The 285390-nt window shown below is 41.2% G+C and overlaps 18 protein-coding genes and 1 long non-coding RNA gene across 34 annotated transcripts; 9 read left to right on the forward strand and 10 right to left on the reverse strand.

Moving 5' to 3' along the window:
* Positions 1 to 915: 915 nt before the first annotated feature.
* On the forward strand, positions 916 to 6524 carry vsx2 (visual system homeobox 2). The gene is made up of 5 exons (XM_046413124.1): positions 916 to 1448; positions 1760 to 1844; positions 2353 to 2476; positions 4961 to 5141; positions 5539 to 6524. The coding sequence occupies exons 1-5, from the start codon at positions 1025 to 1027 to the stop codon at positions 5853 to 5855; spliced, it is 1131 nt and encodes a 376-aa protein (XP_046269080.1). The 5' UTR covers positions 916 to 1024; the 3' UTR covers positions 5856 to 6524.
* A 9605-nt stretch (positions 6525 to 16129) lies between these two features.
* LOC124072501 (synapse differentiation-inducing gene protein 1-like) lies at positions 16130 to 23580 on the reverse strand. Its single transcript, XM_046413973.1, has 4 exons — positions 23009 to 23580; positions 20847 to 21333; positions 17826 to 17963; positions 16130 to 17149 (listed from the first exon to the last, which is right to left on the reverse strand). Exons 2-4 carry the CDS (start codon positions 21276 to 21278, stop codon positions 16991 to 16993), a joined length of 729 nt encoding a protein of 242 aa, XP_046269929.1. The 5' UTR covers positions 21279 to 21333; positions 23009 to 23580; the 3' UTR covers positions 16130 to 16990.
* Positions 23581 to 37476: 13896 nt separating this feature from the next.
* On the reverse strand, positions 37477 to 53547 carry LOC124071881 (RAS guanyl-releasing protein 1-like). 5 transcript variants are annotated; one of them, XM_046412905.1, is made up of 17 exons: positions 53209 to 53547; positions 52409 to 52584; positions 46825 to 46930; positions 45254 to 45316; positions 45042 to 45173; positions 44102 to 44255; positions 43749 to 43922; positions 42825 to 42941; positions 42458 to 42733; positions 41986 to 42066; positions 41386 to 41490; positions 41098 to 41207; positions 40534 to 40678; positions 40335 to 40371; positions 39794 to 39925; positions 38765 to 39051; positions 37477 to 38670 (listed from the first exon to the last, which is right to left on the reverse strand). In XM_046412905.1, the coding sequence occupies exons 1-17, from the start codon at positions 53340 to 53342 to the stop codon at positions 38536 to 38538; spliced, it is 2364 nt and encodes a 787-aa protein (XP_046268861.1). In that variant the 5' UTR covers positions 53343 to 53547; the 3' UTR covers positions 37477 to 38535. The 5 variants fall into 5 exon arrangements, with proteins under 5 accessions (XP_046268861.1, XP_046268859.1, XP_046268860.1 ...); XM_046412903.1 differs by having other exon boundaries at positions 38765 to 39099; positions 53209 to 53543; XM_046412904.1 differs by having other exon boundaries at positions 38765 to 39084; positions 53209 to 53540.
* A 2220-nt stretch (positions 53548 to 55767) lies between these two features.
* Positions 55768 to 59571, forward strand: exd1 (exonuclease 3'-5' domain containing 1). Of its 4 annotated transcripts, none has more exons than XM_046413834.1 (11): positions 55768 to 55994; positions 56758 to 56826; positions 56927 to 56960; positions 57039 to 57115; positions 57240 to 57313; positions 57458 to 57544; positions 57647 to 57751; positions 57834 to 57914; positions 58037 to 58180; positions 58258 to 58449; positions 58588 to 59571. In XM_046413834.1, exons 1-11 carry the CDS (start codon positions 55961 to 55963, stop codon positions 59254 to 59256), a joined length of 1566 nt encoding a protein of 521 aa, XP_046269790.1. In that variant the 5' UTR covers positions 55768 to 55960; the 3' UTR covers positions 59257 to 59571. The 4 variants fall into 4 exon arrangements, with proteins under 4 accessions (XP_046269790.1, XP_046269791.1, XP_046269792.1 ...); XM_046413833.1 differs by lacking the exon at positions 55768 to 55994 and adding an exon at positions 56229 to 56599; XM_046413835.1 differs by lacking the exon at positions 56758 to 56826 and having other exon boundaries at positions 55769 to 55994.
* Positions 59572 to 80735: 21164 nt separating this feature from the next.
* Positions 80736 to 87657, forward strand: LOC124072148 (delta-like protein 4). Its single transcript, XM_046413341.1, has 11 exons — positions 80736 to 81166; positions 81269 to 81520; positions 82065 to 82122; positions 82640 to 82903; positions 83779 to 83839; positions 84137 to 84267; positions 84360 to 84529; positions 84789 to 85008; positions 85098 to 85839; positions 85988 to 86096; positions 86232 to 87657. The coding sequence occupies exons 1-11, from the start codon at positions 81113 to 81115 to the stop codon at positions 86235 to 86237; spliced, it is 2067 nt and encodes a 688-aa protein (XP_046269297.1). The 5' UTR covers positions 80736 to 81112; the 3' UTR covers positions 86238 to 87657.
* Positions 87658 to 88799: 1142 nt separating this feature from the next.
* On the forward strand, positions 88800 to 90666 carry LOC124072149 (glutathione-specific gamma-glutamylcyclotransferase 1-like). The gene is made up of 3 exons (XM_046413342.1): positions 88800 to 89220; positions 89441 to 89476; positions 89847 to 90666. The coding sequence occupies exons 1-3, from the start codon at positions 89050 to 89052 to the stop codon at positions 90237 to 90239; spliced, it is 600 nt and encodes a 199-aa protein (XP_046269298.1). The 5' UTR covers positions 88800 to 89049; the 3' UTR covers positions 90240 to 90666.
* Positions 90667 to 99759: 9093 nt separating this feature from the next.
* Positions 99760 to 101900, forward strand: LOC124071943 (rho-related GTP-binding protein RhoV-like). The gene is made up of 3 exons (XM_046413022.1): positions 99760 to 100992; positions 101068 to 101126; positions 101204 to 101900. Exons 1-3 carry the CDS (start codon positions 100827 to 100829, stop codon positions 101651 to 101653), a joined length of 675 nt encoding a protein of 224 aa, XP_046268978.1. The 5' UTR covers positions 99760 to 100826; the 3' UTR covers positions 101654 to 101900.
* An 864-nt stretch (positions 101901 to 102764) lies between these two features.
* On the forward strand, positions 102765 to 111257 carry LOC124071679 (zinc finger FYVE domain-containing protein 1-like). The gene is made up of 11 exons (XM_046412430.1): positions 102765 to 104244; positions 104361 to 104865; positions 105825 to 106039; positions 106211 to 106317; positions 106415 to 106523; positions 106628 to 106725; positions 106942 to 107059; positions 107191 to 107361; positions 107578 to 107758; positions 107860 to 107973; positions 109017 to 111257. Exons 1-11 carry the CDS (start codon positions 103735 to 103737, stop codon positions 109247 to 109249), a joined length of 2361 nt encoding a protein of 786 aa, XP_046268386.1. The 5' UTR covers positions 102765 to 103734; the 3' UTR covers positions 109250 to 111257.
* A 469-nt stretch (positions 111258 to 111726) lies between these two features.
* LOC124071680 (zinc finger protein DPF3-like) lies at positions 111727 to 128346 on the forward strand. Of its 4 annotated transcripts, none has more exons than XM_046412432.1 (12): positions 111727 to 111845; positions 117915 to 118075; positions 118989 to 119096; positions 121300 to 121427; positions 122133 to 122228; positions 122426 to 122486; positions 123239 to 123280; positions 123868 to 124002; positions 124852 to 124965; positions 125131 to 125926; positions 126420 to 126607; positions 127821 to 128346. In XM_046412432.1, the coding sequence occupies exons 1-10, from the start codon at positions 111814 to 111816 to the stop codon at positions 125289 to 125291; spliced, it is 1038 nt and encodes a 345-aa protein (XP_046268388.1). In that variant the 5' UTR covers positions 111727 to 111813; the 3' UTR covers positions 125292 to 125926; positions 126420 to 126607; positions 127821 to 128346. The 4 variants fall into 4 exon arrangements, with proteins under 4 accessions (XP_046268388.1, XP_046268390.1, XP_046268387.1 ...); XM_046412434.1 differs by having other exon boundaries at positions 126534 to 126607; XM_046412431.1 differs by having other exon boundaries at positions 126420 to 128346.
* LOC124071681 lies at positions 128288 to 131128 on the reverse strand. Its single transcript, XR_006845373.1, has 5 exons — positions 131011 to 131128; positions 130471 to 130728; positions 129681 to 129879; positions 128600 to 128719; positions 128288 to 128498 (listed from the first exon to the last, which is right to left on the reverse strand). It is a non-coding gene; the product is annotated as an uncharacterized LOC124071681 (long non-coding RNA).
* A 1667-nt stretch (positions 131129 to 132795) lies between these two features.
* Positions 132796 to 169050, reverse strand: LOC124071568 (regulator of G-protein signaling 6-like). Of its 2 annotated transcripts, XM_046412208.1 has the most exons (16): positions 168953 to 169050; positions 145452 to 145551; positions 144616 to 144666; positions 144404 to 144510; positions 143063 to 143114; positions 142520 to 142584; positions 141314 to 141390; positions 140526 to 140607; positions 140108 to 140182; positions 139649 to 139750; positions 139331 to 139503; positions 138928 to 139053; positions 138275 to 138461; positions 137441 to 137530; positions 136150 to 136209; positions 132796 to 135878 (listed from the first exon to the last, which is right to left on the reverse strand). In XM_046412208.1, the coding sequence occupies exons 1-16, from the start codon at positions 169034 to 169036 to the stop codon at positions 135828 to 135830; spliced, it is 1482 nt and encodes a 493-aa protein (XP_046268164.1). In that variant the 5' UTR covers positions 169037 to 169050; the 3' UTR covers positions 132796 to 135827. The 2 variants fall into 2 exon arrangements, with proteins under 2 accessions (XP_046268164.1, XP_046268165.1); XM_046412209.1 differs by lacking the exon at positions 136150 to 136209.
* Positions 169024 to 208035, reverse strand: LOC124071567 (signal-induced proliferation-associated 1-like protein 1). Of its 3 annotated transcripts, none has more exons than XM_046412206.1 (22): positions 207740 to 208035; positions 190999 to 192684; positions 190736 to 190866; positions 189466 to 189654; positions 189125 to 189299; positions 188014 to 188117; positions 187560 to 187717; positions 183719 to 184298; positions 182425 to 182699; positions 182066 to 182323; positions 181819 to 181962; positions 181565 to 181722; positions 181379 to 181461; positions 180830 to 181239; positions 179730 to 179945; positions 178999 to 179161; positions 178081 to 178282; positions 177642 to 177791; positions 177332 to 177449; positions 176966 to 177044; positions 176689 to 176801; positions 169024 to 169048 (listed from the first exon to the last, which is right to left on the reverse strand). In XM_046412206.1, exons 2-22 carry the CDS (start codon positions 192479 to 192481, stop codon positions 169039 to 169041), a joined length of 5199 nt encoding a protein of 1732 aa, XP_046268162.1. In that variant the 5' UTR covers positions 192482 to 192684; positions 207740 to 208035; the 3' UTR covers positions 169024 to 169038. The 3 variants fall into 3 exon arrangements, with proteins under 3 accessions (XP_046268162.1, XP_046268163.1, XP_046268161.1); XM_046412207.1 differs by lacking the exon at positions 169024 to 169048 and adding an exon at positions 174774 to 174995; XM_046412205.1 differs by lacking the exon at positions 169024 to 169048 and having other exon boundaries at positions 174774 to 176801.
* Positions 208036 to 209532: 1497 nt separating this feature from the next.
* On the reverse strand, positions 209533 to 211373 carry gpx2 (glutathione peroxidase 2). Its single transcript, XM_046413808.1, has 2 exons — positions 210824 to 211373; positions 209533 to 210244 (listed from the first exon to the last, which is right to left on the reverse strand). Exons 1-2 carry the CDS (start codon positions 211043 to 211045, stop codon positions 209891 to 209893), a joined length of 576 nt encoding a protein of 191 aa, XP_046269764.1. The 5' UTR covers positions 211046 to 211373; the 3' UTR covers positions 209533 to 209890.
* A 267-nt stretch (positions 211374 to 211640) lies between these two features.
* Positions 211641 to 215242, reverse strand: LOC124072396 (ras-related protein Rab-15-like). Its single transcript, XM_046413807.1, has 7 exons — positions 215019 to 215242; positions 213808 to 213868; positions 213656 to 213716; positions 213485 to 213562; positions 213205 to 213294; positions 212751 to 212816; positions 211641 to 212620 (listed from the first exon to the last, which is right to left on the reverse strand). The coding sequence occupies exons 1-7, from the start codon at positions 215146 to 215148 to the stop codon at positions 212462 to 212464; spliced, it is 645 nt and encodes a 214-aa protein (XP_046269763.1). The 5' UTR covers positions 215149 to 215242; the 3' UTR covers positions 211641 to 212461.
* A 1301-nt stretch (positions 215243 to 216543) lies between these two features.
* LOC124072281 (protein max-like) lies at positions 216544 to 221449 on the reverse strand. 2 transcript variants are annotated; one of them, XM_046413557.1, is made up of 4 exons: positions 221244 to 221449; positions 219046 to 219153; positions 217977 to 218115; positions 216544 to 217863 (listed from the first exon to the last, which is right to left on the reverse strand). In XM_046413557.1, the coding sequence occupies exons 1-4, from the start codon at positions 221433 to 221435 to the stop codon at positions 217679 to 217681; spliced, it is 624 nt and encodes a 207-aa protein (XP_046269513.1). In that variant the 5' UTR covers positions 221436 to 221449; the 3' UTR covers positions 216544 to 217678. The 2 variants fall into 2 exon arrangements, with proteins under 2 accessions (XP_046269513.1, XP_046269514.1); XM_046413558.1 differs by having other exon boundaries at positions 217977 to 218100; positions 221244 to 221448.
* Positions 221450 to 224026: 2577 nt separating this feature from the next.
* On the forward strand, positions 224027 to 229466 carry LOC124071520 (sodium/bile acid cotransporter-like). Its single transcript, XM_046412118.1, has 6 exons — positions 224027 to 224200; positions 225692 to 226117; positions 226308 to 226512; positions 226853 to 227031; positions 227679 to 227878; positions 228021 to 229466. The coding sequence occupies exons 2-6, from the start codon at positions 225729 to 225731 to the stop codon at positions 228074 to 228076; spliced, it is 1029 nt and encodes a 342-aa protein (XP_046268074.1). The 5' UTR covers positions 224027 to 224200; positions 225692 to 225728; the 3' UTR covers positions 228077 to 229466.
* Positions 229467 to 229500: 34 nt separating this feature from the next.
* Positions 229501 to 235742, reverse strand: LOC124071519 (sushi domain-containing protein 4-like). Of its 2 annotated transcripts, none has more exons than XM_046412117.1 (11): positions 235700 to 235742; positions 235233 to 235303; positions 234473 to 234613; positions 233688 to 233879; positions 233243 to 233434; positions 232775 to 232966; positions 232266 to 232457; positions 230726 to 230920; positions 230491 to 230623; positions 229986 to 230368; positions 229501 to 229905 (listed from the first exon to the last, which is right to left on the reverse strand). In XM_046412117.1, exons 3-11 carry the CDS (start codon positions 234588 to 234590, stop codon positions 229880 to 229882), a joined length of 1623 nt encoding a protein of 540 aa, XP_046268073.1. In that variant the 5' UTR covers positions 234591 to 234613; positions 235233 to 235303; positions 235700 to 235742; the 3' UTR covers positions 229501 to 229879. The 2 variants fall into 2 exon arrangements, with proteins under 2 accessions (XP_046268073.1, XP_046268072.1); XM_046412116.1 differs by lacking the exon at positions 235700 to 235742 and adding an exon at positions 235385 to 235509.
* fsip1 (fibrous sheath interacting protein 1) lies at positions 235506 to 261873 on the forward strand. The gene is made up of 10 exons (XM_046412119.1): positions 235506 to 235821; positions 235922 to 235979; positions 236069 to 236238; positions 236346 to 236427; positions 236528 to 236614; positions 237114 to 237253; positions 237476 to 237601; positions 240354 to 240515; positions 252978 to 253130; positions 261621 to 261873. Exons 1-10 carry the CDS (start codon positions 235660 to 235662, stop codon positions 261726 to 261728), a joined length of 1248 nt encoding a protein of 415 aa, XP_046268075.1. The 5' UTR covers positions 235506 to 235659; the 3' UTR covers positions 261729 to 261873.
* A 2592-nt stretch (positions 261874 to 264465) lies between these two features.
* Positions 264466 to 273393, reverse strand: LOC124071518 (thrombospondin-1-like). The gene is made up of 22 exons (XM_046412115.1): positions 273205 to 273393; positions 273019 to 273102; positions 272114 to 272673; positions 271873 to 271951; positions 271660 to 271749; positions 271448 to 271560; positions 270996 to 271121; positions 270459 to 270555; positions 270163 to 270336; positions 269892 to 270068; positions 269626 to 269799; positions 269256 to 269536; positions 268954 to 269172; positions 268740 to 268847; positions 268150 to 268309; positions 267922 to 268040; positions 267286 to 267520; positions 266876 to 267103; positions 266513 to 266784; positions 266328 to 266425; positions 266097 to 266236; positions 264466 to 265999 (listed from the first exon to the last, which is right to left on the reverse strand). Exons 2-22 carry the CDS (start codon positions 273080 to 273082, stop codon positions 265992 to 265994), a joined length of 3522 nt encoding a protein of 1173 aa, XP_046268071.1. The 5' UTR covers positions 273083 to 273102; positions 273205 to 273393; the 3' UTR covers positions 264466 to 265991.
* Positions 273394 to 285390: the final 11997 nt, after the last annotated feature.

Below are 285390 nucleotides of genomic sequence, written 5' to 3' on the forward strand. Positions count from 1 at the left end.
CCAACCTTTTCCTGTTTTCTGCCATAATTAGCTCTTACTGTATTATTATTATTATAATTATTATTATTACAGACAGTTATTGTTGATGAAAGCTAAGTAAATTGTTTATTGGTCTTAGCCTACACATGTGTCCCGTTGTGTGTGTTGTTTTCCGTTTCCTGGGAGGACATGTCCCTGTGTGTTAATCTGCCCTGTGCTCTTACTGTGGGATTAGCGCTGCAGGGCCGTGCAGCGCGCGCTGGCTCCATGTCGTCCAGCTGTCGTTTTTGGGAGGCCCTTTGATTTGCGTGTGATGAGTTTCCCCATAGCATCTGGAGATCAATTATCCATTCGTGTGAGCCAGTGGTTGGGAGATCATAGCTGGCTGTGCGTCTATGCGTTTGTGTGTGTGTGCAAAGCATTCAGCGAAAGGCGATGCATACTGATTTATTCTCGGAGATTGGGGTAATTTTCTAAACCTGCAGCATTTCAAAGGTAAGCAAGATGTGTGAAATAGACGATTTAATTAGGCCTGTCTTCCTAAAGGAAAAATAAAGAAACGATGATGCATCGAGGTGAGTTGCCGGTGTCTAAAACGAGGCTTGTTATTATAAATTTAATTTAATATGGTGGCTTTAATGCTTCTTTGTCAGATTTAACGTCTGTGGGATTTCCGGTTATTTTGGGTTCAGCAATTTAATTTTCATCCTCAGCGTTTCGCCTGTCGTTCTGCAGCTCGTAGCCTTGAAGAAAGTCATTTCGTTCCTCCCTTTCTTTCTGTAGCCTAAATCCCTTCCGCGTTTACTCATAGTCCTGAGGCAAATGCAGAAATGTATCCGAGAGGGCGTCTAATGCATCCATGATCCACAGGAATCCTGAATCCTGGCAGCTGATTGGTTGCTGGGTCCTTCCTCTTGTTGGGATGGACCTGTTGGATAAAAGGACCATTTTCTAAAGGACTCTTGTGTGTTATACAGAGGATCATGCACTGGGGACCATCCTGTAAGACTGTGTAGGAAGAAAAGGGCCTTTAATCGAACATATCATGACGGGGAAGCAGGGCGCCGTGCTGTCGGAAAGTTTAAATTTATCGGAGAAAACCTCTCTGGGCGCGAATGGAGGGAGTAACATCCACCAGCCGAAGAGCACCGCGACCAACCCGCCGTCCAGGTGCACCGGCTTTGGCATCCAGGAGATACTGGGGCTGAATAAGGAGACGTCCGCGGCCCCCAGGAGCCATCTGGATTCGCTGCCGGCCGGGGCGCATCTGATCGCCGCCAGGTCCTTGCTGGGCCCCGCCGGTGTGAGTGTTGGGGTCGGGATGGGATTAATCGGCCCTGGTGGAATTCCGTCGTTTTACAGCCAGCCAGCGTTTTTGGAGACGGTGCTGTCGGACGCACAAGATGTTCAACTGCAGCCAAACAGCAGGTCCGTGGGGCCGCTGGACACCAGCCAGTCTGCCAGCTCAGGTGATCTGTTCCCTCTTTATAGAAACAGTGAAAGTAAATAGGCCTGCTGAGCTCACTGCACTGCATCTACTGCCAGTTATTACACTGTATGGTTATTTATTTATTTATTGCTGTTATTATTATCGTTATTATTATTATTATTAGTATTATTATTATTATTGTTATGCGGTGTGTGTGTGACTTTGAATGAAACAGCCAATTCAAATGGAATTAAACCCGGATTGTGTCAGTGTCAGCGGCATTTATTCTGACAGTTACAAAACCACAGATGTTTTTAACTTTGTTAACGCTTTCTTTTTGTCGTAATTCAGACTCAGAGGATTTATCTTCAAATGAACGAAGACTCTCAAAGTCATCAGTAAGTCAGAGCAAGAAACGGAAGAAAAGACGCCACCGGTCAGTCCTGATTTCTGTTGATAAAATGTCCACTTTTTAAAGAAATGCTAAATTCAGAGGAATTCACTGCCTCTCCCCCCCGTGAAATAACCTAATGAGCAAGATTTTGCGTTAATTATTTCTTCAATCAACGTGCCATAGTAAATGCTCTTTGTGTTTCCATTGCAGTTTAGTGGTACACATAATGAACCAGTCCAGTTACTGACAGAAATTTACTACAGTTGGCCACAGATTGCGTGTATTTTTACTGACATGACATGTTAAGCTTGTCCTGATTTGCTGCATTTTTACGCCCATACACACGAACAGTTTATCGAAACGTGTTAGTATTTATTTACACGCATTCATCGTTGTTTCATCTTTTGCCTTTTCGTTTTGTTATTTAATTTTTATTAAAATCAGATTGGTGTAACCCTTTAGTTTTAACCACGAAGAAATCGTTTCTGCAGGACACAATATATTCTGTTCAATATGCCCAAACATGTGACATGATAACGGCTTTCCACAGGACCATTTTCACTTCGTACCAGTTGGAGGAGCTGGAAAAGGCCTTTAATGAAGCGCACTACCCGGATGTTTACGCCCGAGAGATGCTGGCCATGAAAACAGAGCTGCCTGAGGACAGGATACAGGTAGTACTCTGTGCCAACACCCTGTGGCTTTTTTATGAGGTTCATACCGATTTATCATGAGCCTCTTCAATCCAAAGTTTTTACTTTTCACCATCCTGCTCACTGGAGGATTTTATTTTTTATTGGTGTTTCATTTGTTTTTTTAATTATATCGAGTCACATGAATGCAATCCTTTATGGTGCGTTTTAATTTAAGATTGAAGTTGTATTTATGTGTGTGCGTTGTAACATACTATTTTAAGGTACTTTGTGGCTGCAAAAATACTTAAGATAAACTGGCTGTTGTGATTTTATTTTTTGGCTATATATGTGCGAATAATAAAAAATAATAAAACGCGTAATTCTGTATTTAAAAAAACAAAATTATAAATCCAAGAATCCTTGAATTTCAAGCCAAATAACCGCACTTACACAGCAAAATTAAATCAAAATTAAAAAATAAAAATAAGGTATCTCTATCTCTCTCTGCATATATATCTATATAAGATGTATATATAATTTCATGAAATGCAAAAGATTCCATGTTACTGGGCTGCATTTCGTTACACCAAAACTCTTTGCAAATCTGCATCATAAAAGCAGCCTCTCTGACTTTTCCTGTAATCAAACCCATAAATCGTATATTTCTGAAATCATATGCCTAATTGATCCGCGTGAAAATGAAAAGGTAAATACGATCATTTGCTTTGCGGATGTGCACACCTGAGCGCCTCTCACGCTGCTCTGCACGTTTTGACGCTGGACATGTGAGCTCCTGTAAATCGATCAGTGTTGCTCCCCTCCTGTCTGAACAAAGCCCGCTCTGCTCCAGCATCCTCGCCAGGATAGATAATCTCTCATCAGGCTGCAGTTGGATGTGAAACAATTTGTTCTCGCTGAGAAGGAGCCGCTAACGACCTAATCAAGCTATCAAGGCGGAAGAAGATTGCGGTGTGACCTGGACCATCCATCTGCCGGGGTGCCTTTTAATCTCATTCTCATTAAGGGAGCGCAACAGTACAGCCGCGAATAAATAATAAAAAGGAAATAAATAAATAAGCTCGGCTCTGTGCCTATCCTAAATAAAATTAACACCCAATTTTCTCATTGAGTGTAATTAGTTAAATCAGACGAGCTCGGGAGGCTGGCTGCTGGAGAGGCGCAGGGAGTTCAAATGAAATAACTACATTGAATTTATTAGCACGGGTCAATAGCGCTGCTCCCCCGAGTCCCGGTAGTTTAATTTCCCGTGATATTTGCCCGCCTGCCCGCCATCGATTGGGCCTGAAATTAACTTATTTTTCAATCAGCCTCGGCGTGCCCCAGGGTCACTCCTCCTCGCAGCTTCCACACTGGCTTCTTTTGAGGGACAGAGAAGCAATTTCTCATAAAAAAAAAAGAATATCTTGTATGAAATAAGGGTTATCATCGGAATTACCAGTAGGGGAGGAAAAAAAAAGCCTGAAAACGGTTTGATCGTTTTCAATTTAATATCTGTCCCCTCACTTGAATCCTCTCTCCAGCCCCCCACCCACCCACCCACCCACACACACACACACACACACACACACACACACACACACACACACACACACACACACACACACACAGCCATCAGAGCCCTAAGTAGAGTGTTTAACAATCTTGTGTTGTGCTATACAATCAATTTGGCTTCTCTCTGTCCGAACTGACAGATAGCCTGCAGAGCTTTAAGCTGTTGTTGGCTGTGGTCGAGTGAAGTGTCTTGATGTGTCAGACCATCTATAATGTCACAGCAGGTTGCAGGAGATCAGCTCTGACAGGAGGCAGAGATCCTTCACACCTGTAGCCAGCAGGTTATGGGAAATCAATGGGCTGAATCCAAACGGGGCACTTGTTATCTTAAGTTACTTTGAATCACACCAGAGATTCCCAAAGAGGTCATCTTTAAAATAACTCCTGAAATGCTGAAACTGAGTTTTCATAGCAGCTTTTGGGTTGCCAGGTTTTAATGGTGTTAATGGTGTCTGTTTTGACAATGCAGTCATCCATCCATAAAGAGTTTTCACTATAATCTCGAACTGATTGGACCTCATGAAGACCAAAATCCAAGACTTAAGTCTCATTGACAGCTTTTAGTCGATGTATATATCATTAGCAAATGGTTTATTAATAATAAATGTAGACTAACCCCCTTTAGGCTTCTGTGTTAGAGAGTGACACCAGCAGCTGCATTTTTCTCATTATCTACACTACTCCAAGACAAAGCCAAAAGGACCTTTAAGCTCATGTAGCTGTATATCTGCCATTTTCCAAACTATTTATTGTAATCTCTACAGACCCAAAAAGCAAAAAAAAAAAACGTTCATCAAAATGTAATTTTTAATGGCATAATGTTTTATAGCCAAACAGTTTCCTTAGTTGCAAAAACTACAATACGGGCAGAGGAGATACTGACTTATTTGTGTTATTTGGAGGTGAGGGCGAAGGCAACTAACATCTGTGCATTTTGTCCTCCTGTCTTAGGTGTGGTTTCAGAACCGCAGAGCCAAGTGGAGGAAGAGGGAGAAATGCTGGGGTCGTAGCACTGTGATGGCTGAATATGGGCTTTATGGAGCCATGGTGAGGCATTCAATACCCCTGCCAGAGTCCATCCTCAAGTCTGCCAAGGATGGCATCATGGAGTCCTGTGCCCCCTGGCTGCTTGGTGAGGATTGGTGTCCATCTGTGTCAGGACATTGTCTCATATCATCACATGATTCAGTTGTAGCTGTGCCATATTTTCTATGTGACCATTCTTCAAGGTTTTTTTTATGCATAATCAGTGCTTCACTATAGTGGTAATGGACTGAGTGCAGGTGCCAGTGTGTTTATTTGCACAACTGGTAGATGCTGATTTGCTAAGCATGATCCGTTAAAGCAAGAAACATACTGAATAAAAAACATTTTGTATTTCCATCCTCTACGCTGGTCATGCATTAACATTGTTCCATTCAAACATTAAATTCTAAACCGGAACTATTTTTGCTTGCTGTTTTCAGTCCAAGATGGCTTACCAATCAACAGACGCTATTCTAAATCTGAATACCCGCAACTCTTTGCAGGGATGCACAAAAAGTCCACGGAGGCAGCAGCCCCACCGTCAACAGGAAAGTGTGATACATCCCGGCAGCCAGGCTCTCAGAGGGCAGAAGAGGCTGAAGCGGAGGAGAAGAGGTCTGAAGGCAAGTCCACCATTTCTAAAGAGGAACTGAGGGAGAACAGCATTGCTGCACTCAGGGCCAAAGCACAGGAGCACAGTGCCAAAGTGCTGGGGACGGTTTCTCACGACAGACCGCTGGAGGCCAAACAGGAGAGACAGGCAGCCGAGGAGAAAACCAGCGATCCCCTGAGCCCGGCAGAGGAGGAGAAAAGTCCGTAGAGACCGTCCCATACCTGAGGACTGTTGCTCGTGTGAGTAAATGCAGTGGCCTGGCTGCTTTCAGCATGTGTAGGGACTTACCCAACATAACTCACTGTCCGGCAGGTCTTCATCCCCCTACATTGACTTGTATAAACTGGCCTGCTTCTGGACTTCTTTGAGAAGAAACTCATCTGGCCGTCACTGGCTCTGCACAGAAGATGCCAATGCACTTTTTCTGATTTACTTCCAAATGTACAGCTGTTGTTGCTCATGCACAGTAGATGAGATTCCACTCAGTGGGAGAAAACATGTTAATATTGCTGTATATAGATCCCACAACTATAGACAGAGCCAGATGAGTACAATTTTGTTTTCCATTCAGTGTAACAGTTATAACGCATTAATTAGGACAACCATTGACCGATGAGCAGTCAGTGTCTGAAGGTCTACATTTCATTGTTGGCATTCATTTCAGTGTTTATTGTACTAAATGGTGACATCTGAAAGAAGAACCATCCCACTGACACTACTGTTTTGAGAGAAAGAAAGTAATTGTTGTCCTATACCCCGCTGTACATAACTGATATATTAACCTCTCTCACTGCGGCACAATTTGAAACATGTTTTCTTGTAGTCTTAAAAAAAAATGTTTGTGATTTCATTTGGAAATATGTATAACTCAAAATACAAACCATAAAATAGAAATCACCTTTTATTAAATGTGCATTTTTGGTGTCTATTTATTCTGCTTTCCTTTCAAAAAAAAAAAAAAAGCTGGCTAAATCTGTAAAAAAAAAAAAAAAAAAAAAGAAGAAAAGATTTCATTGTCAAGGCATTACTGTAACTCTTAAATGGCATGAAGTTGCCCTGGTTGTTGGAGGCGCTGTACTTGTTGTCACTTGATGCTCTGCTGGCTGGGCTCATTAGGACAGAGTCCACAGCTACATGCTTGGGTTAGTCCCTCTAATCCGTCGCAGCTGAGAGCCTTCAATTTCAGATTAAACTAGGGGGGCCACTGCTTTGGGGATAGAAGAAAGAGTGAAAGCACTCCCCAAGTAGGGTGACCTCAGCTTGATTTCAAATCACTTTAATAGATGCTATTACTAGCCAACTCTCAAGCTGTTTCATCCTCTTATCTAAATACTTAAGTGTAACAGCTTTATTTGTCTGCAGTTTTCATTTTCCACTGACTTCACGTAAACTGTTGCATCAGACCACTTGAACTCAGCTTTCCAACACATCTATGTGTCTGCATTAGACGTAATCCATATCACATTTTACACTTCATCCTCAGTTAGCGAATGGGGCTTCCTAATGAGTTGAACAATTGAATTGTGGTCCAATTAAACAGAGAGCAATTTCAAAGGGCAAGGGACGACTATTATCAGTATGTTACTGCATGTCTCCGCACTGAATGGCTCTCAGATTGGAACCATAATGTCACCAGATGGGGAAAAGGTTGCTAATTACATTGTTGACAGAGATAAGTATACACACAATAATTAATGCTGGCTGTGAAATGGACTGGAGTGTGTCAGAGTAATAAGAAATGATGATCCTGGGAATGACACTGATTGGTGTGCTTCTAAGAGATCATGTAAATAGTGTTAGGAGGAGTAAGTGGTATACCTGAGGTTTGAACCTGAGAAGACTGGAGCAGCATTCTTTAAAACAATAAACTTTTGTTGTTTTATTTTCAGATTAGAGCACAAGAAACAGTTGCGAAACAGTCTCCCTGGGCTGACAAAGATTCAGCATCTTGTTGAGCAACACTTCAGCAGAGAAAGCGTTTGTGCGAAGTTGAACCACTGGTCAAAGGCTAATCTCACTGCTGTCCTGTTTTGAGCCACGCTAGTGCTGTGGCTTTAGGGGTGGCACAGTCTGTCTGTTGGTCAGTCTCTCAGTTGGGTCAAGCACTGAAATATCTCAACAATTACTGAATGGATTGCCATGAAATTTAGTACAGACGTCCATGGTCCATTCAGAATACATTATAATTTTGGTGATTTCATCTAACAGCATCAACTGGTCAAAACTTCAGTGTGTCTAATACTTTGGCTTATGACCACCTGCAAAACTAATCACATTCCCATTATCCTCTGTTGTGTTCAGTGCTGATTAGCAGTGTGCTATCTCACTAAACTAAAATGGTGAACGTGGCAGCGTTGTCACTGTAGGCACGCTAGCATTAAGCCCAAAGAACAGCCTCAGAGAGCAGCTACTATGACTGCGGATTCTTGCGTTGTGTAGCGTTTTTTTTTTTGTTGTTGTTGTTGTTGTTTATTGTGTCAGACTAGCGTGACGCCCTCAACTGCACCAAAACCTTATGGAAACAAACTGAAAATATATTCAGGATTTTCTGGCAGCAGTATTTCCAAAGGGGTTTTTCAAGTCACACAGGTTGAAGAACATTTTGGGTTCCTCTTTAATTTCTAGAGACCTAGAATCACATTAAGCTACTAACACATGAGGAAACATGATTTTGCTCATTCTCATGCAGTCCAATAAACATTTGAGGCTCCGTTGCACATCACTGAAATGATGTGCAACAGACAGAACCTTCACCTCCACAGACCCTCAACCCAATTCAGTTATTGAGGCCAAGACATTTACAGAGTGAGGATTATTCCTCTAAAGTGCAAAGCTATTTAATCCTCTGAGAGTGGAAAAGATGGATATGATAGATCAGATTTGCTGAAGATCAAGCTGTTTACATTGGATATGAAGAAGTAATTCACAGTATCCCTTATGATGGACAATCTGCTTGTTGAAGACCATCAGAAGATCATCTCAATCCGTGCAAAGTGAGATCAGAGGGGGGTTTATGGAAACATTTTGACTAATGCAATATTAACATTCAATTTCTTTTTGATTGAGGTAAGAGCGGTGTGATTTCATTGGTGAGATTAAGCCCATGCGCATCATTTTGGCGTGGATCCTGGTGGCATGCTAAGTCGGGATGAAAGATAAGATGTAGCGGGACTGAAGAGAATTGAAATGTGGTGTTGTTCTGCCCTCTGCTGCATTGATTTATCAGTACAGTTAAAGCCTTGGCATTTCTCAGTGCACTCCGGTCTTGGCTGTTAGTACAGTGAATATTACATGCTCAGTAAAAAATATTTTTAAAAAAGAAAGAGAAATGAAAAGAACCTAGTGGTAATGATTTTTAGAAACTGCTGCAAAATATAATAATATACATAAAGTAAACCCAGGAGTGGATGAACTGAACATCAATGCATAAATGCTTTAAATCTGACAGTACTTAAATAAATAAATAAATAGAACACCACAAGATAGAACTGATGATACTGGATTACTCAATCTCCTGAATTCACTTGGCATTTCTCAACGTTCATCAGTTCAGGCATCATTTTTTCCTTGCCATGTGTTTCTGTGACAATTCTTTTGTGATCAGTTTCTCTCTTTTACTCATAGGGATTATGGCCGCGTGGATGCGTTCAGGGAGATAACTGAGCTAGTTCATCAAAGAGTCTCACAGAAATGTCTGCTAATAGTCGCTGTGGTGCTTGTCATGGCGTCACATGAGTTTCCAGATGGAGTTTTGCCCAGTTGTCATGCAGTTGCAGACCGATCCACTTCTCATCAACCATATGGAGCACCATATCAAATCATACACCTGAGCTCTCTAGTAGTGGTAAATCAAATGCTCTTTACTCTTAAAAAGCCAATTATTAATATCAAATTTCAAGTATTTTACATTTAATAAATATACATACATATATAATATTGAACACAGCAGAAGAAGAATTGTGATGTGGCTGAAATCTCACTGTCACAAAGTTAATAAATAAAACTCTCACTATTTTGTTTACTAAACTTTTCAATTCAAGTTGCTTTAACATGTTGGGTCTAAGTTTTTTCTCCCACTTAAAATTTGTCTTTAACAATAAACTTTTCTTGAGCATACATGGGAATTAAACATTTGCACATGAATGCATATAAATGCATAAATAGCACAGTGCATACAAAATATCCACATGCATTATATATATACGTGTATGCATAAAAAAACTGTATGTGGGTTCTTTTTTCTCTCACAGTATTTATGTACATTACATCCGGAAAATATTCGCGCCGCTTTGTTTTTTCCACATTTTGTTATGTTACAGTCTCATTCTAAAATGGATTCAATTAAATTTCTCCCTCAAAATTCTACACAAAATATCTCATAATGACAAAGTGAAATAAGTTTGCTTGAATTTTTTGCAAATGTATTAAAAATGAAAAACAAAAAATATAACTTGTACATAAGTATTCACAACCTTTGCCATTGAATTGAACTCAGGTGCATCCTGTTTCCACTGATCATCCTTCAGAGGTTTCTACAGCTTGAGCTGAGTCCACCTGTGGTAAATTCAGTTGATTGGGCATGAGTTGGAAAGGCACACACTAGTTTATATAAGCCCTCACAGTTGACAGCGCATGTCAGAGCACAAACCAAGCCATGAAATTAAAGGAATTGTTTGTAGACCTCAGAGACAGGATTGTGTTGAGACATAGATCTGGGGAAGGGTTCATAAAGATTTATACTGCATTAAAGGTCCCAAAGAGCACAGTGGCCTCCATAATCCATAAGTGGAAGAAGTTTGGAACCACCAGGACTCTTCCTAGAGCTTTCGTAGAAGGGTCTTAGTCAGGGAGGTGACCAAGAACCCAATGGTCACTCTGACAGAGCTCCAACATTGCTCTGTGGATGGGGGGGAGAACCTTCAAAAAGGACAATAATTTCTGCAGCACTCAACCAGTCAGGCCTGTATGGTAGAGTGGCATATGAAAGCCTGTCTGGAGTTTGCCAAAAGGCACCTGAAGGCCTCTCAGACCACGAGAAACAAAATTCTCTGGTCTGATGAAACAAAGATTGAAAATGGCTTTGCACTGATGCTCCTCAGCCAATCAGATGGAGCTTGAGAGGTTCTGCATTGAAGAGTGGGAGAAACTACCCAAAAATAAGTGTGCCAAGCTTATAGGATCATTTTTTGGATCAAATTTGTTTCACTTTGTCATTATGGGGTATTGAATTGAGGGAAAAATAAATTTAATCCATTTTGGATTGAGACTGTAACAAAATAAAATGTGCAAAAAGAAGCGGTGTGATGCACTGTATGAGTGTGACTATGTATATACATTTGACTGACACATCCAAATAGTTCATTCTTTAAAATAAAGCATGTTTATACACTCAGACAAAATAATACACACTCACACACATATAATATACATGTATGCTTACATCATCTCGATGCAGAAATGAAGTTACCAAAAATAAGAGCAAAATTGAGTGTAGTGTGGGATTTTATCCACATGGTGGCGGTCTTGAGCTTCCTTCAAAATCAGAACACTTTGTAAATTGATGTTCCTGAGAATTTCATTACATGTTCACAGTCACATCTTTTCTATGACACAGTCAATATATGAAAATCCTGGTGCTGAAACATCATGCACATCTTCATATTGATTTATATCTGTCAGGCAGGGGGAAAAGGGGTTATTACAAGCTTTTGAGCAGACTTGATCTGATACCTTGATCAATATTTGTCATTTTGTCACCCCTCTGGTTCTCTCACAGATGAGGCTGTCTGCTGTGGGTTAATGGAGACTGGATTGATACTGTGGCTAAATGATGTGTCCTGCCTGGGGGCTGATTTCATCTCCAAGGTTCATTTTTTTTATTCCTACTCTGTCCTTGGTTGATCACACAGAGCTAACCAGCTCTCTTTCGACCTTCACTGGATAGGGATTGCCATCTCAGTACTTCAAACTCACTGAAATAATCAGTATTCTGAGTTTGTGCAGAAAATTAGTGCTTTATTTGTGAAATAATAATGCTAATTTGGCCCCACAAGCCTTTTGATTAAGCAGCTGATTGAAGTCTGCTGCTGATGTCTGTGGCCTATTGAATACTACTCAGTGCTTGCTTTCATTATGATAGATTAAAGTCTGACTACAGCAGGAGAAGAGACAAGGGAGTCAGAAAATGGAAAGAAAACAGCATTTCATAGGCTGACCTGTTGGCATCCCCTTTAGCAATACAGCTGTAAAATCAAACAGTGAAAGTCATGCATTTGTCTTTATAATGGATGCCTGAAATGTTCAGTCCCTGAAAAAACATATGCACATTTTCTTTAAAAAAAATAAATAAAATAAAACAGGCATTGAATCTGAAAGCTCTTTAAATATTATGCACCAGGATTATGGGGTTAGACCGATTACAGTAGGACGATGGGAGTTTTGTGTCCCTGCATAACCTTTTACTGTCTCGGCTCAGCTTTATACACAAAGACTCCTCTCTGTCACTCGCTGCCTTGTCTAGTAACAGACATCGCTGTTTTCTGGAAGTTGGACTTGAACTGCTTGTCCCAGAAAGATTTATGATGTGTGGCACAACACCAGCAGCCATCCACTGCAGCCACCCTCCAGCCCTCACTGCTCGATATTTTCAGCAGGCCATCTGTGGGCAGTTTCACATGCCAGCACGCGTCATATGGGCACACATAAACTGTGTCAATCTGCCTTTACTTCAATATTATCTTACCAGCCTTTATTTCTTCCTGCTACATATTTCATGTTGACGTCATCTCTCCTTGTCAGGTACTCAGGCTGAAATTAAAAACCATCACATCTTTGTTTGATGCCTCTGCTGGCACAAGACAGCATTTTGAGCTTAGAGCAAAAAAAAAAAAAAAGAGGAAAAAATTGCCCAGTCTATACTTATCAAGAGAAGAGAAACATGAACAGATAAACACAGCACTGCCTTGTTGTTTAAGGGTGATAAGTGAAGCCAGAAGATGAGGCTCCCAGGCCCTTATCGGTCCAGAGTGTGTCCTGGCACAGCAAGAGGCATGTTGCTGTGCGACAAAGGTGTGAGGGCAGATAAGCATGTGTGTGAGAAATGCTTCAAAGATGAGCTTAACTCTGATATTAAAGTGGGGTTTGAAAGGAAGGGAGAGAAAGAGAGGGACAGAGACGGCTTCACAGAAATGGATGCTGACATCTGCCGTGCTGTAGGGATATCTTCATTTCCTCACGCACGCTGAAAAGTGCTCTGGAAAATCATGCAGAGAATACAGATTTGTCCTGCAAGTAGTATTGTGAACTAAATGCACTGAAACTATATGAACAAAAAGTACTCATTCTGCATTAAAAGCCTCCCCTGTGACTTGCAGATTGTTGGAAATTACGTTATTAGTTTCGTATTATAGATTGAAGTCTGAGGGATCATCAGATAATGTTCTGCTTCTCTTCATGTTTTATATTTTAATATTTTTTGTTAAATATGACCTCAAACAGATATTTAAATGTAACCACCTGCAAAGAGGGAAATCAGGTATTAGTGACATTGCAAACTACTAACTCACAGACATAAGGTGTAAGGGGTCAAGTGCTTAAAAGGTTGGTAAATGTCAAAATTGGAGTGGAGTAAAAAGTACTTTATATACCACCGAAATTAAGTGAAGAATAAAGTAGCATGAAATGAAAGTACTCCAGATAAATTACAAGTAGTTAAATAAGTTATTAGACTGAACTCGAGGTTACAGTCAGAGGGATGTAAAGTATACTTTCATTAGTATATGAGATGAGCAGGATCATTATGGGATTCCTAGTGAGACTTGTGCTCCTTATTAGATCTGCATTTGACCATTCATCCCCTTGTTAACATTTAGAAAGAGTTAGCAAGGTGTACCTCAAATATAAAGAGACCCTGACAGTAGTGTGATGGAAATCTAAAAAAAATAATGTGTGAAACTCCTGGTGTGTTGAAACGCCCAGTTAGTATGATTGTGCTCATTACTATTCAGTGTAAACTACTGAAATCTCAGAAGGTGTCAGACATGATTCCAGTTCGATCCATTGAGATATCAGTGGGGCTGCTGTTGACCTAGAAAGTGTCCCAGGAATAATCAAATATACATTAAATATATCTGCCTGCATGGGAAATGATCTCTGGGTAAACTTCAAACAGCATGCAAGTTTCTGTAATCTACCAAATGAACTATGTGGTTCTGATTTAAGATATGTCAAACAACATGGAGCCAAGAGGTTTTCCACTTTTAGAAGACAACCACTATTTCCCCAATAGCTTCAAATTTCAGGACATAGTTTCCACACTCCTCCATCACATCCTCTCATAGTGGTTTTGAGTTGAAAATGTGTCAGCTTAATGCTGTTGTAGAGCTTTACACTTGATTTGTTTTATCCTTTTTGCCAGAGAAATTTCTTGATAGTTTTCCAGGATATTACAGAATATCAGTAAATTGAAAGAATGTATTCTACAATGCCTACATTCACAGCATTTTTTGTAAGTGTAACACTTGCAGCTTCTTCAAATAAGCTTTTTTTTTTTTGCAGAGGCACGGCACAAACTGAAGATATCATTGATGCATCTGTTGTCCATGAGCAGACAGTGGTGACAGGTATTTCATCAAAGCAACGACAAGAATCTAAGAATCCCTTTCGGTTGCATGAACAGTCAAGAGCATCTTGGTCCTTATTAATGCAGCACTCAACTCTAATGTCTTTTTGTCTTTCCATTCCCCTTCAGCTTCTTCTTCATTTTGTTTTGTCCCATTCATCATTGTTTTCCTCTCCAAACATGTTTCTCACTGTAGTTTTTTGTGCAAAGACTCATACATTTTCTTTTCTTGCCATTTCCAAGACATGACAGGAGTATGAGTTTTTTAAACTGTTTTTTTTTTTTTTTTTTAACTTTTGGTTAATTTTAAGATAGAATGATTACATTTAGAAACACTGCACTAACTAATAAGCCTTTTAAAACAGAGACCAAAAATAACCTACTGTACTAACATATGTGATGAAATATCTACAGAAGTTTAGATTCAACGTGCTGCTTCCTCTTGGAAAGTTTTTATTCACGTGGGGGTGGATGACTAATAAAATCAGTTTGCGTCTGGTGGTCTGAGCCAGATATGGATGCTGTGAGTGAGCTAGCGAGCAGGCGTGGGTGAACCTTCCTATTGAGAGAGAAAACACATGCAGCGCTGCACTCGCCTGCAGAATGAGTCCACTTCAGCGCCCCATAAAGCTCCCATTGATGAGAGCAGCACTTTTCGCCTCCCTCTCCCCCATCGAGCCACATGCATTAGAGACTTGCTTGAAGAGAAGCCGCAAAAACGAAAACTGACAAATTTGGGAGAGGTCAGACCGTGCAAGGTTTCCTTTAAGTATTGCTATCTGCTCTGTTTATCCAGGCTAAGTGAGTGATAGTGTATAGGCGTAGTGAATCTTTTCTCCTCCACTTCTTGAGCTCAGTATGTGATCAGTGCTGTTTGCAAGTTGACCCTGCAGGGCACTGAGTGGTTTTAGGACACCACGGCTCTGGAGGCCAATGTTTTGATTGGATGGCAGGTGGGGCAAGAGAATGGGATGTGCATGATGGCCTTTCCAAGTCCTGGAGGGGAATAAAGTGTTGCTTTCATTTGGTTCTGACATCCTGACTTTAGAAAACAGCCATTGTTTCTGACGCTGCGTGGCACTCTGGCAGCTAAAGTCACCTCGAGACTAGACAGTGAGTGATGCCAAAAGACGGAGAAGAGTCACGCCAGTTACAGCAGAGGCTGTAGTCAATATAAGGAGCTGTGATCGACAATAGGCTCTGACAGGTTTCTCTAACCACACAATCCATGTCTTGTTCAGCTGTTTGCCAACCTTTGTTTCCTGATGTACTCCGACAGCCCCATCAGTTGAGCTCAATTATCCCTTCATCGACCCAGCCGTCATAAGTTCCAGATATTTCTGGGCTACTGTATGGATCATCAACTGGATGCTGTCTAACAATATTCTTACTTTTTTTGCCTTGCGGGGTGTGGACTTTTTGCCTGTTTTATTGGACAGAGCTGAAGAGAGACAGGAAAGGTGGGGCGAGAGAGAGAGATGACACGGGCTTGAATCAAACTCGGGCTGCTGCAGTTTGTGCTAATTAGAGAAGTTTTATCCATTTATCGAAAACACTAGCAGTAACTGTTTCAACTGTTTATTCCTTACTTTTAGCTAATTAACAACCCTTTCCCATTATCTTTAGCTAACCATTTTAACCATTTATCCATTATGCCTAGTTTTAACTTCACCTGTTTAGGTTCTTCCAGCTCTTTTTAATCTAACCTTTAACTTTGTTTCTGTGATCGCTTACTGACGAGTGATTACGGACACGTAGCTGCAACACATGGCGTTTTGTTTGTTACACTTGACTCAAGCTGGTGGGCACTGGAAAATCAGCACCAAATCAATATTTATTTTCCTCCTCAAGTCACTATGTGCATGTTTAGCTGATTGAGTTGAGTTGATTCATTGATATTTCCACTTACCTCATGGCAACTGCAGAAGTAGCAGTTGGGCTAAAAGTAGGATGCAGACATTGCTCTCAAAGAGATGATGAATAAGAGAATGAAAGACATGGCAGAGGACGTTTCATTATTCATGCCAAATGTAGTTATTTATTGACTAATGTTACAGTACACAATAAACACAAATAACTTTTTTGACTGCTGTTCAGCAACTTTGTGTACACTGTGACAATCACTGTTGTTTATTTTCATCTCTCTGTTTACTGACTGAATCAATTTCTTGTATATTTCTTGAATAAACAATCACACAAAAACCCACTGGCTGACTGTTTTTCCAAGAAATCAGAAGGTGGGCAATACACGATCTGCGATAGTGCTGACAGAGGATATGCATCTACTATAAAGGTTAAACAAAATTGCTGTAAATGACTAATGCAGTAAAAGTTAGGTAGTTCTTTAATATGAGCTCAGTTTATAATCTAACATACAAGTACATCACAGCCTTAATGGAAAAGTAGTTTCTCAGCTCTGTTTCTCTTCATTGCGTGGTGGAATACCTTGGGAGTGTTGCATCCCAGAAGTAAAGATTCACTCTGGATCAATATGCAGTCCAAGAAAACCTCCATCCACACATCTTGTTGTGTCTTGTTTTCTCTCTCTTTCCAGTTGAGTCTTTTCTTGTCATACAGCTTCTTCTTTTCACCGGCAACCAAGTAGCAGCACAGGCACGCGCCTTCAGGAGAGGTGAAGAGATCTGTACAACCTAGTCTTTTCCCTTCATCACGTCTTGCCTCTTCTTTCTATTTACTCCCCCCAAGCAAACAGGTCCCAGTGCTATACGTGTCCAGGTTTGGACAGGTAGGCTATGAGGGCCACAACCACCCCCACATACATCCCTGTTCCAATGGTGATGGAAAGGGCAGCCAGGAATAGAGCTCTTCTGGAGCTCATTCCTGCTCTGGAGAAGTCTCCCTTAGCGATGGCCTTGCCAGTCTGACAAAACAAAGCAGAGAGTGAAATGAACCGGTGTGTTACTCATCAGCACCGAGTGTATGAGTAGGTGTTAAGCCATAGTTAAAAGAGAGAAAACAAGAAATGCTCTCAGGGAGCCATTAGTTACCATGGCAATTAGGTCATTATCCCTCTGACAGTGACAAATGTGTTGTTTGGGTGTTTTGGTTTCCTATCAAAAAAATTAGGTTGGCCTTTATTTATTCTTCTGACACACTATTTTCCGCTCTGGTATAATAGCCTCTGCAATTACTGGGGAAGATGTTGCAAAACCACTAAGATGTGCTGTGCTTTCTTTGAGGTTGCAGGGCGTGAGCCTAATCTTTTCAGACCAGAGAGATGCTGACATTAGATGAACACACGGTGTTGCTATAATTACGAATGTGGTGTCAGCTATGGATGCAACACTGCTCACACAGAACATACTGTGGAGCAAAAACTCAATGTTAATGGTTTCCGAAAGTGGATACGAAGGACTAACAAGTGGGCTGAACCTGCTGAATTTACGTAGTCAGTCATCTGAAACAACTGCAAGGAGGGTCACACGGTGGAAAATAGGCTGTGGTAGCACTGAGTCTGAGTGCTTGTGCTCGCTGACCTTAAATAGAATGCAGTGTAATCAGAGTTAATGACAGGCTTGAGGTCTCTGGGCATTTACCTTGTGAGAGTAGTAAAAGGCAACGATGCCCAAGGGCCAGAAGCAGCAGAGCATGGAGAAGATGGCTAGGCCCAGGTAGTCCCGAGGGGGCAGCACGATGAAGTTGTCCTCACTCTCGCTGTCACTGGAGCTGTCACTCTGGAAGACAGCACGTTCATAAAGAATAATTAGCTAACTGTCAAAAAAGGAAAGGATAATAGACTTTTTACATGACAACTTTACAACTGCACGCAACTTGTGAGACTACAGTCGCAACAACAGCTTATCAGCCAAATAATAATAGAGTAAGTCTGCCAGACTTGCTCTATTATTGTCAGATGGTCAGGTGTGCTTTGGACATCTTCTCAATGGGTGTAGCTTCAGGCCAGTGTATCTGCCCTTGTGCCACCACTACCCAGGACAGGATGTGCTCATCCGACCAGAAAGGATTTGGTGCTTCTGTCAACACCCGTGAGCGGCCTGACAGATAACACAGGATTAATGGATTGTTCCATCATTGCCCAACGACAGGGGAAACAGCAAGAAGACATCATCATTTATGTACTAAATTGCTTCTACAGCAAGAGAGACCTCCACCATCTCTCCTCAATACACCAGGCATCCTACGGGGCAGTAAGTGTTCAACGAGCTCTCAAAACTGTGCCTTAATACTCAAACTCAGGGCCACAAGGGCTGAGTGGGCTAATGAGTGATATATTTGAATGCCACTCAGACTACATTGGTACATCGTGCCTGCAGCAAGGATGGCAATGTGACTGCATGGTTGACCTTTAAGAGGATGTTGCCTTATACTTCTCTGAGCTGTCCCAGAGATGGAGTGGATATTTGTCTAAATAAATAGCCTCCATGAAGAGCAGGTTTCATTTGTTAGTCTTGCTGCCTTCAGGGATCAATCAAAGGGGTGGAAAAGGAAGGAGCAAAATAGAAATCGATATGTAAGGCAGGAAGTGAACCAACCATTTTCGAGGTAATTAAAGAATGCTCTGGGAGGCGGGCAAAAGAAAAAGGGGAACCATACTTGGACCAGATGTCCAGATTTTTAAGCATGTTGTGTACCTTTTTCTCTTTTAGCTTAGAATCTGATCTTTATTTACCAAACCACAGGAACTAATGTAATTGTCTTGTGCTATTTTGGGGGTCTTTCAGTGTAGAAACCCTATTTATGTGTAGGGGGTAATGGAGGACTGCAGCACTATAGTATCCAGTTTCCAATCACCACCATGGCCAAGAAAGATTATAAAGCTCTCTTATCTGCTTTATGAACACGGTCCACCTGGACAGCCGGGTGTGATCCATCAAAACAGCAGCTGGTCATCACCGCATAATCTGACATCACATGAATAAACCGCTGGGAACAAACAGCAGTAATCTCCTTTATCTTTTTAGCAAGACCTGATAGCAGTTCTGAGTGACTGGTGCATTCAGTCCTGCCGACAGTCTGAATGACACAGACTCCCAGTCTGCCACTGTATGCCACTATACCTGGTGGACTTCTACTGAGCCACAGTGCCTTTAACAACACTGTCACAGCTCTCTCTGAGGCCTCGTTAGAGTCTGTATTGGACAGACAACTGAACAGCAAGTCACACAGACCCCTTCACCTCCTACTCACAGAAGACACAGTGGCATAGTCCACATGCTATTGTTGCTTTGTTACCTGCAATTTATTTTTTCCCTGTCACGCTGATGCCAAACATCTGCTGACATAAACAGGCTGTGGACAATGAATGGGCCACCATAGAAGTGTAGCGTGAAGATATGGGTTGTAGTAAGAAGTGTACAAACACATCTACTGACAAAAAATCTTCTGTATTATGGTAGAAACTGCATCAGACTACAGCCTGGAAATTTAAGATATGAATACAGCCTTCACAGCTCTACTTTCTCCTTCTTATATTTAATCTTCATTGCTGTCAAAGTCCTCTAAACATCTATGCATTAACACAAATCTGACACTGTTAGTGTGATCTTCTGAACACATGATTCTTAGCACTGACACACACACACAGACACGCAGGATAGGAAAATTCAAGATGTGCTGAGTGAAGACTCACATTCCAGCTGGAAAAGCAACTTTCATATGAGCACTGTTCATCTGATTCATTTGCTCTTTTCAATTGACATGGAATAGCTTTAGCTTCAGGCTCACCTGCTCCGACAGCCATGCATCAGCAGAGTCCTGCTTAATACCCTCAGAGCACAGTATTACTTATGGCATTAATGCCAGTCGCTTCCACGTCTCTATCTATCTGCCAGGCCTTCGAGTGACAAGCGCTGGCGCCATCATCAGCCCAGTTAGGTTGCAATATGTCTTCCTCTGCCAGCTCAGAGCCCTGGGTATTTCACAAACATCCCTGGATGAAATTAGATTTTTACCAGTTCTGAAAGGACTTTTGTTCTTTTTCTGTCACGGTTTTCTTTGGAGAGTGAAGTTATATTCCTAAAAGAACGATGGCCTGGATAGATGAACTCAGATGTGTCGTTTTCTTAGAATGTAATTATAAAACAAAAGCGTACAATTACCCTGCATTGGATTTGAAAGACTCCATTAAATTGACCATTTAGAGAACAGAGTGAGAAATGAGTGTGAATCACATTGGCAGTCTGTTAAAATGATATAATGAAATAATAAGCATCACTATAAATGCCATGACTCACTTTCTGCTGAGAGATGGCCCTGACAGCTAAGAGTAAGTGTTGCAATGCCTTTAATTGCATATAGCAACTCAGTATTCTAATTACTTTGTCAAACACTGCCAAATGTCTCTTACTTGCATCAATTTGCTTTTTAACGTGTGTAGTTACAGTAATTATCCCCATATAGGTTGTAGCACGAGTGAGGACCCTGAAGTATACTTGTTTCTGCATGTGCACACAGAGTATAACCATGTCTCATTCTGCAACTGATATGTGTACTGCTTGTAGAGAGCCAATATATTAGACACCTACATCTCTTCCAAATAAAATAATACTAAAGCACTAAAAAACATATCCATATTTTTCATCGGTGTGTCCTCTGACCTCATACTCAGGGCCCTGCTCCTCCTCCACTTCGTACGACACCGTCTGGATCTTCTCATCCTTCTCTCCTTCCCTCTCTGAGTTGTCCTGAGGGTTGTCTGTGGAAACTCCATCCAACATGGTGTCCTTACTCTCTGTGAAAGTAGTCTCAAAGCTCTCGCTCTTGGAGTCCTTGCTGTGAAGACTCACGTCATCCTTGTACAGGATAAAGTTAGGCCTGTAGAAGGCCTCTACAGCTAGATGCAGGGATGTGGCATCCAGGAACTGTTGAGCCTTATGCTTCCCATTAGTGTCAGTGTAGTAGTAGCCAATGAGGCTGTCTTGGTAAGGCTGGCTTGGGTAGTCACACTGGTAACCCTGGTAATCGTTGTGCACCACGTGTCTGCTCGTTTTGTCTAGCAGGGGGTTCTGAAGCTCACTCAGGCTCTCCATGATGGCTGCGTCAAATGTCTGGTGGATCAGTCCAAAAGCTTTGGCAGTCTGGTAGCTGGAAATACATGTTAATTATTAATTTGAAATACAAAACAAAACTTTAAAAGAGCAGTTAAGCATTTCAGTTAAATCATGGCACATTCTGGGGAAAATACAGTTGATCCAGGAGCAGCACAGCAAACAGCTATCCAGTCAGACCCAACATTTAGCAATGGCATAATGTGGGATGTTAAATTAGTGCAGGAAATAATTCATCTTGTTTGGCAATCAGCATTCCTCTCGCAAGCCCTCACCAGTCTGAGCCATAAAATCACCATCTGCTGCATGTTCAACTGTTGCATCTTACACCTCCAGATTCATATAAACATGTAGGGAAAAAGTATATTCCACATATCACGGCTGCCTATATTAAAAACCAGGAAAAGTGTGGCAGGAGGTGCTGTACTTTGCACTGCATATTGATTACTTTAACTGTCTGTCCTCCCTGACACCTCCTCTGTGTTTTCGAATGCAACTGAAGAGTGGGACAAATAAGTTGAAGATAATAAAAAAAGTGATAAAAACACAAGATACAATATCAGGAAAGTCTGCAATAAGTCTGCCAATGACAAACTGTGTGATCTGAGGATGCCAGTTAGCAAATACACAGTTATGTTTTGTAAATCCATCACCAGTGCTTAGTTCCTTCAGGCCAACAAAGACCTCGGGCAAATAAAATCATAGTCAGTGAGCTTCAGCTGTATCATCATATTTTGATATTAGTAGAAAGTAACAAAAAATTTCATGCTTTTTGTTGAAAGTGCTTGTGTGAGAAATGAGCCACGGGGTGGAAATACACAGGAAGAATTAAAGATTTTCCTCACATTAGAAAAAAGAGGTATGTCAGAGTTTGATTTATGATGCTCTGAGATGCACAAAAATGGGGAAAAAATTATATATATATATCATGCTTCCTTGTGCCACAGCATTGCAAATTACAGCTTGGGTCAATGCCTCAACACAAACTGCAAAACAGAAATCCTCACAAAGCTGATGTTTTTGCAGTGTCGTGTTTGTTTGCATTATATCACCTACACAAAGAGTTCCAGACCCAAAGAGAGGACATGTAGATCTACAACAGAGCCTTGGCCTCTGTGACCCCTCAAGAACAATAGCTCATGCATTGCAGTAGGTTTCAGAGGTGTTTGACGTGCAGAAACATGAATTATGTGGGCCAGTGACTGAATATGAGCCCACACACCCAAGACTCAGTATCTCCATCACCGTGTCCCTCGGTTTCCATTCTCACATGCTCCCGAGGCTGAGCCACTCTCCAGATAACAGGGAATTCCATTACACACTACATTAGACAACAAAGACCACATCCCACGTCCACAAATAATTCATCTGACACGAGAAGATGTGCACTTAGCACATGTGAGTGTGCTTATAGGTTCCACAATTATTAATGATCATGGGCACATTCTTTCTCTGCATACTCTTTCTGTTTTAGTCTTCTATCTGCAATTTATTCAGACATTATGTCAATTTCTAACTTCCAAGTCCTACACACACAAAAACACAATTGTCATTATTTTGATTATCCGAACCCTTTTTTAAACCTCAGATACAATTACAAGTGCTTCATTTATACATTTTATGGATCGGTTTTTGATATATGTATAAAAAAATATCTCATATCCACCCTGGAATGCATATTACTAGCTAAACATCTCCGAAAATCATCTTACCTGTAGTGGAAAATCCTCCGGCAGCTTGGTTCAGCATCATTCCTCGGCGCAACTGAGTCGATGGAGACGGACGCAGCCACCTTTATACATCACATTATCATTCGATTATTTCTGGGTAAACTGTCTTCGCAGCACAACATATGGCATCCGTTAAAAAGGAAGTTATTCCGCCTGTGAGCGAACGGACTTTGCTCGCTGAGCTCTGCCCGCCATGGCACCGCTGTTGCGTCTGACAGGTAGATTTTACGCACAGTATCACACTGGGCTCAGGCTCCAAAACAACTCCGGCAGAGGCTGAGCTGACTGCAGCCAAATGATTGGCTATGTGGAGCGCGCTGTAAACTCCAACACCGACCACGGATTTGACATTTCCAAACTCTTACTGCCTTGCCTGCGTGTCTTCCTCCGTCCCCGTGTCTCATGTGCTGGCTTAGGCTTGTACAGTACGCCCACCCAGAGGTGCTTTTTTGCAGAGAGTCCTTCGGAAACAGTTTGAGTTCCTCCTCAGAAAGTCAGAAGTTTTAGATCACATGAGCATGTACTCCCACTTTGCAGACTCGTTTGTGTCTTGAAATAATTGTATTGCTTGTATTGCTTGCACAGCTGAATTTTGTGCTGTTGAAGAGTTTTCCCTCCCCGCTGAGAACGCCCACTAGATGTAGAAAACACACAAATCAAAACCTTAATTTTTTATAAATATATGAAGTTCTCCTGCTGCACGAGTTTTAGGATTCCCTTCCTTCACATAATTTCAACTTTTATTTTGGTTCAGAAAATATGACAGTATACCTTAATTTCCTCATCTCTTATCTCTGCAATACGCATGGCTCCGAATTGGTTCCAAATATAGCTCAGGAATGAGCCACTATTAAATTCATTGCGCATTTATATTTGATTAATATTTCAGACAAATCCCATGCATTTATCATGAGCCTGCCAATTTGGTTGTGCCTTTAACCTCACACTGCTAAGCTGCTTATGATTCCACGCCACAATTTATCACTGTAAACGCTGTTTACATAACATTAATATAGATGTTTTTCCCATGCAAGCCAATGACTGACATAATAGATTGCACACAGCACAACTAAGCCTAATTTATTTTCATCCCACTAGAGAATAATAATGACATAACTGCAGGGACACCTTCAGTGTTTTGGACACATGTGAAAACACACTAAAATCTGTGCCTATCAGAGGCAGTAATGTTATGCCAAGAACTAAAAGACCGATATACAGCCACTGAACCCTGGACACATATCTTATTCAGAAGGAGCACTCTGTTCCACACGCTCATAAAAATGTCTGAAGTTAATAATGTGCAAGCCCAGGCTCTGTCACTTTCACTGGGAGATGCATTAAGGTGCTGATGGACACTTTATGAGGGAAACATGGGGCTGCATTTATAAGACTGGGCACATATGAGCTTCATCCCTCCCAGAGTCACCTTGTGTTCACATGCACGAGGCGACGTGGCATAACAGCCCCGCCGCCTCCATGATGGATACCACTCCCTCAGGAGGCAAGTATATTAGAAGAGGGGATAAGGATGGACCCCAAACCTGCAACCATTTCTCCATTATTCCTCTTTCTTTCTGTTTTTCTTTCTTTCTCTTCATTGGCCTTCACAGCAGGATTCAGAGTCATATTTTCAAATGAAGACCTGCATCAAAATGGCACAGGAACGTCCACAGTCACAACACATCCAAATCGAAAATGCCGCAACAGCATAGCTCAGTGGTGCCACATTAAGCATAGTTTATGAGAGGAGAAGATTTCTCCTTGGACCAGGCTTTTGCCAGCTTCTTCTGTAGATGGACTGTGAATATTTATGGTCCTCGCTGTGCCCCCTTCTACTGCTCCATTTTCCACTCTATATTTAGGCACTGTGTCACTACAGAGCAGATGCACTATTTGTCAAGCATTTTCTCCTAGGAGTCTTGTAATTTCGAGGAACAAAAAAATTATCAGAGCTGAATATGCAAGTATTTATTTGCTGTTGATGGACAAATAGCAATGCTAAAGCAGAAAATATTCTCACAGTTATCACTTATTGACTCTCCTCAGCCCCCTGTTTGAAATTGCAGCCAACTCTTGACACCGTGAACTTTCTTAGGGCCCATTAACCAGCTTTAATCATTTAAACACTTTTGGGAATTAATCAGCCTAATCCGATTGGCAGAGAAAGTATCAAACCACTTAATTTGATCTGGCCTAGCTGGCTTTTGCAAAGAAAGGGGGATTTAAGCAGCTTTTCCCACATGGCCGTGCTGTGCGTTATTTCCTGTTTGATTAAACACTTACACACCAACAAAGCGTATGCCAATAGAGCACCGCTGAAACAGCTCATGCAATTGATGAAAAAAGGCATAAATGCACTATTAAATCTGTCTGGATAATTTGAAGATATTTGTGTATTTACAGCACCTGTTTGATCTAGCATTGTATCCGTCTCGCTCTTTTCATGTCAAAAAGAGGACATCATCCATTTGGCCAAAGAGGTCAGCTGGTATAAAACAGTGGGACTTAAATCCTTACAGAGCCAGGCTCAGGTGCAAGAGCAGGGGGAGGTTTGGCATATAGGAAGGTTTTGGCAGGAACAGAAGCTGGAGTTCCTTTCAGACCTGGAGGCATGCTGCAAGCTTCCAACTGAAAACTCACAGCAGAAGAGCAAGCCACAGCTAAATACTGCCTCATATTCACCACCCGACTCAGGGGTACAATGAACTGGCCGGAGAGGGAGGGGATGACAGCGTCACAGTCTGTTATGAGCAGAGAGAGTATGTAAATCAGAGAGCTGGCGATGAATAAGATAGCTGGTAGGTGGGAAAATAAATAACAGATCCAGCTGAACACTGTCAGGCAGTGGGTATTTCTTCCAAAGCTTAACAGCCAACAAGCACAACAAAAGCTCTTTCATGTAGCTCAGTTTGTTTACCATAAAAAGGCTTCTATCAAGCTCCCATGGAATTAATTTCAGAGAGCTGTGTTACAGTACTTCACTTTAGTTATTTGTGAAGTTCTGATTGTAAAGCCAAGTGGTTTGCAGGGCATTAAAGGAAATGGATTTATTGGCCTCTTACATCCAGACAAAATGAAAACGAGTTTGACTTCTACAGTAGGCTGTCGTAATGAAAAACATAATAGTCAGTGAATGCCAACATTATAAGAAGCAATTTCATTAAAGTGTTAGAAAGTTGCACAGTATGTGACTTTTCAAGGTCCTTTCACAAATGTCCAATCAGAATATTAACAGTATGTGTCTGGAAGTTGGCCCACGTCTGTGTGCTGCTGAAAGGGGAATGGATGTGCGGGGAGTCCTTAGGGACGAGCAAAGGCTTCTGGCTTTGCAATTTTCCCACACACAAATGCAATATGTGTCGAATTAGCTGAAAGCGCTCCATCAGGAGGGGAGAGGTCGGAGTTTGTCATCCACAGTTTCAAACAGAAGCACCACTTTGTAGCTCTATCCTTCACCTATAAGCACATATAAGCACATATCCCTTTTGCAGTGCAGAAAAAATGCAGAGTGTTTAGCTTGGGAGAGATCCGGTCTGGAGCCGCAGCAGTTAACGTCAATCATAATTGGACTTCCTCCCACAGAAGGAAAGTGAACGAGGACAGTGGGGAGCTTCTCATCTTCACAGATCACCGGCAGTGGTACAGTAGCCGACCGTTCCACCCTAGGGAGACGCTGTGTGCAGCTTAATGGCATCCTCCGTGGTGAGATTTGAAAACTTCCATTAACGGAACACCAATGATAATTTATTTGGACAGCCGAGCTGCTTCTCTGTGAATAATGAAGTGGCCTTGGGATCATTAATATGATGGATTCCCTCTGATGTGCTGAGGCTGTGCCAAGAAAAAAAAATGCTAAAAATAATTGCTGTGTACATTGTTTTCATTATTGATTTGCAGGCTGAAACAGTTATGATCTGACACTGACACTGCTTGCTTCTTTGGGGGGTTAACAGATTTTATTTAAACAAAATAATACTTTAAAGAATTACCATTTGGAACATAAGCAGTACTAATGAACAGCGCGTTAATCCTCTGGAGGGCGTTTGCAGGTATACCAGGTGATGAGTCAGCCAGGCATGACAGCCTGCTGCATGACTTGCAGGGATATGGTTTTATTCACAGTCTAACTCATCAGTCCAACAAGAGGAACAATTAAATGTGTCACAGAGACAGCCTGCATATATTAGAGCTCTCTGCTTTAGGATTTTCCATTAAAGCTATTAAACGGCACAGAAGTTGTGTCTTATGGTTTAGTGCAAAAGCAGAGCTCAGACGAAGGCAGATTTCCCAGTCTGTCAGTTTGCGGGACTGTTGTGGAGGGGCTATAAATAGTCGATCGCACGGGAGCTGCTGCAGGTTAAGCAGAGAGCTCGCTGAGGGCCGGGGTGACTCATCGCCCTGTCTTGTTGCATCAAGTCAGTTACCTGGTGTCTGCACATGTCACTGCACCCCCTGCCACTACTTCAACACCACTGACTCGCACAGACAAACAAGAGCCTGCTGAAGGGTGCATCACTGCACTCTGCTACACAAATATTTTCCCTAATGTATTAAAACGGCTATAATCAATATTTTTTTATAATAACAATAAATTAAATTACTAAGTGTGATTTTAAAGGAGACAAACTCAAAGGCAGATCCCCTCAGCTCTAAATAACCTTTCAGTATCTTTCAACTAATTGCTTTGGTTTTGTGGCCTACAACAAAAGTTAGTGAATAGCTGAGGAACGTAGTGGAACATTTAGCAGATTTTTCCTTAGGGAGTTAGTGGAGACCAGAAGAGGGCTAAAAAGTGAATATTGCACATAGATTCATCAAATGGATACCAGCTTGTTGCTCTGTGCTACCTGTGAGAATAGGCAGGTGAACATCCATCCATCCATTTTCTATACCGCTTGTCCGTCAGGGTCGCGGGGCAGGTGAACATATCAACAACAATTAATAACACTAACTTAACGTCAGGGTTGTACTCACAGTTTGTAGTGAAGTATAAAAAAAATCAGTTATTTCAGGTTTGATGAGACCATGACCTCACCAAAGCTGTTAGAAAAGTTTAAACCCAGCAGAAAGGCTTTGTTGCTGGAGTTGTGACTGTGTTGCCTTAAATGTAACTGTTGGCAGCTTCTCTCCCCAAGCCGATTGCAGTGCTGGCACTGCTGAGCCCTGATAAAGATTGTGATTTATTTACAAACGTCTAATACATTCAGCTGCTGGTCCAGTAACTGTAATAGATCACATAATGTTTTTTAGTGTAATATGTTTGAAAACCATAATCTTCCAAAACAAAAACTGTAAGCATTTCATGTGTATTGTAAAACTCTTCTGCTACACGTTCTCTAATGTTCTTTAATGTTCTTCTCTGAGCTGTAATTTCGGGTGAGTTTATTACAGGAGCCTTGGCTGGCTGCCATTTGTGCCCTTATTCAGAAGTTATTTTCAGTGCACACAGTCACTGTGGCTGGTATTGTGACTAATAAACAATGCAAGAGACAATGGGATTCTTGTGGGTGTCAAAAGGACAGGGTGGACTAACTGTTTATATGTGCCATCCTGCCTCTCATTTTCAAAAGCCTCTAATGGGCCCACAGGAGATATGAGCCTTTTGCAGTGAAGGAAAGACCAATTCAGACATAATTACACTCTGCCAGAAAGTATGATGCTCTGCCACTCGATCGTTATCTGTGTCAACGGCAACTCTCACTTGCTCTACAGGATATGTGTTGACTTGGACAGCCTTTAAAGAGAATCAATGCTCGCATGTGTAGCCCCTTGGCGAGGAGTAATTATCAGGATCTAAGATGAAGAAAGATGAATTTCTGTTACCGCTCACTCTTTCTGAGCACTCTGGTTTAAGGGTCTTTGAATGACCATTCTGATCTGCCATAGCAGTTTGGTCATTTATCCCACACCCACACTTAGAGTGACTCTCTGAAAAGCAATGCAGCAGGTAGTATTCTCCATGCCTCTAGAGTTCAGGAGAATAACAATTCACTTCATGTAAAGCCGTCAAACACGCAGCAGAATGAACATGACATTGACACAGTCAAAATGACACCATATGAGACGTGCGTGATTGATAATGAACGCTTCTGCTTTGAGCTGATCTTACTATGGATGATACTTGGCAGCATGCACTATAACTGACACTGCTTTCCCTTGTTAGGCTGAATAGTAGATGCCTCACTGTGCATAATTCATCTGAAAGCAGTTATTTGTGGATTTTTTTTTTTTTTTTTTCCAAGGCTGAAGTTGTCACACTCAGTGTCACTGCGTCAGCTGTTTACTTGCAACATCTTGAAAGAAACTGAAACTATCTGAAGGATGTATTAAGAAGATCACAGCTACAACTAGGGCAATCAGAGCAGGCTAGACCACAAAGTTGTTGCTTTTGGGTTTTTTTCCCCTCACTGTCTGATTTATAAGCTGAACATTAATGCATGTGAATAAGTACAGGTCGGCAATACTGGCCTATGCGCTCATTAACCAGATTTGTAAGGTATATGACAAACTAATTGTGACTCCAGAGATGCTGGACACTGAAATTGAGTCAGTTTAACACTGGGGACTGCTGAAAGTATACATATTTTATTGGCATATCCATATTTTATTGAAGCGCTCATTATGTTGAGTGATGGCTCAGATGGAGATTTAATCAGATCCTTTTTAATCTCTCATTCATTTCATAATGACCTGTTTCTCACTTGACATTGAGTCAGAGGTGGACATGCTGTTTGACTGTGGCACTGAGAGCTTTCAATCAGAAAGTTTCATTGAGATTTGCAAGTAAGAACTAAAAAACTGATGTGAGATACTGATGTTTTTTATTGATAGCTGGACAAACCAAGGACTCCAACCTTCATTTCAAGGACTGAAACTGAATAAACACGAGACTGCGGGGGTTTGGAGCAGCAAACAGTAATCGGATAGTGCATCAGTGATGTGTTGCTTGGGTAAGCTTGCCATATTATTTAGTAGCAGTTATAGCACGTCTATGAATTCTAAAGCGTAAACTAACATCAGCATGCTAACATGCTGCTTTTGAGTATGTTTATTGCTTGCAGCGTTCAGGAGATTAGTGTGCTAGCATGTTGACATTTCTTAAGTAACAAGTTGCACTAAACACAAAGTAGACCTGAGGCTGATAGGAATGTCTATAGTATGTTTAGTTGTAACTCAGGTAATACAAAATTAAATTTTTCACAACCAGTGGTGGTGCTGGATGAAAAGTTAGGGGATAAGCAACGTTATTGCACTCCATTTTGAAGGAGACATTAATGTCTGCGCCACAATTCATGGCAGTCCATCCAATGGTAGTTGTTAAAACAACTTGTGTAAACTCCACATTGGTGCTAGAGGGAAAGTGATCTCCAATGTAATTTCACGTCATCCTCTGGAAACCATGAATTTTGACAAAATTTTGTGTCAATCCATTGCCATAGATGTTGAGATATTTCACTGGAAGAAAACTCTGACCTGTTAGTAGCGCTAGAGGAAAACTTAGGGGATCACTAAAGTCATTAGGTTCCATCCTCTGGGAGCCATGAATATCTGTGCCAAATTCCATGGAAATCAATTTAATAGACATTAAGACATTTCAATCTGGACAAAAGTGGTGGAGTGACTGATGGACCAACATTGCCATCCACAGAACCAAAACATATTCTGGGTGGGTAAAATTAATTTATGTGTAAACCCCCACTTGCTCTCTACACAAAATGTCTATCTTAACGAGTGACATGTACAGCATATCCTGGTGCTTTATTTACACTGCGTGTGCTATAAAGAGATTAGTGTGAGTTAAACATTACATAACCAAAAATATCAGCAAGACAAATACCGTAGCTTCCTCCTACAAGGTGTGTGCAGTTCTCTGTATAAGGGATGATAGTTTCCTAAAATAGACTGATAATGTGACACCTAAGGCAACCATGGTTACCAAGTTAGTAGAGGAAGGGGGTGTATGGGTTATCTGACTGACTACGGCTTTAAAATATTTTCTCAGGACAGAATCTGTCGTACATAAGGTATAAGGTTTATGTGTGTGTGTGTATGTACATACATCCAGGTTTGAAGCAATAAACCTGTGCAGATTGCTACAGCAGAGAGTACAATATTAACTCTCTCTCTCTCTCTCCCTATGCTGATTGTAAGTTCAAAGTGCTACAGAATTCTCCAAATGATACTCTAAACTGTGTCGGTTGCATGCTGACCTTGTTATTACTCATTATTTCTGTTGTTTCTTCTCTCTCAGTCCAGTTCCCACTTCCCACTCTTGCATGTAATTGCAACACTTAATATGGATTTTGGTAGGATGCTGGTAAAATTTCATCAAGCAACAATGCACTGTACTGCAGATGGGAATGTACAATTTGGGAGAAGTGTGTTCTTAGCATCTTGTAGACACATTTTTTTACTTAAATGCCCACCACTTCAAGAGTGGAAAGGGTCTGTCCTTCAGTTTATGCTGCATATTGCACCATTCTCTGATTCCACTGGGAAGTGACAGTTTGAGGCTTTCTGACACGCCAGGAGAGAAGTTCCCACAGGCTATGTGATGTATAAGTGAAGAGCTGTGGCTGAGTAGGTCTGAGCTGTCTGCTCACATTATCTACAGGCATCTTCCTTTCATGCAGCTGGCGAGGCTTGGGGAAGGTCAGGAGACAGTACTGACTCTGGACCTTGGGCATTGATTCAAAGATTGGACCTTGTGAGAAGCTACCTGACTCACGTAGTCGTTACCTCGCCAACAGTTTTTTTTAGAAACGACTGACGAGCAGTATAGGTTTGCCTCAGCTGATCCAACCCACTCTGATTTGAACCATCATAAAACAAAAGACCCCCATCTTTCACTTCCCACTACCCTATTCTGAAGGAAGTAGCTACAGTGCTAATGGTCACTCTCCAGGGAACCCTGCGGAGAGGAAAGCATCAAATCACGTTAATGGGAACAGTTGGCCGCTCCCTGTGGGCTGGCAGATCACAGATGGTGGAGGGCTGTGTGTGATGTGTTTAACTTCTGTCAAGTTGACCGAAATTAACTTATGCCCATCACCATAGTGACTTCAGAAAGCAGCAAGGTGATTCTTGTTACAGAGAAAAAATAATGGCTGGTAAGTCTACAAGCACAACAGGAGTCATGCAGTGTTGCTGATTTAATGCATTCATTATAGTATGAGAATGATCAGCATCTATTAGAAATTTGTCAAAAGTGAGATGAGATCGACACCGCTCTCATGTCTCTATGAACTGCAGCCAGGAGATGGTTAGTTTCACATAAAGACCAGAAATAAGGGGAGCCAGCTCCTCCTTCACTTTTACACTTTTGTAAGGTTTAAACAAGATATAACATGTTAATTTATGAATCTTCGCTCTCTGCAGAAAGGCAGATTTTTCATTACCTAGGCTATCTAGTTTCTCCTTTCCAGGGGTAAATTAAATATCTTCTGTGGTATTGTAGTTGCCATTACTATGTTATAAAAGCGGTATCCCTTTTCTCATCTAAGTCTTATCAAAAAAAGAAAACAAATTAGCACAATTCCCAAAAGGTTAAACTATTACTTTAACAGTTTTGTACAAGATACAAATTCCCTGTGATCTCCCCAATAATAAGTAGTTCAGCATGGTGAGTTTGACAGCAACTCAGAGGAACATTTCCTTCTTGCACCTCAATAGGACAGTTTAATACACTGTCAGTACAAAAGAGCAGCACCCACTAAATACAACACACATCATAATTCTTCAGACAAGTCTTCCAGTGCCATGCAAAAAAAGGCAGCTGGATTTTGAACAGAAATGTGGCAAATCATGATCCACTTTTTCATCATGGATTGACTGTACAGCTTGTCCTTTCCATTTTTTTTTCTCCTGGAGATCTGACCTTCACAGAGCATATAGAGTAGATATGGGGAAGGAATGATAAAACGGTCTCTACTTCTGACCTTTAAGTGATGTATTGCAGCTGAGCAGTAAGTGATATCAATGGTTTCATGTCATTATGATGTGCCAAGTACATATTTCACTGTATCCTTTGGGCATTTTAGGTAGACTCTGCTGAACACATATCTTCATGTCTAGGGTCATTGAAGAAATCAACAAAGGGTGGTGAACCAGCAGCAACTAGCAGACTCTTAAACAGCCTGCTGGCCTTCATTAAAGTCCTGTGGCTATTTCAGCCAGCCGTGGTGGAGAAGTGTGGGACTGATGGTGTGAATAAATGGACAGTCTCACACTCTCTTTGTGTTAATGCTGCAACAATAAACCTATCATTATACAGAGATGCACTGCTGAGGCAAACTGAAGCTCCATTTAACAAATTATCACAGCTCTAGCACAGTGATTGTGTTTCAAAAGACTTGAAATTTGAGCACAATTTAGTTTGATGGTGGCATTAATGCACCATGTGTTGAAGTGGATATCACAAGCACAGCGAGGTTTCTTGGTCAAAATGTTAAATCAAAAGCTTGGAAATATTGGCCCACTCCAAATAGGGCCTAATTATCGACTTAATCCATCAGGGAGACATAACAGAATATGATATATATCCCGCTGCCAGTGTGTATTTCTCTAATGGTATAATGTTACATCTAATTTGTATTTTCACTTTTTATGGGGTCACATTCAGTGGACAGGCAGCAGTTATTGCAGATGATACATTTTATATGCTGTCTGTGCGCAGTATATTAATGTAAAAAACATTACTCCGGTTATTTAATTTGTCCTTACAGTTTTTATTTTCTGTCTACGTCTATGGTATTTACAAAGAAACTGCCCCTGCTGGAATGCACATACTGGAGAAAATTATGATTGTTTGGAGATGCACGTCTGTGCAAATATACCGTCGACAGGCTGGTGTAGGCAAATGGCAAATGAGTTGCAGCAGCTGTAGAGTTCTTGCCTCAAGGAAAACAATAAACTCCTGCCAGAACAAGAAGGATAGGAGAAGAGAAATTAATTTAACGTTCTCTGTTTAATGTACTTTGTATGACTAGGCAGTAAATGGAAATCTACTAAATGCATCACATTTCCAGATCTACTTTGTGTTTAGCGTTCATAGCAATTGCATGCTAACATAGAATGCTAAAGTTAGATGCCCAACAGAGGAGCCTACATGCCAGCTAAATGAGAGCATGTTCATGTTGTCATTTTGAGTGCATTAGCAGGCTGACGTTAGCATTTAGCTCACCTAATCACAACTTCCCAAAGCTGTTAGTGTGGTTGGACATCTTGTTTAAAAAAGCAGAAACAATCTTGAGCACCGCTTGTATTTTTATATTAATATGATAAAACATTTAAAATTAGTGTTTTCAATGTTATATCAAGTCTTGATTGAGGATACTGTAAAACAGGCACACACACATGTTAAAACCACAAGCTATCCACCATAACATCATGGCACTTTCTGATTTCAGCTATCTGTACTGCACATTCTATTTTTGTACTAGTGTAACCTGCAGACTGTGTTTTCTATTATGCGAGTGGGTGTCCAACTGTGTCCCACTGCTGGTGGAAACAGAAGGAGATGTTGAGTTTAGAGGATTCTGATAAAGAACCGCTCAGAAGAGTGCTGGGTTTTCTCTGTGTTGCTCGCCTTCATAAGGGATTCTAACTCGGGGAAATTCAATTCCTCCTGCTACTTCCTCCCCTCCTGGTTCTATATCTGTCCCTTTGCTGCAATGCTTTCCCTCGCTTTCCTTGATCTTGGCAATGTGTTGTTTCAGATGATTCTACTGATTGTTGAAGTGGCTCTGGTTGCTCCAGTGCTGCAGCATCTGCTCCTCGCTTAGCTTTTGTTTTCCCCATTTTTTTGCTTCCTTTTCTCACCCACCTGCTTTCTTTTGTCATCAGTAAATCTTCCTCCTCTACAGATTGTCTTTGCAGCATGTGTTCTGTTTTATACCATGCACCCTTCAATTCTTGGCATGAGTGTGTACCTTATATCACATGCCGTGATGCAATGTGGCACCTTCTCAATGTTCAGCTTCTTGGATTACACCACATAAAACAAGTCTTAGATATAACAATCTGCTCTTTAGTTCACCTCAAATGTGGTCCAGTACGATGCAATTATTTCATTTCACCTGCAACCATTAAAACTTGTTTTCTGTTTATTTCACCAGCAGTTTCCATCAAAGTACACCTTGAGGAGGAATAACAGAGAATGAAAATCAATTGTAAGTCATTCTGACAGCTGCACTGGTGAATGGTGCATTAACATGAATCTCACATTACCTAAACAACATATAACTCCAAGCTGCATCCTGTTTCCTTTCTCAGCATGTGTATTATTTATACTCTTTTTTGGCTTTTTAAATGCATCTTCCTGTGAGTGTTGTTAAGTATGCTTCATTGTCTTAAGCCAAAATACATGCCTCTGCCAAACCCGGTGGGGAGCCATTACTACAGGATGGGAAGTTGCATTGGCTGGTATGCCAGCAAGAGAAATTCTGTGAAGCCACTTCATTGGATATAGAAGTTTGGACACACAGATTTCGCTATGTCTGTGCACAACATTATTCAGAGCCAGAAATGCACTGGGTACTTTCATAGTCAACAATGTTGCCCTCAAATTTATTAGCCTTGTATCAGCCCCAGGCTTTGCCTCCTCTCTCTATTCTGCATTTACCAGGACCTGATAAGTGGATTTAGTCTACATTATGAAGCTCAAACTACATGATTGTTAAAGGCCAAAAAGGGACACAGCTGAGCGATGATGTTTCTCTTGGCAAACTCCCTTCTCTTGTTACACTCCTCTGCTATCATCAAGGTTAATTAAAAATTTCACCATGGCTTCACACAATTTTCAAACCACCTCCAGAAAATTTCCACACAATGTCTCTTTTTCCTCCACCTCCACTATAGTTTCTCTCTCAGTTCCTCAACAAGGGTCCTTTGGCCATCATTAGAACTTAATGAACTAAGTTTAATAATCAAGGGAGTTAGTGGAGTTGAGTTTGGCAGTGGCGTTGCTGTATCCTACGGGCATCGTGGTGATGGCTCTTCCTCGTATTTGAAATGAGTTTCACCCGTGTGTAAAATGTGTTGTGTTCTCTGTTCTCTGTCTGCTATCAGGGGGACATAATGGGATGTTTCACATCTTTCCCTAATTAGTTTTGGAGTGTGTTCATTAGACTTAACAGATTTAGTTAACTTATGGGTATCTCACAAAGACCCAATTCCCCCAAGTACACTGATGTCTGGGTGATAAATCATCTCTGTCTGCCTGCTGTAATTACGCCGACTGTTGAAGTGTCATATTTTGCTCTGAATGTATGGAGAACTGAGGTATACAGTTAGCCTAGATATGTCTCGCTGTCTCCTTCAGGCTGAAATGCACCAGTTAATGTTTACATTCTCTGTTGGGTTTGTAAATGAATTTTGGACTGATATATATATATATATATATATATATATATATATATATATCTTTATGACGACTACTTTAACATGTCAGTGTATGCATTTCACTTCTTAAGCTTGTTTTACAGCCTTGATGGGAAAAAACATCCTTCACTGGGGCACCGTTCTTTGAGTTTAACACATGTTCTCTCTATTACGTTCTCTCAGCCAGCCATGATATTGGAAATTATTCAGCATTAGTGTGAATTGAGCCTGGTAGACCTGGGGTGTTACTCCCCTGCAGCTGGATGTCACATTCAAATAGGAGTAAATTAGCTGTCACCAAGGGCTGGGCTTGGGAGCTGCTGCTATGCCTCAGAGACTCTCCTTATTCACTGGGTCTTTGCTCACTGCCATGTCAAAGCAAGGCAACAAGTCATTATGGCTGCAAGAAATGAACAAGCAGAGCAGCACAGCCCAATGGCCATCTTTATCTGAGGATGAAATCCCACTATAGAAATGTACGCACTGACTCACAGTATAGAGAATATAACAGTGTAAAATTACCTAATGTTGCTTCAAGAAAGCTGAAGGCTTAGGCACTTGGTTTGAACATCTGCTTCCACACCAGTTGCCCTCTCATTATCTACAGTCCAACATTAACTGTGGAGCTGGACTCATTATCAGCAGCAAAGCCCATAGGACAGGGCCAATTGGCACAGTTTCCAGACAACAGGGTGGCACAGTCTGCCTTTAAAGGTTTATGTGTCAGAAATCCTTCATTTTATAGATACACAGATGATGATGCTTAGCTGCTTTAATTAAACATTTAACTGCCGGTTCATCTTTCTGCTTTTCTCAATTTTAAACTTGCAAGATATTTTTAAAATTTTAATGTATTTATATTAGAAGTAAATTAACTGATTTACTGTAAATTGATCTGACATAAACGGTCTGACTTAAACAAAATAGCTAATTAATAGTTCAACGTTCACAATATAACTCCCTGAGATTCTGAAAAGTGAAAGTCAATAATCATTAGTGAGAAGCTGAAGAAATATTATGAGGCTTTAGGGACCCCCAGTGGTCAAACGGAGTAACACAAGCAAATGTTTTTTTGTGGAATTTACAGTATTTATTATAGCAATAAGCAAACAATACTGAGAGAAAGGATCAACCTTGACTTAACTGAGATGGCCTTGTGTATACTTTGTATTTACAATACATGACACACATTACAAACACATGTATCTTGACTTCCATTCACAGTATGACACTGCTACAATGGACCCCACAATAATAAACATTATATGGATGCACAATGAAAACAAAAAGTATCAATATGGTGCCAACACACACAAGCATAAATAACTCACTGAAAGTACCAGTATACTGTACAAAATGTTAATTTAAGTCACTCTCTATATGAGCTCTGTAGTGTTAGAGACAATGGCACTGAAAACATTGTGCGCATTGATATAAGCAGGGACAATGATAATCTCTACATCTGAGGCCTCCAGCCTTCGTTCTGCTGCTATAATCAGTGGGCCCTCGTCATTAATAATGATGATAATGCACCTGTCATATACACAATAAACATATTGTTTTGCGGCATACATTTTACTGCAGCCTCTGATTTCTGTTTTATGTTTAACATAAATATCTCGCCTTGTTAGTGATCAAAAATTGATCAAACACATGCTGCTCTATTTTCACTCTAAAACACTGCACTCTGTCATTTAATAGTTTTTATGTTTATATACCTCCATTCCAGCTTCAACTAATCTTCATGGTTCAAAACATAAAGTAAGTAATGCTCATTGCCTTTCATTGATTTTCATTCTTCTGTGAACATTACATTAGAGTAAAAAGGCCCTCTCTGCTCACTTGAAACATCTTTAAATAGACAGATACTTTATTGATCCCGAGGGAAATTCAATAGATCAAATAGATCACTATCGTTTTTTTAGCCTTTTTACTGTATGTTCTGTACAATGTGCTGGAGCTGCTTTCAAAAAAACCAAAACAAAAACAAGAACACCTTATTACTGGTGACATACTGATTGGCTTTTTTTGGATTCACTGTCTTAAACAATGGATCCAGATCTATACATGCGGCCATAAGGGGGCAGCACCAGTCTCCTTGAAGGAGGTCCAGTGTGTTTGTGTGTTCAGGAGGAGGAGTCCTCCTCCACAGGGTGGAGAGCGTGCCTCTTCAGCAGTGTCTTAAGTATTTCCACCTCACGCTCTGCATCCTTCAACTTCCTACGTAGTGTCTCATTGACTTGGTGTAGCCTCTGGTTGTCCTGGAAAAGATAAAAGATTTGTATGATCTACAGTAACAGTGGAAATTTAAGTACTAAGTATTTGTTAGGAGGAAAAAGTAGTCTTGGCACTTACTAATTCCAGAGATTCATAGGTGGGTTTGCTCTCCTCTTCTGGCACCTTAGGGACAACAGACGCTCTGTTTTCCCACTTGGCACAGTGTCGCTGTTTTCTCTGGGGCACAGGACTGGGACACGAGCTGAAGGTGGGTGCTGCTGGGACCAGCAAACAAGGCTGAAAGCGACTGGCCTCAGGAGACGCTGAGAAAAGCTGGGGTCCCTCTGTCTGGGTGCCACTGTGGACCCTCTGGGGCCTCAAGTGGGAGGTGATCGGGGACTCTGGGCTACAGTCTTTGCTGTCATCTGGCGGATAGGGGAAAGGACATTCTTCTGAACCTGGAGAGTGTAGCGCTGTTAGGAATTATTTCAAATGAGACACATGGAAAATGCAGATAGTTAACTGTTATGGACTTTACTTTCTACTTGTCAGCCTTTTATCATGCCTTAAAGGACAACAAGTTCACCACATCTAAGTCAGTGACCACAAAACAAAATGACTCAATTCAGTGGGTCTAATAAGCCATGTGATAAAGGAGCACGTCATAAAGACTCATTTGAAGAAGGACTGTGTTAATATAGCTCCTGTGTTTTTCAGATGTGCCCTGGTGTGTCAATCCATATTAAGTAAAATCAAAAGGTACTTCTGTTCTGAATATAGTTTCTCTCTCACAGCAGGTGGGTAGCTTTAGTATTACTGTAAGTGAAACAGTCCCTAATGACAGCTGGAGGGAAATCACCCTGACAGCAGACCCTGTGCTGCTGACTTTCTTTTAAGTTGCAGCAAAGCAAAGTGAAAATCATATTAACATTGACTTTTGTTTTCTGTGCAGTGTGACAGGCAGTGATTACAGTAAAAAAACACTGCTTAGTTGATGAAAAAATGTGTGAGAAAAGTCTCTGACACCAGATGTCATGGGGACTTACTGATTACTGGTGTAACACAAATGTCATTGTTTTCAAAACGGAGGTGAGAATTTGACTGTGAGGAATAATACTGTGTGTTTTTATGCTTGCCATGTCTACCATCACTCATCATGAAACCCACCCTCCGAGGTGCCCGTGGTGACAGGTGTGGAGCTTGGTGTCGGACTGTCGACGGCATTGGTCACTTTGGTGTTCTTCTTGCACTCAAATGCCACCTGGTCCTTGCACAGTTTGTGGCAGTTCATCCCGCAGTCTGAGCAAGACAAAAGAATGCACAACATGTCAGAACAGGAACTAGCGTCAAACATATACAAGCTCACTTCTACTACCTTTTTTTGAACATTATCAGCTCTGCAAATGCAGTTCTCAGAGGTTTGCGTACTAACTGTAAAGCAAAAGAATTGCTCTCAGATCTGTTGCGGGATGGGGGAGGGGGAAAACTGTGGTTCTGCAGGCTGATTTTTTTTTTCAAGCGTTGCAAGGTTCAGCTAGCTGTGTGTGCAACACAGAAAACCACACCACAACTTCGTAAGACAGCTTCACTTTACCTGTTCCCCACAGGACGCTGTGCATACCTCTCCTCATTTTTAAGCATGAAGCAGACTAACATGTGACCACAGAAAGACATGTGAAAGTTGTACAAGATAAGTTGCAATGATTACCTTTGCATCTGTAGCCTTGCTTGATGACACCCCATAACTGTCACGAAGAATATTGGGGGGGGAGCAATGAATATCAACAAGAAAAAGAAAAACTAACAACAACAAAACACACTGTTGGAGAATTTGCAGACTGTGACGTAACAGAAAAACACTACATTTCATCATACACCTCCATCCTGGTGTTTGTGTTGTGACTTACAAATCCTGAGCAGTTGTCACAGAATGTAGGTTTCATGTAAGTGGTTTCCTGGAAGTTATGGACAAAGCCAAGACCCAGTTTGGAGCAGATGACGCTGGCCCGCATGAAATAGGCTGTGATCTCCTCTCTGCTGATGAGGCCCTCCCTGGACAACCACAACGCATATACAGCATAGTTTAACAGAGGAAACAGATCTTTACAGTATATATAGGATAACTTCATATTTTCATTTTTGGTAATATCTGGCCTGACTTATTTAAGACTGCACTAACTCTCCCATGCATTAAACACTATACTGTTATCACTGTATAACAGTAACATCAACGTTGGTGGTTTTCATGTTGAGGTCAGAAATCACATGATGCTTTGAGGTTTGTGAGCATCATGTACAACTGGACGTGCATGAGAAATAAAACAGTGAAACTACAGCAGTGGATGTTATGGTTAGTTCTGCAGCTATTTTTTATGCTTCCTGTTGCTACACTCATCTCTACAAATAACACTTTTTCTTCCCCTCCTCTGAAGTAACAAATGAGCTGAGTGCATGACCTGTCAAACACTCACTTCTCTTTGTCCATGACACAGAAGGAAAACGGAAAGCTAGCAGCAATTTTCTCAAATTCCCCTTGAGAAATGAAGCCGTTCTGTTCGTGATCGTAGTTCTTAAACACGGACTGTGGAAGACAAGAGGAAAACACCATTGTTATTCAACTATTAGTGAACAATAGCTGCAAGAGCCAGCTGTCTAAATGATGGCAACCAAAAGAATTGTTAAAATAAATGATTATAGTTATGTAACAGCATTAGTAAGTCGCTATGCGGAGGCCTACACTTGAAAAAGGACACACTTACATCCACCATTCTCTGTACATGTTTGCTGATGGTTCGGGGGTCAGGTTTAGGAGCCACTCCTGATGCCCAGTCCACAACCACTGGAGGTCTAGAGGGGGTGGCTGGCTGATAGAAAATGAAATAGTCATTAGAGCAGACAGATAAACCCGTAAAATTCATGTAGTACTACACTTTAATTTGTGAGCTTTAGTTGGCAAGCGTTTGTCCAAAGTTAAGCTAACTGACTACTGGCTGTAACTTTATATTTGGCTTATGAGAGTGGTATCAATTCTCTTACCTAATTCTCAACAAGTAAGAGGACAATTGTCTTTCCCAAAACTATTGCTTTACACTTGACTCACCTTTTGTTTTACTAATTTTATGTGACAGCGAGCCAGTTAACAGGTTAGCTGCTTCCTTTTGTTTTCAGTCCATAGGCTGAGCTAACTGGCTGCTGGCTGTAGCATCATATTTAGCATACAGACTTGATGGCGGTATCAATCTTCCCATCTACTTCAGCAAGAAAATGAATCAGCCTATTTCCCAAAATGGCAAACTATTGCTTTAAAGCCAGCTGACAAACAGATGTTAACCCACAGTGTCTCAGCTGCTATCACTCACAGGTGCTTTACAGTTCTTTGGTTCCCTGGTGTAAGACAGTTCATAGATCTCATCCTCAGTGTAGTAAAGGTCCAAGGACAGCTTCAGGCGAGGTGAGAACACATATCAGCACATGTGAGGTAAACAGGAAGAGAAAGAGCGTTCTCCTTGAAACATGTTTGCATGAGGGCAAAATTAAGTCACTATTATCATTATCATGGGCATTCTGTCGTTCAAGTACGATTAGAGCACCACACACAGATAACACAACAATACACCAATCTGAACTCTATCTCATTCACACTCAGTTCATCACCCACACACTCACAGATCATAGACTCTCATCACACCCACACAAGCACAGACAATCCACATGCTGTAACACACTCATTTGCATCTGTGCTTGCATTCAACACAGTGTAGTGAGTCACAAGAAGAAACATGACAAATTAAAAAGAGTCTAAATGCAAAGTTCCACTGAAAGGTGCACTACCGTCAACAAATGGACCAGGTCCTTGTTAGCTTCCAGCCTGGGGGGGATCTGTTGCAGCTGGATCAGCTCATTAATGTGGCTGTAGAGTGCTTGGAGCTTCTGAACATTAACCTTGTTGTCCTCCACATAGTCTGACATAGCCTCATTGACTGAAATCAGGTCTTTGAGGTGGACACCCAGGATAGGGATTTTAAAACCTGTACATTTATTGTAAGCTTGTCTATAGTTGTCATAGTTTCTACAGGAGGACAGTAGGTCTGTCATTTCATTCAGTACCTGGAGAATAAATAAAATGTTTATAATATTAATATGAGGATGTTTTTAGCATTATTATCAGGTGAATTTTACGGATGTTGGAGTGATTTACCTTGGTGACCTCACCGGGTACATGTGAGGTGGTGTCCTTCAGTCTGGAGATCGAGCTGTGACACAGCCCTCCGACCACTGCCATTAGTGTGTTGTAATTGTGCATAAGATGTAGACACTGGGGGACACACACAAAAAAACACATATATCAGTCCATCCACGCACACACTTATAAACACGCACAATTAAACTTGTTCCAGGTAGCCCTGGTTATATAATCCACAACACTGCAGTTACATAAGCCACTTATATTGTTGGCTTTTTCTTCCTGCGCTCTGATATCTCACTCTTTTTTGGAAGTGCTTTTCCCTCTCTTTTCAATTCTCTATTTCGTGCTGTTACTGGAGCATTATGGTGTGAAATTCGTTTCCACACCCGTGGGTTTTGAGGTTGACAGCATTGAGCAGTAGCAGACTGGTGCATTAGTGTTACAGTGCAAGAGGTGCTCCAGAGTACAAGCCTGCCTAACGGCTCCCTGAAGACAGCACCTCACTTCTCAGTAGGCTGCGCACAGCTTCACACAGGAGTGGTTTGAACAAGCAAGGTCTGATCAGCGACTATGCTCACAAGTCATTTCTCTCTTTTCCACTACCACCAACTCCTCAGAGTCGAAGTGTGTTCCACTTCATGGCTCCATTAATTTGCATTCAGTTAATATTGTTCTATTGGAGAGCAGAGTTCCTGAGAATCATTTCTAGTTCTCAGTGAATATGCATTATGCAACCCAATAACATAGCATCTATACTGTTACTCAATGTGGCAATAGTCAGTCATCTGTGAGATAGATTTGGCGTGTGAACAAGAGCATTTAGATACAAGCAAAGAGGAAATGTTTCAAATAGATTCCTTTTTTTTTTTTTTTTTTTTTTTGCTAAACCAGGAACAGAAACTATAAGAGTGAAGGTTTGCTTGATGGAATCACTACCTGGGCCACATGGATAAATTTGGTGAAAACCTCAGCTCTCAGCTGAGCAGTTGGCCTGCTCAGCACCATCAGCTGAACCCACTGGGAGATACCATTACACAGTGCTATGGAACGCTCCATCGCGGGGATGTCCTTCATGCAGCAGCTGCGAATGTAATTCTGATAGTCTACAAACTGACACAGAGAGCAGAGAGACAAGCGTGAAGCGCTGTATGGAAAATGCGAGGCATTTCCTGTGGGCAGGAAACACCTAATGGTTTTTTAGTTCAAAGAGATGCATGTCAAATAAAACAAATCAACATGTGCAAAAGATTAGCTATACACTTCAGTCGTCTTTTAGTGTGTATACTCACTGATATCCTGCAGAAGGATTTGAATTCCAGGTAGGTAAGGTGCTCAGCCAGCTCAATGGGCTCCAGATGATCAAAAAGAAGAGAGACCTTCCTCTTTTTACTGCAGTTAGCTTTGATCTTCTGACTGGCTTTCCAAGACCAGTCTCGTTCATTTCTAGAACACCCCATGGAACATAGCAAAACCACATTTACAATCAGCGAGAGTTAAGAGACAGCATAAATTCTAGTAATTTGAGATGGAAACTCTTACAAACACACCAGTATGCTAAATGTCAAGTCAGTTTTACGATTACGTTAAATTTTCCATTTGACACAATGGTGCAGATATGTATTAAAATTATTGATGATGAAACGATCTATCAACTGATAGAAAATGAACTGTCAACAACTTTGATGATCATTTTGTTTTCCAAAGTCAGTTAAGTTCCATTAATCTAATTTTCAAACCAAAATTTAATTCTCGTGGTTCCAACTTCTCAACTGTGATTAGCTTCTGTGTTTCAGAAATTGTCAGAAATTAAATACTCCTGCGTTAGGGGTTGTTGGTCAGAAAAAACAAGGCATTTTAAGACACCACCTTAGGTTCTTGAAAACTGTGATGAACATTTTCTGACTTTATGAAGAACAAATGATCAATTGATTGAGCAAATAATGGGTAGATTAATCAACTGCACATCTAATTTAACAACAATATTAAAGTAATCAAGTGTGACATATAGAAACCTAAATGATACACTGGACCAAGGAGACACAAATGCACAGTATGTGCAATGTCAGACAGAGTGAAATCTGCCTTTGAAGCTACAAAGTTACGTTGTTCACAGTTCAAAGTCTGCATTCTTGATCGTGACTGATTTCAGTATTTTCCATGACTGAACAAACAACTGAGAGTCGAGTAGGCCTAATGTCAGTTGCCAGCTGGTCAGAGATTAACACTTACATCCATTTGGTCTCGAGGAGAGAGCAAAGATGCTCCTGTCCGTGCTCTCTGATCAGCTCCCGGAACTGTTCCAGGCTGTCTGATAAGCTGCGGTCCGACCTGAACACCACCCAGAATTCCTGGATCCAGTGCCTGGGGATGATACTATGTGACTGATACAGAACATGCAATTAAAGTTATACTCTTAAAATGTGTCAGTGTGTTAAACTGACCTGATGAAGTAGCATATCCTCTGGCAATCTCTTGGCTGCTCGTTGTCCAGCGCTACTTTAAATGTAAGAGCTTTGGTTAAGGAGCTGATGGTGACTGATTGTGATGATTACCCTGCATAAAGTGTGGTTTCATTTTCCAAGAGTTAAAGCTGAGATTCACATCAGGGGTGTGCAGCAGCTCAGGCTTAGCAGCACTTTGGCTTAGGCAACAACAGCTTGTCAGCAAATCTGCTGGTCTTTGACACTGTTTAAGACAGGTATGTGTTGAGTAAACACTGAACATATGGTTGATTTGACTGCAGGGTTTCATACAAACAACTCATTAATAAAAACTACAGCAACTCAACAAAAAGGCGAACAGAAGTGGCATTTGGTAATGTGGGAGGAGGCGGCTGCATGAAGCAAAACTCTGATGAGCATCACTGAATCATTCTGGCATACATTAGTAAGTGGATAACAAAATGTACAAAGAAAATAACTGCTGATTAATGTGCATTGTTTACCAGCAGGATTTTAAAGAATGCTTAATCCATGTTGAATAAATATTCATGACTTCAGTCACTCTGCTCTCCATTTTGTGCAGTGACCACAAAATCATTGCCCCATCAATTTATATACAGGACTCACAAAAGCTTTTACTTATTATACGACGCAGCATCTATAAACAGACTGACACTATAGCTCTCAATTGGCAGAAATCAGCGTGAAGTGATGCACATAAAAAGGCTAATTGCGTCATGGGAGCAGACGAACTGCCCACGCAATCCCAAGGCCAGACTGCGATGAAGGCTGTTAATGGCCCCTGTGTCTCTTCCCTGATCCTAACCCACACATTGAATTTATTTGATGTATCCTTTTGGGTCTTGAGCTCAGAACGAGAGGGTTAAAAATAGCAGAGGGGCATTCGGTGTTGCACGCTCTGACGTGGGTCGGTGCAAGCAGAGGTCTCTTTAAGCAAAAGAGGGTCTGTGTTTATATATAGTTGAAGAGGACTTGTATCTCAAAGAGACAGAAGTAATTAACACCTGAAACCCCAAGGCTGCTCGCCAGACCAGTAGGTTCCTCTGAGAGGCTTTGTGACGCCACTGCTGTTTCCTGAATGGAAGCCTAGATTACAGGCTCTCCACTCAAGTCACAAGGTACAACAAAAAACATGCTTTTTCCCAGGTATGAAGTGGAGAAAATGAAAGAGACAGAATAAAACATTTTGAAAGAGGCCAGATTCACATTGGTTGTAGACTCCTTCCTATTGAATCCATGGAATACTGGGCCAAAAGAGTGAACAAAATTTAAATGGGCATAGATTTTAAAGGTCTACAGCAACTGACAGCAGGAGCGAACGCAAACTGCCACTTACCAATCACATACAGACAGCTACAGGCTGCATTGTAAGCCAAGTACAAGCTTGACAGCCTGTTGCTGTTGACAACCACAGGAAAGCAGCACACAGCACGGCCAGTCATTTGATCCTATCTTACATTTGGTGCTCAAAATTGGTCAGTGTACTGTTCCAATCAACGGCCTGTGTTGTGATCGAGGTTATTGCTTTGTGTCAGGCTGCTGAAGGATATAAAGTGATGAGCTTGTCCAGCAGCTCACTGGAGGAGATGAGGAGACGGTGCATGGTCAGGCTGATGTTCAACAGGTGGCTGCTCCCACAAACACAACCATTTGAGTCTGCAAGACAGCATGCATGCACCTGAGTTTACCTTCACTGCTTTAAAGTGGAGACAACAACAAGAATTTTTTAACTGGTTATGAAAAGTCTCAGTCTCTTACTGATACTTCTTTATGACCTTCATAAAAAAACAAGACCATCGGTAAGAAGACTGGCTATTTCTACATAGTTATTCTTAATGCCTGTTACCAGGTCTGAGACCCTGAAAATCAGATGAAACGATTTACATCATACAGATTGGAAGAACCTCCATTTTTGAACCAGTTTACATTTTTAATAGGCAAAGTTTCGGAGTTAGTAGTACGTTATCCAACAAAAAGAAGCAGGAAGAGATTTTTATTTTGAGATACTAGGACAGGATTGGCAATGCGAAAAAGAACAACAAACAAAAAAGCTAAAACAGGAGAAAACGTGAGTCAACTGTGGTTGCTCCTTCAAAACTGATTCTGAATTGACCTTCTTCCTCATAGACAGGTATGAAATTTGATAATCTGTCAGTTGTAGGCTTATATATAACAAACACTATATAGACAAAAGTATTAGGATATGGCTGTTTTTCCTGGTTTGCGCTGGGCCCTTTACTTGGAGTGAAAGGAAATCCTAATGCTTCAGCATACCAAGACATTTTGGACAATGCTATGCTTCCAACTTTGTGGCTGCAGTTTGGGGAAGGTCCTTTTCTATTCCAACATGACTGTGCCCCAATGTACAAAGCAAGGTCCATAAAGACATGGCTGGATGAATTTGGTGTGGAAGAACTTGACCTCAACCCCATCGAATACTTTTCGGATGAACTGGAATGGAGATTTCAAGCCAGGTCTATTCATCCACCATCACAAATGCTTTACTGTATGACTGGGCAAAAATTCCTACAGAAACACTCTAAAATCCTGTACAAAGCTTTCCCAGCAGAGTGGAAGCTGTTACAGCTGAAAAGCAGTCTGCGTATTTAAAAAGTAATGTTATTAAATTTTCTACTGGTGGGGGTCCAAGTACTTTTGTCCATATAGTATAGCTGTACGAATGGCATTAAAACCAAGTTTGCTTCACCATTGTCATATTACAGTTACTAATCGCACACAATAGATACATTACCTCACCACTATGCATCCCACAAACCGTTATTTTTAAATAAAGAGAGATAGTAAAAAAAAAAAAAATAGTTGTGTCTTTTATTGCTTCCAAAACAAATGCATCCACTAGACAGATAACATGAGGCAGTGGAAACATATTTGATGAGGTTTAGGTGGTTTTACTAAACCAGTATCAGTAGTGTCTGTCTCATCACTTCTGTTAACCTTACTTTGGCCTCTTCACAAGGCTTTCACAAACTAAGCTAGTAAAAAAGGAATTCAAGAGCTTCTGCATATGAACTAAAAGCAGTGTGAATCTTAAGTAGGCTTAAGTTGGATCAAAACAGATTAAACAATCAACCTTTTGAAGGATGAGGCCAGTGACATTCTATATATTTCTTTCTATATGTATGGTCAACAAATTCCATAGGAAAAACAACAACAACAACAACAACAACGTGATAGTCAATTTGTACTACTAATACTTTCTGACTGCAGTTTTTAGTAAACATATATTCAAACACTAGTAAACTATGTTTTTGTTTGGAACTATTTTCAGCAGTAAATTAATACCTTCCAAGTGACAAAGAGAGAGCGTGTGTGTTGTGGCTCACTGGTGTGTTTTTGGGACAACACATCTGGATTTATAGAGAGGATATTTGTTAGAAGGGTCAGTTCTTTGAGGGTTTCGGTGCCTTGTCCCTAAATTATTGTTTTTGTGGTGAACTGTGATGATGGACGGACCACATTTTACAAATAAATCAATGTCCATGAGCGCTTCACAGATTATTCTAGATTGTTCCTTTGATTACAACAGTACAAAACAGATCATATTTGATTAAATTCTGCACTAACACAGTATTTCCATCAATAGACAACAGAGGGTTAGGTTAACCAGGTAAAAAGGTGACACGTAGACTGTAACATTTCATTACACTATTCACAGACCCAGCTTTCTGAAGATTTGCCTTTTCCTCTTATTGTGAGAACCACTGAGGCTTACTCGCTAACTTTTTCGCTTCCGTTTTCCTTGCATGTATGTCACTTCCTCTCTTTGTGACCGGACCACCTTTCCTTATCTTGATTGTCTTACTCTACACTACAGCTAACATCTTGAGACCCACAGAGTCTAAAATTTTCCTGTGATACACTTGGAAAAAATGAAACTACATTTACTATTTCGTAAGGTGACAATGCCAGATCTGACCTATAATTGCAGGAAACACATTTTCCTTCCTACTTATGCAAAGCAACACACACTATTCTTCTGTGAAACTTAAAAACCACTGCTACATAGAGTGAATTAGTGGTCAGCATTCAGAGGAAGAGCATCTTTGAACATATTATTTAGATTTTAGGCTGTTCACATCTTCCTCCACAATCTGTAGAGACTGAACAGATTGTGCTGAAAATTTGAGGAGCAACACAGCGAATTCTCAAGCTCAATACTGTCTCCCTTTTAAGCTTTACCAGTATCTTGACAACATCAAGGACATCAGGCGTCTGTGGGCCCACTTTCAAACCATATCACCTTGGAAATACCTCGGACGCCATGGCAACATGTTTTCTAATCTTTGTTATCTGTAAGCAACTCACCACTCCAGCCACAGCTGACTAATCCAGCTCTCATATCCTGCATGGGGTGTGTTTCTGTTTGTAACACACAGCCACTACCAGCTAAACCCAGTGAATGTTAATGACATCACCAGTAAAGGCAACAGGAGAGTAAAAGAGACTAGTGGAACAAGGTGTAGTGTTCAAAATGACATGGTTGTTAAAGTAGCACTGCTTTGATATAGTTCAGACATAGTATCTATTTAAAGCAATGTCCACATGTCCGCCTTGGCCTGATCTGTGGTAAAATCAGCTATAAATGATCAGTTGTACTAATGTTTTAGTTCACAGTCTGCTAACAATCAAATGTGAATCAGCCAAAGTCAGTCCAAAGGCAAATCCACAACAGGAAGTCATGACTCTCCATAAGGTAAACAATTGCTCCATCCTTTTTTTCACAACTTAGCAACCACAAACCCTCCCTGTGCAGGGTTAATTGCAAGAGGAAATCCTCTTTGGCTGTCTCCTCCTGACTGGAAAATTTGGAAAGTTGAACACTGAAACTGCGTGACACCGTATGGTGATAAATACTAGCAAAGGCACACAGCACACTGACCCACTTTTAAGGTTATCTTATATATTCATCAGCCGCTCCAAACCTGCATGTCACTTTTCCTTGTTTTGACAGAGCACAGCAGACTGCACAGTCTCTTTGGTTTAGAGGAATCCCAGTCATATGCATGGTGATGTTTATTTCTCTGTACGCTGAACAACCTTCATGAACCCTTTTGCAGTTACCAGGAGGTACACTGATATAGTGTGGAGTAGCATGTCTAATTTTGGAGGTTGAATAAAATAATATAAATCCACCTACTGAGTCAGCTGTAACACTTGACTTGACACTTGACACATGACTAAGAGTAACCAGTTAGCTCAAAGTAATGATAAACAGTTGAAAAGGAGTGAAGGATATGGGACTAAAATATCAAAAAGGGATAGACAAACACCTCAAATGGTTCACTAAAACTAATGGATAAATAAAATAGCTAGAAGTAATTGATACCAAAAATATTAAGCCTTGAGTAATGGATCGATGGTTCAGATTGCTAAAGGTAATCAATTAACAGCTGAGAAAGTTAGCTAAAAGATGGCTAATGGATACATAAATAATAATATAGTGACATGGCAAACAGTTAGTTTACCAAAAGTAATGGATAATATGGTTAAAATATGCCTGCTACAAGTGGTAGGATTATGAATGCAAAAACTGACAGTTCAGTTGTATAGAAAATAGTGACAAATCCAATATTATATACTCTTTAACATCATTAATGGTTAAATAATATCCACTTCAAAACAGAGAGTGAGGGCTTCCTATCAGGCCGGTAGAAAATGTCATCAAATTTTATAGATGATATCTAATGAAAATGAGAACCTGTGTAAATGTAAATATGTATATAATATGAATTAGGTCAATGCTGGGCATGTTCAGAGCATCCAGTGCAACTCAGCGGTGTGTGGACTGAAGACAGCAATGATGTCAACAGCTATTGATCCACACCTCATAGTGCTCTGCATTTCAAAGGCCAGCCAGCATCTGAGGACCACCGTTAGGGGAGTTGACCTTTCGGCTCAGCCAGGCTTGAAGCTGCCATCAGGTAACCCTTCAAATAGCTCTTACGGGCACTCTCACATTTGAAAAGGTGGCAGGACTCATGGACCTTAGGGGTTCGCCTGTGATGTGAGGAACAGGACTGTGCTCAATTTTATCAGGAGAAGCTGTTCAAGGAAAACCCCAGTTATAACACAGTGTACTCACTGAGATACCATCTTGAGCATGTGCGGACAGCTGTCACATTTTGCATAGTGACGCTGAAATGACTTTTTTAAGCCCATGTTCAGAGCGCTGTATGATCCCGTACTAAAAGGTTCCTTTACTCTGTTCCTTAATTCTGATTAATTCTTTCTCCTTTGTGAATCTGAAATGAGCAGTAACCTGTCATTACTGGCCGACTCTACCTCTCCACAGATAAATGTAGTTATGGGATGTCATTTTATGTGAGGCTCATTGTAACACCTCTCCACTGCTCTTGCTCCATTTGTGTAACCAGGCAACGGCAATTTGAAAGCTTGTCTCTTCAGAGACGCAATCAACATAACTCTGAGAGCACTCCAGACAACTTGATGAAGCCAATGATCTTTGCCTGATTGATCCAGCTACAGCCTGCTCAATCACTGCTGTTCATTTTTCATTTAGAAAACCCTCTCCTGCAGATAGTAAAATATTATAATGGATACATTAATTAATAAATACAGTGCAGCCTAAGATTGCAGAAACATAGAAAAGTGTAATACAAAATCATCACATACTATTTCAGCATTTTCTAATCACAAAAAGCAAAATGCAAAATAAAATAAGACTGGTATGCATCAGTAAGAAAGATTTCATCTTCAACACATAAAATCCTGCATTAAAGAAAAATAATATATGCAGCTGGGTCAAGACAACCCATTTCATTTTTTACATGCAAAGCTTCCCATCCCTTTTGTTCAGAGGCCAGTCCAAACTTGTTGGAGTTTTGCATCAAAATACCAGGAAAAGTGATTTCCCGAAGTGAAGCAGAGACTTCTGAGAAACTACAACAGTGTGTGATCACACAGGCTTCATTAAGGGTGTGTTTTTCCTGCCTTTTGGGGCTTTTTATCTTATTGTTTCTCCACGACAGAGACAAGTAGCGAAAATTCGAGTGTTACACAAGTGTGGACCGGGGACACCTGCTGCACACTTCACTGCAGTATCCACTTTCTCAGATGTAACACCAGTGCCAACGGAGTTCAGCGTGGACTTACCAAAGGACTGCAAACAGGCCTGGATGAGCTCCTCCCAGCTTCCCCCCTTAGTGAGGTGTCCCAGGGACATCGTGGACTTAGTCGGGGCGGTTTGGGCCGGGCTGGGTTTGTGGAACCTGTGAGGACGGCCTGGGGGAGAAACTCTAGACCTGGAGCTGCATCCAGGAGTCGCTCTCCTATGGGAACACCGACACAAGAAGAGTGAGGGGGAGGAAGGCTTGTTGTAATGAAAATGTTCTTTCTTTATTTGCATATGAGGATGTCGGCCTACCTGTGCATGTACGTGTGTTTCACACCAGAATCTTTTGAAACCTCCACAGATTATTACGCACGAAACGCTTTGTGCAATTGTTACAAAAACTGGAGCCATTGTTTGAACTTCAGAAACCCCCCTGAGATTATTTTGCTATTCATTGTTCTCATTTCCTTCCTTTAATTAGGGGAAATACCGACTGATTGCGGACATCCACTTTAAACTGTTGAGTGACCAGTAAACAAGAAGGAATTTATTCGAACCACACAGTTTAAGTGCAGCAGGTCAGAAAGTAACAACAAATTCAGATGACAGAACACGTAAACCGATTGGGCGTCTGTGCGCAAAATAGTTGGGTGGCATCAGTTCATTTTTACGCACCTTCAAAACACAAAGTAAGTCACAATAGTTTATTTACCGCTAAGAACCATCAGTAACACAACCTTGACAAAAGAAATGAATTAATCAACTGTTGAAGTACGCACATTTTCGCCCAAACCACACTTGACACATTTCTTTAAAACCATGAAATGATTATCTGACTTACGCATCGTCCTTTCCCTTTTCGTCCGACGTTACACTTTCGTTTTGGTTTTCTTTTGACTGACATCCCATAGCGAGGTACTGGGCGACGAGCGGCTGAACGAGGCTGTCCATCTGCGTTCTCCTCGATGGGAGCATTTCATCGCTGTGCTCGGCTAAGTGCGCCTCCGCGGTCTCAGCAGCATTGTGCTGACTCGTCAATGAACATTACACAATTAAAGAGTCACCCAGCTTGTCTGTGAGTGGGCGGCCGTGGAGCCGGGCTTGTCACTCACACAGAGTGGGCTCCACTCTTTACCAGTCGTTACGTCTTGCGTCAAGAGACGAGTTCTTACAGGTTTATGTTATAATAAAAATAATAATGATAAAAAAATTGTTTGGTCCCTGAAGTCTTTATTAAAGAGAAACGAGAAGCTGCTATGCTGCCACCTCACTCTTTTTAAACTGCAGTATCGCTACTCGGATCACAGATTTCAGTCTCCACACCTTCGTGTTGCTTCTGTCTCATATCAACTCATTTTCACAAACAAATCTCATTAGATTCACACAAACCGGCCTTCTTCCGGGGGGCCCTTGACATGAATATTTAGGAAAGTCTTTGAGATTCCTTGCATTTTGTAGTTTATTAAAACCTTTTGTTTATTCAGTCTGCAGAACAGGAAAGCGGTGGCCTTTGTTCGTTTTTTTACAGATAACAGCGGTTTTAGGTTTCATTATAGTTTATGCGAGGCATAAAGTTGTTGCAGCATACTGTAGGTGGTCCAGAGTGGATGTTTCCTGAAGCTTATTGAGTCTTTATCACATGTGGGTGGAGCGCAGAGCTCAATGATAAGAGATTCTTGTAGACATTATGTCACTAAATAACAAGACAGCGGGTCAGTTAACATTTGATTGTTAACATGGCAGGCAGGGGTTGTAAAGGGTTTCATTTAAGGGGTTTCAACATGTGATTGTGGATTGTTATTTGTTGTAAAGCTTAGAAACTATAAGGCATTTTTCCTCGAGGAAGGAATGACCCTCCTCAGTTCTCACCTGGACATACAGTACGATGCAACAGATAGTGTGAAAAGTCTTACATATGATACAAATGGAAATACGATTAATCACAGCTTTTTCTTTGACCATGAAATATCAAATTTAAGCAAAATGGAATTGTTATATTAGCTCTGAAGCATTGCATTTGCCCCTTTTTTTTGACTTTGACCAAGTGTATAAGTTGAATAAAGTCTGTGAATAAATCTGTGACAGCTCTGCACCTAATGTGGGCTGTCCTCAGATGAACATTTGTTTGAGTTCACGAGTTTCCACAGGCAGAATGAAGTCATGAGAACCTGTGTGTGTATTAGCAGCTGCCTACTTCTGATAAGATAGCTTGTCTGTACCCTTTTCTGTTTCACGGCTGTTATCAGACCACTGATGCCTTAAGCCTGCCCCTGTGTGGCTAAGGGCTAAATCTAATCTGATTTCATTTGTGACATGCAGCCCAGTACTGCTGACAGAAATCCCCTGCTTAAATAAAGAGAAATGAAAAATTGCCCGTTTTTTTATGACTTTTGGGGGAATGAGTGAAGCAGCATATCAACATTTAGAGAACTTGTGACCACCGGCAACTAGTGAGTCTCCATCCAACCTCAGTCCTAAAGAAAAAAACAAACAAACAAAAATTGAACACTTACTGATACGAAAAACCGAAAGGCAGATTTTTAGACAAGCGCACCTGCCACAGGAGTGACTTGATTCATCATATTTCAATCCATTTTAATCATCTCACTGTAGCACTGCTTATATGATACTTTTGGGTGGGTCACATTTCTACATCTGCATGATTATGATTATGCACTGAATGACTCATGAGAAGTTAGTTCCCCTGAGAAACTAATATCTCTGACTAAGTGACAGATGGCAAACAAGTGTTAAATGTTTAAAAGAAAGAATACTTTTGGGTTTCATTTCAGAAATCATCTATGTTTTTATGTATGTCACTATTGATGTTTATTTGCATTTTATATTGTAAAAATAGAATATCAGACATGTTTGTTCTGCATATCTGGACAAAGATCAGTTAAAGGTGATCAGGTAGCAGTTCAGGCATCAGCCCTGTGGTCCAAAGCAAAATGAGCCGCATGGCCAATGAGTAGACAGCCAGTCACGGCTACTGTCAGCAGCATGGTGATAAAAGCCTTTAGGGTGTATGAATGAATGATCGAAAGACCAAGATCTAATTAAAGTATATTTAGATTTTCTGGCCAAGATTTTCTAAAGTGTATCTGTATCACTCTAAGGATGTAGCTACTGTAGGCCAGCACAGGGCGCTGACGCACTCTACTCAGACAAATGAAACATGTTCACATTCACACATGTTGTAATGTGGATGAAAAGGTACAGTTGCTTTGTTTTAAAGTGCCATTATTAGACTGATAAGTCAGATTTCAGGTTTCAGATTTGAAACACATGCAAATCAAAAGAATGAAAGGCCTGACTGGGACTAGCGGGTCAATACTTGGGCTGTGACCACCCCCTGGTGGATAGTTTAAGTCATCTACTGGCCACCTGGGAGCATATTGGCCTTTTGTAGCAACGGAAAGTTAGCTGCTGAAGCATGTATAAGAATGGATGAATAGATCGCTCAGGTGTTAAAGTGATTCTTCAAAAGCAGGAAAAGTAGGATTTGGAGAAGATATGAGCAGTAATCTCATTTAAACTAACATGTTAGAATCAGTCTATATACTTTGTTTTGTGTTTGTCTAGCTTACCCAATGACAGTTGAGGATAGTGGCATCTTAACATACAGTAAGTAGTTGTAGATTACCACTGCATTAAATTTTGCCGGCTGCAACGTTTTTTTTCCTTCCACTGGCTTGCACCAAAATTAGAAATTTTCAAAGGTTTCACTGAGCAGCTATACAAACCAGACAGGTGTATTGCTGCTGGCTTTCAGTTGGTGTGGCGGTGAGTATATAATAATACACATTAGGTTCTGTTGTAATAACCTTTACGGTGTTTTTGGCTAGTTTCGACACTGTTAGCCAGGGACGAGGGTGTAGAAGCTGAAATTAACGAGGAGCTTTCGAATGTAACGTTCACGTCGTCTGTTTGCGTGTCTCAGTCGGTACGTTAAATGACAGGTCGGAGAAGTAGACTTAGCTAGTCATTGCTGTGGCTAACTGAAAAGCTTTGACAGCCTGATATTTGAGCTAGCAGCTTTACTGTTTTTAATTGCACGAAACAAATCATACATCAAACTTCACACACTTCATACTTCAAAATGGTTGTAGAAGACGTCCAGTTCCTGAATCTCTTTAAGGGAAAACGCATCAAACTAACCCTCAAGACTTCATCTTATCTCGGCGTCGTCCAACGTATCAATCCGAACAAAACGTTGGTTTTGGCAGACGGTTAGAAAAATGTTCATCGTCTTTTTTGTGTCTTTTTACGTGGCATTGCTGATGACTTAAGTGATAATGGGTGCAATTTGCTACCTGTTGACCAAAAATTAACGTTTCACCGTCCGTAGCTGAAACAACCCAGTGTTTACATTTGTGTTTTGTTTCAGTCGTTAGTGGTAATAATGGCTGTAAATATCCTGGCTCAAAACTCTTCTTTGGGCACGAGATTCTGAATGGTGCGTACACACATCAAGTGAAGTTTGGGCAGAATATTTGCAATACTCTTTTAATTAACAGTATTTAATATCTTGCATTATATTTTTGTGCGATTAACAGTGGAATTCACCGATGAAACAGACCCTGACCGTGGGTAAGCAATCACTAAACAAAGTATCACTACTGGTGACTGACTTGGCAATAAAATGTAAACGTGAAATGTGCTGCACAGTAATATTCATGAATACAAGCTTGAAGACCACTTGAATGTGGACAAGTTTCAGCCATACAGGAAGACAATCACATTAGGTAAGCATTATAAAGGTGTGGTATTCTTATTCTTTTATTATACAAGATATATTTATGCTGAAATTTCAGCATACAGCCTCAAATTTAAATCATCAGTCACTACTGAAAGGATCCTTTTTCGCAGGTGATGATGACGCTGATGAGGAGTATGTCAACTTTGTAGTCATTGATGAGTTTCATGAGAAGTTTGGACCTGCTGTAAGATGATTTTAAGTTCCTGTTCTGTTGCATAAATCAACGAGATGCTCTTCTAATATATTTTTCAGTATACAAATTTATGTGGACAGTATAATTGTGGAGACATGTCTTTACTGTGACTACTTGTTGTCACCTATCCTTAAGGTGATGCACATCAAGAAGCAGCATGTGATTGGTCTGGGGGCCGAGGGAATCGGGGTATTTAAACATGGGAGACTGTGTTGGCTGCCGGTGAGAAACTTGAGAAAATCTGAGAGAGAGTTTTGCTCCTTCATCACAAGAATGAGAAGAAAAAAATAAGAGAATAACTTAAACTGGTCTTCTTTTGTATAGATAGCCACTAAAAACAAGGTATACATATTTGATATCCTGTTACTCGGAGCCCGGGCCTTTAAGAATGGGCTCTCCATGATCCTGGAGAATAAGCAAATACTGAAGGTGGGCAGTGTAAACAGGCTAGAAATATTGTTCAGACATAGTGACGATTATTACATCTCTGCTGACTGTACATTTGGTGCAGGTCATTCATGACTGCAGAGCCATTGCTGGATGCCTGATTGCTCAGTTTGGAGTAAAGCTAACCAACGTTTTTGACACACAGGTACTTGCAGAGTATTTTGCTACTTTAGTACATCACTCAATAATATGTGCCCCTTGTAGCTTTTGTGTTTCTCTCTAGGTTTTGTTGAGCGTTTGTGCTTTTATCTCTCTGCATCTGTTAAGGTGGCAGATGTCATGTGCTTCTACTCTGAGACGGGAGGTTTCCTTCCCAACAGGGTCAGTACTCTGCAGGAGGTGGTGAGTCTCCATTTGAAGGTGCCCTCCTCTCAGCTCGTATCCCTTCAGATGAAGTCACAGCTCACCGAGGTACAGCACACATTCCCAATCAAGATGGTTTTGTTCGCATTTGTATTTTTTATAATACCTGGTGTGTGTTCTTACAGGAAGAGAGGGAGATGTGGCAGAAGCGACCCTGTCCCGTACCCTTGCTTAAAGTGATGGCTCTGTCAGTGATCCACCTTTTGCCCCTCAGGCTGGTGCTGATGGATACTCTCATGTTAGACTACATGGCCCTGGTGGATTCATACCTGAGCAGCAGCCACTATGAACCTGATGAATTAGAGCATGTCAGTATGGTGAGTAGTTCACAAAAGAGCAGTTTTTTTTATTTAATTCCTGATAGCTGAAATGAGTACCAGAACCATCTGTTTTATTACACATAGTAGTTTAGAAACATACATATGAACAAATAGTCTATCTGTTGGTATCTTCAGGAATGTACGCTGCAGTTGCCAAGAGAGCTCAGGAAGCTGGAGAAAATGCGTTGTGAGCGGCAGGAGTGGGCTGCCGATCACTACCCTGTCACAGAGCAAGGTCTGTTGGCTCGCTTCAACCCCACAACTCATTCCCCACCCCAGACCTCACCTGAGGCTCAGGAGCTTTGCCAGACACAGGCAGATTCCACTGAAACCACAACTGTGGAATCACCTCCCTCAATACAAGTGGACCTTCCCCTTCACAACCCAATCACAAGCCCTCCGACAGTCACCAATGTTTCATCTGTGGATGTCCATGCCTCCCCTGACACAGCACCCCAAGCTCCAGTCCCATCTGATATGCCAGGCCTCATGGAAAAAATGTGTGTTTTCAGTTCCCTTGGAACTCTAGGTGTAGGCAGAGGCCGCACAGAGGCACCGATGGACACAATGGGTAGAGGAAAGCCTTTTGGGAAAGAGCAGTCGTCCGTCCCGGCCTTACCCACCATAGGAAGAGGTTTCCTTTTCCGTATATCACAAGTTCACATCTCTGGAGAGAGCACTGGGGACTTGGGAACTTCTGGTAGAATGGGGACGGCTCCTTCATACCCCAATCATACACTGACCCAAGATGTGATGCCCCTCCCTGGCCCCAGTGCTAGTGGCCTGCCAAAGGACACTTCTTGAGAGGAGACAATTTTACATTGGCACCCCAGACCCTGTCATCTTTCTTTACCCAGTCAGTCAGTTCATTCATACATTAAAAGTGTTACAGAGTGTTTAAAAGCCATGTAAGGCCATGTCTCAAAAATGTTTTCTGTTCTGTAGTTTGTGATTTCCTAGTGTGACCAGTAGATGGCAGTAAATATTCTATTTATTTTTTTTCCAAAGATTTGTTTGATACCAGGTCTTTTATGTTTGGAAAACAGAAAAGAGGTTATGTTGGTTGGAAGTTGCATTAAAAATATTTCAATTGTTTGTGACAAAATGTTTGTCCAGGCCTTTATTTGTATTGTGCTTGATATGCCTCTGGATCTCTTTCATTTGTTATTATTGAATGGTAATTGAATACATTAAGTTCTAGATAATCTGTATGATATCTAATATCCAATGCTATTGCAGTGTGCATAACTGACTATTTTTATTAGAATTTTGCACAACAAGTTCTGATTATATCTAACAATGAATCAAAGCGTCAAGAAATACAAGTCTTGGTTGCTGGAGCACAAAAATATAACCAAAAACAGCTCCATGTGCTCATTCGACCATAATGTGCTAAGCTTAGTGTGATTGATTGCCTGTACAACTTGGCTTCAGTGTTGCAGTTAATTGATTGTGAAAAGCAGAGACAGGCAATGATGGATCTGCTGTTAATGGAGCAAAAATCTTGCTAACTGACATTTCCTTTGATCACTGATGACCAAAAAAAAGGCTTGGCACAGGGTGAACACTAATACTGACTCTGTGCAGTTTTAGTCATTGTGATTGTATGTGGTCACACGTGGCCAGCACCTGCGCATTTTTGCTTGGCTCATCAGAGGTTGATGCATGGGATCAAAACAAGGCAACTACACAACAGCAGGCCAATGCTGCAGCCTGTAGTGCAAATGGGCCCACCTGTGTTAATCACATCTTATTGCTATGGTTATCTATGTGCAGAGGCTTGGGCCCCTTCCAGAGCTTTCTAATTGAAAGCATGAAACAGATAAAGTAGGATTTTAATTAACTGGGAGGCTGCTCGGCACAAAGCCTTGCATCTCTCTTAGCAACCAGCTCCTCCTCGTCTTCTGCTAAACGCAAGTGGGGTGGATCCTACCCATATGCCTCCTTTAACCCTTTTGCTCAGTCTCTATGGGTTGGTTCAGTAGAGCACAAAGGTTTAACACTTCTTAAAGCTTATTCACTTGATTTTATCTCTGAGCTGCTGCACTCAAATCTTTCAAAGGTTAATTTCCTGTATAAGCAGACTTAACTGCATTGACTTGCTTTATTTGTATTTATTCTTGGGGTTTGTTGCACATTGTTGTCCCACAGAATGGGAGTTGGTTTTATATATGTTCATGTCATTCAACAGTGAAGTTTTGGAAGGGGGGTTGACATGTCTTGAGGGGGATACAGGTCTCTGTGGGGCTGTGGAGGGCAGGCTCCTGTCATTGACAACCAGATTGGGGCTCTTATTTTAGAGGACCTTGCATTTCCTCTCAGTCACAATAATGCCTTATGTGCAGCACTTCCTGTTTCTCAGGCTTGGGAGGAAGGAACAGGGCGCTTGTCACACGGTAGTCACCACTTCCTCCCTCCCGCCCCCCACTCCCCCTGCTCCCAAACTTCAGACAGTGTTGTGTCCTTCAGAGGGGAAAGATGTCTGCACCTTCAGCATCACAGCAGGATGCTGCTGAGCTATTTTTAGACGTAAGTCGGAAAGGTAGCGTACAGACATAAACACAAACTTTAGGATGTCCAGCTGTGTTGATTTAGCATCCGAAAATGGAGGTTCAAACTGTGTAAGGCCAATTATTGTTTTGACTGAGCAGTGGGACTCAGGAGACCTGCTGTTTGCTCAAGGTGTAATTTAAATAGGTCGCCCATAAACAATGATTATCACTTTAAAAAACAACACACATTTTCTTATGGACTGTTTTGAATTGCACAAACAACTATAGATATTTTTGCATAATCAAAGGGTGTAATTTCTGCACCATTATTCAACCACACAGTATAGGCAACAAAGCCACAAAGACACGTGCCAGACTGCATTATTTATCACCTAAGCTTGTGACACCCTTCTGACAGCAACCAAACAAAGGTATTTTGTCCCCCCACCACCACACTACCTTATTTACTTCCCGCCATATTGCTGTCATACTGCAGGGGCTCCAGTTACCAGCAAAACCAAAGCGAGAAGATATTCAGAACAGGCCAGTGCTCCCAGGCAACCACCCCTCTTGATGAGTGTTAGGCTACAGATTTGTTCATAATTAATAGGCTTTGTTAATTATTAAGAACGTAGGGATAATTTACCAAAACCACTCCCTTTGAATGTGGCCATGTTAGAATTGTCATGCTGTTAGCTGGTTTACACTCTTAAGCACATCATTAAAATTCATCGTTGAGTTTGCTGACTAAGTGCACATTCAGATCACGCCGTGTTTCTCTCTTAATGAAGGAAAGCTGAACACACAGTTTGGACCACTGGACTGTCAATGATCAGATTGTTTGTGAGCTTTTTAAATTTGCACTCATGATTGAATCTTGCCACATAGCCATGTCTCAGCCACTTACAGGCCTCATTTCAGCTGAGGGAGTTGATTCAGCCTTAGGTGGCAGACTTGGCCAGAAGCGACTTATTTGACTGCTTTGTTGAGAGAACTTGATCTGTTGGTTTTACCTGAGTAATGTGGTACAAAGAGGAAGATTGATAGGCAGTATTCATCAGTTCACAACTGTGCCACAACAAATTAGACACATGTCAACAAAATAATCTCAATTTCATTATTCATGTAACCACATGTAATCCCTTTGTATTCATGGGCTCTGGGGAATAATAATCAGATATCAGGTTCCACTACAACACTGAAACATATCCCTGCAGCCAATCTTCCATCTGTTAGGAAAAACCTATTGTTTAATCCTACTCAACACCACCACCACCTCTCCCTCTTTCTTTCTCTCACATTACAAAATGATCCTCTTTTGCTCTCCCCTGGTCATATTCAACGAGAGAATGAATATTTAACGTGAGAAAAGCTGAACTATCCAGATGGCCTCTCAAGTACAGCAAAAATGAGAACAAAACAGCATCAATGTTTTAGCCAGCCAACTAATGGTATGTATCCCACAGTCAGGAAACCCAACTAAGAAACACCCCTCAGTATGTACACACTGATTTAAACACCCGCATGCACAGATGCAGGCGCACAATATGCACCTTTATGAACTGCTGCGCCATGTTTACTCAGGCAGCATGGAGCACCAGGACCTTAAGAGCCTCTCCAAAGGAATCAGCCATATTGTGACCTTCAGCTGGGACAGACGAGCTCAGATAGAGGATGAGTGACAGATGAGGGTGCAGATGAGAATGTGTTTGATGCAGAAAGAACTGGCCTTAGGAATGTTAGTCCTCAGCTGGTCCGGCTGTGCATGCATAAGCACACTAATGAACACGACGCTAGCAGCTTCGCTCTCAGGAAATATTTTAACAACCATTCGATGGATCGCTATGAATTTTTGTGCAAAATCCAGCGTAGTGGAATCTTAATGACTTTGGTGATCCCCTGATTTTTCTTTTTGTATTTTCATTTGCACAGTGTTTTGGTTTTTGATCAGATATCCATGAAACTGCATGACTACAGGACATTCCCTTCCTTTGCCACACTTTGTGTTTCTAATTACCAAATATTAGCTTGCTCCATGCTAAACTAATATGCTGAACCTGGAACATACTGTCTGCTAAGCATTAGCGTATTAGCATGCCATTAACTTTAAGCTCAAAGCCCTTCAAGTATAGCGTCACTGAGCTGCTAGCATGGACTCAACCATTAGACTTGGTAATAAGTATGTTTCAGAGAAGGTGTAAAAAATGAGGCGAAGTGTAGTGTTTTTACAACAATAAAAACAGACAGAGTAACTGTCCTTCCAACCTGTTCTGAACACTGACCGTAAATAAATATATAGTATACAGTCTATAGTTCTGAAACTCTCTGGAAACTTTGTGGTCCATTGCCTGCCCTGTTTTGGGTAGAATGTGTACAGTATGATTAGACAAGACTTGTGAGGAGGGAGAGAGAAATTTGGATAATATGCAACAAAGATCCAATGCTGTATTTGAAGCCAATCTTATTTCTTTAGCTCAGTGGGAGAGGCCCGAGACACAGCAGGATTTAACAACAGAAAGTCTTCATCACATCAGAAGAGCAGCTGAATGCTCTTGAGCATTTTGGCTATCACTTAACCAACCATAGAGTAACTAGCCTGGCCAGTCCCCAGGGCTCAATGACTGCACTCTCATCCACGGGAGATAATGACAAAATGAGTTGGATGTGGATATGTGTCAATGGAAGGCATGCAAATTAAGCTTCTATCGAGCTTGTTATGTTCAAATAATGGTATTATTTTTGTTAATATTAGGATATTAATTAAATTAATTTATGTACAATATCTTTGGACACATCTGAAAATTGCCCCATGTGGCTGTTATTAATCTTCTACAGCATCAAGCAAAAACTGTCCTCTAGATTTTCTTGCATCATTAACTTTGAGAGATTTTCAGGCTTTTTGCTTGATTGGGAAAGGCCACTGTTGGTCAAAGGAAAAGGTGTTTATCCACCAGAAATTCTGGTAATTAGTTATTACAATATTGGCAACCCCCTCAGCTACAAATGTCTTTGATTAAAAAGATGGGAGATTAGCTTTTGGCAAGTTTGTCATAATTAAAGCCTGTATTGTATAAGGTGTGTGTGTGTGCATGCACAGATGAGGGAGTAGTTGTAGCCACAGGGAGGGCCTGGAAGAAGAAGGAGTGGAGGGGGCTCCCTGTGGCTGGCTGAATTAGTGCCCGCTGGTTTGGCCTGGCAGCTGCTCTCTGAGCCTGGCACGCTGACAGCCTGGCACTGTGGGGCTGTGTTGTCAGGGCCAACCAGCAGACTGTTAGAGAGGCTCTAACACCAGGCCCACCAAACACAAACTCTTTCACCATCAGAGGCTTTGTCTTCCAACCAGCTTGCCATACTTGTGTTACTTGTTATGGCAATATCATTGGATTAGTATGAGATTAAGTTTGGTAATTAAAAAGGGTAAATTACATTCATGTCATCGGGGAAAATATAAATGCCATCATGAGTTGGTTATGACATTTAGCCATAATGAAAAATGTGACCATAGGTTTTTTTTTGTTTTTTTTTCAATCAGTTGTCACATTCAGTGTGCTGTGCCTTGTCCCATGATGGGCTGAAGTAAAGACCATGACGTATAATTCACTTTAACTGAATTTAATTTAAACTGCTTTGTCAGGAGTGCTCAACAAAAGTCCTAAAGCAATGCCATCTGTTTCAACGCCTACATGTTACTGCAGTTATATAAAAACCACCTCGACAACAATATGCTGTTCATGAATTTACAAAACTAAGCCTGATAAGATAAGGGAGAAAGTTTCTGATGCCTTTTACTCTGACAATTTTTTTCATGTTAAGAGTGTTTTTTGTTAAACATAATTTATCATGAATACCAGGATTCCAACTAAGGTGGCCTGCTTGTGAAAACAGAGATAATTAAATTAATATCCATTTCACAGTGTAAATTTTTGTGCCATATATCCAACTATTTCATCATCATTGAAGTGACATACTGAAAGTGTCATTGTTGATCTCCCGCAGGCTGCTAAAAGTGTTCATTGAGTCTTTGACCATCCTTGTGTAGAGGGTGTCACTGGTGGGATTTGGGGAGATCCTGGGGCCTGCCAGGGCCGGCTGGGCTTGTCTTGGCCCAGATGCAGCAGCTTCTGTCCAGGCATGGCACTGGGATATCTGTGGGGCCCAAGCACACCAGCTGCTATCTCCATGTCACAGACAGCTGTATCTGAATATTCATTCAAAGGGCAGATTAATGTGTGCTTGTTTGGCCCCACATGGTGTGCCATCAAACAAGCCAAAGTGTGAAACTGCCCAAAGAAATCATATGAGTAGAAGCACTATGTCTCCTGCAGCATGAACGCAAAACTCCCACAATCTGTGAATCAAACCTCTGAGCAATGTGGAGTGGGTCCTGTAAAAACATGGACCGGGGATGAACTTGACAATGAGCTGTTTAGCTCCTATACAATTCAAAACTTTAGCTGCTGTGGCATGATGGTGTGTTAACTGTGTTTATATATTGGTCCATCCACGTTTGGTTGTAAGCAAACCGGAAAGCAGCTGTCCACCTTTTTTGCCAGTGTCTACTCCTGTAGCCGTAATGCCTCAGCTCATGCTCAGTCCAACTTCTGCTTTGCTTGATGCCATTCATCTCACGCCAGCGGGAGATGAGGAGCAAAGACTCATACATTCACATTCAAAGCAATGGCCACCTTCCACAGCGGTGGCTTGATCAAACTTGGCCTTCTTTGAAACATGTTTTGGTGGTTGTTTGGTCAAATAATCTGCTGGCGGACGGCAATAGAATCTGTGAATGTGTATTAGTGAGTGGTTTTGAAAGTGGAGTTCTATAAAATGAGCAGATGGTCTTTACTTCCCTGCCTGAATAAGTGGAGTGAACCAGTGGGCACACAGAGGGTGATTTGTGGGTAAACTGTTTTACCTCCCCTTTCTTTGTGTTGTAATGGGGAAGGCAAAATGGTTGCTAACTGCTGACAGACAATGGCTTGGCCCTAATAAGAGCAAAGTGTTTTGGTGCTGCTGGTATAATGAGGATGAAGTGGAGCAGCTAATTATTGCAACCATCAGAGCCAGACCAGGCCTCTATTTTATTTCCACCATCATACAATACAGTTGATGTTATCGTCCACTATTTTCTAATTTTACGAAAGACGTGCAATATAATGTTGAAATGTGAATCGGCACATCAAATGTAAGATATTTGAGCCACCTGTGTAGGAGCAGATATGCTTGGTAAGCAAATTGAAACAGAAAGGTGTATCTTATTGCTGTCATAGTGAACAGTGTGCAGCATGTTAATCCATCACAGGGTAGTAAAACCATAAGGCAACTGGGTGTATAGTTTATTTGCTCAGCCTTTATCTGCTGTATGGCCCCTTGCTGACCCTGAGAGCCTGTTAGACTGACATACTACCAGCAACATAAGCTATAAACCCACAGGTTGTAAAAGGTTTGATTCTTACTGGTGAGGATAATCTCAGTAGCCATCTTTGTCTGGTGATTGTCTTGGTAATTTATGGAGGAAGTGGTGCTCGGGTGTTCCTTTCCAGTTTTGCTCAGTGTCTTTCACTCATCAGAGAAGACGACAGAAATTAGTTCAGAAGTACGCTCAACTAACAGCCATGGAATAACCCAGCATTTTACTGTGCCAAAGACCTGATCTTCTCGTCATCAAGTATTTGAATGTGTTGTTCAAAAATCGTAATAATAACTTTATTTTGTTTTTAATTGTGATGTATTGCATCATGCCACCGTAATCACTCAATGATCTCTGATAATGAGCTTAATTTGCTTCAGCACATGATTGACTATCAGTTGATTACAGAGTGGGTTCTATCGTGACGATAAGCAGCATACACTCTCCTCATCAACAACAAGCTTGCAGTGATTGCTGTACCAGTGCCCTGGCAGAAGCCAACTGGAAGGTTGTGATTGCCCTTGCAGAGTGGGTGCAACACATAAACAGCTCATTTATGAACAAAAGGGACAATTCAAGTGGGAGACACTGACTTCATATGACAACAAAGCCAAACAACATTTTATACATTTATTTTAATTTAATTTGTATTGACTACAAATACTTAGAGTTTGTCTACACAGATGAATCTGCAAAAATCAGGACATCTCTATTAAAATATACCAGTAGTATAGGCTATAAAACATGTATTTATCACTGTGAAAACAGTCATCTTTTATGTAAGTGGTGTGTCCATGGAACAACATTTAACTGTGAAACTTTGTTCTTTTTTTTTAAATGAAATCAACTAGTTCCAGTTGACTTCCTCTGTGAGAAATTAGGGCTTTCTAGACTCTAGAGGTCTCTTTTTCATTCTCCCTTATGTAGAAAAAAACCTTTATATTGTGTAAATAAAGATAAGAGCCACATGCTATTTCATCTTTTGAAATTTATGGTGGAGTGTGGGTGTAACAGAGCTCACAGAGCCCTAAAAGGAGACATTTTGACCATGACTTTACAGTTTCCCATCAAGCCTGTGCCTTTGCTCTCCATGGTAGCAGTGCCAGAGCACTTTCCCGTCATTATGAGCGCTTCAGAGAAAAAAAGAGATGCAAAATGGTTTCCAGGTTTTACTTAAATCTGAAGAGGGAGGGCAGGGTGGGAGGAGATAGAGGCTTGATTGCAGGTAACTCTGTTGACTGTGAAGAGGCTGTGGGAAACCAGCACACAGTAGCAGTTGGTTCCAGTGACGTGTTATGATACTTCCTTGGCTTGTCCTGCACATACACATATGAGTACACGTTTACTGTATTTTGGACTAAGTGAACATATCTCACTACTAAGATTACCAGCCTTTCATGTATTCAGAGGTTGTCAACCAGAGGCAAGCAAGAGAACAATGAGCATTGTGATGGCTGACAGTGACAAACCCCTGTAATTCTACGTGTTACACCGGGGGATGACACCCATATGGGGGGAAATGGGTGTAGGGTAGCAAGGGAAATGACACAATTTCCAATTTTAATTGTGTAACATACAAAACAAGAGCAAGAGTCCTGAGTTTCAGTAACTTTCTTGTCAGCAGGCAACATGGCATCACTTATTTTATTTGTTGTTTCCAGTGTGCTGTTTACTTTTAGGTTTTCATCCTGAACATTCACTATAAATGCATGTCAAAGATCAAATAAATTGAACACATCTAGGCTTGAATTTACTCTATATACAATTAGATTCAGCATATTCAGTAGGCAAGGTGGGTCTTCTGTCAGGATTCCCACATTGTCCCCTTTCCAGAGGAGAGCCTTATTGTCTGAGGAGGAGTCACGTTGTCTACAGAGGGTCCCATTCTCCTTTGTGCCCTGATAGGTTTACCAGCAGCAGCATGGAATAAGGAGTCACTCTCTCCCATAGGACAAACAGGAACCAGCCTGAATGTGGCCCAGATGCTTATCTGTTTCTCCCACGACTACAGTCTGTGCTTTGGAAATTAAATGCCATTAAAGCTATTTTGATGGTCCTTCAAGTCAGACTGTTTAAACTCTGTACAGCAAGAAGAAAAAAAAGTTTATCATCCAACTTTCTTGCATTGGGTTAGATTAGAAGATTTATGCCACTATCATTTCTGTAAGGTAAATATGAGGCAACAGCCAGGAGATGGTTTAGCTTAGCACAAAGACTGGAAACAGGATTACACAGCTACCCTGGCCCTTTCCAAATCCACCTAATGGCATGCCCCAATCATTCTAACTAACTTGTTATATCTTGCTCAATTAAACTTTCTAAAGATTAAAGAGTACAGAGCCAGGCTAGCTGTTTCTACCTGTACCTACCAGTATTTTTGTTTAGTTAAGCTAATTAGTTTAACTTAGCAACAGGACTGGTTCTGTACTCTAACCCTAACCCTAACCCTTTAATGGATCAGTCAAACAACATATAACACTAGTTAGAACATTACAGGTACTGGTATACAAACTTTGTTACCTGTGGACAAAGCCAAGCTAGCTTTTTGCCCTGTTTACAGTCTTTGTTAAGCTGACAATCTGCTGGCTGTAGGCATAATGTTAGCTTCATACTTGCTTTACAGTATTTCTTAATCTATAAACAATGTAGTAACATAGAAAACACAAACTCACACTGATAAACATGTTTGTTGATATCATTTATTAATATAGGCTACTTGCATTATGTTCTCTTTTTAAATTTTGTATCTGCAATACTTCTGACATCTGCTGACAAAACATCCAACTAACACTCTTGTGATGTCCAACTTTAGTATTTTCAGTTAAACTAGCAGAGGAAAGAGACCGAAAAAATCATTTTTAGGCTTCCAGGATCACGCAAAACATAACCGGCTTTAATGTTGTCATCCTGCTCTGCATCTTTCTCTGCAGAATACTGGGTACCATGGTAACATTTTTAAGGAGATTAATGATGGGACAAAATAAGCCTGGCAGGAGAGAGGATGACCATCTTTTGCCATCAAGACCAACATGGGATATTCCAACTTTAATAGAAAGTACTGGGTTTATTTCAGCTATCCCCATACAGTATTTTTATGTTTTTTGCTTTTACTTGACAGCAGAGACAGACTTGCACTGCAACACTGGGGGCTAAATGGTTTTGTATTGTAGACCACTAGCCAAAAAGGACAACCTTCTCCAAGATGAAAATACTGCCAAGAAAAATGACTGCGAAAGCTAAAATGAATTAGAAAAGAGCCAAAGAGTACTGTCAAAAATACAGTATGTCAATTGTTCTGGTGATGAGCTTCGGTTTGTGTTGTTTTTCAAGTCCCTAAGGTTTAATTTTTGCTGATAAGGAAATCAAGAGATGCAGAGCTAAACAAATGCACAGTCATTCCAAATGAGGCATGCAATATTTGTTCCTGTATTAAACTGGAAGCACTCCTATGATACATTGTGACATAATTTAAAGCAAACATGCTTAGCTTTGCATAAACAATCAAAGCTGGAGAACAATCCACTCTCCTCTATAAGGGAGGGACTTCCTTCTGATTTCCCCTACACTTGCAGGAATATTGTTATTTTACAGTGGGGGAAGTTGTTTTCTTACTGAATCGCAGTCATTTTTCATGCTCCTGATGATTGCCAGGGTCCCTTTTCCCTCGTCTTGCAACATTTCCTTATCAAAGCAGTTTTGTAAAATGGTTACTTATTTGGCTTTATATCAAAAGCCGTGTTAAGTTCTGTGTGTATCAAGGGCTAATCTCAATGTTGTGTGCTTAACTTGGTTGTTTCCCAGGATAGCTCAGCCTGGCATGAGGTACTGTAGCAGAGAGTAAACCCAGCTGCAAACAGGGCCTCATGTGTGATCTGCCCCAACTGTCCAGGGGGGAATGACTACAGGCATAGTTTGGGGTGGGGGTTCTCATGTCACAATTAAAGCCATGCTGATGTTGTAGGCATACTTTACAGCATGTTTATATTTTTTCTCCTCTGACAACCCTCTTGACTCTTCAGAGACCTTTAATTCCTGGTCCCACTATGGTCACTGTCAATCTCTGCATCCCCGGGGGTCATTTCCATCCATGGGAACATTGGTTGTGGCAGTAGAATTCCCGGAGGAGATGGTACATGGTAGATCTTGACAGAAAATCACATCAAGGCCAGAAAGCCATAGTGTTGTAGTTCAAGAATTTTCTGCTGCCGTCAAACGGAGGCAGTTTGAGGTTACGGGGGGTGGGGGCATTTCTTAACGGGTCAACACTCTGCCAGCCGGCGGCTCCCTGTATGGACAAGCCATGTGCTCCTTCCGGGAGTAGAAGGATGTGTCATCTCTCCCTAGAATAGGTCACTGCTGTGGGACCTTGATGATATAGGTGAGAGCATGAGCTGATTAAGGGCCAGGATGTGTGTGAGACATCCTCTGATGTTCAGGACTTCCCTCATTAAAGAGGGTCATGTTGATGGTCAATAGGAATCAGCCTGCGGAATAAACAGGGGTGGTGCCACCAGCAATTTCAAATAAACACACTTTTCATTTAGTCAACATGGAAGTGGTTGTCGCAAATGTGTACATTTCTCAAATGTACCATTTCCTTTTAGTAAGGCCAGGAATATGCACAATTCCTTTCATATTACAGAGCAAAATACCATTTTGTCCATTAGCTTGAAGTAAATCTATAATTTAGACCCTATACTCTAGTCCACACACATACGTTAGAACCTCTCATAGTAGATCAGCTTCACATAAATGATAAATATAAAAATTTAATAGAACTGTCTGAGTAAAGCGTAAAATTAGAAAATTTCATCCAGTTAGCCGATAACCATTTGGGATAACATATTTTTCAATAGCCTGAATTGCATCAATTAGAGAGACATTACAACATATCTGAACATATCTGTTCAGTGTATGGTTCAGTGCTGGGGCTCACATCATGGCCCAGATTTTGCAGTTGTTTTTCTCCCTTTCCTGGTTCTCCCCCTTCTCATGTCTGACAAAATCGTTTCCAGCTAATTTACGATGGTCAAACTGTGGGAGAACAATACCCCGTGGACATAACACGGCACAAGCTCTACCACATGTCCCAGAGAAGAGCGAGGTGCTCGCAGGAAACACTTACTGAGATAACAAGATAGTAAGGAAAGCAGGGCCACTGAGAGGCCATGCAGAGGAAAATGTCCCATAAGAAGAGTTTGCTTTAGGCTGACCACTATTGTACACGTCTTCAGTCTGTTCTGCATGCATCTTTTGTCCCTAAGCGTGTCCTGTAAAAGGATGTCACAACCTATTAGTTGTTGGTAGAACAAGCTGTTTTACTGGGTCATAACTCAGTTGATTGAGATATGAAATTATGGATGTTGTCCTGGCTTCAATGATTCACTTGGCCCACAATCAGAGTCTGTGACGTAAGACAAGCTAAAGCCTTGCCAGGACAAACAGATCTCCACCAACATGATGGGGTAGCTAGGGTACGACCCCGGCAACCAAGCAAGGAACCACGGCCATACGGGAGAATGCATGCAGACCATTTTCATTGCCTCCGTCTCCCAAGCATACACACAACCCTCAGCCCTACCTCCTGGTGAGAATAAACATTTGATAAAACAGTTTAGATGTGCATCTGCAGAGGTTGATTATATGTATTTAGTCCAGATAATCATTTCTGGATCTCATGTGCACTATAATTACAGACAGCACCTGTGCCTGGCCCACCTGCAGTCATTACCACGAATGCCAAGCAGCAATTTAACCATAATTATATCAACAGGGGAAAAGGAAATATTCAGCAGCAGTACAACTCAATAACTTTACTATTAAAATGCTGCCATGTTCTCATCATGAGGGGAAAATCATTGTCTCAGTAGGATTCCTGGAATAATGAACTACCAGAAACCGCTGCATGAACATATTTTAAAACCCTGACCCCCCAGGCAGATCAGTGCTTAAATCTTGCCAGCTGGGTTAGGGTTGAGCAATACAGGTGACACGGAGGACAGCAGGATCAAGGTTATCAGTCAAGCTAATTGATGAGCCAACTTGTTTTCACTGAGCCCAAGTATAGGCATGAGGAGGAAAAGGAAAGCAGTCGTCAAGGCTGCCTTGTTTGTGTTGTGCGGACAGAGGTGAGAGGTCGAGCAGAGCTTTGAGGTGTTAGCTTATCAAACCGATCCCTCTGTTTGCAAGTGAGTTCCAAGGTGGTGAAGGGTAAGTTTCTCCTCTATACAGTGATTCTGGTGGGAACGGAGAAACGGCAGAGTGATAAGCCCTCTTAAGATCAATGAATGTGGTGGAAAAAGGAGTGGCCCAGGGCAGCCAATAGTGGCTGGGCCACAGGGAGCTGCGGGGAGATAACGTAAACAAGGAAACCACCTGATGTGAGCAGGGTCAGATAAATGCTCAGCCCTCAGCACAGGCAGGTGCTTCCTGAGTCCTGCTCCCTCAATCAGTTAAGCCTTGCTGCCCTCCTCACATACTCTCTTCATTCTTTTTCTGTTTTCTCAGTGTGCTGCAGAAGGTTTTCCGAAAAGTATCATTCACAGCATGATAACAAGGTTTAAGATCAACCCACAATCAATGTCTTTTTTCCCTGGAAAATGCTGGAGCCCAAAGCAAACATTCAGGGACAGTAAAAAAACAGAGTGCATTGAGATTCACTGAAGTGATGATGATCATACAGGCAGTAAAGATAAGACCAGCTTGATGTTTGTCGATAGGATAGCAGACAGTACATAATGGTTAGCATGTTTTGCAGACGTCTGCGTGTGTGCAGATAAGGGACCTTTACCTTTGAAAAGAACAGTCAGGTGAATACTCGAAACAGTCTGTGTATGTTACAGATACACAACCTGCATGGAATGAGAATACCTCTTCAAATCCAAGCTCACCTCTCCCACTGCTCTTCTTCCTTCTCTTTCTTTCTTTTTCACTTTGCTGGTTGGTCTGGGATTGCTTTGTGCTGTCCAATGAGGAAGGAAGTCGGTGTGAGAAAGTGCCTGTTTTTTTGAGACCAACAGGAATTGGCCTCATCACAAGCGGTTCCTTTTTTGCCGCTGGAACAATGCACTGGCGTCACACCCCTCGAATGGACCTCGGCATTTCACATGGAAAAATGTTCCCAGAATTCCGCTCCCAGGCTCAGAGTAAGGCCGAGGATGGGGTGAGGGTGAGAGGGCGGGAGGTGGAGGGCGGAGGGTAAAAGCTGTTAGCAGAGGGGGTGACACACAGTGACCAGTAGACACTTGTCACTACCACATCCAGGGAAAGTAACGTACCACTTTCAAGTTATGGCGTGCCAACAAAGGCAATAAACATGTTTTAGTTTCAATACAAATCTTGAATGTAGCAAAGTCATTACTGATCATAAAATTTAAAATAAAATTATGATCAATTCTGTAATATCACAAATATTTCCTGGACTTCCTCCATAAATGACACCGTGTGTTTTCCCCTCAGGGCAGCTGAATATGCTTACACTTTGTGACCTGGATGGTAATGGTAATGGTAATACTCAAAAACTCAAAACACTGGATACACTCAGACCTTAGCAACTGATAAAGTGTTATGTTATTCTGATTTTGTTTGTTTACTGTGGTGGATTATTGCCTTATTCTGACCACTGGCTGTAAGTCATGCATTTTACGTACAACAACACTGATCCTTAGAGTAGCATCAGCGTGGAAGCCAATACTGGAACTGATTTTTAAACAGGCACTAATAATGTCCAATTATGACCCAATTATTAACAGTTTTTCTCTGCAAGTGGAAACAATATGAATCATTTTCTTTATTACAAAACTTTACATTACAATACGTTTGTCCTTTCATGTGTAGGCTTGAAAACACACTCAATTCTATCAGTGTAGTGCAATATGCACTAATTTTTCTCTCTGGTCCTTCAACACTGGGCTTCAAGATTAACAAATTACCCCTGCTAAAATGTGCAAGGTCGGCACTTATGATATCAGTGTCATTCATCACCCTGGCTAATAAATCACTGTGGAGTGTATGAGAACATAAACTTGGAACAAAATGATTAATTTGCAAGGTACGGTTAACTATTCATCTGAAGTCATTAGCAGTACTCCAGTTTTGAGAGAAAACATCAGAAATCCATATGAGTGCATCAAAATGGGCATCGTTATGTCAGTATGTTATGACACTGTGATGAGGAATCACTGCTCTTACACATATGTTTCTTTCCACATAAGGAAGAAACTGGTTGTTCAAAAAGTTAGCATTGCACAGCCTGAAGCATTTTTAAAATGAGAGAATATCAAAAGTATGACATCTATCCTTTGAGAATGGTCTGGAGAGCACAGAGTTCTTGAGAGATGTCAGATATTGGACAGAGACATGAAAATTGCCTATGAGAGTAAGTCAGAAGGGTAAGATCTGGGGCAGCTTGGAACTCACAGGGTCAAGTTGGAACAACACTCCACGGCCATTAGGCCTGGCAGCGAGGGAGCTCCTCCTGGGCTACAGGGCAGAAATTAGGCTGAATGCTTCGCCTCTGCAGAACATATTCATCACCATAGGCATGAAACCTTTCTACATAATCTCATCAGTGAGGATCCAACCTCAATGAGCCTTTACTAAACAAACAGACTCCTCAACACCAGGCTCCCACTGAGAGAATTAATCAAACAGGATCCAGTCAGCCCCTGTTGTCTCAATGCAAGGCTGGGTAAGCATGAACAGAGGACTAAATGATGTCAAACATGGCGTGAAGCCCACTCGCTTGTTGTCCACAGGAACACAACAGGCCGTGGAAACATATACATCTTCCATCTGTGCAGTACACTGCTGTTAATATCATGGCCAGGCCTTAAGTTGACTTGGATAACAATCACTCAACACAAAAGGATTTGCATCTGTTGTTTGTCTTGCAGAGTGGAGATGGGTTTGTGTGTATGTACACAGTGAGCAGTTATGAGGTCAGTTGCAGTTCAGCTAGCTAAATGGAATCCAAACAAAAGGTCACATTTCACTCTCATGGCTGTGGAAAGCTCCTAAAGACTTGGTAGGCCAAAGAAAAGGCCTCGTACAGGCCCAGAAACATAGCTTTCTTGTGAGCATTGCAGCACGCACTCTCTGAGCCTTTCACCTTCAAAGACACACATACCCTAAAGCACTCCCACACTCCCACCCCAGCACAACAGATTCCCAGGAATATCTGTTTGTGAAATCGGAAGCAAAGGTAGGAAACTCCTTGTGCATAGACCAAATGGGAAAAAGACAAAAAGGAATTCCAAATCGTCAAAGGAAAAAACAACCGACCCTCCTAAAATACCTCTAGATCCATCTATATAAATAAACAATGATATAGTGTAGTGTACTGTGGACGTCATGGGGCCCTGGTCAGGAAGTGGATGATGAAAAGCAAATTAGGAATCATTAAGTCCCTGGATAATTAAACCAGAATCACATGATCTTATCACACCAAATCACAGCATCTAACAGTGTGGCATGCCAAGGTGAAATTACTGGACGCTAATCACTCTGATGGTGTTCAGTGATTATGTTGAACTTCCTCTATGGTGACACTGAGGCCAAAATCCTTGCAACTTTGAGGATTAATGTTGGCCACTGCTTTGATGTAAAATTCCCCTGATTCACAAAGCCAGACAACTTCAATAAAAGAAAATTAATAGGAGCTTTTTCAAACTCTTCCTGTGGTGCATCTGTGCCTCCAAACCCACTTGAGGACACAGAGACCCCCCTGTGCAGCACATAAAGGAAATGCACCTGTTCACACCTCATACTAACAGGTACATCTGTGTGTGAATTGCGGGTCTGCGAGGCCTGAGGGCTCTTCGTTTTAAGCTGGTCTTCCTGATAGACTAGTGGGAGCGATTTTAACAGCCCTCTTCACACCAGCACGCTCTTCCTTCTCCTCCATTTATCTCTTTCCTTTTCCTGCTGTGAGGTTTTGTCTTGCGTAAAGCAATGATGCTTTGACTCTGGCAAAGGAGGATTTCCTCAAGGCTACAGTAGCTTCTTCCACTCATACACAATTAGCCTTGCGCTGGTAATCACTCAAAAAGTGTTTGGGCAGAAAAACATGTTTGGCTTTCGTGGGAGTGTCCTTCACATGTTATTTTTCTGTCCATGTGCAACACAAACAGGAGCAACAGGGGGGAAATAACAAACAGACACTATAAAACAGAAATGCATCTGATTAAATGTAGCAGGATGTGACATTGTTCAGCTTGAGTGACAGATGTGATAATGCCTGTCCCTACTGACTCTCCATGTGTCAAAGGTGGAGATGGTCTGTTTGGATCAATATCAAGCACTAAATGGGCGGTCCCTGTCCAGTGAAGTATGTGCTGCTGTCTGTTGGCACACTGGCACACAGACAGCTGTTACACACATGGCCTCAGATCACCCTGACCTGATTTACGCGCTTCAACCCGAGCCGAAGCCTTTTAAAAAAAAAATGTGTACTGTTGATCTGTAAATTATGCCGAGAGCATAAATGAAGTCATGATGCTGCCATCCGCCAGATATCTTTAAATAGCTCCAGTCGGGTGTAGTGACACCTACATGCATCACTGCATCGTGTCACTGCCCAAAGTGTGTTGTTGGTTGCGTTGTAAGGGTATAGAAGTAATGACATGGCCATGTTTTGTCAACAGTAAAGCAAGAGGGTAGCTGGAAAGTTCCACAACAGACCAGGGCTCTTATAAGGCAGCCGACCATAATGTCAGGGTCTCTAAATTCAGCCTAATGTCAGCTGAAGGTTTGAAGGTTTAAACTGAGTGGAAACAGACACCCATAACAGTTTTTACACTGGGTAATTGGTGACATATGGAAATCAGTTTTAGGTCCAAAAGTGACACATTTAATAAGGCCAATTTAACATTATATGCAACATGCTGCATAACTCGGAGCACATAGAATTCCCTGTGCTTTTAATCAGCTGGTCATGTCAAAGCAATTTGCTGCAGCCGACAGCATACATACAGTCATGTTTTCTTCTTCTACAGCAGGAAATTCGACATTTAGTCCTTGGCTTAAGCACACAAAGTTTTAATACAAATTCTCTTTAGACTCTGAACCTTCACATATAGTTCAACAGTTCTGTTAAAACAAATATTACCTAACAACATTAGAGACAGTATATGTGTATCTAACTGCAGCGTTAGGTTAATACGGGGCAGCACGGTGCTGTGAGAGAAGGAAAGCGCCCCTTGCTTTTCTAATTACGGCAGCAGGTGATTTCTCCTCCGAGGGCGACATGCGTAGATGCCTCAGATCCATTGGCAGTGCACATCAAAAGCCCCATTGATTGGCTGGACAGACTGGGGTGTAGAGATCAAATGCGCTCTAAAGAAGTGTTAAACTGCTGTGCATTAAACAGGGCGGATTTTGGGACTAAAAGGGAGCCATCTGTTAGCACTGTAGCTAATTTCCTTTTGCAATTGCCCAGATTGTTGATGCTATTGGAACAGTGGCCAGAACAGGTCCAAATCAGGCTGTGCAGCCCAGTGAAGCTTGAGGGGGATTGGGGGGGCTGAGGTGCATCTAAGGTCTAGGTCTGAGTGTATCTAAGGAGACACACTATATAAGAAAATATGATTGCAAAAGTAAATGCTTACATATAATGACACAGCATGATATTTTCAGACATGACAGTAAGCCTCTGCCGGGGGGGATAGAGAGAGGAAAGAGGTCGGATGTGAATTAACAGTAAACACATATTGGCATTTAGCAGACAGCCATCTAATTTAAGAACGTCTTTGATCCCTGCTATATTGATGGAGGGCACAGTATTCTTCATGTGTTTTGGAAATAGTTAAGTATGAACAGTATGTTGGTGTGACTGTTGGCCAACATTTTTGAGTGAATGTATTTTGAATCGCTTACATTTCAAAAGCCCCAAAGTCCAGGCCTGAAGAGAGACTGAACATCCCTGATTGGATTAAATTTATTAGTATTTTGAGTAATGAGATTTCAAACATCTTGTGCACTTTAAGGGAAAGCGGAAATCTCGTTGTACCTGTACAATGACAATAAAAGCTTTCTATTCTATTCTATTCTATTGTTAAAATCTATACCTGATGAGCATTGCAGAGAAGGCAAGCTTTCCTGGGAAACAAACTTTAGTCTACCAAAGAACCAAACAATTCTGTATCTGGCAGGCAGTTTCTCATAAATAGAAACTCGCCTAATAAGTCCGAGTGCAGAGGCACTTTCATACCTCTTCTTTTCCCAATCAAAATGTTATTTTTAGGGTTTGGATGCCAGCTGAAAAGCCATAGAACAATCAGACGTCAGCTTTACAAAACACTGTCACCATGAAAAATGATGTCCTATACAAGGCTGAGATGGTGCTGTGGTGGGCCGCTGTCTGTTTCCAGGGCTTTGTTTATTCTAGTGCAACACAGCAAAAAAGAGCCTGTTAGAGTATTGTTTGTTTTGGCCAAGAGTAAATAACCCATACAATTAGCCCCCCCCACCTGCTATTTCAGGCCAGGCTTTATACTCACAAAAATAAAATTAGATAAAAGCAGGAGATTAATGGGTAAATATTAAGAAAGCCTGATGAGTGCATCATCAGAAAGGCACTTCTCCATGTCTAATCAAACTTTTCCTTCATGCTGCAGAAACAAGTCCAAGCATGGCTGCTTGTTTAGCACAGTCCAAAGCTTTGCAAGGAATTGTAACCTGAGGCACAGTTGGGAAACCTTAACCACCGTCCATCAAATATTAAAGTGTATGGATGTTTTGACATGTATGAAGGGAGGACAGGAGCACCATTACACTGCACACTTTTCTCTACAAAGGAGATTCGTTGGACTCTAGACTCCCCGGCAGCCGTATAAATGTGCACGACACCTGATCGATGACTGAATTAACATTTTTACGCACAGAACAGGAGTACAGGATTTACCCGCTGTGCCAGGCTGCATTGATCCTCCACAGGATCTGTATGATTCAGTCAATGGTGGGAACAGCCAAAAGCTTCAATATAGCAGAGCTGTGAGAGGTCCGGGCCTCTTAGTCACATTGCTCCAGACTCAATAGTCCATTGTCTCTGCACTAAAGTGGAACCTCAAACCTATAAGTCAGATATGGGGACTTAGAGATGAAGTCATCTTGGCAGGAGAGCCGTTCAGCCAGGCAGCATCACGGCCAGGGAACCTTTCCTGAGTCTTGTTCCCTCACTGTAAATCCTCCCAGACAAGTTGGCCTGCTGCAGGGGTGATAAAGGTAACAATGCCTGTGCCCAGCATGAGTTTACATGTGATAAAAATGTATATGGCATTTCAATTTATTTGCTTAGCAACCTTTATATACACATTTGAGTTCATTTTTCTTTTCCGTCTTGGAACAATTAATGCATGTACTTGAAGGGAGAAGAAAGTTTATTCAACTGGCTCTCGTGGATGTTAGTTCAACAAACACTGTTACACTACATGTAGGATACAATCTAGACTCCAATTTATACAAGTAATTTGCTTTCAATTGAGGGTACTATGAGTTATGATGATAAATAAAGTGCCTGAACAGCTGGGTACCTGCGCTTGTTATGGCCTTTTTTATTAAGCACAATAAACAATAACTTAAAGTAAATTAGATGGTCTCTCTTCCTCTGCTTCTGTATGCAACAGAACAAAGACGTGTGTGTTCACCTGCATGCTTCTGTGTCTCTCTTCAAATAAGTTTAACATATGACATATTAACTATCCAATTATATATTTTAAAAAGTTTGCTGAAGGCGCGTGGAAACACGATTACATTAATATTCATTTCAGACCTGTACAGTGAGCCTCTTACGGCTCAGTTATACTCATTTACGCGCCAGGTTTTTTTTATTTGTGAAACGCGGATTCCTTTGCTGATTTATGAGTGAGACAGTGTGTTTGCATTAAGTATCCATTATCATACAGCTGTGGGGTTATCTCCCGCTCCGTCATCTCTATCTTAAACAAACACAAGAAACAAGAGAGAAGGCTGAGGTCACACGCGTTAAGAGGCGCTCGGGGCGCGTAAAGACGCACGGTCAGTGATCCATGGAGAAAAATGACTTATTTTCCTTTAGCTTACTGAGTCTCTGGTAGCCAGCAGTGAATTCACTGATCCTGTCGACGTTAATGTTTTACAATATCACTACCTGAATTTGTTTCAGCAACATCCTGTGTTTTGGTGAAAGAGGTAAACAATCTGCATGCAAATCGCTGAAAAGGGCGTTTTTTTTTCTGCGCCAACCTCCAAAATTATAATGACTGATGGTGATATTCCAAGCAAAAAAAAAAAAAAGAAGGTGGAGAGGAGAGTGGGCGGTGTCTATACTGACTGGTAGTGTCTGCAATGGCACTACACTGTGGTATATAAACTGGGAGGGACGTCAAACATCCTTCACTGGGAGTCACTATGCGCTGATGCTCCGCCACATGCCCGCATCACTGTTGGCAACACGAGCCTCGCATCAGCTCAGCAAACACAAACAACATCTGACCGGCACGATGGATGGGCAACAGAAAGACCGCAGACAGACTCATTTGTGGATATTGACGTTACTGATATTAGTCTAACCTCTAGCACTGGATAACTCGGTCTTTTCCAACTTCTTCAGGATACGGATTGTGGAGCTGGATCTTGCCCTACAGGATTTGGAAGAAGGATTATATTTATTCTGATCACTTTATTTGTCTTCACTCCGCTTTCGCCATCACCACTTGGAATAGAAGCATTTTGTTGGAGGACAAACTGATTTTTTAAGGATACGCACATCAAACTCTAAAGGATGGCCGTTTGGTTCACCTCTATCCTCGCAATAGTTATGACAATATTCACTCAGGTAGCACGTTTTTTTTTTTAATTTATATATTTACAAACACACAATTATTGTAGGGAAATCGTTGCATTATTTCTGTTGTGCTCACTTTTTGTATCCTTTTAGGTTCTGGGATCAGGTGTATTCGAGATAGAGCTCCATCACTTTCAGAACACTAAAGGTTTGCTGGCAAATGGGCGAAGCTGCAGCATGACTGGCTGCAGGACTTATTTCAGGGTTTGTTTGAAGAACTTCCAGGCGGTGGTGTCTCCTGGAGACTGTATATTTGGCAAAGCCACCACACCTGTTCTGGGCACCGACTCGTTCAGCATCCCGCAGGACGCCAGGCTGCGTCTACCGCTCAACTTCACCTGGCCGGTAAGATCACCTGTTCTGCCGTGCGGACTCGTGGTTCCACACTCACTTGTTTGCTGAAATCGAGCAAGAAATGTTCTTATCACATTCGCTGTGATTTTCATATGATTTTCTAATGAATTAAAGGGATATTTTTTAAAAACGCTTCTCTCAGTGACAAAATTTGCCTTTGAGAATATAGTCTTGGGAAAATTATTAAAAACTTAATCATTGTATAGTCTGCTTTCATGGTTATTAATTAATTATCGATACCATGCGTATTTTAAATTCCAAGTATGTTTTTACTGTCATAGGCATGCCAAACATTGTAGATCAGATTGTGAAATGGTTCGTTGAGTCCCTATGTGATCCACGCCGTACGTAAAGAAAGAACAGAGCGCGAGAGCGTTCGTTCTCATTCATTTTCAGCTTGCGATCATTTCTAGCGAATTAAAGTGGAATCTAGAAGCCCCTTTTAGTGAAATAAAACTAAAGACAGCTCAGTAAATGTGCCATTTGGAAATTTCCGTCTTTACGATGACGTTCATTTCCACATTTGTCTCCACAGGGCGCTTTCTCCTTGGTTATCGAAGCCTGGTATTCTCCCTCGGCGGATCTACCTGGAGGTGAGGAGACCTGTGCTGCTTGTCCGCCACTAGGGGGAGACATCCAATGTGTAGCACACCTGATTTAGTACCTGTCAAACTGTTCATCAGTAACTCTCACTCAGAGTGCTGGCAGATGCATGTAGGCATTTTCAGCGTCACGGGTCCGTGTTTGTTAGGATGCCTTATGAGTCACACGACAATTCCTTAGAATCAAATCTCTCCAAGACAATTGCACTTCCTTTGTTTTATTTTTGGCATGCATGGGAAAGTGTACAGGCTTAAGTGAGAACACGGAGCCTTGCCAAAAATCCCATGACAGCCCCTTCCTGGATTTTACACCTTTTTTGTTAGGTCCTTCATAAGAGAGGAATAATGGTCACATGTGAAGGGAAGAGGAAATTTATACGGATTGTGTTTTGTCACACAAATCACTAAAGGAGTAATTGTTGCATTTATCATCCGTGCCATAAAGTTGTGAACTGATGCTTACAAAATATTCCCACTTTAAACTAATCTGATCTTTTGTTCTTCACAGACACCACCAACCCTGATTTCTTGATTAGCTCTTTTACCATCCAAAGACAGTTGGGAATAGGGCATGAGTGGTCCCAAAATGTGCCGAGCGGGACGCAGACGGAGCTAAGGTACTCATACCGGTTCATCTGCAATGACAATTACTACGGGGACACTTGTTCCAAAAAATGCACTCCGAGAGACGACCATTTTGGACACTACACCTGCAAGCCTGACGGGCAAATAGCCTGTCTACCGGGATGGAAGGGAGAATACTGCCAAGAACGTAAGCAAGAGTAAAGACACAATCTGGGCACTTTTCTTTGTTTGTGGTTAAAGGTCACCAGGCAGGTTTTCTGACGAGATGGACAAACAACAGGCCGTGACCTAATTTACAGAACATAAAAAATTAGTTAAACATTGTGTATCTTAAAGACACATGTATAAAGGAACAAAGGCTTTTTGAACCATTTCTGGTCTAACAGTTACCATTTGTTGTATTCTTCCGCGAAGTAGATCTAATTTGTAACTATTTTTTTTTTTTACCTTGAGTTTAACACCCTGTAAAGTGACATAAATCGTTCGTTTTAGATTAAACAATGACTTTTATTTTGGAGCTTTAACGTCTACGTGTTCTATTATTCGTCACACAAATGTGTTTTCGGATGTGACGAAGCCAAACACAATCTGTAAGATGAGCTATTGAGGTGAAATCTGACGACGCAGAGCCCACTTAGTGCACTTTCTCTCTGGGCGCGTGCGGCTTTAATCCAGGGCGGTGGTCGCCCGGCAGCGCGCGCCGGGGTTAATCGCGGCATTATCGCCCGCCACGCGCCACTAAATTGCGGGCTCTATTGTTGAAGCGGTGTAGGGCAGCAGCTGCAAACGGGGCTCGAACTGCCCACCGACAACAATGGGGCAGCTGTCCTGCTTTTCTGAGAACAAGCATCTGCTCCGCACTTACCAGCCGTTTAACACTAAAACCATGCAAAATCAGCGTCAAACAATGACGTTTTCCATTGAAAGAATCAAGTTAGTTTTATTGTGGGAAGAAAATAATTTAAAGGCGATAAAAGCCGCATTAACAACTTGCTTTAAATGCAGAATTAGAAAACTCGAGTTTTAAATATCCCCTTTCTTTTATTTGTTTTTCTTTTACAGCAATCTGTCTAGAGGGGTGTAATGAAAGGAATGGAAACTGCACATTACCTGGAGAGTGCACGTGAGTTTTCATTTACTTTTGTCTTTATTGTCTGTTCACGATTGTCTAATTAAATGTTCATTTCTGTTCACTGACACCAGGAGAGCCACTGACTGCCAAAACACATTGATTTAGAATTACCACAGAAATAATACCTTCAACAAGAGCAGATAAACCATTAAATAAACGAGCACCTAATTATGCAACAGAAAGGGAACACTGTATTTGACTTAAAGATGTATTTCTTTCGTGACATGGTGGACAAGAAGTTTACAGTGTGAGCTAACAGCCTTGTTTTACTGTATTACGTGTGAACAGATGCAGAAAGGGCTGGAAGGGACTCTTTTGTGATGTGTGTGAACTCCATCCATCCTGTAAACATGGTACCTGTGAAGAGCAGTGGCAGTGCATCTGCAAGGAAGGCTGGGGAGGCATCTTTTGTGACCAAGGTGTGTAACTGTTTCTGTCTCTACACTGCAAGCAAGCTGAATGTAATGTTAGCACTTTAGATAAAGTGACATTTCTACCCATTTGTTTACAGATCTGAACTACTGCACCCACAACAAACCCTGCGCCAACGGGGCCACATGTTTGAACACAGGGCAGGGCAGCTACACCTGCACCTGTCTGCCAGGCTTCACCGGGGTTAACTGTGACTTGGAGGTCAGGGAGTGTGACAGCCAGCCCTGTCGCAATGGAGGCCACTGCCTGGTGAGTCCGGAAGTCTCTCTCTCTCCTTTCCCACAACACAGGCTTTCCTGTTTTTGTTTTTGCCTCAGTCTATCTGCTAGTCCAGGAGGATGCTATCGATTGTCAAGTCAGTAGATGACCCAGTTCACAGAGTGTGGACTGTAAATAGGATTCAAACTGAGGATAATGGGGTTCGCTGGGGCAGTCGTGAACAGGATATGATAAAACAAAACATCTGACAGGGAGCTTTTTGATAAGCTTTATATCTTTTCCCCCGCAGGACTCTGAGAATGGCTATAGGTGTGTGTGCCCACAGGGGTTTGAAGGGACCCACTGTGAACACAGGATGCTGACCTGCGCAGATACACCCTGCTTTCACGGAGGCAAGTGCAGAGAGAGGGACAACGGGCGTAGTTACGTGTGCGAGTGTCCAGCAGGCTATACTGGACTCAACTGTGAGAAGAAAGTGGATAAATGTACCTCACTGCAGTGCACCAATGGTAACACATCATTATCTCTATATTGAAAATAATCCTTCCCTTTCTGGAAAACAAAGAAGGCTTCTAAAATGCTCTTCTCTTTTGCATAGGTGGACACTGTGTGATCCACGGTAACCTCAGACTGTGCAGCTGTCGCTCCGGCTTCATGGGCCTGCGCTGTGAGATCAACATCAACGAGTGTGCCAGGAACCCCTGTGCAAATGGCTCCACCTGCATAGACCGCATCAACGACTACACCTGCACATGCCCCCCAGGGTACACAGGCCGCCACTGTGACAAGCCAACAGACCGCTGTGCCTCTCGTCCCTGTCTGAACGGCGGGACCTGCACCACTGGAGCAAAAGGCCAGCCTACCTGCATTTGCCCTGAATATTACAGTGGCCCCCAGTGCCAGTCCATTGATGTGCCTTCACCCAACACCCCCAGCCCCAACATAGGCTGGGAGTCCAATGACAAGTTGAGCTTGGCAGCCATCAGCTTGGGAGTAGGCCTGGTGGCTGTTCTGGTGCTTTTCTGCATGGTAGTGGTAGTAATACGTCATGTCAGGAAGCAGAGAAGCGAGGCGCAGGACTCAGAGACCATGAATAACCTCTCCAAGGGTGACTTTCAGAAGGAGAACCTCATCTCTACTTTAGAACTCAAGAACAACAATAAAAAGATCGATTTGGAGGTGGACTCTCCCAGGGAAAAGACTAATCACAAACACATCAACCACTACCACCTGGACTATAAAACCTCCACGGGGTACAAGGATGAACTTTTTCTTTTGGACAAAGATGAAAACTGTGAAAAGACAATAGAAGAAAAAAAGCATCTAACTAGAATGTACAGGTAAGTGCACCTGAAAAAAGGTTAAATGAGCAGTTTTGTTACTGTTTTTGCCTCTGTGTAGTGTGGCAGGTGAGAACAGCAACACAAAAGTCCGGTCATTGACAATTTTGGTGCTCAGTAACTGACCCGATGTTTCTTCGCTCTACAGAGAAAGGCCGGAGTGTAGAATATCAACAATATGTTCTTCCAGAGATTCAGTGTACCAGTCTGTCTTTGTAATAGCAGAAGAGAAAAATGAATGCATCATTGCAACTGAGGTAAGCCTTTTCATAATGAGATTATTTGCCTGTGACCTTTTATTATTAACCAGAAATAACATTTTCATTTCTGGTATTTCAGATTGATTCTTTACTGCTGCAGTAGTGATTGAGATTTTCTATTTTCCTTTTCAGGTATAACAAACAGAAGATGTTATTCACTGTCAACATTGGGTTTCTTGTGGACTGTTTACAAGTGTGGAGAGACTGGGATTTATTTAAATGCAAGATGCTGCTCTTGAAAACTTGATAACTGGATGGAGCTGGTGTGCTCTTCGAATTCAACAGAACTAAAGCTACTAATCTTTGTTAGAATGTAAAGACTGAAAAGACTGCTGGAAATAATGAGCAAATCTGATTCATCGATGCACCATGGATGGATGTTTTTCGACACAAATCCTTGTCCGCTTCGTTCAAGTTCATCCAAGGGCTTCAGGCCAAGGTGTTTGTGCCTGCGTGCTGATTAGAAGAAGAGGACAATCTCGATGCACTCCTCTCCACCTTATCGCAGTAATCAGCAATCAGCAATCAGCAAATCAACTTACTGCCAGCAAGTCTGTGGAAGGAGCCAGCCTTTTCCATTTTTTGTGGCCTGCAGTGCGCTATGCAAAGAAAAAAATCAGCATTGTGCTAAATCAAAAGTGGACAAAAACTACTGAAAACGGTTCATTTTTGAAGGATATTTAGGGATATCAGTTTTGTAAATCCTTTTTTATGAAGAATGTATGCAGCCTAGATCACAAAGCCTTATATATGTGTTTAAGAAAAACATTGTGCCCCGCCTTATCTTGATTCCTTTGCACAGCAAAATGGAGGTTAGCATGAAAGATCAAAAGATGCAATATGGTGTAGCTCCATGCAGGGAAACTTATGACAAGGCCTTGTTTTACCTTATGCAAGATCACCCTTAAATAAAGACAAAGAAATACATGAAGTGACTATCATACCAAGGACGCCTTCAAAGGAAATTACTGAACCAATAATGTTATTTTGTAAGATTAGTATTTCATTAGTAATTTAAGAATATGAAGCACTGATCCTTCTCTTTCTATGTTTTATAAGATTATTTTGTATATACTGTATATTTATATGTTGAGATTAGAAGTATGAACTGTTTTTAAGTTGACGCCCAGAAAAGGTGAATTTATTTTTAAAGTGTCATTGGTGTTTTATTATTTTTGTTATAAAAAGAAAGAATGAATACATATCGGGTACACTGTTTGTTTGTTGCTCTTCAGTGGTTGAGTGTACATGTGGTCAAATAGAGAACCTAATTTAAATTGTGGAATCATCTAGAGACTTTATTTGTGTCAGCTGGTGTGGAAGTGGCTTCATTGTCTATAGATAGAGTCATATATTCAACCTGGTAGCATTTCTATTGATTCCATGTTTATGTCTATGACATCTGTGTCAGTGTGATGTGAAATCAGTGTGCTAGCAATCATTCAGTGGACAGTATTGTAATTGGCAGCGATGTAAGGAATTACTCAAGTAAAAAGATATATATTTAAAAAAAACATCTGTATGTGAAAATAAAGAATTCTTGTGGTTTCCCTCTACAGTATTTAACTGCTTACGTGACTTACCAGAAAACCTATAGAAACAAACAGACTGGATGTGTTCTCTGATGATAAGTTTTCTCCAGCAGATCTGACTGTGAACTGAAAGGGGAGGGAGGCAGATGAGAGGGACTCAACAGAACTTGGCATATGTTTGCACATAAAAATCTGCATACGCCCTTTGACTACGGCAGTGTGGGCACAGATAACAGGGACCCCACAACCAATGAGGTGGAGGACCATAACAAACCAACAGACAACAACAAATAGCACTTGGGTGAGGGAGTGATTGCATGGTGGTGCTCTTTTATTTTTTTTGCCCCCTGCCCTTCAGTCAGTTTAATCCGCCACTGCACTGACACTTTAAACATCGGGAGTTTTGTATTTTCTTCACCAGAACTCAAATCTCATGAATGGAGCAATGTATTCTACTACCACTTGGGGGCAGTAAGCTTGATGTGAAGTTGGAGGAAAAGAGTTTGTTCCACGTATCTCATCCACTCAGCTTATCAAATAAAATGCACAGTAAGTGACAGGCAGAGGACAAATGATCTCATATAGTCATTCATAAGTCATCATTCTGTGTGAGCACAGCAATGTGCTCGACAGATTTGAGCAGAGTGCAGACACTTTAATGAGCTTAAGGGAGCACGGATATAACAGTCCCGGCTATTTATAGGTAACGTGATTACCTGCTGGGCTGTCACTGACTGTTTGAATCTTAAGCATCGCAAGAGATATTCCCACATTTTCAAAAGAGGAATTAATTGCTGGTAACAATGTAGTGAAAAATCAAAAATGTTTTGGAAAGAAATATTCAAAACATTTCCATGTCAGATGTGTATATAAACGGAGAGTTCTGTGAAAGAAAGAAAGAAGGAGATGACAGATATCTTTTTTCTCCAGACTTTCAGTTCAGTCAAGCCACATTCACTGAATGCTTTGTATAGTCTATCGGTTCTGACCGGAACATACTGTTTGTCTCCGTTGTCCCGAGAATCTTGTGTTTTCCCTAAGTTCCCTGGTCAAAGCTGCTGTAAAGAGTTACCACTAAAATTATCCTGATTGGTTTATCCTTTAGTTAGTCCCGCCCATCTCTGATATAATTGGTCGATGCTGCCTGGCTCTGACGTGCTCTGAACAACAAATACACGTGTTTGTACAGAGAAACGGACAGTATCCACACATCCAAACAGTATCTTTGATAGCGTTAGTCATACTATTAGTCATTATAGGACTTTATTAAGACTTGAAAAATGATTTCTTCCTTCAGCACTTTATTACAATGACAGTAGGTGTAGCCTGTTGGAATGAACAGAGCAACAAGTCACAGGAGAGGAGCTACTTGTTGACATAAACGATCTGGTATCGAATTTATTTATCGAGTGATTACAATGAAGCCTCAGGAAATAATCAAGGACAAGGGCAGCCTGTGGATATTTGGATATGGCTCTTTGGTGTGGAAACCCGATTTTAGTTACAAGAGGAGCAAAATCGGCCACATAACGGGATACAAAAGACGCTTCTGGCATGGAGATGATTTTTATCGAGGGGACAAGGAAAAGGTGAGATTTGTAGCAACATTTGCCTCTACCACATTCACTTTATATCATATAGTGTTGCTCTCCAAGTGGTTCAAATATGCCCTGATGGATTTAGGATTTTAGTTGTTCATTTTTTTGTTTGTTTGTTTGTTTGTTATTTACGCCTGTGAAACGTAAAACTGCTCGTTGCTGTCATGTGAGATGCTGAGATGTTCTCTCTGTGTGTCTTTGCTCCCCACAGCCAGGCAGAGTGGTCACACTAGTGGAGGATCAGGAGGTAAGAGTCCACCCAGTGATGATTCACCAGTTGGACACAACATGTATACTACTACTGCAGTGATTTATTTATTTATTTATTTTTATATAAAATTAACTCATGAAACATTTATATAAAGTTAAAAAAACAAGATACTGGGACACAGTCAGGTCAATAAGGTCAAGCCACTCCTCTTTCCAGCTGTGATGTTGAAACATACATTGCATTACTTGAAATGAAAATTTGGCATGCGGGAAGCACAGTGTCGTATACTTGACATGTTTTTATGTGTGCTTGACATTTATAACCATTACATGCTGTACCAGTTCTAGGATTAACATTCAATCAAACTATGCTGACTGTGTCCCCCCTCTGCTTGTTTTCTCTGCAGGCATGCACATGGGGAGTGGCCTATGAGGTGACCGACTCCCAGATTGAAGAGTCCCTCCAGTACCTGCACATGAGAGAGGTTGTGTTGGGGGGTTACGTAACAGAGATGGTGGAGTTCTTCCCCCAGGAGAAAGGTCAGGCTCCTCTGTCAGCCCTTGTATACATTGCCACTTCTGACAACCCCATCTACCTCGGCCCAGCCTCAGACAAGGAGATTGCCGCCCAGATTGCCGCCTGCCGGGGCAGCACAGGACATAATATTGAATACCTGGTGCGCCTTGCGGAGTTCATGAGGCTCTACTGTCCTGAGGCAGAGGATGAGCACCTCTTCTCTATTGAGGCGGCTGTTCTGGACACTTTCCATGACTCTGGAGAGATCAAAACCACAAACTAAAAATCCCTACTGCTGGGAGCTTCATGAAAGTCTACATAATGCAGTCCACATCCTGAAATTTATGTTATTATGCTGGGTGAAAGGGAAGTGTTTAAGGGTATTTGGTGCTAGATGAAATACCTGATTTGAGTTTAAGGAAACTGTCACTGGTGGCATTTTTGGTGGCTAACTATTTTTAGGTTGTAACATAACCTCACAGACGGAGAATGTAAAATATGTAGGTTAAACATGCTTTACACTGTATGTGTACAAATTCCACAAGCATGTAATGCCTTGAGAATTAACTTTAAGAGATGACTTTTCTTTGGAAATACATAATGTCTTACACCTTTGTTGTAAAGGGTCTCATAAGCTGTTGTATACTGTGTTCATTTTAAAATGTATTTTAATAAAAAAAAAAAAAAAGCTGAAAATCTGTATGAAGTAAATGTTGTTCATGATTGGATGTTTTCCTTGTCTCACATGCCTGAGACTGAACAGGCCTCCTGTATACATTTATGTTTGCCTCATGCTTCCACATCACGTGGCCGAGGAATGTAAAGCTGTCGTCTCTGGCTGACAGGAAATGCTGACTTTTCCTCAGGGGAGCTGTTTACTGCACAGGCCCAGCAGCTCTTAGACATCTTTCGTGCATTAACAGTGTATTGCAAATTGAATGGGCAAATGAATGCATACAGTGAGATGTTTTGTGGACCTCAAAACTGTTCTTTGCAGTTCTTTACACACATTACAACCAGCGGGCTATGAAAACATTTTCTTTCCTCATGCCAGTGTTTTGAACCCATTAAACTCTGCCAGGCATAGTGGTAGGGCCATCTTTTAAAATTCCTGTTGTTCAGCCAAGCATTCCTGGAATCAAAAGACTTGACTTCTATTTTAGATCCCAAAGTTCCCAAACAAAACAAGTATATCACGGTGAAATCCATAGAAATGCAAACAAACTGATGGAAACCTCTCACCATACATGACTGCCTGTACTTACAGTATAGTCAGAGTATTTAGGGCCTTACCTGGAAAGAGGGGGCACAGATCCTCCCCTGTCTGAGCTTTTCCATAACGTTCCATAACATACACACGTGCTACACTTCATAAAAAAAAGTAGTTCTATTCATGGACTGATGAGCTCACATTTCAAGCTGCACATTTCTGTGGAACACAAACCTACTTTCCCAGAATTCATCTCAAAACTAGGTCAAAGGTTTGTGAGACTGATCACAGAAGCACACAGTTGACCAAAAGCTCACATGTATAGAACACATAATGTAGAAAGAGCTGGACAGAATGTCCCCTGATACGAGCAAATCACAAGAAGACAACAGTATAAGTTGATTCAGTTTTATTTCTATAGTGCCAAACCACAACATAAAGTTACTTTTGGTCACTTTTCATGCAAAGCAGGTCTAGACCATATTTGTTTTTCTAATATTACAGCACCCTGAGAGACAGACAGGCAGACAGAAAGCATCAGGAAAAGAGGACATGCAGTTCTAAAACACAGATGATAAACCTTCTATGACCTCACTAAAGCACTGTTGCTTCTGTCACACGAAAGACCTGTTTGGCTTGCTGACAATTAAACTAATGACATGCACACAGAAAACAATGAGTCAACAACAGAAACGTCTGAGGCTTCTTGCTTTACGACATGGTAAGTTGTTGCACGCAAAACGAGCAAGTGCTCAACAAAAGCATCTGATGACTCAGGGAGCTTGGTGTACTCCCTGCCACCAAGAATACACCCTGCGTTCTATTTTGTAGTTGTTCCTTTTTACAGAATAACAAACATTTTGCAATTTCATAGTAACAATACCAAAGCTCATCTCCATCCATAACAATACCACGTAAAAAATACAGGTGTCAAAATACATTTGCCGCTCCTTTATAATGTGTGTAATGTGAAGGCTGAAATAAGAATTTAGTTAGCTGTTTGAAATAATGGTGCATTAGAGCTTTATGATTTATAATTCACTCTGGCACTTCTCATTAGAGACAGAACTATAAAGAGAAGTAAATCAATAAACGCTCCTTACCACACTGTTAAGGCTCCTTGGAGACATGCAGAGGGAATCTGAAATCACCACATGAGAGGATGCTTGCCCACAAAGAGATGCAAAATGTGTCCATATGTCTACCTTTTACTATTGTTCGTATATCTGCAGTAACTATATTATGAAGCCACAAAAAATTTCATATTTAGCCTATTATGTAAACATAAAATTCAAATTTACCATACACATATGTGAATGCGCAGCGCTCACCATGCACTTTGGGATCCTAATCAATATTGTTACCCTTCCTGAGGTCACATGCTGTCCAGGAACAGATCTTCTGATTATCTTCTGAAGAGAACACACCCTGACGATGAGGAATACACACAAAATGGAGACTGACGTCATGTCCCAAAGATGTGAGTTTGTCCCCAAAAACATTATTCCTACTGATCCAATCTTGGAGCTTCCACTTGCATGTTAATGTGCACCCAGTCCGAACCTTGACCCTTGACCTTTGCTCGGTCAGTACAGCGCTGAAGGTTGCCCTGGACGTGTGTTAAAGAGAAAGTGATTGGGCCACTAATGGAGTCCTTTGGCTTTAGAGCCCTAACCCTCTCATACTGGGAGGTCAGTTCACCCCTCGCTCGGCTCCTGCCAGTGGACTTGAGTGCTGTGTGGTCACAGAGGACACTTCACCACAAGAGGAAGACCATCCATTAAAGAGGCACAATGGCTAATGATTTGGCAGTAAACCACAGGCCATATTTCAACTCATTATCAATCAGCAAAAAGTAAATGAATCTTTTGTTCCATATGTTGTATATTCTAAATATAGAATTTCGCTCTAAATTCGCAGATCAAAGAACTGAATCAGGTTTGTGCTTGTGCTTGTGAACTGCTGCTCATCTTCATGACGCAGGAGAGACAGAACACAGCTCAGACTCATCCATCACTGAGCAATGATAAACACCATTCTTTAATCCATTCATCATCGCCAGTGGTTGATGTAAAGATTGTTTCTTCTCATCCAAACAGAACATGACTCACACCCACGGGATCTTTTAATCCAATCTGTTTGGTGCAGGACTGAGGACTGAAACAGGCTTGACAAAATTAAAGCTACAGCCAGAGAGCTGCCTCCTGCTTCATTAGCCTGCGCTCTCCCTGAGGAATGGCACTTTTGCTGCTCTTAATTTGATTTTGATAATCTCTTTTACACTCAAACACATCACAGCTGCCAGCGTCTGGACAAGGGGTGTAAGGCCCTGAGGGAAAATGGTGCTGTGAGATCATCTGTGGCCAAACTTTTAAACTGTTGTGAGTTAAACACTGCAAGTATTTTGAAATTCTACACATTGTTGTTGTTGTTGTACTGTGTGGTTACATTAGCAGGCTAACATGCTCATTGCTACATTGCTGATGTTTTGCTGGAATAATGTTGACCGTGTTTGCCGTCTTAGTCAGCATGCTAATATTTGCTGATTACCACTAAACAACCCATCTGCAGAAAGTTTGCAAATAAGTGTATTTCCTAAAATGTCAAACCGTTCCTTTATTAGCTTTCTGGGATCCTGACGTGTCAGTGAAATAATAACATACAGGTTTTGCCACAACAAAGCCACAGAGCTGGAAATTCTCTGAGGGGTTTATATTTCTGTTTCAGTTTTACTGTGTTTGAGGCATGAGACCAGAGTAAACATTTTATGAAAAGCATATCTGAGCTAACAATGGTATGGGAAGAGAGGTAGCCGGGTGTGCACATGCTTCCTGGTCTGCTTGGCAGGAATGGCAGGAAACATCTGAGTCCAACTCAGTTAAGCAATGCAAACCTCTTTCACTTCTGCAGATGGCTCAGCACGAGCATGTGCAGGTGCAAAGGTCTGAGCGTGTTGTTCACTGTAGACCCGCTTCACTTTAGCAGCATGCATATCGGCAGCTGCATTCTGAAGCCAAATAAACCTCTTGTGCGTCCAACCTTGCGAAGGCAGAACAATCGAGTGGGACTGTTGGGTCTTTTTTCACAGACATTCACTGCCAAGTGCGGTGCCACAGTGACATTTGGCAAACCAGCACTTACAGCTGAGGATGGCGCCTGTTTTTTTTCCATCTACTAACATTTTGACGTCCTTTATCTCTTCCATGAGTCAGTTTACATTTCTTCCTTGACAAAACAGTAAAACATATCCCAGAACAGTCACATTTGGAGGAGGGAATAATGTTTAGAGACACTGAGGGTGTCAGTGCAGTGTGTAGTAATCACACTGTGCAGAGAAGGTGTCTGTTTTGGTACAAACAACACCCAGTGTTTGCATAGCAGTCTGTGCCACAGACTGATTGGGCAACTTAGCCGAGGTTTCTGTTACATGTGCTTTTATCACTTGAACGATGCCACCTTTCTTTATAGATGTCGCATGCCAAAAATAAATGAGACAACATTCCCCACCAAAGGGCCACACCAGAGCTGATCTGAGACTTAGACAGCTGCCAAATGTAGTCAGTGACAGCAAGGGAAGAAGCAGGGCGTCAAGAGGTGTGGTGGGGTGGTGTAAATCCTTCTTTATTTAACTCTGATTATTTAATTGAAAATGCATTTAAAGGTATAAATTCCATGTATGCCTCAAAAGCTGTTAGCTACAATTGGCAGATTATCCAAGAAAACTAAGTTTCCTTGACGATTGACATAATCTTTGGGGGGAAAAATAGGGGAAATTGGATGTGCTTCTTGGTAAGTTAAGGACTGTGTGACTGTGTTGGTGTAAGACAAATGAGGGATGAGGCTCCAGCGCCCCCTGTTGGCAGATACAAGCCGTACTTGAACTGAAAACACAGCTTTGAGGTTAAACTCTGATATGTTTAGAGAAATTTGCACTCTGTAATAAAACTACCTCCGGAGGCAACATATGACTGGCATCATGCTTTATGATAGACTACACGCTATATCAATGTTCTTTTTACTTCTACTATCCATCTTGGTGTATTGTATCAGAATCAGAATTCCTTTATTTAATTAATTAGTTATTTAATTATAAAATTATCCAACTCTGCAGGGATTTTAATAACATAACATGTTGCACTTTTCTTACCAAAGCCTGCTGGACTTTCAGATTTGCCTTTAAGGACGGCCCTGACATTATGAGGTCTCTACATTCTCAGGTACTCTGACTCAGTTTCTTAGCCTGAATCAAAAGGCCCTGGAGATTTCCTGCCATTTTTCTTTGGAGTGTTTTCTCTCAAAGAACAGGAAAGGCAGCTCTGTTTCCCACACACTTGCAGAGGTTCAATATCAATGCCATTTTACAGTGTGACCACACAATCGAGCAGCTGCAGAGTCATTGTGAGACTCTCAGAGGCCTTGTGCTGCAACATGACATTAAACAAGCGAGTTTATGTTGTTCTCACTTCATTTGTTCTTTAGTTTGAGTCTTGAGTCCTGAAACCACTAACATCTTTGGCCCTCTGCGACTTCCTTTCTTGGGGAAATTTCGGAGAAATCTAAATACTGAAGCATCTGCAATGAAAAGGCACTTATCTTGCACATTTAGACAAAAGTCAGTTTTGTTACCAATAAATTAACAGTCTTGTGACACTAAACGTGAGGATGTGCTGACCAGCATAAACAAGCTGCACACACAAAAAAAAATTTTTTTCAAGTGTTTAATTTTCAGTCTGAGTCAAATGTTTTCAAAGTGTGTAATGGCAAATAATGATGCTTTGTGTTTGCTTGGAAATTTTTATCCCTTTGAAAAGATCATGTTCTCATGTTAATCAGCCAATTGCTGCAGAGTTTCCTGTTTAAATAGATTCTAATCGAGCTCATGCAAGAACACATGCTGTTGTGTGGATTGATGTAGAGCCAATTAAAACTAAAATAAGAAGAAAACACAGATGCTTCAAAGGCCAAAGGGTGAGACCCCTTATGATATTGTTATCAGTTCCCTGTGATGCACCAGATCAAACATTGAGAAGTTGAGGCATTGATGTGAATCTGTATTTGTATGTGAAATCATGACTTGGCATAGCTTCTAAAGTACTTCTCATAACTTCTTGTATTTTTCCTGCAGCAGTTTCCCATTTAAATCATGACGCTTCTCTTCATTGTTTCAGACAGCGAAATGTGTCATCATGAATCAGAAGAAGACAACAAATTTTCCTTTGACGCAAATTTAACAGTATAATAATAGCACTCAATCAACATTCCACACTTGTACAGACTTGTCATCGGGGACATGTGAAGAGACAGCCCTTTATATTGACGTTATGTCTGCTACTCAGATACTTATGAAGAGTTTGTTGACGTGAAACTAGAATTCTTGTTCAAGGTGAGCTTTGATGTTTAGAGAAATATTTTTCTGGCTGAAAAGATTGACACCAATCTCATATGTCTGTAGGGGAAATATGAAGCAACTGCAAGCAGCCAGTTAATAATCTCACTGCATATAGTGAGAAGCTGATTAAGAATATAAATTTTCATGGCCTTTAAATATATGTTAAATCATTCGGTTTATTCATTTACAGGTACATTCCTGTGATTACAGTCATTAAGCAGATCAGCTGAAGGATACTTGTGTTTCTGTTTTGTAGCAGGACTACTGTATATTCCACGAGGCACAGAGGACAGACACCCTGTGATGCTCTCTGGAGGGTAGAGTGGGATTAGTCCGCTGTTCCTGAATCCCTGCCAGGGTTTAATGGAGCAGGAGTAACTAAATTGACAGGGATGCTAGCTGGTCAACAAAAGCCTCAAAACACTTAGGCTTTACTTAAAAATGGGGACATACTGACTTACCCTAAGCTGGTTCAGAACCAAATGATATAATGCTGGTTATAATATTAATTCAGATTAACTGAAAATGCACTCATCCACAAAAAAAAAAAAAAAAAAAAAGGCAAAGCGTGCATATCCTGATTTGCACAATGTATTCACAGACGTAGTTTATGCTTTCCTGCAATAACTGGCTACAAGTCAAGAATGTGAACAACGGGGGTCAGCTAGGAGGTAGGTCCACAGAGGTCTGAATTCCCATGAATCACTTGGTGCAGTGACCATAAGGTGCTAGAATTCGAGTTGACCTGGGAAGGGAGCTGTATCCTGTTCCTAATAAACTGGAGAGATACATGGTGTGAATGTCTAGTGGAGCAAAAACTGACAAATTTGCACAGTTTTAGCCCCAAACTAATTCAGTTAAAAAACAGCTGGATGGATTGCTATGATTTGATGGTCCTCAGAATGACTCATATGAGCCCCAGACTTTTCATGTAGCACCACAATTAATTTTGATTAAATTTAGTACACTTGTCCATGGTCCCCTCGGGATAAAATGTAATGAGTTATCTAGTGCCATCATCAGGTCAAACTTGTATAACTTATACTTAATACTTACTATATATGGTGAAATATTATCTTCATTTTTGACTAAATTCTTGAAAAACCAATGACACTGCCTTCAGCATCCACTGTTTCATCGTGCTAGTGAATTAATATTAGAGTGCTAATATGCTAAATCAAGATGGTAAATGTTATACCTGATAGATTGCCAGACAGTTTTATCTGTGAGCGTCTTAGCACAATGTTAGGCTTTACTACTATTACAACAGACTTGAAGTATGACTGTACTTTATCTGTTGTTTTTGTTCTGATAGCATGTTTTGTAATTGTCCTACTAGCGTTTAAAATTAATTTTATTTTAACATGGACTATTATATATTTAATGAATGAACAGGCAAAATGTGGTGCGTCAGAATAAGGTTATCAAAAAGTACAAGTTATCAATGAACCCAAAACAAATGAATCCGCCACCATCTGTGTTTTGTGTCAAATTCAAGCAAGCATGTCAGGACCTTTGACATCAGACTGCAAACAATGTCACAGAGATTATGGTAGATACATGTACAGAAAGTGACGAGTGTTCCATTCGTGACCCCAAAGTCACACCTAAGGACCAAAGGGTTTCCATTGTGTGAGGTCTCAGTGTGATGGAAGCAACCACCCAGCTCTAATCCTCACCACTTAAGAGCCTTGGCAGTATCTACTTAAAGAGACATTATGCAGGAAATGTTATGCAAATGGCTTGTTTATCACTTCATGTCTGTGTCAGCCACTTGTTTTGTAGCCTATCTACAGCATGACATGCTTATCTCTGGCTTAGGGGGTGGGGGGGAGAATAATCTTTTAACACCTATTTGCCAGATAGCTCTATTGTTGTCAGATCTGATATGTGACAGGAACTTGAGTCAGTTACTGTGTTTAGCTTTTAACAGCCAGAGAAATACAACATGGAGAAATGAGAGGTTTCTGAGTTATTTGAGTTCAATTTACAGTATACATTTGCTTAAATTCACTATCTCGCAGTCAACAAGATGAATTTTGAACTATGCCAGGCTTATAGTGGGGGGCTGTCCCTAAGCTGCACACACTGAGACCCTTACTAAGCAGATTACCTCTATAAATCTATGTCAGAATACATTTCTGCATGTCTAGTCATGCAAAAAGAGAGAGCGTGAGAATGCACGCACAAAGCATGTTTACAGCATCAGATATGCATCCCATTCGACTGTCTCTAGACACTGAGCGACTGCATAAGTCTTCAGTGTGCTGCTGACATCTGCTGCACAAATTAAGGTACATGCAAACCTTGCAAACAGTCGGATGCAGTCGCACAGTGCCTGTATTTGCATTTGTAGCACTGAAGAGCAGCTCACTGATTTGAGATGATAAAAGTGGCTGTCACAGGAAAAAGAATCTTTGGAAATGGAGATATTTAAAAAACGGTTTCCTGTGTTTGACATTTACCTTGGATTAAGGAACAGCATTGTGACTCACAGCTGCCAGAGGTGTAGCATGGGACCCGAGCTGGCAACATGACATGTGTCTGACGGTGGGGGGATGACCAGATGTTGCCCTCCTACCATGGGGAATAAACTCTATCACTCACACTGCAGGTGGTAGGAAAAAGGGGGAGAGAAAGAGAGAAGAGAACGAGTGAGTGAGAAACAACGGCAAACAGGAAGCAGAGACCTTACAACACAATGCTCACAGAGTTTCCTGCAGGCTCAAACAGATAAGGAACAACACTTTGTTTAAAGCTGAATTTTCACCCACAAACATTTCCCAATCTGTAAAACCACATCTTATGAAGTTTACTACTTTTCTGCACTACAGCTCTGAGCTCTCACAGGGTGTGAAATTATTATTATTGTAACATACATCTTACTGTTATGACCATGTTGGCCTGCTTCATAAAGTCAGAGGCCAGATACAAGAACAGTTGTGTGATCCTAAGCATCATCACCTGCACATCTAATCTAACCAATCGAACTATCTTCAGAAAGTCGTAAATGTTATAACTGTGGTATTTTCATCATTATTGGTATTTTGATGTCTTTTGCTGTTGTGTGGAGAATATAAGTCCATTGCAACCAGTCAGAACATCATTTGGTGATTCCATTTGCAAACACAAATAAAATGCATGTTGAAATTTTGGGCATAACAATATCAAACAGCTTCTTTTACACCGTATTTAAGTGTGAGTTATTAATTATTAATATAATCATTAGCAGCAGTTGTGGTTTTGCAGTGTTCATAATAGTGAAACTGTGAGGATTTATTTTCTGTAAATAAAGTATAGTATATTTTTGTGTATTTATGAACTCTGTCACCCTGAAAATGACAGGATGAAACATGGGACATGAAGTTTCGGCTATAAATTGCAGCTGGTGACAGTCTAACAATGCCCCCTCAGCTGTGCCCTTTGCCCTTTTACATGGGAGAATGAAGCTGCCTTTGAGTCCTTTCAGAAAACTGAATTTATAGATTGAACAATACGACAAGGTGGTGCACAAAGCTGGGAGAACTAAACATTTCTGTGATACCACAGCTGATCAATGAAATGTATCAAAAACACAGAAGCCACTGTACATCATCACCTAAATATAAAAGTTCTCTATGTGTCTGATTAACCGTGAATTACTCGTGAAGTTGTACCACATGCTGTCACAGCAACTTGGAAGACGAAACGCACAGGAAGAAACTGAAAAGCAGCGTCTGGATGGAGCACAAAAGTGGACGCCAGCATGTAAAAGCCTATTCTGGAGCAACACCTCCCTCTATGGGCCGATAGTGAAATTACATACAATTACTTGGAAAATTGAACGTCACGTTGTGAGGCGCAGGCGCTAGAAGATCACTGGGAATGACATTTTCTAATTATCTACGACGACATAGACATATTATATATATATATATATATTTCCTGAGTATGGATTTTATTGTTTAAATGTATCATGCCTGGTGTAGAGCTGCGTGCTGGGGTCTAGCTAACACTTTATAACTTGCATAAAGTTTATCACCATCATCAATCAGCTGATCTTTTCCAGTGGTCGGGCACGTCTTGGTGGGAGTGACTATGTTAATATGCATCAAACGGAAACAGACAGTGATGGGACATCTCTCATCTGATTGGCCGCCTTTGTTCTTTCAAACGGAGGTGTCCTCTCGCCTTTACTGACACCAACGACCCCGTGGGGTAGAAGACATCTTTTACAGTAATGCTGCACTCTTGCAATCTGCCTGGATAATGGAGTCATAATCTAAGAAAAGATGGCACAGGCCTGTCAGAGACATGACAAAGCAAACAGACTGAGGGAAGAGCTGAGCTGCATGCTGGTTGGTGATGGAGCTGTGGGAAAGACAAGCATGATTATCAGCTACATCTTCAATGGATACAACAGCGAGTACAGACAAACAGCTTTTGATGTTTTCACTGGTGAGTTAAGATTCTTCTTTAAAGGTTAATGGCTGTTTGACCCAGCAATAAAACTTATTTCTACTTGACTTCCAGGTTTGGTTCATGTGAATGGAATCCCAACTCGAATCAAGCTGATAGATACTGCAGGACAGGTAGATCTTACACACCACATGATGATGACTTTAGTTAGTCCTTTTATCCTCATCTGTCTTTATGTTTGCTCTGACAGGAGGAGTTTGGCCATCTTCGCTCTCTGTGCTATGCCCACGTGGACGTTTTCATCCTCTGCTTCAGTGTGGTCAACCCTGTCTCCTTTGACAACATCACCTCCAAATGGATCCCACAGATCCGTGCTGGCAACACGACCTCTCCCATCATTCTGGTTGGGACACAGTCAGACCTTCGGCACAATGTGGACATCCTCATTCACCTGGACCAGCGGAGCACCAAACCAGTGCCCTTCAGTGGGGCCAGAAGGTTGGCACACAGGATCAGAGCTCACGACTATGTGGAGTGTTCAGCTCTGACCCAGCACAACCTCAAAGATGTGTTTGACTGTGCTGTATTTGCTGCAATCAAGCACAAACACGCTGCCACAAACTCTAAAAAGCTCAGCCTGCTTAAACGTTTGAAGTTTCTTTGTGACTGTGGATGGAGGAAATTGTTCAGGTTCTGCTGATCGGGAGTCAGTGAGTGGATTGAATGTACTCAGATTTTGCACTGGCATCCATTGTGTAAGAAATGTGAATATCTTTAACCAAAAATCATTTCAGTGTGAATGCTACATTCTGCTCTTTTTAATATTCCCCTTCTCGTTGTTGTTCATATTTTTGTGTGTTTGTGTGTGTTGAAATTTTCTAATAAATGCACTACAGTTTTAACACATATTTATATGCTGGTTGTTGTGTTTTCTTTGAATCAGTGTTTTAATTAATAAATCTGGAAACATACAGTCTGAATGCAGTGGGACACACTGTCAGTGAAGAAATGGAGGGAAAACACAAAGTGCCCTTTGAGACAAATGGTCACCTGCTGATGCTTTGAAGTGCTCCTTTACAAGACAAAAGCCATTCAAAACCACCCTGTGTTTGAAGGCTTACAGGATACTGAGGCATGTTTCCAACACTCAGTTTTTAAACAACCACCATCATGGACTGTTTTTTTTTTTGGCAAAATCATCATCAAAGATGTACTTTTCAAATTACTTTCAGACCTTGTTAAGGTTTGCCCAAAATTAGTGTGATGTGAAAAGAAAATATTACATAGGAAGATGTTTTTTTGTATGTGTAAGCATACATGGCAGTAAAACTGATGCTGTTTCAAATGTATTTGCTTTTCCAAATCAGACCACATAATGTTACATTACATTGTGTTTTCCTTCTCATAGCCAGTGGCATTTTACTTTGCTTTTGGGTAGCAAAGGTCAGAGAAGTTAAGCTGCTTTGAGTTAAACCTGCCCGCGGGAAAAAGTGTAAAGATTTTACTAGCCTACTTCCGACCGATTACATGCAAAACACCCTCAGCTATGCACCTACGCAACAGTTTTATTTTATTTTTTAAATTTTGGTTTGAGCTTTTTTAGCAGTAATTGTTTGAAAGTTAGATGATTAAGTGGGGAAAAGGGTCCGGCTGTGAGGACTGATTGTGGATTGCAAACGCAAGAAAACGTTTTCGGAAGCTGCACTGAAATTGCTTTTGTGTCTCACAGCTGATCCTTCTTGTAGAACTACGTTTCCCATCATGCAACCGCTCTGTATTTGCTCCTGTGACCCTGTGACTGAAAATAATCTGATCAGCTGATCTGACCTGGCAACAAAATAACGTAGCTTGAGAAATCTGCTAGGGAGGGGGCTGAAGAACAAAACAATGACACTGCTCCGAAGGATTCAAATAGAGTAACACTTTAAAAAGACTTTTGCAAACGGAATCGCGCGGATTTCCCTTCCGTTTCAAAGTAAAAGAGTCCGCGGATAGCCGAGCTTTTGACAGCGACTGGCTGTTGTTTTTGTTGATATGTTGTTACAGCTCAGTTGACAGACTGGAGGCTAGCTGCTTGTTAGGACGGCTATGCACTGTTAGGGCTCCCTGGCTCGCTCATTTTAGTTTTTCTATGGAAAAGTTGAAATCGTCCGTCGAAACCAAGTAGCCGTAAACTACGTTTTGCTGATTTGTTACCAAATTATTCACCGAGTTTGCCTGTGAGGTTCTGAGGGTCAGTTTGCTAGCTAGCCTGTTGTTAGCATCAACATTTGCACATTCATCTTTTCAGGGAGAGTTCATTGTCTCGATTGCTACGAGCTAACTGCATGTGTTTCTGTGTCGTTTTTGTTTTATTCGCTAGCATTAGATGTATGTTATGTGTTGCTGCAGCTAGTTGCTAACTTTAAGTCACGAACAAGCAAACTGCTGGTTAAAAAAAAAAAAAAGATATCAGGTGTTACTCAAGGAGACGGCTGTTTCTGCTTCAATGCCTCACTGTTTACTGCACTAAGTGATGCTATAAAAATCGTTTGAAAAGTGTTTGAAATTCATACTACGAAAATAAATTTGATATATTGTATTATTGTTTAGTTTGTTAGTGGGTGGTTGTTGGCTAGTCGTCTTACACCCATGCAGATGTTTTAAGCTCATTTAATACTTGGTCATTTCAGTTGTCAGTATTCCCACATACATTTGTCATTAAGTGCTGTTGGAAGGTGCTTGTGCTATAGTTAAAGGTGTTCCAATAAGCTCTGCTCAGTATTTATCTTGTAAGAAACGATGAGTGGGCATGGCTCATCTTCAGAAAAGGGAGTCAATACTACTCTAATATGTCAAGAAAGTTACGCCTGCGGTGGCTCTGAAGAGGCTGCCTTTGAGTGTGATGAATGCAAGAGCTTGCAGTGTGTTCGCTGTGAGCTCGAGCTTCACAATCAAGAACGTCTGAAAAACCATGAGCGGGTTCAGATTGGTCCGGGACACGTCCCTTACTGTGACAACTGTAAAGGAGGTAATGGAGACAATGGCAAACGCCACAGGTCTGTGGTCCGCTGCCAGAATTGCAAAGTTAACTTGTGCCAAGACTGTCAGAAACGCACCCACAGTGGAGGCAACAAGAAGAAACACCAGCTCACATCTTACCCTACACCACCCAAACCTGCTGTGGTCACCTCTGTCCAGACACCTGTCCCGCCTGCTGTCCAAGTAGCCGATGAGATCAGATCTCAAAGAGCAAAACTTCTGGAGAAGATCTGCAGTTTTCTCTTGGTTGATGAGAATGAGGAAATGCAGGTGAGTTGTGCAAAACTGACTCTTTTCATTGAATGAGATCAGAACCACAATAGCTAAAAGTCTAAGTTGTTGTTTAAATAGCTGATTTTCATTTGTAAATTCTTGTTCTCCTGAAGATAAAAGATGAAACCTCGTTTGTAAAGCGACTGGGCTGCGACCCCGAGCAGCTGCTGAAGGTGGTGTCCATCTTTGGAAACACAGGAGAGGGCAAATCTCACACCCTGAACCACACATTCTTCATGGGCAGAGAAGTGTTCAAGACTTCTCCCACGCAGGATTCCTGCACTGTGGGTGTGTGGGCAGCGTTTGACCCCATCCATAAAGTAGTGGTCATTGATACAGAGGGGCTGCTCGGAAACAGTTCCAAACAGGGCCAGAGAACTCGTCTCTTGCTCAAGGTGCTTGCCATCTCCGACCTCATTATTTACCGCACCCATGCCGACCGTCTCCATGACGACCTCTTCAAGTTCCTCGGGGATGCCTCGGATGCTTACCTGAGGCATTTCACGAAGGAACTGAAGGCCACAACAGCCCGCTGTGGCCTGGATGTCCCGCTGTCCACCCTTGGCCCTGCGGTGGTCATCTTCCATGAAACAGTACACACAAAGTTGCTTGGTTCAGGTAAAATATATCAACACTTGTGTCACGGAGTGTAATTACTTCAAAGCTTTAAGTAGAACTTCATTTAGAACAATACATGCTGAGTGAATGTAGGTCTGCATCACCTTAAGAGATTAAAGGTGGTGCCTTTAAAGTAAACAGCAGGTATCGCATCTGCAGGTAATTACAGGTTTGGCAAATATTAGTCTGCAGTGTTTCTGTCCGTCTTCTACGTCACCAGAGTTAGCAATTGGCATTCCAACTGTTTGTGAAATGTTTAAACACTGCTTTTTGGGACCAAAAAGAAAAACATAAATACTTTGTAAAATCACTGGTATTTATGGCTGTAGTCACAATACCAGTTTGTGCATGTTGTAGTTCAGTTGCTACAACTTGTACTCTACATTACTCTGTTCCAGTGCGTGCAGTTCACTTCAGTTTCGGTGTGTTTTTCGAAACTTCCACACAGCTACTGGTTTCTATTCTTCTTCCATCAACTTGCAGTTCTCTTTATTTAAGTAACTGAGCTACATAGCTGCTTTTACTGTTGTCAGATTTCTGTTACTGTAAAAAAGCAGGTTTGAAGTCTGTGCTCCATTGCCACTCTGCAATAAATAACTGAAGGAAATGACACACCTGATACTAACTGCATTACATCACAAGGTTCTGCAAGTTGTTTTTCACAGTATAAAGAAATTTATGGAAAGTAATCACTGCTTATGAAGGAGTATGACAGGATGTGATGAGAACTTGAAGGAACACTGGTATCAGTCTTCAGGGCTTACAAATAAAAATGAAATGTAAATGATTGAATGAGTTTGCTCTTAACTTTATGAAGAGTGGTATTTAGATGGCTGATGGTGCAACATTTTTGGCATGTTGGTATTTTATGATGCACTGATAGACAAATGTCAGCATAATTTCAGCACGATGTTCTCTTTACACTCTTTGGTAACCTCTGTGTCTGTGTCTTGTTTTAGACAAATCTTCTGAGTCAGTAGATCGACTGCTATTGGAGCGCTTCAAGAAGCTTTCCCGCTTCCCAGAGGCCTTCAGCTCTGTCCAGTACTGGGGCACGCAGACTCTCAACCCCCCTACGGACTTCTGCGGCCTGCAGAATAAGCTGGAGCAGCTCCTGGATAACAACGCTACCCGTTCCCCACGCACCCCCATTGTCATCTTTAAAGCCCTGCAGGTATGGCTGTATAAAGTCAGACAGTTTCTGACCTGTTTCAGACCAGCATGTTTGTTGTAGTAAAGCCAGCACTGAACTATGTCTGTGTCACTGTAGACACTGAAGAGGAGGTGCAGCACTTTGCTTTGTCTGGCTCAAGCTAATTTATATTTCTCCTTGATTTTCCTACAGGCGCTGAGTGAGCGCTTTAATGGGGAAATTGCAGGTGAGCTTGTAGCCCACAGCTGCTTCTTTCCTGATGAGTACTTCACATGCTCCAGTCTATGCCTCAGTTGTGGGTAAGTACTTTCCTGCCTTTTAAAACAAACTGTAACCTTGAAAATCTCCTTTTCAATCACTGTTGTTAAGCATTCTTATGTATTACTTTTATCTCAGATCTGGCTGCAAGAACAGCATGAACCATTTAGGAGAAGGACTGTGCCATGAAGCAAAGCATCGTTGTCGTTATTCTGTCCAGTATGATAATCGTGTATACACCTGTAAGGTAAGCACAGTTATAGCTCACTTGAATCGCTTAGTTAGAACTGAGCTTTTTCTTGATGACTGGTGAGTGTAAAGTTAAAGTCATTGTGTGGTGCATCACTTTAGGCTTGCTATGAAGGGGGTAAGGAAGTCATAGTTGTCCCCAAGACCTCAGCTTCCTCAGACTCTCCATGGATGGGCCTCGCCAAATACGCCTGGTCCGGGTGAGTTGCAGCTGAATGACCTACAGGGTCATGTGTAACTAGACTTGAGTTATGTCACCTTTACAGACCCTAAATTTAGCTCTGGTGTTTCAGTCTGACCTAAAATTCAATTTTTCTCTTTACATTAACCAAATAATACCTTATATTACAAGTGTATTTACAGTTATGTTTTCACAGAGACTATGTTGTACATTTATATGTCTACTGTATGTTCAGGTACGTTATTGAATGTCCCAACTGCGGAGTGATTTATCGTAGCCGTCAGTACTGGTACGGGAACCAGGACCCTGTGGATACAGTTGTCCGCACTGAGATCCAGCATGTATGGCCAGGGGTAAGACGAACAATCTGTCTAATAGATTATAGTGTATAGCTATAATTATCTACAATCATACAGACCTATAATTATGCCTAGAGGTAATCATTTTTCTATTTATGTAATAAAAACCTGCCTATTTTTTGCAGTCGGATGGCTTTTTGAAGGACAATAGCAATGCAGCGCAGCGTCTTCTGGATGGAGTCAACCTAGTGGCCCAGTCTGTGTCAGAGCTCAGTGTCAAGCCTGCCAAGGCCGTCACCTCTTGGCTGACAGATCAGATCGCCCCAGCCTACTGGAAACCCAACTCCCTCATCTTAGTGAGTGACACACACAGCCCCACCCTCTGCCACCAACAGCCAAGTCAACACTTTCGTGTCCAGAGGGATGTTTACTGGCTGGTGTAACTGCAGCTATTACACAACCTCATGTTTGCAGGTCACAAGATAAAACTTGGATACACACAGATTGCATTCTCTTCCCTCTAGCTCTTGGTCAGTAATGGCTTATTTTGTAATTGTTTTCTCTTGTACAAGGTGTGCCATAAGTGTCACACAGTCTTCCAGGATAATGACACCAAACATCACTGTCGTGCCTGCGGGGAGGGCTTCTGTGACGGCTGCTCTTCCAAAGCTGCTCCAGTCCCTGAGAGAGGCTGGGGTCTTGCCCCTGTCAGAGTCTGTGACGTCTGCTTTGAGCAGAGAGCCTCATACACAGGTACACACACTCTCAGTAATGTCAAATGTATCTTTCTGTGTTAATCAGCCATTTCACATTTGTCTGAGCTCGGCTGTAGCAAAGATATTTCCTTTGTGCAGAGCTGCTTGAGGCAGAGCTCGAGGAGGAAGAAGGTGGAAACCTCGCCAGGAAAGTTGGAGAAGCAGTGACCAACACCATAGGAGTTGTGGTCACTGCTATTGACATCCCACTAGGTGAGTGTTGCCCTAAACAAAATCTAAGGAGGGTCATTTCATAATTTGAGCAAATGACCCAGTAAATGTGAGTCAAATGGATACAATGCCATCTGGTGGCAGAGGTGTAATGTGCTTATTTACAGTAAGAAAGCAAAGTAGTGAGGTCTTGTTTCTAGTTTGAACTCTAAAAGATGTCCTGTCTGACTGCCAAAGCCTTCCTTATAAGGAATATGTAATGCCCTTATGGCCTAGTTGTAACAGAGCCTGTACAGTTATCAAAAGCTCTCAGGTTTCTGTAAGGCAGTAGGGCAGTCTATACACAAAAAATGTGTATTTACTGCCCTACAGACAGTGGCAACAGAAACCAAAAATGCCTTTGACAATGTCAATGCTTCCATGTAAAGAGGCCCTAGTACCTAATGTTTAACACAGACAAGTGCAAAGGTGAAACAGATTTAATTTTTATGAGACTTCCTGTTATAAACTCACCTTTATTTTTGAAGTGATACAAATGTTTTGAGGTTGCTTGAGTCTTCTTTATCAGTCACTTCCACACTAAATGTACCATCGTATAGAATGCGCTTTAGCTCAGTTTATGTGACAGCCATTATGACACATTTGTGTCGAGATAATACAGAATGTGTTTTAGATTGAGAAAACTGTCTATCTAGATAGATAGATAGTGAATGAAAAATATTTAGGTACTGATGCATACAATAGTTTTGACTCAATATTGTACTTCTAAATGAAAGAAATAGCTTGATATTTGGGAGGATGCACATTTGAGGAGAGGATTATTAACAAACAAGATATAACGTGCTAACTAGTTAGTTTTATTGATTGCTAGCAAATACAATACCAGATCAGTTTTCGTCTGTTTCCAGTTTCCAGAGTTGATCTTCTTGGTATGAAAGCAAATAAACATATTTCCTGAAATGACGACCTGCTCCTTTAAATACCTGCACTATCATGTTTAGTGACTACCACGTCTGTAGTAAATGTACAAGATCTGTTACCTCCTAACGTAGGCTTGTGTATGCGTATTTCCGTGTCCCCTGTAGGTCTAGTGAAAGATGCAGCCCGTCCTGCCTACTGGGTGCCTGACCAGGACATCATGTCCTGCCACAACTGCCAACGCGAGTTCACTGCCAAGCTATCCAAGCACCACTGCCGCGCCTGTGGCCAAGGAGTGTGTGACGACTGTTCCCCGGAGCGTCGGGCGGTCCCGTCGCGAGGCTGGGACCACCCTGTACGCGTGTGCTCCAGCTGCAACCAGAAACCTGGAGAACTTTAACAGGGACGGCTTTCCTTCCTTGGAGCACCAGAGAGAACCAGTCACTCACTGAGCTCACAGTCTGTCAATGCTTTTACCTCTGTTACTCTAATGGTTCTGTCTTGTATCTGTGAACATTTAGCAGATTTGGGATTTCAGAGTTCCTGTGGCCTTCGTAGAACAGCCAAAACATGTGAGTTACTTGACTGAGTGTAAAACCTGCATTTACACTCTGGTTATTCACAGAGTGAATATTTTGATTCTTATTGACACAAATCCCCGATTTTATGTTAAATAAGGCCGTTGAGCTATTTTTCTACTATCAGAAAATATATTAAAAAAATGTATCATTTAAAGAATATTAGTTAGTTGAGAACCCTGCGGGGTTGGTGTGATTAGTTTCCAGCAGTTCTTATTAATAAGCATTGTTTTTCTGATGTCGGACGTGTAATGGCAAGGAGATACTTTATATCTGTGCAGGTATAACTGCGGGTTCCATTGCATGCTGTATTGCAACATTTTAGTTTTTGCACTAAGCCTTTTTCAGCTGTTATAGGCTGTTGCTTACCATGGCCAAAATCCAGATATCCCAATGATCAAGTAGTCTGTCCCAAACTGAGCTGAAATCTACTACAGTGGGTCTAGGTTGTGGATATCTGGTGTGCCAAAAATCATTCAGGTCACTCTGTCTGTGCTGGTATAATGTTTATATTTTATCATGTAATTTGTGGTTGTATGAAGACATAGAACTATGTTAGAGGAGTGTACATTTGAAATGTTGAAAATTATTTATGTACTGAAGATAAAAAAAAAATACCTATTAGTACTCTGGCATGCATGACAGTCTGATAAATCCATGGCCTTTTACTTGTTCAGAGGACGGTCTCTGAATACACCTCACTGTCTCTTTTACCAAGTGGCATTTTAGCACACACAAACACTTGTATTTCATGTTCAAATTTGTTCTCCTGGCACCGTTATTTTAATTGTCTTTTTTTTTTTTTTCTTCAAATATTTGCAATTGCTGCCTACTTTGTTGTCTGGGTATTATTTAGCAGAAATGAAGAATACTGAAACTTGTCCTTAAACCAGTTTTCACAAATTACATTCAGCCCTCCAGGTCCCCATAGGCACAGTCTGACAGGATAAAACCTCAAATGGTCCATGCATTTTTCTTCTGTTTTAGCCCGTCACAGCTTGGTGTTCTGTTATTTTACATATGTTATTGAAACACATTGTATATGTTCTTATTGTAGTTGTTGTTTGACATTATTTACTGTATGGATATTTATATACTTTGTAGTGCCTCTATGTGAACCACAGTTTCTCCCGGATTTTTTTTTTTTTTGTCTTTATTTTCTTTTGTCTTTATGAATTACATATAAGAATTTGATCCTCAAATGTGGCAGTGAGGATATTTTACCATATTTAGTGACGGAGAGCTTTAACTTGTCTTGCATCATTACTATTTATGAGTTGTTGAGTGATGAGACTGTCACATCTGGATGTCACATAAAGCACAAGGTGATGCCTTTAACACATATGCGTGTATGTAGTTGTTTTAAAAATGAGAAAAAAAGGGTCTTTGTCGATTGTAAGCTATGTAGATAAAGATAATATCCTTTGCCCCTAACGTGGAACTTTTTGGTTCTGATGTCTGATGAGAAGATGTTGTGTCTGCTTTGTCTCAAAATAGATTTATCTGTCTGAATGTTGCATCACACACACACTGTCCTCAGAGATGCTGGTATTGCACAGTATAGAACAGAAAACACATCATGTCGGATTACTTGTACTGGACTTCATGCCCATGCAAATTAATGCCGTCTGTTGCTACAGATATCATTTGTGGTGTCCAGGTTTTTGGGTGCTATCATCAACACTTCTCACCTACACACTACAAATCAACCTGGAATGGTTGATGCATTTAAAACTGTTGAAAATGAATCAACGATATGTGGATACTTGGTAAACTGATGGAAGATTTGCATAAGATTAAAGTTGAATCAGCTCCCGTTTGTCAACAACATTCTCTGAAATTGCCTCCATGACTTTAGTGTGTGCGTGTTTGTGTGTTCAAATGTCCCTGTGTCAAACCATTTACTTGTACTGTATGTGGGAGGAATACATCATGTGCACGCCCGTGTATTATGAGCCTTGCTTCCATTCCTCTCCAGCACTGCAGCTTCAGATAAAGTGAGGGAAAATTATTTGCTTGGTGCTTATTGATGATGATAAATGATTTATAATTATTTTAATAAATAATTAAACCCAAGCTTCCATGTTGATATTCTGTGCCACTTGCACTGCATGGTTTCAGTACGCCAGGAGGGAATTGCACTTGATACATATCCAAGCTCCAGTAAGGGTCTCTTTAAAAGTGCTGTTATTCTGTTAGTGTACAATATAAATACAAGGGAAAACCCTTTAAAATAATTTTGACAGTTTACCCCATAAAGCCACGCCCCATCCGCGTATGCTGCAGACGTATTGGTCCACGAATTCAGACCGAGCTCTGATTGGTCAATTCCTGTAGGTTTCCCTCAGAACTGCAAGACGCCGATATTGCGTTACATTGTAGCAAAATGGCGGCTGTCATTCAGAATCCACTAAAAGCGTAAGTATTTTAGACATTTAGGAAATTTGCGAACAGTTACTTTGTTGCCAACTTGTATGTTAAAACTGTCTGTTCGTGCATGTGATTTCCAGCCGTGTGCATATGACAGATTAAGCTGTCCAAATTCATTTTGTATACTTCTTGCATGGCAAAGTAGCCTCGTATAGTTCTTTTATTCCACAAGATTTTAACATTTAGTCTTAAACATGTGCGTAAGGCTGCCTGACATCTTGACTGCACAAGAGGAGCTTTTCCTCCACACGATTACACATTGAACACAAGAGAGTGTCGCCTTTCCTGGGCTCTAAATTTATTTGAAAACTGTCGACAACGTGCCTTTGCGCCGCTCCGAATAATTAAAAGCCGATTTTGTTCGTGCTCGGCTGGGCACAGCAGTAGAATATCATCTGACATACCGAAAGTCGTTTACAGTTGGTTTGAATTGTCGACATGTCAACTTTGGCTCCTCCGAGCGCAGACGTGGTCAGGACCCGGTACAGCAAAGAGAGGAGGCATTTTGTATTTGCATGCTGGCAGGCGAATTCGACAAAAGTGACAGCAATTTTAGTTCGCCGTTGGAAATAGACAGTCACTGTGTGTTTAAACAGCCCGTGCATTAGTCATTTTTGTCGTTTAACTTCAAAGAAATGCTCCACCTTTTTCTCCATTTTTCCTTTGTTCTTCTGTGTTGTTTCACCAATTCCTCTGGTTAACATGTTATCTGGCTAAGTTAGACACTATTAGACTCCTGTTTCTTGTCATTTTATCCTTCACACCGGATAATAATCTGGCATTTCTTGCCACGCACATTCATCTGGACGTGACAGAAACGCTCAGCCTGTGCTGATGTGCGTTATCACCATCATGGCTCGTTTGGGACTGTGGAGGTAAAGCAGCCGCTCCACTGTGCCTTTAAGTGGAGGAGTGCTGGAGATTAGCTTGGTCCAGGATCCTGGGCCCATCTGTCAGAGAGATGCTCCGACAGAGAGGCAGTGTTGGGCACAAGCCGTAGAACCATCTGCTCCTCCACAGAGGTACCCTGGCACCTCCGTTTACTGTAAAGCACAGGGAGTGGACCACACAGCACCTTGCACATCACCCACATTGTTGCCATTGTTACTGTGACATTGTTACTACACCTAGGAGAGGATACAGGATGATGCTTTTGATACCTGATTATCCACTTCAAACTATATTAGTTAGCTGTGATAATTTATCAGTGTAACGAGGCAGAATACAGAGGATGGATCCTGTCAAAGTGGCCTTTAGCAGAGCAACTCCAGACCTGCATAGTCATTGCATGATGCTCTAGATGGTGGCTAAATGCAAATTTTCTGTTGACTCTGTATGTATACCGTACATTTAGTCAATTGAACGTGCTTGCACTTTCCATGCATTGCCTTCACAGTCTCACTGAGTCCTGCAGGAATTGCTGAATACAATCACAGCCACCTGAACGGCTCACGTGAAGCACTTGATGTTAATGTGCTCAGTTTAAATATTTAATAACTGATCAACTTCCTTGTCGTTCCTTCCATTCGCTCATCATATATCTGTGGGGTTTATTAAAATAAGAGCAGCATTATTATTGGAAAGTACATTTCATTATTACTTTTGTCAGATTATTTCCTTCTTGCACCCCAACAAGCTTTAGTGTGCGTCTGCTGTCAAGTTGCTGTTTCATTTTAGCAATGTTTTAGCATTCAGATGTGGAATGTCTCCTTGCCATAAACTGTGCTTAATGAAGTGTTTCAGTGTGCTATAATTAGCCTCTGTCTTGGGTTTCTGACTTCATTTCACACGTTTGTCAGATTATAATTAGTCACACTTGACACTAATTGGATGTCGCTCCTGTGGACCAGTTTGACCCTTTTTTTTGTTTTATTAAGATGATTCACTTTAGGGAAATGAAATGCTGGTTTGACTTTGTTGTAGAGATGTGGAGGATGAAGCTGCAACATGCAAGCCTGTGCACGTCTGTGCGTGAGGTCTGTCCCTCCTATGAGCAGGGGAGGACAGTAATCTCCAGAATCTGCTGATTAAAATGGAGTCTGGAATATTTGATTAATAAAGACGCTCATGAAGCTTCTCATTAAAATTTTAGCCACAGCTGGAGCTTTCTGTGGGTAGGACACATCTTCCAGCCACAGCTCTCCTGACATTGCATCGGTGGGATCCTTCCCTGTTCGTCAGCTACCTTGTCACTGGTGTTGGGTAGACCTCGAATGAGTCAGGCCTGCTGTTTATTGGCACTGCAGTGTGGAGGTGTATGGCCTGGTTTTGCTCGTGCCCTCACCCAGACTGTGTTGTTCTGATTGGTGTAGTCAGAGGTTGTTGTCAGGATGCAGTCACTCTGTAGGCCCAGCTCCTCCTCCTCCTCCTCCTCCTCTTCCTCCTCCCCCTCCTCCCCCTCACTTGTTATGTGGTAGTTCGAGCTTCCTGTGAAGGAGTAGTGCACCTGCAAATTTGAGAAACCTACTGTACTGAACTGAAGAGGCTGAAGTTAGCTTTTTAGATCAGATTGTTCATTAATTCTTCACCAAAGTCAGACCTCTTGAGTGCTGGGCCATTTTGAAGTAGACTCTGGAGTTTTGTCATGACTGCAGTTCACTTTCTCTCTCCAAAGCTGCTCTCCTGCAAACTTACACTTTGTCGTCAGATATGCGAAATGAGTGTTGACACATGCTCACATTACCGACGCAGCCATGTGACACAGCGAACCGTTGACAGGAACACGTTGTAGCAGAGGCCTCACTGGCCACAAAATTTGCTTTTGTTCCTTGCCCTCATGCACACACACACACACTCACCTTCTCTACTCAACTGGAAGATATTGAGGATGTGTAGCACATACCTCTGAGGCAACCTTTTAAGCCCTGCAACACACACAAGTGTTTCTAGTTTAGTTAAATTCAACATTTTTGGCATTTTAGGCAGAGCTCAACTTTAAAGGATCATTTTGGTTTTGTACTGGTTGGGTAGTACATTTTTAATCAGTGAACACAGAGAAATCACTAAAACAAAAGGTTGAATGGTTTCCCAGCCTGAGGTTTTGGACCCTCCAAGGGGGGATGCAGTATAAATTTGAAGACAATTAGCATTAGAGGAAAGCACTTTATATATATCTTTATTAATCAAATTTCTGCCACACAGTGTTCTACTAAAAAACTTTTTGTCACACATTGTTCAAAAATTAGCTTTTCTCTTGAACTGCTGGCTAACTTGGTTCTACTTGGAACCAAGATTATACATTTGCAAGCAGTGATCACTCTTCAGTGTACAACCAGTTTCAGCCAGTGATGACAAGTAGACATTGTTTAGCTTTAAGGTCACAAGCTAAAAGTGTTGACCACTGATCTAACCTGTGGGGGTAAAACTGAAGTCAGAGTACTTATAATGTTGGTAATAATCATTCAATGTAAAGGATAATGTGTAGAACATTTATGCACACATTTATGGTAAGTACGGTAGGTCAGAGTTGAACCAGGAAACTGATCTGTAAACTGTGACGGATGTTTACAACTTCCTGTTTGAGTAATAATGTAACTGTATGCTTTTTTTTTTTTTTTTTTTTGGTTTAAAATCTTTATGATCATCACATGCTTTTTCCCTCCCCCTCCATCTCACTTCGTTTTAGTGATGTTGTTGAGTTCCCAAATCTAAGCAATTACCGTAGTTAGTTGTACAAAGTCAACCTAATTTATAGGATAAACAAATTGTAATGATCTGGAATTATTTTTAAACATTTTTACTGTGTTCCATGTCAAAGGATGGTGGAAAAACAGATACGTGTCTCCAAACACACAAACAGAGGGGGAAAGTGTGCTGATGTAGGGGTGGTGTGGATGTGTCATTGTGACTCTCTCTTTCCTCCTGTGGTGGCGTCGGTGGTGTGGGTCTTGTCACTCATTACAAGTGTCAGAAAGATCTCTCACCTAAGCCAGTGCACCTGCTGCTCGGGGTAGCGGGGGCCACTGATTGAGAGCTCGCTGCTGCACAGACAGCCAGCACCCACCAGAAGACTTTCACCACTTAAATGTTGTCCCTCACTCCTCTCCAACCCCGACTGATCGACATCCTCTCTTGGTTTGTTCACCCCCAAGTAATCTCGGGAGTTTCTTGACATTCCACGCTGTTGAGCATAGACTGGTAGCTGACTTTGGGGACGGTTTACAGCTGCTGTGCTTTTTAGTAAACTGATATGTCACACTGCGTCCCATCGGAGCTGCGTGTTGTTATAGAGGAAAGGAAGGGCAAAAGATTAGTTTCACAGGGATTTACTCTACATTCCAGCCCACATATGTATGTCCTAGGTCTGAGAAATGCAAGTTACACATATTACTACACAGCTGTGTGTCATTATTTTTTATAGCCAAATATTTATCTTTAGAAGAAAACCTTGATTATGCTACTGATGAAGATGTCTACCCTCTGAACGTGCAGCTTTATGGCCAATCTGTTTTGAGTTTCGTATCCCTGTGTGACACCTCTTGTAAAAATTCCTGATCCCTAAAGGGTGAGAAAGTCCCGGTACATGTCGGAAGTTCTCCTGGCTTTGTATGCACTAAGAACGACTTTAAGAAACCTTTGCAAGGCAGAGTAGTAGTGATAGGATTTTTAAATACGATAAAGTCATTATTTTGCTGTGATTGTCACACCAGGAAGGAAAAACAAAATCCCATAATCACCAGTCCTGATCTGGTTGTTAACCTTAAACCTTCTTTGTCACCATCGTGTGGTTTTGAACATCCTGTCTTGTTTTTATTTGTCTTTGTCTTTATAACACCTTTCCATCCCTGCACTCGCTCTGTACCTGTGACTGTTTACTCTTCTCAGTCGCACACCGACACGAAGCCTCCCTTTCCCAGACGCCTCACACACACTGTGGCTTTGTCTGAACCGCAGAGCAGCAGGCTTTGTGCGGGGCGGCATTCCTAACACGGCTGTTCATCTGCTGGATGTTGTCTCAGTGAGGGGGTACAGGGGTAAAGATGAAAGAGAAGGAGTGCAGAGCAATATCTGGCTCCTCCGCCCCTAGTTTAAGATTCCAGGCTCGACTCACAGCCCTGCAGCTCATTAGTTTCACTTCAAAATGGCCGTCTTTCTAATGTTGTAATTGAGAACACGTGGAGGAACTTCATTACACGGATGTGGAGATGTTCATACTAGAAGAATCAGTAGCTATTACCTGCCCTGTTAAACCTGTGATATAACAGCAGACTGTGCAAATCACAAAGTACCTTGCCATGGTTTCTGAGTTGCAGCATTTACCCCCATCTTTGATATAGTCAAATTAGAACCTGCCCTTGTGCTAGGCACTCTGCTGAGATTAATTAAGTAGGCTAATTACCATACCAGGCGTGTGGCAGCGATTGAGGACTTGAATGTGAAATATCCTCCCCCATTTCACTCTGAATATTAACAGTGAAACCCTGAGGGACTGCCAAAATCTCACTGGTGCTAAGAAAAGTGGAACTAAAGTGTAAGATTCTTAGCTGCTTGCTAATCGGAGGACCAACTTCAGATCAGACACCAAGTTTTATTCTGTTGTGATAAACTCAACCCGGTCAACGGCATTGTAGCTCACAGCCTATGAAGAATCAGATCACACAAAGAACCCACAGAGGTAATAACATGTTTAACTTGTGGAGTGGAAGCAGAGTCAGTGCAATGTTGTAATTGGGTTGCATTGTTTTTTTTTCCCCCTTTCTATAAATTCTTCCCAATGGCAAGCAGCAGGAGGAGAGAGAAGCTCAGCTGTCAGTTTGAGCCTTGCATTGAACAGCACTGATAAGTTTGAGGAGACGTTAACAGCATTATGTGGGTTGAGGAGAGTTTCTAAGAGACTTGCACGCAAATCTTGTAGCTGCTTCAGCTAACTGATTTTATTTTCTGTAGCCAGCAAAGCAGCAGGCCATTATCGAGGTGCTCGTACACGAGAGAAAAGGCTCATCTCCATATCAGAGATTCTGCAAATACGATCACCAGCTGCCACATCAATGACTCGGCTTTGTCGACCACATCACCCAGTGTCACTGACCTGATGTTACCCCCACTCCCCACACACAGGTTGGGTGACCAGTTCTATAAGGAGGCCATTGAGCAGTGCCGCAGCTACAATGCCCGTCTCTGTGCTGAACGCAGCGTTCGCCTGCCATTCCTGGACTCACAAACCGGCGTGGCCCAGAACAACTGCTACATCTGGATGGAACGACACCACCGCAGCCCTGGTGGGCAAACATAAACACACACACTCGGATACAAAGAATGTTTTGTGTATAGAGTTAAGAGTGTTTTTGTCCATTAAGCATATAAAAAATGATGTCTGTGTCTACTTCATCTAAAGCTATTAACGAGGGTTGTAAATAATGATTATTTTCATTATTCATTCATCAGTTGATTGCTTTTTTTGTTTAATTTATTACCATAATCACTAAGTTAATGAAATGTCAAAAATTAGTGAAAATGGCTTCACAGCCCAAGGTGACATCTTCATTCAGCTTACTTTGTTCAAACAGTTGAAACCCAAAAAATATGCAGTTTAAAATGATCTCAAAGAAAGAAAAGGAGAAAGAAGCTGGGACCAGCAAATATCAGCAGGCTAGAGTTTTCAGTTGGAAATACCTCAACATCTATCATGTTTTGACTAAAATGTCTGGATTACCATGGAAGTTTGTTAAAGACCTTCATGTCACACTCAAAATACATTTCAACAGCTTGTACCATCATCAGGTCAAATTTTTATTTGTCTAATACTGATTTATGACCAAATAGCTAGCAAAGCTAATGTCATTCACATCACTGTCCGCTGTACATTGTGTTTAGTGCTAATTACCCAGTATTAGCATGCTAGCACGCTAAACTGATGAACACAGATAGCATTGTGTCTGCTAAACATCAGCAGTGTCATTGTGAGCATTGTTAGCTTGGTGACATTAGCATTTAGCTTCAAGCCCCTTTGTTCCTGAATACATCCTTACAGAGCTGTTAGCATGGCTGTAGACATAGTTAGTCTGTTAATAACTTCAATTCAATAGCAATTCATCACTCATGAGAATCGTGAATTTAATTTCCAGCTACTCATTATCATGTTAATTTCCAGCTACTCATTAATGTTTCGAATGCACAACCGTTAATGTGTAGGGGTCGCAGCCGGGCAGATGTACACGTACCCCGCCCGCTGCTGGAGGAAGAAGAGACGGCTGCACAACACCACAGATCCACGCCTGGGCATCTACGGCCTCCATCTTGGTGAGATATGCAACCTCTTCTGCTCAAACCACCTACTATCTACCCACTTCCACCACACCCGCCTCCCACCCACCTCCACCACCTCCTTCAGCTCATGTGATTACTGGTGATGATCTGGAATAATCTGGCTAAAAGCATATCGCTCTGTCTCAGCACACTGAGCAGAACAGGCTGCCAGTCATTTTTCAGAGGATGAAATGTGGCTGTGTTCACCCCGGCTGGTAAACTTGTTTCGCAAGAAGTAGAACATGTAATTAGATTTACCACTGCTGGGAGCAACGAGACAGAGTTCGGCCACTGAAGACAGTATTTAATAAATGTTATGGAATAGAGTTTGTCCGTCCCTGGCTCACTCAACACATTTACCTCCTCCTCCATCTTATTTTGTCACTACCACCTCCCTTGCTGGTTTTGCCTTTTTCTCTCTGGCAACACTTTCATCTCTGCATCTCTCCCCATTGTCTGCCATGTAGTCTGTGTGTGTGTGTGTGTTTTGTAGCAAGTCTTCGTGAGCCCAAGTAACTGGTCCATTCTATGCCCAAGGCTTGCATACCCAACAAGATGTTCATGAACTTGACAAAAGAGAGAATCTCACACAAACATTACATGTTACATCGTTCATTTTTTAGCAGTTTCTTTAACAGACTGTGAGAAAATCCATTGTGTTAGAAAGAAATAGAAATCTCCATGATCATACTGTCTTTAGTTTAAATAAAATTTCTGCAGTGCATGGTGGAGAACAAATGTTTGGGAAATTGTGACTGTAACAAAGAGAGAGGGATGGAGTCTGGAAAGAGAAAGTAAAATGGAGGGATAGCATATGAACTGAGCCTTTGTTTCCCAAACACATCCCATTGTCGTCTATTGTTTTCCACTGAGCTCGCGCTCACTAAGACCTGCCACCACCCTCATGCTGTCCCTTCCCTTCTCCAGCAGCAGTGGGTTGTATGTGCTGTCTGCGAGTGCCCAGTGGAGGGGGGAGGGAAACGTACCCTGATTTAACCTGGCGTCTCCTGTACGCAGCACGTTGTGCAGCTGGCCAGAGGTGGCTGACACAGGGCAGCAGAGTCTGTCTCGCTGCCTGGGCTGGCTGTCTAACTGATGGTGTGCTAGAGACTGGGGCTGCATGCAGAATCAGCTCCCTGCTGCAGGCTGCTGCCGGCTCTATTTTTAGCCCCCCAGCTCCCATGGGTTGGGAGGGAGGAGGGGAGTGGTGGTGGTGGTGTGGGGGGGGGTCTGTCTCGTCGCGGAGAGTTGAAAGTCAACGTGTGCAGACACAATGGTGAGGGGCTGCCGCCGCCGCATGGTGGAGGGGCCATTTTATAGGAGCTTCTCAAGCCTACCCTCTATTTCTACCTCGTACCTATGCAGTCCTCCATTGTCTCAGCACTCAGGTTCAGTTTTCTGCAAATGGCTGTCTAGTATGCACAATGATAAGGTCTCATAGAAAGCTGAGTCAGGCAGTGATGAAGTTTGTCCTCTTTTCAAACATCCTCAAAGCACTTGGATGACCATGTAGTTGCCTGTGGAGAAGAACTTGTGTCTGCAGATCTGCAAATCTGACCACTGTCAAAAATTTTCTTTGTTCTGCTTTGTCTGCTTGCCTCCCACACTGTTAGTTTAGACCTTCAACTCGCTGTAGGAGGAGATATCTGCATGATGTGTTCAGGTTAATGTGATAACTACATTGCACCACTGAGATTCCTGTGGACCAAGTCAGCCCTGTGTCTGCATAGCGCAGCATAGCCTGCCAATGTATTCTCTTTAAGAATGAAAATATTTTTTTCAATAATGTGGTGCAGTGAAAATAGTTGTGATGACATATTCTGTTGCAGGCAAAGACTAAAAAGATGACAGCCGCTAAAATAAACATATGCTCCAACAATTTGACACACACTTTTATTAGGACTAGTGTGCGTGGGGGAGAGGAGACATAATGGAAATGTGCTGATGGAAAGCTGCTCATAGAGGTCAGTGATTGTAGCACTGATGGTTCTTGTCACAACTACAGCTCTTGACGGTGATGCAGGGGACTGTAACATACTGAAGCTCATTTATCATCAACAGTACATGGGTTCCTTTGCTTTCTTTATACACATGTTGAACTTGTTGAGCAATAGACTTGACATGTACTTTAAAGTATAAACACTGAGTTGGTATTTTGATGATTTATCACATATTGATGGCTTTTGTCTGTGTCCAGACGGCGGCCTCATGTCCAAGGACACCTTGCCCACCCAGAGCACTACACTGGAGGCTCTGCTACGAGGAGAGGGTCTAGACAAGAGAAACAACTCTAAGAATGACGAGGAGAGCCTGCTGGAGATCCAGGTTAGTTCAGTCAGTAGGGTCTGAAACACTTGCTGTAGGGTGTGTGTGTGTGACCTGCAGGTCACTGCTGGCTCACTGAGTGTAAGACTGTGACAATATGCAGTTAGAAAAACTACACACCCAACAGCTGGATTAGTGATGTCTGGTTTAAGACTTAAACCCGTGACCAAAATCTTGTAAAGCCGGTCCTGCATGCTAGCTAGCTTATGGAATGGGCTAACCTTCCTTCACATAGCTGCAGCTGTCAACATGGCTTGACTTGAAGTTTGACCTTTCTCTCTTCTGTGTCAAGGTAATGGCCATATTGATGTTGGGGATGTATACTGTGATAGACAAGAGTCTAAAGGGCTCTTTACTTGCTTTCTTCATTTGCAAAACATCAGATGTGTAAAAAAATAATTATGTCTGTCATCATTAACTACCATTAACTACTACTTTTTTCTTAAATAAGGTCCTATGGGTGATACTGGAAGTGGCCTCTGTATGATCTGTATGAAGTTCCACATGAAATAAACATTTACAAAGAAACAGAACATACACTAGATCTGTCAAAAACACCCAGACTGTGTTGAGTCAAAAATTGATTTTTCTTCCCCCTCTGTCACTGGTGCTCGCTGTTTTTTTATTGTTTGTTTTTTTTTTCAGCAAGTTGCTACTTTAATGAGAAATTAAATGTTTTTTTTTTTTCCTCTCCGTGTGTCTCAGAGGGTTCTGGAGGCAGATGCAGCAGAAGATGCTTTCAATGACGATGATGACTACGAGGTGGACACTCCCAAAAGGAGACATCGGGGCAAAGGAAGAGTAAGTGACCACATCGGCTCCAGTTATCTTGTGCTCTTTAGCCAATTTCTCAAACAGTTGAGTTTTTTTTTTAAAACAGAGTAAACATTAACTTGATCACATGAAACTCAGTTGTGATGCAAAAGTCATGCAGCATGTGCATGTTGTTAGGCAGATTTTGCCGCAGATAGTTCCAGTATCTGGATGTTTCTCCTCAGGGTCGGGGTTCAGGCCGCAGGAGGGCAGATGTGGATGATGATAAGCCATACTTCTGTGACAGTAAGTAGAGATTAAACATGAGGTTTGTTTTAGTGTTTACAGTGTGGTAGTTTGTGTATTTGTGCATAATCTGCTGATTTCTTTGACTTTTAAGAGGCTGGTTTCAATATATACTCTCAGTTGCACAGTTTGCACTTTCTAAATTATCACATTCTATATTTTGTTTTATTCATAAATTGTAATATATACAGTATTCAAAGTACACTGGGTTAAATGCACGCTACCACACCTCTTTCTCACCTTCTCTTATCATTTGAGTGGGGCAGACTTCTTGTGTACTTAATACATAGAAACCATGTTATTGTGCATGCATTATGTATATTTAATTTCCTTTATGTATCTCAGACCCAATTTATCTTTTCTTTCCTCCACTACTCAAATTCAGCTCCTCCAATTGGAGATATAACATGAGGATCTCTTGTACTTATACTAAAACACTAAAGCACATTTGCTATAGGACTTGATGTAAATGAGGCTCATTGTAGGACTTGTCCTCATCTTCTTAACTTATGTGTTCAGAAGTCAGTCCAACAATAGCGTCAGAGCTTCCATTGTCAGAAAGTCAACCGTCTCTTCAAAGCAGTTTGTTTGAGATGGAACCACAGGTTGAAACAAGGTGAACTAGTGTCAGTGTAGCCTTCAGTATTCCTGTCCATGTCCAAGTTACATGTGGAAAACCCTGGAAGGGTCTTGGATTTTCTTCTGCTGGGACACGTAGTCATTCTGTGTTCCTGTGTCTTCTTTTGTTTTAGACAGATACAAACAAAAGCAGAACTCAAAATCTTCAACTTCAGGTAAGCTTGATTTGTTGACTCTCTTTGTCAGTAGTTTTTTAAGGATATGTACTTTGATAGATTGTTGAGTGGTTGTGTTGCAAGTGCTGTGATTATTGATGTAGCCCCTGTATTATCTTACTTTTCACAAGCTGAAAAGTGCCCTTGGTGCTGTGAAATAGAGACATGCTTATTATGTTGTCTGTGCTGGTGTTTTATTTGACTGACTATTGTAATCAGACCTTAAAGTGAATACTTTTGGGTATTTTCAACTCAGAAGTAGAATAGTTGCCTCCATTAAACACCACGAGCCTTCTTTATTTTTCTGTGGTTGATTGATTCATTTTCAGTTTTTTTTTCTGCAAATTCCTAATCTATCTGTAGATATTCTGTAGTTTTGTTGCTTTATACCTGCTCAGCAGACACTGTGGGTGTTTGACACTTTGCTTTGCGAAGGTCTCATTACAATCAAAGCATATTGAGGTCTTCATGATGAACAATTAGCCAGAATATTTCAAAATCCTGTGTTCTTAAAATGGCGTGTTTCCAAAACAAATTTTACTCAACCAGTCATAGAAGTCGGACTGAACATCTGCCCTCTACTGCAGTGTGTGCAAAGCGCTACAGGAACCGTACAGGACTAAGCTACCACTACACCCACCTGGCAGAGGAGGACAGAGCCGGAGAGAGAAGCTCAACGGTGTCCAAATCGCCTTCTGCACAACAGACTGACAGACACAAACGTAAGTCAGAGGCTCTGCACCTCTTGGTTTCATCAAACAAACCATCACTTACATTACAGTACACATGTGTCTCTGTGCCATTAGATAAAGTTGGCACTTATTGTTTTTGTGTTTTTTATGAGGTCTGGCTTATTCTTTGATTGGATTTTGATGTTATTTTGCTTTTGGAGAGCATTTTGCTTTTATAGACAGATCACAGTAGAGTTACTTCGCTGTATTTGTACTTAAAAAGATGCACATTGTTTGACAAACTGGGACAGGTGTTTTAACGAAACATGTCTGCATGATAAAGAGGTCAACAAACACGAACCAGAGAAAAACAAGACTAAATTCAAACCAGAAAACGTCTTGGATTCAAAGCGTATCTACATGAATAATGCTTCAGTTCAACTTTAAAAGACAATTTAAAGAAACAATTTTAATTCTATAGTATATTAAGTTCCTGTGTAAACAATACATGTATGGTGTGCATTAGGGCTGTGTCCTAAAAAGTCCTACGGTACATATGTAAGCAAGGCGATGTGTTGTTTCATAGGCCTTTCTTCTTCTTCTTCATTGTGTTTATACTTGTTAATGTGCTAACTTCTTCCTGTCTCGGATCGTTGTTACATCATTATTTTCTATATCCATATTTAATGCTTAAATACAGGAATTGGGACTGCAGTTCTTGAAAACTTCTGTTTGCAGAAAGCACAAAGTTTCAGTTGAGCAAAGTAAAATTCAAGATGTGAAATACTTAAGTACTGCTTTTGTTTTATTACCAGAATACAAGTATTGTCTTTAACAAGTGTGACCTGCCCAGCTTTACTCAGGGGAAAATCAGCTGTCCCTAAAACTCTTTCCTTATAGGTCCAAAGGCTCCAGGTGGGACCAGCATTCCCAACAATTACTGTAATAAATGCCAGGGCTCAAACAAGAAAATGGGTAAATCGGGGAGTCCCTACTCGGCCTGCAGATGCACAAGTGAGTTCATATCCGCCAAAGTATAATTACATACAATGCAGAGCTTTGCTGTCCAAAGTACACAGACATGTAGATCTGGTTTGTAATGTCTGATGGGAAGAAATGGATGCTTTGTCTCATGATTTCACTACTTCTAACTTGATGCTGCTAATGTCACCTGTCCAGCTGACTGTGGGGAAGAGAAGGAAGACGGGACTTTTGCTGGAGCAGAGGAGCTGTTCGGCACCACCTCGGAGAGCGACACATCCACCTTTCACGGCTTTGAGGATGACGAGCTGGAGGAGCCTGCCACAAACAGCAACGGAATATCCAGTCGACACAGATAGAGAAAACCCTTTTTAGATGTAAAGAGACGACCTTTTTTTTATATGGATTAACCTCTGGCAAAAATCTGCTGCTTCTTTTTCAATGTTTTTTTTTGTTTGCAGAAAGCACAAAGTGATTTCAGGACAGAAATGCAAGTGGTATTTTATCTACTGAACCTTGTTGAATAATTTATGAACACCTTTTTTATATATAAATATATATATATATATATATATTAACTTTTAAGACAAAGAACAACTGTCAGTGTTTCTTGACAAGTGACTTGGTCTCCATGCAAAACAGAAGATGTTTTTGGAGTGTTTTTTTCCCTTACTGGAGCAGAAGGAGCATAAACCTTATGAACAATAAACACTGGAGAAATTTGAACAATTGAAAATTTGAAAGGCATAAATGATGCAGTACGTTTGGGAGATGATTGAATGTCATTGCTGACCCATACTTGAGCTACTGGATGTTTTTGAGTCAGTAGTCGCTGTGACTATGAACATCTCTTCTTCTGCTCTAACTCTGGATTTAACCTGTATGAAAATGAAGGAACCAATGAAAGGACTGCCACAGGTGACTGGAAATGTTTGGAGATGAAGAAGCCAATGAACATAGAGTTTACAGATGGAGGGGACTTAGTGAATTCAAGGTAAGAACATTTTTGTGTGTTTTGGAAATAAAAATCACTCAAAGTCTCTTTAAACTGCACAAATCAGTTTGATAAATCACACTAACAAGATCAGGAGTTCCAGATTTTAGACTTGCTAGCTGCTGTAGCAAAGTCAATGTCTGTCTGTCTGTCAGTTGGTCCACCACTTTGGTCCAGACTAAATCACTACAGGATGAATAAAATTATGTGAAGATGAATGCTAATGCTAACTTGTCCCTCAGCCCCCAGTGTACTTTGTGTTTGTTGCCAGTTGCAAAACATTAATTTGCTAACATGCTAAATTAAGATGATGAACATTGTAAGCACTGTGACTGCTAAACTGTTAGCATGTTAGCATGCTGAGATTGGCGTTGTGCTCAGAGCACCTCTTTGCCTAAATGCAGTTTCAGGGATCTGCTAGTACAGCTGAATACTCTTGTTAAGACACATTATGTGTGAGTCTGACCCATGTTGTCTGTGGTGTACACTGTAGGAGCACTCTGCACATTGGCATGTGGCCCAGGTGTGGGGGTGACCAGTGAAGAAGAGGATTTAACTCAGAAAAACTAATGAGCCTTCATGTCTTCTTTTGGGCCTGAAATAACAGACTGAAATGGATGAACAGACATCCACCTCTTCTACAGGCCATGTGTCTTAATTGAGGCAACTGCTCCCTTGACGGTATGTATCGATCCCCTCTGAACATTTGAAATGTGAGTTGATCCAGCTTCATTTCGTCCTCTCTGCACTGTGCTGGAGCTCCACCGAACTATGGGAACACTAAAGGCCAGGCCTTTCGGACAGTTTGTGCCCCAATGGGTGCATTTGGGGGCCCCGTGGCCCAGCCTGCCCACTCCCTGCTCTGTGACTGTGTGTCTGCTGTGTGATCCGATGTGACACTAAGACGTCATTATCCTCATCACTGTGCCAGCCTGCCGCTCTGTACTCGAAACCAGCTCTGACAGCCATGACCCCCCCAACCTGATTGGACCAGTGACTCCCTGACCCTCCCAGCCATAGAGATGGTGCTCAAATCCACCACTATTACATGCAGACCTCTGGACTACTGTATTAATCCTCTGACATGGACGCAAAGGTTTTATCTTTCTGCTTCTGTCCCTCTGTTTTTGCTCTGGGCTTCTCTGACTCAAATGCATTGCAGTAATTTTTTATTTGCAGCTTTTCTCTGTTGTATAATATTTCTATGTTTTGAACTCCTTAATGTTTAATTAGTAAGACTTCTTGGGTTTGTTCAGACTGTATTGATACCTCTGTCCTGATCAGGTGCACAATAGCCACAAGTACTCAGGCATCTTTCATTTCCTCTGCTGTTGATTGTTCAGCCACGCAGCCCTGATTCATGTGATTGTACTCAGTTGGCACAGAGGGACAGTAACGCCACACAAGGATCCCATTATAATCAACTCCTAGGAGGGATTTGGGAATGCTGCAGTCTCATGCTATAGGAAAACATTGCAATAACAAGCTTGAACTTTTGTCTGGTCTCTGCTGATTTCACCACTCACCATGCAAAACCTCTCCACTTTTGGTCTGAAAGAGTGAGAATAATCTCAGATGCATTGGAAAGCAATGTTATTGCTAGAAAGACATAACTGCACAGATCCACATCCTTTGCGATAAGTGAAATCTGTATCTGTGACATTTCCGTTGAGTGCTTTAGAGGGCTTAATTGCTTTATGACATTTAGGAGGTGCTTGAAGTTCCGTATCAAAAAGCCTTTTAGGTCCATAGGTTCTGTGTCCTTCATGTGATTAGTGAGTATCGCTGCAAAGAAATAACAGCCGCTCAGTTTTTTGAAGCTAATCATTAATCTTGTGTCTGGAATGACTTACGTATGTGCTTGTGCGTTCACATATTTCTTCACTTCCCTCAGGGACCCTCCACACAGCAGTGTATCTCCTCTGGACAAAGAATGGATCTGAGACTTTAAAATGATCTTGTCTTCTTCTTCTTGTACTGTTTCCACAGTAAAATAGATCATTGTGTTTTTCATCTTTGAAAGTCATCCCAGAAAGTGAGAGCATGCATCACCAATCATAAACCTGCTTAATATTAACTGCCGTATACGAACAGGCTTAGAGCGGTGCAGTACTGAACAAAAAGGAGAAGCTCCTAAATGCAAGTCAGTGATGTCTGCTTGTGTCACCAATCATTGAATAGCCTGTATACCTCGTCAAAGACACAGCAATAGGCCCTGGTACTCTCTTGTCAAGCCTGCCGGGGGTGGAGAGGGAGGATCGGGGTGGAAACGGAGCCAAGAGGAGATGAAATGATTATGACTGGGCGTTTGTTTCATCTTCAGCTGTAAATACAAGTCAAAATGGAAAGAATGAAGAAGTCTTTGTTTGTTAAACTATTTTTATTGTTCTGAACAAAATAAAGAATGAATGGTAATGCTCGCTGGGGTTTTTTTTGTTGTTGTTTGTTTTTCTGAGAAAGACCACAGGTCATTTTTGAAAAAGGCAGAAGAATCCTAGACTGGATCGATGGGTTATAGTGACCATCAGACTCTGTGAGCAGACAGGCGGGGCGGGGGGGAGACACACCACCTCTAAATAGGAACAAGACAACAAAAAAAGGCTCCAGCACCGGCGGCTTTTATTGATTGGTAGATGCTGCTTGAAAAATCAAAAGTTAGTTGATACAACTTACATGAGCAGTAGAGTCTGCCTGCAGTGAAGGATATTCACTCTCAGCAGCAGTATAAGTTTAATAGCATTTAAGCAAGAAACTAGATTGCTTGACCGGATTCATCGACCTACTGGAATAGATCTGGAAAGGTCAAAGCAACAATTTAGTGAGATTAGTTGTGAGGCACTGTAATGTTCATTGTTAGAGGGAATCATAAAATACAATCTCAACCAAAATATTTTGGAAATTGGAAATTCATCATTTTGTTTCTCCAGAATTTAGAGGGGCACTCCAGCTATTTATTATTATACTGTAAACTCTAACAAGTTGAGTTTACTTAAAGAAATTTAGGAAACTGATTACCTACAAACTTAATTGTGTCAATTTGTGTTAACTTGTGTACAATAAAAAGTCAGAATATCTCTTTAGCACCACATATACTTAGTTTTTAATACCAATTACCAAATTTGTCCTCTATCAAAAAATATACATATATATATAATACACACAGTGTAATATATATAATAGTGTTTGGCCATATGGCGATTTTTGTTAATACTGAGATTAATTGTTCAGCCCTAGTCCAAACCCTTCTGTTAGCAGAGAATCAAGCCAGTCATTGACCAGAGGAGAGAAAATGGGGAATAAATGATGGTAACGCCAATTAGAGGCAAATCATTCCTTGCAGTTTGCCGATTGCTTCACTTTCCTGCTAAGTTATGCCTTTCTATAAACTATTTCCTCAATATTATGTGTTTGTGAGCGAGACTGAGTGTATAAGCGTGCACATGAGTGAGACTTAAAAGTGAGAATGAGCATGAGTGAGGTGTGCTGACTGGTCTGGGTATAAGCTAACAGAAGGCCCTTGATTCACAATGGACACTTTCCTGAATGTCTCACAGCAACAAACAGACTGAATAAAACCTGATAATTAAAACTGGATTATTACATAGAACTGTACTTGGACATGCACCTTCAAAGCAGCAAAATGTAAGTCTGCTCTTTAACAACTTTGACATATTCAACATTTGTTGCAGAAGCACACTACACTCCAATATTAAATATGTATTTATGATATTAAATACATATGTGTTCTTCATACCTTTGGGGTAATCCAGATGGGGTGCATACATCACGCCGAACAGAAGACAAAGTGCTTGAGAGGTTGTGGGAATCTCATCCATGACAAGGTTTCCTTCAAGGATGATTGCAATGCTGTTAATCAAGGGTGGCGCATCCTCAGTCATGATTCTAAGAACCCCAATAGGCACCTGGCTGAAGTCACATGCAGAGTCCGAATCCTGCATTAAAAATAAAAGAACACAAATAAATTAATGTAGTTATAGCGTGTTCACTCTTATGATGCACAACATCACATAAAAGAAACAAGCACTCTGGAAAACTGTCTTAAAGAGCTCTTTAGATTATGAGCAGCTAGAAATGGCTACATGGCTACATACATACACAGTCTTAACAAAAAGGATAAAAATAAAATAAAAAAGGCTATACAACTTCACCTGGGAAGTTCAGATTTGGCTCAAACTTTGAATGAATTGAAAATCATATAAAACATAGATGTGTTGTTGCAATTTAGTGATATAACCTTCTAAACGCAATTCTATATCGGGCAGAAATTGAAATGAAATATTTTCACCATAGACTAAGATGGAAAATTACTTCTTAATTTGTAACTCCCAACTGATTAAAAATATGTCACTTGTTTAATGTTGTGATATCCCCACTTAAATATATTTGGTTTGCAAAGTGTGAATACGGGCTATAGTAACTAACTTGACCTCAGCTTTCAGGAATTTTACTATTGGTTAAACCTGAGGTCTGATGAGGTCCTAAAATGTGCGATGGTCAATCATTATCATCATAAATGTACTTACTGAGCAGCTGAGGAAGAATTCGCTGGAATTATCTCCAAGATACAGGGGCAGACATTGCAGGACAGCAGTGCGTGCTGTGGTGATGTCATTGGTCTCATGGAAAAGGGAGGAGGTGCAGTGGGACGAAGAGCTGCGGCTGCTGCTGAGTTGGTCTGGCTGGGTAAGACAGTTATCTGGTACCCTGGTGGCCAATACAGTCTTGATGACTGAGGGTACCTCTTTTCCAACTGCCACCAACTTCACTGTCACAGACACCACCTAAAGTAGGCCATATGAAGAAAAAAATTTTAAAAAAATGTATTAAATCAGTACAATTTTAACAGTCATGTGTTGCCACATTCTCATGTACTTCATATCTAAGCAAGATTAAATGATTAACTGGTTAATATTGTTTCAATAATGTTTTCAGATTAGTGTATTAAAACAGACAGCAGTGTCTATGAACACCTCCTTATTCAGACAAAATGTATTACTTAAGGATAAGCATCACTAATTAATCTGACCTACATTTTTGAATGTCTAAATAAAAGCAGTATCCACCTTGTCTCCTTTCTTCTGTGTTGGTTTGTTGGTTTTAGTATTTAGGGTCTCATACCACCTGCACGAAATAAACCAAACTGGGTAAAGTCACTAGTCTGTGCCAGGAACCTACATTTATCAAAATACTGTAGTTATAAATAAGTTTAAAATATTGAGTGTAATGTACGATTGTGACGGCTATGATAACATGATATTTTAGAAAATACGACGGCAGCGCTCGACTTCCGCGCTCATCGCGGCTCCAGTTGCCGGCGACGGCCGTGGATCGGCCCACTGCTCCAGCGCTTCACTCGGCCTGCATTTCCCTTTCTCTACTGGGTCAGTTATGACCGCTGTCTGGAGCAGCGGACGTGTACTGAGCCTGAGAAGAACCGATCAGTTTGAATGTTGTGTCTAACCTTAACTGACGTTACACACACATCGTCAGGACTGATCTGAGCTTATGTTTACGTCCCAGCACGAGCATGGCTGCACCCTGACACACTGAAGCACGGAGCCGGAGCCGCCGACCATAGCCTGTTAAGCTAACTGTTTTTAACTCATACAGCTAAATTAGCAGCTCCCCCTAATTCCGCAGCTAACAGACAGGAATCGGTGGAGACATGTTAAATATTAACACTACACTGGGGTTCGCTCCAGACAGAGTCAAAGCACTTTTAATCGGATTCGCTCATGTTGAACTGCTGCTAACGTCAGCCCTGTGAACCCGAACAGACACACACAAGCTAACATGCCGACAGAAAGTCGGAAAGTCAGAGGTGTTGGCTTTCTTCGAACAACTCTCATTCCAAACATTAAATTATATTGAAGAGATTACAAACAAAAGTTTTAAACTTACTGAAATGAAGCCTGGAGTCAGCCTTCGATGAGAGCACAGGGGCCAGGTGCACGACTTTGACCTCTTGCGTTTGAATGAGTTTGGCGGTAGCGGTAGATGCGCGCTAACCGGAAATGGACATGCGCACTGGGGTATAACTTAAGTCTCATACCACAAACTATGCTACACACTCAGAAAAAACAAGTTCATGTAACTTAACAAGTATGCGAGTAAAAAGTGCAGAAAACTCGATGAGAGAAAGTAAACTTAAAAAACTAGTTTGAATTAAGTTAAATGCACTATTTCATCTAAAGTCAGAACATTGTTTGTATTTACAGTGTAACCTTTCATCATGTTAGGGCACTCACAAGAGACTTTGTTTTTTTGGTCAAACTTGAGGCAGCATATATCGTGATTTTCAGCCCCAGTATGACTCAGATCTCCCAAAAAACGCCAGATGTCACATTACCCATGATGCAACTCCAAGGCATCTTTTCTTTAGACATTTCATACCTTGTAAATACTCATGTCTTTGCAACCCCATGTTTCTAGTTTGTACCGCAATGCTTTCTGCTACAAACCTAGCTATTAAGCCTTTTAGACCAACAGAAGAATCTTCAGGTCAAAATTTGAAGTTCAAAATTAGCGAATATAGCTATTATCTATTATCTATAGGTAATCGGTTTCCTAGCTGTTATTATCACACTAAAACCAAGATGGTGACCACGGCAATCATTATGCTAGCTAAACCTCAGCATGTTAGCCTTTAGCTCATACATACAATCTTACAAAGCTGCCAGCATGGAACATCTTCTAAAGCTCAATATCTTGTTTCATGCTAGTAGATTAATACTGCTACTGAGAAGTACTACCTTACCAGTGTATACCAAATACAGAAATGATTGTATGTGACAGTGAATGAAATGTCTGAAAGTGTTTTGTGATTTACATTTGCACATGCTGTAGTGTGCCTGCGGCCAGTCTGCATTAACTGGACAGAGGAGATGCATCTGACTTCTTTTGTTTCATGACAGCAAACACCAAGCAAAGAGAGACACAGAGCAGACAGGTCCAGAGGTTTTATTATTTGGTACCCATGAATAGATAGCAGGTGCTTGAGTGTTTTGGAGTGCCAGTAGTTATCTTGCTGATTGAGAAACTATAAGCACAAAATGCCCTGAATATGTTACATGCATAGTAATGTGCCCATATCATAATAAAGTGTGCTTCTGGATAATGAAAATTAGCCAATTTACACTGACAATGAACCCTGTACATAGTGTCATTGTGTTTGTCTGAGAACAACATTTGGTACATTGTCTCAAGTTAAGCATCTCTCTCTACCTTACAATCAAGAGGTTATTGGTTTATGATGATAATATTGATGATTATAAATATGACCTGTACAGTGCATTGCAATGATTCTAATAGAAAATAATAGATGACTGACTCATTCAGCAGCTAAGTTTGTAACTGTAGTAGTCAATGGCCTCGAGGGGGAGCTGTGAGACTAAAATCTCCTCAGTCCAAGCACTTTCTGTATGCAGAAGAAGTTTGAGGCTACAGAGGAGCGCAGAAGGCTGAATGTTCTGTGTGTGGCGTCCATGACGGCTCAAATATTGTTCCCAGTTGAATTTCAGGGCTTTGATGTCCGTCCACTGAGGAATGTTGCTCCAGTTCAGGGCCTTTTCCTCCTATCCATGTGCTGCCTTTGAGGAGTCAACATACCTCTCCTGAAAGCTAACACTCCATTGTGGTCCAATAACATGCACCATTTTGCCCACAGTTATCAAAACACATGACAATTAATACATGGAGAGACATGGCGTACATTTTGTCAAACAAAAGTGGGCAGGTGTCTTTGAGAAAACAAAAGATGATCTATTCATGCAGTAAAAAAACAAAACAAAAAACAACACAACACAACATAAATGATCCCATATTGTGCTGCAAGCCTTGAAATGTCCCCATGACCAGAGAACAACCAGTTTTGACATCATGAACACAGCTTAACACAGCAGTCTTGTAACACTCTCTTGCTTGGTCCTGTAGTTTAACCACCACTAGATGGACCCATGGCACCAGAAACTTTGAAAATGACAACAGAGCAGGAACCCGAAAAGCATTTAGAAACTATATCATATGTGACTGTGCACACTAGCGCTATGACTGAAGTGAAGCCTCAGATCACTGATCCACACAACCATGTGACCCATTGTTTGAAGCTTCCCAGTTATTCTCTCAGATTTTAATTTGAGCATGCAGCCTGAACTTGAAGCCTTGGGAAGTTGTGAAAGCAGTGAACTCATTTTCCAACTGAATTAAATTCATCTATGTTCATTCCCTGTCTGAGCAACACAAAGAAACTGACACAGGCCAGACTATAAACACTCTCCTCTCTGATCTACCAAAGAGTACAGCAAATCAGCTACAATTAATTCAAAATTCTGCCGCAGTAAAGAGAGCACATATTACGCCTGTTTTAAAGTCTTTATACTGGTTATCTGTTAGTTTTCATATTGGTTTCAAAATTCTTTAATAAGTTTATAAGGCACCACATGACCTTTGGCCAGACTACATCTCAGAAATACTTAAGTAGGGTCCCTCAGATCCTTCAGTTCTACTAATTTAGTTGTTCCTCAAAGCAAAACAAAAACATCTGGTGATGTTGCTTTCAGCTTCTGTGCTCCAAACTGCAGGAACAGCCTTCCACAGGACCCGAGAGGAGCTCAGAATATTGTCATTTCAAAATGTAAATTAAAAACCCATTCATTTAGTCTGGCTTTTGTGTAGTGTTTTATGAGTTTAGGGTTTTATTATTTAAACTTATTTATTATCAGCATCATAATTTATTTTATTCTGTTTTGTTTTAGAAACATTGTACCTATTTGCTATAATACATTTAGTGCTGTTTTTTACAATTTTATTTTTACTTTTTATTGCTTGCATTATCTTTGATCATGTATGGTGTTTATTAGTCTCCAAATCCATTTGCACACGTTGTCAGTTGCTTGTAAAGCACTTTGAATTGCATTTGATTTGTTTGAAAGGTGCTATATAAATTAAGTTTGATTGATTCATTACAAAACACTGTTGTGGAAATCTTAACATAGACATTTGGATGACACATGCGATGGTGCAGTGTGAGTGCTACATTAAGCCCTTATGCCAGATTTTGGAATGTAATGAAGCATGGAAAAGCTATAAATCCATTTTGTCGATGTCATAAAATAAAACCTGTGGGGATTAAAACAACTTTTCCTGATTACTGCCAAAATTATGTTCACCAGTTGACCGACATGTGCTTTATAAGGAACGTATATAATTTTCAAGGATATAAAAAGAGATTACATATATTTCTAAAAACAAAAAGAAAGTGGTTTCAGGCTTTATTTATTGCTGGCTGCCTTGTGAGTACAGAGACATATGCAAAGTCTTGTAGATTTGTGTCTGTGATGTTTCACCTTGTATTTAATACATCTGAGATAGGACTGGTCCCAGCTGTTTTAGGACAGCTAAACCAAAAGTCATTCATTGTAAATATTGTGGCAAATGTAAGTGTTTTTTTTAACAAAAGAATATCGTTACAATACCAGATATGTGCTATTGACATCCATTAAACCTTTATATAAAACAAAATGAACACAATATAAGGTGATCAGCTTAGTCAACAAAGAGCAGTTTGCCGACTAAGTGATGAAGAGAGGGCAGCCCTAGTCTGGATGTGCTTATACTGTATGCTGCATGCCATGTGTTGTGTCAGCTGAGGTTCCCCTTGTCAGCATTGTCTTTTTCCTCAGTGGTTCTGGTTGGGGAGTTCACCTCAGCAGACCCAGTGCTGCACTACCAGTATGGCAGCAGCAGTCGTCGGAGCAGTGTCTGAGAGCCTCCACAGCAGCCCCGTCCAGCCCGGCTCCACTGCCTGTGCCCCGGACCCGTCCCCTGTGTGGCGGTCACCCCCCCAAAAGGGTCTGGCTGTGCCCCTCCAACACAGGCTGTGTCAGGATGACTGCATCAGGCCTGTCAGGCGCTTTCCCGTCAATGACTTGCCCTAAAAGGTCAATTAAAACGAAAACACTATACTGAGATGCTGACAGCACAAGTACTTTATCAATCACACAAAACAAGACGCTTTTTATTTAAATGCTTGCTTGCAACCATTCATGTGACTAGTGTGTTATCTATTTCACAAATACACCAATCCTATTACAGGTATAAAGAGCCACAATCGAGTGCAATATGGTTATAATTGCAAAAGCCACTGATAGTGAGCCAGCCAGTGTGGTTTGTGATATGAACAGCCCCAGCTCCAAATGACTTACCACACTGCGGGTGAACTTCTCCAAGGAGGTGCGGCGGCCCTGTTCAGTGTCTGCTGGCTGCTGTTTTGGGAGGGGGAAGCAGGGTGAGTGTTTGGGTCAGGTACGGGTGTTGACGGGGGTCGGGGGTGATGTAGTTAGTGAGGTAAAAAAAGGGGGCCAGGCATTGCAGAAATGAGGGCCAAGGACAATGTGGGAGTTGCATTTTTAGGAAATGGAGTGGGGTCAGTGACAGGCCAGCAGAAGGAGCAGTGACCAAACGAGAAAGGGCAGAAAGGCCAGCATGAACAGAGGCAGCTGTGATTTGCTGGAAAGCTCCATATTACACAACAACAGCTAGATGACTGCTTGTTTAGCCGTGCAAGTCTTAAAAATTACGCTTATAGCCTACTATCTTCTGCTCTGTTTTCTTTTCTGTCACATCTCTGTACTGTATGCCGGCGATTTCTATTCACACCGTGACTCCGTGTGTTTGGTATATGATGGTGTGTTTTTAACTGTTCTATTGGCATATCTTAGATAATTTAGCAGTTTGCTTGCACCTGTATCTTGAGCATGGCTGTTTTGCCTTTCTGGGGCTCTGTTAGTAGTCTCATGACAGTACTGAACCACTGATTAACAACTGCAGGTGTTGTTAAGAGCTACCAAAGGCTGCCAAATGACATTAAAATGACACACCTTAATAGCATGTACGTGTGCTTAGAGTTTTAAACGCTGAGTTGGTTGAATTATTTGGCTTTCTCTGTGTTTATTATCAAAATTATCACTAACTGGTGAAGGAAGTATCTTTGATGGAACGCTTAATCTTTGAGAATGCATCATGAATTATTATTTGATTTCATTTTGTATAACCAGTCCAAGTGTGCACAGCTGTCAAATAAATGTAGTGGAGTGAAAAGTGCAATATTTAATTTCAAAATTTAGTAGAAATAAAGTAATGCTACTTTATAAAAGTAAAGAACAAGTACCACAAAATTATACTTAAGAACAGTACTTTAATAAAGTCACTTAAATACATACCTCATTGTCAGTTACTATTTTGCAGCATATAATATTTATACAATGGACGGTAATGAACAGAATGCAATGCTGCAAACAGCACTGACATTTTGGTGAGTGACGAGATTATATCGCCTAATACCTGATATATGGTGGATAACACCTAATAGCAAAAGATATGACACTTGAATGTCTTTTAAATCATAAAAATGAATCAAACCAATCTGAGAAAGGCAAGAGTGACAAAATTTTGCAAAATGAAGAGGTGACATAGGAGTCAAGGAGTGCAGCTCACCTTCTTTCTGGCTAAGAGGAGGTCTTGGTAGATGTTGGATCGCAAAAAGCGTGCATAGCTGTCACTTTTCATTAGCTTGAAGATGTGCTCCTGCAACAGAAAGAGAAGCTGATGAGTGTGTGTTGGCCTGGAAGAAATGAAAAGGAGAAAGAAAAAGAAGTGCAGAGACTTAAAGGAGGTCTTCTTATTAATGCGGTGCATGCATGTGTGACTCAGAGAGGGTGATGTACACCGAGCGTGCTGTCACGAGTGGCAGAGTTCTGTGAGATGGAGCTGAGTAATGTCCTGCCAGTGGGAGGCGTTCCACATCACACACCACCAACCCACTTTAAACCAGCGGAAACCATGGTGAACCGGCTGAACAACCTATTCATGGCATTACTCGCCTCATTAGGCCCTGGCACAAACACACTCCGTCAGTCTTCTCCTTTCTCTTTCTTGTCACTTGTGTAACATGAGTGGGGTGGAAGGGTTCAGTGTTCCAGTGTTTGTTGTAGTCAGGGATGCAGTAGAGAGTAAACCCACCAAATATCAGTGAAAGGATCTTAGAAAGCTTAGAAAATGGAAACAGAGAAAGTACTGTTAAATTGCAATGAGGTGTGAGGGTAAGTCGTCTGCATCTTTTCTGTATCGTTAAATCCCTTTCCCTTTGGGGTAAATAAAGGAATTCTGATTCTTTATGGTATTAGAGAGAAGTATTGGTTGTATCTTGTGTAAAGGCGCGGGTACGTTAGCACAGTGCGTGTCTGGTGTTTATTCAAACTTGTGTGAGTGTGTAGTCATGCATGCGTGAACATGTGAATTCATCCACGAGAAAGAAACAACACAGCCCACCTGAGCGTCCTCATAGCTGTATCGTCCAGGGTCTTTGAGGTTCTGGCTGGTGCGCTCGTAGCTGTGAGAGTCCAGGTTGATGGAGCTTGGTGCTCCCTCAGCCAGAAACTCCTGCCAGATCTCCTGCGCCCTGGAGGCTACTTCCTGGAGTGGCCGTCGCTTCAAATCCTGCACTGCTAACCAGAACCTGCAACAGTAGGTTATAAAAATAACCTTAGTATTTGCAGAAAGATGCCCCTGCAGAGGGACAGAAAAAAAAAACATCAATATATTCTCACTTATTAAGTTGATATTGCATACTTGTTAGCTAACAGTTGCATATTTACACATTCAGCAGATCCGGAGCAACATTAGCATTCATTTAGAGTCGTGTTCACTTGATGAAGAGAAGTCCAGGATTCATCCTCCTTATAGCACTGTGTTGCTCTCCACTAACTCCTGAGGGAAATATCTGGCTCTTTAGCTGATAATTGCACCACTATGTTCATCAGATAGTTGTTAACTTTGTCAGCAGTTGCTGTGCAGATAACAAAAACAGCTGCTTGTGGATGTGAGCAAAGTTGTGAGCAAGAAGTCCAAAACAATGAGCTGAAAGACTTGTAAGAGCTGTATTGACGTGTATCAAATGTATTGAGATACAATGAGAGTCTCACCGCAGGTTTTCTGAGCTGAACTCTGACTCCAGGAACTTCAGGAATTGGTCTCGCCCTGCTGGATCTCTCAGCGCCTCCTCTAGAGAGAAGCCCCATTTCTTCACACGCTGCTGGCTGGGGTCACGACTGCTCAAAATGAAGTAGATTAAAAAAAAAGAATGAAACAAAACAGGATAGCATAGAAAAGAGTGGTTCACTGTTTAGCACTAAATCTTTGGGAACACCAGCATAGCTCTAGTTTGAAATGAGATACAAACAGACAGAACTCCTCCCAATCCAGAAAAACAAACATTCGCCATCATTGAGACCTCCACACTCCACCAGAACTCATTTTCAGATTAAAGCATTATCAGGCCCTGGTGAACTCTCAGTCCATATCCTAACATGGTCCCTCCAGCCTCACCTTGCCTCCAAGTCCCAGAAGGAAGTGTCATCACTGATCCAGGGGTTGGAGGGCTCTGTGGCTGACACGAAGGGGTCATATTCCATAAACTGCTCAGTATAGCTCATCAGACTGTCAGCCACTTTGGAAACCTTCATACAGTGCCTGTCTAGCTGGATGTTCAAGAAGGTAATCTGATGGAGTGGGAGAGAGAGAGTAATGAGGAAGCTAAATAAGGCAACAGCTCATCAGTCTGTGTCTCTGACTGTCGTTATGATGGATGGCTGACGCAGACTGGTGGTAATGACCTATGGAGAAGACTGTCACACCACGAGTTACCTCCTTCTGAACATCCTCTTTGGTGGGCTTCCTGGTTGGCTGGGAACTGATGTGGCTGGGACTCGGCTGGCTCTGGCCATCTTCTGGTACCCCATAGACTGACTGAAGGAGACAAAAGGAGAGACCTTGACAGACAAATATTGCAATTTGATAAATGACAGCTAGTAGCTCTGTTTATAGCTTCAGTTCCATGTCTGGGAATTTGGGGTTTTAATAACCAGTACTGGAGTTTGCATGTTACAAGTTTTTAGACTAAATATCTTTAGATGTCAGCCACAACATTAAAACCACTGAGTAAATAAAAATGATCATATGTTTACAATGCATTCTGGTTCTGGCAATCATGTGGATGTTTTATTGTGGAACAGCAGATTGTTGTCATATATAGATATATATATAATGAAAACAAATGTCCTTAAACTATATATATTTTTGACGATTACACTCTCCTCTCCTCACCTTTTTTACCCTGTGTGGGTTCTTCTCTCTTCGGCACTTGCGGATGTCCATCTCTGTGGTGTTGACACAGCCTGGCTGTGGGAGGCGGCAGGAGACAAAGTGTGTTTCTGGGTCAGATAACAGTGTTTCCTCAGCATGTACAATCTGTATTTGCATTCCTCATACAATGGGAGGCTGTTCTTCTATTCAGCAATGCCACGCTCACACAATGCTTGTATGCAAAGTGATGATATTTGATCCTGCTACTCTCAACATAGCAGATCTCTCAGCTGAACGGTGTGTGCTGCTGAATCTGCTGCTTTCAGGCTTTAAACGGAAAAATTAAACTACTCCTTTTTTGTTCAGTTCCATTTTTACACTGGTGCAACATCACACTCTTCTCTCAGTTTCTGTTTTCATGACGTTGGTCCTAACTCACCACTGGCCGATGGACATCCCAGAATGCTCTCTCCTGGCTGTCCAGGATCTTCCTCTCTGCTTTGTCCTTCTTTCTGTCGATCCTGTCAAAAGAGTTAAACAAGGTACTCATACAGAGGGCACACAACTCTGAAATATCAGGTCAAACACAATAAATCAGACCCCAGAGGTTACACACATACTTAAATACCACAGACAGGCCAATCCAGGGAGCAAAACGTCACCAGGTCATGTCTGGATTTGCCACTGCTGGGACCGAGTTCTTACATAACTGACATTTTCTGATCAGTCTTTGCTGAGGTATTGTTTACTCTTATAGCTTAAGACTTATTGCTTTCCAAATCACCTCACTCGTAATAAACAGCGATGGCATGACCGAAGATAAGATAGACGAGAGAGGAGAGTTTTTTTCCCTCCCTGAATAACATGAGACACAAGTGCTGTACTTACACTCACAAGCCACCAGATGGAAGTCTTACTACGGGATAAAAGTGAGGGAGAATCGCGAATGTTTAGTTCCATAGAGGAATACTTAATGTATTTAACGCATGTAACCCTCCGGTCAAAGCAGGACATTAAAACAGAGCATTGTTAATGAGAAGGCCCATCTGACTCTGCACACTGAAGCGTTTTCTCTTCCCTGGGGAAACAACCATCAAACCATGCATGAGGCCAAAGGAATAAACTGGATTTCATCAACAGCTCTCCTACTGAAAGGGTGTCATATTAGAGCAGCACTGACCTTAAGAGGTGACATGTTCTCACTCACATGTACACACGTGTACTCACTTGACTTGAGCCTCGGCTTGCATGAAGATAAATTCCCACTTCCTGGCAAATGCCCGCTGCAGCCGCGCGAGGTTCTCCTGGAGGAGCCAGTCAAGCCCGGCATTATGGGCAAAAGGTTAGTTCAAGGCCTTTAGATGGTTACATTATCCATTCACCATAATTGCTCGTCAAAACTTTGGATTACTGTTGCTGAGAGGAGATGACCTCTCACAAACATGTCCCTGACCAAGTTACTGAAATGCTGCAACTAAACATGCATATAAACTATTGTTGAATTAATCAGTTTGTAAAGTTAATCTGTTCACTATGTTCTTAGAGGAATAGTTCACCACTGTGAGCAAGATGTGTTTTTCTTTCTTGTTAGGTGAGAAGATTGATCTCTTTAATTTGAAGCCACTGCTCATTTGTTGAATATGTACAAAAAAATAAATTCAGGCCATACAATTTGTCGGGCCAGGCCCAGTAACTTCCTAAACTCTTGACCCTACCATTTTTCTATGTATTAAACAAACAATACGTTATATGTTAACATAATGACCAGCCGGTGATGATAACCAACAAATGTCATGACCACACAAATCCATGAGTACACACACCATGAGTCCTGAATAACACCATCCAAACAAGCATCTGTCAAAGATATAGCACATGACCTCATTACAAAAAGAGAAATAATTCTGAGTACAGGCTCGCAGGGATGTTAAAAGGGAAAGCAATGAGGCCTGCAGGCAAAAAGTGACCTGAATAGGAGAGAAAGGAAGTCTACTGGACAATAGCTGCAGAGTAATTTAGAATATTAAAGTGCAGCGTATTGTTATTGTATAACAGCCAGAGATCAGTAGTACTGCAGTAATGCCCCTTTTGAGACTGTATTGATTTGCTGATGCCAAGCAGACCCATAGATACTCTTATATACATTTTGTGGCCAGTAAAATGACTGGATTGTATTCTGTCAAATTGGTGCTCCTGAAAAATGACTTGTATAAAAGTTTGTAGTCTGATAATGGCTTTTTGCCGGGAAGGATGCATTTTGGCATTTCAAGGTCCCAGAGGACACTGTTTCAGCTCTTTTGTTTTTTTGGCAAAGTCATGGAAGACAGGAAATTCAGAGTGTCATCTCATTATGGTCTGTGCACATTGCATAATGACGGCATTGAACTGCGAGCTTCCTGGCAATCGCTAACACTGAAATGAGTGTATACTTACAGCCTCATAGTCAGCTAGCTCAAGCCTGGCCTTATTCTGCATGGTGCGCTTGCACAGGTAAATGGCTGTAGGGGAAAAAAAGAGACATGCAGCGGGCAATAGAGTGAGTCAGAAGGGCTGTCTGGTTTTGCAGCTAGAAAATAAAAAAAGGAATATCTCCAAAGGCTCATGCTCTTTTTCTGACTGAGGTCTCAGCTGTGTGAACCAACACTAATGAATGAAGCAGGCAGACGATGTGTTGTCTTCTGAAATAACACGCCTTGAGTAAATGCCACGCAGAGAGTCGAAGATGTGCTCATATCAGTGACTTGTCCCTTCATTTTGTTAGGCTAATCTTGTCCCACAGGACAAGATTCCTCAGGGCCAGAACCATTAACGGCCCTGAATGAAACGGTCCTGTGGATCAATACTCATCGAGTGTCAACAACAGATCTACAGTAAGAGTTGTGTTTCAGCTCTGAAGAAAGAGAGACAGCTGAAGGCGTTAGCAAGACCCTGCTGGTTTGGAGAAAGAGGCAAACATTGAGAGAGTGTGTGACTCACCATAGTCTGTGTTCTCGGGCTCCCAACAGTTTGAAGGCCAGAAATATGGAGACTGATGAAACCAGAAACAGATTTTGTTTATTTACTCATGTAACCAAGTCAAGTCAGCATAATATTCTTTTCAAAATGAACAATAATATTCTCCAATATTTCATTTCTCCCACCATGTATGCTTCCCCTGCACTTTCACGAAAAAGTCAAAAGGCCACTCTTGTTTGATGATGATCCTTGACGTCTGTACGCTGCACTTAACTATCCGGGGAACCATGGGAGCTATATTCTCTCTATCCATATTTAATTGTCTATTGCGAATGATATTACACATTCAAAGTTCATTCCCAAGTCCATTAATAATGGATCACTCACATCTATCATGCATTCTTAATAAAGGGGCAGAATTAGAAGTTGGTGGTACTCAACCACTTATTTCATTTCCACCATTACTCATAACAGTGTTTAGCCTGAGAGCAAAAGGCTGGCACTGCTTGTTTGAGTGTAATGAACAATAAGGTTAACGTGCTCTCATTCAGCATTAAGCTTGTAATTTCAGAGAGGATCAAGTTGAGTTTATAGGACTACACCACATGCACAAATCTGCAACAGAATAGTATCAATTTATAGACCAACAATCAAACATTCCCCTGTTACTAATCCTTACAGCACGGCTATGGAGAGCGGCCAAAACATTTCAAATGCATCGTGGATTCTTTATAGATGATCTCATGACGTGGGCCTGTTGCATCACAGCAACATCAGAGAGAATATTTTTAGCCCGTGCTGAATGAGCAAGTGTGACACACACTACCCTCCCTTCGCAGGCACAATAATGGCTTTTAATCTTGAGCAATAGAGGTGAAGATAAATGCATTCAGAGGTGGATTGAGGGGGAGGAGCAGAGGCAGGCCGGTGACAGTGAAAAGTGCAGAGCCAGCGTGCAACCAGCTCAGTGCTTCCCCAAAGGGGAGCCTGCCTGGCTGGTCGAATTAAGATGCTATAGGCTAAGTCACAGCAATAAGTCATTAAGGAGCCCATAGCCATCACAAGGACCTGTCAAAGTTCATGCTGGATCAGATGGAGCAAAGAATGAAAACCCCCCATTGACAAGCTGCACGGCTGGCCCGTGGGCCCTGTTCCATGGCCCACCTCCTGCTCTGACGCAGCATCCAGCAGGGATGTACAGTACTGACCTTGGTGGGATGAGTAATAGGCTTAGCATGGATTGCTCTCATTATCATCACACAATAAATGTATCCCTCTGATAAACTAGCATCATCTTATTGTTACATATTCAGAGGCCCTCCAACACAGATCAGTGCTCTCCCATGGCAGAGCTTTCTGTACCTGAAAGCGATAAAGGGTTCCATCATCTTTAAGTGTCAGGACGTGGTCAGAGATGGGAAAGATGTAGCCATGGGCAGCAATCAGACTCCCAAGGTGGATGGCTTCAGCTGTTGACATGAGAGACGGGAGGGAGGCGTGATTTGAAATCGCCCTCCTCTTCAGTTGAGCTCTATTGTGCTTACATGTAATGACAGATTGCTCAGCAGGAATACCTGGATCCTCAATGGAGAGGTTTTTCATCAGCCACTGAACAATGTCTGCCCCTGTTATTCAGAGAAGCACATCGGTTAGAAGTGGCATCACAGTTCCACATCTGCAGTAGTTTCGACAAAAGATGCAATCCATAAACACAAATGAGCTTCAAGGAAATCTTTGTGACTCTTCTATGTGCAAAGCTGTGGGTCAAAGCTGTCAAAGCTGAGTACGTGTCTAAATATAATATAAAGTTAACAGGTTTTCAGTCCTTTCTCTTTTGCTGCTCCTGGACAGCACAGTATTTGGCCTGGTCTCCGTGCTTGGCGGAGGCTGCTGAGAGAGATCGTGAGGCCATCAGGCCTGGGGGTACCACGTGAAGGATTGACTCAAAAAACAACCTCTGGGAGAACAGGAGCGAACCCCTCATCCAACACTGGTGACTCATTTCAAACACAAACACATGGAGGAGTACAGTGCACACACACACACACACACACACACACACAGAGGGACACAGACAGCAAAGAGAAGGAGAAAAGCAGATTTTCCACAGTGTGACAAGGGCAGCATCTCACCACAGGCAGTTTCCTCAGTGGCTGAGGCCTTATTGCCGTAGACATCATCTGCCTCCAACTGTAGTAGCAGCAATTTAAATGAATCCTAAAGGTCATATTTGCTTTGCTGATTCTGACCCATACATTTGCTAAGTCCTCTCACTTGATACAACAAAATGCACACACAAAGCATTATTATCACATCAAGTCAGGCAAGCCCTTACACACACAGAGATCTGCAGGATATGTGCAATCACACACTGTACAGTAAACAGGCATGTGCGCACACAAACACTAACCTGACACCACGCTGGGGATCTTGGAGAGGAAGCTTTTTACGGTCCGGATGGCTACACCTCCTGCTTTCTCATCTTGTATTCGTGTAACGATGGCTTCAATCTGCGGGAATGCCAGAGGCACAACGTGTTAAAGGTACAAATTTAAAAAGAAAGAAAAAAAAACCCAACAAAAAAACACATATTACATTTTAATTATACAACACAACACAACTGGGATTAATGTGCATATGTGCTGGACTTTCATCTCTTCTTTCCAATGGAAATTAAATTAATCGGAAGAGAAGAACATCCAAACTAAATGCATAGTATAAAGTTTCTGCTGCTCAGTTGTTCGGAGTTGTTGCTTACATGGTTAAACAACCACCATTGTGGATATAAAGCTCTCTGAAGTGATTCAGGCAGAAATGTTTATGGAAGAGGTATTGTTTTAAAGTTTTATTCATTTTATTTTTTAGTCACATTCATAGACTGGCTTCATCACTCTCTGACTCTCTGTAGTTACAAGTTAAAGCAACAGGCAACCAAATGAAATGCTTCATTACCTTAATTACAGGTCAAGTTGTTTTTAGACTTTTAATGTGGAAATGTTACATATTGTGCCTTTAAATCAATCCAACGATACACAAACTTGATGAGAGCGGTGTGAGTGAATCAAAACAGTAAAACTGCAGCCTGTTAAACCAAAACAATACGCTTAAAGATACTAAAATGCTCCACTGAGTTGAGGGGTTATGTAATTATTCTTTGTTGGTTTGTTAATACAAGAAAGCCCTGTCACATTCCATCTATTCGTCGGATTCAATTTTTTTACGCAAAAACATCGACTAATACAGCTTTAAATTCAAATCATTTTTTGTCTGTAAATAAATGAGACTACCCAAGAGAAAACTGATCTGCTGCTTTTAGCCAACTCATTTCATCTGCATCTTTTTCAATATTACCACCGGGGGGCACCAAAACCACAAATCCTACATGTAGCAGATTTAAGGGTTCGGAAGTAAGTCTAATACCCACTGGACATAAGAGTAGTGGCATTGGAAATTGACCTGAGACCGATCCAAACCCCAGTGGCGAACATCAGGGTGGAATCAAAATAGCTGAATTTAAACAAACCTGGTTTTGATAAAGATACAAGTTACTTACTGTGGTACATGGCTCTATGGGCTCAGGTTGAATTGTTTACTGAAATACTGTATATACACATATTTGCATACTAATGTAGCGGTATATTGTGGTAATTTATCTAGCTATAACAGAGGCTTCGGTCAGAATCTTTGACCAATTGAAAAAGGCTTTCACAGCTAATCCCCAGAGGCAGAGATAAACATCACACCTCCAACACAGCCAGAGCCCCGAACACATCACACATCAGCAGCCTAAAATTAGGCCCAGCGCAGCACAGCTCGCCACTCAGTACACTCACTACACAGGGGAGAGCACATACAGTAAACAAGAGAACATCCAGTCACTCAAGGACATGAACACACACGCACAAACACACACAAATATACACACACAGAAATCCATATACAAAGTCCAAAACAAACATACAGAAACATGATCTATTTTTATAAAACAGTGTTTGGTCAAGACCTTGAACAAGTTTTTTATGTGTATTTGTAGTCGGGCCGGGTCCTGTATCGATGCAAGCAGTCAGTACTCCGTTGCCCGATGAAGTCTCACCAGAAATCAATCTACATCTGAAAGATCCTGAATTTGCACACTTGCAGCATTATTAGCGGTCAGTTATATGCAGTACCGTGGCTGCTAAGGTCGATGTGATGGCTTTTAAATTCTTTATGGCTCCCTAAGAATCTGTCTGGTAAGTAAGTGCGCTCAGAGGCTCACACACACATACACACTCACATGCATATGCACAATAAGCACACACACTGCCACAGTATGACAAAAAAGTATGGCAAAGCCGATTATTTGAACTTTGAGGGTTCAACTTGTGATCTTTACACACTCCATATTTAAAGAAGTATTTTCTGTTTTCTTTAATCCAAAATAGTCTATAGTTTTCCTCCTTATCCCACCACATTCACAGTCGACACCATCACAAGCGCAGAGCGTCACACTGTGCTCTAAAAAAATGGGCTATACAAATAAAGTTGACTTGACTTGACTCTAGTGTGGGCCATTCCATCGTACCTCTGGACCCATTTTCCCTCATCTTGCTTTCCTCCTTCCTCCACTGTTCATTTATCATTTAACACAGCATATCTATGAGTGAACTCTTACCACTATGGTAGGCAGAAAGGCTCTAAAACATTGGATCTTGGCATGTTCCATATATGATTATGACACTTTAAGTTTACATATATGTTCTCTGTTTTTAACCATTCTATGAATGGCAATGTCAGTCTGATCAGTCAGTTCACCACTTTGATCCAGACTTAACAGCTATCTGATAGATTGTCTTTAAATTTGGTACAGCATTTAAAGTTGAAATGAATTATAAGAAACAAATGAATTGTAGCAACTCTTGGGATTCCTTTACTTCACATCTGGCATCGCCATCAGGTGGAATTTAAATTTGTCCCTTAAGGTTGATGACATTCCCATCAGCATCGACTGCGATTTGCATTTAGTGCTAATTAGCAAATGTCAGCATGCAAACACACTAAACTAAGATGGTAAACATGGAAAACATTATACATGCTAATCATCAGCCATTTCCATTGACACTGTGAGCACGTTATCATGCTGACATTAGACTTTAGCCCAAAGAGTCGCTGTGTATAAGTACAGTGTCACAGAGCTGCTGGCTATGGTTGTACTTTTGTTGGTGATTACACACATCTCTTTTCTAACAACATGCACATCTACTTATACTTAGTAAAACATAAACTATACAGACAAAAGTATTCGGACACACCTCTTTATGGGGCAGTTTTTCAGGGGTTGGGTTGTGAAGGGAAACCTTAATGCTTCAGCATGCCAAGACATTTTCAACAATGTTATGCTTCCAACTTTGTGGCTGCAGTCTGGGAAAGGTCCTTTTCTGTTCCAACATGACTGAGCCCCAGTGCACAAGACAAAGTCCATGAAGACATGGCTGGATGAGTATGGTGTGGAAGAACTTGAATGGACCACACAGAGCCCTGACCTCAACCCCATCAGACACCTTTGGGATGAACTTGAGCAGAGATTGCAAGCCAGGCCTTTTGGTCCAACATCAGTGTCTGAGCTTACAAATGCTCTACTGCATGAATGGACAAAAATTCCCTCAGAAACACAGAATCGTGTGCAAAGCCTTCCCAGAAGAGTGGAGGCTGTTATTGTTAACATGTTTACATGTTTAATGTTATTTAAGTCATACATCTAACCATTTGCATTTAGGCAGTTCTCATGGCTTAATGAACATATACAATATGTTGGACTTGACTGATGTTTTGGTTATCAAATGTGTTTCGAATGTGTGTTTTACCTGCATAGCATATCTATGTTCCAATGTTATCAGGATCCTTTGTTCCCATTGTCCTGTGATTCCCTGGTTCAATATTCTACGAGCACACATTAACCCTCCTATTGTATTCAAGTCAAAAACCTAACCCTCACCCTGGGAACACAGGACTCTGGGAAAGCGCATATGTATAAATGGGGAACATAAGACTTTGGGAACACAGGACCCTTCATGTTCCCAGTATGTTCCATATTTATCTGCGGAACAAAGGATATTCTAAACATAGGAAATACTCTGTAAAATATGTTCACAAATTATGCAAAAAGCCTTTTCTAGCAACTTTACATTCATGGATATATGTCCTCAACCCTTTGTACTTCTTCATATGCTTTCATTCTGCAACATTTTGCAACATGTTAAGTTATAGTCAACCAAATAGTGGATAGTTTGTGGTTTAGTAAAAAAAAACAATAATAATAAAGAAATAAATAAATGAATAAATACAAATTAAAAGAAAAAAAGAAGAGAATAACAGGCAAAGAACAGCATGCGTCAGCACATTTACTCAACCAAAATTACAATCAAAGGTAATCATCCACCCTGGCAAAACATTAAATGGATTATTCATACTTGCACCCCATATATCAAACAAAACACCAAGATGTATATAGATTTAATAACACAGATAATGCAGAGCAGAGAGGAGGGAGAAAAAGCACTGTGTGGCAAGACAATTACCAACATTTCACTATAAGGCTGAGAGAGTGTCTTGGCATGAATTATTGAACATCCACTATGGAGAATTACTGCCTCAACTGTTGTTGATAAATCTCTCAGTGAGAATAGGGGGAGAGTAAGCTGCATCTGCCCTCTCAGTTGTGAACAGAACCTTGGTATTTTAGGCCTGCTTTCGCTTACATGTGAGCAGAAAACAGTTTTACATGAACACAATCAGGGGCACAGCAGATTAGTACTGAAACATCGGCATCTCTCCTTTGAAGACAGCCCTTCCACGCAAAACAACAGGGAAAGAGCTTTGAAATCAGCTCTGTTCGATCCAACTCTGAAGGACTCTGAAAATCCCCCGAGACACAACAACATTGAAAGGATTAAGTCCTTTTGTTCTCATATAATAATGGACCCTGGACTGGGCACAGCAGTATAGAAAGAATAACTCATTATCTCCCTATAGGATGACAGCAGACAAGAAGTACTTGGCACAGCTACAGAAAGTGCACATCGTATCTCCTGGATGTACAAGCTAATGGTGTTTGCAGCTTGGTGTGGAGGGTTTTTGAGAGCTGAAAATTGCTGCTAGCATGCGATAACGGCACTTTGCCCCTCACCACCGAGCTCTATAAATGATTATCAGGTGAACACTTGTGTGTCTTGCTACTGGATGTTTGCATTTGCTGCACTTGTGTGTGCGTATACTGTACCAATACATGGCTGTGTGTTTGTGCGTAGGTGTGTTTGTGTTGTCACTTGTCCACCTTATCTTTTAAGGCTCTGAGGGCGGCACTAGCACTCAATGTGGCACATGTAAGAGGATAAAGGTGTAGGGAGAATGCGAGGGAGGGGCAAGAGGTGAAGTACAACAATAGCAACAACTCAGGCCACCAGCTGATGAAAAGCTTTTGCTCCACAACAATGATACTCTGCACAATGTGCACAATGTGTTTTAAACAAGATGTCACTACTTCCAGTAACATGGTTTTGTAACGGGAACTTAATGAAGTGAAATAAAACCATCAAAATGAGAGCACCAGAGACATAAATAACCGTCGAGAAAATGCGACATGCTGAACTCTGCGCTGGCTGTTACGTATGAAAAATCCACTTCTCCTACTAATTGAAAAACTGTGCCCTTTTTCCAAAAATGGCCAGAGATGAAGCTATTAAAAACTGGCCCAGTCTTCAGAAATGAGACAGCTGCTGCTAAAAGATGTATCAGGCGGTAATAGTGCCATTAATGATTCAGCAGTCATCAGCGGGCTCAGGCACACTTGTCAGTGTTGAAAGACATTTGGGTCTATGAGGAAAAAACAACGGATGTCCAGGTGACGGGGAAAAAAGATTCATTGCTGGCCTGGAGATAATTACTACGTGTTGGTGAGAGCTCAGTGAAGATGAAACAGGGCTGAGACTTCCAAAAGTTTTTTAGCCAAGTCATTCACCTAAAGCAGCCCTCGTGAATACTTGGTTTGAGGGTTTATTTGTGTTAAAAATGTTGTGAAAAGCCATATAAAACCTGCATTTACTATTTTTTTTCTAACTACTCCATAATCACAACACAGAATATAAAAATAACACGACCATATTTTAAATGTATTAGCCTTTAGTAGGATTGTACTTTATTATGAATAATGCTATTACAAATGAGAGCAGGCTGAGGTTTTAATGCTCAGTGAAAATGCAACAGCAGCATGACATCATTTTCCTAATATGACAAAAGAAGGCCCGTGCTCCCTTCTTCTTCTTTGGTTTGTTTTAATCTGAAGAGAAAATAATAGCCCAGAGTAAGAGGTCATTTTAAATATATCTCAAATACCATAGTGACATATAAAATATTTTCCACTTATTAAAATAATCAATACCATACTAAGACTCTCCACAGGTCCCTCACTGTAATCCTCTGGAGTCTGATAAAATATGAATAAATCTTAACTTAGTAGCCTTCAACATTACTGGAGAAATGGAGAAACTGTAACTGTAACTGATGGTTATTTAATATCTGACCTCAGTACAGTTACAGGAATTCATGCTTCATGCAGAATCCTTCAACCCTTTAAAGGGCACTCATTGAAATACTTGTAAATTCAAAATTTCAACCTCGGATTGTTGTTGGAAAAAATAGAATGACCATCCTACTTTTGTAAGATTTTGAAAAAAAAAAAAAAATTCATGCAGAAAATCAAGCTGAACAAAGTGACCATATATTGTTCCTTGCCCGTTAGAGGTAAAAAAATAAATGTATATCAAAACACAAACAGCAATAACATTAGGTCTTTCTTTCATGATAAACAACAATAACAATAACATTAGGCCTGTCCTTCATGCTACCCAATAACAATAATAATAACATTAGGCCTGTCCTTGATGGTACCAAATAACAGTAACAATAACATGAGGCCTTAACGCCTTTACTTTAAGAGCTCAGATACGGCCACTTGCCAGATAAAGGGTACTTCTCTCCACTGCAGCATCATAACTCTACACATTGACCACACGTTCATCCTCTGACTTTGAATACAAAGGATGCAAAAAATATGTCTTAAAATTTGCTTGAAGAATCATTTTGTGCCATAATGTGCAAACAACTGTGTGACGTGAAAGCAGACTACCATTATAGCCTTATCATAAACCGCTTCTTCTGTCAGACAGTCTCCATCTCCTCAAACAGCTGACTGTAAGTCTGCCTGCATGCAGCACTCAACACTCCAGATCCTGAATCAGATGTATTTGTGTTCATGTGTGGCTTACAGAATTTATTTCTTTTAGTAGACGTGAAGCTGCTGCTTACTCACAGCATGTCAGTATATATGTAATATGTGTGCAGTCTTCAGTCACAGTCATGTTTGCTGCTTCTCCTTGAATGTCAGTTTCTCCATAGAGCTGAGATGAACTGTTCTGCTTTGCCTCCATCATATGAACTGTGTCATAAACTTTTTCTTCCTTCCTTGCCTCAAAGTACTTCCACATTGCACACTTACTTTTTGTGTATAGTTTGGATGGCTGACTGCTGCAGGGTGCTGCAGAACTGTACTTTAACTCAGTTCCTTCACAGCGGGCGACTGTGGCTGCACTGATGTCCTGCTGGCTCAGAGAGCAGTAGCCCTCCCAGTGTGTGCTTTGACCTAAAGTGTGTTGTCATAAGCACTGTGTTTTGCTGTACTTATGTTTCTAGACACTTGTGGGCTAGTAGGATACCACTATAGTAAAGTCGACTGGCAGTTGGCCTCTAGAATTCCTTTTTGTTTAATGTGTACATTTTGACTTTAATACTTTGAAGTAGTTGTGTTTTTGCAAATGAACATTTTGATTTTTTTAAAATTCAAAATAAATTTACTAAACCTGCGCAATCCTAGAAAATACATTTGAATTTATTGTGGTTTGTCTCGTTTACATCATCTTTTATGTGGACTACAATCCAAACGTGGATGTTCCTGCAAAGGAGCAACAAACTCTAAAGCATAGATGCTTCACACACATCTTCACCCAGTCTTCAGAAGATCTTTTCAATCAGCACAGTTTCAAGGTGGACATCCAAGATAAGTGTCATCAATTCACTTCCACACCCTTTGGCAAAAGGACAAAGCTGCATTCTTCTAAATAACACTAATGTGCTGTACTTTCTATTCATATTTTGTTTGTATCTTCAAGCCACATCTTATTGTAAAATAAAATTCATAATGTACACAGTGTATTTTTAAACTGCAAAACACAAAATAATTCCAAATATATTCATTGCACGCGTTCTGTCCTCACTTGTTGGAAGATGTATTATGAAGTAACTTCTCCAAAGTACACAACCTGTCACACAATACTTTTTTGAGTGCCATTTTGACCTCCGCACCATACTGGGTGCATAATTAAGTGAGTTCCAGCTGGTGTGTGGTGCCCTGGGGAACGAGGTGAGAATGAATCCTGCTGGAGAGAGAAAATCCCCCTCCCACTGCCACCTTCTCTCCTTCCCACTGCTGCCACCATGCAGCTCTTTTAACATGCCGACTCATGACGAGGGAGCTGTGAGAGCTTCTCTTCTGGTTCTGACACACCGGGGTGAGACACTGACAGCGACACAAGGAGCAACACAGCAGACTGGAAAAGCCCTGCCAACTGAGTGTGATGGTTGGAAACTTATACTGCTTTGGAGACGTGTGAATGAATCACATTTGCGCTTACTGGATCACACAGTGACACATACCCATGCATAGACATGTGTGCAGCATGAACACATGCACAAAAAAACAGAAACATCTGTTTGAAAGCTTTTGGCAATTCTCATCATTACCCCCCACAAAAAAATCACCTGCTATGTCTTATATTGCATTGCAGTGAGGCATCAGCGATGTCCTAAAGGTTCTGAAAGAGACACATCCACTGATCCATTTCTTCTCCAAATTGCCATCTCCACAGGAATGCCCTGCAGAGAGAGTTTTTTCTTTGCAACAATAAACAACTGTTTCCCCATCAAATCCACAGCTGAAAAAAAACAAGCCTGTTACGCTCCAGTGAAGCCATTTTCCCTTTTGCCAATACCTTTCATATGTAATCCATGTCATCATTAGTGGCAATGGATGATGAGTGCACTAAAATTAATTGTTTGAACACAGAGAAAACAAATCCTGCTCACTGAAATCCAGACTCTCTGGGTTAGATCAGTTCGAGAAAAGCCTGCTGAAGGTTAAACGTATGATGAGCTCTGTGTACTGTTCTGCTCAGTAGCTTCTTCTAAAGGATGAGGCATTCCCTGCTTTCTGTCAGCAAACATGTAAACAATCCATTGTAGCGATGGAGACCTTTAATTAACATCCTTTCTTGTGAACCAGCCCCTGCAATTAAATCATTTTCAGTCACATTCTTTCCTCAAGTCAGGTGTTGCCCTACGGATTCAAATGTAATTTAATCACATACCAGACATTAGCTCTTTAGCCCAAGTGGCCACAACACAATAGAGACCTTGTCCAGACAAAGAGGCCCAGAGGTACACGCCAAACCAACAGTCTAATTAGACCCTGCTTGATTGCCCACCCAAGCTGGATGCTCCTCGGGGAAACGTGCACAGATCCAGAAATGTCCGACTGTTGCTGCTGCCCATGTGTTGGGACAGAGAGTGTTGATGAGGATGTTTGTCACTAGTTCGGGCCAGTTGAAGATCCCTTATGGTAATGGACGTGGGTGCAACATGTCGGAGATGGGATGGGTGTGCGTGTCTGTGTGTGTGTCAGCTTAGATTCTCGGTGGAAGTGGCAAGAGGAGCTAGGCAATTAAAAGTTTGTCGAGTTTGGCTCCAGTATGAGCAGAAAGCCAATTCGACTAAATTACAATTACAGATCGGGAGGGAGGGATGATCTTGTCTGTGCTTTCTGGCTCTCTCTTTTTCCTTCTTCTTCTTTTTAAAATAGGAATTAACAAGCTACTTCAAATCAAAAGTAGATACTTAAAATCAAAGCTTTGGAGCTGGTAAAAGATGGATGGATGGATGGAAACACTGCTAGGCTAGGTATTGGGAGAGTATGAGCCTACCCACAAACCACAGTGACTCATCAGGTCACCTTTCTGTTGATGAGACTCAAGGAGGACAGAAAAATACCATCTCCCCTCTTGTGCACATCTGTTGTTAGATACTCCAAGGGTTGCTAAGGGCTTGAGTGCAGGAAAAACAGGAGTGTGCTGCCCCTCTGAATAGATAGTCCACTCTAAAACAAAGTGCACAGTGCAGATACGGGGGCTACCTGTTAAAGAGTCGCCATCTGAAATGAAGGACATCAGCGGCCGCACATTCAACTGTTGGCTTTTACAGGCCTGTTTTGCTCTGCTGTTGGATTTATCATAAATGTGCCAGTTTTATTACGTGTCAAAAATGAACTGCAGCTACAACAAACCACAAAAGGTCATTTGCTCTGGAGGGAGAGAATCACATTACCTGCAGTTCGCCCCTCTGCAAGAGTTACCTTAGAGATCATTTACTAACAGCAATTTACATGCAGGGAGGCTTCTTTCACTGCAAACACCTCTCACACCGCCTGCATTTTGAGTGCCTGTGGGACGCTGTAGAGGTTTGTATCTTAATAAGGTCCAGTGTTCTCACAGTAACTAGTCTGTGGTTAGGGAAGAAAAGCAATGGGAGGGTCCTTGAACGTGGAATCATGAAAAAAAAAACAAGAGAAAGGGCGAAGCGGGATGCGACAGCTTGGTGTGGAGAAAGCTAACAGACTGCACCAGGCAAAAAGCATCTGCTGCTATCTGCCTGACTGTCAGTTTCAAACTTTTTCCCCAGAGAAGGTTTTTCTCTCATTTATCAGCTTTTCTCTCAGTCGCCTCTTAGTCGCAGCGTGTTCACCGTTACGTAAGACAGAGGTATGCAGCTTAAATCTAAAATCAACAAAGGTGTGACAGTGACGGGTGAGAGGCACTAGATAATGTGGAGCTATTTTGAGGATGCGGGTGAGGATGCACACCGTGTAGAGCCCCACCTCAGACTCTGCACCAGTCTCTCTGCTGCTGCCAGTGTTGAAGCTCAGTGGCTCGTGGAAGTTGTCTATTTGAAAGAGGTGATACTGAATTTAGTTTCCACTTTCTCGATCAATACATCTTCATTCTGGCTTCCTATCTGGGGCACTGCACCAGCTAATCGTGTAATAATATCTGCAGGAGACTGGTTTGAGGTGGTAAAACCTCAGGACCATCTGTCTATCTTTGATGTTGGCATCGTCCCATGACACGCTACTCCTGCTGGTCTCATTCCTTAAGGCTTGGTGGTAATTAGGTTACAGAGGAAGAGAGTGTAGAGAGGAGACGAGGCGTCATCAAGCCCAGGTCTGCCTTGTCCCTCACTGGGCCCACAAGCCTGTTCTTGATGCCTGACACACAGGAGACAAACTCTATCATCACAGAGAAAAGGAGAGGAGAGGCCTGTGGGCACCATGATGAAGGATTTGGGCTTCAGAAGTTGACAGCACAACTCGTTCCTTTCAGTATTTACACCAGATTATTTGATAGGCCAACCACAAAAGACAGCCAGCATCCAATACGATTATTTGATATGACAAGATGTGTTCTCTGATAACAATACAATACGACGGTTAGGCAGGTCCAGCCTCTGCCATCTGCGCTCAGCTCTATCCTTTATGACACATACAGATGGTTCTTAAGCCTGTCACTGGCAAACTGCTGAATGTGTGCAGTGTGTAGCATATAGAGAAACTTCACAGCCAAGTGATGCATCATATCCTAATCAGCTTAGCTTAGCTTTGATTTAAAGGAATATTCTCTCTTTTTTTTTTTTTGAATGTCATCATTTCATAATGCCATCTGCTCCTAATTCCTCATCTCTCTCTGGAGATGGGATGTTTCAGTCCTCTGCATATTTTCTACCTTAGCTCAAGAATGATACTATTTCCCAGCTCTGTTCCTCATGCGCTCCTATGCTTACATGCAATCAGTGAGTAAGAGAGGACCTTGACCTTTCAAGATGCATGGATTTCCTGTCATGGCTACCGGTATAAGAAAGATTTTTTATAGCTCTGCTGTGCATTATTAAGCTCCATCCCCTCCTCCCCCTCCTTCCCAACGTGGTACGAATGTCACTCACACACTGCTGTTACCGCAGCCCTGATGTGCCTATTACCTATGATCGTTCTCCCCGGCGAGTGTGAGAATGCTGACGTGCTTTTAGGGGCAAAGACCGTGACAACAGAAGGACTAAGTGAAAAGGGCTGTTATGAAAGAGACAGGAGGCGTAGCGGAGCACAGGGGGAGAAAGTGCCTCCTCCGGACCCTCAAAAATCTTTAGAAACTCACACAAACCTGCTGTCAGACAGCAAGCACCACATTCACCTGTAGTTCTGTGTTTATTACCGAGCAGCATCACGATATTTCTCTTGGAGTTTCATTTCATGTCTGCTGAGGTGCTATGACAACAACTCTGTGCTCTTGCTGGGTGACAGATTTCCAGTGCTGGCAATAAAGTCTTGTTACTTCCAACTTGCAGGTACAGGTAATGAAATTCGGGCGGCTGGGCTGACATGTGGAGGGAAAATCTCATCTCACAGTGCCATGGGGCAGCTGGCAGCGCCACACACCTGCAATGTGCTTTGCTGCCTTCAGTTCCTGTGGGGATGTCTCCTCTTCCTGATAGGGACCTGCAGAGGACAGCAGCAGCGCTGGCCTTTGTCACACTGTCATCCTCTGCCTCACATGCCACTTGACCAATTATCATCACCCAACCTTCTTTTAATGAAACCGAATGAGGTCTGAGATGGTCAGGGGAAGCTCCTTCAACTGCATCGCAGGCAGAAAATGGTCTTTCATAAAAGGTTTGTTATAGAACTGTATTACCTTACAGGCTGATTGGCTGACTTAAGGAAAGAATCAATGGATAGTAAAATGTGAGCAGTTACAGTATGTGTTTTATGGCATCAAACTCTTACTCACTGCTGATTGATTATCCATAATGTCAACAGAGAGAAACTTCAGTGCTAGCTAATGCATTGCAAGGTTACGACCAAATCTGTTCATAAATCTTGTATTCTTTCACGTCAAGGGAGCCAAAAATGAACCATCTATTATGCCTGCAAAGCTAGAAATTGGGAAGTAACCATCATATCCCCCTGAATTACTGAATAAACTTCTTCGAAAGGGACTAGCCAGGCTTTAGGATCTAATATACTCTCAACATAATTCAAAGTGAAGTAATGCGTCCTTTGGTTTTTATATCCCTGGCTGTGGGGTTCATAAAGGTGAACTACTCAGCCACGCATTAGAATTTTCTGGTTATTTCCTCCAAAACAGCAGGTGCTAAAAGCACTTCTCCGACCAGGGCTTAGGATGTTCCTACGATAACCAATGAATAAAATATTATACAGAAAGAGTAGCTAAAAGGATAACTAAAACAGAAAGAGAAGGGAAGAGTACTGAATTCTGAAAACCAAATATCACTTTCTCAACACAGCAGCGAATTTTGCAAATTGTCTGTATGTCTGACACTTATTATGCATCAGTCTTGTGAGTTTTGGTGTTGAACTGATGCTCTCACCAGAACATGAATTTTGGTGTTGGAGCACACACACACTCTCACATGTAAATCTGCTCTCAAAGTAGAAGTCTTGAGTGAATCAGTCTGACTTTTGACAATATGGGGGAGGAAACCAAGGAAGGCACTGACCCTCTTATTACTGGTCACTGAAGTCACACTGTGCAACACAACTCAAAGGGCACCGGCCCAGAATCGAACCCAGGCCACTGCAGTAAGGTCTCAGCCTTAGTGCACGGCGTGTGCGCTCTACCAGGTGGAACAGTTCTTTTTGATAGCTGTTTACTTTATACTTTCAGCTTAGTTGAGGTTTCAAGTGAGCTGGGCTGAAACTAAAAGATGGAGTAAAACACTGCAGACCACTGATTTGTCTGAGTCATACTGTAATCTGCACTCTGATGTAGGATTTCCCAAACTGTCCTCTTTTTTCAGCAGGCTTTTGTCTTGCTGCTTTAAGCTTTTTCTTACACAAAGTTTGTCTTCTTGCTGTGATGAAGAGCCACATAACAAAATCACGAATACCATCCTTTCGATATCCTCCGTTGTTTGTGTGTATTGAAGATAACTGTGACAATCAACTGAGAATCCTGCCAATATTGAGGGGTACTTATCTGCAGTGGGAAACAAAACTGAGTACAATACTAAAGGTGAGTTGATTCAAGCCATACCATGCAATAAAAACATGGCTAAAATGGCTATAAAAAAACCTCTAAAAATAACTGTGACGGGGGTAGAGAAGGGTAATGAAACGGAGGCCAATACGAAGTTGGACAGCGTGAGTCAGGGCATCACGACTCATGACTGTTAGCAGCTCAGAGGCTGAATGTTAGTGAAGTCGATTAAACTACTTTTGAATCAGACACTGTCAGCAGCAGCAGGAGAGGTGCTCTGTAAGCGCTGAACTATGACACGGTTGCATACTTCTAGCACTTAAAATGAGTAAACACTCACTCACATTCATAGGTAAGGTATATTGAATAAATACATCAGTAATAATGTTAAGTGATTATAAAGAAGTCTCTCAAGTCGTTACTGAAAATCCTGATTCGAGGACAGCGCTAGCATTATTCAAGCCCACAGTCCTTACAGTGGAAAAAAATATCACGTTATGAATGTGCATTCGCTCCGTGCTGGCCAGCTGTGCCTCCGAAGCGTGGGAATAATCACATTAGCCTCTTCTCCTGTTACCACCCTATTGCTGCATTGTCACTCCCTCTCTCTCCCTCTCTGGCCTGAACCCAATCGATCCTCATGATTATTAAGCTTAAAAGCTTCGGCACTCCCTTCCTACTGTCTTTTCTGTTAATGAAGACCAATTTCCATTTAAAGCAAATGCAGCAGTGTCAAATTCAAAGCTGGATGTATTGCGGTGTCTAAGCCAATTAGGCTCATGTTGCCTGACACATTTAAGTAGTTGAGAAGGAAGCAGGGATTATTAAAGGTTTCTCGCTCTGATTGAGGATATACAACAGTTGGTTTAGAGCCCTCACTCATGTGTTTGTGAAATCTCGACATACTGTATTAATGCAAAACAAACCCTGCGTAAATTGCTGTTAGAACTGATAGAAAGCCCTTAGCAGGTTAGACCTCCATCAAGCCGAACTAAAAAAAAAAAAAAAAAAAAAAACAATAAAAAAATCCACATTTTGCATTTTCCCTTGCTGACGTTTTTCTCTCACTCAGTTTGATGAAAGTAATCACGACTTTGTTATGGATTTGGCCTCTGCCACATGAGTTATTGACAGAACAATTGGAGTGGAAATGGGAGTCGGAACACAGCAAGGTCTCCTACAAGGACATTTCTATTATTTTCAAGCTGGGGATAAAAAAAGAAGGAAATCTGCCACTGATTATCTAACTCACTCACATAATGTCAGACAGTCTAGTCTCCCTAACGTCACAAATTCTGTTGGAAATCTCCCTGCGTACCAGAGGATAGCACTGTCATTTTTGACAAATGGGTTGTTTAGACCTTTATGACTACGGCTGTGACTAAACCAGACAAACACACAAGGACGTTTCAGTCATTTGTCCAATTAATTTCTAAAGGCTGGATGACAGCATACGATTTAACTGACACATCCAAAAGGGAAAAGCTGTAGCGTCACGGTGGTCTGACCTGAACTGAGTTTGGGGGATGCGGTTTGGGGGTTCAGGTCCCTGCTCTGGAGTTGGGCCAAATGGTCTGGTCTCTCCTCCGAGGGCTGTTTAGGCAGACAAGCTGGCCGCGGTGATTAACATTTGGGGCCTGGGTGACTCATCCCTGCTTCAGCTTCAACCCAGAGACAATTACAGAGAGTCACAGCACTCCAGCAACAGACACTCCATCATTACCTGTGGCTCAACGACGCACAGATGATACTCTGTCCCTCCCTGTCCATCTCATCTGAGTCAGACCTGCTATTTTCAGGGGAAATCATTTCTATCCATCAACCTATCAGATGTGTCTGTAAACAATACAAATGGATGCGTTGGCAGATGGTGCTCTAATTACCATACATTTGTAAGGTTGTTCAAAGTGTTGTTGATCATCATATTTCACTGTATTATGCTCTCTGTGTGTGTCACAAGTAATTAAAAGCCATTTCAGTGTCATGTGTGAATGACTGATGCCAGATTCTTTGGATATCTTTCATTCTCTGAGAACGTCTTTTGGTGTCTGAGCAGAGAAAGAGCACTCTAATGAGGCATTCAAAGATTAAAATGTGAAATATCTTGTAGCCAGGCGAGCGGCGTGCAGATTTTTTTTTTTTTGTTTGGTTGTTTTTTGTTTTGTTTTTTTTCCATCAGAGAACCATACTTCATCAGCTCTATTCAGCATATAGAGGACATTCTCATCACAGACTGGCCTGCCAACTCAAAGATAAAATGTACCACCAACAGAAAAAAACTGTCAGCGGTGACAAAATACTCCTTTTCTTTGATTAGCAGTGTAGTCAGAGGGAAAATGGGACAAGGAGAGGCGAGGAGCATTTCTAGACAAGATCCCCAAAGGTTTGAGCAAGTCTGTGCTAAAGTTACAGCCCAAACTGAAGCATGAAGGAGAGTTGTAAAAGATGAAGAGCCGGAGAGCAGTGAGATTCCAGAGACTGGGTCAGATCTTGAATATAAGATGACCCTGCAGTAAGATGCAAACATACATGTCAAATGTGTTTTCTAATACTCAACATTAAAAACACTTGCTGAGTCTACAGATTCTGTTTAGCTGAATTATATCCATCGAGTGCTGAATATCCATCGTGTGTCTGATTGAGTCAACAAGGCCAGTAACTTTGTTTTCACTCTTCACGCTGACAGTCCTCATTGTCCTTTAATGCTCCTGTAAGGTTGCTATTTTGCAGGACAAATTAACCATCTGCTCCTGCATCCTTAATACTCAATCAACTATTAAAATTTTATCTGTCGAGTTAAGTAAAAGCAGACTTATGGCTCGTTCTGTGCTTGCACAAATGATTTGGTTAGCCACTTTAATGATCTGTGTTCATCAGCCTTGGATGTTACTGCAACCTTGAAAACTAGATCAGTTCACAAAGTGAATCCATCTTTATGGGTTAATGATGAATCACCGGAATAAAACAAGTACAGAAAAGCTTAATGCAATTACCAACTAACCCATCATATTGTGAAAGGCGTGTCTTAGAAAGGAGATAGAGATGCATAAATAACATAAAGTACTTAACAAATCACAAATCCACATTAGTTGATATGATCAATAAACTCATTCATTATGTTCCCTGAGAAATTTGAAAACTTCCTGGTATACTTTATATGGAAGATGTAAAATATACTGTATATTGTTATTTTATTCTGTATTGTATTTATGTTTTTGGAAATATTTTTGTATTTACTGGTAAATCATCACCTAACATTGCCGTTACCCTCAGTTCTACTTCACTTTGTGTTGTCTTTTAACTCACTGATAACGTTTTACAAAAGTTTGTCCACAACATTCCTGTCTCTCTCTCTCGCTCATAGCTTTCATGGGTGCTTTCTCATAAAAACTTAGTGTACACATCTGCTCTCAAATGTATCAAATGTTAGACAGACTGTTGGAGTTAGAAACACTAATGTTCAGCAACAGAGTGAGTACTGGACTTGGATTCACAAGGTGACAAGAGAAGCAAAACCAAATGTAAGATACCTTTCCTCCATATTTGCTGAAATTAGGCAACTGCTGGCTAACATGTCACATCGAAATGTGATAAATTAGTGTTGTATTGACAGTTTGTTCACTGCCCTTATTCATTTACAACAACATTCAGCTCAGATGACAATTTGATTAATGGGACTTGTGTAGTGGCTTGGTTTTATATTTTGAGTAGGATCTACTCTGCTGACGTCATCTGTCAGTTCTATATCTTTGTCTACATGTCCGAGTGGTTGAATTGTTTCTCAGTCTGGTCAACTCAATATATTTTAGCTGCCTCTCTCTGTATATATAACCTGAGGTCCTCAGGTGGCTGGTTCGCAAGGTAGACTCATAAAGTCGTAAGGGCTCCTTGAATTATTTTGGTCTTCTCTCTTATTTTCTATATATATATTCTCTCTTGACTTTCGTTGAATGTTTCTTATTGTTTGCAATAGTTAATAACTTTGTACTGCTAATAATGTAAATAATTATACAGTACTGTAAATATTGTGTGTGTTTTTGTATTTTTAAAAATTTGTGTAAATATCCTCTTATGCGTACCTTCATTTGCTATACTTGTGCTGTTGTGACACTGAGAATTTCCCAGTAAAGGTTGATCTTATCTTATCTTATGTTGATTATGATTATGTTTTGATTATTATTGATTGTATACTCATAATAAGTGCAGTTTAGGAATTATTTTCTCTTTAACTGTGAATCAGTTTGTTTTCTTTTTTTATATAAAAAAAAGAAAGAACATGACAAAGCCATGTGGGACTGTAATCACATCAGATTTTTTACTAATCCAGTGTGTCAGCACCACTGCCGGACTGCAGTTTGCCCAACGAGTTACCGGTACTGCTGTCAAACTTGTCAAAGTGTCGCCCAAAGGCATCACAGACCAGCAGCTTTTAAAACACTAATGTCAGAACCAGTTCCAATAAGCCATTAGTATTTACTGTACATTATGACACAATAGTTTATTCTTTCACAGTATCATCAATAACAGCTTAACAGGGTAACAATTATCTCACTGATGCTATCGACACCAAGACAATTAAGGAAAATTTAATCCAATGTGGAAATCCTCTCCCAGTCAATTGCTGTAATTTTATACACATTTCTAGTATTTTCATATGATCCGCTCTGTGGGAGTGCAGTGAGCTCCCTCAGCGTCCTGCAGCAATGCTGAGGTTATTCCGAGTGCAGTAGGAGGTATTTAAGGCGTACTCCATCTCTAGTGCAATTCCAAGCATTCTGCGATAAGTGGGAGGCTCAGGGGGGTTTGGAGGGCATTTAGAAGTGGGACACAGTGGTGCCAGACGACTTCCCACCAAGCTCCCTATTAACATCATCGTGTACATACACATGCAGCTTTAAGCTTCAGTTCCAGTTTGAAGCACAGAAACACTGGCTGCATTATTAAATGTCCTCCTTTATGAGCACACTGTCAGCAAACAGAGTGGGAGACCAGGCGAGCCACTGGCACAGGAAGGACTTTCCTCACTGGAAGAAAGCCTTTTATTTCAGTCTCAGTGATTCTCACTGGATGAGGTAAATAATCCTGTCAACACAGTGCGCAGGCTGCCAAAATGCTGTGAATTATTATCCAATTAAGATTTGTTTTTCAGTGGACTTCCAGGATTTTCATGGGCTGGTCCTTCTGCTAACTGGAAAGAAGAGTCGGACCAACACAGAGGAGATGGTTATATAAGAGATAAAGCTTTACACTGTTACTGTTGTTTTATCTTATTGACCCAACTAGGAAAGCAACCCACACTGGCACTTAGCATAAAGGCACGCAGGCTTCACAGTGACCCTGATAGTTCAGCCCATACCAGTGCGTCAGATAAAGGCTCCCATGGTGCAAGTAGAGACGGTGTTAAAACGGTCATACATGATAAAGCACTGGCAGAACTCATCCCTTCAGCTGCAGAGGCGATATCCTGAGTGTCCGGCTGGACTGCGATATCTTAAGTGCACACGGGAACAGCGAGCAGTGGCCCATGGACACCTCAGATGGAGGTTAGTCTTAAAAAGAAGTTGAGATATACCCTCCATATTCCCCAGGGGCACTTCAGAGGGAGAAGAGAGTGTGATTCATGAGTGGCAGCAGAAAGACATGCAGGCAAGCTTCCTTCTGACCAGCAGAACTAAAGCAAAGTCAGTGGCCCTTAAAACCTACCAGCTGTCTGCCCCTGCTGTGGTTAGTGAATGGAACGATGTGGGAAGCTGCTATTTACAGTAATTCCATCTTCTTCTGCCACTCGAGGAAGCTTCGACATCTCTGCCTCAATTTTATAAGAAGCTCCAGTATCTCAGTATCATCTGCAGTGCAGGAGTGGAGTGAACTCCCTCTGTGTCCTGTCTCTAAATCATCTTAAACCCAGCTGACAGTCACCGATGTGGACGGTGTGGGAGGTTAAGGCTGACGCTGACAGTTATCTCTTCTTATCCCATCACTCAAGCTGTTGGATTAAACATCTTTCCAGTCTGAAGAAGTGAGAAATGGAGTAACTTGTGTTACTCACTCGGCTCCTGTTACTACGGCAAACTTCTACTATAATGTAGCACAACACTGTTATGTTCAAACCAATGCAAATTCAAAGGTCTGTCCAACTGACTACGAAATACTGTGTTTTGTTAAGGTGTTGAAAGGCATCTTTTCTTGATATCTTAAATTTTTTTCTCTCTTTTCACATTTAGAAGCATATGTGTGGATAAAAATACCAAGTGATGATAAAAAATGTGCTGGGTATGAATAAATGAATGGGGAGCTATGATGTCTCAGAGGACTAGATTTTTTCCATAGGCTGAACACTTGAAATGAGCTTCAATTATTAATTAGAAGAGGCAGAAGAAAAGATGCAAGAAGAAATAGAAAGGTAACTAAAAAAACCAAAAGAAAATCACATCACTTTAGCCACAGAGGCATTTTCATGGTCGCTGTAATTTATCGTGTCAGCAATGAAATACTCACAATACGCAGAGTTTAGTTTTGAAGACATTTGTTCATAATCCAGAATATTAGACAAATATTTTCAGTTGACAAACCAATACATTTCAAGCTCAGAATAGTTAGCCAGCTAGCTACAAATTAACAGTGTGGATGCAGGAGGGATGGCCTCTCAGAACTGGGTTGGTGGTTCGAGTCCTGGCTGCTTCTGTCCACATGTTAGGCCGTCCTTCAACAGAAGCTCATATTGGGTCTATAAAATGCATCGGTGTAATAATCAAATTTGAGAAAATAACTCAACTGTAGCTGTAAACCACTCTGTACTCTCTGCTAATAGAGTGTTAAAACTTACACACCCAAAGGCCACTGCTACCAAGTAGTGGTACCCCGGCATGGCTCATTACTAATATTTACCCACTAATGGCTCGTTAAACTCATCTGGATGAAAGTTTTGTGTGCTTGTACCACACACGCTATGACTATAACATTCGCCTTCAGGTACGAGTTGACTGCCTGGAATTATTCAGTCAAATATTTAATGACCTGAATAAAAGGAAGTGGGGATGCAGCACAAATCCTTAAGTCTCCGTGGGGAGGACAGGAGGGTCTCAGTCCTTTGGCAGCAATTAATTGTGTATGTCAAAAACCAAGCTGTCATCACAGGAACAGTCGGCCCTTAAGTCATGGAGGGTAAGAAGTGGAAGACACATACGTGTACTTAGGGACATTAGCTATTAGAAATATTAGCTGTTAATAGTTACTGAGCATCAGGGCAGTAAGCTGGCCTCTCTTCTCAGTTTAATTGCATTTCTCATCACAGTAGTGTTTCTTATACTTTTTCTGAGTGAGATACTGGTTCTGTTCATCTACCTGCTATACTCTGTCTGTTAAGCCTGCCAAACATAGCAAGGAAAAACACAGAGGCAGGAAAGGGTGGCTTGCATTAAAGCAGCAAGAAGCACATGCATGAGTGTTCCTGTGTGTACATTAACGCCATGTGTGCAACCTACTTCTGTTAGACTAAATCTTCTCCACAGGTTCTTGAAGCAATAAGACGTCCTGCAGTTATTGGATTGTTTTGCTTCACTTCCTCTTTCTCGTGGGAGGAGAGAGACAGAGCAAGATAGCACTGCAGCACCTCCACGGCACGAACAGACAAGGCCTCCCCCCCCCTCCTGAGCACTCAGCCTCTCTAATGGCTAAATAGATCACATTCACCTTTGTCTGACTGCCTACACAGTTTACTTAATAGTTTTGCAAAAGATATAGGAATGTAAGTTAAGGTATCTTAACCATTGCCTCCATATATATCACAAAGGTGCTGCCCACACTTTGACAAGGTCTACAATTGCCTTGGCTTGTGGCAGTAAGACACTGATGTCTTCCAGCTGACAGGGACTCAGGCCTTTGGGATGAAACTGCCAGTGTTTTCCCAGGCGGCTGAGCATATTGGTGGCCATCTGCCTCTCTGCAAGCAGCGCCTTCACACTGCGCCAGGCTGCCCACCGACCGAATCCAGAGACCTTGGGCGCTCTGCCCTCAAAGACCCGGCACCTTTACGCCTCTTGGCCTTTTGACATTTTCAACAAATGAATTGCACTGAGGTTAAATAAAAGAAAATAAGGAACTACATCATTTAAATTAAAGGTCAGATGTGATGTACTGTACTGTAGTATATGGTCTCAAAGTATTACTACTATTATTATTCAGTTTCTCAAAAGCTTCAAATCCATAATCACGTTTTCAAAGCAGGACATAAAAATCCTGTCACTGTCAGAATCATCTGTCTGCTGTCACTGCGCAAGACTAAAACATGAAATGATGAATATTCCCTCAGGCAGCATCCTGACAAGCAAAAACTAGCCTCTTAAATGCGTTGCCTCCAGGCATGTGTAGCGTTACATAATGAAGCTCTGCTGTGAAATCCATGAAGATAACCAGTGGTACATACAACTGCAGTGCGTTCTCTCTGTAGAGTGACGGCTTCTGGAGGATAATGACAACGCTGAATAAACAGTGAATGCATCACCATGTAGAAAAGGCACACAAAAACTGGCACACAAGCGCACACATATATTTGAAGGCTATGTGACACCTGCCGCAAGAAGAGAAGCCATTTGTCTCAGGATTGTCATGGTTCTGTTTCAATTATTGATTATCATTACTGGATTCCTGGCAGAAGCTTTAAGAGACTGGCAATGCCCACTACTACACTAACGGGTTGAGTATTTACAGTACACAAGTGAATTGTTGCTGGCAACGCACTTCCACTACCCCTTAAGCTGCCAACTGCTGACGTGTGATACTGCTCATAGCACACAATCCCAACAGCATCATTACCAGAAGCATTGGGAGAGATTTATCAAGCTTCTAAGTACAAAGCAGATCCTTGACAGTTTTTCCAGGTGAGCTGCAGACTGGAGGTGTTTATTACAAGATGGAGCTTTATAGGAAGCTCCTCAAGCTGTCAGCAGGCCTTAAACTCCAGAGTGACAGGGTTTACAACCTAATCTGTTTACCTTGGTTTAGAAACAGACAATCATAAGAGCAAGATGAAACAACTGATTTGGGATAGTGGAATAGGATCTGTCAGCTCCATTCTGCTTATAGCACAGTTTTCACCATAATCAAGACAGCAGGCTTGGTGGTAGAAGTGGTTTAACTCTGATAAAAACAAACAAACAAACAAAGAAATAAATAAATAAAGTGGCCTGTCACAGTACTGGCAGAGAGATAACAAGCTATTCACTGGATGGGGAGGAATCACCACCCTCCCCGTTGGCCGTTCCCAATGCCAGCCCTGGAGTATCAGCTACTTCCTCAGCCAAACATCCACATAATTAGCCACCAATACACCTCATGCTCTCCAGTCAAGCAGCTATTGAAAGTGAGGCACCATGGAGACAAGGTAATTACCCTTGACACTTAAAGGACCGCCCATAGCTCAAACACTCAATGATGGGTTTGAGAGATTATTAAGACAGCGTACGGCTGAAGTTTCCATATAGTGGAATAATGATGGCCCTGAAGGGAGGGAAGGATTGAGAGAGAAGAGTTGAGCTTGTTTCAAGATGGTTGAAAGAAAGGTTTTTTGACGCCTGAGTTTGACAGTGAAACCAGTTTGTGGTAGATATACACTGATACGGACCAGTGCACTGTCAGGTTCATGGTTCATTGCCTCTCAGCGACTGCTTCTGCCTTTATATTTCTGCCTTTATACCATACATATAGCACACAGAGTCAGTCTTACCTTTCGGTAGACAATCATATTGGGGGAGTCCTCCTCTGGATCAGTTGTACCCACGCCTCCCTGGTCTCTGGATCCCTCTGCCATTTTCACTCAGTCCTGTTGAAACAAAAAAAATAAATAAATAAATAAAAATTGATGAAGTACATGACCACTGCACTAAAATCCACTGGATGGTGGAAGAACAGAAAATCATGATTTGATAAACATCAGTCAGCATTTCTATTTTCCTGGGAACCAACATTCCTCCAGCCTTTATCGTCATGACATTAAGCTGCCAAAATGTATGGTGACGTCTCGAAGAGAAGACGTCCGTCACAGCAGGGACAGATAAGACAGCTCAGGTAGTCTGGCATAAGATGAATGCTAACCAAGCTACAAAGTCAAATCATGAGCATACCACACTGCAGTGATTCCCACATATAAGCAGACTTGTGGGTTACTTCAGCAGTTTAATGAAAGATCGTGGACTAATTAAAAAAAAAAAATAGAGATTATCAGTTCACTTTTGAAAAATATACAGATTCTAAGTTAGCTGTAACACCTGAATACTTGTATGGAGTGCAAATATGATTTAGCACGAGCTAAGAGATCTAAACAGTCAATAAACAGTTGAAATAGCTGAATAAACAGTTAAAAGGATTAGTTAAAAGTAGTGAATAAATATATTAAATAATGTGAGTAGTTAGCAAAAAAATGGATAATGCATGGTTGAAATATATGGTTAAAAGTAGTCTAATGAACACCTCAACTGGTTAGCTTAGAGTAATGGTTAAACCTATAGACATGTATACGTTTGCATATAAACATGTCTATATCCAGTCAGTAGAAAGTGAATATAAATAGATCAAAATAAAGTTTAAACAGATTGCATTAGTTAAATGTAGTGGGTAGTCTAACTGTTGAAATAAAAGTAATGGATAAATACATAGCTAGTTGGAATACATCAGTGTATGAACAGCTGAAATAATCAACTAAAGAAATGGAAAAATGGTTAAAACTTATGCCACTTAATGTAGTTGTTAAATTCAAACTTGATAGCAATGCAATTCAGTTCACGGAAAAATATGGTACAGTAATTAATATCAATGTTAATTATTATTATTATTCATCTTTATGTTATTAATAGTGTTAAATATAATCCAAACAAAAATCAAATCACCACATTTGAACATGTCGGGTGGTAGGGATTGGAGATGTGTGACAGACGTGTGTGTGGCTGTGAGGTTGATGAGTCATCTCTCTTAACAAGAAACTGGTGTCCATAATGAACGCTCCCTCAGTCAGTTGATACTGAAAGTTTGACTGTGGTCAGTGCCAGCAGCTATGTTTGATATTGTTGAGCGTTAGTGTGTTGTCTGCATTAGCAGCAATAATATCTACATTAATCCCCCAGGCCTCATTCCTTGAAGGCTGCTGTGAAGGGATTTATTTACAACCTCTACACAGTGCCCATCACTTTCTCCATGCTGTCCCCCACCCCCGTCACTCTCATGCTCTCAGGGGAATTAATTCTGCTTAACTAAGGATTTCCATAACCTATGCTGATGACTGGTCTTCAGCGAGCCTCCTTAGCCCCATCTACCCTTTGCCATTGAAGGCTCCCTTGTGTATTAAATAGATAAACCCCATTTGTTAGTTCTTTACTCGTGCAGAAGAAAGAGGGGTGATGTGGTGGATTAAGCACATTCGACACATTCATAAATTTTTGGAACTTACTGAACACAAAGTGCGAAAGGATAAAGGTGACAAGAGAAAATAATCACATGGCTGACTGGGTCTCACTGTTCACTGTAACAGCTATGTCGGTTCGAAAAGAAATATGATGAGCTACTGAGGAGGCAAAGCGCAGAGGATACAGACAGCATTTCATGTCAGGCATACATGAGCAGGCACAATATGAAACCTTCATACATTAACTGAACTAGTTACACTGCACCTCAGCGAGGGCCAGCCGCTGGCAGGGCATCTGGAGTAGCTGAATTATATAATTACAGCCCTGCGATGCCACAAGTTTGAAAAACTAATGGCCGTGGTCAATAAAATTGAAATAGTTAAAATTCAGTGTGCCACCATCTTGCACCACAGCAGACATGCAAGGTGGCTTTGTCACTGTAGTTGAACACTTTAATACATTATACCACTGAGCATGGTGATGCGCATGAATGAATAAGTAATCATCTGCTCTCTCCTCACTGTTTGTTATCACCACCATAAGTGTGGAGTGCAGCACTCCTCATTGGATGGCATGTCTGCGCTCTTTTTAGAGCCTGAGCACATTAGACAGCTAATCTTTGCATCCGCCTCAAGGGCTGTATAGAATAGCAAGGCTGTATAGATTGCACAGCACCTGCTTAAAGAAAACAATAGTGCGCCAATAGCTCCCTTGTGGACAGGAAGCTGTAATAGTAGAGAACAACCTCCTCCAAATTGAGCTGCTCAAGCATGCAAATCAAACTCCACTGAGGGCCCATCCAAGACATTAATTGAAAGCTTGTGTCAATGCGATGGCAACACTGACAGCGGCTGAAAGACAACCACAGAGCACCAACATGCCCTCCTGTGCAGTACCAAGCGTGTCTCTGCGCATACACAACCTCATATCCAAGCACACAGCAAACACAGAAAGACTTTGTACACACACACATATTCACAGGACAGAGCAACTGCCAAGCCTCAAATAAACACGCAAACAGGCGCTCAGTCAACTGAAATAAACAGAATAAACTAGAGTTCACACACAGAATAAGCCGTGCTCCAGATGCACTCGGAATCACATTGTGACTGTGACTCCCAAAGCCCTGTTCGGTCTCAGCAGGCAAGCAGCCAAGTGCAATGCAACATCTGTGACACCTGACAATTGCCATTACTGAAGCATTCATTACCTTAGAAACAAAATAATGCCAGGTCCACTCTGCTCCCCCAGTTGGCTCCCCCTTAGCAACAAGCAGCAGGCAGGTTCATGGTATAATTGGCAGAGGGGGAGAGAAGGGGATGAAGAAGACTGGGTGATGAAAGCAGTGAAGCAGCGAGAGAGAGAGAGAGAGAGAGAGAGAGAGAGAGAGAGAGAGAGAGAGAGAGAGAGAGAGAGTAAAGCTTGCTGGTCACTGCAGTATTCCTCTATTCCTTCTCCTCCTCCTCCTCTTCTTCTCTCTTCACCAGTCTTGCCTTGCCCCGGCAGTTCAGGAGATCCTCACATGTGTGCACCTCGTTCATCCCCCCTCTCCCTCTGTCCGCATGTGCTCGAGTCTGAGCGAGAGCGAAAGAGTGAGTGTGTGTGAGAGAGAACGAGAGAGAGAGAGAGAGATGGGGGGAGAGAGGGAGGCAGGGAGATGCTGTGCAACAGAGAGGAGCAGATCAAGTTGGAAAAGGGGGAGGGATGAAGGAATTAGAGAGACTATACAGAGGAAAACAGAGGGAGGAGGAAGAGGGTGCGTGTGTGTGTGTGTGTGTGCATGGGGAAAAGAGAGAGAGAGAGAGAGAAAGCAGTGGATGCAAAGTGAAAAGGAAAGGAGGACAGAGTGATGCACACTGCAGCAGCGCCCACCGATGCTGAAAATGAGAAACATTTCATTAGGAAGATATTGAAATGCTAATATAAAAACAAGTTACTGTTACTGAACACACACAGACACTAGGCTATAAATATATATTCAGGCAGTGCTTTTCATTTTCCATTTAAAGCTTAAGCAAGAGCCTGCTTGTTGCTTGTTTCCTTAAAGAGGGCTATGATCCAAAGTTAAACACATTTCCACAACTTATATTTGTGTATCTGACACTTTTATCTCCTCACATTAGATAAATCCCATTTTGCAGTTTGAGGATGGCAAACACGCACTCTGTTTCTATCTCCAGCTGCTCCACTCTTGCATGTCTATGTTCTCCTCTCCCCCCCCCCCCCCCCCCCCCCCCCCCCCCCCCCCCCCCCCCCTCTCTCTTCTAGGAAACTCTGAAATCATTCAAGCTTAAATGGCAACCCGAACGAATGGACCTTTTTTCCCTGCAATAAATGAGATCCCAAAAGCCCTCGAGCAAGATACTCCAGAAATACATGGCATGGCCAATTTGTGAATGCATGCATGGAGAGTGAACACACACAGACGCTGAGCCACATATGTCCAGATGTTTGTGTTGACAGAACCAGTTCACCAGTTATCAAAGAACTCTCCTGTTTGCTCGTCTTCAACGTGTGTTCGCTCTTCGCTCTTTCAGCAGCATGTTGATACTCAAGCAAAGGTCCTGATTCTGTGAAGTCCCCTCTTTATTGTCTTTGAAAACATTTGAAGCATTTCAAATATGCTTTGCACACAGAAAACACCTTGAACAAGCAGTTTAAAAAAGCAAAACAGATGAAAAGCCCAGTTCTCATTATTAGAAGTTCAGTGTGTTCAGGATGTTTCTTCAGGCGATAGCAAATTAAATAAAAAAATTTTTGAACCAACTCAGACCTGCTGCTCTTAGTAAATGTGGTAACCAAGGGAAACCAAGGTTACACATCTGCGTGAGCCAGGCACCTAATAGAGTGTGAAACCATTCGTCGGCCCACGGTGCTTACCCCACACATTTCTCTAATAGTTTACAGCAGGAAAAGAGCAGGACTGTATATTACATATCCCATCCCCCACAGTACAAAAGCTCTGCTATCAAAACTGCACATCCACTTTTCTGCACATTCAGCTATATGACATAACCAACCATCCCTCTGATTGCAACAAACCACACACATGACTGCTGTGACCTGCGATCAGTGTATCTTCCTGTCCCACGAGCTGCTCTGGCATTAAAGAATGCCATCATTAACAAGGTGACAGGCAGGCAGGCAGGCAGACAGGCCAACAGACAGGGACTTCTCTAATCTGCTTTAAGGGGGACAGCCCTGCTATAATCGGTATTAATGCTAAATTATTGAGCGGGCTGTTCACAGTCACACCACTGCCAGAGAGCAACACTACTGGCCACACACACGACACCATAGAGATCCTGCTCGCATGTTAAGTGACTGAAGGGGAGTATTGTGTATTCATTGGCTGAACAAATGCATGCAGTGAGGTTGATGTCACATGTAAACACGTGGATTTAAAAGTTCACAATTTTTCTAACCTGTCTTACAATACTGTCATGACCAGTGGTACCGTTGAAAGAGATCTCCCTAAATTTTCTTTCTCTCTGTGCATCCTCTTCCTGATGCATTTTCAGTGCAGGAGGTGGGAGACAGTCTGCAGTTCTCATTCTGTTCAGTCAAAGCTAATAGGAGGCTTCAGCAGGCTGAGTTAGATAAATCAAGTTGGTATCTTCCAAACATGGGATTCCTTCTTTTCTATCCATACTGGCAGCACTGCTGTAGGGATAGAAATGTCAGTGTGTCTATCCTTCAGTTTAATTGAACTAAATATTCAGTATTAACTATTGCAGTCTGGGTGTAGCTCTGACATTACATCCAGTCAATTCTTGGATCCATAATCATTCACGTCTTCACCCTGGCGTCTCTCTGGTTATCTTCATCCATCAATCTGTCTGATCTAGGCTCATCTCTGTCAGGGCAACTGCCTTGTGTAATCATACCTAACTGGAAAAACAGCATCTCTCTGTTAATCACCAAACAACAGCAGGCTGCCACCTCCTGCCAGGCTGCTGACGGGTATCCATTTACTCTTAAAGCCTCCTCATATGGACCCAGCAGTTAAATAACTTTTCCTGTTGTTTTGCTAAAAGGATGATTTTTAGGAAATCTTTGTCTTTCTATGTTGATGATATTAATGGTGTGTCAAAGTCCCATTATATCTGCAGCAAAACATCATGCCAAATAGCACTCTGTGAGACAAAGTGTAATTCAACAAAATATCTTTAATAGATATAAACATTTTTACACATCACAGCTCAATGGAAACGAAATCACATGCCGTCACACGTGTTAAGAATGAAGGTGCAGGGGCAGTTTGCTGTGCTAGGGACCTGGGACTCATTCGTCTGACTCAGGCTCACGGTCTTTGGCCTGCCTCACCCCCTGTTTATCTTCCACATCGGTCCTTTCACTCTCCACTATATCCTAGCCAATAAAGCAGAAATACATCAAAAAAATAATCTGAGAAAAAAAGAATGAAGGTGCAGATGCTGATGAATATCAAATTCTCCTTATATACAGTTGCACAGTATCTGAGTACAAAAGGAAACTGTTATGAGGCTTAAATAAGGGCTTTCAATTCAGGTCAAGCTTAGAAGCAGATTTACACGCTACAGAAAACTCTGTAACTGAAATTTCAGGATTTATACAGTATTACTTACTATGTAACCATACGTTAAACAGTACCGATTTCATCTATTGAGAGAATCAGGGACCGGGATGAAGCCTTTTAGCATGCTAATAGATGGGGAAAATTGTCAGTTCCATGTCACATTTTAAGTGTTGTCAACACTAGGTGGCACTGTCAATCAGTCCAGTGCAGCAGGAAAGGCTGGAAATGTACTGTAAGGACTTTCAAAAAAGCATATCAATTAGTACTTTTAATCAAAAGTTAGCTTTGTCCATCTGAAAACTGGATTTAAAAAAAATCTATTCTCTCATACAGTCCACGGATAAGTTCATAGGTGCAGGCAGATCTCTGACTGCATATGGCTGTTCTTCTTTTTTTGGGCCAATATCTTTATCATACTCTTAACATATCATATCCAGGGCAGAGGTGAGAAAATAAACAGCTTATATTTACAATAATCTCAATGACTGACACCAGGCTGTCAAAGTCTATCTTTGTGGCAGCCATACTGTTCCTTGTTTTTTACAATATATATTCTTGTCACCAGCTTATGACCAGTAGTCCCAGACAAGATTTACTTGCTTTTAACCCTCTAATACTTAATCATTAGATACACTTGTACAATCTTATTATATAGGCAGTACAGACAGGCACTTGACCTTACAGTGTTTACAGGTATGTGCTATGCAAACGGTCTATCTGTCTTTGTCTACCTACCAACAATGCTGCTGAAAAAGCATAATGTCTTATAGGGAGTGACGTCTCCCATCATCTCATATAGCTTCTTTTCTTTTGGTTAGTAATAACACAAATAATCTGTGTTGTTATCACTGAATTGGGAAAAAAAACGAAGAATGTGTAAACCAGCAACTACTTAACAACACACTGTCACTTAATTCTTAGAGAGTGTTGACTTCTGTCAGCCTCTGTCAGAGGGATACAGGGACTGTTATCACCAACTCTTGCATCGGATGAAAATTTTTGAATTGTGTTGGCGCATTTTAATTGGTAATCTTGTAATTAGGTTAGCTTAGGAGCTAAATGGGGACAGTAACTTTAAATCTCTTTAGGTTAGTTTCAACATCTTGCTGTCTCTGACATGCAGGAATACCAACAGACCATTCAAATGGACACAAAAAAAGTTTTTCAAATTCAAAGGGAGGGAGTGCATGCTGATCGAAACTGACACACTTTGACTGTAGCACCACTGCTCTTTTTCTGCTATTCCCCTGTTCTTTCCCAAAAGAAATGTAGTTTTTCATAGTGATTATACCACAGATTCACAAGGCTGAGGAAGAATGACATGTAAGTCCATGTTGGCACTATATTTTCTTCCACTTAATGTCGTGAGTTTTTATAAGTGATTCTGTTGCAAGTGCAGTACTGAACAACCAAGCTTCAGATCTGCTTGAGTAGTGGTCAAACTTCAAAAGTAGAGCAGCTGGCGACTGTGTGCATCAGTTCATGTCGATGGTGTTAAAGACCCACTCTGTGAACTTCTTGAGCTTGGCTGAGGCGCTGTAGGACTCCTCCAGGAGACGCTGGTTGTCCTCTCTCAGGCTCTGGATCTGAGCCTGCAGCGACACCTTGGCATCCTTCTCCTGGTGATGGCAAAACTTAGTCAGCAATCCGATATTAGATTTTTAAAACAGTTAACAAATTGCATATATTGCATATTGTCTGTCTAAATTTGTTATTTATAGTATGTTACACAGGCTTCAATCTTCCAAAGGGAAGCTCTCATCCATACTGAAACATAACACACCTTCTTCAAGTCATCCTGTAGCACCTTCACCATTGACTCTAACTGGCTGACTTTCCCCATCAGGCAGGCTGGAGTCTCTCTATAATGAAGACAATCAGGACATTAGCTGGGACAAACAAAGACAGTTCAGAGCAAAGCAGTGGTTAAAACTGCACCACCATTAAAAACTGCCTTTTTCAGGTCAGATACTCTTCCAATAAGACAAACACCATAGTCTTTGATTTTATGCAGTCAGCCAGAGTGCAGGCTTAATTGGTGACATCATCTGCGGTGGTGTTTTGATTGCAAGGTCTTCCATGGCACAGTGCTGGACATTAGTAGATTAAAGCAAACACTGGTCCCAGGCCATGACCTGAGGCCTCTTACCCAGGTGATGGCTGTCTCAGAGGGGCTGCCTGAGGCTCTGCCTGCTGGGGACTGGTGGCTGCAGCGCTCTCAGCCATGGAGCTCTCCTCTTGGGCTGCTAGGAAGACCAGTCTCTGCTCTGAATAAAGAAAACAGTAGATGTATCATTCAAACTGATCGGAAAAGAAACACAAGCTAACAGTGTCCTCTTCTGGTGAGAGTAAAGATAGCAGCTGGGTTATTCCTGTCACACCTTCTGCTGATAATATCAGTAATTATCTTTCAGTTCCAGGGATTTCGAAGAGGAAATTAAAACACGACGTGTGCCTACCCTCAAAGGCCTTGGCCGCATCTACCAGGTGGGCCCAGTCCAGTGGGCCATCTGCCCCGGTATCAGGCAGGGGCATGAGGACAGGGTCCTGCAGCTGCTGCCTCTTTCTCTCCTGCTCCAGCTCAGAGCTCTCCTGGGCTGACAGGTCTCCTGGGGAGGTGAGATAGCAAAGTAAAACACTGCACAGAATGTGTATCTGTTCTCCCAGGACAGAAAAACAGTCTGCAACCAAGAGGGATGCTACTTTTAAATGAAAATTTTAGATAATAATTCAAGCCTTTGGAAGTTTCTATTTTCTGTTTCTGAGATTAAGATTACACACCTCATAATCTGAAGATTTAGTATGTATTGCTATGCATTATATCATCCTCCTTCATCACTTTAGTTATAATCACATTCCCACCTCCTCTACTGTTAGCCATAAATACTGAAGATTCACCCAGGGATTTATGTGAGGCTCGCCGGCCTGCTCCATGGCGAGCGGTGGGTGAGCGTGGCATGGTGGAGCAGCTGAACAGAAGGTCTGTAGGCGTGTCACGCTGTCCACTGGAGGACGGCTCCCTCTGCCCGCCGTAAATACTCTCATCTGACAGGGTTCTCTGGAGGGAGCGCCGGGTTGGCAGCGGACCTGGAAACAATGGCTTCAGAGAGAGATGGAAACAGACAAGTGACAGGTCTTAGGTAAAACAAAGTGAGAAATAAAGCAAATGGTACTGAAGTAGACAAATCCTTTGCAATTTAACACAAAGTATATTGCTGGATTAATGGTTCCCCATATTTCTGTAAGACTTAACCGACACAGCAGAGCTTCATCAACCCTGCTGTCACATCCCAAATATGTTCTTATCAGTGGATTATTAATCAGATGTTATTTAACACTACTAGCTATAAAAAAGTTGATAATCTTTAGTCTAACAATATTTTTCACTCAGTTGAATTGTCAATGCATTGCTTTAGTCTGCATATGTGCTACTACTCATTGCAGTAGCAGAAGATGGTTGTTTAAACCATTTATTCATTACTTTTTGTTAATGATTGTATTTATTATTTACTTTATAATTTCAGTTGTTAATGATTTACTTTCAGCTAACTATTTGAATTGTTCATTATTATGAGCAAAATATTTCAAAACCTTATTCATTCCTCTTTGTTTTTTCCACTGTTTTTACTTTACCTTTTCGCAAACAATTTTACAACCGTTCGTCAAATGCTCTCTTGAGAATTAGTGTTTATGTGTTTGTTTGAGCTCAGGTTAGTTGCCTTAATTAACTGAGCTTTCTATGTAGGCACTGGAATAACTATACTACTATATTACTAGCATCGGTAAAGACATTGAGTACTAGATCTTTTTGAGTACCTTCTCTTCGCTAGTAGTAGGCGGGGGGCTGTCAAGTGTGATGAGCTTCTTCAGGTCTTCTTCCAGGCTGGACTTGGCAGTGTGCCGCTGGGGTGACTGGGAGCCCCGGAGATTAGCCCTGAGCTGTGGCTGACCACCCAGCAGACCATCACTCTGGTGCCGTCTGTAAGTAAAACCAGCATTCAGCTCAAAGGGATCAGGGAGCACAGGTGATGGAGGTGAAGAACATAACAAATAATACCTATAATTAAAAGGTCATGATTTCAAATTCTGAGACTGATTTCTGTGTGAATGATCTGCAATGACTCTCAACATGTGATACTGACACGCCCTCAACATTCCACTTCACCGCAAGAAGAACTGAGGTTTGTTGAGAAGCTGTACATTGTGTAAACAGCAGCCACAAATGATGCAATCACCCCTTTGGCCAAACAATGAGACATATGCTGCCTTGTTTAAATGAATGGTTCTCTGGGAACCAATAACAACAACAACAAAAAAAGATTTTAAATCAAGCTACACCACATGGTGGCAGTGTTGGCCAAGCACTGACATTAAGGAGTCTGCGGTTGCGGATATGAAAAAATATTCAATATTCATTTCCCCAGTCTCTCAAACATCAACACCACAGGACACATTTCTACACTGAAAGATCATTTTCCCAACATGCAGCGCTACAGGAGACACACTTTCAAACACAGATGTTTAATAAAAAAATACTTTTATCTTACTTGCGAGTGCTGCCAAAGTCCACAGAGTTGACTGTTCCCCCAGGTTTCCTCCAGCCAATCAGGTACTTCGAGGTCGCTCCTTGACGGGGGTAGAAACTCTTGCTCACCGGGGACTGGCAGTTCTGGGACGTGGGTGAGGAGGCTGCAGCAGCTGCCTCGTCCTGTGGAGATGTGGGGCTGCAGCCCTGGCCCATCGGACTCCCTGAGTGGCCAGAACTGAGTGGAGACAGGAGGGGGGAGGTGAGACACATGTAAGGGTAAAAGAAGGCATTAGAGAGTTTGATATTTGTGCAATATATAACATACAAACTAAGTGTCACCTTAAGTGTAAGGTAATATTCATTTGTAGGTTTTTTGTTGTGGAATTTTATTTTGTCTTTTCTTCAATTACAGTATTTACAACATTTAAGTACTTTCAGTAGACCAAACTGTCCAACTATTTTATTAGTTGCATTAAGACTGTATGCATATATAAACAGAACTTGTACCTATGAGTTAACCTGTTTCACCACTACATATCTTTCCATCTCTGCAGACAGGATCAAATGATGAATTTATAGACAAAAAATAGGACACTCCATTTCTTCAAATAACATTACTGCATAGTCTGACATAAAAGCTTGAATTTTCAAACAGCAAGTTTTGTGCCTGCGTGCGCGTGCACATGTAAAACATAACTGCCAACGTACAGGTTTGGTGGGGCTGAGTTATTTCTGGCTGAGTGAAGAAAAGAGGGAGGAAAGCCTTAGTTGATTCAAAGGAAGTGGGATTTAGAGAAGTAGAAACAGTGCTGAGCTCACACTCTGCATTTCGAGCAACTTCAAGCACTTCCTTTCTATCATGAGCACTGGGAGACAGAGATACATAGAAGTGCAACCCCCCCCCAAACACACACACACACACACACACACACACACACACACAGTTATTTCATTATTCCACTCTCGCTTTGTTAATGCCAAACCGCAGAGCTTTGGACTTTTCCATCTGGGATGGTACAGGATATATACAGACTACAATGAATCACTGTCTGTTTAATGAAATGACGCAGAGGCTCGAATTCCTCAGTTGCCAACAGCTGACTATAGAGAACAGCACACCTGGAGTGGGAGGCAGCATCAGTCAGGCTGTACGACCCACTATCAGGAAAGGCCAACGGACTCTTTGCCGGGATCTCACTGCCTCCAATGGCGACAAGAGAGTCTGGTGTCGGAGGTGGAGTATCTGTGGCCCTCTGGCTGCCTGGTGGGTCATCCTGCCACGGGATTTTGTCTTTGGCCCTGAAAGCACCAGTGGAGGAAGCTGTGCTGCTTTGTGTGGCAGTAAAAGAGGTGGTGTCGATGCCGCTGTCAGTGGAGGTGCCCTGAAGATAGCCATTGAGCTCCAGATCGCTCCGCACTCCTGAACGTGAGCACCCTTCATACCATTTCTCATCACTGTGGGCGGAGCTGGAGGCGTTGCTCGAGAGTGTGTTGCTGCTCGACTGGCTGGATGAATACAGAGCATCCGGCTATTCGGAGATGAGAAATCAAAACTAACATTTTAAAGTTTTTACAATACGTATTACACAAAAGCACATGATCATAACTTGCTATCAAACAGCAGAAAGCAAATTACCTACACTATGGTGCTGGTTGATTCTGACTCACCTTGGTGCTTTTGTTGGGAGACATGTGGCTGCTCTGCTCTGATGGCTGGAGTCGAGGAATCACTGCCTTGGTGACCACCATTTCTGTAAGAAGTAAAGAGATCTGTGAGATCTGTAGATAATTGATAGCACAGTTTTATTCAGTACTACTGCTAACAATGAAACCTAAGGTCAGATATTGTCCTACCCCCACTGGTTTTGTCCCCCAGTCTGTTCGGTGTCTCCCCCTCCCCAGTTCTGGACCATCCAACACCAGGGCCAGAACACGCTTTGATCCCATTGACTCCCTCGCCTGCCACCTGCCGCACAGATGACACAGTGGACTGGCAGTTGTTGTTATTAAACCTGGAGGGGAGATGAGGAAGGTCACCTATGTTGCCAGGTAGAGCAGCAGGCCAATATATTTATCATGTGCAACCCATAGTGAAGAGCAGAACTTACCCATCAGGCATGGACTTCTGCCTCCAGTGATTTGAGCTCATGGTGTCTGTGTAGGAGAGGCTGGAAGGGGTATTTGTGTTCTGCAGCGTGCGACCCATCACGATGGAGCAGGCGAGTGCGTAGTTATCGTTCCCTGGGGAATATCTGTGTAGACACAAAAATATGTCATTAAAGACAAATTGCATACTGCAGCCAGACAGCAGCGTGTTCAGTGTGTCTGCAAGTTTTATTATATTTATTTTGTCACCTCTTGGGGTTGAGGGGTCGCCCGTCGCTGGACACACTTCGGGGAATAGCAGCAGAGTTGCGGTCACTGAAGTCTGAAGGTGGTGCCTTGATCAGCGTCCCCCCTGTGCCAGCAGCACGGGTTTGGGGGCTGGATGAGGTGCGGGGCCACTTGGTGTTGTTGTTCGTGGGGCGAAAGGGGAACTTTAACTCGTAGGGCATGCCCTCCTTGTGGTTCTTGTAATCCACCAGTGGCATGTGGTAGATTTCTGAACAGCCTCTGTTGGCACATGAAATGTTCACAATTATAATATTTAAAGGCAGCCTCAACAAACAACTGTATAAAGTTTCTCATTCAGGTTTCATCGATATCCACTGTACCTGCGTGGTGTGGAGTCCTCATGAGGGGGAATGATGACCACCTTGACAGTGACAGAGGTTCTGAGAAGGTCGATCATCTGCTCGTGAGACAGCGAGGCCACCGCCACCTTGCAAATCTCCACCAATCGACTGCCCTGTCTGAGCCCAGCCTGCCAAGCATAACCATAGGGCTCCACCTCAGCAACAATGCCCTCAAAGTTGACATGAAATCCCAGCTGGCCCAGGGCGTTACGGCGCAGGGTCATCTCTGTGGTCTGACTGCCCTTGGTCAACAGCTGCGGAACAGAAAAGGTGAGGGAGCAGAGGTGGGAAAGGATGAATCAGAGAGAGTAGAAGAAATGCATAATGTGTTAATGTTTTACAAACAATTTCTTAAAGACTGTTCTGGTAAACTATAACTATAACTATACCATCTTTCACACAACTACACCTTTTACAATGCATCTGAAACAAACTCTAATCCCAGCCAAGTTAATGCACTATATCAATCACAGCTATGCACTTAATCAGTGCACTCCCATAATACCTGACCACCAAAACAACACATTCCCGCTTTACAAAGAAGGGCACATGCCAGTCGTGGTACCTGGTAACAGGAAATCTAAACTTCTTTACTGTTAACCACCAACAGAACTGCAATGTCACAAGAAAGATTTGAACAGCCAAACAAAAGGCACTGCCTCACCTCCACATACACACCACACTAAAACCCTCAGTAATGATGTCATATCACCAAATTACTATGTATCATGCTTAGCATGGCTTACAATTATAGGCAACACAACAGCTGTGGCTTTTGGAGAGTGTATAATTTGAGGCTACACAATTATGTTGCTATAATAACATCAACAATACTTCTTGTTCTCATTTTTTCGCAGTACTGTTGTCAAAGAAGTGGACAGCTGGAATATTGTGCTCTCATACATCATGGGACTGGAAGTCCCTGATGCCATCTTTTGTGTATATACAGTACCTGTTCACTGGCTACAGGGACAATCCAAATGGCCTGACCTTTGCATTCTTTCACCCTGGTTAGTTAAATAAAATATATATGTTTATTCTACTGTTTTAGTCACTGTTGTCTGTTGATAGTTATTTTTCCAGCTAATTAGCTAAAATATAATATACTGATAGAAGAAGTATGAGTTCAGATAGTCAGAGGTACAAGGACCGTTGTGTTCATTACAGGCTGTTTGTCAGAGATGGGGCGGCTCGGTGTAACCTCCGATAGCTACAGCAGATGGTGTGTGCTAATGAGAAGTACTGTTATAGACAGTAGTGGTGCCCTACTGACCTCCAGTCTCTTGACAACCTCTCCAAAGTCTTCTGTGTTGTTATTGATGGAGCGCAGTGATACACTCTCACCACGCTCATAGTAGATCTTCATGGAGGCGGGGCTCCCTGTTGACCAACCAATCACATCACGTGTGGCGCAGTTAAACACAACCGCTTTGGCCTCCTGATCCAACAAGATGATGAAGTCGTTTGAAATGGCCAACAAGCATTCGCGTTCAGCACCGGCTACCTGGTCTTCAGCATGAACCTGCCAGGTCACAGCTCCCAAGCTCCGGAGCTCTGCCCCGCTGTATGGGCGCACCTTCTCCCGTCGTTTGTGTGCCAGAGAGATGAAGGGGAATTTCCCAGTGGGCTCTACTGGAGTACTGGTCACATGACGCTCTGCCAAGTCCCGCAGATACTCCTGCCTTGTTCGTGTTGCCATGGCGCCAAATTTCTCAGATTTGTGGGCTGCGTTCTCAGCGTTGATGACTTTGCTCAACAGGAAGTCCCTGAAGACAGTGGACTTAGGGAAGGTCACGCCCTTGGGGATTGGTGGGCCAAAGGAGGGAACGTCCTGGGAACGGGTGACAGCCACACTGCAGAAAGAGAAAAAGACCGGTCACAAGAGTATGTTAGCAAACAATTACAATCTATACCTGTAAACCATCTTTTCTAGGCCTTTATAAGCAGGGTCTGGTTTCCATTGATTCTGTTATAAAACAATATACAAAAACAGCTGCAAAAATACACAGGAAAAAAAAAAATCAGTAAAGTACTGGATATGTGCATGTGAACACAAATACATCACACATACACATACAAAATAACACAAAACATAAATAACATGCAACACAACAAGCTGTTATTCATAAAAATGTAGCACAGGAAAAAAAAAACCACTAAAAGTTAATGTAACTTGGCTTCATTTTTTTTCAAGATGGTCCAATAACTGGGCAAAAAAAAGTTACACTGCAAGGACAAACAGCACATGGGCTTTTAAAAAAGGCAGAGTGGAGACATCTTTACATAGTTTCCCCTCAGGTATTGTTGCCTTTGACCTGTTTCACTTGTGAGTATAAAGGAGGGCGTTGGTATTCCTACAGGCAAGGCTCTCCTCTTGTTACCCTCTACTGCTTCTGCTCTATTTGAACACAATGGCTGTCCTTGGGTTACTATAAATTAGTGAACAGGTGACTATAATGCTATCTCATACCTGTTGTTCAAAAGAAAATGGACTCATTGTAGAACAAATTCAGCAAAGCGTGCTTTCTAACACATTGGGTTCATTTACAATTTGTGAATGACTGCTTTGTCAAAGCAGTTGAAGCAAGTTTATACCCACTCTGGTTGTGTTATTTCTACTCTAAAGTATGAAACTTATATAGAAGTACACACTGTATACACACACACAGTCAGCAGCATATATACTGAAAGCCCATGACAATGAGAAAACTGAGACATGGTCTTGGGTAAGCTGACGTGACAGTCCTGACAGGTTTCCATCCAGTCCATTTAACAGATAACACAGCCATTGCCTGTAGCAGAAATGTTGCAAGCCATGCCTGACTAAACCCGCTGTATAAATTCCATACATCCAATCACAGCTGACAAGCCAGCTCCCAGTGCTGACACCCTGCCAGTCTCTGCTACATCATGGTATGGGGAAGCAGTGCTGCAGTGAGAGCGAGCAAACACAAATGGGCTATGTTTCCTGAACAAAGGTCTAGTTATGCAATCTGCCTCGCTGGCCCCGTGTGACTTTGAGGCAGCGGTTGAAAGCAGCAGATTAGCACCCCGCTGGCCCCGGGCCACTTACTCCTCTAATACTCCAGTCTGGCTCAATATGACCTGAGCATTATCCAAATCTCAGCAGCAAGCAACAACAGGCTATTAATAACCGGATGACTCAACAAATCATAACATGCTCTCAATTAATAGAGATTAGAGAAGTAAAGATGTCCATTATTGACATAGTCTCTCGCAAGATCTCGAAAGACACAGACATATGAAATGATGACAAAGCTCAAAACAAATAATACTCTCTTTGTGAGAAATCAAATGTCAAGTTTCAAGATAGTATATGCGCATGTATAAATCTGAACTGTATTTATGATTGCAAATGTGTGACTAGCAAACAGCTGAAATCCAGAAAGTGACAAAGTCAAATCAATACATCAACCACTCTTCGTGGTTTTAACAGATCAGACACAAACTCTTGTAACTTACCTCCTGGTTTCATCAAAATGCAGCCATGTCCTTTAAAGCAATACTACACAATGCCTTGAATCTATGGTGAAATCAATGCAAAGCGACAAAAAGATGTCCTTGCAATCAATGATAACTGCTCTGTTCACTTAGAATGGGGCAGCAAATCCTTGTAGCCTGTGTTCTCTGGTCGGGAATAGATTTTTTTCAGTCCAACCATCAAGGATAAAGCATCCATAGAAAGACTTGTGACCAACACTCAAGAGTGAAGTGTTTATGGTGTCTCGATCCACAGAATATTAGTAGAAGCCAGGCTGGAAGAGTGCGAGTGTCTCTGGGTGGAGTAGTGAGACTGTCTTCAAGGATTCTGTGTCCTGCACTTCTCCATTTCATTCATAAGGTAAACCAGGAGAACCAGCATTTCACCCTTTCTCTTTCCCCAGAGAAAAAAAATGCTCCTTTTAGGCAAAAAGCAAGTTGAATAAAAGGTGTCCGCTAGACGATAGGGACAGGATGGCTGGTCAGAAAAAAGGGAACTTGCCAAAACGATTAAAAGAAGGGCTGGAAACAAATTAGCCCAAATTTGATGTGGGTGTGAGCTGAAAAACAGAAGGCTGGTCTGACCCGTCCGCTCTTGAGATGGACTCTCAGAGCTCTGAGGGACTCTGTGAGCTCTCAACAATCCTCCCTGCTCACATGCATGTCCGGGTGAAGAGAGCACTTCATGTGCATGGCGCTAACTCCTTCAGACCATTCCAGCTCACACTGCCCAAAGGCAAAGTGGCAGGCAGGGAGAGGAGGAGTAGGAGGAGAAAGGGGGACGCTTGTATTATACGAGTGTGAGACTTTGAGTGAATTAGTGTGCAATGGGAAAAAGTGCGTGCATGTGAGTGTAACTGGGTGCAAGTGAGCATGAGAAGGAGGTAAAAAGGAGAAATGAGAGTACAAGAGTGACAGGGAGCAACTATGTGTGTATAATATGTGTGTATGCAGAGCACGAAGATTTCAGTCTGATCATCACAAGGCCAAGAATCAGCCAGTGGAGGAGAGGAGGAGGAGGAGGAGGAGACCTCTCATCAGTTCGACAGTTACTGCAGGGCTAATCTATTATGTTTGAAATAATCAGACAAATTTATACTTATGCAGACATGCAGAAGACATGAACATACACAATCCAGAAAGGAGGGACGGTCACGCAACAGGCTTTTATGTTTGACCCATGCCTTCCAGTCAGTGCTTTTGTCTTAATACTACTGTAGCTACCTGCATCAAAACAACATTGCCGCTGGTAGCAGTGAAAGCAGCGCAGAGCTTTTAAGGATCCCATAAAAGGATCCAGCTCTGCCCATAGATGGGAAGCTAAAACCATATTTTTAATCCAACACTGCTACTGAGTTTGGTCAGTCTTGCCTACTTAAAATTGCAATGAGTCTCCTTAGTCTCTAGATACGATCACATACATTCATAGCTGAAGGACCAATCTTAACCTCACAGTCAGTTGCGGAATTGCTAATTCCTTTACTTTTAGTAGGTTGTTACATTTTTCAAAACCTGTACTTATCCAGGAAGAGGGTTTGCTCAGCACATATAGACTGTCACTGCTTTTTCTTATTCTGCAATATTATGTCCAGTGGTGAAATACAAAGACCCACCTGTAGCATGTGTTTTCAGAGCAGGGGTTGTGCACGCGTACAATGATGAAGACATGTTGGAAGTGAGAGCGAATAGCCTTGGGAGTGAAGGGGTGAGCACCGGGCTCCTGGAACACGATGGTCACAATGTCGTTGCCTATGTGGCGCTTCCTCAGCAACTAGTTACAGTAAAACAACAAAGTCTTATTTGGGGAAGTATGGCAATTGAAAGCAAAGTCATACCATGCATAGTGTACTTTCCATTTAATTACAAAACACTGCACTTGGAAACAGTAAAGGTTTCTTTAGAATCAAAGTTGAATAGGAATCCAAACTGATACCTGAAGTCTTATCATGAATTAATGATACACCCTTCCTTTCAGGTTTTCATTTGGTGCATATGTTTGCAAATTAATGAGGTTTCCATTTCCTGATACACAACTAACGGCATACCACAAAGGCTCTCTATCTTTACCTGTTGTTTGTTGTTGGGTGTGTAAGGGAGCAGAGTCGACACATGGAACATGATCTCATAGTCCTTGTAAGTTGTGTACAGGGAGTGAGTGCCTGTGGAATCCGCTGCAGGAAAAATAGCAAGATCCATTGTAAGATTACTGCCATCCATCGCTCTCACATGTGTATTCTGTGTTCTCAGTGTTTTCTGTGCAAGACAGGATGCAATTTCACCACAGCCCAAACAACTAGACAATAGTCAACTGTGGATCAATGTCATCCTGGATAAAAAGACTGTCAAAACCAATGCTCAGTCAACTGTTTTACTCAAGTGTCATCCTGTAAGTGGAGCCCAGTTTCAAGAACAATGGACAGGATCTAAATGTTTCAGCAACTCAATCTTTCTTTGTGGATAACAAAGCTATAAACTTGAAATGATTAGCTTTTTTTAATTCAGTCACCAAATCTGTTTTAGTTGAGCCAGATTCCCTAAAGACAATTACAGTACATATAAGCACTCCTCCTACAGAGTGGACACTCCCGAGGGAAAAGGATACTTGAGAGGAGAGATGAAAAGTAAAGATAAGCAGTGGTGTAAAGTACAATACTGATGTCCAAAAGTAAAATTGTCTTGACACAAACCATAACATAAAAATGCTCTTACATGTACTTGTTAGTGATAAAAACAAAATAATATTCTATAACACCCTGAAAGGAGCCATACTACACTTTGAGCATATTTTTTAACTTTCTGATACCATAATTACATTTTGCTGACAATACTTTAACCTAAGTAAAAGATGTGAGTATTTAATACCACTGAAGATAAGCAAAGTGAAAGCAGATAAGGACAAGGTTCAGTTAAAGTAAATAATGATCAAAAGCAAAATAAAGGAGCAAAGTACAAGCACTATAAAGTATTGTGTAATACGAAGGAGGGGAAACGCAAAATGCTCACCTGAACTTGCATTTAAGAGTCAAGCCCTTCTACTGTCTTTATGTGATCATGAAATCAACAGCAGTAACTGGTTGTTTTAAAGACCCACCACAAGCTAGTTCACTGATGAATTAAAGCACAAATCTGGCATGTGTATGCGTGTGTTTAAGATATTAGTGTGTTTAGGGGTTGTTACTTTTGGTGTCCAGCTGGGCTCTGTACTTGGTGAAGCCCTTGAGGCGAACCTTGTCCCCCAACAGCTGGAGGAACTCTTCAAGAGCGGGACCAGCAGTTTCGTTGTTGTACATCTCCTCCTCGGTGCTCTGGCCTGCTCGGCAGTACATCACCCCCACCTTCACCTGAAAACTCAGCTGGGAAACCGCAAAGAAGCATGCGCAATTCTTCTTTATCAGTTCATGTCAGGACAAAGTACTACACAGGAACTCATAAAACACAAATTCCTCTTTTGTGAAAAGTCAGGCAAGCAATTGCACAGAGCTGTAAAATCTTTTTGAAAAGCAAGCTTTGTCCTCCTACCCCTTGTTCATCCAGTTTCATCAGCTGCTCAGTCACTTTGGGTGTGTTGAGGGCCAGTCTGAGGCAGGACAGCTCCAGCTCAGGGAGAAGGTATTCCAGTACCTCTTTGATGGGCAGCCCTCGGGTGGTGCCGTGCTTAGAGGTGGAAGGAACCGCATCCTCCAGGACAGAACCACGTAGAGTTGTCAGCTGAATGGACGAAGATTACAAGTGTGAGAACAGAAAGAATGCATCTCAGGAATCCTTGCAGATGGGAAAAGATGCCAGACTAGACACCCTGAAAAAAGAAACAAGTCGCTGCAGGTTTTAAAGCAATACCATCCTCTTACTGTATCCTTAAAAAAAGCAGACGTAATCAACAAGACAATTATAACTTAAGCCCTTTGGTATATTGAAAGTGGAACCGAGGAAGAGGTGGGAGTGCTTGGCCGAGCATACTGTGAGCACAAAGTCTGCATTGTGCTGGACTCTGCAGCAAACTCTATCACTCAACTATCACAAGAAGTTGGAATGGAGTGAGATTTTCCCTATGACGAGCTTGAGGCTGTACTGGGACCGTTTACAATGGACCTGTGTTCGGGATGGGGTGGGGGTCCTGTGGTACTTCTGTGGGGGGGTTTAATTCCATACACCTGTGCTGCTTCAGTCCATAACAAACAGCCTCCGGCAAGTGCCTTACCATCTGTCTGGGAATGTACATTCACATAATAAATACCATAACCAAAAATTTAAAACCCAAAATCCTAAACCAAACACACAGGACTGGGGGCCAACATTGCAACTAAATATGAAAGTCTATTTTTTACTGAAACACAGCAGTAAAGCTCTCTAAACAGTGGTTTGAGATTGCTGGGCACTGACAAGCCTTGGAGGCTGGTAGATGAGTGCACTTCCTGAAGTTTCTTCAGATATTGCTGATATTGGGAGACGGCTAAATCGCCTAAGGCTTGGTTGCATAATAAGAAACAAGGACTGAGACTGGTTTTTACCTCAAGCTTGTCTTCCTTGTATGTAGCAGCAGTGATTGAACTGCACACACCTTTTATAGAGATTAACAGGATATAAGATCTAAGCATGGATGTCTAATACCATAAAAACGGCTACAAAATGAATGTCTTTTCTCACCAAAAGCATTTCCTTAACTGACCTAAATAATAACTGACTGAATTGTTAAACCCTGTGGAAAGATTTGATCCCCAAAGAAGGATTTATGTGATGTGGTGCAGAGGTTGAGGTTGGGGTGTAGGAAGGACAGGATACTTTGGCTGACCTCACTGGTTCTGAAGATGAGGCGGTAGTTATACTGATTGCCGTGCTCCTTGTCCTCCTCCAGCTTCTCTCTGCGTAAGCTCACTGCCACCGGACCCAGTGCCTCATCTATCCCAAAGTAGTTCCAGTGCTCTGAGGAAGCGTCAAAGAAACAGGATGTTTTTTTTAATCTTTTGATTTTGATGATGACAATCATTACTGATTTAAACAACACACGTATATGCTAATGAGTACATGTAATGACAGAAGTTAAATTAATCTTACCTTTAAGGTAGAAGAACTTCCTGTAGTAGTAGGCTCCCAAGTCCACATGCTCCACAATGTATTGTTTGCCCCTTTCACTGAGGGTAGTGGGGCCTTCCTTTGGTCCCTCGAGCACTGCGACTCCAGCATTTGTGCAGTGTGTGCTCAGAGATGTTTCATAAATGTTTACTTCCCCACTCAAGCTTCCTGAGCCACTGTTACCTGCTCCACCACTGACAAGCCCATGATACCCTGCTCCCAATCTGCGTCTCCCATTGCCATCAGCACCTATCTCATTGCGGAAGCAGGGGCAACTTAGCAGCATTTCATTGCTCTGTTCATCCCCTGCATCCAGACCAGGACTGCCCCTGGAATTTAGCTCTTCCTGGCTGCCACTTGGGGAGCTGTAAGGCAGGCTGTGTGTGGAAGAGAGGGTGGAGGTAGCCGAGGCTACAGCAGCAGCAGATGCTCCTGTAGTGGTGTTTTTCCTCTTGCCTGCCATTTGCCGCAACTGAATAACTTCATTAAGGTCAAACAACATGCTCTGAACATCATAGTGGGCAAAACCTTTTTGACACACCCAAGGCTTGAGAGGGGGGCCCATGTCCTCTGTCCGACTGTCCTCTACATCAGACCCCACTCTGGGGGAGTCCGACTCACCCCGCACATTCCGAAGTTTACGGAATATAGACTCACCCCCCGTCTCAGATTTAGTTCTTCTCTTTGGGGCCTTATCTCTGTCCTTGGCTTTAAGAGGCTGGCCATCTATGGCATCCTGCTGAAGATCAAAGGTGGCTTGCTTGGGCCCAACATTCAGAATGTCCTCCAGTTTCTCTGGAGCAGGGCTACGCTGGTCAACTTTGTCCCCTTGATAGCCCTTAAGCATTTCAAAGAAGCTCTCTCCAGATGCTCCATGCTGATCTATTGAGGAGGTGCTACCATATTCGCGATGAAGAGGGGACAATTTGACTCCTGATGGTGGACCCCAGTCCTCTCCACTTTCTCCACTGCATTCCATTTCACTGATAGTCATGTCACTGTTGCTGCGCTGACGGATACGTCTGTGTCGTGGGTTTCTTTGGGCAGGACCTCTGTATTCTCCTGGGGATAGGTAACGGGTGTCAGGGCTGTAGTTGTTAGCCAGGGCCTGGGTTCGATTCTTCAGAGTATTGTGGATGTTACGCAGCATTGACGAGTCCTGAGGGCTCATTATAGAACCTAACTTAATGTGACTTTTTCCAGTAGAGGGCATACCAGAGTTCTCAGACTCTGTAGCTGAGTGCCACACAACCCCTGTAAAGTCTTTTCTCGGGGGCCAGTCAGCCACCCGAGCCCGTACACCCATTTTAGGCACTCCTGTGCTCACAGTGGCATGGATATTGTCTGTGCGGGTTGGCACAGCCCCTCCATTGACCATACGGAGGTGGGGGGTGTAAAACTCATCAGTGGCAGGGATGGAACCTCCAACGGTGCGCTCCATGGGTGGGCACTTCAGGCTGGTCATGAAACCAGTGCTAAAGGCACTTAGCAGGGAGACATGGCTGCCTCTGGGATGGGATGCTGCTCCCTGACTTCATGAGCAAGGTGATTGTCGATCAACAAGTGAAGAGGGAGAAGCCCGTCTCTTCAGCACTCAAGCTTGCATACTATTTCCTCAATGGTGCTGGCACTGCCACTTGGCATTTTTCTTACTCCAAATGTACAATCCTGAAAAGAAAAATTGGTTACATACAGTAAGAGAAAAATCATAAAAATCATAAACATATCAAATCCTAAGCATATCTATTTCCTGACTCCCTGACATGTATAAGACTGGAAATAAGAGAAACCCACTTGAGTAGCATGTCTTAAATTAATAAATTGTTGAAATAAGATCCTTCGTATTGAAAATCCAGATGACTTTACACTTGAACGGCTTTGATCAGTGCCCTGTTACACTCTCCTTGACATGGGAGAAAGGAAAATGGTAATTACAATCTCTCTCTCTCTCCCTTCTCTCTTCTTAGGATAAGCACACAAATAGCTCAAACTTTCTCTATCTGTTCTGAAAATTATTTGTATTCAATAGTCCTCCGCATCACACCTGAGCTCGTTTGATGTAACTTTTCCTATGAAAATGTGTGAGGCCATCAAACGCTTCCTCTATAGATATACAATATAGATGGAAGCCGCAAACCTGCCTGCAGAACAGAATAAGGATGTTTTTTTCCCAATCTCACGGTTTTTCATGAGCCAGTGAAGTCACTGACATGTTCAATTTCAGATAAGGGGAACTACTTTTCAAACCAATTTCAGACTAAGCATTGAAGGGGAAACATAAAAGCTCAGCCAAATTCAAAATGAATACAACAATGTGTGTATTTATTTTTTCTTTAAAGTTCTAACAAAATTCTGTCTTTCACTTCATCGGTTAATTTATCCATAGAGAGTAGTAAAGATGTTTTAATTGGCATTTTGATAAACCTGTTCAGGACTTCATAAGATTGCTGAAAATAACTGTATTGAAAAAAATCATATGGATCTGTCAATAAACTGGAATCTCTTCAGCTAGCATACCTCTAAACCTCCCTCCGTCGCCAACTCTTGACCTGTCTGAAGTCTTGTCATGTGTCCCTTTAGCAGCAAACAGTAGCTAGTGATATCTCAGAGTTGTAGTTTTCTTGGTCAAATATCTCAAGCTGCACATCAAAAAGCAAAGGGGCCCTTTGAAAGTCATGAGTAGTGAGTGATGATCCTCTGCCTGACAAATTGGGCCAATTTGGCAGTGAGACACTGGGAGGGATTAATGCTCTGCTCTAACTCAGCCCTGCCTGGCTGTGGCTGTGATCACATTAGCCACAAGCAATCAGTGCGCTGTGACGGGCCAACAGCACAGGCACCTTCACACCACACCCCAACATCAGGGCCAACTTTATGCTGAGAGAGAGGACATTTTACCTTTGCTTTAGTAATCAAAGATGTGGATGTGCCAAAGAGATGGAAAGGAGTGCATAAAACCACATGACCATGTTACCACAGTGGCACAGTAAACTGAGCGATGGCTCAAATGTTCCCTAGCCAGCTGAGTTTGTTTGATAATATCAACATCAATATACAAGTCAGGAAGAAAGAACAAATATGTGTTAAATCTCAAGGCTCTGGAGATGATACAGTTTTCAGAGTGCTTGAGGCAAAGCAATCCCAAGTCAGCTTTTCTTCAAAACACAGAAGTGTTTTCTGACAACAAGCCTCTAGACCTGCGTATATTATGTGTCAGAGACCCATTATGTTTGTCCAATATTGAGCAAAAGCAAGCAGCATGATCTTGCATAAAGACTAACAAGCATAATTCCTATTCCCACAGCGTGCTAAACTGTTATTTGGTTTGTAGTAAAATTATGCTCCTATTTTTTAAAAGTTTTTTAACCACAGCAGTGAACAAGGTAATCAAACATGAAATTCATGACATACCCTAACAACAGTCTCATAATAAACTGACTGAAATGAGCAAAATCCTTTGCATAATACCACAAAACGAAAGGGACAGTGCAATTCAGAATAAAAAAGCCTCATGGTTGGTTACATGATATGAAACCTTCAACCAGGTGAAATTTAAGTAAGACGAAAGCAAATATCACCACTGTGATCTTTCATCTGTCTCATAGGAAGGTACTCTTCTCTAAGAAATGGGCAGCTATTCTTTGAAGAATAGGAGTTAAGTGTCTAGAGCAGATTAATAAAAACTCATTAAGTAATTAAAAAACTCATTCACGTCCTACTAACACCTTAATGTCTCTGACATGAATAAGACTGAAAATAGACAGGGAATGTAAGTTAAACTGTAGGTGCTGTCCCAGAATGTTGGGCCTCATTCCCTCATGCCGCTGAGCGTCCAGAGGAACACACACACAAACACACGCTCTCATTCACACGTCCCAGAAAACACGCCTCCTCTAATCTCCTCTCTGACGGACATGCAGACATGCAGACAGACTACTGGCTTCATGGTCTTTTCAGATTAAAACGAAGAGTGGCACACAGAGACTGAGGGAGTGTGTCTTGTGTAGATTTGTGTGACAGAGAGAGACTGAAAGTGTGAGAGACAGTCAGGGAGAAACATGTAAACTGAGGAAAAAACAGAAGACCCACAACATGACACAGTCTCTGTCCAACCTATCCTGCCATCCTCTATTTATCACCTGCATACTTTTCTCACAAGTCTGTGGGACATGTGCAGACAGCCTGATCCTGTTGACTAAATGAGGTTACCTTCCTGTAAATGAGGCTCTGACCTCCCAGCTGGTCTGTCAGGCCAGTCGCGAGATGAGCGAAGCGGTTGTACAAATGCTGATGAAGGGCTGGTGATATCATGGCACGCCTCGAGGTGCTACTGTTGTTACCTGTTGTTACCATTGTAGGGATGAGTCTAGACACAGAGGACTGTTCTCTGATACAGTATTATGGGCCTGTGACGATTCAGCCTGCATGCGTTATGAGTGACTCAGACAGTGAGGTCCTCCATGATTGTGTGAGAAAACACGCGCACATTACATGGAATTACGGGCAGAAGACAGACAGCAGTCAGTCCACAGAAGAGATGAATACCGTAGTGCGATGAATCAGAAGCAAGAGCCTATGGTCCAAGTTTTTCAAATCTGACTCACAAAAATCACAGCAAGAACAAATCCTTAGTCATCATCAAGACACAGCATGGGGTGCTAGACGTTCCCAAAGCCAGGGCCTCCTGAAGGGGGAGCACTGTTGCTTGGCTAGTTGGTGTCCCAGAGAAAAGACAACATGCTGGTGTTGAAAGACTCTTCATCCTGGGTTTCCAAACAGAGGGAGAATGAAGTTTCCCAGTAGATTGGGCAAGTGTCTCCAAAGCTGAGACAAAGGAGTCGAAGGATCGCCCTACAAGCTTGTAATTACTGCGTGCTTCAATGGGACTAAGAAGTTGGTTGGCTGACACCACTGGCTTTCAAACAGGCACCCTACCATTTAGCCCAGTGGCTTACCCTGTCTCATAATCTTTTCCTACTCTAAGGGCTGACTGGGCTTTTGGGCAGCAGGCACAAAGGTCCTTCTGTCCTGGCTTGGGCAAGATTGGGGCCCCATTCCAACATAGTGAAGTCTTTGAAAATTGCTTGGCACAGGAACCTCACTATGGCTGTGTACATGAGGCCTGCCAGGAAAACCAAATTAATTAGATGCAAGAGAAACTGGAGAGACAGAGATGAAGTGAACACTGAGCCAGAAACAAGAGAAACTGAAGCATCAAAGAACTGCTGAGATACATTTGTGATGAGCACAGGAATGCAGAATAATGATTTACCCCTAATGGGAAAAGTTTCCCAAAAAACACAAAAACAACCAAAAAACCCCCCCAAACAAACAGAAAAATTATCAGTTTTGAGTGTGTTTGCATCACAATCATATGAGGATGATTTGGCTGTTCTGTCATTTCTAGACTCACTATTGCATAATATGTCTGATTCACAAAACTGACAGATGACAGAGATTTGGGGAAGTAACGTGGGAAAAACGCTCTTTCTGAGGAAGTCTGTAAACACAACAATGAAAGCAGCAACTAAATACGGCAGCCAAACCTCACACGCTTCCACAGTGAGTGTTCATCACCATTTTGAGGAGCGAGGGGTAAACTGGGGTCTCCAAACATCCACTGAGGTGTAGCCCAACCATAGCTGCCCATAGGTACAACAGATAAACACGATGCCACTCCCTTGTCTCCATCTGCATTGCTCTTTTTTTAATTTATTTATTCATTTTACTCTGCTCCCTCCTCCTGTATGTGCATCTGGGTGAGAACCAAGCACAAACCTGCCCATCTGATTGAGTAAATCTGCGAACCTGACACCTTCAGAGAAAAACAGGCAGGCCCTGCTGGCAGACAAACGATACTAGCGTCACCCAACCGCGAGCCGAGATCCTGGAATTCCACCAATTTCAGTGGAGGAAGTGATGAATGTCTGTCTGTCTGTGTGTGTGTGTGTGTTGGGGGGGTTAGGGCATGTCCAGGCAAATTTTTTGAGAGAAGTGCAACACCGACTGTCCAAGTGATCTGTCTGTTACAAAACACTTTAAGGTCTGTCATGACTTTACCACTACAGGCTTGTCTTCTATCTTTGCAACTGACATTTACTGTGAGGTTTGATACAAGAAACACCAGCTCTGGATGAAGTGGGATAGCACAGTAACATGAGAACTGAACCGACAAATTGTTCAACTGACCACACTTGCAATGCAAACAGCACGTGTGGTTGACTATTTCAAAAACTGGCGGCAGCATATCAACATTCATCATCACCACTGTTCTGTGATGTGCTGCTGCTCAGCCCTTACTCTGGGCCCCTCGCTATCACGGCAGCACAGTTCAGTGAGTAATGGGCATGGCTAACCACTGGCAAAGTGAATTTCACTCACAGTCTTACACAAGAAGACAGTTCTGGAGGAGTGCCAGAATATATTCACTGCCATCATGTCTAGCAGGGTGTCCTTGATCCTTCTTGTCTTCTTATCCAGAAAGTACTCCTAAAGGGTTTCACATATTACGTGGGTGAGGCAGCAGCATAAATAGACACTTGAAACACTTGACATAGTTTATGGTTAGCAATGGTAAGCCCATTCCTATTTCCAAAGTCATTATCAATGTGGGCCAGGAGTCTGACAATGAAAGCCTCTGTGCAAGTCCTTGAGGGTCATTTAACTCTAATTGCACTGCTAACAGCTTAGGTGGTCTGCTTGTCCTGGGTAAAGACTGGTTACTACTTCTTATACTCTAATCTATTAGCTTCCCTATCAAAAACAAAAGAAAAAAAAAAGTCCACAATTGGAAACAGGCTTGTATTCGATTGATTTAAAGTACGTAATACCAGGACTAACAGTCTGCACAGAGGTTTTACAACTCAGCGATCCATAACAAATACATTTATATACCGAGCCAGAGCCTGGTTCAGAGTCTCATATTTGACAAGGGGTTACAGATGACTCGTCTTTATGGAGACGGCTCAGATTTAGGCTTGTCAGCTTTTAAAAGTTAGTTGTAAAGAGAAACAGAGAGCAAGCAGTGTGCTGCTGCCTGAAGAAGAATGTAAAAAATTCTAATGAGGAGGCTGCCTGGCTGCTGAACTGCAGCAGTTGGGAGCAGAAGTTTGAAAATGGAAGTCTGCTCTAGGCTGCACTTTCCCTCTCCCTGCCCTCTCTGCCTGCTTCCAACCCGACGACTCCATTAGACAGAGAGTTCCTGACACACATGAACAGGTACACGCTGAGACAAAGGCTCTCACTCATACACATACACGACAATGCAAAATTCAGATAATAAAGCTCCAAATTCAACAGAAACCACAAGAATACAAGCTATTCGATTTGGCTCATAACATTAAGTTGTCAGAACACATGGGACAATTACTATTTTTGAATCAGACACAATAAACTGCTTTTTGTTTTTTCAAACATCAAAGACAGAACTTTTCTGTCCCCTGCCAGCTTCTTGAGATGTTATTTCTGCAATACTTACTTACTAAGATCACCTTTTCTTGGAAATCACGTTTGAAATACAAGTTATAGCCTGTGTGTAGGGTCCAATCATGGCTCGAGTTTAGTAATAAATTTGTAGTATGTAATCGTAATCGTAATGTGTCTCGTGGTCAGGGATTAATCTGTTACAGCAGTCTGGTATGAAACGCAGGTTGATTATTAGCAGGTTCGTTGGTCGGCAGTGATCGAAGGTTTGTGTGTAAGCAGCACCAAACTAATAAAGAGCCATGAAGATAGTTCCAATAAACTTTGTCATGAGTGCTGGCATTGGGCCAAAAGCTGACAATTGAAGGCCAAAGTTCACTCTGTCCACTGCCACTCTGATCAGACTCTCACCTGCAGGTGCTTGATGAGCACACTCACACTGTGTGTAATGGCATTGGGGCGATCACTGCTGTGTATAATCATTCAAAACCTGCAGAGGCTGCCCAGATCATATTTTCAACAATCATTTGCCAGAAAATATTTTTGCCATTAATTTGCTGCCTCATTTGAAAAAATAAACAAATACTGAAAAAAAATTCCTGAACAACTGCAGGCCTGGCACACAAACGGTGGGGGAGGGGCTGAGTTTGTAATAATCTTCCATGAACTCATTTTTTAAGCTTTTATGATGGTTATTATCTGGAGCTTCAAAAAGCACCTTAAGAAATTTAATATGACAATTCCACCTTAATCCTGCCCTGCACAGAAAACTTACTGACAACCATTTCCTCACAGGCACGCAGCCAAACAACACAGCTTTTCTCAGCAACCTACAGCACCATTTCCTCCAAGTAAAATAGATTTGTGATTTATATGGGAATGTTTCAGCGTGACATCTGAGAGAGAAAGCTTTGGACTTCAAAACCAAACCCAAGTCTTTGCAAACGTGTCTTTCACCTAGTTTTTCTACTAGCAGCTCCTCTAAGAGGCTGTGAGGAGACTCCTGACTTGGCAGTCATGCATTTGAATTTAACAGCTGCAGGTTTATTGCTATTATACTGAAGTGTTTGTTATACTGTGCCACAAAATGTAGTCAATATTTGTGTTTGACAAACTTTTGTCTTGCTGAACTGAACAACCAGGCCACTTAGATTAACCCCAGAGCTTTTCCCATGAGTGTGTCTCATAAAACAGGGAAGTGTAGGCTTGGCCAGAGAGGTGTTTATAGGGGCACTCCATTTCCTATATTTGCCCAGCAAAGGGTGAGTATGTCTTTTGTAATACCTAAAAAGCTGCAAACTTATGTGTTACAAAACAAATACTCCCTGCTCAGCGTGTGGCTGGCACATATCTCTGTGTGTGCTGGGATGTAGCAGTTTCCATCAGTGAGGCTCAAAATAGAAGGGATGTGAGAGTAGCAACAGTATAATTAACAGAGTTGATGCAAGGAGGAGGGCTGAGTGAATAGTTGGTGTGTTTGCCGTCTGTAATTCAGCCTCTCCACGTGCCAGAAGACGCAGGATTGGGGCTCAGCCAGGGGGCCCACCAAACACTTCCAAGCCTGCTATTACTTCATTCTCGGATCACAGGCACTCATGAACAAAACAAATCAGAGTAGGCCTGCAGTGCAGCTCAGACATCCAATGTATCTAGTATGTTCAAATTCATTTTGACTGCTCCACTGGATCAATGTCATATCACTGCCAGCAGCAGCAGAGTTGTGAAGCTGTAGGACAGGCTAAGCAGAGATAAACAGAGTGGGTCATCAGATGTCAATCAATATGCCAATTAGATCATGGCTTCTTGATTGTGTGAAGGCTGGTGCAGGAGATGAGATGTGTCAGTACATAGCGTGCAGTGCTGGTTGCTCGAGGCTGGGGGCATCCAGTGGTCACACACACACAGCATGCCAGGGAACCATGCTGTGTGCATGTGTGTGCCCATCAGTGAGCACTGGTCAGTTGGCTGCAGCCAGCCCTCGCTGGTCCTCAGCCAATAAGCCATTTACTGATGTGGCTTATGGCTACAAATAGTGGAAGTGAAACGGAAACAGTCAATAATATTCATGAAAATCATCATGCCTAGAGACAACAAGCACACACAGATTTTTATTAAAATACCAATCACATGACCCCCTTTGTTCCTATTGAAAACAAACTACTACTGGAGTTCAACTTTTAGTCCTGTTAGGGGCTCAGAGGATGATATTGTTGGCCGATTGGATCAAACTACTTTGTTCACGTCAATTGAAAGGAGACAGAACTAAAGGGCAGCTAACGAGCCTCCACGTCCATATGACTTAGGGGTGTTTGGACCATGTTATGCTTGCTTACAAGTCTAATGTTTTTTTAATCTTTATTACTGTATTTCAAACTGCAAAAAGTGAATGAGACTGTATTTATGAGCAGTATGTTAAAGTGTGGGTTTGGCTTGAGGACAGGGCCAGGGTGAGAACAGTTAGGTCATCTCGTACAACTGCATTTGAGCAGCAAGGTCAGTCAACAGCAGTCTGATGGATTTTCACACCAGAGGTGACAGATGCCCGTGATGTTTGGAAGTCGTTCGCTGCCGTGTCCTCTCACATCCTCTGCCTGATTACACAGGTAGCAAATGAGCCAAATCACAGAGGATGACGAAGGAAGAATAACAATGAGACCACCCTCGCCACAATAAAGTGCATTTTAATTAATAACAAACGCAGAAATAGTCAGGTGTTCGGAGAGAAAATCGTAGCCTATGCAACAACAACGTTGTAACTGTTGCTAAAATACAGGCATGTTAACTGAAATCTCAGATCGGATAACAGACTGACGGAAAAAAATAATGAAAACACTGTCAGCAACAGAAACTCCCTCAGAAACCCGAAACTCACTGCTAAAATTGTACTTTAAGGATGGAATCATTGAGGAATAACATGTTGGATTGTTCTTCATTTTGATGTGGCTGTCTGGACAGGTTGTGGCAAGACAATGTTATGGAAGAGGAACAGTTGTTTGATAAGGATTTAGGAAAAGTCAAGACCCTGCTAAGGAAAATATGAGAAACAATAGCTTCACTACAGCAGCAGCTCTGACCACAGGCTGTTTAAAAGGCCGCCATATATCATCGGAATATCATCAGATCTGTGTTAAGATGCTCCACAAATGCTTCGGAGTTTATCTTCATCAGTCCAACTGATCTATCAATCGATCAACAGCTGCTTGGCCAACGAAAACACCTCTGCAGCAACCAGGAAAAAGCACATAAACTAATTTGATTGCAGAGATGAATAGCCATCATGGGATGCAACGGTATAGGGGCTCCCCACAGACCAATATCAGTGTCAGAGGAGCACAAGAGTGTTCCTAAGAAACAAATGGATCCTCAGCAGAAGAAAGAGAGAGAGAACAGCAGTCAAAAGAAACACACAGTCGGCCATCATGGAAGGCTAAAGTCAAGGTGAAAGCTTGATTAACATCTGCATTAACATTAACATGCTGACCAAATAATAGCTGCCAGCTGATATTAACTATGTGCCTAATGCACAAGAAGTTTGCTATTAACCACTTCACATTTGCAAGAATGGAGGCAGAAAAGTAAGAATAGATTCTTGCCAAGTAAGCAATTTCAGACAGTAACACCGTGGGCTGCAGTGCTGGGGACAGCACCGAGTGAGGCGACATGAGGACCGGAGCAGTAAAGAAAGACTTATTATCCTCACAGAAAACCTCGGGGGAATTCTCTGCCCTGTCTCTGGAGAAGCCTGGCTGACAGTGTTGTCCCCTACAGCTTGGAGGGCAGCACAATTCCTCGACTAAACACTCAGTGGAAAGCTCAGGTGTGCCTCAGTAATAAGCACCAATTTTCAGAAATGGCAAGTGTTTTCTAAATGTACAGTTCTGCTTGTGAAGAAACTTTAACAAGGACTACAATAACAGCATAGCAAAGTCAAACATGCATAGCATTTCCAGTCATTGATTTTGGCACGTGTCCATGTGCATAACCCAGTACACTTCCAGTCCAATTCTAAACAGTCAGGCCGCTGAGTTAATCAATTCATACAGAGTCATTTGGAGTGAGATAAGTCAGCTAGTGTTGCATAACAGCGGTGCCCTGCTAAATCACAGCCTATGCCAGAAAATCACAGTGCAAACCTGCAGAGTGCTGCTGCTGGCCTGCACTGCACTGCACTGCACTGCATGTACTCCTGCCAGCTCTGCAATTGGGGTTTATACAGCCAGTTGCAGGGAAGCCACATCTCATTTTAAGCAGCAGCCCAGGGTACAGTACATTCAATACTTTTGTTTCCATTAAAGACAAAAAAGAACACTTACTTTAAAATACAGGCGAACAAATTAACATCTGTTTTATTAATAAGACAACATCAGACCGTTGTACCAGTAATTCTTTTGTTTTAGTCTTGGTTTATAGACACAGAGAAAAGCAGAATGCAATTAACATCCCCCCACCCCCATGCCCAAATCCCTGCGGCTGGTATTAATCAGTACGTTTCATCCCCACAAGTCACAGAGGAGGAAAACATACAAGTTTTGACAAGAGTTTTCTGTGAGCCCCTCATTTGCATCTTCCAGAGTGTTTTCCTAACTACTGTTTGGTATTTTAACACCTGATGTAGATTTCTCAGGTCTGTTAAAAAGTCGGCAAAAAGTGAACATCCAGGGCAAACCAGGATGTGTGCACAGCTACAAGTTTTCTGTTTCTAGTAGAAAACACTCACAGATGACTTCCTCCCTAATCAGCATTCAAGGCCACCTTGAGTAATAAATAAATCCTCCCAATCATGGCAACAACACGGCCTGACCTCCTCTAACAGTAATGATAATCACTGAACTAAATGCTAGTTCTGTCTAAGATACACAGAAACATTATAACCTTCATTTTAACAGTGGAAAAACATGTTAGCATATTGAACTTTGAGGGCTTCTACATACATGTATTCTGCAAGCACTTGTCCATTTCCTTCCATAGATGACAGCTTTTACTTTCAAATGAGTTTCTTGTGTAGCAAAGCTATAATCAGGGTCTCCAGGAATACATCAATGAAACACACAGGAAACAGCCAGCGAGGGAGGAAAGGCTGGGAAAGCAGCCATGTTTGTTATTAACTGGCCCTATCTGTCCTTTGCACCTGGAGCAACATGGAAAAAAGTCTCTTGGCCTAATTCATTGGACGGCACACTGTTATACATTGTATAGCCTAATGATTTCAACATCAATACTGAGTTGTTTCTGCTTTGTTACAGGCTGAGGTAATACAGATCTGCATGAATAGCAGTAGTGGCAGACCTTTTCCTCCACACTTCAGTCCGTCCATCTGAAACTTCTATTTGTTTGAAAAGTCATCAGAAACCAGCAAAGGGAGCCTTTGGTTCACAGTGGTCTCATTCTTTCCTCTCAGCGTTACTAAGAGCAAGGCAGGAACTCGCAGGGTGGAAATGGATTCCCTGGTTCCAAGGCAAAGGATGTGGAACTTTGGAGCAACACGGGGAGGGATTTTTTTGGAGTACAGGAAATAAAGCGTTACACAAACTACAGCAAAAATGCTTTAATTATATCAGAACTTTCAAAGAGCAGTGAACTTTAAAGAGCTCACACAGCGCATTCCTACGCCAGCATTCCCGTTTTACTACACATCACATGGCAAGAGCAGCTCCTGAAAGTAACAAAACAGTTGTAAGCATGAACAGGAATGAGGACAAGCTGAACAGACCTGTCTATGCACTGAGATCTGTTTTGAGCTCAGCCATGACCAAACCCTCGCGCATTCCTGCCTGCCTCTCAGATTTCTGTCCACAGGAGAGACAACAGCAAACCCTCTGTGGTTTTTGTATGTGGAATTACTTTCCACCACTGCCCACACAGGCTCTGCATGGGGCACGGGTCTGTAACTCTGCTTGATGTTTTGATTCTTCTCCGAGCAGAGTTCTGTAATCCGCTCCAGAGAGAGAGCGTAGAGGCCAAACAGAGAGACAGTGTAGCAACTGGCAGACATGTCCAGACAGTACCGAGCACGTCATCACAGTGTGGCAGTGGAGATAGCCTGCAGCAACACATCATCATCAGAATCCCAGATTTCATTCTGGAAAATTTTTCTTCCTTCTCGCACTTTAAGTTCTTTTAACTATGCGGTTGTTTGTCGAACCGTTTCGAACTGATTTTTTTCTTCCCCTTCTTCCAGTCCGATGTCGTACTATTCTCAGCATGTATGAGGTTTGATGGGAACAGAAAAGGGGAATTACACAGTGTCTGATCTCTGCATGACTGTGGGTTTTGATTTAGGGTTGAAAGTTGGAGACAGGATGACAGAAAACCAGTAACAGAGATGTTTTGCTTTAGTTCATGAGCATATGAGTAACAAGACCACTAAATGAACATGCCAATGTCAGTCAGGTAAGGAGCACATCAGTTTTAAAAGCAAGACTTTGCACCTGTTCCTACTAAACTCCCTCAGTGTCTGTGAGTCCTACAGAAGCTCCAGCAAGGATAATTACAGAGCCTGAACTGCCGTGCATTTTTGCAAGGTCAGAATTCCCCAAACTTTGTGGCAGTTGGGGTGAAAAGGACGGGAATTTTCCTTTGTCTGCATGCATTTACTGTGTGACAGTGCGCTGAAAAGGGATTACATCATCACCATTGTGGGTTCGAGCCCTCTGCTTTCCCCCATTGGCTGGTATACAGTGGACTACCCGATCCAGACAAAGACAGAGCATTCCAACAGTTTAGCAAGCAGGAAATGCAGACCTGTAGTCACACCTCATTACAATCAAACTCATCGACCCGCTCAGTCACCAGCAAAAAAAGACACTCGCACGGAAAAAGACTGCTGGAGGCCACATTACCATCAAGTCATTTGACTTCTGACTATGGGCTGACTAACACCGGTCAGACACATCACTCATGTTAAAACTGACGCAGCTTCCCTTTCTAAAAAAACAAACAAAAAAACACTGATAATATGTCAAGCTGTTACTGAAGGTTGTGTCAAACCTCGTGAATACATGACTCATTTCTGTGTCTGTCGCAGAATCAACAAGGGAGAAGAAATTAGCCTTGTAGTCGACACCTGTCACGTTGGCGCACCAGATCACCCAGGGCCATAACGCAAGGTCTGTTTGGTTCGTCGTCTCGTCTGTCATCAGTAACAGGGGTGACAGGGGCACAGGCTGAACACCAGCCACTCAGCTGGTGCAGCAAAAAGGTGAGATCAAGAAGAGAAATGACGTAAGCTTCAAACTTTGTGAGCACGCCCGAGAAGCTTTGAGAAGAACATGGTAAACACCTACTTCAGACATTAAGATCATTAAACCAATAAAGTATAATTCACTTTTGACTCGAGAATTAATCATAATAATAATCTCATTATATTGATTATGAAATGAAAACAGTTACTTTAAGCATTTCATGATGGTCACTTAGCATAATTGCAGCACACACATTCCAGACTGGCAGATTCTAAAGCAGTACAATGCTGCTCTTGTTGTTGTCTTTTATCTTTGCTCGAGCTATTCCCTCCGAGCCAATGCACAAGAGACAATAGAAACATAAGCTCAACTTAGCAACAGGAAGCATCCCTCTGTGAATGTGTGAGCACGTCTGAAAGACTACTACGAATGAGGCACAGTAACAATCGTTATTGTATTGTGACAAGTATGATGCATAAAAGTGAAAATAGAAACACTGTCCTTCAGTAATAAAACAGTGGGGGATTATTTATGCTGGTAAGAAAGGAAAGCAGTGCCTTTTTTAAGGAAAAGTCATGTTTAGAGATTGCACACAGAAGCATTTTGATGAAAGCAGCCCAAACATAAAAAAAAACCCTCATCTTTTGATTTGTCTTGTCAATGATTTTTTTCTCATTTCATCTTCCAGCTGTTATGGTTGCAAACTAGTCTCCCTAACTGACATGCTTTGAGGCCCACGCAGTAATATCTTATCTTAACCTTGAATGGTATTTTTGTCAGCAACATAAAACACAGACTTGCTGGCCCACTCTGGCATTTCTGATTAAAACAGAGCACATATGCTTTCCCCGATGGCGATATAAAACTGCTGCATTTGCCTCAGATTAATCCTCTATAAAGAAATCCCATCAGTGAAAGCAAGAAGCAGTCCAGTGTGAATAATATCAAGGATTTAGAACAAGCTAACAGGACAGGACTTAGACTCACCAGTAGAAATGGCAGTGCAGCTGTGTGATCAGTGAAGCCCACCGCAGGTCAGCTAAGCCTATCAAGAATGCTAAAAATCCTTGATCCTTGCCCAAAGCTAAACTCCAAAGCTTCCTTTATTCACCTGACTCATGCCAAGTTATCCAACTCCCACGAGCTCTGCTACTGGAGCGGGCACTACGGCTGAGTTAGAGGGCAGCCCAGTGATTTTCAGTCTCTTACCTGCATTATTGTGACTGGTTTGTTACAGCGGATATTTTTGTAAATATACTCATTTTACACACAACACTGCTTGAACTTGAAAAGCTTGGCACGGCTTCCTGGTCGTTACTGACTAAACAAAACTCTGTTTACCTTGTTGCCTTGCTTTGCCAGCTCTGTCCTATTCTATGATGTTTACACCACTGTAATGTGTTTCCCCTCTCTATTCCTAAACAGTCTCTGTATGCCCAGAGTGGACAAAAGAGGCTGGTTTTGTGTACATTCTGTGCTTTAAGCCTAAAAAAAACAACAAAAAGGAGGATCTGACTGAGTATTAAATGATCAAAATACAATGGGGGGTGTGATGTGCAGAATATTACATGACATATTGATGGGCCTGAAGGCAATCAGCTTGGCATAATCTGTTCAACAAGATGATGAACGAGGCAGAGCTTTAGCCACACCAGAGCTCACGCGGCCAGGTAGCTGTGACACCTGCCTGAGTCCCCTCCTCGTGTGGCAACAAACACGGGGAGTACCGAGCAGTAAAAACACTGATTTTCCGATGCTGACAGTCACACAGTGAGCCATGCACACGTCCTATAGCGCTGTGGTGTAGCACCATACCACCTGTGAATCGTCTCCCCAAAGCAGTGCTGGGAACAATGCCCTTGACTCACACAGCGACGCAGCGGATGCATACATTTTGACAGCCTCGAGTGAGAAACGTTTCTTATCGAGTCCACTTCGTCACTGGCATCAAACCCCATTAATTAAAAAAGACAGTGGCACTGATTGCGCACTGGCTCCACACTGCACCTTCCCACCGCACAAAGATGTGCTTTGTCCACAGACAGCCGACGGATGTGTGTGGACACCTTGTCGAACGAACAACAACAGCGCACATGACTACGACCACGTTCCCGACTCACCTTTCCTCCTTTCCGCCTCAGGCTTGTGGATGTCACACAATACGAAGCGGGTTTTCCTCCTTTTGTTTCAACTCGTAACAAGGTCCGAACACACAAACTACGCGGCGCTCTTCCTTAACTTCGCGGGAAACGTGTTCGTGTCCGTTCAAATCGAAAATGTCCCGGTGTCTTTCTTCCGAAAGGCAACTTGGAAGTTTGATACAAAGTTATGGGTTTGCGTCGCTGCGCTATGCAGCTGCTGGAGGGATGAGATCATTCATGCAGCCTCCCCTCTCTCTCTCGCTCTCTCTCTCTCGCTCTCTCTCTCCCTCCCTCTCTCTGTGCCACGGAGTCTCGCGAGAAGGCGTCGCGGGCAAAGCAAACGTTTCCGTGGCAACAGCGCTCACCTGTAGTGGGTAAACTGAGAAGAGGTGAAACGAAGAACTCTCACTCTGCGCTGAAATAATCATAATCATAATCGAACAGAATGTATTGCGTGTGTCTGTGTTATTTTACTTACAACCACAAATGCAGGACCCACTCAACTATTAGTTGTGGAAAACTAGCAACCTTTAACGTACTGTTGTCCTGTTGAAGATTTACGTTGGTTAAACATTCGAAATAAATTCTAAAATTGTCTTAAACTGAACTTGCAGTGTCATAAAATGGCCATTGTATAAACATTTTCCTTATGTTTACTGTTTCGCTCATATCGCTGTAGTTGCATGCAGGGTTTTCTAGATTAAACTACGTTCAAATTAAAAGGAGGCGAATCGTCTAGAGATGAAGTTTGAATTTTTGTTACATTTTACACAAATTTGAAAGTAGTTAGGTGTGTTTAATTCATTTTTTAAATCATTTTAATCGATTCCAACATTTTCGAAAACTGAATTGAGTGATTCATTTCTCAAACATAAACGATCTTCGGTGGTATTTTCTGCAAGCTATGAGGAGCAGTGCAGAGGGTGGTGTTCCCTGGTGTTCCTCCTCTAATATTTGCAGCTTCTAATTGCAACATTACTGAATGTCAACCAGGCTACAGACCATCTGACCTGTGGGAAATATGCAGTAGTAATCAAATACATGCAAAGACAGCGGTCTAGTCCAACCTACAAACCTTTGACGGTGTCAGATGACTGTTTCGCTGTTATCCCCATATCAACCCACCAAAGACATTAGGGCGCTGCCTGACCCGTGCAGCCTTTGGCTCTGACATCATCAGCTGATGTGGATGTTAACTGATGTGCAGAAAATCCACTGCTAATCTGCAGACCTTGGAAATAATGCATACTGTGCATAGAAAATTAAAGCTGGACAAGAGCTTATTTACGCAGCCGAAAAAATCAATGCTTTCCTAAATGTATGATTTAGGACTTGTCTTCGAGTGTCTCTGTGGTAGAAAAGCGTTCCTGCAGTTGTAAAGGGCACTGGTATCAGCAGATCTTACTTGGAGATGTGTGTGTTTAATGAACTCAGCAAATAAAGAATGAATTAGCAGGCTAGAGGAATGCAGAGGAATGTCCTGTGAGTTATTTTAGTGAGTGTTAATGTGCACAGTGAGTGTGCAATGACAACATGCATTATAATTCCACATTTTTCCTACTGTATTTCAAGCCTCATTACTATGCCCACACAGAGCTGCTTCAGACGTGACAACATCTATGTTTTGTCACCCTGGCATCAGAGGCGCACATCTTTACAGCAGGTGCCTCACTGTATGTATAGTGAAATTAAGAAAAAAGCAGATTAGTCAGAGAACACGTTGGATTTAAGGGGTTTATTCCAGAGCAAACATTTTGTGAGAGTGTGTGGTGAATGTTAATTCCTATAAGCATGATTGAAGATATCTGTATGATCAAATCCGTAGCACCACCTGCTGGCCACACCAGCATATGACAAGAAACAAAAGGAAATGCAAAGGACTGCTTTTCAAGTGATCATTTCTAGAAGTGTGCCCCACATGCGTTTAAACTTGTAATTTTATTGTAAATTAAATACATTACATATGTTGAATTTACTCCTCCACTACTCTTAAGCATTAAAAGGCCTCAGATAATATTCCCTCAGCTTTTAAGAATATCACCCTCATATAATAAAGCTTAAAAGTGTGCAGGACAGCATAACAGCTTTGACTTCGATTGATTAGAAGTCATGAACAGATACAGACTATTCTTAGGTCTTGGTTAATCTTAACAGTCTTTGAATGTCGGGTTCGATATCAATGGTTGGGAATTTTTTGCTGTATCTTTTAAAGGGTTCTCCCTCTGGCCCAATGAGGAATTTCTCAAAGTTCCAAGAGACGTCCGTCCTGTTGATGGGACTCCAAATGAGAAATTTGGGATCCTGCATGAGGGAGCTGGGGTCATCATCAGGATAAGGGAGCTTGTCTTTAAGATAGGCAAAGACCGGATGCGTGTTTGTTCCATTGACGTCACACTTCTCAAAGATGGTAAAATTAGGTTGATAGCCGCCGCCGGGGCGCACATGCTGCAGGGAATTCAGGATCTCACCATTGGAGCAGTTCTCCTGGAAAACACAAGCTTCCATGTTCATATTGTCCAACTGGTTTACATTCCTCAGCAGTATGGTGAAGGCTTCATTTCTTACAGTTTGGTTGTAAGAGGACTTTCTATGAGAATAACGAGCAGATACTTAAAATCTACCAGTAACCACAGTATCTTAGGCTTAAGAAGCAACTATACTTGGAACACCATGTAATCGTGGTGTTCTTTTGAGTTACTTACTGGTGAAAGCGACAGCAATCAGCCTCACCTGATAGCTAACATGTTCGTGTTCAAAAATGAAACTTAGGATACAGGAAGAAAGCTCAAAATCTTATTTAAATGTATCAAAAAATAGACTGAAAACAACGCAGAGCTTTGATTATGTGGTGGAATTCAGGTCTAGTTTCTGATTTGGAAAAACAAATTTCATATCCAGATGTAAAATTAAATTTAGTGAGCCTTGTAACAGCTGAACTGATATATTGGTTTTGACATGAATAATAAAACATCATCAGAGAATTATATGCAATATCTGTCTCCTATCAAGACCAAATGGTGAAGGGTTGTACCAAACAGCCTGAGGAACAGCTGCTCAACTCACCTGATATCCAAACTGGTTACAAGGAAAACCCAAGACCACCAGCCGATGGGGGTACTTGCTCTGAAGCTGGTTGAGCTCGCTGAAGTCCCGGGTGGTGGTGCCTCAGAGCGAGGCCACATTCTCTATCAGGACCACCCGTCCCCTAAATACATTGAAATCCACAGGGTCTCCTTCCAGCGTGGTGGCCCTCAGGTCATAGAACGTCTTGGCTATGAAAGTCATCTCAACTCCTGTGCTTCCACACTGGAGGCAGATGGGATCTTAGCGTGTGATTGTGTCCAACTGCTTGGTCACCTGACTGACTTGGGGCTGAAAAGTGCCTTTCATGGGTGTCAAATGGTTCTGTGGGAACCTGATCCACCTCTGACACACAATACCTTATAGACAGCCTCAGATAGATTGATGCAAACTGATTGTAAAAGCACATAAGTACATGAAGTAGTTCTTGCATGATTTACAATGTGTGTTTTCCTATGTTGGCTGTGCTTTTGAAAATGTTGCAGTTTTATAAGCATTTATTTGAACCTAATTGACATTAGAATCCTTTTAAAATGCTTTGTCCTTTCAAAGGGTGTCAGTTGAGGGAGACAACATGTGTTATGGCATTTATTTGACTTTATGGCATCTCTATGACATGTATCCGTTTTCTCAGCCATCAAAAATTTAACATGTGATCACCTGTCTTTCACAGTAGTTGATGAAAAATGAATGAACCTGTCTGACGCTGTGTGTGAGTGACGCTGTGTCCTAACTTCACTCTCAAACCAAATGTGACTCAGCAAGATTCAGATACCCGATTAAGATTCCCATACCCAATTAATGACAATTTCAGTTTATTAACTTATATGTTGCTTTGTTTTTTGCAACAGTTTCAAGCACTGTATTAAAATTACACCTCCGTGCAAACCCTGATAAAAATATTTCAAGCAGCACTACCATCGCTTAAAAGCATAAGACAGAGTAGGCCAGTCACAGTCATGGAACAAACTGTACATATACATTAAGAATGGTAAATAAACATGTACTGCATTCAGAAAGGTGAACAAACATGGCACAACATTGTCTCCCTTGAGGAAATAAGTCCATTGTGTAAGTGAATCCATCCCTGCTTGGTTTGAGTTTCGAGATGTAAATAATTCATCTCTGTCCTGTATCCATCGCCATCTCTGTTCATCTCTGTCCAGCTGTAGCATTATATATAGCCCATGCAACTTAATAAACCCTTTTCTTTCATACAGATTCACTTGTCAATGAATTTGTAAATGAGTGTCCTTCATATCCAATTTTAAAAAGTAACAAACAAAGAAAAGCTAATGGGATACGCTAAATTGATTAAACAGATGTATAAGTGCATTTCAGAATAAAAGAGAGCATGTGCTTTGATAGTTTGGCTGCAGCAAATGGCTGCAGAGCCACCTTCAAGTACAAATCTTCACTGAAAAGAGAGGTCAATGATCATGCAACAAAATCAGCCCCCTGCTGGTTGCTGCTGCTAGCTGCATTTACTGCCATGTACCTTCACCTACTTACAAAAAGTGAAACTAACTGAGCGCCCTCTTCACCAACAGGATCCATGAAGAACGTGGAACAAATGTCTTTAGCTACAGCAGGAGCCATGGCACAGTGACACGTCTGTTCCTAACAGGCGCACGTCCTCTGAGTGTGGTTTTTGGTTTCTTGAACGCCACTCTCTTCTTCCAAGTCAGCCTTCTCCAGATAGTCATCCAGAGATCCCAACAAGACGTCCACGTCTCTCTTGTGGGCCTGCAGCACCAGTTCCGCCGCACGAGTGAAGGACTGAAGGAATGAGGAAGTGAAAAATAAATACACAGATGATAAATAAGAATGTAGCAGCAGGTTCCGTGCAATATTTGTGTACATGTCTAATTAGCAGACGGTTTCCTTGGAGAAGCACCCTGGTTCCCACCTCATTGATGTTACTGCTGTTGGAGGCACTGGTTTCAAAGAACTCCATTCCATATGTTTCTGCCAGCTGCAAGGCCCAGTTGGATATAGTTAGACATAACTACAACTAAAGGTATTTCACGGCTTTAGTCTTCATAAATAATTTCATAAATGATGTATACATTCGTTTAGTCTCGCATCACAACCAACTTTCACATTCTGTGTAAGCAAGGAAAAAAGTAACAAAAGCTACATTACTACAGTATTTCTGTCCCATAGTTTGTTAAATACTTGCCAAGCTGTGATTTAACTGTGTATCCTTTAGAAATGCCAGCATACCATTTAGCTTTAGAGCTATTTTGAGGTGAACACAGTACAGTATCACATAACAAGTTAAGTTAAACAAGTGACAAAATGCAAAAAGACCATTTTTTAAAAATAACTAATAAAAACCAGAAAATATCGTTAAATCAAACCTTGCTCCCTTGGTCTTTTGTCACCTGCCTCCTCAGCTCCTCATCAGACTTATTTCCTACCAAGATCCTCTGCGCCATGTCTGGGGCATACTGCAAAACAAAACAAAAGAACACAAGACAGACAGCACCGAGATAAGGGACCTCATCATCTTGTCACTCACAGTAAGCCACTGGGAGTTCAGCAAGCATAAACAGTGCTCTGAGAGCTAATATAAATGCTGGGTCACTGTGAAGGGGCAACAAGTGCAAGAGAGTGAAATGAGAGTGCTTATTGCCTTACTTCATCCACATCACTGACCCACTTCGCTAGGTGCTGAAAGGACGGCTTGTTTGTGATGTCGTAAACAAAGATGATACCCTGGACAAGAATCCGCAAGTGAAAACAATTAAAGAATGAATGCTGCTCATGAAGGTAACTTGACTCCACTGAGTGTTTATATGGAGAGATCACCTGTGCCCTCCTGTAGTATTGTTTGGTAATAGTCTGATAACGTTCCTGACCAGCCGTGTCCCTGCACAGAAGTACACAAACGACACACGTGAGCAGGAGAAGAGTATGCACATCAGCATCCCGTAAACGCAGTAACTTTATAAGTAACTTACCATATCTGGATTCGCACCTTGATTCCATCTATTTCTAAAGTTTTCATTTTAAAATCAACTCCTGCCAATAAAAGAACAAAATGACACTTTAGTTAACAGAAAGCAGGGTTAACACAACACACACAGAAGCAATTTATGATGCAACTACACTCTGGAATCACTTAAGCAACTGGTGAAAACTGTTCAAATAAAGCTTTGGTTCAAAAATTGAAGGTCAGAAAGTTGTGAAAAATACCCATCAAACATTCAGAAAGGCTGAGGCAAGAGAAGAAAATCCTTCAACATCTTCAAATTGCTTGTTTTGACTGACTAACAGTCCAAAAACCCAGAGGTTTTTAAGTTTACCAACATAATGTATACATATACAATTTGTACAATACATATACAATACACGGCTCTCTGAATGACACCCGGCTCGTGTCAGAAATGAGGGTGCAGAGCTGTAAAGTTTACCAATAATGACAATATCTTGCATCTAGAAGCATGGGGTTTAAGTACAGTGCACTTTCTCAAACAACTGGGTTTAATCCCACGTAAATCCTTCCCTCCTGAGACCCTGCTCTCCAGCTTGTTCTCCACAAAGCTTTCAGCCTGAGCACTCTGCACTACAGCACCTTTCCCTTACAGTCACACAAACAACCTACACGTACCGCCTGCCATGGGAAATAAAACAGCCCCAACTTTTTCCGCAGTCATTAGTCTATCACAGTCAGGAAAAGAGGCAGCAGTGATATGAAGCACTAATACCAATCAATCCACAAGTTCCTTTTTTTTGTAAGTGAAAACAAGATAAAAGGAGATAGATAATTTTTTTTATTATTTCCTGGAACCTTTTCTATTGTAATTGAGTCATATTTCTCAGGCCTCTTCTACATGTTTTAATATCCGTATCAAGGTCATATTTCGGGTGGAAAATGTTACTATTTTAACATAGCCACGATTAGTATGGCTGCTTTAGTGCTGACATATTTTTTCAGTTTCAGGGCTGTTATGACCCAGGGCAGTTTGTACTAATCCTCCGAGATAATTAGGCCTGCTTCTACACTTTGAATTAAAGCAAAAAACTGGTATGAGAATTAAACTTAATTTTGCACCCATTTTTTTTTAGGTACTCCATGATGTTTGTCCGGTTCAACCTGACCCTTACAGACAGACAGATCTGATGAGTTTTGAAACAGAAGACGTCACTGAAAACTTGTTGGATGGCTTACCGATGGTGGAAATGTGAGAAGGATCAAATTCACTTTCCGTGAACCTGCGCAACATGCAGGTCTTCCCAACCCCCGAGTCTCCGAGCATCAGCAGCCTGAACAAAACGTCGTATTGTTTAGCCATGACCATAAACTAAAATATAGACGAAAACATGACTATCTTATGCAGCTTCAGGCTGATGTCTTCGCCTCAGCGTTGTGCTGCCTTTAGGGCGCCTCGTCAATATCCCCTTTTAAACTCGGACAAAGTAAAAACAAAAATTAAAAATTACAACTCCGACAACTACAAAAGTTGTTTAAAACTAATTGGCTTTTTTTTTAACAAATACAGCAAGCTATTTTTATGGTTCGCTTGGACGAGTAAAGAAGGCTGTTTAAACACCGACAGTTCTGGTTATCTTATTTACGTTTAATCTAAACAACGTATTAAATGTATCACCTTTTCTTTACGTCTTCTGGTGGCCTCATTGCCTTCTCCCTTACAGTCTTTACTCTGTTATAGATACAGTAGATTATTTCAGTTATATTTTATTTTCAGTTGGTCTGTGTTGCAAAATTTCCTACGACCATAGAAGGCACCATGCGACCTGCATCCTAGAAGAAGACAGCCTCCTGTAGTGGGAGTGTCAGCGGGGACACAACCCACTGAGCTCAACCCAAATTCAATATTTAAATTCAACAAACACGGGCAGGGCCAGGTGTCAGTAACACGCACTTTGTTCAGTGTCTTTTCCCCTATGTATTTTATAAGATACATATTTTAAAAACAAACAAAAGTGTACTTTTTTTTTTCCATATTTATGTTGTTCCTGTCGGTGCATAATACTGGTGAGTACAAAGTCAATTAACTGTCATTTATTTAGTTTATTTTTGTGCCTATAAATTATTAAATATTTAGTTAACTATAAAAATCAGGCTTTAAAAATGCTATATGTGTAAAATCCCTAAAGGAGACGCTTGTTAAAATTCAAATGTCCCTCTAAAACGTTTTTTAAGCTTCATTCATTCTGGATCTCCCCTGAGTTTCAGAGAGGCAGCCTCTCTTTGCAGGGATATGATGATCACACTTGGAAGCTGCCCAGTACAACCAAAGTCTGATGTGCGGGTTGAGGGCACCTCAGCAGTGGTGCTGAGGGAGGTGCCGGAGCTGCTTTAACACAGGATTTGTCCAGAGGGGGCAAGTGGATACTGTGTCTTCAGCTGTAGCATGTATGCAGATACCTGCCTCCAGGTGCTCCCATTGTCCATCTAATATATGAAGAAAAACAAAAATCTGAAGTATCTATTTGTACCACCTTAAGCTCAGAATCCTCTAATATGTCAGTTAATTTTGCCTCTTGATTGTTTTGATTCTCTTGGCAATTTCTTAAATTGGATTAAACACATCCGGTTATTTTATTAACTGGAACTGATTGATTAATTAACATAGCTGGTTTAGTCCAAACACATAAAACGAACATAGTAATACAGTTTAATACACTGGATACTTACCTAAGATTTTAGTGAAAACATGCTGAGTCACAAATACATCCCAAAAGGATAAAATAGTTTTATTTATATTCTCATAATAAAGGTATGCCTTAACTTGCAAGACAACCATTGGCAGTATGTACAACATACCTGTAATTTCCATGGAATGGAACAAACAAATATTGATCACGTACACACTAATTTAACTCTGCAAAAAGGAAAAAAAAAAACAAAAAACAAAGAAAGATAAACATTCCCAGGACAGGCAAATATTTCAAGGGAAGGCTTTTCATTTTCAGAGCTGACACCATGTAAGAGTATACAGTGTTATATAGTACACACTGAAAAGGACTTCCATAAACAAAAATAAAGGTCACTGCCCTTTAACTGCATTGTGTAACATTCAGCATCTATTGGGGGATTTATTTATACCCACATTTTATGTGATAATAATAAAAATAGAGGAAAATAAATAGTTGAACCTGCAAAAAATCCATTAAAACAGCAGGTCAACTTGTTCATCCTCCTGTGTTCTTTGACAAATCCCAAGCCAAGCATGAGGGAGATCAGACGTAAGGGTAAGAAATCAATTTTGGTGCATCACTATAAATAGAGGGGTTCATTTGATTACACAAACATTTTTAAAGACAAAAACTTCCGCCACCTACACTGAGTAAGGAGTGTCGCATCTTGCATAACAGACATTTTTTTTTTGTCAAAAGCAACTTCACATTCTTTTCTGGAAAAGTATGAATATTAAAAAGGTACACTATGTCAAAGGTCATAAAGTCTCACAACTCCAACACAGAAAAAAAAAAAAGATAATTGTGTTTTATGTAGCTTTACTAAAGCCTCATACCTTGTAATCTCCATATTGTGAACATGATTATCATGTTATCATGAGACTTGGAAACCATAAAATCCTTCAAAACTGCAGAGCTGCCTTACGTTTGGGGTTTTTAAAAGTTGCTGCTGGGCCACAAAAAGAGTGAGAGGATGCTTGCCAGGAGGAAAAAGAAAGGCAGAAGCATTTTATACATAACAGCACCTCTCTCACACGGTCTCCACCTCGTCTCATGGACTGGCATTAGAAGGCAGGACCAAGTGTGAACAGGTAGGAGGAGTTGGGAGGGGTAGGGGGGGCTGGTGGGCAAAAAGAGTCTGTTTGAAGAACTGGGGTCGGCCCGAGTCTAGCTGGGCTCCACGCGCAGCTTCTTCCTGCTGGGCGGCTCGTCTGGCTCTGATTCGGAGCTGGAGTCGGACCCGCCGTCGAAGGCGGACACTGCGCTCCCTTTGCGGTTTGTGTACAAGCTGCTATCGGATGAGTAGTTTGTCTGGAGCTGAGTGTTCCCCTTGGCCTTCTCCAGTGCACGAACTGCAGCAGCACCCACAGACAGACAGACACAAAAATACTACACTAAATACCACAAATACTGCATACTGCTACTGAAAGAAAACACACTTCATCATAAAAAGTAAAACACTCACCCTGCTGCTCCAGCAGTGCATTCTGCCTCTTTAAGTCATCAATGTCCTGCTGGTGGGTATGGTTTTTTCGCCTCATGTACTGGATGTACTCGGTGGCTTTGTCTAGAATCTGAGCTCGGGAAGCCTGTTTGACAGAGTTCTGTCAGCAAAAATTTCAGAGAGCCATGGGACAATGCTGCAGTGTCTTTTTGTTCAGGTAAAACACAGTATTCTGTCTCTAAACATGCAGAAATCACAGTGTTAAACAGAACCATTCCAGGGGTCAGTGATGTTTAGCACTTGTGCTAATCCAGATATATTACAGAATGAGTTCTAGCACACAAAAGGGGAAAAAAAACAATTTCCTCTATGTTGAAGCACAATCACACCTGCAGGCTGAATTATGCCACTGGATGTTGTACTATTCATATTTAATATAAATGATTTACTGACTGATACAGTGAATTGTAGATAAAATACACATCTCCTCTGCTTCCAGCTGGTGGTAACTAAGCTGTTCAAACATTGTGACAATGATGACCAGATGTTATGGGTCATTCAACAAATTTAAATATTAGATTTCAACATTAAAGTTATGTCATTTTGGGCGTATATTTTAAAATGATGCCATAATTTTCTCTTTCCTCTACTTCAGACCTCTAAGTACTTTGAGGGGTAAAAAGTGAAACAATGTCTGACAAAGTGGCTAATGAGACTTTATTGCTGTTAGCGACCAAGTCGACAGAGCTGTGAAAACAACACAGCAGCACAAGAGAAGAGAACCTGCATTTTATTCACCTGCTGGTCGTCTGCACCAGAGAAATGCAGCAGTCCCCTGAACTTTATGCTGTTTGTGCTGACTTCAGGCTTTACGAAGATGCTTTGCATGTGCACTACTAAATAAAATCCCAACACGTCAAAGTTCAGTAAAGGAAATAAGGGCCAGTGGGTTCATACTGACTGTTTATCATTTGCTTCCCCTCCTTTTCCTGGACATCCTTTCAGGCTTAGTTGACATAACTTAAAAATATAGATAAATATTTTCCTTGCATGTATTGGAAGGTCAAAAATGATTGTATCTTCCTCTCACCTTCTCTCCTTGTAATGAAGGCACAGAATCTCGTAAACCGTGAAAGCTGTCTTTAATGTGGTCCCTGCGTTTGCGCTCAAGCGCGTTGTGATGTGCTCGCTTGTCTGCCTGCAAAGGAACAGGCATCATTTATTCTCAGGTTATTCATATGAAAATGCTGAAGGAAGAACCAAGGAAGACACGGCCAAGATTTTCTATTGTTTTTCCATGTCATTTTTAACATGTAAGAAGACTCCGGGGAGCAACTTGAAGCATTAATATACAAATGCTGCATCTTTACATTGTAAATAAGAAGACTAAGCTGCAGTCTTTATCTTTCACAGGGCCCTTGTGTCAGCTGAGCCTCAAGCTAAACACTGTTTTGACTAAACTGCTCATTAAGATGATTGGCGAGAGTTTGGACAGGGTGCAGCCTAAGTTAAGAATTATGGGACAACACTGAAATTAACTTTCCTGCCTAAATGTTACCAATTGCATTTATAAGGTATCAAACACAACCAATGAGAACACAGAGTTCTGTCATGTTAAACCTTATCAACAATGTGATTCAGGGCCGCAGACATATTTAGTTAAATTACTGGTTACGGACATAATGGTGCAGTATGCATGTGTCAGACATTTAAGATATTATACACACCCTAATCCTTATAAATCTGAATGTATTTCTTGGTCTTCTTATTACTATAACTTTAATTTTCCAGGTCAAACATAATAAAATATATAAACATGGCATAATTACAGAATAAAGTAAGATGTGTTCATGCATATACACGCATTTTTAATTTAGACGTTTCATTGTATATCATGAATAAAAGCTGCCAATGACTAAAACTAAAGCTTGTTTTTTTTACTATCCTGTAACGTTAGACATAATCAACAGTGTAGGTTTAATAGGCCTACCAGCATACTGCATGTATACCGTGGCTCTATGAGGATACAAAGCTGGAGATCCCAGCTCAATCAAATGGGGGGAGGGGAATCCATGGCTCTGAGAAATATGTGATCAGATCGACGATCTAGTGTACAGTCCATTAAAACACCAATGCAATATTATGAGTTATTAAATGCAGCTGACTGGTACACCGTGGGAATTTAAATTAGCATGTACAGTATGTTTTAAGTTGCATTTGACAGATGTCTCAAATGCAACGTCAAATCCGGCAGCAGCACTGAATTTTCATTGTAAAATTACGCACTCGAAAAGGCCCAGTGGGCTGAAGGAAACTAACAAAACAAACTCGTCCGGTCCCTAATGCACAAAACACGAAAACACGAACACAGTCGTCTCTGGTGTCCTACTTGCACTGCGGTCAAGTGAGCCGTCGTTTGGATTCCTTGCGCGTCTATTTATGCAATTACGGCACTGGTGCTTGCAGTCACACGAACGTGTAAACAGTCCGACTGAAGACTTGTTCAAAGGCAAGCACATTTCCGTCTTAGTGACCGTGCAAAATCCGACTTTGCTTCAACTTTTTCGAACACTATAGTATCCAGGGCCATTCTGAACAGGACCCAATTGGGCTTTTCAGCAAACCGCTTTAAGAAACGTTTTCAGGATGTGCCTTTGACTTCAGGAGTGTATTTCCATTTGGTTTCCTCCCAAAGTGAACTGCAGTAACACTTCAGACTTTTATATTTTGTATAAATATATCGTATATTAAAATAGTCGAGAGCCTAGTGAGTAAATATCCATCTGGAAGGTTAACAAACTTGTTATGGAAAAGGCTCGACCATAGTTTTCTACGCATTACAATGGGTATTTTCAGAGAATATGCCTTTATTATTTACATGGAGTTCAAGAAGTCCTCAGCGACCATCTTTTACATACTTTTTGGGCGCTTCCAGCACCAGTACTGTAATAGTACGGATAGAGGCGCAACAAGATCCACTGGGCAACTGGCTGAACAGGGTTTTGCAAACGACGATTCACACAGCAGAAAAACGGCCAAACTTATTCTCGAGGATAACGAGGTCGACTTTCATTTAAAAGCCAGCCAGCCAGCACATCAAAAAACACATTTTTCATAAAAACGATTTCTCTGCTCGTATTAAAATCTACTGTTTGCCAAAAGACCCAGCTAGCTTGGTAGGTAGCTCAGGCAGACAGCGTAGGTTGGGAGAACACTGGCAGGAATATTAAAGTTGCTGTTTGGCTAACAATTCGGCTAGCTACTTGTAGAGGAAACTAAACCACGTACATCGCTGTCGACTTCGATGTCATCGTTTTCGCTCATTCTTCGGTAACAGGTATGAGGGGAAAAAAACAAACAGCTGTCAAAACAAAGTGCAGCGACAACTGGAGGCAAATAACAATATCGAGCACGAAGCTGTGCTACAGCAAATACATGACGACCAACAACGGTTTCTCTACACGTGATTCGCCTACACATGGACGGGAAAACATACACAGCGCAGGCGCAACAAAACGAGGCCTTGTGGGTAGTGAAGTAATTCATCATCATGCAGCCCGGTTTTAAGGGGTGCCGTTCCTGGAATCTGAACAACATTTCCCACAAACCCACGGATTTGGACGCGCCTACCAAAGTATACCGTTATCTCCTCCAAGTTGCAGACACAGCAGCCTCAGGACCTTTAGTGTCAGTGATCATAAACCACCGTGTTCTTTGTTGTATAGTTACAAAAATGCAAACAGCATTTCATTAAAATATCATCGATAAATCAGTGATGCTTTAAATATGTATAGTTGTTTATGATGCAACAAATTTCCTACAAATACATCTTTCATGTAAACATGATTTAATGGTATTAAGAACCAACATGCATTAGACTGAAGTCTCCTGTTTGACTGGTCATTGTTACTAGGGTACTGTGCTCCAGTAACCAGGTTCTTCTCTCAGCATATGATTATGAGGCCAGATGGTGGCCTCGCTCACTTTGGCTGCCCTCCCCCACTCACCATCCATGGCTGCACACTTGCCACCATAGGACCTTTAAATAGCTTCTGCAGCAAGCGATCACTGCTTACAAACCCATTGCAGCACTACAAAGATGTGCTATACAATCATGGGGTTGTTCTGTCTAATTTGAATAAGACAAAGATAAAAATGGCCTTTTTTCATTTTTTAAAAAACATGAATAACATCTGCTGCAGGATCTTTGTGTGTGCTCATTTCATATTTCATTTAATGTTTAGACAACAGTGCAGGGCAACAGAAGATGTTCCCACATATTTTGCATACCACAGCCTTTGTTTCTACAGCATGTATGACCGTAGTTGTGGGTAATGTGTGTGCACTGCTATTGCCTGTAATTTGAATTTATTGCTCTTATATGATCTTATATGATATTATCTAGTGAATCTATTGAAAAAAATACAGCACACAATTATGGCGTTCACATAATTACAGTCTGTATTGCATTTAATAATTATGTGATCTAAAAAAAAATATTTGAAGCATCAAAAATTCAACACTTTCTCACCAAATAAATATTGCTAAACTGGTTTTAAAGTGCCAACAGTCAACATTTGAAGACGGCTGACAACAATTACAAGCAAAAGGATTTCTTGACATTTTAAGCACTTGGAGACAGAAAGGTACAAATAATGCCAACATTGTATTAACATGTGATGATTTTTGGCTCTAAACTCCTCGCATGGTTTTACTTCTATAAATATTGAAATGACCCAGCATGGGCAGCATGGTAGTGCAGTGGTTAGCACTGTCACCTCAGCCTCGCAGCAAGAGGGTTCCAGGTTTGAATCCCGGTCTGGGCCCTTCTGTGTGGAGTTTGAATGTTTTCCCTTTTCTGTGGGTACTCCGGCTTCCTCCCACAATTAGTGTGAGATTGACTGGTGACCAGTCCAGGGTGTACCCTGCCTCTTGCCTGTGGTCAGCTGGGATAGGCTCCAGCCCCCCCGAGATCCTGACGGATAAGCGGTATAGAAACTGGATGAATGGATGGATGATCCAGCTTCTTGCCAAAAACCAAATATTAAAAAAATGAAAATTGAATTGTCTTTAATTTTACTTAGATGCTATACCTGTGTATATGAAACTGCATGTAAAGTAGTTTATACCCATCAACAGTAACATATATCAGCCAGAGGGGCTAGAACAGTACTTTTGCTCTAAAACTTTATTTACATCTTGCTGCTAATACTCATGTACTTTTAATTAAGTAGGACATTTTAAAGAGGACTTTTATTTGTAAGAGAGTATTTTTCAGCATGTTGTCATTGCTGTATTAGTACTTTTCCTTCATTAAAGATATGAATATACTTCTTTCACCATCCTCAGTGTTTTTTATTTTTCTCTTACTTCCAGTTTGATCAGTTTTAGGTGGTGATATTTGTAAAATAGAATAGAAATTATATTTAGCTTTTTGATGGCTGTGATTGAGCTGTTTTTTGTTAATAGTCTTGATCATATTGCAATGGATCTGCAAATGATTTTCAGTCCAGCGTTTTTTCCTCTTCTCTGACTAAATGTTTTCGTTTTGAATCACAGGAATTAGTTACCAAGCAAGTTCTAATCTACATTCTAACTTACAGCATTGCTGCCTTCCCCTTTGTCTGAGATGCTTTGCTGCTTCTGTTTCTTTAACCCAGACTTCTATTTATGTAGAGGAAAAAACTAAAGTAACTGAACTGTTGTTCCTGTAAGAGATTCCACTGAATGTCAGCACATGAGATGCATTGAGATTTAATCTCAAGCATGCTTTAGAGATTAGGACAACAACATCTAAGCTCTGTACACATATCTGATTTGTTGTGTGAGTTGGCCTCAGTGTACAAAGCACCCCAGTCTCACAACAAAAGAATGCCCCTTTTGGAAAGAATGATAACGGTGGCAGTCAGCCCACCAATAGCAAACTTTCCCACAGAACCCTGAAACAGAGGAATTATGGGAAGAACTTGCACAGCTAATAGAGGATGACTTTGAGTTACTTGCGTGAAAGCTGATTCACTAGAGTTCTGTGTAACTCTAAAATAAAATAAAAACATCCGCAGTAGATGGTTTTAATGGCTTGCTTCTGGTGTTGATTGCCATGTTTACACCTACTATGTTGTAATGAACCCATGTGACAGAGAGGGGAGGGAAGGGGTCCTAACAGAGAAAAGGGATGAGACACAAGAATGTGAGGGGAGCTGAAAACAAGTGTGTGAGCTCAGTGAAGTCGGCTTGAAGTTAAGGTAAGAAAATGGCTTTATTGCTTTCTCATTATATCTTTGTAAAAGACAGAATTAGCTCTATTCAAGTTTATGTTGTTTTCTGCAATTTCCACAAGAAGACCAAATAAAAGAAAAAAAAAGACAAAGTGCATGTGCTTTGTAGCACTGCAGTGCAACAGCATAGCCCTTTAAGTGTGTTTACCAGTGAATATGGCATATATTGTACCAGGATACAAAGGAAATGACCAGGAAGACGTGCCGGGAATAATAAGTGTTTCTTGTTAATATATCTGGATTGTGATCATGCAATTCAACTTTCTACACAGAAACAGCTGATATCTGGTGAGACAAAGAAGCCCCTCTGCTGTCTGGTTACTTTTAGGCTTAGGGTTCATTTCCATCCAAGTATCCAAGGACACAACAGAGTGGTTCTTTTAGTAAACTTGTGGCATTTGGGCTAAACAGAGGGGCACTGGTACAGACTAGCTATACCCCGAGGTTGAAAAGCTGACATTTGCTGCCCTACACCCACAAGCCCGAGCCAAGGGTATGTATGTAGTTCAAAAACCATTTATCACTTGTTTCTTCAAATTTCTTAGCCTTTTCAAAGATATAAAATACACCTCTTATTCTTTTTTTTGCGTCTGTTTTGTTTTTTAAAATGTGTACCTACAAGAGGATAAGAGCCACAAAAAGCCTTGGGAAGTATTAATAAGTGGAACAGGAACAGGATCTATTGTCACAAGAAAAATACAGAATATCAAGCCAGCTTTATGTTTCAGCATCCACTTGAAGAGCAGTGACGGGACACTTTTAAATTCACTTTATTTTGTATTTATTTTTACTTTATGTGTAAATCTGCCATGTGAATGGTCTGAACTGTAGTTTTTACTCATATATTTTAAATGGGAGTCACTGTTAAGGTTTGTAGGGGTCTGAGAATCACCAAAACACTATGAAGGCAGCCTGCTAAGAAGGTTAAGGAAGTGAGTTGTAATGGGAATATTCTTATTATTATAAATCTCTGTTTCTATTGTCTTGTGATTATCACTGCTGACTTTTGGCTGAGCGGACGTTCTGATATTTTGTCCCTTTTATTTCTTGTGTGAAACTGTTGACCTGCTTTTTCCCATTGGGAATTAAATGTATCTGGAGGGAGAATTTTAATTGTTATCCCCTTAGGGTGACATATTGTTCTATCATGTGTGAGACTGCAGGAACAACAATGATTGCTGATTGCTCTTTCCTTTGTTCAAATATTGAAAAAAACACCCTCAACACAGTTCTGTCTTTGTGAAGTTCATCTCTGTTAGAAAAAAAATTTCATAAATCATAAGCGAGTTCTATGAGATTCTTTGCATAACATAACTAAAAGCAAAGTATAATAAAATGAAAAAGTGCTCAAAGTGAAATGCGTAGAGCTACATATATGTATGTTTATAAAAATCTCATGAAGAATTACAATCTAGAATTCCTTTGCTGTTAGTATATTTAATTTGCTCTGGGTGACAGGTGGAAACCACAGTGCAGTGAACACACAGTTGTTGGGATGAGTGCTACAATGAATATGACAGAAATCTACAGCATCTATAATGAAGGAAATGTCTCTGGAAATGGAAGTATGGGCATCCTGAACATCTCCTACACCCTAAACCAAACCATCGATATCTTCACCATCATCATCCTCTTCATCACCATGATATCCCTCGGCTGTACGATGGAGATTTCCAAAATTAAGACCCATCTTCTCAAGCCAAAAGGAGCAGCCATTGCACTGCTGGCCCAGTTCAGCATCATGCCCCTCACTGCCTTCTGTCTGGCCAAAGTCCTACAGATGGATCCCATCAAGGCTGTGACTGTGCTCATCTGTGGCTGCTGTCCAGGGGGAAGCTTATCAAACATTTTTTCCTTGGCCATAAAGGGTGACATGAACCTCAGGTAAACCCCTCATTGATGTATTGATTCCTGTCTTGTTGGAAGATTACAACTGACTGTCATACCACAGACTGTCAATAAGCAGACATCTTCCTACAAATAAGTGTCTTGTTTAGCTTGTTACCATTTGAGATGTTTAAAATACAGGCATGTCAGTCTATTCATGCTTCTTCTCTCTCTGATTTACTCCCAGCATTGTAATGACCACTTGCTCCTGTATCGCGGCCCTTGGTCTGATGCCTTTGCTGCTCTTTATCTTCTGCCAAGGGTTCCCAGGTCTGGAAAAAGCTGTACCATATCGCAGCATCATCAGCGCTCTGGCGCTTACCCTGGTGCCTTGTGCCATTGGCATTGTCATTAATCACTACAAACCAACCTACTCACCAATGGTGAAAAAAGTGAGACTCGCTCAAACATAATCTGGTAAAGATAGGTCTTTTTCACGGCAGACATTTTGACTTGTCATAGGAGGACACTTATAGCATGAATCCCAGCGAGCAAGCATGAACAATACAAGAACCTGGAAACTGAAGCAGCTAAATGGAATTCAGCCCTCTGTAATTTTAAACAGGAAGCTGCAGTGCGTTAAGAGAAGACCTCCATGCTTCCAGATGATGTTTGTCACATTTAGAAATAGAGAAGAAGAGAGAAGTTTCATACTTTGATGCAGCTGAGATTCAGTTAACTTTTACACGCAGACAAATTGACGGTTACAACACGTTTCCACTCTCTCGACAGGTTGGTCTCAGCATCCTGGTCATCTCCAGCATCGTAGTGTCCATTCTGTCTGGTATCGCTGTCAAAGACGTATTGTGGATGATCCTCACACTTGATGTTCTGTCCGTGGCCTCGCTGATGCCACTGATTGGCTTTATGATGGGATATGCCATGTCTGCTATATGCAGGCTCAGCCCACAGTAAGTAAAAACACGAGCCGTAACTTAACTATCTTTGAGTTGGTAGACAAGACAGTTTAAATCTGCATTCCATACCCTTTCTCATATTATCCTCTGCAGTATGATTATTTTAAGTAGGCATTTTAAGTATAGCTGCCAATCAAACTTCATAAAGAGAAAGCAATTTTTTGTTGCAGTCTCACACACAAAAAATTTTTAAATCATTTTGTGAAAAGGAGCTTTTTTTCCTTTGTGTTAATTTAACTCAATTTTACCTCTCAGTTTGATATTATGACCTCCTGGTGGACCCAACACCCATGTGGGAACCAGGGTTGTTTACGTGGCTAATTTCATTTCATTCTACTTACATTTTATAGTCACTATGCTCTTTACTATACAAGTTTGTAAAAATAAAAATATGAATATAATAATAGTAATATTTCAACCCAGATTTTAATTAATTCTCTAAATGGGTAACAACATGCAAATAAAAGAGCTACAGTATGTCATATACTAGTGAAGGAAAATGGTGAAAAGCTTCAGACAAACAATTAAAACCTAAAAATAAATCCTTTCACTTCTTTCAGTTGCAGTAAATTTGGTGCATTTGTATATGAAATTCTGTAATTAAATTAAAAACTAATGGCAAGTGACTGACTTCTTTTTAGATGCTGCAGGACCATCTCCATGGAAACAGGGTGTCAAAACATCCAGCTGTGTGTTGTCATCCTAAAGGTGGCCTTTCCCCCGCATGTCATTGGACCCATGTTTCTCTTCCCTCTGATATACATCACATTCCAGTGTACCGAGGCCCTTCTCCTGGCCCTCTGCTTCAGATGTTACCAAACATTCAAGCCACCAGCTGAGGGTAAATACCACAGCTGCTCGTGTGTGTTTTTGTAGTGAGGCTCGATGGAGCAGTCAGATGAGCACATGCACGCTCTCCACACACTTGTAGTCATTTTGAATTCAGATCGAAGACAGTGTAATATCACCCTTCTCTTACACAGATGGTGGAATATATGACAGTGTGGACCCTAAACCGGAGGCAGTGAAACATCCATGACAGCCTCACTGATCAACCCGACGGGCTGGAGAGGAAACAAACGAAGATCCGACCTACTGAGGCTGCAGCTTTTCAGCACCTCCCTGTCTCAGTATCAGATGTTTATTCTCAGGCCTGTGATACTGACAGAAAAGTTGAAAATAATTAATACATTAATTACTGTTTACTTAAGTGAGACTATACAACATTAGGTATGGGTAATGCTGAAGTCAGAAGAAAGTTATCTATTTTGTATTTGTATTTTTGTATTCAAAATAGGTGGCGTAAGACTGAAATTAGCAAATTTTGGAGATTGCGAATGAATAGGTTTATTAGATCACCATTATGGGTGTGTCATTTGCTCTTTTGAGACAGCGCTGTGCTGTATGTTATTTCAGTTCTTCATTAGAAAATATGAGGACGTTCAATCTTGTTTGAAAGTTGTGTAATGAAAAAGGAAGGATACGAGAAATCTGAACACCTCAAATAATATTTAATCAAAATGGTCATATGGTATATACAGAGTAAAATTAACTTAAAACTTTGTACATATATTAAAATACCATCTTCACAAAAAAAAGTCCATTCCTCAGCCCTAAACAAAATTCAATGGACAGTTGAACAAAGTGAACACCAACATTAATCTGTACACTTAGACATTTTGTGCTGGATCTTTCCAACAGTATCACACATAACGTGCCTGTAGTACAATTAAAACTGAAGGGGCAAAATGAAAAGATCTACTTTTTTTTCTCCTTTCTTACATATAGTAATGTAAATGAAAAAATCTCAACATAAAGTTTCCTGGAGCTGTGGAAGCATAAAAAAAGCCATGGCTGATCAACAGCATTCTGGACACAAATAAATTAAATACACATTTTAGTTTCCTGTTAAGACTTTAAACAGGAATATTTCAAGCAGCCTGCATAAATTAAGAGAATAATATTTTCTGGTTTACAAGTGATGTGTCACACATAATATCACCAAGCAGTGGAGGCATTTAACTGACATTCATTTTTAAAACTCCTTATTTTACATATAGATACCTGTGCATAGAAGTGTAAAGCTAAGGCCAGTGGGGGCATGGGTATGGGGAGAGTATATCTGAAGTCTCTGCAGGGATGAAATGCATTGAACGCAGGCATGAAACAACACATCTCTTAAAACGCAGCAGAGAGAACTCAGCCGAAGACAAACAGCCTTAAACTGTACAGTGACAAAAGGAGTGACGAGTCATGAATGATGATCACAAAAATCTTTGAAAACAATGTTGGAAGTGAGAATGACTTGGACAACAATGTAGATTATCTGGCTTTCATGCATCTTTGCCATGTGTGTCTTAAATGTGGCGATATGTGGTTGAAGAAACAGAACAATAAACAAGACACCAATGAGATTATTAGCTCCCAAAGTGAGTTTGCAGCTTTGCCTGTTCAACTGAAGTCTTTCTTTCTTTTCTTTCTTTTTTTTTTTTTTTAAGTTTGACAGCCTTTAAGGCACACTCCCGCAGATGTGCCCCTATTCCTTTCTGTTTTTGTTCTACATTTTCAAACAGAGCTTCAGATACCGGGTGTACATACATGGTGTAGGAATTCATATAAAAAAATGTAAGCATGTATGTACATGTGCATCCCTTCTCTGTTCTCCTTTGGGATGGTCAGAGGAATTATTCTGAGTGCTCCACAGATTCACCCAGAGCCTCTTTAGTTATGCTTGTCTGTGTTGACAGCTGTGTTGACAAATGATCAAGAGGCACCCCGCTCACCAGCACAGGTCAGTAGCAATGCTGGCTGTCTCAGGCAAGTCCAAAGGCTGCTGCATTTTTCAAGCCTCCTTCAGCAAAGGCATATCTGTAGACAAAAGACAAACATCTGCATTAGAACAAACGGGACTGTTAAGAGGTAAAAGGCATGTCTGAGGAGGGCTTTACCATCAGAATACTCCATCTCAGAGTCCAGGGATAGGCTGTGTTGGTCGCTGCCTGCAGACGGCCTTCTTTGTGAGGATGAAGGAGCTGCAGCACCTGCATGCTCTAGAACCCAGGTAGAGGATGAGGGTGAGGGTGATGAGGAGGATGAGGACAGTGGTACAGGGTGGACCACAGCCATCTCTGACTGCTGCTGTTTGTGAGAAGAGGGCCTAGAGGGGCCAGCCTCTGGCGCTGTGGCATGCTGACCCTCGGACAGCACTATCTGCACTCGAGACTCGGCTGAGGCTCCACTGCCGCTCACAGCCTCCTCATACGAGGGCAAAGTCACCTGAACTCCTTCCACCATGATTGACACTGGCTGACCGGACACACCCTGATCACGCCTACGGTTGAGAGGAAAGTTAACATATGTCTGCCTGTTACTTCTGCAACTGGTTTACTTAACGTAAGGTGACTGCCAGGGTCTCTGGCTTCATCTATGAGATGCTTTTGAGGACACACTCACCGATGGAGGGACTTGAGTTTTGGCTGAAGAAGTACAAACAGTACCACCAGAAACAGGATTAGAGCCACTGAGCTGGCTGTGGAGGCCACAATGGACAAGGCAGGCATCCCCAATGGTAAAGTTGGATTGTTGTCTGTGAGACAGATTAACAGTTGACACAGTTACATGTACAGAATCGACTGTAATTATCTGTCTCAGAGTCTAAATGTGTCATCCTTTTTATATATTTTTTTACCTTGCTCCATGAGGCAGCTGAGCTTCACTTGGCTGTCCCATTCCCCATACTGACAGGTAAGGTATTTATAATCTCCCTTCAGAATATAGCCTTCATCACAGAAATATTCAATCACAGTGCCATGAGAAAGTCTTCCACATGTGGAAGGGTGGCAGGTGTAGCCCCCGTTCTCGGGCTGATATGGAGGCTGGCATACTGTCAATGAAAAGAAAGGAAAACAGTGTTGTTTCAGAAAACTATCAGTGCTAAACTGGTCTGAATCCTATTTGAAAGACAGGGACTACTGTTACAGTGGAATAAATCAGCCAACAGGAGGACGTTATTATCCATCAAGGAAATCCAACTGGGTAAATGATGAATGAGTGCACTGCACTGAATAAAATGCAACTCTTAACTTATTGGCTGCTTTCTCTACTCCAGTTTTTTTAAGATAAATGTCAGGGCCCAGATTGGCATGTATTCATATTTCTAGCTCCACCGGATTAAAATGGAGACTCTGCTCTTAATAAATGCATTGCCATGATGAATCACTGTACTGAAGCTCCACTGATGATTTTTCATTCCCAACATACACACCTAACTCAACGTTAACACAGCCAAGAGCTGACCAAACTAATACTGATCAGCTGTTCTGAAACTGAAAAATAAAACAACTCACAGTTCAGATTTGTAGAACCTGCTTTCTGAAACAGCACCCAGGTGACTATAGGGCCATAAAAGCACTGAATAAACAGGCTGAACCTATAAATGATTGGATGTCCCAAGATTTCCCCCAGTTTAACCAAGAGATTGAAACAAAAGAAAAAGAAATAACAGTTTTTAAGACAAAAATGAATGATTGTAAGTCAGAGCTCAGCTTTAAGATTTAACATTAAAGATCACAAAGCAAGCTAAAGCAAACTAGGTAAAGTTGTGGATGCTGATCTAAAATGTAATAGCAGTTTTAGCAGCTTTAATAACAATAAAACAATCACAAAATCTGCCTACTGTCACCTTAAGATTATATTAAGAAAGAAGAAATTTATCTTCAGTGTGCAATAAGCTGAAAGGTGCAAAACAAAAAAAACTGTCTTGCCTTTCATCATGTCCTTTATTTTGTATGTGACTTTAACATCTTTTGTGCGGTATATCATTTTCTCTTGAATCTGTAATAAAAACTTGCTTTGTCTCCATCCATAGATATTCTGGGTGTGACGCAATCTGAGAAGTTTATTGGTCACACCAAGTATTTTTGTTAACACAGCTGCTGGTTGTTGATGTACACAAGATGGGCCTCTGACATTTCATGGGGTTGACATTGGAAAAGTTTAAACATGCTTCAATCACAACCTCTTGAGGAGTTAGTTTACATAATAAGAGCTGAAATATGTTCCATTGCATTTACAGGAACATGTGAACTTGTTTTTGGACAATGCAAATTCAGGTTACTATATCCACCTAATGCAAATATTCATTCAGGTCACAGCACATGTTGACACCAGGGGTAAAAAAGGTTTTACACTGGCTATAGGCAGTCAGTCAGTAATGAGTTTGTCTTTACCGTCACTGCGTATACAGCGAGGAGGTTCAGAGGACCAGTGTCCAAGTGCGGAGCAGGTGAGGATGTTAGGTCCATCTGGGAGGTAACCAGGGTCACAGTGGTACTCCAGTACTGTGCCCACAGGGAATGAGCTCCTGTTGGTTTCTGTCAGATTAGTTGAGCCATGCTGCACTGTAGAGGGTCTCACACAACCTTCAAAAAAGATAACAGTCCAAAATATGGTTAATAGTTGTAATTAATATTTAATAACAAATATAAGCTTTGTTGATATAGCACTTAAAAATGTTACAAAGGCTTTCCAAAAATGGAGAGCTCTGTTGAAACCATCTTATAAAAGAGGGCAGGATGTAGTTGTTTAGCTGTTGAGCTCAATCATCAACAATCTTTCTCCAGATTGGCTCAGCCCATCTTAAGGATCAAGGATACAGTTATAATTAAGGATACAGTGCATGTTAAGGTGTAAAGAAGATTTATGTCTGCAGACAGTACTATGAGTAGCTTGTCTTTACCGTCACTGCGTATACAGCGAGGAGGTTCAGAGGACCAGTATCCCAGTGTGGTGCAGGTAAGAATGCTACGTCCAGCTGGCAGGTAACCAGGGTCACAGCTGTAGTGCAGGACTGTGCCCAGAGGGAACAAGCTCCTGTTGGTGTCTGTCAAATTGGTTGAGCCATGCTGCACTGTAGAGGGCCTTATACAGCCTTAAAAAAGAAATTATACAAAATTATAGCTCATATCTGTAGTTACTCTGTAATAGCAAATACAGGCTTTGTTTATATAGCACATTTTAAAACCTAAAGATTTGTTTTCAAAGCTTAAGTGAACTTGCTAAATTCCACAACTGAGACAGTTGTCAGAATTAGATAGATACATATTAAGAATGTCTCCCTGATGGATTGGTTTTTCCAAAGAATACATTTTTTTAGGAATTATTTTGCTGACAGGTGGGTGGGATCTGAGTTCGAGGACTGACCAACCTTGGCTTACACAACTGATCTGCATGGGGCCGTCCCACTGTCCATCCTGACAGGTCAGGTAGTTGTAGTCTCCACTAAGAACGAAGCCCTCATCACAGAAGAACTCAATCACAGTGCCATGGGAAAACATTCGACAGGGGGATGGGTGGCAGGTGTAGCCTCCATTTTCGGGTTTAGATAGGGGAAGACAAGCTGGTGGGGAAAAGAAACACAGTATATCAAGTACCAGTGCAGCTTTAAAAGTGCAAAGTTTATACTTGAGTTTAATTTGCTAAAAATGACAGACAATTACAGAGACTTAGGGGCCACGTAATTAAAATGTCTAAATGACTCAAAAGAACAATGTTTTTACTTAGGGGAGAAAGGTGTTACATTAGGCTAGTTGCTCACAAGTCACTCAGTACTTTACATATCAGAAAAGACAATGGTTGACAGAATATCTTACCACCGCTGCGTATGCAGTGAGGAGGATCAGAGGACCAGCGCCCAAGTGTGGTGCAGGTGAGAATGCTGGGTCCATCTGGCAGGTAACCAGGGTCACAGCTGTATTGCAGTACTGTGCCCACTGGAAACAAGCCCCTGTTGGTTTCTGTGAGGTTTACCCAGCTGTTCTGGACCATATAAGGCCTCACACATCCTGTGAAAAAAATTAAATTTTATGAAACCCGCTCAGGTTTTGAGTAGAATTAATACAACACATATATTGAGCCTGGTTTGATATTATTGATGCTGTCAGGCAGAAACCTTTAATTGCCATATGGGCTGAACAGTCACGGTTGTTTGTGAGGATACTGGTTCAACTTAGCTATAAATGTAGGCAGTGTACACAAATGTATACCATATCTCTTTAGACTTCCTAAGCAAACATTAATTTGAAAGAGCTGAGCTCTTTCTTCAAAGGTAGTCCATTATGCAGATGAATTATACTGTATATTTCATTAGTCATATATACTAAAAAATAGCACATCAATGACAATGACAACATATGATATTTAGGTAACATCATCTTGTCAAGTAGTTATAGGGCTGCACTGTTAATGCTGATAAATATGCCAGAATTAATTGGAAATTTGTGTTAAGATGCAGCTGATTATGAGCAACACATTCTCTCAGAGTCAAGAGTTCCTGCTCCCTCTGCGTCATGACAAAGCTGATTTGATAATGTTCCTTTAACAGAGAACAGAAAGACATGACAATATATAGTGTGAGACCATAAATTCTGCCTCTTACCTGACCCCTGCCCAGTAGACACCAAGGCCAGTATCAGTAGCAACAACAAGGGCAGTTTATTGGCTGAGGTGTGGGCCCAAAAGGCTTTTGATATTGACTCTATCATTCCATTGCACATCTTCCCTACAGAGTCAACTCAACCTGACATAAATAAGAAAAAAAACATATAATTACAAATACAAGAATATATATGACGAAAAAAAACATAGCTTAGACCATATATGACGATACCAGCCTGGCGCAGGTACTCTGCAGAGCTTGGTCAGCTGCCAGCGAAATGGGTGTGATTGTGAAACAGTGGGACAATGACAAGACTGAGCAAAAAACGCTCGCAACAATAGTATGCATTTAGCCAGCTAGCGCTACTTAGCTACAAACATCTAAGTTGGCGGAGTAATGACTTTAGTTAATTACACCTCCCACCTATAAAATATAACTCTGGTTCTGAATTGTTCCGTCTCAGCGGCTACAGACCCATTTTCGATGCTCCCTTATTAGCTATGATAGCCAAGCTCGAAAACGTACAGAGAACAAGGCCAAAACAAAAGATACCACGTTGACATACCGCATACACGATGTTTGTGATAGCTAGCTAGGAACTGAGCTACCATCTAAAGAAAATTAATATCCAACAGAACACATCACATGTGATTTTCTTTGATAGGTTTGGTAATTTGCCTGAAGACTATCAACGTTAGCCTTTTCAGCTTGGTTACGCTAGCTAACCACATTAAATGGCTTACTGGTTAACGTTACCTACCACAAAGACGGAGCCTCGAAACCTCCTCCCTCACTTTCTCACGCTGTAGACATTTATCACCAATAGCTCACCTACAGCGAACACATTTAATGTTATTGCAGAAGCGACAAAAAATATGGTTATACAAGGCGAGGGCTACCACTACTACTAACCGCTAGCTAGCTCCCTAATGGCTACGCTAGCTAGCTAGCTGTATCGACCGAAGAATCAGATGAGCTGCCTCGACTTTGTCCGGTAGTCATAGTAACTAATGCATAGTTCCATAGTTACAACATCCGGGAGTGTTTGCGTCCATAGTTACCAAAATGGGCGGAAAAACACTGTGAAGTTTCTGTTGACAAGTAGTTGCCCTAGCCAACAACTATTTATTGCAAATACTTTTGTAGGTGCTTTTTTCCTCTGAAATACAGCTTAAGAAAACAACACTATGGAAATTGTCAGAGGGAGTTTGGATGACATTTCCCGACCTGCGCCGACAGAACTAACAGGCAGCCGTGTCTCTAGCGTGTCGTTGCCTCATAGTGACAGAGTGTGTCCCACAACTCCATTTTCCCTTGTTGTTTTGACCAACAATGCTGCTGATATTCAGGTAAATAAGTAAGAATTACACATTAGACTTAGAACATTCAGTATTACCAGCTTACAATATTGAATAATTTTCATTAAGCTTAGAAAATAATTCCTTGTAGGTTCAGAGCAGCTCTCAAGAAACTATTTCCAACTCCTCAACCAGAGATTCTGACGAAAGTAAGTGTTCTGTACGATGGAATAGTGCACTCATTTTTAGGATAGTGCCATTTCAATTAAGTTACCTCGCACTGTATATAATTTTTTAGCTCAGTGCCAGTTTGATGTTACTGATGAGGAGAAGGAGGATTTCAAACTACAGAGAGCCATTGAGGAAATGAGACGACTTGATGAAATACTTTCTGAAAAGATCTGCAAAGAAAAAGAAACCAAGCGTCAAAGAAAAGAACTTCAAGCAAAACTCTGGCAAGAGCTCCTGGTAGACGTAGTCTTTATATTTACTCTACTTGCATTAGACCAGACCAGTACTGATTTTGACTAATAAAATCTGTCTATCTTGTCACATTTGGTGTCCATAATGTGCAGCAGAATAAGCCTGAGGGTCATTCTGAATGTGCCCATGAAGCTTTGAACACAAGGTTGTTTCTGGCTCTGGAAGCATCCATTGGTAAGCATAGGCAACAATATACAGATCAGCAACAGTGTTGAAAAGTTTAGCATACACTGTCATTGTCAGACATCTGAAATTGTTTTTTTTTATCTTAAAGGAACAGAAGAGGAGGATGACTTTGTGCCTGTGTTTGAAACTCAGGTTCCTGACTCTGAGCACAACAGAGACCAAAACGTGATGCAAAGTGAGTTAGTGGAAATCGAAGATGACGGGAAATGCAGCGTGCATATTTACATGATGGATCATCGGTCTGTGTTCTCAAGTGTACTTCCTATATTGTGCACTTGATGGCGCCATGAGCTCAGCTATCGTTTTCCTCCTTCATGGTAGGCTGGTACAGATGTGTCTGTATAGTAGTGCACAAACTGTGATATTACAGAAGTTTTCCAAGAGTGAATGCATAAACAGTTCACAGTACTAGCTCCGAAGCATGGCCTTCCCACCCACAATGCCACCTTGCAAGGCTAGTGTTAGAGTAGTCTCATTTTTTACAAATTGTGTATATTTCGTCTGTTGAACTGTTGCAAATAATTGTATAATCTAGATCATATGATAGAGTATGAGCTCATCATTAAAGACTGAAATTCTTTGATTTTTCATCAGAATTGGCTAATGGTTATTGTTAGAGCCTTGACTTAGTTTTTTAAAATTTACCTTCCGGTAAAGTGTGACTTGCTTGACAGGTAAAAAGAGGCCAAAGAGCTCCACAGAATCATTTGAAGCAAGCCATGAAGAGACTGGGGAAGAGCTATTTGAAGGCAGCCACAGTGGAGCTTTCAAAGGCAAGAAAAAACAGAAGGACTTTGTCAAGAGAAACATTGAGGTATGTCAAAGTTCACATCGGGCCAAATGCAGTGCCGGGGTATATCGCATGACTTGGAGCAAGTTTCTAGACTGTTTGTTTTTCCAGGGAGGAAAATATTTCCTTCTAGTTCAAGAGAAAGATATACTGTTAGCATATTAGGGCACCACTGAAAATAGTAGAAATGTTATGCAATAGTGATTTTCATTCTCTTTTTTTCCAAATGTGGTGTAATGTCAATAGCTGGTTAGTGATGAGGGGGACCAAGTGCTTTTGACCCAGACAGAGAAAGAGCGTCTGGCCGAGCTTCTCCAAGAAGTAGACGAAGAGGAAGAGGAAGAGGACAGTGCCAGAGGCACAGACAGCGAGGTAGGCTGACATGAAGCCCTAACAGACAACATATGCTGTAGGATAGTCTCTCTTTTCAGGTTCCTTAATACTTCCTCCTTCATGTCCAGAAGTCTTACAGCAGATAATTCCTTCCAGTGCTCATTGGTACCAACATTTTGCTCTTATTTACTACATTTAGAACTTTTTATTTATAGGAAGCAAATATTGTTTCCTGTGTTTAGTGATAGCCTCTTTGTTCAGTTTTGGCAAATATAAAATGTTTCTTTTGTGATCTTATTTGGTGGAATGTGTGTCATAATCTAACATTTGGCCTTTAAGATGATATTATTTCACATATTAAGTTAGCTCAAAACACCATGTAGAGTGATACTGGTGAGATATCCATGTTTTGATGACTGCTGGCAGCCAAGACAGCCTCTGGGCAGAAGATTCTAGCTCCTCAAAGCATTTCAGATTGTGAAGCAGATGTTAGGTGCCATTTGCAGTTCACTTGGAATTCTTGGTTTGGATTCATTTTGCTTTTATTAAGTTTTCATAACAATGCCTTCTGTGGTGTTTTCTGAGCCCAGGATCTTTCATATAGCCCTCGTATAAGCTCCAGTTGCACTAACAGTGAGAGTGTGCTGATAGAGCTTAAAGCCAAGAAACTGAGGCCTCTTGTTTTTCTTGAAGATCCATCTGTGACCCCATGCCACCTGGAACAGTAGACTGTTTCACTGTGGACCTACCATCCTAACTTCAAAACGTCTTATTTTCAGTTTTAATTTGCTTTAATAGCTCTTTTGGCAGCTGTGAGGCCAGTTTGAAGTCAGATGGGATGAAGCCTATTGGGAAGTAAGAGGGAACATTCTTACCTTTCACATACGGTTCCATTTAGCTTGACCCCGACAGCTCTGCATCCGTGGGACAGCCTGCCAGGGTTTTTTTTATGTCTTACTGCTCTATTTATGATGTTTGCCTTGACTTTTAGAACAATACTGCAGTAATTGTGGTGGCTGATACCAAACTGAGCGGAGTGCAGATGCTCTGAGTTTTTTTATTGGCTAGAGGAAGACTTCCTGTTATTGCTAGACGTGCTATAATGAATGGCCATAACAGAGCAAAGCACATTATTTATGTCACCAGGACTTTGGCAGTGATGTGTCTTTAGTTTAGTGAGGACTTCACCCAGTTCTTGGCAGATTCCCTCAGGACGCATTAATCACAAGCTGCCACTCACTGTTGGGCTCGCACACTTTTTTTTAATATTACTCACTCTTGTCTTAACAAGTTCCAATGTGTGCTGTAGTTCTGGTAACCCGGGGCAGTAAATCAGTCAATAATCATAGAACATTTTAGTGCTGCAGCAGTGGATGTAATCTCTTTCTTTCACTGGACATTCACCTGTTATTTATGGCCATAGGTTGATACTATGTGGAGAGATACTTCTCGTTAAGGGGAAAAGAGGTCTTTAAAAAAGAGAACTTTCTGAGTTTTATAAGAGGTGTTTTAAAATAGTCAAAATGAGATTTCAGCTGTGAAATACAGAAGTTTAATATAAAAGTTTGACATGGGTGATACGGTTATTTGTATTTTTGTCGAGAGGTGATGAAAAGATTGATGCCATTGTCATGTAGGTACTGTAAAGCTACAGCTGACAGTCAGTTAGTTTAAGTTAGCCTAACGTTTTGGGAGTTGGATGAAACGGCCAACACTGTTTCTTACTTACAAAAAAAAGTATTAATATAATATAATTAATATATTAGCTCTGTTCCCCTGTCAGAGTCCTTGAGAGTTGGTCCTTGGGTACCACACAATGGTTGCCTACTGCTCCTAAAACCTGGGATGAGTTAAATCTACTATATATTGTAGTGAGTAGGATTTTCCATGTGGCAAACCTTTACATGTAACCTTTTACCTTTAAAGATGGAATTTGTTAGACTACAGAGCATTTCTAGCATTTTTTTATTTCTCACCTGTTTCTTGTTGTAGAATCAGTCACTGTGAAGAACACCACCAGTGTTAGTGGAGTTTTCACTCATGGTGCTGTCTGTCTGTTTAACAACTCATTCATTTTTATACAGTGGTCAAGAGATGTGTATGTCTACAAATGGACATGCACAAGGACAAATCAACAAATCAAGGCCTGCCTTAAGTCTGGAAATGTATATATTCTGCCACATCCAAGAAAACTGCTGCAATTGTTTAACACTGGAGTCACTCAATCAGAATAAAGATGTACATTTTTGGATTTCATTTGTTAAATTTTGGCTTTGTGTAGTGCTCCACCTAGCTGATAAATCTTATGTTTGCTGTTGTCCTCTGCCAGTTTTCTTCTCCCCCTCACAGCATTCAGAGTTCACAGCTGTGTTCTTTGCAAAGTTGTGATCTTCTCTGGCATGAAAGCTTTACTGCAAGAGCTTATCTCACCATTGAGTTGTTATGAGCTCACCATACACCCACTATTTTCCATAGGATAAAAGGAGAGGCTCACTAGCATTGACAGAGTGAGAAAGAAGCAATCGTCTAAGTTTTGGCATTTCACTATTTAGTTGGCATGTAGTGTGGAGAAGAGCGATCAGCACCCTGTTGGCCATCCAGAAGTGAATACCAAGCGGTAGAGTCAGGCTTGTGCCTCTTCCCTGTTCCAGACATCACTGCCACAAAGTTGCTACATACGCAATAGACAGATCAGATCCGATCCGATCAGTTCCCTATTTGGGTTGCCACAAAATAAAGCAGAATTATACCCTGTGGGCCATGACTTATTTCAGCAATAATTCCCTTCCAGGAGGACATTTGTGCTGTGTCAGTCCTGACAGGCCAGGGCTACACCCCAGAGCCTTCTGACCTGGAGCAGCTGATCAACATTGACTCCAAAATTCGTCTTCTCCTTCCTGCTGAGGAATTTTTCTCAGTGCAAAGCTCATACACAAACCTTAGTTTGTCCCAGGTATGTATCCAGCAGCACAACCGTTTACATTAAAACAGCACTGGGTTTAAACAAAATGCTGTTAACTTCTCCAGACACCACCCATCTGCTCTGAGGCGAGGTCATTAAGTCTTATTACAAGGTCATCTCAGTCAGGCATCAATGGAGGAATCTTGTAAAATCTTTTGTTAATGACCCTCAGGGAGTTACACCCCTGTTCGTAAGTGGGGAAAATAGTATTGTGTAATATGCTGTAATTTGGAACTGAGGATTGCCTTACTTTTCCATTTACTTTTCCACAAATTTTCCATATGAAGGCCATGATATGGAGTCCATTGTGCATGATGTTCTGCTAGTAAAACCATTATTATGGTTTTATTATTAAAAGGATTATACTATTTCCATATAAACAATGATAAATTTGATACATTTTGGCATTTATAATATTTTATAACATGCTGAGTTAGAAGCAGCAGAGTGGCTAGAGACAGTGAGTGGTTAACTCTAAATTGTCCATACATGTGAATGTGGACATCAGTGGTTGTTTGTCTTTATACGTTAGCAAGTTCGTCCTGCCCAACCCCCCACCCCCCGTGACCCTACAAAGGATAAGCAGTAATTGGTAATGGATGGCTGGATGTTGAGTTGGTTCATGGTTGGTTTATGTATCTTTCACTTTCCTAAATGCATATAGTTCATACATTCTGAATTAAGTTGTACCAACTTGAAAGGCTCACCCTTTAAATACTGCACATCATCTGAGTTTAAAGTGTGATCTGTGCATAACTACCACATCAGACAAAGGGTCACACAGGTATTTATAACTGGAAAAAATGTACATCCCTTGGTCCTGGATTTGTGCCCTGCTCCTAGACATGAGCTCAGTGACTTATCTCAGGACGTATCTCTCTACATTTTAATGGCCAGATGGCATGCTCATCACTTGCATAGTTTGTCGGTGAAAAATTATGTTTTTGAGGTCATAAAAGTTTTACAAAGCACATTTACCAATGCACTGTGCCATTTTCTACTATGACTACTGGATGTAGACGAGGAAAAACCGCAGTACTTGAATGCCAGTGCTGGAACAGCACATGATCTATGTCATGATGTCTGGAATATTTATGTTGCTGTCCTAATTATTCCACTTTCCCGCTATAAATTTGCTCCGTCATTCATCTGATGTTTTAAAGAGATGACAGTAAAAAGAGACTTAACATTTAAAGTTGAGACACTAAGGTCATTAATTTTGCGCCCTCTTAGGTGTCTGTTTAGGTCATCAGGCTCCTCAATATGTCAGCTGTCTTGGTTGGAGTGTAGCTTTGCATTAAGTGAGCAAAGTTTCATGTAACCATTTAGGGCTAAACTGATTATTTGATGATTCGTTGATTAGCAATTTGACAGAAAATTATTGAGCAGCTATTTTGATGACATTGATTTGATTGATTTGTAAATGAAAATGCCAAACACTTATTGGTTTCAGCCTCTCAAATGTGACTAGTTGCCTGCCTCATGCTATTTGAAAGTATGCTGAATATCTTTTGGTTCTGAACTGTTGATCAAAATAAGTAATATAAAGATGTCACATCAGGCTCTGAAAAATTATGATGGGCAAGTTTCACTGTTTTCTGGCGTTTTATTGACAAAATGATATATATCATATAGATCATATAAATGATCAGTCAATCTAAACAAATGATTGGTAGATCATGTTAAAAAGTAAATCGTTTTTAGTTTCAGCCCTAGAGGCATGAAACACTGCAGAATTAACATTTATTCAGTACAAGCGTACATGATCAATAAGGGAATTGTGGGTAGATGAAGACATGACTTACTACTTCTTGAAACTCAAAATTTCATGAACTAATATTTAAAGTAGTTGTAATTGCAGAAATGGTTCTTAGGATGAATGAGTATAACACTATCATCCTCCCCATTGCTCTCCCCAGATGATGTCAGCTGGATTCTGAGCCAGTAGTAAAAAACTATGATGTTGCTGTGCAGCTGGATGTGTTACTTTGTGTAACCTACTTTCTCTCCCTTCCTAGCCTTTAATCTTCTTGCCTGCTTAAAAGTTATTGGAAAAGCAAAATCCACATCATTCATCCATCATCTGCTCTCCATTAGTGCTGAAATTGCAAATGCAGACATTCCTTTTCAAATTCTGTAAAATATGAATTAAACAATAATACAAAACTTCTTTTTCCACAGTAACCTTTTGCAGGTGATTCAGATTGCTAAGGTGACAAACAAAATGGAAATTCACAGTATTTTAGGCTTTCATGCAGTTTATAAGGTAAAGCAAATGTAAGGTTGGTGACCACACTTTATGTTTAAAAAAGTAGCTGTTTCCTGCCTTTATCCCATTTCACTGTATCGTATGTTAAAGATAGGCTGCACTGACAATAAATCTCTTTCAGAGCCAGTCATTCTTCCACAACAGCGTCTGTAAATCCTAAAGGTGGTCATAAAAGTAAATATGCTTTTGTTTTGCACTTAGCTTTCTTCTCTTCACAGCTTGCACCAGTCAGAGTTCCTAACTGAAACCATTTGGACAACAATGCAGGAACCTGCTTGTTTGTCTGCTCATTTCAGAGAAGTCTGTAGTGTACACAAACAGGTTAATCATATCCCTGTTTCTTCACCACTGAAAGACATTTTCCCCACCATATTAAATCTATGTTTGCTGTTGTGTCTTGTTCTCTGGCTCTGTCAAATCGATCATCTGTCACATTTTACATGGAAGCGCGAGTTATTCACCTCTCCCCAGTGAGTGCTCGCTCATGAAGGATCAGTCTTGAATCCGTGAACTCAGACCTTGGCAGCATCTTTTCCCAATAAGTTGTGTGATTGATACTTTGAGGAAGAAGCAATGCCTGCATTCTTGTGCAGTCAGCTTTGGAGTAGCTTCTCTGGAAAAGAGGATGCTTAGCTTGAGCCTGTAAGGGTGGATATGGTCTGTAAGACCTGGCACCAACCGGGATACTACCACAGAGGAGAGTCAGCTCCCCATCAGAACTTAATTACAGAGCTGGTGGAGGTAGAGGAGTGCCAGCCCCAGAAAAGGAACAAGGTTTTCCCTTTCATTTGGAGATATTAACACATGCAGAAATGGTTACTACATATACATTAAAGACTACTGTGTATTGGATAGGAATAGCCTACATATTACTGACAGCAACGTATTTTTGTACTGGTGAAAATGTCTTAGATACAGGTGCATGTTTAGCGATAAAGCACATATCAGTGCACTGGAACCAGATGTTTGTCTTTCCTTAAAGAAATGCAGTGGCAGGTGTATAATGCCTTAAACCAAAGAATCAGTGCATGTGGAAGCATGGTATTACTCATCATACCACACTGTGAGTCATGGTCAAAATCTTGATGAGGAAAAGGCCTTGTTTTTTTTGCCTCTGGCTCTTTTTTGATGATTTTGGATAATATGAGAAAGGTTAAGTAGCTGCAAACCCTACTTTCATGATCTGAATTGAATGGAATCAGAACATAACTTTGAACAGTGTTTTCCTTGGACACTGTCAGTATTGTGCTTATGACAGCATTGCTCCTTCTGCATTTTTCATTTTCTCCACTTTTCTCAGGCTTCAGCTGAAATAGCCCTTCTGTCATTAAAAACATCTGTTGGCATGTAGGATTAACGTACAGTGCACCCCTCCTACTGTACCACTGTGTGGTAAAGCCTGCACCACCCACAGTTTGAAGCCAGAAGAAGGGGATGCTGTCATGAGCTGGTGTCAGGAGTTTGGTGACATGGGTGTGTAAGTGTTTGTGTGTCTTTCACAGATGAAAATTACACATGCTATTCTTTCAAATGTGGGTTTTTTGAAAGTGTGGTTTCAAAGAAAATTAATGAATGGTACTGTACAATATGGTTCACTTACTGCCCTACCATATTTGAATCAGATCCCATCAGAACTCCTGTGTTTGCATAGTAACTCCAGCTGCGTTTTTGTTGTGTATCACTTGGCGATATTTTGATGTAAGACCATGAGGTCACTTAGTGACAGTGTGTGGTTGATGATGAGCTCCCATGATTGTAACTACAGTGAGCGGTAAGTGAGGGAGCAGAGTTTTGGGCAGAAAACGCCCTTTTGACCAATAGAATGTGGTCAACAGATCATTCGTAAATTTATGTTATTTGGTCTGGTGGTATAATTAAACAGCTCCGGAAAAGCTTTGGTTATGTTATAATTATCTAAAATATAGGTTCTTTTTATTTATTTATTTTTTTATCATTAAATTTAAGCTGTATGAGAATCTATGATAGAAAGTCAGGATACCGGCTAACCTTAAACATATTCTTAATATTCAGAAATGTGACACACAGAGTATGCATGGAATACACGTGCCTTGGCATCGGAATGAACTGGAAAATGAAAAATTAAAACAAAACTGCATGTGTAATTGTTAACAGAATAATATGTTTCTCTTTTGTAGTGGTGACAGCAGGAAAAGACATCTTATCCTCTGTGCTATGGAAGAAACTGTTCTCTCTGGAATACAGTGTTCATGTCCCTACTGAAATATTGGAAATATGTTAATTCACAACAGAAAAGGTACTATATCTTCTTCCTTACCAGAGGCTGGCTGAATCTAACGGTCAGTGTTTGTCATACGGATAACAAACTTAGCAATGAATGGACATAGTTTTATTTTTTATTTATTTATTTATTTGCGTTATCATGAAACCGTTGGAAGTTACTCTTTTTGAATTCAAAGTGTATACACAAAGCCTAATATGATCTTTGCTGGCTTTGCTTATTTTGCAGAAGTGCTTCCTCACAGATGCATGGTGAGAACTGAGATGTCAGGTTTGACATGTGGCAGGCTCTGCGTTTTTCACAAGGTTAACTATAGTCAGAGAGAATAGACTCCACACCCTTTCCCACCCTATAATTCATATGAGACCCAGTTTATTGTCTTCTTATAAACACCTCTCCCACTGGTGCTACCCACAGCAGCAGTTGTGTTAAGTGGTTAAGAGATTTTTCCCTGCCATAGCTGAGATTTAACTTGACTGTTCCATTCATTATGACACTCCATAGAGGATTATTCAGTTGCAGAATCATCTGCTCATTATGAGCTCTACTTAAAATATTTGCTAATGTCCTGCCTGATTCAAATTAAGTAACAGTAAAGCATTGTGGAATATCATCACAACCAACAATCTTTTGTATTTTAGTACATGACACTTTTTAAAGTAATAGTTACACATTTTTGTTTAATGTGCTGATTCATGGCCAAAGTTAAGATGAGAAGATCAATAACACAAGTTAACGTAAAGATCACTGCCAGTGATTTGGCCTAGTTTATCACAAAGGCTGTAAACAAGGAGCAACATCTAGTCTGGCTCTTTCTGAAGGCAATAAAATCTGCCTAAAAGCACCTCTAAATTCAAAATCTGAAAGGTAGCGCAAGTCAATGGAAAGATGCAATTAGGTACAAATTCACCAAATTTGTGCAAAATATTGAAAGCTAAATTCACTATGCCTTCTGTTTGAACACACTATTAAAGTAATTACCACACAGTATCGCCTTTTTAAAACTATTATTTCAAACATTTCAACAACAATGTTCACAGACCTATATTTCATATCTCATAATTGAAACAATACCATCAGAACTTGAAGCAGCTAAAATCTAGGTCAGATGTTGTGCTTGAGAGATGCAAAGATGCAATTAGGTCCAAATTCACCAAATTTGTGCAAAATATTGAAAGCTAAATTCACTATGCCTTCTGTTTGAACACACTGTTATAGTAATTACCACACAGTATCGCATTTTTAAAACTATTATTTTAAACATTGCAACAACAATGTTCACAGACCTATATTTCATATCTCATAATTGAAACAATACCATCAGAACTTGAAGCAGCTAAAATCTAGGTCAGATATTGTGCTTGAGAATACACAGCATGTGTCACTGGGGGACAAGAAGTGTAAAAAGATGCTTGGATGTTTTTTTGCCTGCAGATGCTTTTGATAAATATTTAACATGGCCTGCTTTTCAAGATCTTTGTTCACATTTATTTATGTCTGTGTCATTGGTTGGCAAACGCTGAAATTACCTTTTATTAGCGAAATGATACCACGTGGAGATGATCTTATGAGTCCCTCTTTAACAACAGTAAAAGCCACAGACTGTGAAGTATTTGCAATGATTTGGAGGGATCACAAAGTACAGGATTTCCTCCTTTAACCTGAAGAGTACTCAACAAATCAAATATTTTTCAACCTTTGATTGATCTTTGGATGGAGCTAAGATACTGAAAGCACACAGGTGGCGTGGATATTTTAACCCACTATCACATTAAACATGCTTTTTTGATCATATGATGCACCAGGAGGTTTTGATCTGTGCAACTGTGATTACTCCAGACCACCCTGAGTTCTGAAAGAAAAAGCAAGTATAAAGTCCAGATGACCCACAAGTGAATCTCCTAATACTTCAGGAATGTTCAGCAAAAACCAAGTCGTCTACCACATATCCAAAATACTGATGTAAAAACATGACCTCTGGAAGGGGAAAAAGACTACTAGGATTCAAAGAAATTTCAAATCTTTTTAGTGATATACAAACCTTCACATATCTCTTAAGGAGCAGTATTGGACTGAATTGTTACAAAGACAGTTCAGGGAGACGGGGAGGAATTACTGAGTTAGATTAATTACTGAGTTAGATTATTCCTTTGTGCAAAAGAAATTGTGTACATTTCTTTGCACTACCTCACTGAGCTGTGCATCGGCATGCAGGTAGTTATATGGCAGCCTTCTGTGTCATAGCACTTCTGCCTCTGAACTTGGCTGATGACCACAGGTCACAGCAAGGCGCAATGACAATCTGTAAGACAGAGATTGAGATACGAGAAAAAGAGGGGGAGAAGTCAAGAAACTCAGCCATAGCTTCCTAACAGCTTACTCCCGAGCTCTCATAGGGAGTGCTTGTGGCAAGGCATGTGGACAGGCCTTGGCAGGTAGCCTGGGTCCACGTGGCACAGCCAGAGCTCCTAGTATACTTCAGATTTGAGAAAAAACAGAGGGAGAAAAACTGAGAGACACAAAAAGGGAAAGAGAGGAGCGTGCTGTTCAGAACAACACGAGCCATCTCTGGGTGAGTCACCATGGCTGGCTCCCTTTCATCATAACAACATTGTCCCTTTGCAATATGTAGCCAAAGGTCATTAACAAGATGTAGTGTCTGCAAACACGGGAGTATATTTTCCAGCAGTTTCTGGAGAAGTAGGCCATCAAAAAGCATTGTTGATTTACCAGCAATCAGGTGCATCTTTATAATCTAATTAAATACATGTTTGTGAAGCTTTTCGTGTACAGTTTTTGTCAGATTCATCATATTTTTCAGACTGCAGTTATGCCTGTTCTGCGCTGTATTGAATCATACGGTACAGAAAAGTGTTTCTTGCCTTGCTATGTGATGTAAATGAAGTGAATTTTCAAAATAATGCAGTTCAAAACAACCCTACACTATCGTTAACTACAAAATGACCACATTTTAGTGTATACTGGAACTAAAACAGTTAGAATCTTTAGAAAGAGGGGGGGATTGCAGATTTATTGATATTACTGTATATTAGATTACATATGATGACCAGATAAAATTGTACAGAACAAAAACATGCTGTTTTTGCTATTGTGCATCCTTTTTTTAATGAATGAGTGATTTACTGTGACAGACAGACATTTTTAACATAACCACGGCCCTCAAGGCCAATGAGCCTTTTTATGGCTACTGCAGGCTGAAACAAACTCTTGGTTGAAATGTTGGCTAGTCTTCACATCATGTAAGTGTTTTTTTAATGACAAGGTATTTTTCCTTTGTTTGATTTGCATAGCTCATCACCATGAATCACTTTTACAAACAATTTTCAAAAGTTTTTATTTTACTCCCTATGACACTTAAATTGCCCGACAATTTTGACTCGAGCTGGTTCAAGAAAGGTATGAAGACTTTGGCTGAAAATAGCACATGTTGTATGGATTAGTTTGTTTTTAGTATGCAGTAGCAATTACGATTTGCCTGTTGACATGTTCTTGGATTAGCAGCATCAGAGCATGCTGTCCGTGTTTAGCTTGTCTTGGGTGTGTGAATATGGTCATTAAGTTCTCTCTGCAGTCCTTGGTCAGGCATCAGGCATCAAACACCTAATGTAAGAAGGACCCTGAAGCAAAAAACTTGGGGTGGTACAGCCTTTTGCCATATATGTAATGCACACATTGCAGCAGGGTGCAAGAGAACATTTGTACATAAGACTGACATAGTTATTTGTCTTGTTTTCTTGCTGTTTCAGAGATGTATCTGAGAATGCGTATGCATGAGAGGATCCAGCTGTTTTATTTGGCGAATCATACCACAGATGTAACCCATATTGGCGCAAAGAAGAAGCTCCAGGCTACCAATTTCTATGGTTCCCTCCACTATTGAACCTAAGATGATTGACGTGATGTAATTAAATGTTCCTTTTGATGGGAACATCTAGATATAGCACATTCCGTATTTTTTCATATTAAAGCATCCAAGATTTGTTTTGAATTATTAACAAAATAATCCCTGCAATTTTTCTTATTTTCTCACTTTGGACAACAGTCTTTGTGATCATAAAATTGATCACAGGATATCAATAACCACTTGGCTAAAGTGAGTTGAAAGTTATACAAGTAATCTACTAATGATGCTTCTGCTCATACCAATAGGCAAATAATTCTTTTTCATATTGTGGGAAAGCAAAATCTGCATCACTGGGTAAAGCAAGGACAGCTACTCAGGAGTTGTCAAATCATGCATGAATGAACTTTTTCTTTATTTTAATAACATTCATTCTGCATTCAGGGTGCACTTGGCAGTCAGAGTAATACTCTATTCATTTGATCATCATTAACAAGCTGACATACTTTTCTTTCAAAAGATAATTATGTTTGACATGTTTTTCATACTTAAAACAAAATCTGGATCTTTCTGGCCTCCTAGCAGTGTGATGACCCAGATAAGTGATAAGTGATTATTGGAGATTGTCAGTGGCACACCCAGTGGCTACTCAGGAGAGGCTATTCCCAGCATCCTGCTGATGTTCAGAGACACTGAAACCTGGCTTTCCTTTCCTCTGACCTGTTTGGAAGTCGCTCAGCCTAGATTCATAATAAGTTAATGCTGTCATACATTTCTGGAGAAGGAATACGAATACAAAAATGTTTTAGTGTTAATAGTATCACTGGACTCTATGAAGGTCAGGAAACATGACTCCCATATAGTCTTCTCCAAGAAGTGAATCATGACTACTGACTGGCAAAAAATACTGTTTATTCTTGCCAATGCCTTGGAAATGAATCAAAACTTGTAGCACCATTTATTATTATTGCTTAATCAATTATATATTTGGAAGCATTGTGGTATTGCAAATAATAAGTTACAGGCTACCAAGTCTTTTGAGAAATAGAATATGAACTGTGCCAGTTTAGCACATGATCTCATGCATTTTTCAACTGTCACTTGTCAAAGCACGTACATATTCACACACAGTATTTCCAACAACATGCAGAACTAATGTGTGCATATGAACCTTGCATGACACTGATATAACACTGTTTACTTTTGGTTTTATGTTTTTTGCCATGCTAGTGATGTGACTGTAGGAAAGGCCATGTCAGTCTGTCAGTGGGTCAATCAGTCAGTCAGTCTGTCCACTTCTTCCCAACTGAAATATCTCAACAACCATTAGATGGGTTGCCTTTAACTTTGTACAAACATCCACGGTGCCCAGAGAATCCTCAGTTTCTTGGTGATCTGTGGTGATTTGGTTATTTCTTGACTTCTCCTCTTGTAGAACAACCAGCACATCAAAGTCATCTTATCCTGTAAAATATCTCCACATCTACTGGATGGATCAGTGCTAAATAAAAAAGTTATTGGGGGTGTCTAGAAGCCCAGTGACTTCTTCTCCAACACCACCATGAGGTTGAAATTTGTGGTTTGAGTGAAATATTTCAACCATTAGACCGACTGCCATGCAATATCCTGATCCCACAACATTTCTTCTGAGCAAATACTTGCAAAACTGACGACATAGCCATCACCTCAGCTACACTTTGTGTCAAGTGATAATTAGCAAATGTTAGCATGCAAACAAGCCAAACTAGAAAAAAAGGTAAGTACCTGCTAAACATCAACATGTTAGCATTGTCATTGTGAGCATGTTGCATGCATGCTGATATTAGCAGTTGGCTGAAAGCACTGATGTGCCAAGGAATATGAATGTCGATCCATTGAATTTAGGCAGTGCTAAGAGTACAGCACACAGTCATTCTAGACAATAGACTTGAAGTGTAATAATATATTTTGGGTCACATTTGCACATGTTTACACTGTGAATGAGACCCCGGTGTCTCTTAATTTCTTATTTTAATACTGGTAGCATATGTGACAGACTATGAACCTCCCATCTTTGCTTGTTTTTCCTTTGTCCTAATGATGCAAACAGAAGACAGAGATACAGAAACAAGTTAGTGAAAGCCAGGAAAAATGATGTGTAATTTGTGGATCATTTATCTTTGTTGTAATTAGGGTAAAATCAGTAAGGTTTATACAAAGAGACTGTGGCTTTCCCCTACAGTCATTAGAATTCATGGAGTTAATTTAGCCAGACAATTGGTTTAGTAAAATATGTGACCTACATGCCAAATTCATTCAAACTTTGGACAATGATAGCTTTATCATTGCTAAGCCCTGCGGACAGTTTTAAAGTTTGCAGTCTATAGTTCTTGAAAAGTAGGGCAGCTGTTGTTTCCAAATTAAATAAACTGTTTCTCCAAAAGATTTGAGCTTTTTTAGAAACATGCATTTAGTGGTGTGAGGATGGTGGTAAAGCTAGACTTTATATTTTTCCTGGTTGTAATGCTGTATTTCGCACTCTGGTGCATGATCTTGTCGTGGTCCTGGCTTTTGTAGTCTGGAGTCTTAACTGAAGGGCTCAAGTAATGACCACTTAAGAGGCTACAGATAGAAGCTGTCATTATTTCCCTACAGCAAGACAGAGGGCATTGGTAGGTGAGGCCACACGCACTTGGATAAAATCTCTCTGAAAAATTCTTGCTTCTGCAAAAATTTTAAAATGTTGTACAGGTATCAATCAGTTTATTAAAATCTCTGTAATAGAGGTCTGTTTTTCTTATTAACAAAACCAGAACCATTCTTTCTTCTTCTCAGTACGCTGGTTCAGCTTAACTGAACTCCCCTCCTAACCTCTCCTGGGTTTAACTAAGATTACATCCTATCATAAATGTGTCATAATAGATTTAGTAACTCAATATTTAAGTTCAAAATTTCTGCTGGATCTCACTGTCTCCTGTAACCCTCCATTTTGCAGTGTGCAAGTCCCTATTGAGATGTCGACATTTTATGAAATATCCATCAATTTGAACATTATTAGATCATACATACGCCTTCCTGGCATCCAGACTAACCAAGAGAGATGGAGATTTCAACCACATGGCGCTGGACTGACACTCCAAAACAGCCCTGCGGTTGGTAACATCCTCTCAGACCCAACAATTTTTTTGAGCTAGCTGCTGCTTTTATAGAGTAGCTGTGTATTTTTAGAGGTCACAATATGACTTTACCACAGGTCATTCCCTGGTCAGTCTCTATGACATTGTTCATATTGCCATGTTTTTCCTTCCTTACCCATAAAGGATTAAACTGTGGGTGTTGTGGGGAAGGATATTAACAGTTTGATTCATCCTTTGAGATTTGCCACACCTATGCAGCTATGGTTCATCATATAATGTCTGGACAAGCTATTCTTTAATCATATAGTAGCTATTAAGATCAGTGACAGACTTGTGACCAATTTAATTAGCTGTGTCAAAACTGAGTTTATACCACAATGCAATGCCACAATGTTTCCAGTGAAAAGGATGTATCCTGTCATCAGAAACACACACCCCTCTCGCTTATCAGCTGCCTGTGTATTTGCTCTCCAGGCGTAACTCACTCATTTCCTCCTGACCCATTTTCAAAGTTTGTTTTGGATGCAGCTTGCGGTTCACTGTGTCAACCCAATGCACGTGGATGCCATAAATGTGTGATTTATGTTGGACCCCATGTGGACCATAGTCGAGGTATTGGGTTTTCTCAGTTCTTATAATGAGTACCCGATTTTACTCAGTGCTGCGTTAAACGCAGAAAAGAGCCATTAGCCATCTGTAGGACACACAACCATGATGACATCATAAGAGAGATAAGTATACTATAATGCAAGAGTCCTTGAGGAATGGAAAAGTTTCACATAAATAAATTGTGATGAACTGTTATGTGGTTCTGATCACTATTTAAATATTTCTGAGTGACAGCCATAAGCTTTGAGTGCAGTTCTAGGACAGCACCCAAGTACATCCACATGTGAGATGAGTTGTTTGCTCCTTGTGAGAACCAGTCTTGTCTGTTGTGTATCAGGGCCATGGCCCAGAGGTTGCCTGGAAGTGCGGTGGGGACCCGCAGCCAGGAGAGAAGGTCCTGCAGGATATAAAGGCGAGGAGAGGGTTGGAGAGGCGGCTTCAAGAGATCCAACAGCAGCTGGAGATTCTGGACCAGAGTCAAGAGATGACTGTGAGTTCAAAGCAGCCAACACACAACAAGACACATTCTCATATTCACACAAGTACTTATATCTACACACTGCTTGTGTTGTGTATTATAACACTCCTCAGTGCTTCAACCCATGGACACGTGTATGACAAATTATTACAAGTGCGCAGTTCATTCTCAGTCACTCTCACAAGGGGACTATGAATTCACATGAAACATTTGTGTCTCTGCAGGTCCATATTTTATCTTTTTTTCCTCTTTGTTTGCCTTCTCTCTCTTTGGCGGTTTTGAGTAAAATGTATGTTTTGTTTTACGTGTGCTTTCAGTGAGGCGTTAAATATCTTTTTTGCTTTGCTTTGCACATGGGTTTGATCTGAAGGCAAGGATAGTCGTTTATTCCATTAAGGGCCTGTTGTCCTCCATGGTGTTTCATTGCTTCCAAGCATTCTTCACTGAGATTCGATGTCCATGCTCCACACTGTTCCCTAGAAACCAGTGAGCTCTGGCTTGTTTTAGGAGCCTCTGCAGAGTTACAACCACCAAAGCTGTTAGTCTTTCTCCAAACTCTGTAGCTAAAGGCACAACACAAGAATGTCCCAAGAACAAAGGTTGATAATGCTGATTTCTACATCCTCTGACATTTATGACTTTAAATTTTGTGTGAAAGAAAAACATTCAAGAAAACTTTAGTGGTTCGACTTTGTCATGGTCCAAATGGGCTAGTCCTCTTGCACTTGCACAGCTACCTGTTTCTTCCCAGTGGGACTGTCATTGGAATACCAAATCACATGTGTTGTATTAAACTTTACCATCGCAGTCCTCAGGTTGATGAACCACAACATGATGTATACATGCTAAATTTAAACATAAAAGATGCCTTTCTTGCTCACAAACAGTGCGGTAATAAAAGTGGCAGCCACACCCTTGTATCAAAGGAGGCACCATGGCACGCAACTGAAACTTATTCCCAGCCTAATTAAGGAGGTACAATTGGAATTTTTGCTAATTAAGGAAAGCTCTGTTTGAGGAAACCATTCTCTCATTATGATCACAAAACATCAAAACCACCAGTCCCTTAACCACTGGTGTAACTAGACACTCTTTGCATTTAGCTGCGTGTCACTGCATTTTATATGCTGTGACTAAATGATTGAACCCAGCACGTGACTACAGTGTTAACAACATACTCACTGTGTGTATTCTTAGTGCTACCGGCTTGTTTTGTAGTTAAAGAATTATTTGTATGGAATTTGGGTCTGGGTGGGGCATTCACAAACAGTTCCAAACAGCTTCAGTATAGTCATAAAGTTGATTTGTATAACATCAGTAACTCAAATGTCTTCTCACACTCTTTTTGCACCTTAAGTGTATGCCAGCTCTGCAGGCTTTGTGCATAGATCGCTGATATTAAGGGCATGATAACTAAGATGAGATCACTTTGTGAATAGAATTAGTTTTTTTGTCATGTTGATTTGAGCAATTTAAATAAAGTCAGAGCAATTCAGGAAAGGCCAGGATCGTTTTAGATATAGCATCAATTAACATCAGTCGTATCAATTCTCACAGTGAACAGTTAAACAGTTCCACCCTCTACTTTCAGTCTTTAAACTAACCTAGACAAATGACCCTCTGGATCCAGTTCCATACTTAGCACACAGACAAGAGAGTGTTATCAATATTCACATTTACTTCACATATCATGCATGATATCATTCATGAAAATGTGTATATATGAGCTGTGATACTGTGGTCCAGATATTTTTTGTCTGTCAAACTCAAAGAGTTAGTGTCCACTTAGAGTCAGTGAAGATTTAGAAAATAAATCTTGAATTCCAGAGGGGGAAGCTAACAGAAGAGTTTGACTAATAACGAATTTGTTTTAGAAATGTGTTTAAAATGAAAATGTTTTAAATGTAATGTCTCTAAAAAAAAACTACCAGGATGGATTGGATATTAGATGTTTTCCTTCCAAATGTGAAACAAGGCGCTCAAATTTTAGTCTGGCCTGCTGCTTGAGTTTACCTATTGTAAAGGTGGAAAATATTCAAATTAGTCTCATACGTTGTAGCAGTGATGACAGATACTATACTTTGTGCTAAACTTTACTTTGATCAGTTCTGGTGTGTTAGGACAAGTGTTTGTCTAGAGATTTATCTGATTTACCTTCTTACAGTGATTTATTTAAACAAAAGATGTGTTATGTTGGATTCAGATCTGAGACCTGTAATTTTGTGCGTCATTTCTGCCTCTCCTTTCTCTCAATCCAAACAATCTCCCATTCCAGTGAAATTCATCTCTGTGCCAAAGAATCTCTCCTCTCACTTTTGATATTCCAGTTTCTCGTTCACTGTTAGCAGTCATTGTTCTCTGTTTATGCATAGAACTACCATAAATTTAACCAAAACTAAATAAATAAATAAATAAAATAAAATAAAAAAAATAAAAAAACATTTCCAGAAAGAGCCGATAACAAGTTCAACAGGTTACTCCCCACCTTATTAGGCTAAATTCCGAGATCAACTGCAAAAGGAAGGAGAATCCCAGCATGTACAGGATGGTGTCAGTTGGAAAGTATTTAATCTAATGAATAGTAATTTATAGAGTTATACTTTCATTTTTCTCCATTGTGCCAGACAAACAGCATGTTCACATGTTTTGGACCAGCCACAACTGATAAAATGACTTGATCTGATTTTAACAATCTGGTTTTGAGAGATCATGTCACTCTTATCAAGTACAGCTAATATGGAACACGAAGAGAGTATCCATTTCTGAATGTGTTAGTTCGGACTGAAACTGTTACGTTCACTGCTCAGGCATTGTATAGCTTGATTGTTGCACCAACTCTGCAATTTCACAACTCTTTTTCCAGTCAGGGTTGCCAGAAAAGAGGAGCCATAGAGAAAGGGGATTCTCTTTCTCTCAGCTTGTCTCAGCTTCCTTTTTACTTGATTCCAACATCAACGTGGCTACTGGCTGCTAGCCTTTGGCTTGTCATGCTGTCTGCTCTTGTTTGCCACTTTATGATCTCCCGAAATTGAAGAGGTTTGACAAAAAGAAATCTTCAGAATAGTCTCTGTGTTTCCTGTGTCACTGCTTCTAATGACTGGAAAAGAGTAGGAGGTGCTCCCACTCATGGCCATAGATGGTTTTTGGTATAAAAGTATTTCTGATATGTGCAGTGGTAGTTGAAACTCCTCTCCATTTACTGGTGCCGTTGCTGCTGTACCAAAACACTTTTGTTTTTAAACCTTTCCTCTCCTGAAAAACCTTTAGATCAATTGGAAATATTTTAAATCAAACTCAAATTTCACTTATCTTAATATTCTTGTTGGGAAGTATAAACTAGTATGATTCTGCAGTCACTTACAGCAAATTTTGTTTTTTCAAGGATCAATTCTAAAACCGTTTTTGGACATAACTGTGGACACATCTCTAGGTGTTTCCAAGGCATCTGTTGACTGATATTTGAGAGCTTGTATAGCTAGGAGAAACACCGTCAACTTCCATGGTGGGCTACATCATAGCCCTGTATAGGTGAAGAGCAATGATGCAAGTTCCCCCCTTTCTGAAAAAGCACCATTAGCAAATCAAGACATCTGTCTCTTTACAAATTTGGGAGGACCTAATGTACTATGAAGTTTGGATTCCACTCAATAAGAGGAAACTAGTATGTTAGGACAACTATGTCCCACTGGGAATTTGAAACTAATTAGCCCAGCTTGCTAACTTATGGTGGGTTCCTTTTGTACTCGTAAGTCATTTGTTTTCCAACTTCTGAAGCTGGAAGTGACAAATGGAATGCCACACGAAGTCGGAATTCCAACTTGTCAACTTCTTCGACTTCACATGACACCGAGTTCACAAACCAAGATGGCTGCCCAGAGCATCGACTGTAAAAACTGTGGTTTTGAATGTTTTTAGCACTTTTGTCTTTTTTTGTGTCCAATTTAGTAAGCTGTATACATAATACTGTCTCAATGCTGCCTATAGGCATATAGCTATGGTCTTGTTTGTGTAATGTGTTGTTTATCAATGCTATACAATGACTGAATAATGTTACAAAAGACCTGTCTTGTGTTGTAGGAAATAGAACGCATCCAACTCGGTTTTAACGAATCTGATGTCACCGTGAATCCACTTACTTACTGGTCACATGGAACACAGCATTAAACAAACTGGCTGAAGTTAGCCTGAAAATGGACTTAGTTCTCTCTCGGCTTGATTTGATGGCTCAGTCACAACAGCGAGAGCACGGTGGGAGTCATGTGCACGAAGACACTTGGTGTGTTCAAGTGCACACTATTTTTATTCATACAGTTATGCAGGATACCATGTGTGAGATGATGGAGCACAATGACAATATTGAGATTTAGTGAGGAAGTACTACTATAAACTGATTTAATGAGGTTCCTCAAAGTGTCCCTGGGGCAAATTATCCTAATTATCGACATTATCTGATAAACTTCCCGTCTAACCTTAACACACACAGTGATATCATCTCTGTACTATAAATGAGTACAGTGAGTTGTTCTCCACATTTCAGTGGGAGCATATAGAGTCTCATGAATAGAATTCCTACCTGTATTAGTGGAGAACTGGCCCCTGGGTCTGTAGCTGATGAAGCTGAGGTATGTGAGTAAAGTCAGTGACCTTGAAAGCTGAGCTGCCCACGCTTGTGGTAAACAGGTCCTGTGTGTACAGGAGCCAACAGTGAGCTGTACAGAGGTGGTGGTCCTTTGCAGTGCAGAAAGCTGGAGGGCTGAACAGCTCTGGCTTTTGTCAGATTCATCTCTAAGAGGGAAACTGATACAAGACAGTGACCAAGAAGCTTGATCTTTTACCAAAGGTTGGGGGGGTTGCCCACCCTGCCATTGTTGGTTGGGAAAGGAACTCCCCTGTCTGGAGGGCAACCACACACTGAACTCACCATTATCATTATCGCTTTACAAATTCATGAGGGAGAACACTGAAATGACAAATTACAGTGAAGGCACTGCAAAGAGTTACTAAACAGGGCAGTGACGGAGGTTTTACGCTGACGTTTTCTGCATATGGCTTTGTGTGGCTACAGGCCAGACCAAGACAGATATAATAATCCCACTGCATCTGAATAGCAGGTGGGGAGGGGTCAAGAGTGCATGGAGCAGTAATGCTGGCATTCTGACAATACCCACCAAACCTACGGGGTTTAAGGATTTATTTGACTCTAACTTTGCCTTATCGAAGTCTCACTGAATTTAGTGATGAGTCAGTCAGTGAACATGCAAATCTTGAAAGGGAACCGAAGTCCCTCGGGCAAAAGTTGTTCTTCTCATGTGTGGGATCATTCATTCATGGAATAACAGATAATTATCTAATAATGTATTGGGTTCATGAGCAGCCATGTCAAAGCCATTTCCTCATTGATGCGTTGTTGTTCCGGCTTAAGTCATTCTAAATGTTCACTCTGAGCTCTCCCAACAGCAGGGAATCAGGCAATAAGTGAGGAAGAAATATTGTAGGGTGAAACTTTAAAAGTGCAGGCATGTCTGGATGCACGTTACCAGAGAAGTCAGTAAGTCAGTCAGTGTTAGTATAACATAGGCAATAGTGTTCCCAATAGAAATTTTCTGTGTAAAGTGGGTCTATAGATTTTCCACCCCCAGCTTGCATTTCACATGTTTTTGCCAGAATATGTGTGTCTGGCAATAACTCAAATTGCAGCTGCACACTGAGAAATGGTGCAAACATTACCAATTTTCATATTTACATGCTCTGTTGCAGTACAGTGGGTGCTTGCACAAAAGCAAGTAAAGTCAGCCTTAACAGAAGCAGTTCTGACAAAAGTTCTGTCATCTCCTGCTCTTTTCATCATTTTCCATGGAATCAGTCTGATAGTAGTGCTGTGTTTAGAAACTTTCTACTAGATTCAACATTGTTGTCTCTGTCTCAGTGATAACCCAGTAGAAAAAGGGTACCATTCAGGACCACCTCAATGAAACATGTCATGTATTTTCTTTGGACAGCCTCACTATACTTGGAGCTCTTTACTCCGCCGTTTACTGCAAAGAATGCAGCTTCTGCCGGGAAGCCTTGGACTGCAAAGAGCTGAAGTGGCTGTAAAGCCCTGTAAAGAGCAGATACACAGTCAGACTGGAAAACCCATATCAGTCACCCACAGACACGCTTGGCCTCTTGAGTATTAAGGGCACCTGAGGTTAAGCACTTTTAAAGAGTCAGTACAGTTTGTCACAGAAAACAAACAAACAATTCTTCCCTCTCTTTTTCTTGTCCTCTCTATGGGAAAGTCTAACTTCTAATTTCCATGTCCAAGATTGCTGGTGCTGGTTAGAATCAGAATCAGAATTAAAAGCATAAAGGCATTTCTGGATATTAATACTCAAGGCAGTGGGGCACTTTTTATTGCCCCATTCATGAACACTCAAACACTGACATGCCTGCAATTGACTGGGGAGTGTTTTGTGTCATGCGTCTCAAGTTGCAGTACTGGCTTACTTGTGTTGGTGCAAATTTATGTTTTAGAGTTGCCATTCCAAGCAGATAATTTTTTACCATGAGTAGGGTGCGTATGTGTATTAAAACTTACTGTAGGTTAAACTTGGAAAAAAATTACCTACCAGTGTTACTTATTTATGCATAAGTTAGATGCATGCTTAAAAATAAACACATGCCATACATATAGGCTCTATTCATCATTGTCCACCATTTAGAGGTGAAGGTCAAGTGAGTCCACAGGCCAAGGATCATGTCTTCCTGCATCCCTGTCAAAGGACAAAAATATTCAGTGCTGCAGGGGGCATCAAGGCTGGAATGTGTCCATGGTGCCTGTGGTCTCCTGTCCATTGGTAGGAGATGAAATGCAATGTGTGGGTAATTGAGTAACATGGCCCAACCCTCCATAACCTAAGGGGGGTCATTACAGTCTCGAGGAATTTGACCATGGACAGGATTGTCTGTTAGAGATGTGTATCAGCAACTGGGTGCTGGCAAGAGCCTGGGGAGTTTCAGAGGGTGGTCTGGTCAGAGAAGGAATACAGATGATCGATGAAGAGTATTAGCTTCAGTTAGAGGGGATAGATGAGACACAGGAATGTGATTTTGTCTCAGGAGACTCAGCAGGACGTGGAGAAGAGGTGAAAACAACTGCATGGGCATAGTTTTGCCTGGGATGGATTATGCTGTGGCACGGGGTGTATTTTTTTCTGACACCCAAATTTTAATACAGGTTTGCATTTGGCTGTTCCAGAAATTTAACACATTATTTAATTTGAGACAGGCAAGAACTTTGTAGCTGTGGCTTTTTTTAAGCTAAGCTAATTGTCAGCCAATGTTAATGATTAGCCAGTCAACTTGTAATTAGCTAGTTATGGAGCCAGATATGGATGTGTAAATAAAAATCACTTGCACACTGACCAAATTAACTTTATGAGGTGATAATCTGCTAATGTGATAGCTTGTTCTGTTGCCTTTGTGGCCAAAAGAGTCACTTGATGACTTATTACATGCATCAGGATCAAGGACAGAATAACTGGATTGTAATATCTATTCTTTAAGGCCAGGGACATTCTGTTCTGTGTTGGATGGCAGCTATATACAAGAGCACTTGCTGAGAGAATAATGACAATTATTATGATTCAACCCAGAGAGTTAAGGTCTGGCCTCTTTTGGACATGCTTTTGGCATAATGCTCATGTCATGAAAGGCAATGAGTTGATTTTATTGGAACAAATTGACTGAGATGCAGCTGTCTAAACTTAATACAGCATCCTCACTCCAAGAGATGGCAACTGTCTATGAGCACTTGTACATATGTAAATTAATCATGTCTCACCTTATTATTTTGATAAAGGAATTAAAAGTTTGCCTAGCCAAATAATTTGAAACCAGAAATTACAGTTGCAGTTGCCAGATAGCAGATCACTCCCATAAATAGATTTTGGCATGTTTTTTAAAATTCTGAACCCTCTTCCTCTTAACCTACTTAAAGATGCTTGGCTTCTCTCCTTGAACTCACATGCACTCCCAGAAGGCTGCCTGTGAGTATGACTTATCAATAGAAAAACAACTGTCACATCCAACTGGAAGTGTTTTTTTTCCCTGGGAGCCGTTCCCTTCCAAATAGGCACAGGGGACAACCACAGCAGTGAGTTATATTATTATGAGCTGCCACTGTTATCGCAGGTCATGTATTAATGCAACACCTTGTCTGGATATGTCAAGAACTGAGTTTTAAGCCCAGTAAATGATGTTCGTAATGGGAACAAATTTCAGGAGGATGTTAGGAAGATATCTGAAAGTCAAAAAACATTTCGTTATTGCCTCTGTATTACTAGAGACATGTGACCTTGAGACTGCCAGAAGTCTACTAAAAGTGTCTGGTTGATTGTAACCGCATCTGCATGTCTTCTTGACATTGTTTTTTATTTGCATTTAGCCCTTCAGGCTAAAATCATAGATACAGTACATATGTTTTAAATCATCCATACTTTATATTTGTGTCTTCCACAGAATGAGTCACCAGATCTTACAGAGGAACAGTTACTTGGGCTGCTGGATGAATGTGAGCTGACAGAGAGCTGGGCCCAGGATCATGAGACAAATGACACAACAACATGAGACCCTAAAATAAAAAGAACTCAGATGGGCCTGATAAATCTGAAGCCATGATATCAAAACGTGCATCATTGCTGGGATGTCACTATCAGGCTATAAGAGGGTTGTAAGAAAACTACTGCATCAGGCCCACTGGCCCAGTACTGGAGAAAACTGTCAAGAATGGTCGGCGTTGCTGACGCAGAAATTTACTGAACCCCGATGCAGAGTCAAATAGGCTGGCAGGCAGGCGTGGTGGTCCAAAAACAATTGTCTTTTATTAATTATAACAAAAAACCAACTTAGAAGCACACTCTTACTGTGGCAGAAGATCTACAAAAAACAAGGCATGGCATGGCATGGCAAGGCATGGGGAAAAAATGCAGACGCTCAGACCAAGGTGACTGGGAAGACAAGGACTAAATAGACATGACAACGAGACACAGGTGACACACATCAGGAGGGAGAAAGCAATCAGGAAAACTAAAAGCAACGCTACATGAAAACAGGGCACACAAGGGAAGTGACGCTTTCAAAATAAAACAGGACATGACAAAAACCTTGAACATAAAACATGGAAACACATGACAAGACAAACATGAAACATGGCACATGGACTGAAATCAAGAGACAAAGCATAACCAAAAACCACCAGGCATGACAAAAACACTGGATTTAAACGTATTTAATCACAAGAATATTTCATTATCACAAAATAATATCAATCTTGAGTGACGGGATGCTTTTAGATTTGTGTAGATATAACTAACCTCTCTTACACACAGTGCAATAAACTGATTATAAATGTTACGCAATGTGTCATTAATAGAGCAATGATAATTATAACTTTTTGTTAATAGTCTAACTAAGAACTGTTATTTTTATCCTAATTTGCACCCCGTAGTGTTTATTTGTGTTTATAACTCTGCGTGAGGAAGCAGAGCAGCAGGCCCACTCTTTGTATTAATCTAAGTATCATGTTTGAGAACAGAAAATTGCTGTCATTAAATCTAATAACTGTGTACGGTGGCCACAGAATGTTCTAATGCGCATATAAAAACTTGTGTCTGTGGGGTGAAGTCTGAACACTATGCTGTATTAACCTTAAGCCCACTCCTGTGAAATATAGTATGTGTCTATTAGTAATGTGTGGCTGTTAATGAGGACAGAGGGATGATGTGTGCTCCACGGGGTTGATAGTCAGATCCACTTCAGCTCCCAGCATTCCTTTCATTCCTTCCTCTATAGGTGATCTGCTGTAGAGTGGGTCAGATTAGTAGGATCTTCTGAAATTGGACCCTGTCTGACCTCTTTCAGCTTAATTTTCATTTAAAGAAAGAGGATTCCACTGACAAAAGATGGTGAGCTTCGAGAATTATGCTTTTTGGTTTGTCTGGGAGATCTGTGGAGCTGTTGACATGATTCTTAGTTGCTCCTGCTTGCATAGTGTGAATTAGGTTAGTCTGCACCTGGCTGACCTCAGCCCAGAGGTCCTGCCTTTTCCTGTCTCCTGGCACTGGACACCTACGGGCCTGTTTGTCTCACTCTACACCCCAACCACACACTCTGACCCCTGTCTAAACGGTCGGAATTATCTCACATTCCTCTGTGCTTAAAACACATTGGCCAGGTGAGCCTCCAAGGTCAAATCCCAACAAGAGCCCTGTTATCAGTGAAACCTGCAGCACTATCTGGACGGGAATCTTAACAAACACCTCAGCAAACTCTCATGCTGACCACATAAGGTAGACTTTGTTTTAACCAATCCCATATATTTGTAATTAGTTTATAGATATATATGCAGCACATGTAGAATTTAGAATCCGTTTCACAAATACCATCTGTATTTTCTTTAGGGAAGGCACTATATACTGCTTATATGGGGTAATGGAAACACAATGAGCTCAGTATGGTAAGAATGAGGTCACTTTTAATGTAAAGTGACCTGTGGCAAACTGAGTCTGTCTGGGTTTTCTGGCACGACCCTCACTGGTGCCTTAGATTACAACTCTTTCTGGCCCTGTGAAAGATCTCAATTAGCAGGCTGAACTCTATTTGCTGATAATATACCTGTGCAGGCTCTTACTGCATAACAGTCGGTGAGCTTCAGACCAAGTGTATGGATACTTCATCTACTTTTAGAAGTTTTTATTGAGACATTTTAATGAAAACTATGGAATTTCAATGCACATTCTTTCTGGAAAGGTGGGCCATAGCTCTGACTCAAGTTCACTTTCCCAGTTCAGTGTGAAATTCCTTATGTCTACCTCTCACATGGAATGTTGTCATTTGAAGGTGTAAGGAGATGCCTGTGTAATGTGTAATCAGATCTGTATAGATGTGCTATTTCAGTGGGTTATACTTCATGTTGAGTTTTCCTGCTTTTGACTCCCAAGGATACTCCCTTTCTCCAAGGCTTCCCTAGACTCAACTAATGGATTCCAGTTGCTTGACACAGCATGGCTTGACTCTCTTTGCTTTTCTTGGGAGAAGACCTCCGTCACAGGAGATATTAAGTCCAAATCTGTGAGAAAGAATTTTAGGTTCAACTGATTTTACCTAAAGAACAAAAAGACACCAATCAACCAAGATTTTTTTCCTTAAGTGTTTATTATTCACTTGACATTATAAAATACCAGGTAGGAGTATAAACAGCACTTTATGTAGAAACTATAGTACAAAGTTTATATAAAAGCTTCACTAATAATTAAAAAAAGACATACAAAAAAAAAAAAAAAAAAATAACAAAGACATCCTCATGTCAGTGTGCAAATAAGTTTATACAGACAGAAACGCTTCCATATGAGGCTACGCTTCTAGATAAATTATTTAAATAGCATATATCTACACAATGAAAAAACCTCAACATACAACAATAATTTATCAAACAATGCACAGGAAATACATATAGCACAACAAAATCAAGACAACATTTCTTTAATCCTTTAAGTTCCTGTTTGGGCTGCTTTCGCTACAAAAATATCTTATATACAGCATATAAATGATACTAAAGTCTTGTTAAAAAAAAAAGCCAACCAATTTATACTCTGTTGTTAAGAAAAGTGATTCTTGTGTATTGCTGGCCTCAATACAAAAAGAATTAATGAGGTAATATTTGTACATAAAGGGTTTCCTTTAATTTTCCCTCATCACAAATGTACACACAAGCTCAGGCACACCAGTCATGCACACTGTGCGGAAGCAGAATATTTAGAGATACTGTAAGTGTTTTGGTCAAATGTAATAGTATATCTTGCCATTAGGGGATACTGATTTCAGTTAACTGGAATACGTTACTGACAACATTTTAGGATGACAAGTGACATGCAGAGATGAGCAAGAAACAAAGCCTTTATGATGAATAAGTAATAATACAGCTATACTTACGAAGGTTTAGTCATGACAGGAAATAGACTGGCCCTTGCTGTTTACGTCCCTTGACAATGTCAGTAAAGATTAGAGATATTAATGCAATATTTGCTAATAATTACTGTTCCAAAGCAGTGTTCAGTGCACCTACTTTGGGGCCCTGTGCTGTCCTGAATTTTGTGCTCTCTTTGTTTCTTCTGGTGCTCTTTCCTGAGAAGACAAATGTTTTTGGCCAGCCCTAAGCCTTGACTAAATACAAGACCTTGTACGTACAGGTCTGCACAAAAGTGGGGCGAGAAATTAAAAATTGACGCGGTTGTTTTCAAAACTATGCTTGTTGGGTGGCACACAGGCACAAACACACAAACAACATTCATTCTCTTTGATAGTAACAGTCAGTCCATACTGTCCACGGTCCCTCAACAGTTCCTTCAACATGTATATTTATCCCAACCTAAGTAAGTTCTCCCACTGCTTTCTTCATCCTGACACAATGATCTTTAAGTCCACAGCAGATGTACATCAATTTTAAAAAATATTAGAAAAAAATGAAAAACATAGAACACTCTTGCCTTTGGTCCCTCATGCACAGAGGAATACCAACAACCAATATCAGTTCAGGTGTGCAAAGCAACAAAATGTGTACCCCCCCACCCCCGATCAGAGCAACAAAGTGAGAGGGCCAATTTCTTCTGAGCAAAGCAGCGCTCACAATTTGAGTTTGGTGCAGTGGTGCAGAATCATCATTTAACTTTCATTTGGCTTAAAGTCCTGAGGTCGGTTTACCTCACATTAGTTCTCTTGCTTGTCATTCCTCTAATGTGCATTTTTCAAAAGAAAAAGTTAGAGATATCGATCCAGGTCTTATATATTCATACTTGACATACTTGATTCTGTCCAGAAGGCTCTGTGGTTCAATTATGTATCTACAAGAAATGACAGAAAGAAAACATGTTACAAATAAAGTCTGAGGTTAATGAAACCATGCTTTTTAAAATTTGAAACCATCGTTGATGTGCTTACCTCTGCATTCATATTTGAGATCTGAGAAGTAAACCATCTCCTGAGAGAAGACATATAAGCCCAGTCGTCCACCAGCATATGTCTTGTCATAGATGTTACCAGAATCAGCCATGATTCTCTTGCCTTCATACATGACCACTCTAAAAAGAAAATGTAATCACGTGAGCTCATTTCAGGTTTAATATAAATTATTCAGAATGAAACTAAATGTTTTTGTGGTTTTGAACTCACCTAATAAGCCCAGTCTTGGGTCTGTGGGTCAGATGCCATCTGTAGGCAGTGAAGTCCTTCCAGCCAATGTTCTTGGGGTCATGCCACAGAGTGCGCACCTGAAAATCATCAATTTTAATGATTAAAATGAGTGAAGCATTGTGTTAGTTGTGCCTCGAACCCTGAGTCAATGAATCTACTCTCACCTGTCCTGGGGTATCTCCAGTGTGCCACAAGGCATTCCTCAAATGCTCACCAGGCCCCGTGGTGGAGTTGACCACTTTGATTGACAGGCCAGAATAGCCTTGAGCTCTTGTGGGTGTGTTGGACCAGTAGGTCTGTGTGATCTGTTTCCACATCACTGTGTAGAAGCGTGAGCTGGACTGGTAGCCAAACACAAACCCAGCATAGTCGTCATCTCTGTCCGTGTTGATGAAGAATGTTCCACTGAAATCTACAGCGCTGAACTCGTCGTAACCTATATTAATTTAAGAGATGGTTTAAAATCCATTCACTGCTACTTTGTGTTCATGTATTTGCAAAGTGATGTCTGTTTGTTCATTACATACCGACTGCAATGCCAGGATCACAGTTGACAGTCTGCACCAACTCCTTGCCCTGATGCCGGACCACCCAATTGGGGTCAATCTGGGATGTGCCCTTGGGGTCCAGAGGAACCATTTGAAATCTGCGGAAGTCTGTTTCACTGATGGCAAAGTTCTCTGGGCACACATCATAGATGTCCAGAACATTGTCTTGGTCAAAATCATCTTTGCACACATCACCTCGGCCATCACCTGAGAGAAAAATAGCAACATGGAATTTACAAAGATGGAAACAATGGACAAGGAGCTACAAAATTATACCCAAGGAATATCCAATTAACTGAAGCACTCTGTGTTTGTCAGGTAAATGGCACCAGTGTTTCAGAAGACCACATATTGTTGAGAGACTGACTAATGTTGAGAGACTGACTCACCATCCGAGTCCAACTGATCAGGGTTAAAGGCCAGCCTACAGTTGTCTTTGTCGTCAGGAATGCCATCATTGTCATCATCATGGTCGCAGGCGTCACCCTTGCCATCCTTGTCGTGGTCAGCCTGATTGGCATTGGGTATGTAGGGACAGTTGTCCAAGTTGTTCTGGTGACCATCCTCATCAATGTCCTGGTTGTTGTCACACTTGTCTCCTATGCGATCTGAGTCAGAGTCAATCTGTAGGAGAACAGGATTCCTTTAAGATGAGATTTCCCAAACACTGATTTTCACACTATAAGACCCTTGTCTACACTTCAAATAACTCCCTTCACTGTTTTCTCACAAGTTTCAATATGAGAGGTGCTACTTGGAATGTGAATTAAATGTAGCCCCTTGTTTTAAGGAATGCAAGCAATGTCCCTTCGGACAAGCAGCCACTGTCCTTGTACCTTGTAGCAAAATTATCCATTCTTTTTTGTTCCAAAGGTGGATGAATAGATAGAAGAGGGAACACTACACACTTTTCTCAAAGCTGTCATATTCCTCTCTGTCCCTGAGGAATTTCTATATATTTACATGACAGATCAAGCTATGTAATCCAGGATGGGTTGTAATGGGAAGACGAAATCTGACATTACCTGATCAGGGTTGTGCTCCAGAGGGCAATTGTCACAATGGTCTCCCACACCATCCCGGTCAGTATCTCTCTGGTCCACATTGTAAACATATGGGCAATTGTCGTTCTCATTCAGAATGCCTGTTGATTCAAACAAACTTATCTCAACTTATAGGACTGTGCAAAAGCCTTGTAAAACTAAGGAAAGGCTTTAAAGATAACTTGGATGCAATATAGAGAAATCACTTACCATCACCATCAATGTCAACAGCACAGGCATCACCCTCTCCGTTGTTGTCAGTGTCTGTTTGGTCAGTGTTAGCCTCAAATACACAGTTGTCACAGCGATCTCCAACATCATCTCTGTCTGCGTCATACTGGGCAGGGTTGTACACTCTTGGGCAGTTGTCCTAAATTTATAAAGGAATATCAAATGTACCATAAAATTACTAAAATGGGTCACTAGTTGAAGAAATGATATTTATAGTGACAAAACTCTGCTTTTCAAGACTTGTGTTTTTTCTCTCACTTGCTGGAATGTCAGATTCCACTGTAAGCTGGTAATGTGCACCACAGTGTTTTTCTTATCCAACTTTCCAAATCCACATGAAGAATTATGGGCAAAAAGCCACTTGGTCCTGAGTTTTGGCTTTATGCTGAAATTCTGTTTCACTGTTCCTATGCTCCTTGTTTTCCACTTTGACTCTTTGGTGAAAGCACTCAAATATAGAAACTTTACATTCCTATTTCCCAGAGGAAGGATGGCTAGTGGTGATTGCTATGTCTGGTCTCTGAGGAAAGCACAGTTTGGGGCTAAAATAAGCTGCTGTGATGACTCACCCTATCATCGGGGATCCCATCATTGTCATCATCATGGTCACATTCATCACCCAGGCCATCTTTGTCATGATCTTCCTGGCCAGAGTTGGGAAGATTGGGGCAGTTATCCTATAAAGGAACAAAGGAGTGGTTAAGGAGGCAATCATGGCTATAATAGCGTGCAGATGGACAATAATGTGTTTTTTGCATTTCTGTTCATGTAGGGTCTGGCTACCTTCTTGCAGTGGTAAGTGGCGTTCTCCACGCACACCAGGTCAGTATTGGGCCATCCGTCCAGGTCACTGTCTTCTCCACAAATGCGGCCATTACCAGCATACCCTGGTTTGCACTCACAGCGGAACATGGACTCAGAGAATACGCCCAAGAAGATGCAGTTTGCATTTTTATGGCAGTCATGGCTGCCATCCTGGCAAGGGTTACGGGGTTTGCAAACCTAAAAGAAATTACAGAGAATTTAGAAATTGGAGGCTGCTCGCCTACTAACCACAAGCACAGTGAGTGAGTAATAACTCAAACCTGTTTTTTAGCAGTTGCCTGTTCCACTCCTCTTCCAAAGGGCTGAGGTCCGGAGAAACGTGCGGGGCAGGGCAGACAGTTGTAACCTGGTTCAGTGTTCTCACAGCGATGGACTCCATTATGTGTATGGCAAGCATCAGGGACTTCCTTACACTCATCAATATCTTTGCAGATGATGCCATTCCCAGTGTAGCCAAGAGGGCACCTGCCGCACCTGAAGGAGCCATCAGGGAAGCTTGTGCACTTTGTGCCAAGGAAACATGGGTTGGAGAGACAACCATCTGTGGAGAAAAAGATTTGGTACTTTAAAAGGCTAATCTGTTGTGAGAAAAGATTTATTTTTTGCTATTTGTCCATTTTAAACCCTTACCAATAGGGCAGTCCTGTTTGTTGCACACTTGAGACATAGTATTATCACCAACACAATCCTTTCCTCCAAACTTGGGGACAGGGTCAGAGCAGAGACGTTTGCGGGTCTGGATTCCTCCACCACAGGTAAGAGTGCAGGTATCCCATGGTGACCAAGGCCCCCAGCCTCCATCAACTAAAAAGTGTCATAAAAACAACATTCAGTATATTACGCTGAATCCATACAGGACCTTATTGTATTTGCTTTTTTGCTGAAATTCAACTCACTTGGACAAGGTGACTTTTGGCAGATTTCAGTTTGACGTCCTTCTCCCTGACAGTCCATGCCACCCATCTGTGGTGTGGGCGAGTTGCAGAGGCGTATCCGGGTGATGACCCCCTCACCACAGGTCACAGAGCATGAAGACCATGGAGACCAGTGGCTCCAACCACCATCCTGTTTGACTGTGAGCAACACATATATAATTAATTCATCATGCACTCAAACTGAGAATATTTATTATCACAATGGCTGTGTTAAGAATGCTGAGTGACTTACAGCGTTTGTCACATTCCTGAGGGTAGCAGTCACGGGTCTGGACAGATGTGCCCTCACAGTTGCTGTTGATGCGGTCACAGGAGCGTCCGCGCTGCTGGATGCCTCGACCACAAGTCACTGAACAGTGAGTCCATTCAGACCAGGGGGACCAACCATCCTCTGCATAGTCGCTTGCTGTAGGGGGAAGACATAAATTATGGGGATCATGACCTTGGTGAAAAAATATCAAGAAGGGAATAAAGAAAATCACATGAAGCCTGTGAGAGGTGCAGCGGATTTAAAAAAGAAAAACGTACGTGTTCCACAGCGAGGGCAGCATTCTCCATCAGGCACGGTGGCATTAGCACATGGGATGAGAGGGCAGGAGATTTTGCGACACACAGTAGCAGAATTCTGGATAGAGGAACAATTGAATTGGTACAAGAATAACAAGGAAGCTGACTGGTTGACTGACTACTGGTTTTGTTCCAAACCTAATTGCTACTTTTTACAATGAAGTGATCTTTATCAGGGATATGACACTTCTGCTGTGTTGGTGGAGGACATAATCCTCAGTAGCACTCTTCCACTAACACCTAAGTAATTAGACAACACATGAACAAAATTCACTAGATGTTGCTGGAGGGTAAAAGGCCCCATGCTGCTTTGTTGTTAGATGAGAACAAGTGTTGGCGGCTGCTGGACAGAAGCACTGTGATGATGAAGGGAGGTGCTAACATAAACACTATTATCACTTCATTACAGCAGGGATATAGGAAACACAATGACGTATTTCCTGAGCTGGTTTCTGAATTGTTGAAAGGTTGCATTCCAGTACGTGTGATGACACTCACCTGGCAGGTGCACTCGGTGCAGCCATCAACGGTCCATTCATCTTTGTCCTTGTACACGATACCATTGTGGATGCAAATTCCACTGTGGATGTTCATTTGATTTTTCAGCAGATTGTTGTCCTCAGACTGGGGTAAGAGAGAGAGGGAGAAGGGGGTTGTTCAGGATGGAGGATGGAAACCTTTCACTTTGCCAAAGTTCCAATACAAATGAATCACTGACCGACACCATGATTAAGACATTGCTTGACTCTAGCGAAGCAGTTCAAATGCAACTGTCAGCCAAACATATTTGTGTATTCACATGGGTCTCATTAAGAACTTGGCCAGGGACTGCGATTACAGCGACAAGTGGCTACGCACTGGGAATGCAATAACTGGAAGTAGAGGCAAAGACGGAGAGAACAGAAAAAGAGCAAGTCAAGGATGGCAGGGAGCAGACCCTGGTGGCTTACCACTTTGCGGAGCTCATTCGACAGCTTTTTGACAACCACACCGAGTCCCTTGAGCTCCTTAAACATGCTGGCGATGTCCTCACAAGAGAAGCCACAGACAGACTGTAGGACATCTGAGGACAGGAGAGAAAAACCCAGTTAATTACTTCACCCTTAAAGTTTACAACTGGCCAGTAAAACAAACCTGTCTCTTTGGAGAGGACAGTTCTCACCTTTGGCTTTGTGGCCAGTGTAATCAGTCCTAATGGCAGGGCTCGAGCCGTTGACTGGGTTGTCTAGGGTCATGACATCTGTTAAGGTAGCTGCAGGGGGTAAGGAGAAGAGGAGACAAATTCATTTTTTGTTTCACTGGATCACAGTGTGAATCTTTAAACACAAGATCCACTTAGTATATCGGCAACATTTTATCAGATTTTCAAACTTACCTCCGCTATGGCATCCCTTATTTCTTAGTATGGCATCAAGAGTGGTCCCAAAGACAAAGCGCACATTCTGAAGAACTCCCTGATGGACAATAAAATAGTTAAATGAGTTAAGCAACAGTTAGACCAGCTCTCAGTTATTCCATGAGCACAAAATATGATACATTAAATATTATTTTTCAACATTACACAGTAATTGGGTTTTCATCTAAGTTCACTATACACACTATTCTATAGAGCTTACCATGAATCTGTCCCTCACAGCTCCCTTTCCAATTCTGAGTGTAGCGATGTCTGCCACTTCCTGAGACAGCACTTTATGGATTGGCAAATCCATCTCTGATGTGTTGATCTCCTCACAGCCGACAAAAAGCTGCACTTGGTCATCCTGAATGAACAGTGTGATGTTCTTCCAGTGTCCAGTGGCCAAATCTGCATCCTCGATGGACACGACCTGCTGCTGGCTCATGGTGGAGTAGACCACATCCAGAGTGTTTGCTTTTCCATTTGAAACGATCTCAAAAATGGGTCCAGATCCGTCATTCTTCTCAATGGTCAAAATGCTGCCCCTGGTTTTTTTGAACTGCTTCAGGTTGACCAGGAGAAGGAAGCCTCTCTCAGCCTGGATTGAGTCAAGGAGGTCCCTGAGGGAGCTGTCGGGGACTGGGGGGATCAGGTCTGCATTCAGAACTTTGTACGCAGGGCTATAGGGATCTGCACCTTTGACCAAACTCACACCGTTGTGTCTCTTGTTTACCCGGGCCAGATCAAATAAGTCATACACACTGTTTTCATCTCGACTCTCTGCAGTCAAAGAAAAGAAAAACATTGTCCATTTTTTCTCTCATTATGACAGTGTGCATGAAAATGTATAAAAACAAATATTAATTAATATAAATTTTATGCACTAATTAGGACTATAAAAATAGCCTGTAGTGGCAACATGTAAGATCATATCTGTCTTTCTAGAACAGTATTCAAATAATATAGAAATAGTGAGTATACAACTTTAATATGCCACAGTTACAGTTAAAGACTGTAAAGAAATTAGACCTATCACTTTAAATACGGGGCAACTTTTACTTTTTTTAATTTTGTTTTATTTTTTTTTCAGGTATGAAGGCTATCAAAAATACTTTTGGTTCTTACCTGCCAGTCTTGCGCCTTCACAACTCCAAAGCATCAACAGCAAAAAGATGCCACACAGCATCATCTCGAAATCTCAAGCGATCCCTATTTCAACCAAGAATAACAAAAAAGCGCCGTTATGGGACACAACTAGACTATACTTTGTCATCAATAAATGGAAGTCAATAATAACAACAGACTACAAACCTTTAAAACGAAAATTTCCTCTGAAAATAGATAAGAAAGAAGAAAAAAGTCCTTGCTTCTCCGATTGTGTATCCCGTTTCTCTTCTTTTAGAAGCTCGTTAGTTGTAGGTAGATAGTTGCAAAGTTTCTATGAGTTCCTGTCCGGGGTTTATTCCGGTGCTTGGACTTATTCTACTGACTTATCCTACCGATACAAGAGCTATTTAAACAATCTGAAGACATTCCTAAGGTCCCGTCTGGACCAATAGGCTGGCTGCACCAGAGAGGGACGGACTTGCTTTCTTACCTCACAGCCAGTCAGAGTAATATCCGCGACGCACACAGGAGGGGGAAAAATGCATTCCTGAGCTGAGTTTCCATCAGCGGACAAATATTTCATACGCGCACCCGAGCCAACACTTGGTCGTTTCCGGTCAAATAAAACTTTAATTATTCGTCAAATGGTCTTAATTTTTATTAAACTGTCACTTTCTAGAAATACACAGATTTATTTTTAATATGATCCAAACTAATAGGGAATTAATTCAGGAGACTGGTAATGCAAAACCAGTTATTAGTAGATTTAAAAGTCATATAAAATATTAAATTATATTCCATAACCTACATTCACGTATTAATCCCATCTCATATTTATGACATACAGTCGGCTATTTAGCTATTTACTGCTTTATGTTGTCTCTTTTCGCTATTCCTCGTCTGGCCGCCAGGGGACTCATTGCCTCATTGAGTAATGAACTTAAGTGTAAAGCGTTTGGGAGAAAGAGAGGCAGTTAATGATGGGAGGAAAGTTGTCTCTGGGTTTCTTAATACCGGTACTTATAAAGTATTTTAAAAGTAACATGTCTTTTAAACTATAAAAGTATTTTTTCAGTAAATTTTTTTTGTTGTAATCTTAGTATTATAATCACTAAAATGCCAAAGGTAGACTATAAGCTTGATTAAAATAATGAGAGCAAAATAATGTTTTGTTTGAAACTAAAAATAAAAATATTGTATTAATTGTTGGGGATTTTTTAAAAAATATATGGGATAACTGGATAATTCTACTTACTTTCCACCACCATAACATTTGATTAACAGTGTATTTGATAGTATTTAAATATTGTTATGAACTTCACAGATTCCCTCCAAATCATGATGTCACCATGCAGATGAAGGTTGAGGTTTATGACTGAGCATTTAACCTATGACCTCTTCCTCTCTCTCTCCCATCTTTCCCAGACCACCACCAGTAAAGACAGAATCCTCATGGCAGACCTTGTTTTACTTTACCTGTCCAAAGAAACATTTCACTTTTTTTTCCACTGAAAATCAGTCTTTTGTAACTCTGTGCATACAGAAGAAAACTGAGGAAAGAGACTGAGCGTGTGACAGAGATGAAAGCCTTCTGGAAAAACAGGGACACGCAGAGACGCCTACATGCTGTGATGACTTAAACTCAAGACGGAGAGACTGTGTAAAAACAAGTTAGATATGTGGACTTCCAATTGTGATGAAACACAGCAGCTGGATACCTGTTCCTCAGTCAGTGTATACACACCACAGGAACCCTGACTTTATATAATCTGTGTGACATATAGGATTTTTTAAACATGTAGTATTCACTTCAGTTAAAGACAAGCCTATAGGACATGATAAGGCGCTGATGATACTTTACTGATCATTTGAATGGAAAATGGCCTCAAGTCTGTGAAATGGGATGAAAGAGGGATTCATGGGAAAGAATTTTGGCGATATCATAGGCAGGTGTGACTAGGCGCCTCCCTGTGGGCGTGACTGTGAGCTCACAGCGTGGGAGGTGTAACTGACAAGACTGTGTTGGAAGTGAAGAGACTTGCCAAACTCTGATGAATATCCACCAAAGTGAGCCAAAACTACAACAGAGACAGATAGCGAGTGTTTGCTCTGAGTGTTCATATCCAACTGGGGAGCTTATGTTCACTCGACACCGGGTGGGAGGCTTTGTTTGTGTTTAATTGCAGAATTTCTCTGATGCTTTCTTCATGAACTCCTGATAAAACACTGATCCTAACAGAAAATGTACCTCATACAGTTTAGTCTGTTTCTGTGTAAGACACACTCCAGAATATTTTCAACATTAATATAATAATTTATAATGTCTTTATAAATACATTTCTGTTCTGCAACTTTGTTTTGAAGCATGTACAACAAGATACTATATAAGAGGTCAAACAGCCAGTACCAGAAAAGTCTGTTTAGAGATTTATAATATGATTAGTATCATTAGCAGCAATAGCCAAATGTGACAAATGACAAATAAAATAAAACAAAACAAGAGTTCTGTGCATGTAGCCTAACCTTCATAGTCTATGCTTAAACGAATCTAGATATTTCAGGATATTCATTGTTTTATCCTTAGAATTATCTGCATGGTAAAATAGGGAGGATGTAATAAAGATAACATATTAATTGTCACATTCAGAGGCACTGGTAAGTTTTGTTACTATCTGTGCTAAGCTAAGCTAACTGCATAAACATGAAGCCAATAGTCAACAGATGGTAGGTTTAGGTTTGCACTAAGACAGGAAACAGGGTGAAACAGCTAGCCTAGCTCTTTCCAAAGGTAACAAAATCCATCTATCAGTGTGCTGGGTAGAACAAATGTACATTTCCAGTGGTCACAGTGGTCACAGATCCAGTAGAGTAATACTGTTGTTGTTATACTACTGTTACTGTTATACTCAGGCAAGTGTAATCTCCATGCCAGCTGCAATAGTTAAAAGTATTATTATGTTCACTCATATTTTATGTCAATGTTTACAAATAGCAGTGATAAAAACAAATCCAGGTAACCAGAGGGCGCCAACAGGAGGAGCACAGTGTGTGGGCTGTTAGGGAGGCGCGCACTCTCTTCCCTCATCGAATACACTCATCTTTCACACAATATTCCCGTTTTCAGATATGGAGGGACCTCCATGATAACACTCCATGCTTACTGTGTTAGAATGATTGTGCGTTAATTATCCAGAAGGTATTTTTAGCCAAGGATGTTTATTTATTGTGTAGTAATTAAGTCAATAACCTGATGACCATTAATCTAATTGCTCGACATGCTAACCGCGCTGTCAGTCCGCGTGTAGTTGTAAACCATAGCTTTGTTACTGATATCTCTGTGTCTGAGGGTAAATGCAAGGTGTAGCTACTGTCGAAATAGAAGTCGAAGGATACTGATGATTGATCAGGCATAAGTCAACAACATGTATTTTGTGCAGTGCTGTACTTGTTTATTTAGTATGTAATTGTACTACAGATGTTCTGTGTCAGTACTGTGAATGGTTACTGAGATAGCTGTGCACATTGTAACACCAGTACTGGCTCTTTGTCAACAACAGTAAGAGCTACCTTATATATACACTGATCCAGCGATGACTAATGGAATTTGTCTGAGCATGTACTGTGAAAAGATCAGGTAACATTAAATGGTATTACTGCACTGTCTTTATTTGCCACCTTACCTCATGCTTAAGCTGGTTGAACCAACAATCATATGGTTTTAGTAAGACATCTACCAAGATATGATTATCACTGTAAGAGAGGATTTGTGTCTTAAGGCCACAGTCACTCTGGTGATGGTATCAATACTTAAATACTATTTGTTGTATGTCAGATAGAGAAGAACCAGTCAGTGAGCAATTAAGTGCTTTAGGAATGAAATAAAACAAAGCTTTGCTGTTAGTGGTAAGGATTGTAGTCCAATTTAAAAAAGCTATTGTGCTGAAATAATATACAATGAAGATTACGCTTAGGATTTTTATGTTGTCTAAACATTAAATGATTAAATCTGTGTTGTTTTGCGATCTGTTAAAAACATGACTTTTTTTATTCACCTTGAGCAAATCAAGCAAGTGTAGGTTTTTTTTTCATCTTTAAAACTGCATCAGTTTTGTTATTGTGACAGCACGGAAACAGCACTGGAACAACATTTGAGGATGGGCAGTTTATAGGATTAATATTAGGTAACGTATGACGCAGTAAATCTGTGGTATCTCGCCAACAGGTTAAGACTTTCACCTGAAATTTACTATCTTTTGCAGTGACTAAGTCATCAAACATTTCAGGTTTGTGCAACCATTAATCTGGAGTGTTTCCATCGCAATGTGCCCTGCAGATGTATTTTTTAACAGCAGAATAAAATATTTATTTCTAAAGAAAGGTGTTTATGAAAGACTTGGGTGTATTAACAAGTCCTATCTGGCAAGCAGGCCTTGATGAAACACATCATTTTTCACTTTATCTATCACAGAAAAAATCCCCAACAGGATGTGTATAAGCATGTGTAAATACTGTTTTAGGTGGGCAAAAATTGACAATGAAAATGGAAAGAGTGAATACACATGAATACACACAACAACATGAATCACTGTTATCACAAGTTATTAGTTGTGTTCAATGGAAAGATCACTGTTGGCCACTGATCATATTTTATTTTTGTGGATTCATGTTAAAGGAGTGGAAATGTTCCCTGACTCCTGTATGGTCAGATTTAACTTTGTATGTAACATATTGTAGTAACAGGAACAAGTCATATTATCTAGAGTGGGTGTTCTTCCAAGGAAATTTGGGAATCAAAGATGCATTTAAGACAGGAACCAAACAATGTTTTTTATTCCTTCAGCTGTTTTGTCTTCAGTGCCAAAACACTGAAGTGACTTGGACCCGCTGGCTATAGTAAATCATTGATCATAATCCATGCTTGGCCTCAGAGGGATAAAAGAGGGAAATATGGATATTACCGGTGGCTTTGGGGCTGGCAAAGCTTGGTGAATATTATTCTGTGAAACAGCATTATAAGGATCTTCTCTGTCTGTGGTAAAATATAGTCTGTATGTAAATGTTTTCAAATGTTTTCCATTTATTCTTATGCACCATTAATAAACTAAGTTCGATGTTTAGACGTTTTGCTGCATGCACAAAAACTAATTCAGTTAAGTTTCAAGAAATCTGTCACACTAAACACCATCACTTCAAGGAAGGATTAGATCCTTCTGCAGTGGCATCTCGTTCAGCCTTGGATGTATGCATGGAAGAAAATGATTAATTGGTTGCAGTGAGTCTGCTCGATTCCGGCAACTGATGTCAGAGTCTGATTATGTTGGACGGACACTCTGAAAACTTGTATTCTCTTACTGTTTACAGACTGACACCAAGTCATCCGTGGTGCTCCTCGCATGCCAGCTGTACAGGCACAGAAAGCTTTAGGTTTGCTGAGTGATGGCGGTAAATTCTCACTGCTGTTCTGCAACTTTCTTCCTGCTAAATGCACACCTTTGACTAATGAGCTGACAGACCAGATGCCACTCAACTGTAAGAAGAAAAGTGGATGCGGGAATGTTAAGGGTCACTTGAAAGAGGCAAGAGAGAATGTTTTGTTTGTGAAAGAACTGAGGCTCTTCACACTGGAGTTCCTGATGGCCACACAAGTGGATAATGACTTTTTGGAAAGTGTGTCTGGTTCGATATTATGACAATACAACGAGAGACAGTTAAAATTAGCCTTTTTAAAGAATAGAGGAATGTCAGAATAATGAAACCTTGCAGCGGCTGTCATGACCAAGACCAGTTGAGAACACTTAGCGGATGTAGTCAACAAACAAGTGCTGATTGTCAGCTTTGTATTTCTAACAATACAACAAGTCCAGCATTCGTTATCCTACAAGTTCAGTTTTGGTCTCCACTGACTCCTGAGAAAAATAATCCATAGTTGCAAAAGGCTCCATTACATTCACAAACAATTTTGCTAACTTTGCCTAGATAGCTTGTTTCCAACTTTAAGTGATCTGTTGATAACTTTGTCTTATCTGTCCAATTTTTATATCAACATAAGTTAGCTGTCTCCAGGATGTAGATTCATATTTAATGTGCATACAGGAGAGTGGCATTAATTTTCTTAATAGACATGTTTTTCCCAAAAATGTTGAACTGTTCCTCGAAGCACAAAAAATGATTTGTAGAGCAATTGAACTGAACTGCATTTGGAAAACCACCAAAGCTCCAGGTTTGATTTTAAAAACTTGAGATTTCAGTACTTCATCAGGGAGAGGCATGAACAGTCATTCATTGCCAAACACTAAGTATTCTGTTGCAAAAATGGAAATTTTCAACTGCGGGTCATCATGTTACCTGCTTGAGCCCAGTACAGTGTGTGCAGTGGGGCTGCTGAGATTCTTTCAGCTGGAATCATCAGCTTTTTGGAGGACATCCGGTTCTCTTGCAAAACACAAGATTTCACTGAAAATGATGATGTGTTGTATTTTTTTGGAAAGCGCACATAAGAATTTGGGTTTTCAGCTTACTGTAATTTCGACACTGTGTATTGGTACTGTGGTGATATTACTTAGAAGAGTTCCCAGGCAAAACTTCCAAATGAGCACCACTGGAGCCTGACTCTCCCACAATTCCTCTGTCGGAAACAGTAGCTTATGGAGAAAATAGCTCTGTGATGATATTGTACCTTGGGCTGTACAGAACCAACTAAAAGGTTAATGGCACTATTTCATCCTCCCACACATACAGTTGCTATGCAAACTTGCTTTTCTTGGCTTTCTCTTAAAATTCCACACCGGTTTTAGGAAGTGTGCTCTTTCCATGTTGACCCTGAAGGATATTAAACTCACAGCAAGCAGGTAAGGCCAAACCTTCCCTGCTACCACCTCCTCACATACCAAAAGGCCATTTACAGCACAGCACTCTGTCAGTACAGTATGCCACTTTACATCTTTCCCATGATGTCATAGATGTGTGATGATGCACATGGTCTAATTCTATCAAAATAACCTAATGGCATTTAGATATGAGCCCATAGGGAGCCCTGCTGCTCACTGCTGCTACGGTGTAACTTTAAACACCTCCAGGGTTTTTTGTTTGGCTCTTTACAGGAGCGCTGAGGCAGCAAACACACTGCTAATATATATAAAAATCTAAAAAAAAAATGCTCTGCACTTTTTCAACCCCTCCGTATAAAGTTAATACAAATTTATATAGTACTGAAGTACTGAATAGAAATTCCAAAGATAGTAGGATGTTAGGGTAAGGTTTATAGAGGTTTATACATACAAAGTATGTATAAATAAGTGGCTGGGTGTAGTCATGAAAAAGGCTTGGAACAAGCTGACAATGTTAATTAAGACAACTAAAATCTGCTTAAATTTGCTACAACTGATTTTTTTTTTTTTTTTTTTACCAAATAAGCAGGCTGTGCAACAACCAGTAATATTGGCATTTCATCACCTTATCAGCAAACAGCTGAGAGGTGAACTTGGTAGCAACTGCTCAATTATATATATCAGCAACTAAGATGTCTTTGTGGATGTAGTCACAGAACAATGTTTGATTATCAGTATCAGTTCTGAAGACTATTGTGTTAGAAAACAGATGTCTATTTACACATTCAGCAGACATGAAGCAACAGTGTCATTCATTTCTGGCCATACATTCTCTATAGTCACTTTCCTTTCAGCTCAGTTTTGGTCGCTACCAACTCTTTTTTAACTAAATGATCCACTTTCTTCACAAGCTAGTTGCAAAATTTTGTCGGTTTGTTGTTTTGTGCTGAAAGCAGTTTATTGCTGCTTCCTGGAACTGTGGTTGATAGTGGTGAGAGGGAGCCAAGACAGATAAGTTGTGGAATGTAAACCCAAACAATTAATTGAAATATACTTTAGAAAAAAATATATAGCTGCAGAGTCAAGTTCTGTGCATTTATCACTGCAAGCCACCATTTTCATATAACAGAAAAGGAGATTTAGGCTCTAAATTTTCATTTATAGGAGAGAAATATACAATTTTATGGTACGTGGAGGAGTGCAGGTTACATTCCTCTGCATTAGCTCTGCACTTCCCTGGTGTAAGGACTTATTCACGTGTGCTTGGGGATAACAGGATGTCAAAATGAAGTGGAGAACATACTTGGAAAACATAACTGTTCATGTATCAGATGAACATTCTTCGCCATTTAGGTGATAAGGTCACAGATGAGAGGCATGAATCTCCTCCAACAGTGCACTGGGAGACTTTTGGAAATAAATGTGTCATTCATGTTCCTTTGAACCATGGCACATGACTGACCTACTTTGGAGATAACAGAAAAGAAACTAACTTTACCCAACTGCACAAAAGCATATATTTTCATTTTTGACCTAAATAAATAAAAGTCATTCCTGCCAGTTTCTGGGGTGCTCTGCATGACTCACACTCCAGATAAACACTGTTTGTGTAAGGTATCCACTGATTAAAATCTTTTTATGATGAAAAATAGGAGAAAAACTACCCTATCTTTGGGATTCCTTACATTCTTGCAGATGTTTTTGCTGAGTAGAACCAGGTGGGGTTGTAATGTTTTCCAGTAGCTTTATTGCACCGATTTGCCTTAAGCTATAGGTTATACACCTTTGCACGAGTTGTCCTGGAATTCCCAGCTCAGACAACACATGATCAAGTTCGTCTCTTGCTGCACGACCTCATTAGGGATGTATACAACTTTAAAACCCTATGAAATGTATGGATTTTGAGTGCAGATCTTCTTTTTTTTACCATCATATATAAATATAGTACACACCTTTCTTGTTTGTTTACACTGAGCAACTGTCCAGACATTTGCATTTAAAGATTGATTGCATGCACTCTTTCAATTCTCTGGTATTTACTTTGACTTTTTTCTTATTTGGCTTCACTTTTAAGGTCTGTAAATGTACCATGCAGTAGGCAATTTACTGCTTATTCAAAACAGTTGGCTGTGTAGAGTGTCCACTGTGTTCTGGGGAGTGTGCCATCTTAAGTCATTCCACTGCTCTTCTCCTGGAAACTAATCAACAGAGTCTGTCGGAGTCACAGTGAAGAAACTAATTCATGTCAGCAGTGCCTTTTATTATCTTCTTTGTGCTTGATAAGGACGCTTTTATTTACTGCTACAGTCTGCTACTACAGTCGTTGGCAAAATGTGTGCCAGGTATCACAGGGAAAGCAGTAAGAACACCAACCTTAACTCAAAAAAGTTTCTCCTGCCATGTGGCGTGGATGCAGACATCATTACACAAATGGATTACTCTCAGCACCTTCAGTTGTGGAGCCAGTGATATGATTTCTTAACCTTCTCTCATCTGTTCGATTTACCTCTTGTTCTATTCATCAATCACCTACTTGGAGGATCTTTCAGTTGTCCCTGTATTTTGAAGAAACTTTGGAAAAGCGAGCACAGCCTTCAAGCCTCACTAAAGCCAATGTCGGTGTCTGGGAATGCTGCCTAAGAATGTACCCAAACACGGATATTGTGTTGGCGTTTTTTTCCAATTGATTCTGTTACCATTCTGCCTGTGAGGGCCTCTAACAGCTTGGAGAGTACTTACAGTGAATGCTGACTACTGTTTGTAGTCCCTACATCTTGAAAATCTATCTCTGCACTTCCCTCAGTGTTCTTCCTGTAGCTGCAGGGGGTTGTTGAGTGCTGAAGGTTCTCATCTACAAGCATAACCTATACATAAATATGACTTATTACAGCTCTTCAAAAGGTGTCATTTAAGTATTTTTAGTTTGGTACTGTAAGCCCAGTGTGGTTTAGCTTGTTTTAGCTTGTTTTACTATACAACACATTGACTGCTGAGACAAATGGATTAAGTAAATGCTGTAAGTGACATCCCTAACACATTTCACATTTATACAATCAACATTAGAATAGTGTAAGTCAGTATGCGGGTGATTTACTGTAATGACACGTACAAATGTTGAACAGTTCACATACAATAACTCATCCAAACGTGAGTCCCGTGCAGGGGCAGCCTGGGGCACGAGCTTAGCCTTGTGTTGTCTTGGTTGCTCAGGAGGACACTAAAACAGACCTTGTCTGATTATTTTTCTTGTGGTGCAACATCAGTGAACCAACACACCATGTTTGAAATACAGCACTGCAAAATATATAGACCTGAGCATGACTATTGGGTAATCAGTCATGTTAAAATGAAAAATAAGCTGTACCATGTCATACATCTTCACGTTCACATTATACAAAGTTTCAGACATGTATGGAAAATAGAAATTTCTTTCTTTGAAGTTGTTTAACAGATTTCCTTCAGTGGCATAGTGGTCAACTCTGAGAAAATATATATCATGGCGTATATTGGAAATTCAGGGATACAATAAATCAATTTGTCAGGGTAAATCTGCTCTGAGATTCCCGGCACAAATGACAGGTGCTATCTGTGACGTGGTTTACTTTTCCCGGTAAAGCAGTTCTCTGACTGATCTCAACTCAATGTTCATAAAAATCCACTGTGTGGATAAATCGTAGGTTCTAGTTGTTAAAAATTAAGTCACAGAAGATGACTCGTGTACTGGCTACAATCTGGGCAACAAGCATGTTGTGAAAACAGATTCGTTCCAAAGTCCAACAGTTTTTGCAGGTCTCAGAGGGAGTGTGCATCACTTCCAGTCATTCATAATGTGGGACACGCCAGCACATGCAGATGTTCACTGGAAGACTCTCAACTATAATTCATGTACATCATGTGCTAAATAACACAACTTTATGTCTTTCTTTTGAACATAAAAGACTCATATTCTTTCTCTTTCTGTGCAGTTTTGTTTCTCACTCATGCTAAGTTAAAATAAAACATCAACACCACAGATACCCATCCTGATTGGCATACTTTTTTATTTATTTCATATTTCCAAAAGCCTCTTTTAATCATAGTATCATAGTATCATTCAACTATAAAGCATTTATTTTTTAAGGTGATTAGCAGTGGTAGAAGAAATATGCAGGCCCTTTACTTAAGTGAAAGTACTAATACCATATTATGAAAATACTAGTACATTTTTCAGGTGATCAGGTGTTTCTTTATATAGTTTATTTAGCTTAAGAAGTAGCATAATTGCCTAAGGAAAAGATATTCAAAATCAACACATGTGAAAATGAAGCAAAGTATGAAAAATTATAATCTGAAAAGTAACCACTACATAGCTGTCAGATAAATGTAGAAGGAAAAAAATAGACATAGTGGAGTAGAGGTATAAAGTTGAACAGAATAGAAATGCTTCCACCACTGGAGATTAGTAAATAAATATTTGCATCAAGAGTCATGTCACTTGCGTACAGCTTTAGAGAATTAAATTCTCACTCCATGTGTTTGCCATGTGTGGCAAATTTCCGCAATAATCAGCTAAAAATACCTTCAAGAGATTTCTCCAGCATTGTGCGTTTGTGTGGGTGTGTGTGCATTTTATGGGGATGGGTGGGTTGGTGGTTTGCAGTTCTAGTTACCCAAAGTAACTAGAACAAACACGATTCCAAAGAATCTTTTGCATGTTTTTGGGACTTCTCCCCTCCCTTACACAGAGTGCCGGGAACCCCTTCACCCCCCCTCCCATTTGTTCAGATCTTTCCATGACCCACAGATTGGGGGTTCCCCCCAATGGTGGAGTTATAACTCTGGCTGTCATGTATGAGCATTTACGGTAAAGCTGAAGCATGCTCAAGCTATGTCTCTGGGGACCAAATGGAGACCTCACATTTTAGTGTGGCTGTTTTTAAGTGAGGACAGGGTGGGCATACGTCTGGGTGCCCCTGGACAAAAAAGCTTTCCCCATGCAGTGAAAAAAGAAGAAGGGGAGCTTACTCACCAAATAAGTCTTTCTCTGTCATCTCTGCAGTTCTGTTACAGCTGCATAAGGTTACTGTAGACACTATAAAAGTATATCTTATACAAACTCATCCCTTCCATACAGTGCATAAACATTACAAATTTTTTAAGTCCAAAGTGGAATTTTTTCCGTATGAAAAATTTATCATCAAAGATCTCGACTAGGAGCACCTCAGTTCCTATAGACAATCAGATAATCTTTGATGAATTGCCAACAACAAATGGTAGGAACCATTTTTAACTATGTGGTTTGTTTTGCACTTGGGGAAACATTATGACCAGACAGACCAGACAGCTGCATGCTACTTTTTCCAGCGGGGAGCTTTGGACCGCTTGTGCAACATAAACATGAAATCCACTTTTAAGTCATGAACAGATTTGAGAGTTGCATGTGCGTTTATTTCATTAAGATGTTGATGCAGGCTGACATCAGACGTAGCTGTGGAACAATACGGGAATCAGTATTATTCCTGTCTTTTTTTATGAAGGTAACAGAGCTACTAAACAAAAACACATGCTAGGACACATTCCTGCA

This window comes from Scatophagus argus, chromosome 15 (assembly GCF_020382885.2).
Source record: "Scatophagus argus isolate fScaArg1 chromosome 15, fScaArg1.pri, whole genome shotgun sequence".
Taxonomy (NCBI): Eukaryota; Metazoa; Chordata; class Actinopteri; family Scatophagidae; genus Scatophagus; species Scatophagus argus.

Excerpts from the sequence above, each read along its gene's own strand:
- vsx2 (XM_046413124.1), top strand. The coding sequence starts at position 1,025 with ATGACGGGGAAGCAGGGCGCCGTGCTGTCGGAAAGTTTAAATTTATCG. Across the intron at positions 1,845-2,352 it reads CGGAAGAAAAGACGCCACCG|GACCATTTTCACTTCGTACC; the intron begins GTCAGTCCTGAT and ends GGCTTTCCACAG. Across the intron at positions 2,477-4,960 it reads TGCCTGAGGACAGGATACAG|GTGTGGTTTCAGAACCGCAG; the intron begins GTAGTACTCTGT and ends CTCCTGTCTTAG.
- LOC124072501 (XM_046413973.1), bottom strand. The coding sequence starts at position 21,278 with ATGGAGAGCCTGAGTGAGCTTCAGAACCCCCTGCTAGACAAAACGAGC. Across the intron at positions 17,964-20,846 it reads AGCAGGGCCCTGAGTATGAG|AGTGACAGCTCCAGTGACAG; the intron begins GTCAGAGGACAC and ends GCTGTCTTCCAG. Across the intron at positions 17,150-17,825 it reads CCTTTTACTACTCTCACAAG|ACTGGCAAGGCCATCGCTAA; the intron begins GTAAATGCCCAG and ends TTGTTTTGTCAG.
- LOC124071881 (XM_046412903.1), bottom strand. The coding sequence starts at position 53,342 with ATGCTCCCATCGAGGAGAACGCAGATGGACAGCCTCGTTCAGCCGCTC. Across the intron at positions 40,372-40,533 it reads GTGACAACTGCTCAGGATTT|TTATGGGGTGTCATCAAGCA; the intron begins GTAAGTCACAAC and ends TCTTCGTGACAG. Across the intron at positions 39,100-39,793 it reads CACCACGGGCACCTCGGAGG|CGCTACACTCTCCAGGTTCA; the intron begins GTGGGTTTCATG and ends AATTCCTAACAG.
- exd1 (XM_046413833.1), top strand. The coding sequence starts at position 56,470 with ATGGTTGTAGAAGACGTCCAGTTCCTGAATCTCTTTAAGGGAAAACGC. Across the intron at positions 56,827-56,926 it reads TGGGCACGAGATTCTGAATG|TGGAATTCACCGATGAAACA; the intron begins GTGCGTACACAC and ends TGCGATTAACAG. Across the intron at positions 58,181-58,257 it reads TGAAGTCACAGCTCACCGAG|GAAGAGAGGGAGATGTGGCA; the intron begins GTACAGCACACA and ends GTGTTCTTACAG.
- LOC124072148 (XM_046413341.1), top strand. The coding sequence starts at position 81,113 with ATGGCCGTTTGGTTCACCTCTATCCTCGCAATAGTTATGACAATATTC. Across the intron at positions 84,268-84,359 it reads AGGCATCTTTTGTGACCAAG|ATCTGAACTACTGCACCCAC; the intron begins GTGTGTAACTGT and ends ATTTGTTTACAG. Across the intron at positions 84,530-84,788 it reads GCAATGGAGGCCACTGCCTG|GACTCTGAGAATGGCTATAG; the intron begins GTGAGTCCGGAA and ends TTTCCCCCGCAG.
- LOC124072149 (XM_046413342.1), top strand. The coding sequence starts at position 89,050 with ATGAAGCCTCAGGAAATAATCAAGGACAAGGGCAGCCTGTGGATATTT. Across the intron at positions 89,221-89,440 it reads ATCGAGGGGACAAGGAAAAG|CCAGGCAGAGTGGTCACACT; the intron begins GTGAGATTTGTA and ends TGCTCCCCACAG. Across the intron at positions 89,477-89,846 it reads CACTAGTGGAGGATCAGGAG|GCATGCACATGGGGAGTGGC; the intron begins GTAAGAGTCCAC and ends TTTTCTCTGCAG.
- LOC124071943 (XM_046413022.1), top strand. The coding sequence starts at position 100,827 with ATGGCACAGGCCTGTCAGAGACATGACAAAGCAAACAGACTGAGGGAA. Across the intron at positions 100,993-101,067 it reads AGCTTTTGATGTTTTCACTG|GTTTGGTTCATGTGAATGGA; the intron begins GTGAGTTAAGAT and ends CTTGACTTCCAG. Across the intron at positions 101,127-101,203 it reads TGATAGATACTGCAGGACAG|GAGGAGTTTGGCCATCTTCG; the intron begins GTAGATCTTACA and ends TTGCTCTGACAG.
- LOC124071679 (XM_046412430.1), top strand. The coding sequence starts at position 103,735 with ATGAGTGGGCATGGCTCATCTTCAGAAAAGGGAGTCAATACTACTCTA. Across the intron at positions 107,759-107,859 it reads GCAGAGAGCCTCATACACAG|AGCTGCTTGAGGCAGAGCTC; the intron begins GTACACACACTC and ends TCCTTTGTGCAG. Across the intron at positions 107,974-109,016 it reads TGCTATTGACATCCCACTAG|GTCTAGTGAAAGATGCAGCC; the intron begins GTGAGTGTTGCC and ends TGTCCCCTGTAG.
- LOC124071680 (XM_046412431.1), top strand. The coding sequence starts at position 111,814 with ATGGCGGCTGTCATTCAGAATCCACTAAAAGC. Across the intron at positions 122,487-123,238 it reads TAAGCCATACTTCTGTGACA|ACAGATACAAACAAAAGCAG; the intron begins GTAAGTAGAGAT and ends CTTTTGTTTTAG. Across the intron at positions 123,281-123,867 it reads CTCAAAATCTTCAACTTCAG|TGTGTGCAAAGCGCTACAGG; the intron begins GTAAGCTTGATT and ends CCTCTACTGCAG.
- LOC124071568 (XM_046412208.1), bottom strand. The coding sequence starts at position 169,036 with ATGGCAGAGGGATCCAGAGACCAGGGAGGCGTGGGTACAACTGATCCA. Across the intron at positions 140,608-141,313 it reads CAAGCCGAGGCTCAAGTCAA|GATCGACAGAAAGAAGGACA; the intron begins GTGAGTACACGT and ends CTCTTTTGACAG. Across the intron at positions 140,183-140,525 it reads GGGATGTCCATCGGCCAGTG|CCAGGCTGTGTCAACACCAC; the intron begins GTGAGTTAGGAC and ends CGCCTCCCACAG.
- LOC124071567 (XM_046412205.1), bottom strand. The coding sequence starts at position 192,481 with ATGACCAGCCTGAAGTGCCCACCCATGGAGCGCACCGTTGGAGGTTCC. Across the intron at positions 181,963-182,065 it reads CGACCCCTCAACCCCAAGAG|ATATTCCCCAGGGAACGATA; the intron begins GTGACAAAATAA and ends GTGTCTACACAG. Across the intron at positions 177,045-177,331 it reads CTGAGACAGCCATCACCTGG|AGAGACTCCAGCCTGCCTGA; the intron begins GTAAGAGGCCTC and ends TCTTCATTATAG.
- LOC124072396 (XM_046413807.1), bottom strand. The coding sequence starts at position 215,148 with ATGGTCATGGCTAAACAATACGACGTTTTGTTCAGGCTGCTGATGCTC. Across the intron at positions 213,717-213,807 it reads AAGGTGCGAATCCAGATATG|GGACACGGCTGGTCAGGAAC; the intron begins GTAAGTTACTTA and ends ACTTCTGTGCAG. Across the intron at positions 212,817-213,204 it reads CAAAAGACCAAGGGAGCAAG|CTGGCAGAAACATATGGAAT; the intron begins GTTTGATTTAAC and ends TGGGCCTTGCAG.
- LOC124072281 (XM_046413557.1), bottom strand. The coding sequence starts at position 221,435 with ATGTGTAGGCGAATCACGTGTAGAGAAACCGTTGTTGGTCGTCATGTA. Across the intron at positions 219,154-221,243 it reads ACATCGAAGTCGACAGCGAT|GCAGACAAGCGAGCACATCA; the intron begins GTACGTGGTTTA and ends GTTCCTTTGCAG. Across the intron at positions 217,864-217,976 it reads TGCACTGCTGGAGCAGCAGG|TTCGTGCACTGGAGAAGGCC; the intron begins GTGAGTGTTTTA and ends GTGCTGCTGCAG.
- LOC124071520 (XM_046412118.1), top strand. The coding sequence starts at position 225,729 with ATGAGTGCTACAATGAATATGACAGAAATCTACAGCATCTATAATGAA. Across the intron at positions 226,118-226,307 it reads AAGGGTGACATGAACCTCAG|CATTGTAATGACCACTTGCT; the intron begins GTAAACCCCTCA and ends ATTTACTCCCAG. Across the intron at positions 227,879-228,020 it reads ATTCAAGCCACCAGCTGAGG|ATGGTGGAATATATGACAGT; the intron begins GTAAATACCACA and ends TCTCTTACACAG.
- LOC124071519 (XM_046412117.1), bottom strand. The coding sequence starts at position 234,590 with ATGTGCAATGGAATGATAGAGTCAATATCAAAAGCCTTTTGGGCCCAC. Across the intron at positions 230,369-230,490 it reads AAACTCAAGTCCCTCCATCG|GCGTGATCAGGGTGTGTCCG; the intron begins GTGAGTGTGTCC and ends TCTCAACCGTAG. Across the intron at positions 229,906-229,985 it reads TGAGATGGAGTATTCTGATG|ATATGCCTTTGCTGAAGGAG; the intron begins GTAAAGCCCTCC and ends TTTTGTCTACAG.
- fsip1 (XM_046412119.1), top strand. The coding sequence starts at position 235,660 with ATGGAAATTGTCAGAGGGAGTTTGGATGACATTTCCCGACCTGCGCCG. Across the intron at positions 236,428-236,527 it reads GGCTCTGGAAGCATCCATTG|GAACAGAAGAGGAGGATGAC; the intron begins GTAAGCATAGGC and ends TTTATCTTAAAG. Across the intron at positions 237,602-240,353 it reads CCAGAGGCACAGACAGCGAG|GAGGACATTTGTGCTGTGTC; the intron begins GTAGGCTGACAT and ends ATTCCCTTCCAG.
- LOC124071518 (XM_046412115.1), bottom strand. The coding sequence starts at position 273,082 with ATGATGCTGTGTGGCATCTTTTTGCTGTTGATGCTTTGGAGTTGTGAA. Across the intron at positions 271,561-271,659 it reads CACTGGCCACAAAGCCAAAG|ATGTCCTACAGTCTGTCTGT; the intron begins GTGAGAACTGTC and ends TCCTGTCCTCAG. Across the intron at positions 266,426-266,512 it reads CTGGAGATACCCCAGGACAG|GTGCGCACTCTGTGGCATGA; the intron begins GTGAGAGTAGAT and ends GATGATTTTCAG.